At 36.4% G+C, this 279235-nt stretch overlaps 31 protein-coding genes and 1 long non-coding RNA gene across 52 annotated transcripts; 19 read left to right on the forward strand and 13 right to left on the reverse strand.

The window, feature by feature from the left end:
• Positions 1 to 982: 982 nt before the first annotated feature.
• Positions 983 to 16748, forward strand: LOC140764332 (cyclic nucleotide-gated ion channel 1-like). Of its 3 annotated transcripts, none has more exons than XM_073102850.1 (8): positions 983 to 1187; positions 3284 to 3428; positions 5825 to 6356; positions 7001 to 7213; positions 8063 to 8331; positions 10294 to 10405; positions 11331 to 11567; positions 15818 to 16748. In XM_073102850.1, exons 2-8 carry the CDS (start codon positions 3400 to 3402, stop codon positions 16514 to 16516), a joined length of 2091 nt encoding a protein of 696 aa, XP_072958951.1. In that variant the 5' UTR covers positions 983 to 1187; positions 3284 to 3399; the 3' UTR covers positions 16517 to 16748. The 3 variants fall into 3 exon arrangements, with proteins under 3 accessions (XP_072958951.1, XP_072958950.1, XP_072958952.1); XM_073102849.1 differs by having other exon boundaries at positions 3297 to 3428; XM_073102851.1 differs by having other exon boundaries at positions 3309 to 3428.
• Positions 16749 to 18461: 1713 nt separating this feature from the next.
• Positions 18462 to 22183, forward strand: LOC140765797 (protein phosphatase 2C 51-like). 2 transcript variants are annotated; one of them, XM_073105030.1, is made up of 3 exons: positions 18462 to 19177; positions 20667 to 20772; positions 21491 to 22183. In XM_073105030.1, the coding sequence occupies exons 1-3, from the start codon at positions 18545 to 18547 to the stop codon at positions 21811 to 21813; spliced, it is 1062 nt and encodes a 353-aa protein (XP_072961131.1). In that variant the 5' UTR covers positions 18462 to 18544; the 3' UTR covers positions 21814 to 22183. The 2 variants fall into 2 exon arrangements, with proteins under 2 accessions (XP_072961131.1, XP_072961132.1); XM_073105031.1 differs by having other exon boundaries at positions 21503 to 22183.
• A 2168-nt stretch (positions 22184 to 24351) lies between these two features.
• On the reverse strand, positions 24352 to 27201 carry LOC140765331 (pentatricopeptide repeat-containing protein At3g49170, chloroplastic). The gene has a single exon (XM_073104365.1). It carries the CDS (start codon positions 27066 to 27068, stop codon positions 24693 to 24695), a length of 2376 nt encoding a protein of 791 aa, XP_072960466.1. The 5' UTR covers positions 27069 to 27201; the 3' UTR covers positions 24352 to 24692.
• Positions 27202 to 31077: 3876 nt separating this feature from the next.
• On the forward strand, positions 31078 to 31389 carry LOC140765039 (uncharacterized). The gene has a single exon (XM_073103956.1). It carries the CDS (start codon positions 31078 to 31080, stop codon positions 31387 to 31389), a length of 312 nt encoding a protein of 103 aa, XP_072960057.1.
• Positions 31390 to 39795: 8406 nt separating this feature from the next.
• On the forward strand, positions 39796 to 42830 carry LOC140765305 (pentatricopeptide repeat-containing protein CRR2, chloroplastic-like). 2 transcript variants are annotated; one of them, XM_073104317.1, is made up of 2 exons: positions 39796 to 42206; positions 42463 to 42830. In XM_073104317.1, the coding sequence occupies exon 1, from the start codon at positions 39898 to 39900 to the stop codon at positions 41719 to 41721; it is 1824 nt and encodes a 607-aa protein (XP_072960418.1). In that variant the 5' UTR covers positions 39796 to 39897; the 3' UTR covers positions 41722 to 42206; positions 42463 to 42830. The 2 variants fall into 2 exon arrangements, with proteins under 2 accessions (XP_072960418.1, XP_072960419.1); XM_073104318.1 differs by having other exon boundaries at positions 39796 to 42201.
• Positions 42831 to 45051: 2221 nt separating this feature from the next.
• Positions 45052 to 51135, reverse strand: LOC140765115 (uncharacterized). Its single transcript, XM_073104034.1, has 21 exons — positions 50727 to 51135; positions 50130 to 50209; positions 49850 to 49936; positions 49643 to 49693; positions 49432 to 49549; positions 49281 to 49337; positions 49094 to 49158; positions 48905 to 48988; positions 48773 to 48823; positions 48585 to 48647; positions 48451 to 48497; positions 48254 to 48323; positions 48084 to 48146; positions 47501 to 47590; positions 47375 to 47413; positions 46776 to 47003; positions 46597 to 46682; positions 46459 to 46507; positions 46283 to 46363; positions 46107 to 46200; positions 45052 to 45462 (listed from the first exon to the last, which is right to left on the reverse strand). The coding sequence occupies exons 1-21, from the start codon at positions 50869 to 50871 to the stop codon at positions 45272 to 45274; spliced, it is 1839 nt and encodes a 612-aa protein (XP_072960135.1). The 5' UTR covers positions 50872 to 51135; the 3' UTR covers positions 45052 to 45271.
• A 13567-nt stretch (positions 51136 to 64702) lies between these two features.
• Positions 64703 to 67901, forward strand: LOC140765277 (glucan endo-1,3-beta-glucosidase 11-like). 2 transcript variants are annotated; one of them, XM_073104270.1, is made up of 5 exons: positions 64703 to 64986; positions 65105 to 66147; positions 66945 to 66973; positions 67093 to 67190; positions 67389 to 67901. In XM_073104270.1, the coding sequence occupies exons 1-4, from the start codon at positions 64917 to 64919 to the stop codon at positions 67109 to 67111; spliced, it is 1161 nt and encodes a 386-aa protein (XP_072960371.1). In that variant the 5' UTR covers positions 64703 to 64916; the 3' UTR covers positions 67112 to 67190; positions 67389 to 67901. The 2 variants fall into 2 exon arrangements, with proteins under 2 accessions (XP_072960371.1, XP_072960370.1); XM_073104269.1 differs by having other exon boundaries at positions 66945 to 67190; positions 67389 to 67900.
• A 2972-nt stretch (positions 67902 to 70873) lies between these two features.
• On the reverse strand, positions 70874 to 75079 carry LOC140764217 (TPR repeat-containing thioredoxin TTL1-like). Its single transcript, XM_073102660.1, has 7 exons — positions 73891 to 75079; positions 73128 to 73323; positions 72839 to 73023; positions 72426 to 72759; positions 72119 to 72323; positions 71540 to 71646; positions 70874 to 71464 (listed from the first exon to the last, which is right to left on the reverse strand). Exons 1-7 carry the CDS (start codon positions 74712 to 74714, stop codon positions 71312 to 71314), a joined length of 2004 nt encoding a protein of 667 aa, XP_072958761.1. The 5' UTR covers positions 74715 to 75079; the 3' UTR covers positions 70874 to 71311.
• Positions 75080 to 79525: 4446 nt separating this feature from the next.
• Positions 79526 to 83150, reverse strand: LOC140764681 (probable inactive dual specificity protein phosphatase-like At4g18593). Of its 5 annotated transcripts, none has more exons than XM_073103372.1 (5): positions 82941 to 83150; positions 81664 to 81707; positions 80182 to 80229; positions 79870 to 80077; positions 79526 to 79773 (listed from the first exon to the last, which is right to left on the reverse strand). In XM_073103372.1, exons 4-5 carry the CDS (start codon positions 80072 to 80074, stop codon positions 79619 to 79621), a joined length of 360 nt encoding a protein of 119 aa, XP_072959473.1. In that variant the 5' UTR covers positions 80075 to 80077; positions 80182 to 80229; positions 81664 to 81707; positions 82941 to 83150; the 3' UTR covers positions 79526 to 79618. The 5 variants fall into 5 exon arrangements, with proteins under 5 accessions (XP_072959473.1, XP_072959470.1, XP_072959472.1 ...); XM_073103369.1 differs by having other exon boundaries at positions 80182 to 80238; positions 82941 to 83149; XM_073103371.1 differs by lacking the exon at positions 81664 to 81707 and having other exon boundaries at positions 82941 to 83149.
• Positions 83151 to 83891: 741 nt separating this feature from the next.
• LOC140764680 (protein transport protein SEC13 homolog A-like) lies at positions 83892 to 89566 on the forward strand. The gene is made up of 2 exons (XM_073103366.1): positions 83892 to 84049; positions 88355 to 89566. The coding sequence occupies exon 2, from the start codon at positions 88393 to 88395 to the stop codon at positions 89299 to 89301; it is 909 nt and encodes a 302-aa protein (XP_072959467.1). The 5' UTR covers positions 83892 to 84049; positions 88355 to 88392; the 3' UTR covers positions 89302 to 89566.
• Positions 89567 to 92447: 2881 nt separating this feature from the next.
• On the reverse strand, positions 92448 to 103236 carry LOC140766108 (protein DJ-1 homolog B-like). Its single transcript, XM_073105534.1, has 8 exons — positions 103030 to 103236; positions 102754 to 102954; positions 102511 to 102660; positions 95424 to 95606; positions 94207 to 94287; positions 93227 to 93427; positions 92999 to 93139; positions 92448 to 92909 (listed from the first exon to the last, which is right to left on the reverse strand). The coding sequence occupies exons 1-8, from the start codon at positions 103177 to 103179 to the stop codon at positions 92712 to 92714; spliced, it is 1305 nt and encodes a 434-aa protein (XP_072961635.1). The 5' UTR covers positions 103180 to 103236; the 3' UTR covers positions 92448 to 92711.
• A 1792-nt stretch (positions 103237 to 105028) lies between these two features.
• Positions 105029 to 110921, forward strand: LOC140765485 (uncharacterized). Of its 4 annotated transcripts, none has more exons than XM_073104599.1 (9): positions 105031 to 105162; positions 106551 to 106719; positions 106875 to 107178; positions 107280 to 107894; positions 107982 to 108290; positions 108383 to 108472; positions 108573 to 108671; positions 109233 to 109414; positions 110380 to 110921. In XM_073104599.1, the coding sequence occupies exons 2-9, from the start codon at positions 106645 to 106647 to the stop codon at positions 110557 to 110559; spliced, it is 1854 nt and encodes a 617-aa protein (XP_072960700.1). In that variant the 5' UTR covers positions 105031 to 105162; positions 106551 to 106644; the 3' UTR covers positions 110560 to 110921. The 4 variants fall into 4 exon arrangements, with proteins under 4 accessions (XP_072960702.1, XP_072960700.1, XP_072960699.1 ...); XM_073104598.1 differs by having other exon boundaries at positions 105044 to 105191; XM_073104601.1 differs by lacking the exon at positions 106551 to 106719 and having other exon boundaries at positions 105029 to 105162.
• A 2213-nt stretch (positions 110922 to 113134) lies between these two features.
• Positions 113135 to 115334, forward strand: LOC140765398 (senescence-specific cysteine protease SAG12-like). The gene is made up of 2 exons (XM_073104461.1): positions 113135 to 113622; positions 114585 to 115334. The coding sequence occupies exons 1-2, from the start codon at positions 113184 to 113186 to the stop codon at positions 115169 to 115171; spliced, it is 1026 nt and encodes a 341-aa protein (XP_072960562.1). The 5' UTR covers positions 113135 to 113183; the 3' UTR covers positions 115172 to 115334.
• Positions 115335 to 116412: 1078 nt separating this feature from the next.
• On the forward strand, positions 116413 to 118448 carry LOC140765040 (protein trichome birefringence-like 38). Its single transcript, XM_073103958.1, has 5 exons — positions 116413 to 116684; positions 116776 to 116935; positions 117027 to 117169; positions 117281 to 117433; positions 118133 to 118448. The coding sequence occupies exons 1-5, from the start codon at positions 116413 to 116415 to the stop codon at positions 118446 to 118448; spliced, it is 1044 nt and encodes a 347-aa protein (XP_072960059.1).
• An 833-nt stretch (positions 118449 to 119281) lies between these two features.
• LOC140764247 (protein trichome birefringence-like 37) lies at positions 119282 to 122465 on the forward strand. Of its 2 annotated transcripts, none has more exons than XM_073102712.1 (5): positions 119282 to 119701; positions 119809 to 119983; positions 121370 to 121545; positions 121623 to 121781; positions 122199 to 122465. In XM_073102712.1, the coding sequence occupies exons 1-5, from the start codon at positions 119409 to 119411 to the stop codon at positions 122311 to 122313; spliced, it is 918 nt and encodes a 305-aa protein (XP_072958813.1). In that variant the 5' UTR covers positions 119282 to 119408; the 3' UTR covers positions 122314 to 122465. The 2 variants fall into 2 exon arrangements, with proteins under 2 accessions (XP_072958813.1, XP_072958811.1); XM_073102710.1 differs by having other exon boundaries at positions 119293 to 119701; positions 122122 to 122465.
• Positions 122466 to 123541: 1076 nt separating this feature from the next.
• Positions 123542 to 125624, forward strand: LOC140765646 (uncharacterized). Of its 2 annotated transcripts, none has more exons than XM_073104824.1 (3): positions 123542 to 123964; positions 124158 to 125087; positions 125199 to 125624. In XM_073104824.1, the coding sequence occupies exons 1-3, from the start codon at positions 123608 to 123610 to the stop codon at positions 125523 to 125525; spliced, it is 1614 nt and encodes a 537-aa protein (XP_072960925.1). In that variant the 5' UTR covers positions 123542 to 123607; the 3' UTR covers positions 125526 to 125624. The 2 variants fall into 2 exon arrangements, with proteins under 2 accessions (XP_072960925.1, XP_072960926.1); XM_073104825.1 differs by having other exon boundaries at positions 125211 to 125624.
• Positions 125625 to 126362: 738 nt separating this feature from the next.
• On the reverse strand, positions 126363 to 128771 carry LOC140766072 (GDSL esterase/lipase At5g45910-like). The gene is made up of 5 exons (XM_073105480.1): positions 128403 to 128771; positions 128053 to 128268; positions 127827 to 127975; positions 127438 to 127711; positions 126363 to 126769 (listed from the first exon to the last, which is right to left on the reverse strand). The coding sequence occupies exons 1-5, from the start codon at positions 128638 to 128640 to the stop codon at positions 126537 to 126539; spliced, it is 1110 nt and encodes a 369-aa protein (XP_072961581.1). The 5' UTR covers positions 128641 to 128771; the 3' UTR covers positions 126363 to 126536.
• Positions 128772 to 133636: 4865 nt separating this feature from the next.
• Positions 133637 to 137463, reverse strand: LOC140764260 (GDSL esterase/lipase At5g45910-like). Its single transcript, XM_073102729.1, has 5 exons — positions 137140 to 137463; positions 135204 to 135419; positions 134963 to 135111; positions 134586 to 134859; positions 133637 to 134129 (listed from the first exon to the last, which is right to left on the reverse strand). The coding sequence occupies exons 1-5, from the start codon at positions 137381 to 137383 to the stop codon at positions 133894 to 133896; spliced, it is 1119 nt and encodes a 372-aa protein (XP_072958830.1). The 5' UTR covers positions 137384 to 137463; the 3' UTR covers positions 133637 to 133893.
• Positions 137464 to 138678: 1215 nt separating this feature from the next.
• LOC140764950 (GDSL esterase/lipase At5g45910-like) lies at positions 138679 to 141852 on the reverse strand. 3 transcript variants are annotated; one of them, XM_073103827.1, is made up of 6 exons: positions 140745 to 141852; positions 140485 to 140650; positions 140143 to 140358; positions 139894 to 140042; positions 139524 to 139800; positions 138679 to 139351 (listed from the first exon to the last, which is right to left on the reverse strand). In XM_073103827.1, exons 2-6 carry the CDS (start codon positions 140546 to 140548, stop codon positions 139131 to 139133), a joined length of 927 nt encoding a protein of 308 aa, XP_072959928.1. In that variant the 5' UTR covers positions 140549 to 140650; positions 140745 to 141852; the 3' UTR covers positions 138679 to 139130. The 3 variants fall into 3 exon arrangements, with proteins under 3 accessions (XP_072959928.1, XP_072959927.1, XP_072959926.1); XM_073103826.1 differs by having other exon boundaries at positions 140738 to 141852; XM_073103825.1 differs by lacking the exon at positions 140745 to 141852 and having other exon boundaries at positions 140485 to 140731.
• Positions 141853 to 141988: 136 nt separating this feature from the next.
• On the reverse strand, positions 141989 to 148729 carry LOC140764949 (transcription factor GTE4-like). Of its 2 annotated transcripts, none has more exons than XM_073103823.1 (5): positions 147309 to 148729; positions 147178 to 147214; positions 146968 to 147087; positions 146758 to 146832; positions 141989 to 142300 (listed from the first exon to the last, which is right to left on the reverse strand). In XM_073103823.1, the coding sequence occupies exons 1-4, from the start codon at positions 148494 to 148496 to the stop codon at positions 146804 to 146806; spliced, it is 1374 nt and encodes a 457-aa protein (XP_072959924.1). In that variant the 5' UTR covers positions 148497 to 148729; the 3' UTR covers positions 141989 to 142300; positions 146758 to 146803. The 2 variants fall into 2 exon arrangements, with proteins under 2 accessions (XP_072959924.1, XP_072959925.1); XM_073103824.1 differs by having other exon boundaries at positions 146968 to 147051; positions 147309 to 148725.
• Positions 148730 to 173004: 24275 nt separating this feature from the next.
• LOC140766084 (transcription factor PCF5-like) lies at positions 173005 to 174686 on the forward strand (the record flags this gene model as incomplete). The annotated part of the gene is made up of 1 exon (XM_073105496.1): positions 173005 to 174686. A coding segment is annotated over one exon (1293 nt), but the record flags the coding sequence as incomplete, so codon positions are not given.
• A 9429-nt stretch (positions 174687 to 184115) lies between these two features.
• Positions 184116 to 184553, forward strand: LOC140765041 (RING-H2 finger protein ATL3-like). Its single transcript, XM_073103959.1, has one exon. The coding sequence runs from the start codon at positions 184116 to 184118 to the stop codon at positions 184551 to 184553; it is 438 nt and encodes a 145-aa protein (XP_072960060.1).
• Positions 184554 to 188143: 3590 nt separating this feature from the next.
• On the forward strand, positions 188144 to 188773 carry LOC140765042 (RING-H2 finger protein ATL39-like). Its single transcript, XM_073103960.1, has one exon. The coding sequence runs from the start codon at positions 188144 to 188146 to the stop codon at positions 188771 to 188773; it is 630 nt and encodes a 209-aa protein (XP_072960061.1).
• Positions 188774 to 198264: 9491 nt separating this feature from the next.
• On the reverse strand, positions 198265 to 198938 carry LOC140765733 (uncharacterized). The gene is made up of 2 exons (XR_012105221.1): positions 198504 to 198938; positions 198265 to 198419 (listed from the first exon to the last, which is right to left on the reverse strand). It is a non-coding gene; the product is annotated as an uncharacterized lncRNA (long non-coding RNA).
• A 1474-nt stretch (positions 198939 to 200412) lies between these two features.
• LOC140765043 (RING-H2 finger protein ATL39-like) lies at positions 200413 to 200967 on the forward strand. Its single transcript, XM_073103961.1, has one exon. It carries the CDS (start codon positions 200413 to 200415, stop codon positions 200965 to 200967), a length of 555 nt encoding a protein of 184 aa, XP_072960062.1.
• Positions 200968 to 206695: 5728 nt separating this feature from the next.
• Positions 206696 to 207214, forward strand: LOC140765044 (RING-H2 finger protein ATL39-like). Its single transcript, XM_073103962.1, has one exon. The coding sequence runs from the start codon at positions 206696 to 206698 to the stop codon at positions 207212 to 207214; it is 519 nt and encodes a 172-aa protein (XP_072960063.1).
• Positions 207215 to 209714: 2500 nt separating this feature from the next.
• LOC140764605 (PLASMODESMATA CALLOSE-BINDING PROTEIN 5-like) lies at positions 209715 to 217304 on the reverse strand. The gene is made up of 3 exons (XM_073103249.1): positions 216328 to 217304; positions 216190 to 216217; positions 209715 to 210154 (listed from the first exon to the last, which is right to left on the reverse strand). Exons 1-3 carry the CDS (start codon positions 216635 to 216637, stop codon positions 209971 to 209973), a joined length of 522 nt encoding a protein of 173 aa, XP_072959350.1. The 5' UTR covers positions 216638 to 217304; the 3' UTR covers positions 209715 to 209970.
• A 488-nt stretch (positions 217305 to 217792) lies between these two features.
• On the reverse strand, positions 217793 to 228624 carry LOC140764603 (sodium/calcium exchanger NCL1-like). Its single transcript, XM_073103248.1, has 7 exons — positions 228149 to 228624; positions 225859 to 226047; positions 223353 to 223534; positions 222492 to 222637; positions 222145 to 222412; positions 220691 to 220993; positions 217793 to 218177 (listed from the first exon to the last, which is right to left on the reverse strand). Exons 1-7 carry the CDS (start codon positions 228534 to 228536, stop codon positions 217929 to 217931), a joined length of 1725 nt encoding a protein of 574 aa, XP_072959349.1. The 5' UTR covers positions 228537 to 228624; the 3' UTR covers positions 217793 to 217928.
• Positions 228625 to 233521: 4897 nt separating this feature from the next.
• On the forward strand, positions 233522 to 236093 carry LOC140765093 (uncharacterized). The gene has a single exon (XM_073104009.1). It carries the CDS (start codon positions 233664 to 233666, stop codon positions 235896 to 235898), a length of 2235 nt encoding a protein of 744 aa, XP_072960110.1. The 5' UTR covers positions 233522 to 233663; the 3' UTR covers positions 235899 to 236093.
• An 8551-nt stretch (positions 236094 to 244644) lies between these two features.
• On the forward strand, positions 244645 to 246731 carry LOC140765425 (basic leucine zipper 6-like). The gene is made up of 4 exons (XM_073104508.1): positions 244645 to 245393; positions 245465 to 245555; positions 245659 to 245785; positions 246263 to 246731. Exons 1-4 carry the CDS (start codon positions 244951 to 244953, stop codon positions 246424 to 246426), a joined length of 825 nt encoding a protein of 274 aa, XP_072960609.1. The 5' UTR covers positions 244645 to 244950; the 3' UTR covers positions 246427 to 246731.
• Positions 246732 to 258404: 11673 nt separating this feature from the next.
• Positions 258405 to 261379, reverse strand: LOC140765229 (prefoldin subunit 6). The gene is made up of 5 exons (XM_073104204.1): positions 261219 to 261379; positions 261054 to 261124; positions 260833 to 260957; positions 260653 to 260713; positions 258405 to 258889 (listed from the first exon to the last, which is right to left on the reverse strand). The coding sequence occupies exons 1-5, from the start codon at positions 261295 to 261297 to the stop codon at positions 258833 to 258835; spliced, it is 393 nt and encodes a 130-aa protein (XP_072960305.1). The 5' UTR covers positions 261298 to 261379; the 3' UTR covers positions 258405 to 258832.
• A 7713-nt stretch (positions 261380 to 269092) lies between these two features.
• LOC140765248 (potassium channel KAT1-like) lies at positions 269093 to 272913 on the forward strand. 4 transcript variants are annotated; one of them, XM_073104225.1, is made up of 11 exons: positions 269093 to 269476; positions 269568 to 269783; positions 269888 to 270043; positions 270121 to 270178; positions 270276 to 270593; positions 270921 to 271160; positions 271256 to 271354; positions 271452 to 271484; positions 271562 to 271744; positions 271848 to 272457; positions 272672 to 272913. In XM_073104225.1, the coding sequence occupies exons 1-11, from the start codon at positions 269235 to 269237 to the stop codon at positions 272785 to 272787; spliced, it is 2271 nt and encodes a 756-aa protein (XP_072960326.1). In that variant the 5' UTR covers positions 269093 to 269234; the 3' UTR covers positions 272788 to 272913. The 4 variants fall into 4 exon arrangements, with proteins under 4 accessions (XP_072960326.1, XP_072960328.1, XP_072960330.1 ...); XM_073104227.1 differs by having other exon boundaries at positions 269963 to 270043; XM_073104229.1 differs by lacking the exon at positions 272672 to 272913 and having other exon boundaries at positions 271813 to 271986.
• Positions 272914 to 279235: the final 6322 nt, after the last annotated feature.

Below are 279235 nucleotides of genomic sequence, written 5' to 3' on the forward strand. Positions count from 1 at the left end.
TGACTGAGTCCGTGACAACACTTTTGTGATAAAAAGATGATGTGAATTTTGGTGCCTGTTAATATCATTACCAGATTTCCATTTGGTACTCTATTTGATCCAACCCTAGGGATGCTGCCATAAATATTATGTCTTGTGCTTGTAGTTGACAGGGAAAATGACAGGAAATTATCCAACTTTAGCAGCGAGTTTTTAGTCATTTTAAGTTTGCCTAGAATTTTATTATACAATTCTAATTCACTTTAAAACTTATATATAAGACTACGTGTGTCTTAAAATCGTTGTATTAGTCAGCGATTTTTAAAACAACCGGGAAGATTGTTTTCCAGTAAATCAACTTTTTGATTGAATAAATTATATATAAATTATTGATTGGAAAATTAATTTAACTTTTTTTCTTAAGTAATTTAAAAATTTTCATGACTGATATATATAAATTATTGATTGGAAAATTAATTTAACTTTTTTTCTTAAGTAATTTAAAAATTTTCATGACTGACAAGCATGCAGTAGTGTATATATTTTTTGGAGTAAGTTTTGAATGTACTCTAACTCATAGAAAAAGATTTGGAAGGGCTAGTTTGGTCAAAAACTCTAATTTTGGTACCAAACTATATATTGCCACTCAAAAGTTTCAAAACATTTTGTTAATATTTATGAAAGAGCTCAGTAATATTATTTAATATGTCATAGTTGCTATTGAAATATATTGTCTACAAATGCCAATACATAATATAGTTGGTAATTATGATAATTAAGAGATATACTAAGAATTATGATACATAAATATTTTTAGTGACCGTTATGTGAAAATGTCTAATAAAATTGGCAGGGGTAATAGAGTAATATAATGGAAGACGACGGGTTGTAATTAGTAAGGAGGATTATTACTCTTTTATCCTCCAATTAGTCAATTAACCTTCCCAATTGCGGCAGTAGTCATTCTTGAAGTCGATAAATTTACCACCCTTTTCTCAATCGAGTCCACGCCAAAGAAGTATCCGCGAAGCTTCATCTCTTTGCTCCTTTTAAACTATAGACAGTGGTCGTGGTCGTGGTCGTGGTCGTGGTCGAGTTCTAGATAACTAGAAGATGATGCGGGGAGGGAAGTAAAGGCCTTCCGTTCTCCGATCAAGACGTGTTCTTCTTCTCGATCTCGTCTATTTGGACTACGGAGACGCCAAAAGGTACTCTTTTTCCTCTTCTAATTCGCTCGAGGATCGAATTGATCCGCTTCTTGGTCTCGTGGTTAGGGTGGGATTGATTTGAATGATGCGATTCCTCTGCCGCTTGGTGTTATTGACTTGGAAATTCGGTTGAATTCCTGGCAAATGTGAGAATTTATGGTATGAGTACTGTATTTAGGTTGGGATTTTGGATGGAGTCTGTTTGTCATGCTCGATTAGGTTTTGTTTAGAAGAGAGACTGGAAAATCGAAATTTGCACATGGAGCTATGCCAACGGAGTCTGGTATAGGGGTTGGGCATGGCCCGGTTACTTCCGAAGGTCGACTGTGTTCTTTAATGCTATAGGAGAGGTTCTGGAGACCTCAACTTTCTCCAATTTCTTAAAACCTCGTTCACTTTAGGGTCAATTCTAGAATAAGAATTCCTCTTTGTTATTTTCAAAATAAGGTATTTATTCTAGGAATAACTATTTATATAGTCACTTGTATTCTAAAATAAGGGTATAATAATTATTTTTGATGTGATATTAAGTAAAAGAAAAGATGAAAAAAATGTGTTTTATTTTTTATAATTACTATAAATACCCTTTAATTTGATATAAAGTAGATTGATGAGATAGATTTCAAGGATAAATTAGTAATTAGGTTGGTGTGTAGTATAAAATATATTTTTTATGAATAGTGTTTGTATTATAGAATTTAGTTATTATGATATTTAGCTATTATTCTGGATTAAGGAGTTGTATTCTGGAACAAAAAAAGTTATTTCTGAAATGAATGGAGGCTAAGATTCATGGCGTATACAGAATTATAGATTGATCTTCTTTTGTGCTACCTTTGAAATGTGTCTTTGTATCAACATTGTCCGTAAAATGAGCAATCTTGTTCTTGATGCTAATGGAAGTTTACCTACCATCTTAAACCAAAATTAGCGAAAAGTTACAACATGTGTAGATAAAAAGCTCTCACTCATCGGGATTTGAATGTTTGGATTTTTATTTTCCTAAGGTTACACGCTGAGCCCTATTTTATTGAGTTTACATGTGAGCATTTTAGGCATTATTAGTGCATCTTGCTCTTTTCACTATGCTTTCATGTGGCTGATTGATCGTGTGCAGCTATTTCAACATACTTTTCTCCGATGATGGCCGTGCCATTTATAATATTTCTAATAAAATTTTTAGGATATTTAGAGACGTTTTTAGGTCTTTAGCATATCAATTTTTAATTTTTTTGTTTAAATATATGTATTAAAACCTATATTATAGTATTTTATCTTTAGATTATTTTTGTAAATACCCTATTTTTTTTTAAAAAATAATAATTAAATATAAATATTATTCAACATATAATATAATTGAATGCATTCATAAAACTAATATTAATGATTGAACACTTCATAATATGGTTGAATATTTTATAATATAATTGAACACATAATAACATTCAACACATAATATTAATTGATAATAGTTTAATAATTAAAACTAATGTCTAGTTTAATATAGCATGACGAGGATGATCAAGGACTTTATTTGCTGGTACAAAACTAATATAAGAATGTTACACTAAATACTGTCGATAATTTTTAAAACTCATCCATTGATAGTATTGCTTGTTATAAAATTTTATATAATCTTCATACAAGTAAAAATTTTATAATTCTTCTATGACATAATATGAATATTAAACATGTAGGAGAATTAAAGTTGATTTGATGATGATTGATGAAAATAAAAAAATTTGAAAAAAATATTCCACATGTTGTGCCGGACAGCACGCGGCCTACTGGACTGGTACTCTCTTGTGCTAAGTGTCGTGCTGGTAGCGGCACGGCCATCCTTGCTTTCCTCTTCGTCCTTCCTATTGACTTCACTTGAGTATGCTAAACATGCATAGTGCACTGCCATTTGGAATTGCTATCCATGCATATATTTTTTGAGTAATAGTGACCAAGTTCAATTACTGGCTTTGAATGCTTTTGGACTATTAAAATAGAGTCCTAATTTCTGCTTATTGAGACCTTGTTAATTAGCTGAGTTTCTGCTACTTCATAGCTCCTAAATTTGATTTATTTCAACTATTTGTTGAATTCAGTTTTAACATCCAGGATTTCTTATAGTCAGCAGCTGCTCTATAGATGAAATGTCATATCTGAAAACCTGAAGGTTTACTTTCAGTGTTTAATTTTCCTTTTCTATTAAACGGAAGCAATGACTCACCGGGAAGAGAAATTTGTGAGGTCAGTATTTTTTTTTCACTTTCTTAGTTACAAGTGCATTCCATCTTTTCTGCTCTTGATGCATTTCAACACCTTATTTTAAATTTGGATAACAGAACAAGGAAGACAATCCACTGTTTCTGGATATCTCTTGTTAGATGACAAACAAAGTTTCCATTGTAACATGGTGCATTCATTATGTGTGATTAATAGAATCATCCTTTAGCTTTGTGACTCAAAACCTTCTATTGTTATTGTAACCTTAAACTGATGGTAAGATCTCATGGACTTTCCGATCCAAATTGTGTTTGCTTCTGCTTCTTCCAAAACTTAGGCTTGGGTCTAATAATTCAGTACCAGAGAAATGGCCACTGGAAAAACCCTATTTAACTTGCTTCCATTTTCTATACCAGAGCAAAGTTTTTAAAATACATCTAATATGATTGCTAGGTCTGTACTTGGTATCCTGTTGATATCACTTTGTTCTGTCGGCACCCCACTCTATATACTTAATACAATATTCTTCATATTGCTAGGCACCATTTGTTAAGTGGTAACATCTCATGATCTTCTGAAATCTATGAATGGTCAAACATTGTATAACTGGCAAAGATTTGGACTACAACTTGTGACTTATTGATTACTGTATATTATGTCCACCTGAACTTAAACTTCTCTCGCTTGATTTTTGCCTGAGATGAAAAATGAGCATGTTTGCGAAACAGTCATCTCATTGCCAAAAAGTAAATATTATCAAATTTAAGAAATATCATACTCGGATTCTCCACTTCTGCATTTAGCATAACTTTATGTAAATAAATGGTCAACATATTTGATAAAAAACATAAAATGAACAGGCTATGCACCATAATATCCTACTATCTACTGTGTTGGATGAGATTGATTGTTGATCTTGATTGACTGTATCATATCTGTGCCTGCTTGGTGCTTAGGAGAAGTGGCTGGTGAATTTTATTTTTTGAAATTTTGTGCACAATTAAGTGCCAAACAGAAGTTGCTGAAGTTGTTAGAGAACATTTTGATCTATATTGACCTGTACTTGTTAAGTACCGTCACTTGGTAACAGTATCAGTCATGCTGTGCAAAGGTATTAAGTGTATGGAGTATGAGATGATAAAATGAAAGAAATATCTGCCAACATTGGAAGAGATATAAAGGAGTGGTTGTTGATAAATTTTGTCTTTTAAGCCTTTTTAATAACTTTAATCAGCTTGAAACACCTCAACTTGGCTGGTTATATGGCTCAAGGCCTTGTTTGCTTTAAGTTTAGGGATCCCTCTCCAAACTGATTCAGGAACCCTTAATCTGGTTCAATAATCAAACGTCTTTTTATCTTTTCATATCTAACCAAGTTTACTCTTCAAAAAATCAAGACTAAGAAATAAGAATAATTAATCGAGTTCAGATATTAGCCTCAAACCAAAGAAAGCCTAAAGTTTTTCTTTTAGATCCTGTAGTCATTGTTAGAAATCGATTAAAGAGAAAATGGGGCCTTAAGTTGTCAATGCTTGAAATACATCAGTTCTAATGTGATGGTTTTAATTCACATAACTTGCCATATATAAATAACATCATGTTATTGTAGCATAGGATCCTGTAAGTCCCAGTTTAATTACCTATAAAGCAATCTTTTTTAATCTGTTAACAGGGAAAATTACATGTATTACCATTTGAAACAACTTTAGCTTGTACAATGATTCACCAGATGGCTGCCATATATAATTAACAGCAAGTTCTTGTAGCACAGGATCATGCAAGTCCGCAGTTTAATTTGCTGTAAAACCAATCTTTTTCAACATGTTAAGAGGGAAAATTACATTTATTACCATTTGAATCAAGTTTAATGACTCACCAGATGACTGCTATTTCTTCTGGTGGCAGCTGGTTTTTTGAGAAGCAAATTGAAATGGAAAGATTACAGGTAGACAATAATTTTAAAATTGTTCGTAGTGGTGGCAAACTGCTTTACAATACCTCGGTAAAAATTTAAAAAAAGCAACCACTGTTATTGTTTTTGGCATGTCATGTTTGTAGCTAGTTTTTTTTTTCTTTTTTCTCAGTACTGAATTGAAATGGAAAGATTACATGTAGAAAAGAATTTCAAAATTATTGGTAGGTCAGCAAACTTCTCTATGATTCTTTGGTAAAAACTTCAAAAAAGCAGCCCTATTTTCCTTTTAAAAGGGATCTTTTCCATGAGTGGTAACTGTGAACCTTATTAAACTACATGTACTCTATTTACCATGTTCCTTGTTTAAGAAATTTAAATACAAATTAGGCAGTCCAGCTTAGTTTTCTACATGTGAATCAAGTGAAACATAGTATGTAGGAGTAATTGCATATGTCTTAAAAGATCTATTGTCGGCTTCTTGTTTTTATTGGTATCATATGTCCAGGTTTCAAGATTTGAGCTCAGAGCAATCCTTGAGTTCAGAGAGACTAGCTTCAGGAAGAAAGCACAGGATATATGCTTCAGTGTCACAGATTATTAGAAGAGGACTTGAGTGGTTCAGAAATTTTCTACAATATGAGTATGTAAATAAATCATCTCTGGAGGAACTAAGGACCAGAAGAAAAGTATTAGATCCTCAAGGACCATTTCTTCAGAAATGGAACAAGATATTTGTCATATCTTGTGTAATTGCGGTTTCAGTGGACCCTTTGTTCTTATACATCCCAGTAATCAATGGTCAGGATAATTGCTTGTATTTGGACAGAAAATTGGAAATTATTGCAAGCATCTTGCGCTCCTTCACAGATATCTTCTATGTACTCCATATTATTTTTAAGTTTCGGACTGGTTTCATAGCTCCTCCTTCTAGAGTTTTTGGTAGGGGTGTCTTGGTTGAAGATCCATCAGCAATAGCAAAACGATATTTATCAACATACTTTCTAGTTGATATCTTTGCCGTTCTTCCCCTTCCTCAGGTATGACATTCTCGTGTTCATTTCTTCTGTGCAATCTTCAGTATCTTACTTCAGTACTGCTTACTTAAGTATTAGTGGAAGAAAGTAGATTAGTTTCAAAGACTAGTCATATTTGGTGAGGGGTAGGACCAATTCTTTTAAATGAATGCATATGAAAATTAACAAAGTGATATTTTTACAACAAAATTATAAAATTTTTTGCTAGTCCCATTTTTTTTGCTTTGATAGCTAATTTTTCAATCTTGATAAGCGAAAGATACATTATCGACATGGACATTTAGTAAAGATAGTTCCTCACACTGGCAGAAAAGAAAATGTTCTATCGTGAGCTTTTCTACTAGTCCGCTGATCTGATTTTAGTTGAACATGTCCAGACTCCCACAGTTCGGTAGCTGTTCACCAATCTGTTAGTTTCTTATTTTGTGCATGATTTCATACTTTCCTATTTTATTCCATTTATTTGTGAAATAATATGGCATCTGTATCACGTACTTCTTTGCCAAGAGAAATATTCCATATTTGGAGCGAAAATTTTGCTATCTATATTCATTTTTTTTGGAACTTTTTTGCTATCATGACTAAAGAGGTCCATATTTATGTAGGAGAGCATCATTTTTAACCATATACGCATATTTTCCACACAGGTAGTTATATTAATTATATTGCCCAAGCTGCAAGGATCAGAGCTTCTGCATGCCAAAGACGCATTGATGTTTATAGTTATATTTCAGTATGTGCCTCGACTAGTAAGAATCATACCATTGTATCTTGAAATTACAAGATCTGCTGGCATAATCACTGAAACAGCATGGGCTGGCGCTGCTTTTAACCTTTTACTTTATATGCTTGCAAGTCATGTAAGTCTGCGTATCTTAGCTCTTTCTGCACTCTTGAAGTCAATGCTATTTCTTTTCAGTTGATGCGTATGTTCAATTTGAGCGCCTTTTATCTTTTTACTTTTGATATTGGTCATTCTAGCTAACTTCTTGTCCTCTAGTGTATGATGCGTGGAGTTACTAGTCCAGTAATTAATTTTGGTTATTGATTAAAATTGGTTATGAACATTATGATGTATTTCAACAAATTTCATGCCTTTCATCATGGTAAATTTTACAAGAAGTGTCAATCTAAATTCTCTTATTATACTTGTATTTCGAAGTTACTTTTTCTCATTTTGGTGTCTTCTTAAGGACGAGGTCCATGCATTAATAGTTTTATTGTTGAGTTGTTATGCCTTTTTTTCATATTATCTAGAGCTGCATAAATTAATAAGTACAAATGAAGTATCTTTACTGACAAATAAATATGAAATGGACTCTGGAGGGACTCAGCATTCTTGCAATATAGAAAGATGAAATGTTACACGAATTTGTTAATACTAAATACTTGCATATAATACCTTTGTGTGCTCCATGCGAAAGTACATCAGTTCTGTTATTCCACTGATTAGTCCATAGGGATGCTGAACAAGTAACATAAATTAACTCCTCTTTTTATCTTTTATATAATGACTGGCTATTAGATAGGCCATCTGGAGGCATCCAGAGTTAATGTCTGTCACATAATGTAGCATTTATCTATTCAATAAGGTACTTGACACAATACTCTCATTAGTATGTGTATGGCATAATTCTTCATTAAAAGTGACATGCTTTATAGGTATGCTATTGTTCCTTATGTGGTTCTGTTTTTGTGATACCTTCTAGGTACTTGGAGCATTGTGGTACTTGCTTGCTATTCAACGGGAAGATGCATGCTGGAGAAATGCATGTGGTGAAGATTGCGCCGCCTTATACTGTAGTGACCGTAGTAGTCAAAATAATAGTTCCTTGACGATTTCTTGCCCTATAATAGAACCAAATACTACTATGTTTGATTTTGGAATTTACATACCGGCGCTTCAAAATGTTGTTCAGTCAACAAACTTTTTTGAGAAGTTGTTTTATTGCTTTTGGTGGGGGCTCCAAAATCTAAGGTTTGCACATCACTTTATCAAGCTTTTTCTTCACTCGGGCAATAGCTTGATTTACTCATGTTATTTGATCATGTTAGTACTTAGTACAACAGCAAATATAACTTCATAAAAACTAGATTATTGACTTATTTCTTTTAAATGCTGCCTAAAATCATTGAGCTGGCTGGACTGCTAGAGCACTACTCAAGTTTGATACGCTCCATAGCAAAGTTGAAATTTTTTATCATTTTCTATGACTAGTTATCAATGAGTCTACAAGTCTATGATTACATTCAACAAGTGTAAAGTTTTGTAGAAGGTGTAATGGATGTAATCATTTCATGTAACACCAGAGTAGATAAAAGAATCCCTTGTAGAAGTGAGATTCATCGATGTTCGTGCCGACTGGTATAGGGCTCGATTTGCGATATCGGCACGTAGCACAAGGGGTGCTGCACAACCCTCCTCCTAACAGCAATCCACAAAAACATCATCGTTGCTCACATTCGCTCTTCATCGCTCGTTGTCGAGCTTGTTGTCGTGCTTGGTATCGCTACTTGCCGTTGAGCTCGTTGTTGCACGGATGCCCTAGCTTAAGAAAATCTGTAACTTAAATTAAGTTTTTATTGGACTCGACCCGACCCATTCTCCTTCCTCCTTGAGTTAGGGCATGGGATGGGAGCGGCATGTCTTCTTTCTCGAGCTAGGGCACATGAGCTTCGTCAACAAGCGGCAAGTGAGATGGCGAGTGATGGCAGCAAGCACGACGACAAGCAGCGAAGGGCAATGACAAATAGTCTCCTTCTCTCCTCTTTTTCTCATCCTCTCTTGCTGCACGGCAGCAAGTGCCATAACACTTGTGCCATGCACTGTCGGTTGGTGGTCAGCACAGACCGTGCCATAAGCACGACCATTCTTGGTGAGATGTATATCAGAGTTGTGCAATGCCAGGTTGGATATCAAGAATCATACAAATTAAGACTCCAAAGTGTGGGCTTGTGGTAAGTAAATTGCTTACCATCTCTCCATTTCTTCTTGCCGAGAGTCAGACAAATAGGAACCTGCTGTTTGCTATGTTGTGAAGAATGCTTGATGAATAAAACTAATTGGCCTCCTGTTTTCTTTATTTTTTACAGACGAATCAGTTTAATTAGAATAATAGGTATATGGCTTGCTATATGATGTTTCCTTTATAGGTCCTAAAGTTGAGCTAAATATTACTACTTGAAGTATAACTTTTCTTTTAATGGAGTCCATCTATAGAAAGAGCCATTGGGCATTAGGTATTTGATTAAAAAATTGCAGTTGTGGGCTAGATCAGGCTGCCATATGTGCTTGTTTCTCTTCTTATTCTTTTTCTATATTTTATCTTCTATATCTTCTTGTACTCTATCTTCTCTTCTCTCTAAATTGTTATACTTAGACTGCTGCCGCTGTGTGATTTAAATCTAATCTAGCTTCATATTTTTGTGCAATTATTTATTTGTTTCTCTTTATCCTTACTTTCTTGTTAGATGCAGTTACCAGCTTCTAGAGAGAATTTTTGTATTTTGCTAGACTTTCTGTAAGATACTATCAACTGATCCACAGAATATTAATAGAAATTTCTGCTATTTGCTTATAATTTTATTGATGACTTTGTCAGATCTCACAATCTCCTTAAACTTTTATATCTTGTTTCCTGGCATCTTTAGCAACTCTACATAGCCAATGACTCTACATAGCATTATGCGCAAAAAGAAATTTTATTTCTACTATTCTTAGATTGAAGATAACTGACAAAAATTGAACTAATAACTCGAATACTTTCTTCTCTTGGGTGCCCCGTATGGCATTCCCTTTCTATTTTACATCATTTCCTTTGTTAACAGAAGTCCATATCTTCATCCCTTTCTATGTTATTTATTTATCTTGATTTGTCAAAAAAAAAAAAAAATTGAGGCACATCAGTTTCTAAACATTGTCTACTTTTCTTCTTTGCAGTTCTCTGGGTCAAAACCTGAAAACAAGCACTTATACATTGGAGATCTTGTTTGCAGTCTTTGTCTCCATTTCTGGCTTAGTTCTGTTTGCACTTCTTATTGGCAATATGCAGGTATCCACACCTTGCAATGATTATTTTCTGAGTATTTCGATGTAATTAATTTCATATATGGGTTCAAAACTAAAGTGGCACTCAATCTGAAGATTACTTCTAGTATTTGTGAAGAATGTTTTACTGCTGAGCTGATGCAGAGATATGCACACTCACATAGCAATGATGCAGAGACATGCACATGAAATGGTCTGCAGGGTTTTAATTCCTGTCTGATTATCTTATAATTCTTCTGTCCACTGTATATAATATACCCAATTATCTGTTAGTTTGGGATCTTATATAATTTGGATTCATTACAGCTGCAGAATTTTAATACAAGAATTCGTGTGTCATATTCCTGTACTGCTAGTGATCAGATATGCACACGATTCTTGTAATACCATGTTGGCAGAAGTTATTGTTGAATCAGAATGATCATGTTTTCAACTCCTTGTGATTGGGCAAGTTTAGTTTCAAACTAGACTGCATGAATTCTTAATCTAAGGACCCCACAAATGAATCCCGCAAAGGCGCTTCCCTTCATTCTGAAAATTTTTAACTACCTGCCAACTGATCAAAACAATTCTGTAGAAGTGAGAAAAACAGCTGTTTTAAATGCAATGTACATGAGATACTTTAACAAAACAAGAATGGCACTTTTTCTGGTCAAGAAGGTGAATAACTAAAGATCAAATTTTGGTTGATTCTTGCAATAGCAGTTTTGAATATGACCTTTGACATATCTTCTTGTCAATCTGTCTTTTTACTACTTCCCAGCTAAGTATCCTACATTGTTCACATGCTTCAGGAAACTAAAGTAAAATGTGAATGATAATGTCAGACAGCTGTATCTTATTATAATCTGCATGTGTGAAACATTTTCCTATCCAACTGTATTTATCTTTGACTAATTAGATACATGAACTTTCTGCTGTGGCTACAGACATATCTGCAGTCCACTGCTGTGAGAATCGAAGAAATGAGAGTTAAGAGGCAAGATGCAGAACAATGGATGTCTCACCGGTTACTTCCAGAGAACTTAAAGGAGCGAATACGTCGTCATGAGCAATATAGATGGCAAGAAACACGAGGGGTAGATGAAGAGTACCTTCTTCAGAATCTTCCCAAGGATCTTCGAAGGGATATAAAGCGCCATCTCTGTCTATCACTGCTTATGAGGGTAATTTCTTTTTTACTTTGTTGTTAGAGTATAAAAAGATAAAATCACTGCTCTCCAACAACATAAGCTTTTAGAGTAGGTGAGTTATCATGAATAGGTCTTCAGTTCGAATCTTGTCAGACCTATCTGTCATTTAACATATAAGACCTAACTCATTTAATTCAAATCTATTAATTGAGTCTATTGAAATATTTCGAGCACAGAAGTGAGAGGGAGTACTATAGTATAAAAGAATAAACTATCGTCCTTCAATAACTTAAACTTTAAGAATAGTTGACAAGTTAATAGTTATGTTGATGATCTCTACATGTTTCTTCATTTCTACTTGGTATGCATTTTAGCCTAATATCTCAATGCATCATATTTGTTGCATCAATCTGACTGCAGCAATAAATATGCAACTCATTATGGAAATTCTATGTGCCTTTTGTAGCATGGGAAACATGATTGCAAACCCAAAGTTGCTTAGGAGATAAACTGTTCATATGTAGATTGAATACTCCCATCATTGTCATGCTTTCTTTTGGGGTGTGCGTATGCTTTACTAAGAAAGACGGATACTTCCATACTCTTGCTATATCCATATCAGATACCGAATCGAACATAACACTTGCTGGAAATTTTTGGATACTTCCTTATAGAATTTGATTTTTTTTAAAACAAAATTAATGTTGTGGATATTTTGGGATACTTCTTAGATACTTCTAAGGTTTCTATTAATATGAGTAAAATTTAAGGAGACTATTATCTTTCGTTTCTTATCTTATCATATCTAGTAGAAGGTTCTATTTGTAAAAAGATTTGAGTTTGTTTATTAATTTTATGATCTATATTTCTATATTAGGAAATCATGTTACAATGGTCAATTTCTTCTGATTTATTAATTGAATTTGCTTGTTTATCTTTCATCTTAGTTAATAATATACTACGTTATTATACTGGACCTTAGTTATGAATAATAGTTCTTTTAATGGATAAATTGTAGATCTCCTTATCTAAACTATTATACGCAACAATAACCTCAATTAAGAAAACAAGTTCATTAATATGTGATACAACTAGAGCTGGATCAAGTTGTATGAAGAGGAATAAATTTGTTTGGAAAGAAAATAAAGCTTTTTGTTGGGAAGCATTCGAACGCAGGGGATCGCGTTTAGACGTACTATGCGAACACCTGCAAGCGTTCACAAATAAAGAGAATGGAATTTGTGCGTTCGAACGGCATCGAGCCTGCTCGAACACGTCCGTTCGAACGCCTATATGCGTTCGCAAAGACAGAGAACGGAAAATTCACATTCGAACTGCCTCGGGCATGTTCAAACGCACCGTGGCGAGAACACTTCGTTTTTAGGGTTTTATTTCTATTGTTTGAGTCCAAAAGGTAGCCTCTAAGTATTGTGGAGTGCATTCTAATTGGATTATATTATGAAATCATATTTTCTTCTCCTATCTCTCTTTTTCTATCTCTCTCATTTTCTTCTTTCTTATTACCCTAACTTCTCATCGTCCCCTAACCTTTACTAGTTAGATCCTTTCTTGACTGTCACGGCCCTACTTTTTCTAGGAGCGACCTCTTCTTTCCCTTCATCTTATTCTCATTTCTAAACGCAACTATCCCCATCCATATATCATCTTCTCCTCCCCTTCCATCACCATCAAGATCTTCCTTCAATTCAAATAACCAACCCAACTCTCATTAGTCCGGTTCGTAGCAATATATTTGTGTAGACATAAAATGAATATATAGATATAGATATTGATATGAGCTATGTATCCTTAACTTTCAAGATTTGTCTTATTGGCATATCCATATCTCGTATCCGTATTCATGCTTCGTAGATGCTTGTGTATTCCATGTGAATTAGTTGTTAGATGATATTATCAGATTTTTTATAAGTGTTGGTATGTAGAGAGAACCACAAAAATGTTTCTCTAATGTCTCACTGAATCAGACTCAGCTGCCACTATCTTGAAAGCACCTTTTTTTGGCAATTAAGCACTGAAGCACAGCTAACAATATACCCCACTTATTACACGATTTTCAATTTCTTTTCCTACTTGGTATCTTTTCCTCAGATAATTTGTTAAATTTGGAAGACTTTGAAAGATCCATCTAAGCTGTACTTTTTCTGCATGATTGTAGAATAGTGCAGGTTTGAGTTCTTTGATGGCAATCAATGTTTTGGAAGGGAGTAGCTTTTCTTTATATAAAAAACCCTGGCATTGCAAATCCATATCTGGACTGAAAAACATGGGGCTATCTAGATTATATTGAGAAACAGTTACTGGTAATGCTCAATTATGACATAGGTGCAGATTCTGAAGTGCTGGCAATAGATTCCCATATACCGACAAATAGCTTAAGTCAAATATCTATAGAATTTATGATACCCCATAAGATGCAGTTGACGCAGATTTAATGAAATGAGTTCATCATACTTGGAAAACTATTTGTAATTTATGTGTTATGTGATGTTCTGTTTGATTGCATGACACGGGGGATTTCTTGCAAATAGCATCGTCCTTATTTGTGAATAAGAACCAAATGGAACATCTTTTTATCTCTATCTAGAAACACTACAAAGTCCTTCAGTGAGGTTTATCAATGGTTTTATTGCTACAAATGGTATTATTATTTTAAAGTTGTCATGATTTATTGTTATCAGAAGTAGTGACAACTTCTTGATCCATGTTTAGAGCTGTCAGAGTATTAAAAGCTGCTTGTGCTCGGCTTAATTTAGACTTGAATCAAGCTCAGCCTATATTTAAATGAGCCAAGCTTGATCAGCCTTCTTAGGCTCAAAAGTCAACTAATTTCAAGCCAAGCTTGAACAAAGGTTGGCTTGGTCCACCTTCTCAAAAACAATTTCAAGCCAAACTTGAACAGAGGTCAGCTTGATCAAGATCTGCTTGATAAGGCTTGAAATTCACACTCATGATAAAGTTTAATTTAGTTACCACATTTAAGCTTGATTGAATTCAAGCTTGATAAGCTCAATACTAACATTAATTTAACTTAAATTGTACTCAGTTCTAGCCAATGCAAGCTCAACAAATTAAGCTTGAAGAAGGCTTGATAAAGTTTAATTAGAATTCGTCTCAATTAATTCTATTGAGCAGCTAGTTAAGTAATTGTTTGGTCTGTCTTTCTTTCTCCTTTTCATTTTGGAAAGAAGGAAATGAGGTGAGGAAAGAACAGGAGGGGGATGCAAAATTGTATGGAGGTGAAGTTTCTATTGCAGACTGAAGAAGATAAAGGAAATAAAAGAAATGTGAGATCAAAAACAAAGTTAAAGAAGTGGAGAACAAGAATAAAGAATAGACTAAAAGAAAAGAGAAGAACAACAGGGAAGAGCTTAGAATAGACTAAAAGGGCTTCTACTGGAATGAAGGAACAAGGGGTAAAAGGAACTTTGGTCGAGTGAAGGAAAGAAACAAAAGCTATAAAAGGCTCGACAGAAAGCAGTTCTTAGAATTGTCTTGGGTAGAAGAGGCGACAAGTAGAAAACAAATAACTGGAAGATGAGAGAGGTGGCAAGGAGTTTTTGGGAGACAATATATTCTTTCTGAACATCACTTTTTCTGTCAAACTTGATTGAAATGCTATATATCTTATTTGTTCAGTTTACCTAACCAATAAGATATGGTCACTACCACAATTAGGGTGTAGTGCCACAATTCTAAGAAAGATCCGCACTTGCCTCCTATAGAGTTCATATATCACATTATATGTTAACTGCCTTGCCTTACATAAAACAGAACATAAGGACATGCATGGACCAAGGTAGGTATTATTATTACATGCTGTTTCCTAGAGAAGATGAAAACAGAATAAAGTAATCAACCATCAGAGATCTGTTAATACATAGGGGTGAACATCTTCTTCAGTTCATTGTCGAGGAACAATTACCTGTAATTTGATATAAAGAATCTAGCAATTTATATCACAAGAGCAAATTCTCTTAGTTTGCATGACACTAGGAATAACTTTTACTGATTTTTCTTATTGTAAGTATATTTTTATTCAAAAGCACCAGAAGGAATCTGAATTCCCAAGGAACTTGTGCACAAATATAGTTGCAGAAATTGAAGATGTCCTCTGTGGATTACCACTTACCTAACAAAACAAGAATCATGCGCAGAAGCTTGTTCTATATTAACACTTGTTTTTATGTACTGCATTGTCAATGTCAACAATTATCAATATTCTTTACCCTGAACTCCTTTTTTTGTTGCTACACTACTTTCAGGTTCCAATGTTTGAAATGATGGATGATCAACTTTTGGATGCCATGAGTGACCGTCTAAAACCAGTTCTGTACACTGAAAACAGCTGCATTGTTCGTGAAGGGGACCCCGTCAATGAAATGCTCTTCATCATGCGTGGCGAGCTAGAGAGCATGACCACAAATGGTGGAAGAACTGGCTTCTTGAACTCTGATATTCTTACGGCTGGAGATTTCTGTGGGGAAGAACTCCTAACCTGGGCTTTGGACCCCCATTCATCCTCTAGCCTTCCTAGCTCAACAAGGACAGTGAAATCATTTTCTGAGGTTGAGGCTTTTGCCTTAATGGCTGATGACCTGAGGTTTGTTGCAACACAATTCCGAAGACTCCATAGTAAACAGCTCCGACACACATTCAGGTCTTACTCGCCGCAGTGGAGAACATGGGCTGCTTGTTTTATACAGGCAGCTTGGCGCAGGCACTGCAGAAAGAAGCTTGAGAATGCTTTACGTGAAAAGGAGAAAAGGTTGCAGGCTGCTATGGTGAGTGGTGGTTCCAGTTCACTAAGCCTTGGGGCAGCATTATATGCTTCACGATTTGCTGGGAACATGCTGCGGGCATTGCGGCGAGATGGACCCCGTAAGGCCCGATTACAGGAAAGAGTGCCTGTTAGGTTATTGCAGAAGCCATCGGAACCAGATTTCTTTGCTGAAGAGAATTAGTGCATACGACTATGTCATAATATTTCGTGTTTCTGCGAGTAAATTATTCGGTTATCTAAATATCTTTCCTGTTGATTCTAATGCTTTGAAAGTAAAGACGACGGGATAAATTGTTGTTGTATATAGCAAGATGACTAGACTTCTTGTTCTTTTCAATCTATCACGGTGTTAAATTTACATTTGGGGTGGTAACATCAATGAGTTTCAAAATTGACTTCGACTGATCACTGTATATATTTGATTGAGAGGAGCGGGCGTTATATTTCTTTCACAGGATATTGGTTGGCACATGTCCAATATTTCACCATGGAACGAACATGTAAACTGTAGCAAGATTGCGACCATTTTTAAATACAAGTGATTGATTGAGTGAGCGATGTATATAAAAAAAAAATTAAGAGAAATTTTTTCATGTAAGTCTCTTTCTATGTAATTACTGAAATAGAAAATATAAATCTTTTTAGTGATTTTCAAATTTCTAGCCGTCAACTACCTGCTAATTGGAATTCACCATCCCAATTAGCAGTTTAACTGACATGGTAAAACATACCTATTTGATTTAAAAAAGAAAAGAGTACCTTTAGATTGAGGGAAGTCCAAGATGCAGTTCCGTACAGGTGGACCCTGGTTGTGGTGACGTGTAGTGCTGGCGTCCATGCGTGGTCGGTGTTGCATGCTTCGTAATCATGCTCCTCGACGTCCTCGTTGAGGTCGTCTTATAAGACAAAGAAATAATAATAATAACTCTCCCCCTCTCCTCTCCTCTCATCTCCTATACTCTCCTCTCCCAAACCCCACGCGTCGCGTGCGTGCTACTGGCCTCCGCTCCGAGCCACCGAAGTCACGTGACACGTCCAACCGATACCTTGTCGCGTAGCTCCTGCGATTTAATGAGCAAGAAATGTCGTAACGGATACCGGTAGTTACACAGCTGGCCCAGCAGCAGCCGCGTGTGCCTCGTAAGCGACGCCCGCGACTTCCGCTGCCGTCATCCATCACCGACCGCTCGCTCGCCATCCGACGGTCGGCGATGCGCTCCGCATAGGAGAGCAGCCCTTGCGCGCTGCGCCTGACCTGAATAGGACAAATTCCACTCGCCGCATCGCCTGCGCCACGTAGGGCCGACGGCCACATAATCTATCGCACACGTGTCGCTCTCAGATATCGACGACTAAGATGTGATAGTCCACTATGGTACGGCCCTTCTCGCGCACGCACCACGGACTGCGATCGGATAGAACCCAGTCCCTAGGAATTAATCTACAGCCAGGAGGGTGGTCAAAGTTCAAACTTTCCTCTCCGTTCATTTCTTCCGCTTGCAAATTCTTTACAGATAGAGGATATATTGTCAAATTTACTGAAAGATGAATGGAAGGTAGTAGTGGCTTCTTAGTTCTACTACGTCGATATACGAGCTCACAAATTATATTACAAGAAAATAATAATAATTGTAATTCTTCTTTTGGAATTAAAAAAAAAAAAACCTTCGTTTCGAGTGCAAACAAGGAGGGCGTTTTTTCCGAGGAATTTCTTACAATTAATAGTTTCTCTAGTTTCTCTCTCCAATTTATGGTAACTCTCTCTATCTGTTACATTTATTAATGTACACAAAGGCTTTTATTCTTTTCGTGTCAACCTAGATAACAGCTTTTGTAGGATATCGAGGCGCAATACATGGATGGTAAGAAAAATGCCAAAAATGCGAAAGCTTTTCGTGAAAACTTTGAGCGTGGTAAAGTTGGTTAGGCTAAAGCTCGTGCACTCCGGGGTGCATGGGATCCCATCCCCAGCGTCAGTCCTGGAACATTTGGCGCCACCACTCGTCATCCGACGGCTACTACGTCCCACTTCTCTACAACGCGTCGATTCGTCCTTCCTACGCTCGGCACATAGCCATCACTTGATGCCAATACGCCAAAGTCCCCTCCTGGCCCTGCCCATAAATAGCAGCCGCTATTGGAGTTGGAGGGAGAGAGGGGGGGCCCAAGAAAGTGCGACCGGACCTCGAAAGTGATAGATTCCACCAGTATGGAGGGCCAAACTAAAAAACGGCTCCGAATCATCCTCCGCTCTGGGGCCCATGGTGAGTCCGACCCCACCAAGCGTGTCAGGCGCGAGGGTGAGGGCTCCACCTCCGGCGATGCACCGCCGCTGCCGTCTCCGCCTCTGCCTCTGCCTACTCCTCCTCCTCTGCCTCAGCCTCTGCCTCTTCCGACGTCCCCGTACGGGTCCTACGGCGTCGTGTCCCTCATCGGAGGACGCCGCAAGATGGAGGACTGCGTCGCGGTGGCGCCCCGCTTCTTCCGGGACTACGACTTCTTCGCGGTCTACGACGGCCACGGGGGAATCCACGTGGCCGAGCTGTGCCGCGGGAGGATCCACGTGGTCCTGGCCGAGGAGATGGCAGAGGAGGCGCGGCACTTCCCTTCGGGCGGGGCCGGCGGGGAGGTGGGGATGTGGAAGAGGGCGATGATGACGAGCTTCACTAGGGTGGACGCCGAGGTGGCTGCCGGGGCGGCGGGGCCTAGAGTCGGGCTGGTAGGAACCACCGCCATCGTGGCGGCTGTCGGGGCCAAGTGGATCGTGGTTGGGAACTGCGGCGACTCGAGGGCGGTGCTCTCGCGCGGCGGCGTCGCCGTGCCCCTCTCCAACGATCACAAGGTATAAATACCTTTTGCCACTTATAGCCTAATCATAGTTAAGAGTGATTAGCATTCCACATTGTTAGTTGAATCAAAATATATCATCGTAACTGTTTTCTTGATGCTCACAGATGAAGCTAGAAGTAGAAGTGGAGCCAGCTCCAGTTTTCTTATTCCTGAAATACTTTGCATAGCAAGGATTTGAAGTATAAGTCTTGTTCTTGAAGTTGCTATATATATATATATATAGAAACAGAGAGCCTAGCAAAAGATTACAATTCCTTAGTTTGGTGCATCACGGGTTAAAGTTTCATATGTGGTTGACTTCATCGATAACGTTCTAGATTTTAGGTGTAAATTGTTAAAAGGATTACGTTAGAAGTAAGAATTCTTGTAAGAACATCAAGGTGGGATTTAGGATCATTCGAGATATAAACAGTAAGCATGACAGAGTAGGTTACCATAGGCCGGTTTGGTCGTTGAAAATTAAATTGCATCGAATCTAGCTGAACAATGAAATTTGGAAATGTGGTAACTTCCTCATTTGTCGTATCGAAATGTTGATCATTATGCATTCTTAGATTTTTTTTGGTCGATTCGTTCAGTTTGTCGTTAAGTTGCCCAACAATCGCTGATCCTGTCTGAGGGGCTCTGATGATTACTTATTGTTATGTTCTTTTGCTGATTTCCTTTTGTCGCGTACAATTATTGGCTGTTGTCGTATACGATCATTTACCGTTATCTGCAAACCAATCAGATGTCAAGCATTGTTGAACATATGCATGACTTGTGATGAACGTATACATTCCTATGTAGTAATGAGTAAAAATTTGGTATCTAACCAACATAATAATTGAAAAGCAATGTAAAGAATAGCATTTATTGCTATTACTCATCTACATATGGTAGAACATTGAAGTTTGAGAAAAAGAACATATAAATACAGAATATATTAACTTTGAAACATTTAAAAGTCAGTAGCATATGTAACACAGTCTTCATTTAGATGGCATTGCATGAAAGATTCAAGCAAACAATATACAGTTATCAGTGTTGAAAGGTACTATGTTGAATTAGATGATAAATGAGCTGCTGTGTACAATGGCAATCTTCTTTTTGATGTTATTCTCTGACTGACTTCTCTATCGCTTGTTATCGTAGGTTCTTGGAGTAATTCGAATAATAGATAAACTTCACTTACATTTGGTAAAAGTAAAAATTGAATTCCTACATGTTTATTGGTGATTTACACATAAATATGTTGCTAAAATAATCACTTCCATGTCAAGTGTCTCAGCTTGTGGTACAGAGTGTATATGTCATCATGCTTGCATGCATTGAACCAGCATTGTCTCTGATAATTTGTCAGATTGGCCCAAATGGATAAGAAATTAACTTATGCCTGGGAGTTAGGAGCTCGATTGTATTACCATAAGTTCTCTGAGTTGATTTTTCTTTTGATTTACTGCATGGATAGTTAGAAGTGACCTTTATAGTTTTCTGCCTAGCCTGACCGTCCAGATGAGACTGCAAGAGTGGAAGCTGCTGGAGGACAAGTATTTGAATGGAATGGTTATCGTGTCTTTGGAGTTCTCGCAACTTCTAGAGCCTTTGGTATGTCTAACGCTACAGAAGTGAACTTAGTGGAAGTCAAATAGATTATAATTATTATTATTGCTTAACTTCAATCATGAATATGGTTTCATTTTATTAAAGTCATTTGTGTTTCTTTTAGCAGTTTGTTCCAAATAATTATTTTCCAGAGCAAAGAACTGCTTTCCTCTGAAGTTTACATCATTTTGAATGAAACAGGAAGGAAAACAACCATATAAACTAGATTAGTTTTCTGTTGGAATACCTCAGCATATGTGCAATTATCTAACATACTAGTGTTCTTTATGATAAAATATCTAAATATATGTGGAGTAAAATAAAACTTGATAAAATATTTTGACTAAAGAGTATGTGGCTTGAAGGCCGCATGCAAGTTCTTCAATATTTTTATATGCTGCATCACTATTTGTGCAACCTTAAGGTTAATTTTTTCATGCACACATGCTTTCTTTTTTGTTTCAAATGCTTGCCCCTTGTTAAATATTAATTTGCATTGCCATTATATGACTGATTTAGCAATATGATAGTTGTTAATTACTTAATATGGACTTATATGATGTGATGATCCTGAATAACTTTTCAACTCAGTGATCTCGTCAACTATGGGTGACGATTTGGTCATATTTGTGAAATGTTGCTCAAAGTTGAAAAATGTCATGTACATTCTTACATCGACAACAAGGCATTACATTAAATTCAGTTCTTTTCTTAACAAAAGGACGCTCTGCAGGGGACTTATATCTCAAACCATATGTGACTGCTGACCCTGAGACTACTGTGATCAGTCGAAACGAGCGGGATGAGTTTCTCATACTGGCAAGTGATGGATTATGGGATGTTGTGACCAATGAGACAGCATGCAGAGTTGTGAGGCAGTGCCTCAATGGAACTGCAAGCAAGAGGCTACCGAAGCTCGTGAATGGCCGTACCGCTAATGAGGCAGCAGCTGTCTTGGGCAAACTCGCCCTGACCAGAGGAAGCTTTGACAACATCAGCATTGTGGTGGTTGAGCTCCAGAACATAGCAGGCAACAATGCCTAAGGCATTAAACCCTTGTTACTTCTCAAGGTTCTTATTATTATCTCCAGTTTCGTGTGTTAAATAGCGTTGCAAGTTATGTTATAAGTTAATGGGTCTGTGTCTATGTTTAGTAGTGAACTCAACTGAATAGCTTTGCAATGAAAGCTGTTCATATGTCAAAAGTTCAGTAAACAGTTGTTGTCAAGGTTGAAAATTACAGTGTAGTGTGTGTCTCTCTACCGGTCTGAGTGGCTTTGGATCAAATCTGTTCCTGGGTCAATTTGTGAAAGGTTCAGTAATCTGTTATGGTAAAGTTGCAGGGTTCTCATGTAGAAAACTTTGCTTTCTAGTAACAGTGCTTTGCGAAGTTGTTTAATATCAATTTCGTAAATCTTGGTTATATAGAATGTGCAAGTTGATGACAAACTTTCTTGGATCAAGCTCTTTCTTCCGTGGTGTATCAGTATCTTGTTATGGAGAGTTATAAGGAGTACCATAGTCCATATATGTACTTGAAGATATGTATCAGAAATTTGCAGAGATGCACTTGAAGGTAAGTGTGATCATTGGGAGAACTGACAGATTTTATTTGAGAAGGAATATTTTCTTTGCCTCTATTGAAAAAGTTATAAATACCTTAGGAGATTGGATTTACTACACGGATATTAATAATAAAATACAGAAAATAAAATGTGAAAAGATAATTGTAGGCATGAAGAAATTTTTACATTGAAAGAGCTCAATCTAAGTAAAAGGTTACAAATCTAAACTCAAATTGAAACTGATCACTAATAATTGTAGCAGTTAAAAGATAAATTTACAGACCAATTGTTGATTCTTACGACTATATTTTGCAAGGTCTTATTTGCTTGATCTCATGGTGCATTGCTTCTTATAATCGGTTTTCAAATCTCAAGGACCCTTAGGGTTAATTTTTCTAACTCAGTAACATAAAATATAATTTTTTTAGATCTAATATAAATACGATGAGTATAATAGCAAATCAACATGTTCTGCCTAAAGTCGCGAGGTAATCTCGAATAGCCTCCAAAAGATGCTTTAAATACCTTAGATTAGGTTAAAACCTTCTTAAACACCTCTTCCAAATAGAGTCCTAATAGCCTCAAGGAAGTACTCCCCAAAGTTATTAGAAAAAAATTGAATCCATATGGGCATTCTTAAATGGTTTGAACCATCTGCGAACACATTGCAATAAAAGTTAGTCATATGAATTCTTTAGTGGTTCTAATCACTGCACTGAAATTTTATACCCGAACTTCATATATGTTTCATCTTACAAGCTAACACCATAGAACTGAAATTTTCTACTCTAAAGTTGATCTTCCATTTCAATATCCTAGAATACAAGGTATCTATCCATAGCCATTGCACATCCTAATAGAGTATAACAAAAGTTTTGTTTGTTATCAAGATAATATGCTAAACTTATACATAAACATACCATCTGAAATACATGTGAGTTATAAAATAAATATAATATATCCATAACAAACATTAAATGATGTTATACATGAATACTTAATCATAGTAAATCACTCTCATCTCACACTTTTTATCATAAATTGACAAAGTGCATTAATCAAGGAGGAGAAAAACATATCATTTGGTCAGTGTGGTCATCCAAAGACTCATTAATATCATTTTTCATCTAAAAATTTCATAAAATCCACAAAAGTATTCCATAACCTCATTTTACAATTAAATGTAACAGTCCAAATTTCAAGGATTTAATATTGCAAAAGTATGAAGTTCTAAAATCTCAGCTCAAAATGTCAAATTTAATTTAGACAAACTTAGTCATTTTGTTTAACAAGATACCACAAATCTCTAGTATTTTTCAGTTTGCATCTAGGATTTTACAATAGCTAGAGAAAGAAGTTGACGCATTATTATTTCATGGAGAATAGATGCAATAAATATATATTGGGCATCCATGGTTTGATCACACTCTATGGTCCAATGAGCACAATCAGTTGCTTGCTCAAAGAAGTATTTTGGATAGTCAAGTCTTTAGTAAGACCATCTAGCCTATCAAGTTTACAAATGTTGCTCTCCTTGTCCTTCACTAGACGTATGACCTTTGCGTTTATTTTGAAATCAAAAAATCTTCATGCAATTGATCAAAAGCATGGTGAAATTCATTGTCACAAATCTCATCATTTATAGTATCAAATAAGCAATTTCTTTCTCCTACACTCTCTAGGGTAAGCATATGATTAACACATGACATGCTAGAAGACATCACTAGGGAATCCATAGCAAGTGCAACTTTGCTTCCTGTGTAATTCAGCCTCTTATGTTGCACCTAAAAGTGCTCATTCATAAGGGTCATCCTTGAGGAAGCCATGGTTGAGTGTTGTTCTCCAGTCTAATATACACATCCAGTTTTGCGTTACATGCACTATCAGTAGTATCCTTGGAGAATGTCACTTCACTTCATAAGTTCATATGAACCATATCGAAGATGGCTTGCCTTTTCTCTTTCTGTATAAGTAGTGTTTCAGTCACAAAAAGGTGGAGAAAACTTACAAATAGAAATCACAGGCAAATGGCAATCTAGAAGAACAAAATGATTACAGTGATGATGCCCTAGTGTTATATTATGTTCGTATCTGATTAGCTTCCCATCGACACATTCAATTAAGGGATTCTAGCACAATTATACTTGCATACATATAGATATTCCTCAAGAAGATGCAACTTGTTTACAAAATTATGTTCATGGTGCTATATTCAGTGAATGTTGTAAGCAAGACCTGGTTGTCAGCTGCAATGGATTTTCTTTTGCATATCCGACAACTCAAAAAAACTGCCCTTATTAACTTATACAATCAGAATTACAAGGTAGGATCATGATCCATGAACGAGGAAGATGTATGTCACCAGTATTCTCCACAGGAACACTCTCCATTGCTAATCCAATGAAACCTATTAGTATCTCTTACAATGATTTCCCGTCCGGTTGCTTTCGAAATGTACTTGATTGCAGTGTGACAATCTCCGCAGACCCGAAGGTTTTTGAATATCCTTATAGGTTTAGGAGCTGAAGTAGATATGATTCCAAAAGCCACTGCTATTTTCTCACTGTGCTGAAACAGATACTGTTCCTTCAGTTCATCATCTATATCATGAAGTACGCAACTTGTATCTGGCACATATCCCATAGCCTTTATCTTCTCTAACAACAAATGTAACTCTTCATATATATCTTGAGCTCGTGGATGACAAGAATCTCCAACATGGAATTCATGGATGTTGTTCTCTATCTCTATCCAACTCAATCCAGCTTCTTTACTCAAATTCCTTTCCTTCATGGCACTCCTTAATTTTGCCACATCGTCCCACTTGCCTGCCTTGGCATACAAGTTTGAGAGCAATACATAGGCAGCTGGATCATTTGGTTCAAGCTCCAAAATATTCTTAGCTGCTATCTCACCAAATTTGATGTTCCCATGAATTCTACAAGCACCTAGCAATGTTCTCCATACCAAGGCATCAGCCTTGAAAGGCATCAAATAAATGAACTCGATAGCCCCTTCTAAATGTCCTGCTCGTGCTAGAAGATCAACCATGCATGCATAATGCTCCATCCTTGGAACAATTCCATGACTTTTCTGCATGGAGTTGAAATACTCTAAGCCTTCTTTAACTAGACCAGCATGACTGCAAGCAGATAGCACAGCAATGTAGGTAACCTCATTTGGCTTAGCACCAGCTGAGACCATGCTATGAAACAATCTGAGTGCTTGATCAGCAAACCCATGTTTAGCAAAACCAGTTATCATAGAAGTCCATGTGATCACATTAGGATCATCCATCTCATAAAAGGCTTTGCATGCATCCTCTAAGTTCCCACACCTAGAGTACATGGAAACAAGAGAATTACCTATGCACTTATCAGATCCAAAACCGGACTTTAGTAACTGAGCATGCAATTGTTGGCCCTTAGTCATTAACCCAACACTTGCAGCAGCACTTAAAAGACTAGCAAATGTGAAAGCACTGAATCCAATATCCATACTCTCGATTTGATGGAGTTCAAAGGCTTCTTCGGAATTAGAGCTCTTGACAAACCCATCAATGATTGCATTGTAGGAAATCATATTCTTTTCAAATAGCAGCTCAAAAGCTCTCCGGGCATCATCCATCCTACCTGATTGTGCATACATGCTGACTAATGAGTTCCCTACGAAATTAACAGATGCAAGACCTGATTTGGTGACATGGCCATGAACTTGTTTACCCACATCAATGCCAGATAGATTAGCACATGCCTTGAGAATGCTGGAGTATGTGAACTGGTTTGGACGAACTCCTTCCTCCACCATCTCACAGAAGAGCCTGGTGGCTTCCTCTTCGTGGCCATCACATTGCGCATAGCCAGACATAATTGCCGTCCATGACATGACATTATGCTCAGGCATCCAATTGAAAACTTTTCTGGACTCATCCATCGATCCTCCTGTCGCACATTTGGCATACATGTCCACAAGGCTACAACCAACACAGACATCAGAAATCAAGCCAGTTCGAATGGCCAAAGAATGCAACTGCTGCCCCAAGCAAATCGATCCCAACTCGGTGCACGAAGAAATCACACTGCTTATAGTAAACCGATCAGGTTCAAAACCATCAAGTCTCATATCTGAAAACAAATCAATCGCGTCCACTCCATGTCCCTCCTGCCCGTACCTGGTAATCATCAGAGTCCAAGTAACCACATTCCTCTCGTGCAAACTATCAAACACCTTACGAGCAGAAAGCAAGTCACGGGTCTTAGCAAACATGTCAATCAGAGCGCACCCAACAGACACATCTCCCCCAAAAAATCCCATCTTAATCACAGACCCAAGAACCACTCTCCCAACCCAAACATAATCTTCATTCGAGCATGCCTGAATCACGGCACAGAAGCTATACTCATTTGGGTTAAACCCCAACTCAAGCATTTCATAGAACATCATCACAGCTGTTCCCTCCATACCATTCTTAGCAGCGCAGGAGATCATGGTGGTCCAAGAAACCACGTCTCTTCTGTTACCCATTTCTCCGAACAGAGAGACGGTGGTTTCCCAATCCCCGCACTTAGAGTAAAGGGCGAGGAGGGAGTTGGAGACGACGTTATCGAGCTCGAGGCCCGAGTCGAGGAGGCGGCGGTGGATAAGGCGGCCGAGAGGGAGGTTCCTAGAGCGGATGCAGGAGCGGAGGAGGACGGAGAAGACGACGAGGTCGGCGGGGACGCCGCGGGCGGACATGAGTTCAAGGGTTGAGAAGGCAGCATCGAGGCGGCCGCGGTCGGCGAGGCGGATGAGTTGGTGCTTGAGGGGTTCGAGAGAAGGGTGTTTGGTTGAGATCTGGGGGATTTGGGTTGTGGATTTCTGGCGGGAAGCGTGGGAAGCGGAGGGAGGGAGAGGGAGTTTGAATTTGGCGGGAAGGGATAAGGTCGGATTCATTGTTGTCCAATAGTTCTGGGGACAATACGTGGTTTTATAGGCTAAGTTTTGGTTCGGTAACAACTAATTGGTTCAATTTCCTAACTTGGGCCGGGCTTGTATTTATTTGATCTTAGGCACATTCAAATAAACCCAAAAAGCCCAAATAAGTTATTGGGCCGGGCTTGTATTGCTTTCGATCAGATTCAAATTAAGAAAATTATACGGTTTTCATATAATAACTAGTTGTAAATCGAGAATGAGATTATAATCTATTTGTACATATTACACTAATTTTTAGTGATGAAAAAAAAAAAGGATTGTTACACTATTGCCACCAAAATCATTGTGCTCTTTCAGATATATTAAAACACAAATTCAATCTGAAAAAGACTATATTATTCTTGCATAAATTATTAAAAATAGTTTAAAAACTATCCAATATTATGCCCTAGTATAACAAAATAGTGACACAAAATTATTGATAAATATTTTACACTCTAAACATAAAAAGAAGGGAAGTTATTTTAATAATAATAATAATATGTTGGAAATATTTTAATAAAAAATTAATGTTAGTAGTGATTCTAAATTATTTTTATTTATGTCAAGATTATTCAGTGTGTCAACAACACAGCGACTTGGCTACGCACGCTCCGCGCCACCGGCACGACAATCTTGACCTGATCTCTCTCTCTCTCTCTCTCTCTCCCTACTTCCTACATAGCTCGCTTGTTTCTCATCAATTCCCTTTGGCTGATCGTTCTTTCGCAAGAACACCTCTTATTTGCTATTGTACGTATTCAGTGATCGATGATCTCTTGGCGAATCCATTGTCATTTACACGGCGATGGTGACTTGGGAGCTGCCATTCTTGTTCATGCATGCATCATCACAGGCTTAACAGGACAAACATATAGAAGCCTAGCTCGATAGGACCCGTGATACTTGTCCGTTTTATCACAATACCCTACTTCTTTCTTTCTTTCTTTCTTTCTTTCTTTCTTTCTTCTTCTTCTTCTTCTTCTGTCTTCTCCAGCCTGTGACAAACTTGTGGATCTTATGAATTCATATATCACTGTCTATATGTTCCCTACCATATCATCTTGTGATGCTTCCCATAGAGTACTCTCTCTTCTCCCACACTTGTTTGGATGTTTATAATATATATATATATATAATATACATAATCTATAAAAGAATCCAACTTTGTTGATCATCTCACTTAGACCTACTTCCCGTCTCTTTTGTCACCATTAATTTTTCTTCCAATTTTTTTTGTCTGGTTATTCTTTTCGGCTTCATTAGGACCATGCGTCCACACTTAAGAAAAACTTAAGAAAAACGTTGTAAATAATAATTGTTGGCCTCTATGGTAAACCAGCCAGCCAGGGAAAAGTAGAGAGTCGTGCGACTAGGGATAAGAGGGAGGAGACTCGGACGGTAGAGGTAAGAAGAAAATAAATCTTATTCAATTCATCGTTCATGCATACCTAAAATATAAATATATAAGACTCGGTTGAAAAAATTCTAAAGTAACTTTAAAAAGTTAAGAATTAATCCTATTCATCTAGCTCATGTGTTCCCTTGGATTATATCGTGATTTTTCATACGTTGTATGAATATTTACTTATTATTCTTTTTATATTATGTAGACCGTATATTTTTAGACTTAACTCAAACTCAGACTGCATTCAAACTTGGACGGTGTCAAATATTAAAGTAGGGGTGGTTTAAATCTTACCAGAGCTATCATCATTTAAAATATAAGCCTTTTGACTTACTTAGTTTAAATACATGGTCTAAACCTTTAAAAATATATCGAGCTAAGTATGTGAGAGAGACTGAGTCCATAAGAGCAATAAATAAACCATATACTGATGTTGCCGAGAAACCTAACATGGATGCTATGGACTAAGAATTTGACTCATTTGACTCCCGTTTTGGTGCTATAATTAACCCTAATCATCTATTAAATTTCCTTTATATGTGCTATTATGTATATTAATTAATTTATTTTTTAAAAAGTGCCCTGCCTCAATAATATAACACACTCGCCCTACTGTGATGCATGTGACTACACTTATTCCCTTCGTTGCATTATTATAAATATAAATCCATACACCTTTCAAATTTATTTAAGCGATATGTGTCTATGTTTGTTGTATATGAAGCAAGTGTCCATGTGTGAATGCTTCCTCCTTATCCTAATCCCATCGTCAGCCTTATCTCATGCTAATGTCACTGGACTTCCCCACTAATTACTATTACCAATAAAATCCCCAAATGGGACTCCTCACTGTCAAACTTGTCGAATACCAATTGATGGCTAAACATTCCATCGGTTGAGCACACCTAATTGATCACGGTGACCTTTCTAAGTCTTTCTAACAGTGGTCCTCCAGGTCTACGTGGGCCTTGTGCAGTTTTCAACTTCCACGATTTGGAAAGCAACTAAATATTCTATCAAAATGTAATAGGATTTTCGTCCGTTCGACACCCGACCGCTCTGATCATGAACGTTGTTTCTCTAAAAAGAAAAAAGAAAAGAAAAAAAAAATCTCTCGGTCTTAGATAAGAAAAGTTTGGAAAAGGATGTGAGTGATGTGGAGTAGTACTGTTAGCAATTGGGAAGATTAATCTTTGGCACCTAGAGATGGATAGTGAGGGGCAGGTGGGAGTATTAATGACTAGTTTTGGCGTATAACTACTTGTTTGTTCCAGCTTGCCTGCTACCTCCAAACCATCGTTCTTCCTTGTACGTCTAACCTTGTCGGCACTCGACGTGATTTCCTGTTTCTTTATAATCTCTCAATTTCTTCTTCTTCTTCTTCCCTTTCTTTCCTCCACAATATCCAATGTTTTCCTTTCGGATTTTATTAGTCTGTTGTTGTCTGATAGTTTAAGTTTTAACACCCATTAATATTTTTTTTCGGAGACTCTAGTTTAGGACGTGTTAGTTTGCTTTTTTTACTCTCTATTTTCTACTATTATAGTATGGTGAGCAATACATCATATTATCTAGCAGGACCACGGATCACATGAAAGTGTAAGTTATTATTACATGATAATCTTCTCATTTTTTTTATTCTTATTTAGTACTGTAGAACTAAACCCTATATATACTCCTACACAGATGTACTACTGTATAAATAATGCATAGTATTAAGATGGTGGTTCTATTAATTTCAAGTAGTTCGAATGGCTGATGTCAATGTTGGGACATCTTGTTTGCCCACCTGTAGCTTGTGGAGCAGATGTGGCTCCACAAGCATCGTTTCTATTCAAGATTTAAGTACTTCTTCCACTGTCACATGATCAAAGAAAAAAAAAAGAAAAAAAAAAGAAGAAAAAAAGGAAGAGTTAAAGGATAAAGTAATCATTAAATAATCATTTTATTTGACGTCTTCTCTTCGTCTACACCGTCGTATAGAGTGTGGGAGATAAATGAGAAGGTGAACTTCGTAGCCCAAACTGTGTGGGTCCAAAGAGGCGAAGCTAGGAATTTGGTAGCTGAAATGGTGTGATCGATTCATCAAGGTGTATGTTTGCTGTTAGTAGCCAAACAAAACAACGTCTTGGCCCTACCATGTGGCTCTTGGTCTGGAACTTAATTTAATGTCAGTGGTCACCTTTGAAAGCCCCCCAAAGTTGCCTTCTTAAATGCCTCATCTTCTCACTTACCATGTTACTTATAACTTTGTGAGAGAAGAGAACGAGACCCCCTCCTTCCTCTTCGCCTTTCCCCCCCTCTGAGCCACTGACTACTCATCTCACATATGCTCTTGGGGACAATAGCCAATTACGTAGCACAGTATACACATCAGAGGGCATGGGCAACTGCATGGAGAAATCTGCAGCAAGGCAAGTGATGCAGAAGGTGAAGCAGCCGGAGGAGAGATTAATGCAGGGATCAGGTGGTGATGACCTTGTTGCAAAGGAGGGTGGCTTCAAGGTTAAGATTTTGCTGACGAGAGGGGAGCTGGAATGGCTGGTGGTGCAGCTGAAGAAAGGAGAGAGGAGGCTGGAAGATGTGTTAATGGAGATGGGGAAGGAGGTGAATAGAGACAAGTCTAAGGCTTTGGGATGGAAGCCCAGTTTAGAGAGCATAGTGGAAGGCAGTGAGGTCCAGAATTTTGATTGAGTACTCTTGTAATTTATTTTTAGATCTTCTCCAGTTCTTTTTCCTTGGTCATCTCCTATTGGTGTGCCTTCTGGTATGTAGATCAAAAACTTGTAAATTATTATCACCCTTTTCTTATCCTATTTTCAAGGACCCTTAGAGCAAGGCTTTATATATATTATGATTAGCAATCTGTCAAGGGAAAAAAGGAAATTAAGAAAGGTAAAAAGAGCTAGGCTTTGCAACTTAGTCATACTTCTCTGAGCACTTTTTCATGATTTAGCAGGAGGGTGGTCTACTTTCCATGTATGCTCTCTGAGGTAGACTTATATAACTAGGATTGGCTTTCAAAAAAGAAAAAGAAAACAAGGTCACTGGAGTAGGAAAAGATGGGTGATATGGACTCCCAACACTAGTAAAACTTTCTTGCTTTCTTGGAAATAGTCTTTCTTGTCTGCTATGCCTGAGATTTCTACAGCCTAAAATTAGCCTTCTGTTCAGTATCTCAGGATTCGTACATATAGAGCCAAGAAGATTGAAGGCAAAGCAAGATTCTTTACTCTACTTTTTTGTTGAATGAAATCATTGCTAAATAACCATTATGAGTGACGTTTCAGTGACCAAACTATGATCTCTTAACCACGTATATTCCTCTTAAAACACTTTGCTTTTATATCGACATTTTTTCATAGCTCAGTTTCATTACAAAATCACGTCAAAACCCCTGCATCTGCCATTCGCCCAGATACATAAAATCATTGCTGTTAAAGAAACTATATTTATATACATAAAGAGGTACGCATACAAAAGAAAACAGAAAACTCCTACTAATTAAGAGATTGGTCTTCGGGTAGTCCTACTGCTACTTAACCTTCTCCTAACACTTTTCGTTTTTTTTTTTCAAAGAAAAGGTTGGAGTTCGTCACGGATGCTTGGCACTTTTGAAACAATTGGACCTTTTTTATTTTTGTAGAGGGTGAGTAAAGCAATTGACTTTGTTTAATTAGAACTTTTGAGAAGAAGTGGGGGCCTTGCATGCGTTCTTTTTAAGCCGAGATCTAACGATGGGTAAACAGAAAGCTATTGACTGTTTGGAAAGAACCGAATCCACCAAATCGTATTACTTTTTAGGTACAATAATGCTGATAGGAATCCATCTCTTTACTGAATAGTATACTCTCTTTTTTAAGTTTAAAAAAGTACGCGAAGAACTTTATTAATGCACTAAACATATAATAAGCCTCATTCTTTTGATGCAACATTTTCTTCGAATCACACTCAAATTTACTTTTCCAACGAGGAGTCAGATTTTCCATTTCTTAATTAATGAGACACTGTCAATTTAGAGTTTTTGACCCGACATCTTCTTTATTTTTTTACCGAAATAGATTGATCCGTGGCTCTAACAAAAATACTAAATTAATCAGTAATTTTTAAAACACTAATCATTTCAGCGTTTTTATCTTTTTCTTAATCGCTGAAAGATAAATTTTAAATAATTTATATATATAAAATATTAATCAATTCAATGATTTAGAACTTGATAAATATATTAAATAGATCAGTATTTTTACTTAATATTTTTTATTATAATTATAGTAAATTAAATTTTATTTGATAATAAATTTAAAAAGTAATTTATTTTAATAAAAAAAAATTAGAAGAAAACTAGTTTGGTCAAAAACACATCAAGTTATCTTATTTTGGAAGTGACTCATTGTACTATCTTACTTTCTGCCGTGCCAATTTGGTGGCAGAGTTAAGAATGCACAACATTCAATAAAAAAAGAACACGTCCTTATAGGGCACTTAACGGTTATCATCTTGAGTTACTATTAGATAGTAACATTAGTCATATATTTAATATAATGGATAGGATTCCTTATCATGGAAGTATCCCTACTTTACCCACACAAGTTTTTTTCTACTCATAATATTCCAGCAACCCAAGAGAAGAGGTTGGGAAAATACTTATAAATGATATCGTCTCTACACGTCCAGGAGTGTATCAGAGGTTTCTAGTAAAAGTGGAGAGGGGACACAGGCTTCTGATCATACCTAAATTAATACTTAAAAACAAAATAGTGTATACCAGATACATACTAAAAAATAAAGCAGGCAACAACATTTGAACAAGCCTCAGTAACCATCTACAACATTATAAATAAATATATTGTTAGTAGATATACTGTTATTGTGTCACGCTCAAAATAGTACATATATAATATTGCAAGACACGGATTCCAGATGGCATCACAAATGCAAAGGATCCATCGTAGAGCTATTTTTAATCCACTCTATCCTATGGTTAACATTATAAAATAAAAGGTCACTGTTTGTCAAAATGCTCACTAAGAGTCTAATTCGCAGCGTTAATATTCGCTATCTAGTCGGGAGCTAAATCTAGTCGAGTCTGAGATTCATCTTGATATTATCTGAACTGGATCAGGTTATCTCATAGAGGAGATTGAGTTTACTAATTAGGTTATTATCGAGATTTTCATTTTAATATTAGTGCTTTCTTGTGCTATGTCAGTTAAAATGTCATAGTCTAGCGTTCAAATACCATAGTGCCGTCGTAAATAAAAAAAAAGGCTCTTGATCTTTGGCATTCAAATGATCACAGTTCGGCGTTCGAACACCAACTAACTGCTCTAGGATTTTGACGTCGTCAGCCCAACATTCAAAAACTACAATCGTTGTCTGTTCTTAGGTTTTAGTGAATGCTCAAACCCCACAATATAACTCATCCAATAACGTCCAAACGCTTGATGTCGAGATCATTGTGTTAAGATTAATTTTAATTATTTTAAATTTTAGTTAACCTCTAACTATGTGAAAAGAAACCAATTGGGATTGAAAATTTGATGTTTTTATCTTTTTCTACTTCATTTCTCTCAACTTTCTCCTTTGACGCCATCAAGCCAACGCCATTTCCTTCCATCTCAACTATTGATCCCCTTAGTCCAATAAGAGCCCGTCATCTACTCTCTTCTTCCTCAAACTCATCAACTAGCTTCTCTCGATCATTTTTTTTGTTGAACCTATCATATTCTCTCGTTCTTTCCTTTTAAATCACAAATCTACCTCACTTCATCATCATCATCATCATCATCATCTCAATTATTCCATCCTATATATCTTATCATCTCAATTACCACCAAATAAACCCCACCTTCGTATCAAATATACCACCACAGTCCCCTCCACAACACAACCAGACTTGAATTGGTTGAGTTCATTTAATAGTGCACTTGGCATGACATAGCTCATGTACACTCATGTGCAAAGAGATTGGGAAATATTTGATACAAGCCAATGTACATAAACAAAAAGCTCTTAGGACATCCCTCTTTTCTTCCTATTAAGGGTGAGAGAATGTAGACACTAAGATATTATATGTGAGTCTACTTTAGTTCCTGGAAAATATACTACATGAAAGTCTAAAAATAAAATTCTATATTACACTTTATATGCGTGTAGTTATAGTTTTTTAAAATCCATGAAATTAGATGACTCCTCAGTGAAGATGGTAAGGTCATATCATATCATATCATACTTTTAAAGAAATGATATGATATGACATGATACCATATATTTTAATATTTCTAAAACTATATTACTTAATCCTTTTATGGTTAAAAATATTTTAACTTTATGTGTTTTGAACGAAAATTACTTTTACTCTTATGAACTTAGTTTCATATCAATATGCCCCTCTAGATTTTTAACCAAACTACCACAACAAACATTATTATTATAGATGACAAAATAAATTAAATAAATATATATTGGGAGAAAAAGTTCATAAGACCTGGTGATAAAAGGGTGAAGTGATTTTGTTCAAATTAATTGGTAATACTTTCGAGAATAGAAGGATAACTTCAAAGAAAAAAAAACCTAATAGCACAATATACAGTGTAGAGAGGTTACTTCTACCAAATAAGTACATGGGTAATATTTATTTAGTCCTTTTATATGTATATATATATATATATATATAGTCTTCTAAAGTTTCTTATCTACCGTCCACTCTACGTCACTACAATTTCTCATTAAAAAAGTGCACAAAAATATGCGAATTAATTTTGGACAACTGGCTAAATCAACCCGGCAGATGGAGTTGCTTAATGACTTGAAATTGGAGGGTCAAATGAATTTAATGTTCGATCTACTCTTCCAATGGAAAGTCCAAATGAAATAAGAATCGCATGTTATGTGTATGGTAACGGAATCGTTCATTAAATGGCATGTGACTAACAACTCTACTAACCACCAACGCTCTTCTATCAGCCGTCAACCATGCAATTAATTATCAATCTTAGGAAGTAGCAACCCCTCCTCTTGCCTCTTTCTTTTTCTGCTAATTAGATAATTGATTAATTAAGCAGCTACTCTAAGATTCTGCTAAACCATTTACTAGTTATGTACTTTATTTGTACTCTGAATGTGTTACAGTTAGGAGTCTCTTTGAGTCGAGCATAAGAGAGAGTTGTTTTTGAATTAGCCACCATTTTTTCACGAATTATTAGTGAGTTAAAATATATAGTACCAGAGCAAGAGATGACTAGAGTAGCTCTTAGAGTAGTAATTAATTAATTGCTATAGTTCATATAACAATCAAGAAGATTTGGAGGAGATATAGATTCTTCTACAAGTACAGAGATGGTAAATAATATCATCAAGTAGACATCTTAAAAAAATTGTTCTTAATACTACGCTATTATCTCATACCATCTCTCTCCTCTCTCTCTTTAATCTTATATGCTTTCTATCAAGCCTTCTTTAGGACTCCTCAGGAATACTTTCCAATTTCGTCTTCCATCCGCCATGGCTGGAACCAAACGAGCAAGCTTTCGTAGTATTGCTAGCTTGATCTATAATTTTGAGCTCAGTCATGATCTGGGCCAAGCTCTTCTCACCTCGCACACTACTCCACATGGATAATAACTGAGCTGCCTCCTTCTTCGTGAGCATCACCTTAACTCTAGTGACCTCTTTCTCGCTAACCTTGAGGTGGTCATCTGCTGCGCTATTTGTCGTTGTACGATCACTTTGATCCTGTGTCTTCTTCATCTTGTGGAGTCGTCTTGGAAGCACGTCGCATGGATGAAGCTTTCCCTTATTGCTATTGGAATCCATGGGGAAACCGCCGCCATGGCCCAAGCAAGGCAACGAGTTACCCATAGAGAGAGAGAGAGAGAGAGAGAGAGAGGGAGAGAGAGAGAGAGGGATACAATAAGCGATCACCAGCCATATGTTTATATATAGAATGCAGCAAGGAATGAACGAAAAAAAAGTCACACTTGGGAACTACATGAGTACATTTGCGCTGCCCAATGAAACGTATAATTCCAAAGCAAAAGTTTGACGGTCAAATATGGAAATCAATGGACGTAATTTGTAAACACTTGTATGGAAATAGAGCACGGAGCATGAGGTTTAATCTAGCCCACAAGGGTCCTATTCTGTTCCAATACTATTACTCATCTCAAAGTACGTTTCCATGGGAAACACTCACTAAATTCGACACTTTATTTATAATAGATGTTAAAAAACTATATTATTCCTGAGGTTTATCTCTTCCATTTCTCAAAGCTAAAAACTGTGAAAGTGTATAAAATTAATCACATGATAATCACTGTTATAACCGTGAAAACTAAACGAGGGAGATCTTTGAAAAACTAGGGAATAAGTGAATTTAGGATGACGTAACAGTACTTAAGGGGAGCTTCATGGAAGCAAGAGTGGAAGGTTTTGTTGACCTTTTTACCTACTAACCGTAGGCACGAATATTCAACAACGTGCGGTCTAAGTAGCTGACAAGATCTCCCTCTACGAAGCTAAGCTAAATTACAAATATTGACTCATATCATAAGTACGGTTTAATCTCTTTGGTCTATGGGTCTCTTCACTTCTAATTTAAAACTCAAGAGGCTTGTTTAACTTTTATTTCACATGATACATTGTTTGACTAATTAATTAATCAAATTCAAAACTCTCTCCTGAAATATTCTATTCATGTAAATTAACCCTTTGTAGTTATAACATACTTGAAATCGATATACTTTTTTTTTTTGTTAAAACTAATGGTGATGGCAATTTTCTATTAAAGTTATTAACCATTTGAGCGTTTTACTTTTTTTATGTTATATTTTATTGAAACCTTATAATGGATAATTAATAAGAAAAAGATATTTAAATTTAAAAGATTCTAGATATTTAAGAGAGGTCAAAGTAACGTACGATTAACTACGGTTACAATTGTATTTGGGAAGGACCTTTCTCTTAGACATGTTTAATTGCAAGAAAATAAGGGAATGAAGTGACATGGGTAGTTTTAAGAACTGCAACACTTTATATTTGGTTGAAAAAAATGAGTTGAAAAATGATTTGTTAGACTTTTCCTTATTCTCTAATTTTAAACGTATCCATATCTTTGCTAAGAATGGACTTTCCAACTCTAATTCTTAATCATATGTAAATCATGTGACCACTAAATTCCCAAAATAATCTATATTTTTATTAAATACTTTTTGGGTTAATTACTCCGACACTTTTATATTATACCTAATTTTTACAAAGATTGCTTAAATTTTTTTAGGTTATAATATCACTACTAAATTTTAGGGTAAAATAAAAAAAAGTAATTGTGGTAACGAAAAATACATAATAACCAACTATACCCCTAACAAGTTATTTTTTTCATTAATTTAGCCAGCAAAAAAAAAAAAATTGATTTAGAAAATTACCTAAATACTCTCAACAAACTTATATAAGTTTTTAAAGTAAATTACCCCACTGCCCATTGCTCATCTCCCCCACCTTCCCTTCCCTTGCTTCACTGTCGATAGCATTCGTGCTGACCGCAACGGATGAGATCTTCTCCAAGGACAACAGCGGCAATGGAGCATGAACGGGAGGGCTACGGCAGCAAGCTCGTTGCCGCCTCCCCGTCCCATGTGGCATGGCCCTCGTGCTGCTCCCTTCACAACGATCCTGTCGCAGTGGAGACCAACCGGTCCCCTCACTCGCGAGGATGATTGGCCTCTTCGTGGGCCCGTGGCTGATAGCATCATCGGGGAGGGGCCACGATCTGATCAAGTCAAGCCTATTGGGTGTCAAGGAATTTTGCATCGACAGGGACGAGAAGTTTGAAGCAATCTTGGAGTCCCCCTGCATAGCTAAGTTTGAGAACAAGGTCCACTACAACGCCATCGTCTCTAAGGAGCTCTCCACTATAATGACCCCGATCTTATGCCCTAGCACTGCCCAATTCTCGAGTGCATCTTGATCGACGAGGTGGAGCACGTAGTAGAGACAGAGGACCTACAGTCAATCAAATTCCCTCAATTGTCGCTGAGGCGGCATTGTAGGCATCGAGGAGGTTGACGGTGAAGTCAAGGTGTGCGGAGAGGGTAGGGCAGGGGGAAGGAGGGAAGAAGGGAGGTCTCGGCACAGTGGAGACCCTCGCCTTGTACCTTGCCGTGTGCCGTGGGCAGTAGCATTGTTGGGGAGGGAGAGAATAGAAGGATGGAGAGAACGGGGAGGGAAGAAGGAAAATGAGGGTATATTTGTCTAATACCATTGGATCAAACTAAAATTTAGTTATCTTCTTTCTAATAAGGGCGTTTAGATTATTTTACATCTAAAATGACCTCACGTAAGTTAGCTCTCCTAATTTATGTAACATTACATTAACAAAAGAATGACATTAATTTCTTTTTTAAAAGTTTAAGAGTGACATTATAATATAAAAAAGTTTAGAAAGTCTACGTGAAAACTAGATATAGTACGGGGTGTTAGCATAATTAAACAATATTTTTTCCAACTTGTATATTGATCTAAAATCTATTGTTTACATATATACCACTCTAAATATTTCTACTTATCTATTTTAAATTCTGTTTTTTTTAACATAGATACATTTCCAAAAGAAATTTTGTGAATTGCAAAATTAATCATTAATAAAGTTTATCAACGTCACTAGAATTGCAAAAACCCCTTAATTTATTTATCCATTAAAACTATTTATGTTTTTTATACTCCAAATACTAAAAATTTTAACTTATATTTGTTAAAAAATTAATATGAAAGGTACAAAGGTACATATCTAACAATTATGGCTTTTAAAGGATATTCATATGCTTCTCAAAAAAAAAAAGAAAAGGTATATATAAATAATAAGTTTTAAAACGGTATACAGAAATAATAATTTTTAGAAAGGTATAGACATAAACATATCCTCTCATTTTTGTTTTGAAATTATAACTTTTATTTTTCCTTTTTTTTTACTAAATAATAGAAAGGAAAAAAAACTCAGAATTTCAATCTCTCACCAAACATTAGAAAGTATATTCCCAAAAGACTTATACTTTCTAATGTCAGGGGTACTTTTTTATTTTACTATAGCAGTTGGCTGCTTCGGCCTTCTTGAAGCTACATAGATAAAATGTCTGCTATCGAATAATAAGTGAAAACAAGGATAGATAGATAGATAGATAATAGATGTGATATTACCTGATACATATGAATAACCATAGTGGGGTTCGGTTAGTTTTGTCCAAATTCCGATTCAAACACTTCCTCTCTCTACCTTACACTACCCATAGCTCCTTAAGCTGCCACGACTACTCATCTCTCCTCCAATCTTCCATAGACCGGAAGGCACTTGACCCTGGAAAGAAGCTCCATGCTCGCTTAATCCTCTCCGGCCTCGGTTTTGACACCGTATTGGCTACCAAACTCGTTAACTTGTACTCGGTTTGCAACTCATTATCTTATGCACGCAATCTGTTTGATAGAATTCCCAAGAGGAATTTATTTCTTTGGAATGTGCTCATCCGAGCTTATGCATGGAATGGACCTCACGAGGTTGCGATCTCGCTGTACTACCAGATGCTTGATTATGGTCTTGTGCCGGATAACTTTACCTTCCCGTTTGTCCTCAAGGCATGCTCGGCTCTCTCAGATATCAAGACAGGGAGGGATATCCATGATTTAGTTGTGCATACCCAATGGGATACAGATGTTTTTGTGGGTGCTGGACTTATCGATATGTACGCGAAGTGCGGATGTGTGGATGATGCTCGCAATGTCTTTGATAGAATTTTTACCAGAGATACTGTGTTGTGGAATTCCATGATTGCTGCATATGCACAAAATGGGCACCCAAGGGAAGCGCTCTCTGTGTGCCGTGATATGGCTGCAAGTGGATTTGGAGCTACGGATGCGACTCTAGTGAGTGTGATATCTGCGGCAGCTGATGCAGCTGCTTTACCAAGAGGGAGGGAGCTGCATGGGTTTAGCTGGAGGAGGGGTTTTGAATCTAAGGACAAGGTGAAAACTGCCCTTGTTGATATGTATGCAAAGAGTGGATGGGTTCGGGTTGCTAGGATACTGTTTGAGCAGCTCATGGAGAGAAGGCTTGTGTCTTGGAATTCTATGATCTGTGGATATGGAATGCATGGTCACGCAGATGAAGCGCTTGCATTGTTTGATAAGATGTGTGTAGAGGCTCAAGTACTGCCTGACCATATAACTTTTGTTGGTGTCCTATCGGCTTGTAATCGTGGAGGACTGATGGACGAAGGAAGAGAGTTCTTTGATTTGATGGTGAATGAGTACTCCATCAAACCGACAGTGCAGCATTACACTTGCTTGATTGATCTTCTTGGCCACTCTGGTAGACTGGATGAAGCTCATAAACTTATCAAAGATATGCCAATGAAACCAGATTCAGGAGTCTGGGGTGCACTACTGAATGGTTGTAAAATTCACAAGAATGTGGAATTAGGAGAGTTAGCTTTGCAGAAATTGATTGAATTGGAGCCTGATGATGCAGGGAATTATGTGCTTTTATCCAATATCTATGCTCAAGCTGGGAAGTGGGAGGAAACTACCAGGGTGAGAAAGATGATGACCAATAGAGGCTTGAAGAAGAGCATTGCTTGTAGCTGGATTGAAGTCAAAGGCGAAGTTCATGGCTTTCTTGTGGGTGATCTATCTCATCCTATGTCAGAGGAGATATACACTGAGTTAGAGAGGTTGGAGGGGCTAATGAAAGAAGCTGGCTATGTACCCGACACAAGGTCTGTCTTTCATGATGTGGAAGATGATGAGAAGAGGAACATGGTTCGAAGTCACAGTGAAAGGCTGGCTATTGCATTTGGGCTCCTTACTACAGCTCCTGGCACAAGGCTTCTTATTACAAAGAACCTTCGGGTCTGTGAGGACTGCCATGTTGCCATCAAGTTTATTTCACAGATTGTGCAAAGGGAAATCATTATAAGGGATGTTAATCGTTATCATCATTTCAGAGATGGAGAATGTTCATGCCAGGATTATTGGTAACTACAAAAAGAAAGATTAATTCAGAACCATTGAGGTGTTAATTTCTCTCTGCAATGGAGATGAGTCTTGTAATATTAGGAGATGACTACTGTATTAACTCTGTGCAGTGCATCTGAACGGAGAAACACTTTATTCAGTTAATTTCAAAAGAGAAGAACGATACCTATTTCTCTGTTTAACATGAGAGAACCAAATCAGTTGGGATAAGAATTTCTGATAATTTAATATAATGATCAATGCTCCTTGGAGCTCCTGCTAAAGGCTACTGGTGGCAGAGTACCTAGTTTGCAAGAACTGTCATATTTCAAGTTGCAGAAGTGTTAGGAACAGGACATCTCAAAAAGAAATTTGACTCCTCACCATCACCCCAAGGCCAAAAACTAATTCAAGATGAAGTTCCTGAGAGTTCAGACTGCAAAAGGTGTCAAAAGCATATGAAGCCATTCTGGCTGCTATAGCTGGCCTTGCCAAGAATACATTGTAAGGTGAATGCTGTCTCAAATATATTGATGAGTTGTGCAAATAAATCTAAGATATAATTTCTATCTATTTTGAACTTACATCCAGAATATGATATCTTTACTTGGCCTTGGTTTAGAAATTAGTCTCACAAAGGCCAGACTGTTATTGCTTTTTCCTATCTTCTATACACTGTGTAAGATTATCACTATATCAGATTTACTAGATAATTTGAAATACTTATATCTTTTCCTGAAATTGCCTATGATTCCTGTGAAACAGGCTGTTACAGTGCCATGGACAAGAGGAAACCACTCTCCCATCAAGTCCTTGAAGATCTTTTCCTGTAAGGTTTGGTGTTGCAGGCTCACTAGAGAAATGCATAGAAAGTTACCTATTTTTATATCCCCTCTAAACTTTTTGTTTTTTCTGTAGCTAAACAAGTTTCTACATGAGTTTTTAGTTTCAAATTGATGTTTACTTAGATGATTATTGAACTTTTAGTGTCATAGTAGGAGGAAAGAAAGAGTTTCTTCTCCTCTATTCTTAGTGGTATCAGTTTCTCCTCTTGACAACCCTTTCTGCGTTATGTGTATTTAACAATTCAATTATGTTTCTGCATTATAATTGTAGGACTTATTCTCTCTCTATCTTTATCTTCTTTGTTATATTGCTTCATTAATTCAATTCTGAAGAATGGACATGCTATGACCAATCATTGGATGGACTGTATTCTAGTAAATTCATGCTACACTGGTCCACAGAATCAGATTCATATCAAATATTGTGTGAAGCTGTGGCAATGTGCACATCATGATATTTCTGACTCAAGACACATCTTTACTCGTCCTTGTTCTATTGGTTATCTGCCCAAGGAAGGGATTACTAAGGCTTGTATCATTTCATAGAGATCGGAAGGCTCTAATTTTAGTAGTTTGTTTCAGTTTATCCAGATTTAATAACTTTTGCTGATGTTTGTGATATTAGCCAGTTATTTTATGTGAAATAAATTAAAAAGATCAGAAGAGACTGTTTTGACTAGTTTGTAGTAGACTTGGCAATATCACCTCCATTCATGGTTGTAGAATAGAATATGAATTACCTATAAAGATCCACAGTTAAAAGAGATGATCAGTAAATTTATTATCCATCTACTATTCATATCCATATCTGAAATAAGAATACATATTACGATTTTGACACCCCCTTAGAGGTTTTTCATCTTTGGACATTTCTATCATGCATCTTTAAAGCATCCAGTGGCTCAAATTTCATGCAATCACAATCCATTCCTTTTCATTAAGTATCTTCCTATCGCATAAATTCAGGGATTTTGTAATTTATTATATTATATTTTTTAATTTAATATATAATATTAAGTGCATATATTTTTTATAACTTATGCATATTTTCTTATAACAGAGCACATAATTTACATATATTAGTGCATACTAGAATTCTCTAATATCAGATCTCTTCTTTTGATTTTTGTTCATTAGTGATGGTTGAATCAGTGGCCTTCAAGCAGAAGATATTAGCACCTTCAATGAGAAATGACAAAATGAGTCTCAAACAGAGTGTCCAAAAGCTCACCAACTCACCAAGTGTTGCCTCTCTGAGTGTTCTCCATTGATATCGTTTGACCAACCTGAACAATGAGCAAGCAAGTACTGCAGCAGCCATTAAGTAATACAATAGCAGCAATTATCATAGCAATCATCCAAACAAAAAGTTATAGGAAGAAGAAAAGAGTTTTTGGTGGGAATGACCTCAGAACCTTTTAAACTCTAAAGGGTTCCGAAGTCCTTACCACCAACTTTTAACCTCACATCTGGTTAGATATATTAACTTCAATAGGAATAGGAAGAAGAAAAGAGTTGTGGGTTCTGGTAAAGGACATAAAAAGGGGTCACTTTGATTACTTGCCTTGTTCATGCATGCATGGCATGCAATACTAAGACCTGCAAGCCTTCTAGTTGAAGTTGGTCGGTTGGCTTTGCATTGAATGTGTTTGCGTATTGAGCTCTATATATAAATATGTGCAAGTGGGTGCCCTTTTTCTACGAACTTTTCCCTCATTATATTTGATGGAATCATGTCATCATAATCTTTCCTAAATGATTCGTGGCTATCCTTCTGCACCTTGTTGACTTCAAAGATTTGCGAATCTCTCATTCACACTTGTTTTTGTTGATTATTTGGATACCCTTTTCTTCTGTATATATATGCAGATGTTTTCGGTAGCCATTACTAGCTGGGAGATAAAACGTTACTCTCTGTTGCCCATACAAGATATGGTTTTGGATATACTGACTATTAAAGTGATATATTCTGCCATTATGAGAAACATTTGACCAAAAACAAAGAGATATTCTATAGACATTTTGTGGCCAGAAGGAATGGAGATTGAATTGTGTTGGAAAAGGTAGCTTATCGAACACGCTCCTACAAACAAGAGGAAGTGATATTGCCAATGCAAGCATTATCTGAAAAGAATCAATTTTTTTCTCCTGCACCAATGAATTTTGCTATATGATCCAATCTAGCACGGTGTCCCAGACTCCCATAGTGTGTTCCTCTGGAAATAATGCTTTATATAACCTGCAGGGAGATTTAAAAGAAGTATCATGTTCATATGTTTGTAATGTTAATGCCTGTAAAGAGCTTAACCTGTGCTGTATCATCTAAGCTTAATTATAATTTTTATCAGTTTAAGTATAACCCTTGGCCACATAATTTAGATCCTACTAAATAATTTCACGTTCAATAATGCAGTTACGTGAATGAACTTTGCTTTGAAAAATGAAAGCCATGTACACGTTGCTGCCTTGAAAGATAAACATGATTGCTATTGAGACACGCAAAATGATATTAGGAAATTTCTCCATCTATTGAAAAAAGAGGACATAGTATACTGTCAAAACGAGCCGCTCACTATTAAAACATTGCAAGTAGCTGCCTCCTTACAAGACTCTTGAACTAGAACTATGCTTCTCCGATCAATTTACTGTACAGACAAAAACCGAAAAGAACAAGAATTGAAACATGACTTAGAAGAAGAGATGAAAACCGAAGCCAGGCAGGAGATTGCTTAGACATGCACGCCGTTGCTGTTCGACAGAACTCTTCCATCGAGTATGTTAATCGTTTTCTTGGCTGTTCCATTTTGGTAGGGATTTGTCTTTAAAACATTGGTTGGAAATTTCTTTGGAGTTGGCTGGTTAGCCTGGCTTGGACTTTGCAGCAAAGCGTCCAATTGCCCACAGGACGCCGCAATCAACCCTGTCGGGACATCAGAGATTAAAAGAGTTTTGGTTATAGTCCAGAAACATACATATCTTAATTTATGGTCGCAAGCATCAAAGTTTGTTGGAGAAATAATGCGCTTGTAAGGAAAATATATCTGAAAATTTGAACAGCTCCAACAATCTCAATTCTCAGGAAGAAATTATTTCCCAATTATTAGTGTCTCAAAATGTCTCAGACACCTAAGAAGTTCTGTTTGCCAGACTCCAACATTTAAGAAACTACGACACTAACCGTTTGGAATCCCAGAAAAGGAAGTTCTTCAATCTGAACAGTTTAGCATGCAAATTGCATGACCTACTTAACTACTGTCATGGATCTCAGCCCCGCCATTCAAGTGTTGGTAAGTGTGTTCAGGTGCGACGGAGAATCAATTTCATTAAGGGGAAAAAAAACATTAGGTCCAATTGCGGCTGATATACATAAGGAGACAGTTGATAAGTGGGTCATGCAACACTTGTCACAAGCAGGGTGGAGAAGTGTATAAAGGAAACAGTTTAAGCCAATACTAACTAAGAGGTTTCATTCTTCTTTTTTTTCTTCCCATGGTGCGCACAACGAAGAGAAAATTAACCATTTTTAAGAAATGATAGTGAGCATGAACAAAAGTAAACCATTACCTAAAAATGGTGCAGACGGTCTTCCAGGTCTAGACTTGAACTCTGGATGAAATTGAACTCCAACAAAGTATGGATGAGCAGGCAGTTCAAGAATCTGCAAAAATCAAGGTAATAGGATTTCAGAATCACCATAAACCTCTGGAAGAAAGAAATGATCACCATAGTCGAACACAAACCTCCATACGCTTTCCAGTTTCATCTCTGCCAACAAATGAAAGTCCAGCAGCTTCAAGATCCATAACCAAATCAGGATTGACCTACATAATGAGCATTATTTAATACAAAATACATTGTTGTTAATGTAAATGCAAGATCAACATAATGTCCAGCAATGAACTATCATGAAGCAGACCTCATATCTATGACGATGTCGTTCATCAACGTAATTAGTGTTTCCATACCTAATAGATAAGAAATTTAGCACTCTTAAGTAATAGGGTCATGAAACATGATACAACAAACAAGGTTGGTCGAAAGTCTTAGTCGTTACAGCTTAGCTGATTTGCAGTCCATGACTTGGAAAGAAGTCCTCCTTAATCCAAGTCGCATTGTTCCCCCCATATGAGTTTTTGAACCCTGTACCACATGCATAATACGTAAGAAAGGACTAATACCAACTATAGCAACATATAATAGCAAAAGTTAATTTGTAAACACAAACTATATTACCTCTGGCATGAAAATGACACATGGATTTTTTGTGTCAGGATCAAACTCAGTGCTGTTTGCATCTTTCAAGTTGAGAACAGATCGTGCAAACTCAATAACAGCGATTTGCATGCCTAGACATATGCCAAGAAATGGGATGTTATTTTCTCTGGCATATTTTGCAGCGAGTATTTTCCCTTCCACTCCTCTGTCACCAAAACCTCCCGGAACTAGCACCCCATTTGCCCCCTGTTTTAAAAGGATTATTTAGGATGCTGAAAAAGAAACATATAATCTATTTATCTTATAAACTCACAAATAATCTAAAAGCTTAAACTGCTGAAAAAAAAATAATTTTTCTATTTATATTCTAATGCTCCCCTTCGCTTCTAGGCTTTAGATATTTTGATAGACCTAAAAAGTGAATATGACTTAAATGTGTAAAAGTAGTAATATTTCAAACTTAGATGTGCACGCCAAGCTTTGAACCCATGACCTCTTATTCTGATACTATATTAGTTCATCAACTTCTATAAAAGCTAAAAGAATAGTAATTTTTATATTTATATTCTAACATATCTCAAACCCATATATCATGCGTATGCAAGGGATTTTCTTACCTTCAACAAATCCCATGCCTTTTCATAGAGATCAGGTGCCTATACAAAGAAAAAATCAGTAGTCTTTAGTGCAGGATGAGATAAATGACAAAAAAGTATGGGGTAAGATTTAATCAAAGAAGAAACCTCTTCTGCAGTTCTCTCTTCTAGATCAGGAGCAGGAACCCAGTGAACTACAAGTTTCCTTTGAAAAGCAACAGAAGCATGCAAAAGTGCCTGCAGAGTGAGAACATTCCAAACATTATAGGAAGAGGAACACCAACTTTGCAATAAAAGGAAGATTTTCTTTCACAAATAAAGCATCTTCATTTTTTTATCATTTAGTTGCACGTCTGCAACCAAGTTGCTTCACAAGCATCTTCATTTTCCTTTCAGTCAGCTACTGGGCTTCTCATCTTAAGATGCATAGAAATGTACATGAGCTGTAAAAACCTCAGAAGCTACATGTAAAAGGATATTAGGTGAATGACTATTCCTAACATAGTATTTATCAATTTCTTTTATAAATAAGTAGAGATCAACAGGATTAAGGGACAGATAAAGATGGATCCTGAAAGAATTCTTTCAGACAAAAGATCTTCTATAATGACAATGAATTGGGGAATCAACAAACACAAAATAATTCTAAAAAATCGGTCTATGACATGACTTTGCTTAGATATTTGAGGAAAATAATGAGAAAACAATGCTGCAGCAAAAAGGAACTGACCTTCAGTACAGAAAGATAAGAATCAGAAAGACCAGTATATTTTCCCACCATTGCAATTCTGACCTGTTAATATATATAAAAAAAACAGAATTCTCAAGTCTCAACTACTCCAAAGCGACATGTGGTATAGCAACAGAAACAACTTAGAATCTGAAAATATGGAAATTTACAGGATCCTTTAGGGAGTCACATCTATCAGCCATCCTTGTCCACCCGTCCAACTTTGGCTCCCCAGCAGCACTGCATGTATTAATTACTTGTGAAGCAAGATAAAAGTATAATTCCTATATCTGAATTAGGTTACTATCCTAAAAGGAAGTTTTACAATATACTGAATTTGTTGCAGAATATGAGTCACTATATAAACCTTGAAGGCCATAGTCTTCTTAAAATAGCTTCATGCACCTTCTGGTCCTGAGAACATAGAAATCAACATTTCCAAAATGGTTCAGAAAATGGGTACAGAAAGCTTAAACCAACAAATCAATAAGTATCGCCTACCCTTAAGAGTAAAGGGATGCGCCAAATGTTTGAAACATCATACAGGCTTATGATATTTGCTACCTGCAACATGAAATTCAGAATCAGAGGCATCAAGTCAGGACAGTGTTGGGCTTATGAGCACAAAAGAGATTGGAAGTAACCCTACAGAAAATAATTAAAGTAGCATATACATAATTTTGCATTACCGGAACATGGCAAAATCGTGACAACTTCTCTTTAACATTATCTTCCAGAGACTGCAGAAAATATTTCAAACATTAATTGAAGACACCATGACATCACTAAGACACATAAGAGATAGAGAGTACTTTAGGTACCTTTGTACTTCGACAAGCTAGAATACTTGGCGTCAATCCAAGTGCTCTTAGTCTCTGAACACTATGCTGGGTAGGCTTCGTTTTCTACAAGTTAGAACATAGGGAAGTCATATACGCTAGTAATTCATAATAGATAGTATGTCACGGAACATTAAGAACCTTGTGAAATGAAAAGCCGCATTTACATACCTGTTCACCAACAACATTCAGAACGGGCACAAGACTGACATGAACAAGACAAAAGTTGTCAGGTCCTGAGAAAAGGTTGATTAGGGCAATAAAATTGTGTGAGTAAAACATGAAAGCAAATTAACACGCATAATTGAACCAATAAATAAAGAGCCATCTTTCAGCATGGCAGACACAATGATCCTACCCACTCTGTAGGAAAATTGACTTAAAGCTTCAATAAAAGGCCTTGATTCGATATCACCTGAGTCAGAAAGCCAATTTTGGTATCAGACTAAGCACAAATGATAAGGCACAAAACAACACTGAAGAAGCTTCTTTGTGGAAATTGTTTTTACCTATAGTCCCACCCAGTTCAATAACACATACATCAGCTGGTCCTTCTTTGCCATCCACAGGAATCATTGCCACACGTTCAATCCACTCTTGTATGGCATCGGTAATGTGGGGCACAACCTTTATAGGGGCAGTAGGGTGGAAAGCTTAAGCATAATTTTGCACTTAAAAGTTATATATATATTACAATAGATAACAGCATATTAGCCAAACCTGAACTGTTTTTCCGAGATAATCTCCCTTCCTCTCCTTGTTTATGACAGACTAGTCAAAATAGCAAGAAATTAGTAAAGATTTCAAGAAAAATTTAAAGTATAGATGGAGAATCTGACACTAAAAGATAACAGAAACTAAGGTGAACCATCAATTTTTCAATTTGGACATGCCTAACAAAATTTAGGAGCACGATAGATTCGGTACCTGATATATTTTCCCAGTTGTGATGTTGTTGTCACGAGTTAGTTTGATATCTAAGAATCTCTCATAGTTTCCAAGGTCCAGATCCACCTAGGAGGGGGGAAAACTTTTGTCAGGCAATAGCTCATTACGTTAGGGAGACGCAGTAACTTAGTAGGACATCAGGTAAGCATGCTGAAAGGCCAAGCTTTCTTATAGAAACAGAAAGATGTGTAAAACATCAATAATTCCAACTGGTAATCATACTATAACAAACAGGTAAAGTTTCAGAAAACTTCCTCACCTCACCACCATCGTCTAAAACAAAAACTTCGCCATGCTCGAAAGGGGACATTGTTCCAGCATCGGTGTTTAAGTACGGATCTGCGCACACACATCACATTCAGTAAGCATATTTCTTCATGTACTCAAAAGGATTAAAATTATTTCAGCAGAGTACTCAGATCATCAACAAAAGAGGTTCAAATGGCGAACAACTTATTGCACAATGTCCACGGCAATCAAAGAGTCAAACCATTTATGTCATCGGCCATGAGTAAACTAAATATTCAGACCAAATAAATTATAAAAATAGCAAATAGGGAAAAATAAAAGTAACCCATTAACCCAAATCGCAACAAATTTCAATAAATCAGCAGAAAAATGCCATCTTGGAACACCTCGTAACAAAAAAATCCATTAAAATGTACATTGGGTATCCTTCCAATTCATACAACAATACTTAATATTCTCCAACATAAATCCACGAATTGCACTTCTCGTGTCCTCTAAAACCCCAAATAAACCCCCCAAGCAAAGCAAAACGGAAACACTAAACCCTGTAAAAATCAAATCTTGCAATACCCTCAATAAAAAACTCAAAGGAGAAACCAAGCCTTACCAATCTTAATAGAGGTTACTCGAAGCCCACACGCCTTAAGGACAACCCCAATACTACTAGCCGTCACCCCTTTCCCCAGCCCACTAACCACGCCTCCCGTAACCAATACGTACCTCATCTGCTTCTCTCTTCCTCCCTCACCCATCTCTCCACTAATATAACCCCCCAATAAAGAATTTCTTTTTGGGGATTTCAGCGAACACCCACTTGACGCAGCCCACGACTCTCCCTTTCTCCACAGAGAACCAAAGTAATAAGACCCAAGTGGAGGAGAGAAGAGAAGTTCTCGACGGTAGCAAGCAAAAGGTCAGTTTTTCGGGGGGATAGGGGAGAACGGCGAACGCAGTGGCAACTGGCAACGAAGGAGGGGATAGAGAGACTAGAGAGGGGGACGAGAAGATTAAATAGCGCAGGGTGTTTGCTAATTGCTATTCTCACACCGTTTTATTCGACTAGTTTCTCGCACCAACGGGACACAGTGTCGTAGGGTTTTGTGGTGACCGGCTGTAAGCGGTGACCCGTTAGACCTTCTACTGAAATTGAGATACTTTGCTTACTAAGTTGAAATCCAGTAAAAATGTTTAAATCAATCTCGTTGAATTGAAGCCGTCCAATTTGAACAAGCAACACCTACCCCAGATCTGGAGCAACTAGCAATCCAACAACACCATGAGGCACGTACTAAGATTCTGTTCATATAAAAGGCACAACAAGCATATTTACTTTGCTGGAGTTGGCTATATGTGGAAGGTCCTAAGTTAAAGAATCTTGAGTTCTGGATCCGTTGATGCTTATTTAGATTGTCGACAAATTAACCATCACATAACCAAGAACATATCAGCCGTTGTTGTCCCTTTCCGTTTGCAGACACAAAGGAATGGCACATAAGATTATCCTCTTCCTTTTTTCTTTTTTCTTTTTCTTTTGTTTTCTTGCTTTTATACTTAGTTTGCATCTCTTACCTTTTGTCTCTTTCTCCTCCTTACTTTCTTCCCGTGTGGAAGCTCTGGCCTCTATGCAAACCTTCCCCATTTACGTCGGCAGATCCTCTTAGATAGACGACGTTAAGCTTGGACTGTAATATATTGTTACCGGTTTATACCGTTGGTTGTGGTAGGAATCGTTCTTGGTTTCTTTTTTATTTATATATTGGATATATAATTTAAAGAGTTGTTTGGATGTCTAAATCGATTTGAATTGGGATGAATGATTCATCATCGGTCTAGGAGCTTTCCCTTAAATTAATGAAAGAGGATGTCTTTTGAAGCACTTAATGGCCTAGATATGGATTTTAAACCTAGATCGTAACAGCAAAGTCAACGCGTTCAAACCCAATTTACTCCTATCCAACTACTGCAAAAGAGTGACAGATTCTTTGAAACCAAAGTAGCATGTCGATCACAAACTTTTTTTTTTTTTATTGAAATGGATCAACCCCACAAAATAAAATATTTATTTTATTATTAGTTTATATATAAAATGCTAAACTTACCGTCGTTTTATTTAAATTCTTTCAAATTAAAACACCTCCGATAGATTCAACTAAGTCTTTTTTTTTTAATCTAAGCTATACTTAAAATGCAGATCAGATCGGCGTCATATATATAAGAAGAAAGCTCTGAACTTAATAATATTTCATCTTTCATCTTATTAGATAAAATACTGATTTATTTACGACTGCGATAGATATTAAGTTTATAGCATGGTATATTTAATATATAAAAAATGTCCACAAAGGGGTAGGTTGGTCAAAAAAATCTCTAATTATATGCCGTGTTGATAGTAGAATGACGAAAATGCCCATAGGTTGGTTGGGCAAAAGGATAACGGTATTGTTTGGATGGAAGACAAGTATATTCCCTTTTTATAAAGTTGTTATCCTCTCCTTCAACTCCCACTTTCCGAAAGACCAATTTTGAACTCACATCTGTATGTTAACTATCATGGAGAGATCCACTGGAAGGCGAGTATAGCTAAGAAGAAGACTTAAGACTTGCAAAAGGATAAAGAGGAGTAGAATATTTGGGTGCCATAGTCACCGGCCAAGAAAGCAACTCCCAATTTTCTAATCCCACATCTGTCTTTTATCTTTCTTTTTTCACAATTTCCATGCTTTTCCTAGGTGAATATTTTTTGGAAAAAAAAAAGAAGAAAAGGAAAGGAAGAATAACAAAAAAAAATAAAAAAATATATTAATTAAAAAAATTGAACGGTCAAATAAAATATTTCTGATAGTTCAGAGATCATTATGCACTTAAAGAAAAGTTCAGAATATTATTATAAAAAAATGATAGTTTTGGAGTGAAAAAAATATCCCGAGAGCATATAAGTAGAATTTTCTTTTTGTTGCCGCCCCGTAATTTTTCTCTTTTAAAAAGATTTCTTTTGCATAAATCTTTGTGCCTTACTTCGGTGCTAATGTTTTATATTTTTTTCTAGTTTGGAGAGATTAGGTCACACAGATTGTGTCGAAGATTGGTAGAGCGGACGATTGGTATTAAGAAACCCTACTCATTTATAATATCTAGGTTAATTTTGAGTTAAGTTAGCATTAGTTACTTAATATGCCAAATCTTGCTAATTAAATCTATAATTATTGAATAATAATGGTTTCTGTACCGTTAATATGGTCTATTATCTTTACAACTTTGGTCTTTCATTACACTTTTATCTTTAATATTAATAGAAAATATTAATCACCAACAATAAAACCAAAGGGACCCTAGCATTGCATTTATTAATTGGGACTCCCTTACAATTTCTAACTACCATTTAATTTGTTTTTAATGCATCCTATTAATTTTGACGATAACAACTGATAGCAACTCAAGTATTTGATTGATTAGGGAGGAACTTAATTTTTTATTTAACAAACTCAAATTAGTTTTCTTTACCACCTATATATATATATCTTAAGTTATTATAGAGCAATTATATTATAGTATTCTTTTAATATTAGTCATACCAAAAAGTACCTCCTTGTATGTATATATATATTATCTAGTATACAATGGGAGTTTCAAATAACAAAATATTCCAACTGCATCATACTCTGAAGTCATTCACTGCTGGCCTTATCTATCTCAAAAGTTGACATAGAATTAATTTAGTGTAATGCATGACCACAATATCCACAAAATTAATTGGCAAATCGTTGTAACCATGATATTTATCCAATGTGGATCCAATGTGGCAAGAAAAATGCTACCAATTATTTATCATGCTAATATTAAATACTCTATGATATAGTGCTCAAGAACTAATCACATTTGTTATCATCTCCACCGCATGCTGATGTGTTGGTAGACGTGGTTAGTCATTTATTCCAACTAATAATCTGATGTACATTCTTCAATATGACACTAATATATTTTGATTAATTAATTATCTACTCTTGTATATGTTTGCTATTTGCATTACAATATGCTAAAACTCTCCAATTCGAATGGAAATAATTAATTGCTTCCTTGAAATTGACAGGCTTTATTCAACTAATAACATATTAAAATTTATGGTATTCAACTCTTGTCTTCTCTAGCTAATTTGATGAACTTATCCAATCAATTATGAAAATAATTGAATGCATAATTAACGATTACCTTATGTCATGCCACGTAGGAAATCATGGGTATACGCGGAGCTTTGCCGCTGCTTGTCGAATGGTTTCAATGTATAATTTAAGATGGGAAGAAAGAGAGATTAAAATTCGTTGTCCTCCTTTTAATATTTGCATTGAATCAAAGAAGTAAAATAAAGCACGAAACCTTAATTTGACTTCCTGTTTAGTAGTTTTTTATTGTCTATTTGGTGGGTTACTGGAAGAATTATTACACTTGGGTTTGTGTTATGTTAATTGGTGTACATATATCTACAGTTTTATCCATATCATCAATATATATTTATGTGGTGGTTGAGACATCCAACTTTTATGGAGAAGTTGAAAGTTTAACTTTATACATTAGTCATATGATTTGGATATCGTTGTATAGTTATATCCCATCTATTATTATTGTACTTGAATACTTATTTTTGCCTTATTCTCTATTTAATGAATGATATGATTTTATCTACAGATTATACTTTAAAAAAATGGAAGTCTTTTCTTTTGCTTATATTTTGTTATCTTAGTTATTTGGGAGCTCTGCTCACTAGAAGTGCTTCTTCCACTTGTTCTCCCCTCGCTGTCAGTTGTTGCATATTATGGCCGATGGGACCTCGAAGTTTCTCCTCTCTTCTAAGAGACTCTTATGGAGGATTGAAAAACTATAGACCTGAGGCACATAATTTTCAAACTTTTACTTATTAAAATATTACATAATAATATATGATAAATAAGTAAAAGAGAAAAATGAACTCTAAAGTTAAAAAAACTCTGAATCGGATAAAAAATTAATTTTACTTTGAAAGGCGGCTATGAATGGTGGGCGGAAGGCGAGGCGATAAGACGGGTAACAAGACAGTCTAGTATTTTTTATGTAAAAAAAATTATATATGGTATATTTATAAGATCAAAGCATGCTTGTCTTGATTCGTAACCTAATACAATAAATTTATCAGTGATTTACTTATTGTTGTTAGTAATTAGAGAAGGAACCCGTCGTCGCCTTAGTGACGAAGAAAGCCGAATGTTGAAGGGGAGAAAAAGGAGAAAGGAAAAAGGAAAAGAAAAACTAAGAGAAACTTACTATTATGGCGTCGACCTTTAACTATCGGTGACCAAACAATTTTTTTGCCGCCATCGATTTCTTACCGCCGTTCGAAGACGACTGAGTGATACAAATCAGATCTGGACTTATTTGTATGAATTTCTTGCTGAATCATTGATATCGAGACTATAGTCATTCTCTCTCTTTCAAAAAAAAAAATAAAGATTTCTTATACCCTTGGATTTCAAAATTAATCTTTTTATTTCAATATTCGTCATCAAGTATTTCATAATTTATGCATATGTTTATAATAAAATCTAGACATATTATATAAATAAAAGTTATATTTTAATACATAATTTATCAATTACATAAGTACAAAAATAAAATTTAGCTAACACATCCAAAAATTAAAATTCTCCCTCAAGCTCATAATCATGATCAGCAAACTCGTACGAGGAAACATCAATCTTTACGGCAGGAGTTCAAAGAACTAAGCTTATGAGATGGAGCATTCGACCTACTAGCGTAAGTCTTGCAGGTAATAATATGTTGCTATCCCAAATTAAGCTCATCTGGCCCTATTATAGTCAGCAATTTCAGGCTAAGTAGGAGCATCACTCGTCTGCATTCAGATAAATTGATACTCCACTACCCCATCAGTCTTGCATACATTTGCCCACCTTCTATCAGCAAACAAGTTGTCATAGTCCAGACTCATGAATCCAAGTTCTAGTCCGAATTAGCTCGAGCCGGCCGGCCAACTTAGTCGAATAGGTCTAGTTCTTTTATTTGCATTTTTAGATTATATTTATGGCATGAGTTAATTCATGTTTGATTCGATATGAACCTATTTATCTTTTAATTTAGCTAAGTCATAGCCAAGTCAACTTGTTAAGTCAGGTCAAATTGGATTAGCCTCTAATATAGATATGTAGAGCAACTCATGTTTGTGTAATTAATTATTAAATATATCTTCTACCTCTTTTGTTTCATATCTAGCACCTCTTATATGACTTTCATCTCTAGTACCTCCTATATGACTTTCATCTCTATCGTCAACATTATTTACTATTGTCACTACTATTATTTACCTCGCCGAGCTCACCTCCATCACCACTCAACCTCCACCTTTATCACACCATCACCCCCACTCCATGACCAGCCTTCACCTTGGACGTGGCCCCTCCCCTTAGCTTGATCTCTAAGCCACCCGAGCCACCAAGTTGCTGCTAACCTTCTCAATTTGTCGATTCATCCCTTTCACTTAGCCACCTTCTTCCTTACTCCACCATAGCCAAAACCATAACATGGATTTTCCCTATCAAATTCGGCCACGCCTAACCCTAGAGGCATCTCCTCTCACACCTATAGGAGTTGAAACATCATTTCTAATAATTATTCTAGTTCTTCGTGCATTGCAATCACCCAAGAATCACATGAAAATATATCTTTAATATTATTAGGTTTTATAATGGATGTATAGCTACCTCATTTGGTGTTCGTTATCTTGTCTTTATAGTCCAGTCACATTTCTACTCACTTATGTCGAGGGGGTGATTTAGTTTAACTTTTGTAGAGGGCTCCAAAATTGCCTCTCTTTTCCAACTTCAATCTCCTCATCACTAGCATTATTAGTACCTGAATGACCAAAAAAAACAAGAGAATGTTAAGAAATTTAAGAATTATTATCATCTATATCTGTGCCTATAGATTCCATCGTAGTAAATATAGTTGGCGTAGTTAAATTAAACACTCTATATGCATGCTCTACTAGTATTAGAATAATCTAGAAAAATGACTTCATTATTTTTAGAATCAAATTTAAGAATGAAACATTTGCTTCCAAAGGCTAATAAATATTTCACGTTAGGGTTTTTGCCTTTCCCACAAGTAATAAGCCATCTACTTGATATCCAGGCAAGGGTAGATCTAGCTTATCACGTGAAAGGTATTCACAACTTTAGCCCAAACCTTTTGTGGCACATCTTGAGCATGGAACATGACACGTGTCATCTTTCGTACAACCATGCTATTTCTTTTAACTATTCCATTCTGCTGAGGAGTAATAAGGGCAAAAGGATCATGTTTAATTCACTCATAATTACCGAGTATCAAATATTTTTTATAACATAATTAGGTTCGAAGGGCAGCCATGCATACCAACAAAAAAAAGAAAAGAAAAGAAATCTTTTGAGGAATATACACACAAATTAATTTTATGAGATGCACACACAAGTAGGTATACATACAAAATAAAAACTCTAACATCTTTAACTAAATATGGCCAAATGGGCATATATATATATATATATATATATATATTGGTTGTTAGAAGTCGTTACAACGTTGCCTTGAAACGTGGCGAACTCTAGTGTTAATAGCAAGAGAAGTTAAGCATGCTATGCTAGTCCTCACCAAATCTCTATATATTTCTTTTTACTCCCATGTTGTGGGCCTTATAACTGCCATACCTACTTTGTGACGCATCCCTATCCAAGCATATAATATCATGCACCCTCCTTTGAACACTACATGTGGGACTGTTGCACTTGTACCTGCCCCCATATCCAAGCAAAATCTTTTCTTAGCAAATAGCATCAGAGTCCAACTGCCATGATGCATATTCCCACATGGACGCAGAGGCCAATATCTTTTATGATAAGGTTTGGTCCGGTCCGGTCTGGTCTGGTCCACTCTTCGTGACAACTTTATATCCTCCATTCCTCGTAAACTTCACTGGTTTCGGAATCATAGGGCAAAGAGAAACACATGGAGATGTGCTAATGGTTCGGGGGCTTTGGGTGTTTGCAAGTCTTTTCAATGTCTAGCTTGCCTCTCGAACATTGTTTGGCACTTATAGATAATTGATACGTGATATATATATATATATATATATATTATCGATGGGGTTTAAGAGATAGATTGCGTACTGTGTAAGAGAGATAGCTAGTCTTTTTCTTCTTCATCATCATCATCTTCTTCTTCTTCGTCTTCTTCTTCTTCTTCTTTTAATGCAATGGACCGCACATTCCCATGCACCTTGGAAGGTGATCAGTTTGCATGTGATGTGCCGAGAGAGCGAGAGAGAGAGAGAGAGAGAGAGAGGTAGGAGAGCTTTTCCTATTTTGACGTGAAGGACGACTGCCCATGGCTTCCAGGTTTGGGTGGGCAGTTGCATGTGATGCCACGATCCATTTATATCCTGAGACTCGGGGAGTTTGTGCTTCTCCGACAACAAACGTGAGCGAAATTTGAGGGCATTTATGGATCGAATTAGGCATTCTTAGAAACTTAAATACCTGTATATATATATATAGAGAGAGAGAGAGAGAGAGAGAGAGAGTTCATCTTCTAAGTTCTTAAAGAGATGTCAGATTAGATCTAGATGGGATAAACACAAATTAAGAAACAGGTGAACAATATATATATAGATCATGGATTTAAGACGGAAATATCTCTTTAGTGCTAAAGTATGAGTAATTAACTCGCTCAAGAGTACCATTTAGGTGAAGAAGTGAAAGTGTAAGCGGTTAATTATTAAAGAGAGACCAGGACATTATCTAGCTATATGTAAATAGGCTATAGCCATGCCAAACTGCCTGAATAAGTTGTTAGTACAGGCTATAACATGATGGGTGACATTATTAATTCGGTTAGATGTCATTGATCTTCGTTTAATAGACTAAATGCGGACAAAATTAACAACAGTAGCTGAAACGAAAGACGATGGAGAACAAATCATGGGCGTAAATTGTGGTGGTCTCCACGCGTACAGGAATCTTACGTACGGCGATCCAGATACATGATTGCCCTCTGCAGCTCCTGCATGCATGCATGCATGCATGCAATGCACTTCGAAATAAGATGCTATAATGGGGGAGCCGGGGTTCTATCAAGAGGAGAGAAAACCATGGGCGAAGGAGAGGAAGAAGATGCGTACGGAGAGTTTAAAAAAGAAAAGAAAAAATCTGGGACATGTGAGTTAGTGTAGGGCAACCACCCTACAAACAAAGTGCTGCTCAGAGCTTTGATTAAGGGCACCTGCAAGTCCTTGGCATTTAGCTCGTCCCAAACAAAACCTATTACTGTTCATAAGGTTCTGCCCTCGGTCTTCATTGGCCTGCAGTAGTACTGTAAATGGACATGATTTCAATTACCATATTCGAACTTTTGTCTCGTCTAGTGTTGCTCATGACTAGATTTGTTTTTTTCTTTCTTTTCTTCTATGGGTTCAATATTTGGAGGAGTAACATTTGGGTTGCTGCAAAAGTCCCATGTAATGTCGACGACGACTACATTCAAGAAACCTCTAACTATGTCCAATTTCTTATGTTTATAGTGATAAATTGAAAAGAATTGGTAGGCGTCAATCATGAGTTCATGACCTATAGATTCATGGTTTCGGCTTGGATATTACTTGGGCTAGGCCCAAGTAGTTATACAATTTATGGCTTCAATGAGTTGGGATCGATGTATATCCGGCTTCCATATCCTATACTTAATTATAACATTCTACATTTTCACTCACTCTGTTGGAAAAGACCAAGCCACATTTGATCAGTTAAATTTGACTTAACAAGAACCTTATGAGATGAAATAAGGAGTAATATTTTTATATTTCTTAAATTACTCTATCTCTTTTGTCTACTATGAAGGATTTGGATCTAGTGTTTTTTGTTATCATCATCTTCCCAAACCTATTACTTCTTATATCATCTCATAAGGTGCTTGTTAAGTTAAATTATTAGCATCGCGTATTGCATCTTTTGCAATAGCAATGTGAGAGCTGGCTGAGATTAGCATTGGATTAAAGTTTTGGCTAACATTTTGTATTTGCATCTTCTCTAAATAGTGGATTGATACTAACTTTGTTTTTGGAGATACCCAAATTATCGAACTAAGTAAATATTATTTTATTTTTTAATCTGTGGTTTGATTTTCTCCTTGTTTTGGTGTTAATTTAACTATTTTCTTCTGGGATTTAGCTACTTTATTTTAAGTTTTATCTGATCAGATTTCTAGTCGGTGTTTGCTAGTGAGCTCTTCGCACAACAGTGTGTTATTTCCATTCCATACAGAGAGAAGAACGTAGAGGCCTGCCAGCAGTGACAAAATTACCCAGAGAGTTGATCGAACTTAAACCGATTCAAAGTAATTAAGTTGGATTAATAAGCTCAGATGGCAAATAAAAACCGAGTTGGGCCTCGGTCGACATTGGGCATAAAGTTATCAAAAGAATCTCTTATGAGAAAACAAACGTTTAACGAACTTTTAAGCTGACCACTAACCTAGCTTATAAACAAAGTCTTTGCAAAGATATGAAATTTACGTTATCACATTCTCTTCCCTTCTTCTCTGTATCTAGCTCATACCTTAAGTCCTACTCTTGCAAAATACTTGGCCTATCTCCAACTACGGTCCATGGAGCATCATTAACCCATTCAAATAACTTTAATTCGGCAACGAATCAAGGCAAAGACCATCCCAATCTTCAAAGCTTAACAATTCTTTTGGGCTCGGGATTAATTATCAATATGTAGATATCCTAGTCATCCCCACAATTTTCGTTTTCCTTTTGTTTTTGATATTGTAGGATTGGTTTGCCAAACATATGCTATGCTGACCATTCCAAAAGTTCTCTACAACTATGCCAAACTTGGACCGTACTGCAAAAGAACCAAACAAATCACCTTCCAAGATATTGCTGCATGTAGGTAGCATTGAGATTGCTTTCCCTTGTGGACAAATCTACATTTTGAACACGAGGTGGTTTTTCCCAGGTCTACTGAGAATCTAAAAGATTTTTTTGTGGGAAGACCTAGGGAAAAGGAGAGTGGATAAGAGATCCAGAGACAACTCAGTTATGTCCTTATCACCACGTAATTCCACTCGTTATCCATGGTGGTGCTTTAAACCCTCTTCTAAAGCCGTGGTCTCCTCCATTGTGTGGTCATATCAGCCATGCATTCGTTTACACCGTCACGGTCCAACTACGTACGTCATGGATATAAATATATATATCTTTCTATCTTCCTTTTAGCCCTACAAGAACAGTGGTGGCCTTGCTCTTCCTACGTAATTCGCACATCTATGCTTGCTTTTCTTCTCTCTCTTTGGTGGAAAGATACGTTTCCAATTGTGATATTAGAAAACTTTGGAAGATCATGCTAGTAGCCATACTAAAGTGGTGACGCGGGCAGGGCCCAGTGGTTGGTGAACCCTACTTTAGTGTCTCCTTAAGGTTTAAGAGAGTTGCTGCCATGTTTTCATTAATTAACTTAAGCTTGGGAAGATGGTGAGTTCATGTCACAGTACATAGATCGTCCTGCGTTTGAATATTTCTGAGAGAGTGAGGGGACTGTCAGTCATTTAAAGTGTAGAGTACTACTCCCCACCAAATTTTATTTACATACCTACATGATCTCTTAAGAGTCATTTAAATGTCTTTTCACAACTCCACAGTATTTGGGAAGATGGAAGTCTAAATCTCAGTGAAAGATTGTTCAAACATTATTGGAATGCAATCCGGCTCTTCCATGCCCTTACTTAGACACTTTTAATCAGATTCTTTCGTCAAGTATTTCTAAGCATCTTTGTCCAAACCTAGGATCATTACATCATCAATGTTACTATGTGTCTGCTACAAGATCCATCAAATTAATCGCATCAAATCGTTTCTAAGAATATCCCCTAGATAGAAAAATGTAACTACTAAATAAGGACCCAAGAGTAAGTAGTCTATATAAACTATATAAACTTTTCCCACTTTCGCCCATTATCTAACAGAAGATTATTCACTCACAAGTGATATACAACACAAACTCTACAAAATTAGGTTGAGAGAACATATTAAGAAAAGAAAAGGAGAAAAAAACAAAGGTTGACAATATTTTAACTACAATCGTGCATTCATAGGAAATCTAAACAAATTATATCGTCCTTATCATCTCACAGCTCTTATTATTATTATCCAATTTGTTTTAGCTAGGTGTGATGCTTGTGTCGAGGGGTCGCCATCCTATCTTTCGCTCTCTTTTTTGTATATAAAATTATATTTAAATGAGTTTTTTTTTAATAAAATGATATGTGCCTTTGGGCTTTCCCTTAGAAAAACAATACAAAACAAAACAATCGAGCCTTCATCATTAGGCAAGCACTAATTGGGATAACATATTAATTATGAGCGGCACAGAATCATTAACTCCAACAAGCCAAACTGATATATGATGCTACAATGTAATACAATCCAAATAGTCTTCAACACTGTCGAGCTTACAACAATTAAGTAAAAGAAGGGCCAGGTGACGACCACAGTCTTGGAATCTATCATCGCACTATTACAAGTTAATTTATTTATAGACAACCACTGTTGCTAATGTCATCATTCTTTGTAGATACAGAGGATAGAATAGAAAGTGGCAAGCATATGGTAACCCATTATGTCAAGCTTGGTCAGCACTACTGAATTCTGACATTTATTTGGTGAATTAGATGTAGACTATATTATAAGCTGACTCAGACTCAAAAAAGGTTGACTATATATTAGGCATCACACATTCACACTTTAGTTTGTCATCAGCTTTTGTGGCAAAATTTACACAGTGCAATTCCACGCATGAAATTGTCATTCTTGAAAGAGCAATAAGGAGTCAAAAAGAAGGAACCAAGTGAGAGTTAAACAATGCTAAATCCATTCCAAGAGATAAGATAGATTGGAGAAGAGTTATCTAACAGTATGATCTAATTGCCACGTCCAAATGCATTGCTAAAGTTGAGATAAAAACAAAATATGATAAGATAAGATAAGATAAGATTAATTTAGTAATTGAATGCATACAGTAGTTTTAGTCCAGACCATTATTCAGCTGTCACAAAATGTTGTTTACAAAGGCAAAATTTTACATCGACTATTTAATTAATTGCCTGCATGTTATAATCGCCAGTATTTTTTTTTTATTTCTTTTTGACCAACACTATATTTGCTAGTCTTGTGAAGCAATTTTTAAGAAAAAAGAATTGTAAGCGAAGAACTTCATTAATTCCAACGATTCGTATATATACAAGCTTGATATACAGCAGGAGGGGGAAGATCGACCAATGGCTTATGAACAAGCCTCATAATTTGGTAATCATCTACGGCTCGACAGAAAAGGAAACCATTGTAACAAGCCCAAAGAGAACATACGGTATATTACAAGACACATAGCTTAGATAGTGTTGTAGGAGTGAAGAGGAGGGAGAGAAGATATGTTAGAAGAGAAGACTCTCTCATCAGGATCAATAAACTCTTCTAAGGTTGTTTTAGAAAAGCCATCATGAAAATATCAGGATCCATATCTCCAGAAACTCGTCTTATATCATAATACTACAAGAACTTGTCACATAATCCCTAGATCTTATATAAGATATGATATGAATTAAAATATACACGAAATTTAGAACACAGAGAAGATAGAAGTTATATCCAGAGTTGTTCATCTTTGATCTTAATATCTAAAAACTGTGACTAGGTAAGTCTTTCCTTCTTTCTCCCTTCTAACCGGCAGTTCTTAATGAGATAAATAAAATTAGTTATAGAGTACTGAGATGTATCCTATTCATTATGGATTTGCAATGAATCTAATACAATCTATATTGGGTTTCAAATTAATATTCAAACCAATTACTTGAAACCCACTTTTATAGAATTCCAAGTCTAACTGCAACTAATATGAATGGAGTCACACAAACCATATGCATAGGCGTACATACATACATACATACATACATACATACATACATACATACATACATACATACATACATACATACATGAAGATCAAACAGAGTGCAAGAGAATGGTCCACAATCAAGATTTAAGACAATTACTCTTTAAACCTTAACCCTAGCATCTAACTAGTACTTACATGGTCTCAAAGGTCATCGTCTTAATGGGTTCATGCATCTTTAAGTCTGGCTACTTTCCATAGATTCTTCCTCCATAATTGACCATCTTATTGGTTGTCAGAGAGCTCTGGGTCATTCACAACAATGCGTTCATAGAATGTTTTTAAGGACTAATACAAAGTAGAGAATCCTAGCTGTATTCCCTTTCTTCCCCCTCTCTACCCACCCTTGTTTTAATTTCCCGTCACATGTATTAAAGCACGCAGTGTTGGGCTCTGGTCTCCATTTCTGCATGGTCTAAAGTTGGCATCTTCCTAGTCCAAGGGCTAATTGTGCCATTTCGTCGAATAGGACAGGAGGAAGCGTCGTTGTAAAGATAACCAACGCTAATTATAAAGTAATGCCTGGGCATAAGTCCATTACTACACATCATCACACAAATAAAAAGCCCATTCATGAAAGACTAAATGGCCAAGGCAAGGCAACCTCTCAACTCTCCCCCTGCCAAACTCCCAGCCAAGTAAAGAAAGGAATTGCCAAAAGCGTGCACTCTTCTCTTCTTTTCCTCCTCCTCCTCCTCCTCCTCTTTAAATCTCTATCTGTCTCTCTTCCCCCTCTCCCCCCCCCTCTCTCTCTCTCTCTCTCTCTCGCTCATATGGCTGCCTCCCTGTTCTTGAGATCAACTATAATCCCCTTGTTGCTACTATCTATTCTTTTCTCTTCAGGTACTATATATATATATATATAATCCTTTGTTGGCATTTCTAAAAAATCTCTTCCTCATTCACTGATAATATTTAACAAGTTAATTAGTCTTTTGATTAATTTTTTTGGGTCCTGCAGAACTTGGATTCCTTCAATTTGGTTCATCTCTAGGCATCAATTATGGCCAAGTGGCAAACAACTTGCCGTCACCAGATCAAGTAGTAACCCTCCTGACCTCCCTCAAGATTACCAAGACAAGGATCTACGACACCAACCCACAAGTGCTAACTGCATTTGCCAACTCCGGGATTGAGATAATTGTAACCGTCCCAAATGACGCCGTTGCCATGCTAACCAACTCGCAGCAAGCCCTGCAATGGATCATGACCAATGTGAAGCCCTACTTCCCTGCCACAAGGATCACCGGCATCGCCGTCGGTAACGAGGTCTACACCGGCGACGACGCAGCCTTGGCGGCTAACCTCGTCCCTGCCATGCTCAACCTCCACTCTGCTCTAGCCCAACTAGGCCTCGACTCCTACGTCCACGTGTCCACTGCAAACTCCCTGGCAGTGTTGGAGAACTCCTATCCCCCTTCCTTTGGCACCTTTAGCTCCGACGTCGCAACCCTCATGGCGCCATTCCTGCGATTCTTATCGGAAACCAAATCGCCGTTCTGGATCAATGCGTACCCTTACTTCGCCTACAAGGGCGACCCTACTAAAGTTCCACTAGACTACGTCTTATTCAACCCTAACTATGGAATGGTGGATCCCTACACGAAGTTGCACTACGACAACATGCTCTACGCGCAAGTCGACGCGGTGACGTTCGCGATGGCGAGGATGGGGTACACCGGCATCGAGGTCAGGGTGTCGGAGACCGGGTGGCCGTCGAAAGGCGACCAAGACGAGATTGGTGCGAATGTGGCGAATGCGAGGGATTACAATAGGAACTTGTTGTTGAGGCAGATGAGCAATGAGGGGACGCCATTGAGGCCTAACCAAAGGTTGGAAGTGTACCTGTTTGCTTTGTTCAATGAGGATTTGAAGCCCGGACCAACCTCGGAGAGGAACTATGGGCTCTACCAACCGGATATGACCATGGCTTACAACGTAGGGCTGACCACACTCACGTCCACTGCGTCTGTCTCTCTCACCTCCTCTGCTACTGCTACAAGGGTATGTTTTCTTTCCTTTAGAACATTTTACATTTCGCACCCTCAATATATTTTTGCCTTTTTTTTTATTTCGAGTCTTACCTTGTTTTACAAATTAATAGCGAAAAGTTAAAGATTTGAAGTAGAATAAGACAATAAGATGGGTTTGTGAAGTGATAATTTATCATGGTTTATCTTTTGTAGTTTCCTTCTTTGCTCTTTCCTGTTGTTTATTCTTTCCTTTTCTTGACGAGTAATATCTTCCGGTTCTTGACCTGACTATGACTTACAGCAGGGTAATTAATTTAGTCCGTGCAAAAAGTTAGCATACATATTCTTCAAGGTATACACTTATTCCTTCCGTTATGTTCACATAAAGTGCTAATTTGCGAGACATAATCAAGAATAAAGATGATAGAAAGCTGATCGAAAGTGCATCCCTAAGTAAAATAAATAGCAGGTGAAATGTATATATATATATATATATATATATATATATATATATATATATATATATATATATATTTCCTTTCCTATTATAAACCAATGAAGGAACGAAAGCAAAATGACTATTTACAAAAAGTGTCAGTGAGATGGAGAAAGGGATGCATGGATTGCATATATACTGCGTTTCACTATCATGGAATAAGAATGAAACAAGGCAATTAAACTTTGATAACCTCTTCTTTTCTTTTACGATCAACACTGTAAGTTATCAGTTCATGATTGATTCAGCATATATGTATATATATATATATATATTCAATTCATTGAGATTGGAAAAGTAAACATAGTAATGTCACATCATTTGTGATGCAGGAATACAGGAGGGAGTATAGCAGTATGTGGTACTGGACTCTCATATCCTTATTGATCACTTTCCAAGCTTTAATGAGAAGGGCAACCTAACAAAATGAACTTGGTTTCATGTGACTGTTTTGCTTTGTTTGATTTTTCTTCTTACAAGGAAAACTGACAGCCCATGAACCCTTCTCTCCTCCTTCTCTTTGAAGGACTTGGGAACTAAGTTTCCAAGACCAAAGGAGATGCACCCAATTGAGGCAGGTATGGCCCCCCTCCCCTCTCTTTATCCTATTACTATCTTATCTTATAGGACAACCTCTTTATATCTCCTACCACCCAAAGGAAAGGGCCTTTGTTTCCATGGATGGCCAACGCCATCCATCTCATCACAAAGCCGACTACTTTGGCATATGGGTTTAAGGATTTGTGACCTTTTGTTTTGCCTTTTTGCCATTGCAGGAAAAGCAATGCAATAAAGAGTGAGGAGGGGAAGAAAAAGAGCTTCGCAACGTGGAAGGCACTACTAGTAGCTAGGGTGGCTGCTTATGCTCAAATTAGAATGTATAATCTCCACTTATAATTCTTTGATTTGTTAATTAAATCCCTTATGATCATGGCAAAGATTTGAGAGGTTGTTTTAGTTTAGTATTAAGTTGGAGGTGGGAAAGGAGATGATGAGTGGTGGCAGGAGTAATAAATTTGAGCGAAAGGGGCGGTTGGTGTGTGTGTGTGCGTGCTTTCTGCGGGCTTAGCTTTATTCTCTGAGCAAAACCACGCGAATTGGATCCGAGGCCATGTGATGAGAACTTTCTCGTGTATGTATGTATGTATGTATGAGATGTAATTACTTCTTCGTCCCTCCTTGTTTAATATATTTACATAATGATGTGACAATTTATTTATATATGTTGACTTGTCTGTGAGAGCAAGCTCACCTCTGCTTATAATAGATTGGTGCCCATATGTGGCCTTTACCGAGAATCGATAATCCACCTTGTTCTTTTGCTCTGGCTCCCTGAGCTAAGCTCCAGGAAAATCTGGCCCATTAGGCAGTTGGACTCGACTAAGGTTGATTGTTCCTGGCTCCTTGAGACTAGCTTGCTACTTATAAATTATTGTGCTTTATTTTTAGCTGTCGTAAGCATTATGTTTTGGCACATTTAGAAACACCGCAATAATATTTTGTTTGATTCAACTCGAGAACTCCTGAAGATGGTATGGGAAAGATCTCTCGCTCTAGCCTATAAATACTATGAGATTCTATCTCTTTCTTTTGTCGGGCTCACTTCCCATCATAGACTTATTCGTTGGGACCTCCGCTACCGGGTTTCCTTAAGCTCAATGCTGACGGCTCATTTTCAGGTCTCAATGAATCCAGTGAGACAGGTTTCATTGTGCACCTCACTGGATTTCTTGAATCTTTCACCTCATTGTTGAAATAGACTCTTTGCTTCTAGTCAAAATTTTGAAGGGTCAACATCATGCTTCTCTTGAGCCACCCATTGTAATTATATAGATGAGTGTCGCACTTTTGTTCCACTTTTCTTTTCTATTCATCAACCCTATTTACCACGACACTAAGCAATTGGCTGTCTAGCTCCCAAACTACGATAGAAATATAGCTTTTAGTTACACTCGGGAGGGTTCTTTCCCCACCTCCCTGATGCCTCTTTTAGCGGCTGATGTTAACAATGCTTATTGTAACCAGGGTAGCTAATTAATCTAGTTCTTTTCTTTAAAAAAAATTAGATCAATGACAAAAGATCCCATTTTGTATAAAATCTTCTAATTTTCTTTCATAGCTCATTCACTTCGTCTGTTTACTTTTTTATTATAAAAATATCAAGTGATTAACACATGACTAATTTAGATGCTCTAGGGACCATTTTATCCTTTATTTAGGGAAAAAAAAAAGATGATACTGAAATAGTTATTCGGACGTTTTCGTTAACACCATTAAGAAATAAGAAATATTAGATAATAAAAACATAAGATTTATGTGAAAATTAGGGATAGTTTAGAAGGTCTATATAATTAAACCTAAGAAATTTATGGTCATGGATGTTGAATTTTGGTGAAACCATTAAAGGGATTCTAAAGTAATAATACTCGTACAACGCACATCAGTTGGCATGATCAAGGATGTCATTGAAGATGCTAAAGCAAATAAGAGCTCGTTTTGGTATACTTAGAATGAGAATAATACCAAAAAGTCATTATAGATAAAGGATTTCCATGCATAATTCCTGTTGAAAAGAGGAATATGAGGTTATGTAGAGGCAGCAAAACAAAATGCACTTACTTGATAGAGAAATAGATACAAGATTAGAATGCCTTCTATAACAACAAGGGTGATTTATCATAGCTTTCATGCAATTATTCAGATATCTATTCTCATAAATGATCGATTAGGGTGCAATTATTCTCTGATTGCAATTATTAATGAATAAGAGAACAGGTGCAAATATTTGATTGCAATTCTTGCAATTATCATCTGAGGACAATTATTCAGATATCTGAAAAATTATAGCAATAATTCACATATCTGCTTGCAATTATTGATAGGAATAGGGCCCAGGCCTTGGGAGTCTCAGACTTTGAATAAAGGGGTTGGCTTCTATCCCTAATTAAATGTGGGCTGGGCCTGAACCCACTCTGATAGCAGTTACTGCTCCTTTAATATTAGTTCTTTTAGAATTGCCATTATGATTAATTTTGAAAACAATATTACTAGAGGAATAGCTGTTACAAATGAATAAAATGTATACAGATGACCAAAATATCATTTTCTTTTCTAATTTTAGTGTTACATATTTGACAAGGGGAATATTTTCTGAGATCCTTGCGACTAGTCTTATTGTTATCCTGCATCAGAGTAATTGTTTACAGGACTATAAACCCTTTACTTGTTCTAGTGCTGGTATATTTGGAAGAAGAAGTTACTGGTTAGGATAAGTTTTATCCTTGAGAAGAAACACTTCTGTTTGACAACAATATAAGCAGAGAGCACTGACAAAAGAAAAGAAATCAAAAGCTACATGCTTCATGTGGTAAATACATTGTTGATAAAGTTGTGCTCCAAGTTGTGAAGTGAGAGGCTTGCATTCAAGAGAGAGAGAGAGAGAGAGAGAATGCATGCATGCATCTTTCTTGGTGTCTCTCACATGAACCAGAGTCCCCAGCTACAGGAAGCAGGAAATGGACTTGTTGTCATAATTATGGAACAGCTTGGAATATAGCTGTTACCAGCTTCTGATGGGGTTTAAAGCCATTGTTACAATTATGGCCATGGGGACCATGCACACTAAATCTCAGGCTTCTTGCATGCCAAACAACAAGAATCTCTTTACTGACACTAATAATAGCTGATCCAAGAGTATAATCATGGAAGATTTGCAGAGGAGCAAAAGTTAGAAAAGGGAGAGTAAGGAGATTTAAAAGAAAGGAAGTAATCAAATTAACTAATGCATCTCAACAACTCCCCACCCCCAGACTCCAAAACATTTATTAACTGTACTTTGTACCTTTCTGAACCTCTGATTCAACAAAAGAGTGAGAGGAAGAGAGTTTTTGACCAAACTAGCTCTCCCACAACTTTTTTTTTTATTTTACACGTTTCTCATTTGTACGGTAACTTTCAAATATAAATTCTTTTTCGAGTCAGTGAATTATATAAATTTTCAAAATTGCTACAATAATTAGTAAGTCTAGAATAAATTTTATATTTGAAAGCTGATGAATTGAAAATTAACTTATATGTAGATGTTCCTTCTAATAATAAAGAAATTTAACTTTACTCGTAAATATTTGGCAACAACAAAATAATCCAGTTACAGTAATAGGTGATTCCTAAAAGTTATAACCAAGTTAGAGATGAATATAAGAAGTGATAATTTTCAAGTTGGAGTAAGGAAACAAAGAAGAATGAGTTGGTCCAAACAAAGTGCAGTGAATTTGGAGATGTCTAGTATGTATTTTTCATTGATTACAAAATCCTTCTCTCAAATAGTAGAACTTTAGTACAGACCAGAGATCCACTTCCTCTGTAGCTTTAAATTGGTATGTCTTTATATACATTTTCCACCTGACATCAATCCCTGTCTATTGTTCCATATACTCTGACCATGCAGCTAAATAGGCTACACATTCATGCTTCTCATTAAGAGGAGAACGATATGTTTGGTATAAGCAAATTGCAACAATGGCTACGAAAGTAGGTTGAAATAAGACTATGGAAAGAGTAAAGACAGTAGGTGAGGAATAAATTAAAGGAATATGATAAATGGGAAATATATGTTTAAAAATTTGCAATTGTCTATCTATGCTTTCTGCTTTTGTTGTATGGATTATTATGTTGCTGGCTGTGTTTGGTGCTCTGAGGACTAGAATCCGTAGTGCCTCACAGAATACTCCAACAACTGCAAGCTAGGGCATATCATCTCCTTCACTCTGGTGCCATTCCTGTATATTTTGAATGTTGGGATAGTTCTCACGTTCTCTGCCTTGGCAACAGCAGGGTGCTCATTCACATCCACCTGAATTAGATGAAAAGTGAAATTAAGACTAGACAATACTGAGAACGAAAAAGATGCAGAAATGCTGAATTTTACCTTGAGAAAATTCACAGATGGATACTTGGTACATAGCGCATCAACAAACGGTGTCATTTGGGTGCAATGCTGATTCAACGGTGACATGAAGTGGATGATCGAAACTCCTAAAAAGCATAAAAATTTGATTATTATTGATGCTATTATTATTGATGCTACTGTTGCCACTTATATAAATGTCAAAACCAGTGTAACTAGGCATTTCTTCATAGCTGAAGAAAAGGCAAAGGAATGTGATAACATTTACAGTAGTAAATTAATATATAATCTAACTAAAGATTGAATTGATGTTTGACAAGTAATGATTGGGTTGAATGAAGATAGAAGAACCTGATTACAGCTGAAACAGGAACAGATATGCATATCTTAACTTTTAATCCATATGGGACCACATCTAACAAATCATTTCTAAAAGATTATTTGCATTAGAGAAAAATATAACTCGTGAATTCAAAAAGTCACTTTTATTTTCTAATGGTTTTCAATCACTATATTGTATCTTGAAGACCAAAATAAGAGAATTGCTCAAATCTCATGCAAGCAGGTCACAGGATGAGAACCAAATAAGAGTAAACTCACCAGGTAAGGTAATAGCTGCTTGAAACTGTTCAATATTTGTAATTTCTTCAACCTCCCCACCAAACTTCATATTAGAGACCTCCTCCCCTCGAGATTTTTTAAGTGCAACCTGGGCATGGAACAGAGCCTCTGCCACCTCGGTATCATCTTGAATTTCTTTCCTTAGAATCTCATAATCTCTGACAGAGTCAGCCCATCGTTCAATCTGTTCATGAGAAGAAAATAATGCGAGCTATGGTTAGAATGCCAAGAATATAACTTTAGGACGCAAGTAAAAGAAGAAGAAAAAGTGAGGAAATAATATTACCTTGCCATTTGAGGCAGCGCGTCTGAGAAGGGCCTTTGTGTAGTTAGGTCGAATCTGGAGGGCTTCGTTGCAGTCCTCAATAGACTTTTCCCACTGTCCAAGCTTGGCCCTGCAAGCTGCTCTATTACAATAGAGGACAGGATTTGAAGGATCATACTTGAGCCCTTCCCCATAAGCTAAGCAAGCTTCCGCATACTTTCCAGAATTGAAGAGCTCGTTCCCTAGAGCTCGGGCTCGGGCCACTGCTTTGACATTGTTTAGCATCAATGTAACTTCTGCATTACAAGGATCTATCTGCCTAGATTTCTCAGCTACAGCAACCGAATTTTCAAACCTGAAGAATATCAGAACTTGCTCTCACTCACTCAAGAATTGGAAAATTTTCTACAAGCTCCATGCGTCTGTGGACTCACCTTCCCAATGCCATCTCAACTTGGGCATGAACAAAATAAATGTAGGAATTGGAGAGGAAACCGAAAAACTTTGTGTTTGAGCAAGATGAGGATGAATGATCAAGCTTGGATGCATTCGATATAGCCAAATCAGCCTCTTCAAGTTGATAGATCCGAAGAAGAGCTTCTGCTCTAGAAGCAATGAGCTGCAAATACCAAATTCTGAGGACTAAGATCTTTGTCTTCCCATCTTATAACAGCTAGTTATCAAAATCTGATTGAATATTAATATGCAAGTCAGAAATTTCACCAAGGGGGAAGAATCTGCTCCTGCTGAAATGGCAGCATCACTTTCCCTTAATGCGCTCTTCCAATCTCCAATCTTCCTGGCATCTGCACATCTATCCAAATGCTTCTCCACTGCTTGCAGCTTCTGCAACTCAACAAGGTCAGGCTGCAGGACAGCCACGAAGAGATGCTTCCGAGCATTATCAACCTGTCCTAACCTGTAGTTAAGAACGAGAACTATCGAATACATGAAAGGACAAAAAGAAGTTTGATTTGCAATGGGTGAAAAATCCTATAGGTATCATCAGTATGGAGTATGTAAGTTCATACTGGTTTAGGATCTATTGTCAGGAATAATGAGATATATAGGTTAAAATTCCTCAGCATGAATATTAAATATCACTCGAGAACAATGATGAATATTAGGAGGTCATTTCAACACTATAAGCAGTAGTAATAAAGCACACACACACAGAAAGCAATGGATTGCCTGAAATTACTGAAACAAAAATAGAGGAGACAAACAACAAAAAAAACCTAATCAAAACAACTCATGGTTCATGAAAACGTTATAGCCCAATAGCCAGAAAGAGTTAGAGAGAACATGCTACCTGTCACCCATAACAACAAACTACAGGTGAGCATTTGTAAGTGCCAACAACAATCAGATCTAAGTTTATCCAACTAAAGATCACAGTTCAAGATAAAGATTACTATCACAACATTAACTAAACATTGATCTGATCACAATTCAAGAAGTTTGAAGGTAATACACCAGTATTCACCTTATATAAAGTGCTATCATCCTCTGGTGAGCTCGGACAAACCCCGGATCCAACCGAACAGCCTCCTCACACTCCTTAACAGCCTCTGCCAACCTTCTTAACCCAATAAGTGCTGCCGCGCGATTACTCCGGCACGCAGCATTATCTGGACACAATGCTATTGCCCTATCATACAACCGTAGCGCCTCCGCAAACTGCCCCTTCTTGTACTGCTCATTCCCCACCCTCCTCACCTCCTCTGGATCCACACTCGCCATTGCCTTCCTTACTACAGAGTCCCCTGATATGCAGGCGGCGCTCCTTATTATGCTACCGTGCCCATAATTCCCAGTCCCAGAGCCGAGCACGTCACTCTTAGCGGTGCTCCGATGCATCGTCCCGGTCTTCGCAATTTTCCCCGACGGGCATATGTTTCCCGCAGGAAGCACATTGGTCATTGGAGACGTGGCCGTGCTACTAGTTCCGGTATTATCCTCGGAGAAGACAAGCGGGCCCGACACCGTGCGCCGGTGGCCAGGTCTCGAGCTCTTGTCTTGATTAGAATTGGGACTAGTCTCAGCAGAATTCAACAGAATCCCGCCGGAGTTGCTTCGCCTTCCTGCAATGCCAAGAAAAGTCTGCGTCTTGGATGCCGTACTTGAGCAGCTCGAGCTGGTGCTGGTCGTGTTGACGATGAGAGGGGAGACGGGAGAGCTCAGGGAGAGGAAATCTTTGGAATCCGGCTTGTTGGTGTCGAAGGTCACCGCAGAATGTAAGCGGTCCGAGATGGATTCGACCATACCGGGCTTCCGTGTCTTGTTGCTAATGTAATTTGGAAGCGACATTTCATCAAATATCTCGTATTCTTTGCTTAGATCTCTCAGTAGACTAGGAAAAATGAGGAATGCACCAAGAAAACATCAAAACATGGCTATAGAGAGAAAGAGAGAGTTGGGAAGATGGGGATCTGGTGATGACGGAGGAGGAAGCAAAGAATGAAAACGTGGGTAGATTTGGAGTGAAGAAGAAGAGTAGAGAATGGGGGAAGAGAGAATAGAAGAGAATACCAAGTTAAAAAAGGAGTTTCCTTTTCTTCTCGCTGTCATATGTTTGATTCACGAGAACTCTTTACCTTTTATTTACTCTCCGATGGTGAGTTGTGGAGAGAGTAGGATGAACGTGCGATAGTCGATAGATAATATTTAGCTCAAACTCCGCAACTTTATTAACATCTCCTCTATCTATTGCTTTTACCTCTTTACACCTCCAATTTTCTGTTTATATATTATGGCCTCACTTCAGCTTTTACTTTTATTATTATTTTTAAAAGGAAAGGAGTTCGGCCATTGCTTCCTTGTTAGTTATGGTTCAGCACCGTCAGATGAATACCAACACATTATGTCTCTTTAGTGTCTGTGTAAATTACATGTGTCACTAGGAAAGTGAAAAAAGATTCTATGTTTTTGTTTTGAAAGGGCTTTTAAATATTTGTGTCACATCAAAATTTTTAGGAGTCATTAAAGAGAAAGAGAAAAGGAAAGGGAAATAAATTACTATTATCCAAGATGTACTATCATTAGAGTGAAAATTTTTAAGGTTTTTCAGCTATCCATTTACATCAATGTCCCGAGAAAAATTAAGACGTAAGAGTTTTAACTTCATGCAGAGTTATGAAAGAGTAGTTTATCGCGTAGTCTAACTAGCCAACTAGCTTACTTTTGCTCGAGCTAAAGTCGAAATTAATTTCTAAGTTGAGATTTATGTTTAGGCTCGACTAAGCTTAATTTGAGCCAAATTAAAATAGTCCATTTTCCATCCATAAATGAACTTAATTCAAGAGCTGAGCTGAATAAAACTAGACTTAAAATTTCAAACTAGATTCATCTCAACTACTCTTTAATATATGAATACCAAAAACAACCTATTTCATTCTCTGAGATTGATAAAGACTCAAAGATTTAAGTTTATGTTTATATTTTTAAAAAGAATAAAATTATTTTTTCTTTGTTTGAGTTTTTATGTCATTTGTGAAAGGTCTTTTGAAAATAGAAAAAATAAGCTATTATATGCATCTCTTATATAAATTTCTTACATTTTATTATGAATATATATATATATATATATATATATTAAGAGTTTCTTTTTCATGAAACAGATATATAATATTTTGAGTATATTAACTAAACATCTTTATATAATGGTTGCCTATTCACAGCCAAAGGGGTATAGTGTTTGGTTTGTTAATTTGTGATATATGGGAGGATAAATGTTTGAATACTTTGGACTAATATTTGATTAGCATGTTTTGTTATTAGACCATATATATGCATACTATGTTACATTATGCTAAGTTATCGTTATCTATCATTTATATCTTCCACTCTTATTATATGGTTTTTTTTTTAAGAGACTTTATTTTGGTATAAAGTTGTCAAAAGAAAGAGTTTATTAAGTTTTATAATTAACAAATTTGTGATTAAATAAAGTTAATCATAATTTATTTTTCTTAGTTAATTATGTATAACTTGTACGGAGGTATTTTATTTTTAAAAAAAAACCTCTACGTAAAATGGAGAAATTGCAAGGTGTTATTTGTGAGAAAGCGCGAGGGGCCTGGGGAGTTGGCATTTTTGCTAATAAAACCCTGGTGACTGGGCCAAGCTGGCCACGTGCGTGAGGTGATCGTGCCAGCTGGCCTATGAAACCCGAAGCTCTCAGGCTCCAGCAAAAGCACGTGACAATAGTACAATACCCGATCCAATAAAATTGGATAGTAGACTTACTACTAGTTTATATATCAATTAATATTATTAAAGAATAATTCTAAACTCCCTAAATTATCGCTAGTTTATATATACTTATCTGAACTCTTTTATTATCCATATACACCCTATAAAATAAAATAAAAATTTATATATAATTGATATATACCCCTATAAACTAAGAAAAAAGTAATTATACTGATATTTAAACCAAAAAAAATAATTTGAATCAAAAGATGTATGTGGTAAAAAAAATATTCGAAAACTGTATGCGAAAATGATAGTAGTTCAGAAAGTCTAAGGGAAATTATCCCTATTAAATACTTAGAATTGAATACTAATTTGATAAAACTTATTATTTTATCCACTCTAAACTTTGAACTAAGTTACGACGGCCGGTTTTTTTTCCTACAGTATTCTTATCTTTTTCCCTTAATAATATATTTTATCATTAATTTTCTCTCAAAAATATATGTTTATTTGATAAGTTATTTTGTCATCTCTGTTAATGATATTTATAGTTGTTTAATTAAAAAATTCGAAAGAGACATAATGATATGAAATTAAGTTTGCAGGATGAAATAAATAGTAGAGGGTAAAATATATTTAACCTAAACATAGTAATAGATATCTTAATTGAGCTATGAATCTTTCTTAATTCTCTTTATATTTCTAGTTTTTTTACTTATGGAAAGGCTCTCTTGTTCTTCCTAATGAATACTTTTGATTTCATCTTTTCTATAGGGCAATTAAATAAATGATAGAAGATTGCTGAGATGCAATTAGTTTATGAGAGATCCCATCAGCACTATGTTAGCACTTTAGATTAAGTAGTGTTGGTTGTTGAAGAGATTTAGATAATTATTGACCTAATTAAAATATCTAAATCCATGGGCCATCCTAGGTCTCATAGCTAAGGTTTACTTTGTCAGGATTCTTCATCATGCCAGGATTTCTTAATTCCTAGCTTTAATGTCAATAATGCAAAGCATAAAGAAGAGACTATAACCATCCAATGATAACGAAGTGGACTGTTAGCTAACTAATGCCATAATTAACTCCAAATAGCATGTCTAAGTAAGACAGCTCGCTACCTTTCCTACTAATTAATTTTTAACAGTCCCTGGGGATGAAACAATGCCAAAGCCTTTTCTCTTCTTAAAACATGGGAAACAAACTACATCACCCATCCTCAAGTGTTATTATTAACCTTTAGTTTTAATTTACAGTAATCAAATCAAAATCAAAATAAAAAAACTTAAATTTCTTATTTAAAGAAGCAAAAATTTAACGCCAGGAATGAAAGTTGATGCCTTAAATTTCGACCAAACTATAAGAAGGTCCCCCTCAAATAAATAAATAAATAAATAAATAAATGGATAAGATAAACCATCGTACAACCATAGCTAGTTACTTACTGTACATTGAATCATATTACAGCACCTTCCGTTTGACTCCCCTTAAACCAGTCAAGAGTACAAGATGCATTTGAATTCTGGCGACCAGCTATATATCTCTTATTAGAATCTTGTCCTAATTATAGTACAATGGACCACGTAAAACTATGCCAATGCACCTGCAGGAGCACGTCATGTTGTCTAAATAAATTAGCTTGGTTTCTCAAACTTTGGGTAAGATTAGTAGGGAATGTGTATCATTGGAGGCTATGTGGCTCATCACACCACATGCCTAAATACTCATTGGAATGAAGGGAACATGGCCTGCTCAATATTTGAACACAAACTCACGTATGGGGTGTGTGAGTTTATATATATAAAAGCTGGAGAAACTCTGCCTCTGATTAGATCTTTAAATTGTGGCACAACTTGCTAATAAATGTATTCCAGGTTAGATGCTGTTGTAGCACTGAGTTCAACATCCATGGGGCCAAATAAGAGAGACATCTGGATTGCAAATTTATAGAGAATATACAACAGGACACTGAAAGTTTTGAACATGTTTTCCAAATTGCTGAGCTAGCAAAGAAACTATAGGAATCATGGAACTTCTTGTCATGTAAGTAGCTAGGCTATCATTAGATTGCATTCAATTGGAAACAGGCAGACAAGGTCTCTCTTGATACCAGATCATTTTGACCCTTTGGAGCAGCTCCATGACATAGTGCATGTCCTTTTCAGGCCCTCAATCATAACAGATCAAATATTATTTTCAGTTTTCAGATCCATGCTTCTCTTATTTTATGAGAATTTTTTTTATCACGTACGAACAAAGAAAATCTCAAATGATGGAAGAAAATATTTCTAAATTTCCAACTTGGGTAGATAGTTTATACTTTTCAAATGGAAAAATAATATCTTTCACTACAACTCAAACAACACAGTTGTGATGCAAGATTGCCCATGTTCCACATTAGTTGGCCACCATAATAAATAGCCTCTATGCCGACTTAGTTTTACTAAAACTCAACTACCAGTTACTTTGTTTTACTTCTGAGTGTGTGATTTATGCGGTAATAAATCAATCATGCAGACCATATAATCACAATACAAGAGCTCATGCATGCAGAAACTCTGACTGAGCCCTAATTGTTATAGTTCTTCTAACCCTAGATCTTGACGACCAAGTCACCGTACCAAATTCTGACTCATGTTTAAGTCCTAGGCAAGTTGCATCAAGCAGTACGTACTTCTGTACCCAATTTGGGTACAATGTGTTACAATGCGTCCGAAGTTTCAGTTCATCTAGCACAGGATGGACCATAGTCGTATGCGACTATTGTAAGTCAATCATGTCCAACGTACTCATTCCTATCTTTTTCACTACATTAGTACAGTACGTCTGAACCCTTGGGCTGTCATGCTCTCTATTAAATGGCATATTCTTAGGTGGTAAACTTTTCAGCTAAAAGACCACCTCAACATAACACCATCAGCTTGAATGAGCAAACCGCAAACATGCAATAAATCTATATAGTTCTATATAATGTGATTGCTCATATAACCAGTTAGTGCTTGTACAAGCAAAAATTATGTCGCAGATTCATCTATCTTACTCTTGAGCAACTGAAATGCTGGATTCACCCAGGCTCCGCAGTTGCACTGCATGCCTGCCCAGTTGAATGAACCCAACCGGGCCTTGCAACCGAAGCACCAAAGTTTCTCCTCAACGTTGCCTCCTTCCACTGTTCAAAATCAGTGTTAGCAACTTAGCAAACATGTTTAGAATGTCTGTGATGACATTAAGCTAATGAAATTGTATGAATATATGCATCGTTTACCGGTTTGCATCCACTTCAAGGGTTCCACAAATATTGAGGAGCACTCAAGCTTCTTCTCAGTCGCCATTCTATCATCTCTTTTCTTCCATTTAAAGCACTGCTCGCCCGCACCTTTTTCATGAGGGATGACATTCTCTTGTGAAGCAACAATTCTGCGACATTTTTTGCAGCGATAAAGTAGTCTTGGTTTCTGATCAGTTTCCATGTCCTAATTGAGGAATACCTTGTTAGTACGCCAACATCTGCCGATATGTAAGCTCATATGTACCATGAATATATTCGATACCAATAAATATGTTGCTCTTATTGTACCTTTTAATCAATCAAGCACCAGTCGAAGTCTGCAACTTTAGCCTATTCCTGAATCAACTATAAAATGTAAACTCTAAGACACCACTAACTAATTGTGCTGCATAAAATTTTCAACTGAAAAAAAGAGGTTAAATTAAATCGACACCACCCTAAATAATAGCATAATAACACACTAATCCCTTGAAGTAAAAAAACCTAACAATAACACCCTCCAATCTATTGAAAATTAAAACTGTAAAGACACCATGAACTATTCAGGCAAAATGACATTTTTACCCATGACTGTGGCATTGACTTGCAATGTGATTAGCTATTGACCAACAATTATTATATCTTCATATTACCCTTTACTTAGTAGGAGTCTGAACAATTTGACTAGACATGTGCTTGTCTAAAGTGCATTTTAGCCAATTAGGTTTTATTAAGATAAGGAATGAGGGCAGCAGTGCCATGAAAATGCAAAAAAAATGGTCATGTACTAAGCATGTGAACAGTTTTCCATCAAAATGCCTCATGGCATCCTAACCAAGGATCCTCTTTTTTAGTTTTCAATAGTTTAGAGAGTGTTAGTATTAGGATTTTTAATTCAGGGCTAAAAAAGGAAGAAAACAATAGAAAAGCAGCAAGAAAATCAATATTACAGATGGAGGAACAAAGGATATACTGAGCAGTTAACGTGAAAGCAGGCCAATGAAGAGACAAAAAAGAAAAGAAAAGAAAAGGCGAGATCTCACTTACTATTTACAACTATGCTGCAACCAATAAGTGTAATGTACAGAAACACTGATGTGCAAGACAGAGATGTCACCCTGCAGCTTGCCCACTTCACTGGTATCACCAATCTCAGCCATTTTCTGCTGCTTTATTTTATTTTGAATGGGAGCTATGCACGCAACAAATTCTCGAGAAGGGATTTCTGAACAAATATTGGTTTTTCTACAACGTGCAAGATGCACTTCTCTATGATAATATATGCTCTATAAACAGCAAAAGATTCTTCCAGACAAGCAACAACAAATGGTCAAGCTAAAATTTTCATTTGTTGTCATAATCATACTCTTCTCCATCACATGCATAAATCCACTTCTGAGCATCTTCACCACACTCTCCAATCAAGCAGAGAAACCAATTACTCTTGCCTGTACCTCAAATAGATCATAATATGACCAAATTTTATTTTCAATTATTATTTCTCTTCATATTAAAACAGGCATTCTCTACGTGATCTCTAGATTTCTCTAGTTTGCATACAGGGATATACCCATCTAAAACTGAAAATTCATTTATGAAATTTATCTGTTAGGGCTAAATGTGAATTCAACTAAAAGGAATTCAATTACTATAAATGCATAGCCAATTCCAACAACATTTCTTCCATAAGAAAGTCCACATTATGATTTTCTGATAATGTAGTGAATTGTGATAACAGCGGGAAATAAAAATTAAAAGGAGAAATAGTTGGGCCAGAAGAAAGTCTTTTACCAAAGTCAAATTTATCCACACCAGGGAGGAGATTATTATAGAACCTACGAGGATTAAAAATATGCTATTCAGTTGTACTTCATGATGTTAGCAGCTTGCAGAACAACAGTAACAAATTGGTAGCGGACGGAAATCTTAAAGATAAAATATATAAAAGAGCATCTCATCTTTGTAATACATGTGATATCTAAGTAGCTATCAAAATCAATATCTGAATATAGAAATAAATAAGGAGATAAACTTTGGATTGGTCCCAACTTTTATCCTCTTTCCTATGTCATGACTCATGAAGATATGAAACCATACGAAGTACTAGATTCTTTAATTCTAGAACATGACTCCTCAATGAGGCCGAAAATAATATTCCTCTAGGGACCATGTCATGCATTCGAGGCAGCATATCCAGAAAGAAGTTTCATCCTCTATATATGCAGAAAAGTGCCTTTTCATCAACTCTGGCCGAAGATAAATTGATTATCATGCTCCATATTCCGCCACATCAACCTATATCGGACAAGCCAAATTACATTTTATGACAGATTTTAGTTATTCCTATCTTTTCTGATATGATTATCATATCAATAATTTAAGCACAAAAGATGAAGCTTGGATATGTGGCCACCTCATGGCCCAAACTCTTGATCTTGTATATATACCCACTTTCCTGATCATAATCCTCCACAAGTAATACCTCATCTGAATTCCCAAACTCACCCTCCATTGCTTACTTCATCTTTTGCCACCCTCAGCCATCTAAAAGGAGAGCAGTTTCAAAGCACCTATTGCCATGGGTTCAGGAAGATGAAAGCAAGTCACAATTAAGAATTCTTCTCCAAATCTTTCAAAACCACCATTGACCTACAATTCTACTTGTCCAAAGGTTATTTCTCAGCGAAAGAAATTGATAAGATGGAGTTGTACAAGAGGAAGAAAAATTGCAAATTTAGTTACAAAATATACTGTCCAAGCAGTGGAATCATACAAGGCTCGTCTCCTTCTTTGTTTAGATTACTAGAATACTTTAATTCGTAACTACACCAGTTTCTTCCGAATTCACCATCCCAAATCTTGCAAGACACTCGAAATCTCGAGGCGAGAGTCGCAGTCAGATTACATTCAAACAAAAGGAAGGTGTTTTGCAGTTAGATCGTTTATAACAAGAAACTAATCCACAACCAGTTAGAAACCCTAACAACAGAAGTAGAAGTACCGCAGTCAGAATGTTTTGTCCCTTAAGTATTTCGATTTGAATGCAAGAGCAGAGTCAGGGTTTGTACCTTGTCGGAATCCGGAACCTTGCAGCTTTCCTTCTCGCCGGTTTGGACTCGGAGAGGCAACGCGACGATTCGAATCCGCCGCCGCCTTCCCTTGGACGGTTGGACCGGTCTACCAGGTGAGTTGAGTATTTCTCAGAACGGCGCTGAATGATGAACCAGAACCCCAGAACCAGACACGTTGTACTACTACCTGGGATTGGGTCCGGTCGGTCCACATACTACTCACTTACCGTATCAGAAAACCGTCTCCTCTCCGTATGTTATATTCTTCTAATTTTAACATAATTACAGAATAGTTTATCGAAAGAAAAACAAATTATAGTTACAGAATAGACCTCTTGTTTGTAGACCATCGTGACACTACAAGAACCTACTTCGCTCTTATCTACTGTCCCCACTCTCTCTTAGTATGATCTCTCTTACACCTTCTCCATCTTGTGCCTAACGAATTATTATTGTCAAATATAGCTAAACTGGATGCCTTTAAAGGGTGAAATCATAAACCTGATTATCAAATTTACAACACTTAGGAATGCGCATATTTGCTCTAATTAGTCTAGTTAGGTAGCCTAATTAGGATTACCAAGTCATGTAGCATTTAGCATCCTCTAATATTAGGTTTCGTATCAAAAGGATCTAAAATTTATAACTTTAAATATATGTCATCAAGGAGAATCTATTAGCAGAGATCATGAGGAGAGAAATAATTCTTTTAGACATCTACGATCAAGGATGTAACAAAGGTAAGTTTCTGTATCCCGTATGTTTTCATAGTTTCTGAATTAAAATAGTTACATTTTTTTTAAAGTATGAAGTGGATACCGCTGGATACGTTTTGAATCTATTGGGTTAATTGGGCTAATTAAACTGTTAAAAAACCCGTTAAGCTTATTAACTTAACTCCCACTCCCACCCCGCTTATTAACTTACCACCCACCCCCCATCCCCATTCGGTCTCCCCCTCTCTCTCTCAAGCATTTCGTGCCCTAGCTCCCCCCCCACCCCCCGCACCCCATCTCTCTCTCTCGACGAGGACGACGCTGCTCCGCACGACACCATTCTCTCGGCGCTCGACAACGACGATCTTACTCTCTCACTCTCTCGCGCCGGTATTTTCTTATCCCTCTAATTGTCTCTCTTTTTTTTTCTTCTCAGTTTCTTCTCTGAATTTTCTTCATCTGATTTCTTCCACTATCCCTTTCTCAAATTCTGTTTTCAGTTTCGTTCCTCAGATTTTCTTTTTTCTTTTCTTTTCTCAGTTTTTTCTCCCTTGTTCTCTGAATTTTCTTCTTTAAAATTGTGCAGATTTTCTTCTCTGCCTTATTTACAGTTTAATTAATTCTGATTTGGTTACTTAAGTATTACATGATTAAGTATGGTTACTTTATTCTGAATTTCTGATATGGTTACTTAAGTATTACAGTTTAATTAATCCTCTCTCACTCACAGTTTTTTCAGATAGACTCGTACAGAATTATTTCCAGATCTGTTGCTTTATTAGAATTCTAGATCAGCTACTTATATATAATTTGAATGATGTGGTTTCATCTTCTTAGATGTTAAATTGTTGTGGAATGTGGAATGATTAGTTGAATCTAAGAAATCAATCTGAAAAACGTAAAACCACAGTGAGAAGTGTGCAAAAATGAATGAATCTTTTTACCATAGGCCCTGCAACTTCATCACTTTCCCATATAGTTTCTCCACCAAGATCAATGAGAATTATATGGCTGTTCCTGGTCCACGGCTCGTCACTGCCTTGCCATCCACCTGTACCCTTGATTCTACTACAGTAGCCTCAGAGGGAAATTTCTCCATGAATGAAGGATAACAAGTTGCCTACAAAAGAAAATGACCTTAATTATCCCTTTATTAATCAATAATCAATAATCATCAGTAATCCTAATCTGTCATGTAAATTAAGAACCAAATTAGCTAAAACACACAATTGTTTGAGAATCAAATAGGAGGATTAGTCCATCAAGCAATAGAAAGGTATGAAGCACAATTGATATTCAATAACAGGTGTACAATTTAAGTTAATGGCATTTTGAGTTGCATGTCAAAATCCTACTTCAGTAATGATTCAACTCCCTAATCTAGCCATTGCATGAGATATTAGGTGCTTGGCATGGCCAATTTAATATGGATCCACTATATTTGTTGGCTTGATTTAATGTGACTTGTTTGGTGTTATTTCTCCATGTCCCACTTAAACTATTCTACTATCGACCGTTATACTTGCGGGTACTTTTTGGGCGCAATCAAATTTTAGCATCGTTGGTGGGAGACGGTTCAGCAAGGAGCGCTAAAAGGGACCTTAAGAAATTGCCATACCAAAAAGTTGCTTCATTCCCTTCTTTTTTGTTTTTCTGTTTTTCTTTTTTCTTAAAAAACTCTTTTGCATTGTTATAAAAAAGAAGAAGAAAATAGAGATATTGATGGATTTATGCAAAGACATAGGGACGAGTTAGTTAAATTCGCTAGAAGGTCTGAAACAACACTGTTAAAATCACAACCTTTCACTTGGCTTGGGTTGTTTTTGTTGCTGTTTCTCATATTTGCATATTTTGAGCTTTCAAGCCTGCTCTAACATCTTAGGTGATTTCCTTCCGGTTAATTTACTTGTTCCTTATTCTTTATGTTTCATTACAATGAGGACAATGTAATGGTTAAGTTGGGAGAGTGAATACATTGTGTATGTTGAGTATTGAGCTTTATTAGGACTTTATTTTATTTCTACTTGTTATCATTTAAATACTATGAACTTGGTTGTATTTATGCAAGATACGCATGTGTATCACTGTGCAAAAATTTACTTTTCCTATTGATAGCATAGTTAATTGTTGAATTAATGATGATGTTGTGATTCACGCACTTTCATGTCGTATGTTTAAGGGTTTGTGCTAAATTGACATAAACCTAACCGAGAACTTGATTTTGTAATCACCATCTTGTTATACATTGAAAAATTAAGTAATGTCTTACCAAGTACTGAACCTTGCCGCCTCAAGAAGCGGTGAGATTTGCTCAAAGGGGAAGGTTACTTTATATTAAAAAGCCAAATTAATTATACTAAATTAATTCTATCTAAGGGGCCAAACTAGTTTTGGAATTTGTTTGGTACATTATTAAAATGGTTATTTTGGTTGTAGGCATGATTAAAATGGGTATACTACCTAAGGGTATGATTAAGACGGTATACTATCTAAAGGGCAAAACCATAGTTATCAAGAACCGGACCGGATCGGGTGGTCAGACCAGTGAACCGGTTAATCAAACCATTGAACCTATTCGGTTTTGTTATCAAATAAGATAAGCAATTGACCTAATAAAAATCGACTAACTCGGCGGTTGAATTAGTGACCCGTGCAACCGGGCTAGTATTTAGAGAACCGATTGGGTCAAGTATTTTTGCAAAAATTACCCAATTATCCTTAATTTTTAATTATTCTATTATAAAAATTAATAATATTTTAGTCCTAAAATTTTAGGATTATTTAGTTTATAATATATTTATATCTTAAAATTAGTTTTTTTGCACATGTATCCTTAAAAAGGTCCTTATTTGCTTGTATGTCCCTCTAAAATTCATATTTACATATATATCACTCAAAATACATAGGTTTTGCATTTATACCTTTTAATTTTTTTTTGTTGCATAAATACCCCTCGGAGCAAACTATCATTAAAATATGAACAATTTAAATAGAAAAATCATAAAAATATCATTATTTTAGTTTTCAAGTATTTTTCTTGGTCAATAGTATTTTTATCTTTTTATATTAAATGACTTACTTTGAAAATTAACCATGAGGATATTTGACATAGGTTTTGATACACTTATATTACTTTTGTAGATATTCTTTTATTTTTAGAATTATTCAGAACTATCTATATATTACTTAAAGATTTTAAAAAAATCAACTATCCGACCGGGTGAACCATTGGCTAAACAAATAACCTAGTAACCTGACCTTTAACCAATTTAACGTCCGGTCCGATTTTGATAAATATGGGCAAAACACCTGGATATTGGTTGTAGGCATAATTAAAACGGGTATACTATCTAAAGGTATGATTAAGGTGGTATACTTTCTAAGGGGCAAAACACTTGGATATTGGTTGTAGGCATGATTAAGACAGTATACTATCTAAGGGGCAAAACTAGTTTTGGAATTTGTTTGGTAGATTATTGAAATGGTTATTTTGGTTGTAGGCATGATTAAAACGGGTATATTATCTAAGGGGCAAACCTAGTTTTGGAATTTGTTTAAATTATTGAAATGGCTATGTTTGGTTGTAGGCATGATTAAGACCAGTATACTATCTAAGGGGCAAATCTAGTTTTGGAACTTGTTTGGTAGATTATTGAATATGTTTGGTTGTAGGCATGATTAAGACGGGTATGCTATCTAATGGGTAAACCAAGTTTTGGAACTTGTTTGGTAGATTATGCAATATGTTTGGTTGTAGGCATAATTAAGACATGTATTCTATCTAAGGGCAAACCTAGTTTTGGAATTTGTTTTGTAGATTATTGAATATGTTTGGTTGTAGGCATAATTGAGACATGTATTCTATCTATGGGGCAAACCTAGTTTTGGAATTTGTTTGGTAGATTATTTAATATGTTTGGTTGTCGGCATGATTAAGATAGGTATACTATCTAAGGGCAAAACTAGTTTTGGAATTTGAAATGGTTATGCTTGGTTGTATGCATGATTAAGATGGGTATAACTATTCAAGGAGCAAAACTAGTTATGTATTGTTGTACGCATGATTAAGATGTGTATACTATTCAAGGGGCAAAACTAGTTTTGGAATTTGTCTGGTAAATTATTGAAATGGTTTTGTTTATGCCTAGAATTGTCAAAGGTAATGGATGTTGTAACTAAGGATATTTCTATATTTAGGATAGTTAAAGCATTAGAATATCTTGTAAGCATCTTCACCAATGTGGTTGTACAAGAGAGATAGGATATTAGTGTCATGACTCCGTTGATAGTTTTGTTGTTTGCAACTTGAAGTATAGGAGCTTTCCTCTTTTCTTCCATTGTTTATTTAGGGTATGGTTCTTGTGGAACTTCGGAATGATACTCTACTGATTTTGGAAAGGGTTGTCCTGTTTGCAGAGAAAGAATGGTATGTGGTAAGAAGGTTTGCTCCCCTGAGGAAATCAAACATTAGTATCAAGAGGATGTATCTGTATTATAACTGCAAATTTTGGACCTAGAAGGCTTACTCAGATATGAGATTAGGCTTAGGTGATATTGGTGCGACGTTTATTTTTAAGTACATAAGAACTCTATATTATACATCGTTTCTTCTCGTATTACTTTAAAGAGCATGTATCGTTGCCACAAGTTTGGCAATTTCAGAAACTAATTCTTTTTCTTTTCATTAATGTGTAGGTTGGGTGCCAACGGTCTAGAGATTATTGCACAGGAAAATGCCTTCTCAGAAGATAGAAACAGGCCATCAAGATGTGGTTCATGATGTGTCCATGGATTATTATGGAAAGCGCCTAGCAACATCTTCCTCTGATGCAACTATTAAGATTGTAGGTGTTAGTGGCTCCTCGCATCAGCACCTTGCCACCCTGAGTGGACACCAAGGCCCAGTTTGGCAGGTAGCATGGGCCCATCCTAAGTTTGGTTCTATGATTGCCTCTTGCAGCTATGATGGACGTGTGATAATATGGAAGGAAGGGAACAAGCCTGATGAGTGGCTTCAGGCTCACGTTTTTACTGAGCACAAGTCCTCCGTCAACTCCATAGCATGGGCACCTCATGAACTTGGATTATGCTTAGCATGTGGATCTTCGGATGGTAATATTTCAGTGTTTACAGCTCGAGCTGATGGGGTTTGGGACACCACGAGAATTGATCAGGCTCACCCAGTCGGAGTAACCTCAGTCTCATGGGCTCCTTCAATGGCACCTGGTGCCCTGGTTGGTTCTGGACAATTTGATTATGTTCAGAAGCTTGCCTCTGGCGGTTGTGATAACACAGTCAAAGTGTGGAAGCTTTACAATGGGAGTTGGAAGATGGACTGTTTTCCTGCCCTTCAGATGCATACGGATTGGGTAAGAGATGTGGCTTGGGCACCAAACCTGGGACTACCTAAGACCACGATTGCTAGTGCTTCTCAGGATGGAACAGTGGTTATCTGGACAGTGGCGAAGGAAGGTGATCAGTGGGAGGGCAGAATCCTCAATGATTTTAAGGCTCCCGTTTGGAGGGTATCTTGGTCATTGACAGGAAATATATTGGCTGTTGCTGATGGACATAATAATGTTACACTGTGGAAAGAAGCTGTGGATGGAGAATGGCAGCAGGTGACAACTGTGGAGCCCTAGAGATCTGTGATCCTAATTAGGTTTTTCCCTTAGATAGTGGTTGTCTCTGGTCTTTATAATATACTTTCTCGTTCACCCTCATTATTGATCTAACGTGTGCTTTTGGAGCCTACAATGGTAGTACCTATCCATTTTCTTGCTGTTCTCTGTGTCTACTTCAAGAATGAGTAGGTCTATGTCTTCATACTGCTCTGATATGTTCAAAAGAACTTCATTTGACCTCTTGAATAATGATTAATTGCTTCAATACAGGACGAATTAGTGATCTGAGGATGTCCTTTATAAACTATAGCCTATTGGCCATAATATAGGCTGCCTCATGTGAACTTGATTCGTAGTACTTTCTGATATAGAAATTGACTGATGGATGGAGCGTTAGCTTTTATTAACATGCTCAAAGTTACGAACTTGCCTTTAACTTTAATGTTGCTGCTACATTATCAAGTTGTAGATTGCTAGTGAAATGACTTAAATGAACCAATTGACATAGACTGACAGGAGAATTAGATTCTTTATGGGATTGTCGGGGATAAGAAAAAATAAGGATAGAATAAAAGTTACAAAAAAAGGAATGAAAGGATGTAATAGTTATGTTTACATTTTGTTGCTGCTTCTAATATATCAGAGTTCGTACTCTTTTTCCCTCACAAATAAAATAGCATAAAAATAGTTATGTTGGATAAGAAGAGGTGTTTAATATGAATTTTTTCTTTTCTCTGGGATGAAAAACCTAGCGCTGAAAGTCTTAAGGGAGATGCCCAAGCTTTCCTTCTCTCTCGTCTTAAATTTTTCATCTTCCCATATCTCCAGGTTCTAGTTTCTGTGCAGAAACAAATGAAGACTATGTTAATTTTCGTTTAATCCAATGTCTCTTTTGAACTCAATAATGCTTCTTTTACCAGCCAATGGATTCCTCGCATCTGACGATCGTCTGGATGACATGAGTGTCCAGTTAATGCTCTGCCATGTACCACACCGAATGAAATGCTGGTTGTTGATGTACCAAATAATGGTGATCCTATTGTTCACATCATCAAAAAGCCAGAGGATAGTCTTATTGTGCTCAAGCGGAGTCAGCTATCTCTTCTTTGGAGGATTCGAGTCCAACAATGTCTCTTGACACTGCTCGAGATTATTCGAGTCAAAGCATTGTCTGTGATGACTACTTAACGAATCTCTTGCAACCAAGTTTTATCGTTCTAGTCTCTTGGCAGACACCAATGGAGACCTTCTATGTGACGACCATCTAAATGACATGAATGTCGAGTTGACGCAGGCCAGACGTACCTTGCCAGATGGAGTGCTAGTTGTTGATGCACCAAGTGATGGAGACCCTATCACTGACATCAATGAGTCAGAGGATAATTTTAATCAAATTAATTACAGTTCGAGAGATATCAACTTGTGCTGAAGTGGAGTCAACCATTTGTTCATTGAAGGATTCGAGATATGTGGCCACCTCATGGCCTCCAAACTCTTGATCTTGTACTGATATATACCCACTTTCCTGATCATAATCCTACACAACTAGTACCTCATCTGAATTCCCAAACTCACCCTCCTTTGCTTACTTCATCTTTTGCCACCCTCAGCCATCTAAAAGAAGAGCAGTTTCAAAGCAGCTATTGCCATGAGTTCAGGAAGATGAAAGCAAGTCACAATTAAGAATTCTTCTCTAAATCTTCCAAAACCACCATTGACCTACAATTCTACTTGTCCGAAGGTTAATTCTCAGCGAAAGAAATTGATAACATGGAGTTGTACAAAGAGGAAGAAAAATTGCAAATATAGTTACAAAATATACTGTCCAAGCAGTAGAATCATACAAGGCTCGTCTCCTTCTTTGTTTAGATTACTAAAATACTTTAATTCGTAACTACACCAGTTTCTTCCGAATTCATCATCCCAAATCTTCCAAGACACTCGAAATCTCGAGGCGAGAGTCGCAGTCAGATTACATTCAAACAAAAGGAAGGTGTTTTGCAGTTAGATCGTTTAGCACCAAACTAATCCACAACCAGTTAGAGATCCCAACAACAGAAGTAGAAGTACCGCAGTCAGAATGTTTTGTCCCATAAGGATTTCGATTTTAATGTTTTGTCCCGCATTCAGAATATTATTAGTAGTAGTAGTAGTAGTATATAAATTTTAAGCATCGTGACATCATTCAAAATATCATATTTACCGTTAAAATTATTAATCTCTTTAAAGATGATTCAATCAATTAAATCTAATTAATTATAACAAAAACCCTTCTCCTCTCAAAAATTATGTGAAAAGGTAAAGATATTTTATTATTTAAGGATATAATTGTTATGATATACTGATTATATAACGACAAATATAATATGTAGAACAAAATTCTATAGCAGTTATATAAAAATAATATTAATATTCTTGAGTCTTCTCTCTCATTTTTAGATAGATAAATGTGCAAGGCCCAATTATATTTATACAGAATCTAGAGAAGGAGATCCAGAGGCATGAACTGGTGTGAGTCTCTTACCTGAGAATCCTGTGATTCCTTTCCTTTCACAATGCCCATCACAGTTAGATCCAAGAGATGATCAACTGCTCGATAGAGACGAGTAGGAACAAAGACACACCTCCAGGGAGCCTAATACACACCGAAATAGGAGGAAGAGAGGAGAGACAGCGGGAAAAGAAAAAAAGAATCCCAGAAGGGTCATTTTGAACTTGCTGTTCAGCAAGAAGTGATTGAAGAATTCCGGAACATAGAGAACAAAGAAAGGGCTTCAAAGACAGTTCTTGCTAGTTTATGAGCAGATATGTGAAAGATGTGAAATGGAAGAGGTACAATGAATTAAGCAACATAAAGTAAATTATAAATTTTTCTCTATATCTTCTGTTATAGCTTTTGGGTTGTAATTTGGATTCATTTTGTAGCAAAATTAAAGTATAGTATATGTGAGACATCTATTGCAGATTTCTTGCGTCTTTTTCGTAGGTCACTGTAGTTTACAATAATAGGTGAACAACCCAATAATAAGTAAAAACATTTTTTTAATAATTATTGAGAATAATTCACACAATCTATACTTCATTTCTATCAACCATACAGTGTTTCAAAATTTTAATTTATTATTTTTTAATCCACGACACACATCACAATACAATATTATAAATTATAATAAACCAAACACTTATTTATTAGCAAACAATCTCTTAAACATATATCCCTAAATACAAGAAAACGCTCCCATAATTAAACAGCGGATGCAAGTATGATACGGTACATCGAGACTAGCAGCCATATACTTGATCAGCGACCATTATTTATAAACTCACCTCGTACATATCTCACGATTTAAAATCCTCTCGATGACACAGAAAACTGCATGTATTCACAAAGCACTTGCGCAAATTGAGATATCTGGATAAACTTATTATTAGAAAACAAGGCTCTTAGCAAGGTTAAGTGCTTTCTCCCGTCCAAAAAGCTTTTCAACAATGCCGAGAGAGAACTCCATGGCAGTTCCAGGGCCTCGACTTGTAATCAAGTTGCTGTCAACCACAATCCTGTTCTCGCATTCGCTTTGATCTGCAAGTTTGTTACACATGGCTGGATAAGCCGTTGCCTTCTTCCCCTACAAAGAAAAAAATTGTTGAAGTTAAATAACTGCTATTTATCTTCGTTTTGGGTTGTTAGATATTAAGCTAGTTCTTGCAGGTGTACCTTCAGTAAACCATGAGGCTCAAGGGCTATAGCTGGGGAGGCACATATGGCCCCATAAAGTTTATTTGATTCTGCTTGCTTTTTAAGCAAAGCAATAAGCTTCTCCGAGTTTGAAAATGCTTGGGCACCACCAAGCCCACCCTATAAAAAGAGAAGGGGATGAAATATCAAGACATGCACATGTAAAAGAAAAGGCTAATTGTTTATCGGTTGATCAGAACTACTTACTGGCAAAACAATAAGATCATATTGCATCTTAATAGCATCATCCAACAACATATCAGCTAGCAGTTTCACTTTCCTAGATGCCACAATTTCTAGCTTATCTTCCACAGATGCCACTGTGACATCAGCTTTTGCTCTCCGCAAAACATCGATGATGATAACAGCCTCCATCTCCTCTGAGCCATTGGCAACAGGCACAAGAATCTGGAAACAGGCAGAAAAAGAATAACCATTCAGAGCATTGATATCATGGTCCCTTATGTTACTCCTTATCATAGTTGAAATAAGTTACTTCTCAGAAGTAGGGTAACGTGACTTTTGTTCGAACTTTAAACACTTTTTAGGATAAAAAAGCATGTGCATCATTAACTTTGGACAGAGAACCTAATAATTGCAATCAAATAAAAAATCCATAGAGGCTTAATAATACAGAAGAAAGTACAGGGAGTAGATTGTTTTTTATTCAAACTAAGAGTAAAGATATATTAACCCTGAAATATCTCAAACATTTAAGCTCCACAAGGCTGAGGTACCCTCCTTAAAAGTTTCTAGAGAGGAACTCAAAGAATCAAGGGGATAACTAAATGAACCAAATTATTTGCAAGATTATATGATGAAATATGAAATTTACTATGATTATAGAGTTAAGGATCTAGAGAATTAGTTTAAGCTCTAAACAAACATATATTAGGCCGGGAAAAAGTCAGATATGAAGTTGTGAATAGATTATATGATGTTTAGTATGATTAAAAAGTTAAGGATCTAGAACATAAGTTTAAGCTCTTACCAAACAAATAATTGAATGGAAAAAGTCTGATATGAAGTTCTGAATGTCATATACTTTAGACAATCTACAACTGAATATACAATTGAATAGCGGAAGGCACTCTTCGAATAAAAGTTAGAGGCTTAGGTGCTTCATTGCATTTCCATACTTTGCAGAAAGGAAAAGTGAGGCATACTACTATCATTTTATCACTTACCTTAGGTGCTCCATTGCATTTCCACTCAACAGAGTTTAGTTCCCTCAGCACGAACTCGACATCATGTTGAGGACGCATAACCTGAAAAACCAATTAGTGAATAGTCTTTAGATAACAAGAATACTACTAAGGTGAGTTTACATGCACAAACATAAAGAGAAGAGTGCATGGCGAATTGATAGCAGGCCAATTACTTATTAAGAATCTTCCTCCAGAGGAAAATGTTCTCATGGTTTACAACTCAGTATGCATAGTACTATCAAGCTTCACAGGGAGTTTCATGCCATTTTATAAAAAAATTGAAAACTAGTGCAGCAGAGTCAAATACCTAAGAGGCTTATGTAGACACCTTCTATTCTTCCCTTTAGAAGACTTGAATTCCTACTTCCTAACGAATTATTGTCAAATATAGATAAACTAGATTTTAAAGGGTGAATATGCAAATTTCCATTATTTCGAGTTTTTTCGTACTATTCCCGTATGAATTTCTTTATCTTCTTACTTTGGATGCATTTGTACTTTTTTACAAGCTTACTGGTATGTTTCAGGCTTTCAGCATGACTAAATATCTTCCACGGCGAACAGTAGTAACACAGGTGCTCATTGAAATCATAAATATGATTATCAAATTTACAACACTCTGGAATGCACATATTTGCTCTAATTAGTTAGGTAGCGTAATTAGGATAACCAAGTTGTATAGCATTTAGCATCCTCTAATATTAGGTGTAAATATCAAAAGGATCTAAAATTTGTAACTTTAAATATATATCATCAAGGAGAATCAATTGGCAGAGATGCATTAGGAGAAGACAACTCTTTTAGACCTCTTTTGTGGTCTCGATTTGTTGAATTGTCTTAACAAATATTCTTAAGATTAAGCATGGAAGATTCAACTAGAAAAGCATACTTCTGATATTCAATTCTCATGATAAATAATAAGGCATCTGGTAGGTCAAAATGGAAGAAGAGGATCAGTGCATCACTCATTTTCTTATCACTCACAGTGATAATCAATGTCATTTAGGAAAGGGACTGAAAGATTTTCTTAAAGGCCACTGAGTGCCCTCTCTAGCTTACTGTCAAATCACTTGAATAAGTCTCATTATATAGCTTTTAACAATTGTTCTGAAAAAAATATGCCAAATCTAAAGATATCAACCTGAAAAACGTAAAACCACTGTGAGAGATGTGCAAAAATAAATGAATCTGTTTACCATAGGCCCTGCAACTTCATCAGCTTTATCTTTCCCATATAGTTTCTCCACCAAGATCAAAGAGAATTCTATTGCTGTTCCTGCTCCACGGCTCGTCACTGCCTTGCCATCCACTTGTACCCTTGATTCTACTGCAGTAGCCTCAGAGGGAAGTTTCTCCATGAATGAAGGATAACAAGTTGCCTACAAAAGAAATTGGCCTTAATTAACCATTTATTAATCAATAATCAATGATCCTAATCTGCCATGTAAATTGAGAACCAAATTAGTTAAATACACAATGTTGAAAATCAAATAGGAGGATTAGTCCCACAAGCAATAGAAAAGTATGAAGCACAATTGATATTCAATAACAGGTGTACAATTTAGATCCACTGTATTTGTTTGTTTGATTCAATGTGACTTGTTTGGTGTTATTTCTCCATGCAGTTCAGAGTTAACAATTATACTTTATCACCATTTGTCTCAATTAAACTGTTCTTTGATCGACCTTTATACCTTCGGGTACTTCTTGGGGGCAATCAAATTTTGGCGTCATTGCCAGGGAGATGGTTCAGTGAGGAGTGCTAAAAGGGACAAGCTTACGAAATTGCTGTACCAAAAAGTAGCTTCTCTTCTTTATTATTTCTCTGTTTTTCTCTTTTTTAAGCTTTTATGCATTGTTACCAAAAAGAAAAAGGAAATAGAGATATTTATGGATTTATGCAAATACATAAGGGTGAGTTAGGTAAATTTGCTAGAAGGTCTGAAACAACACGATTAAAATCACAACCTTTCACTTGGCTTGGGTTGTTTTTGTTGTTGCCTTTCAGAGTTGCATTATTTGAACTTTTGCACCTGCTCTAACATCTTAGGTGATTTCCTTCTAGTTAGGTTATTTATTTATTATTCTTTATGTTTCATTACATAGAGGACAATGCAATGCTTAAGTTGGGATAGAGAATACATTGTGTATGTTGAGTATTGAGCTTTATTAGGACTTTATTTTATTTATACTTGTGTTATCATTTCAATACTATGAACTTGGTTGTATTTATGCGAGATATACACGTGTATCACTATGCAAAATTTACTTTTCCTATTGATAGCATAGTTAATTGTTGAATTAATGATGATATTGTGATTCACGCACTTTCATGTCGTATGTTTAAGGGATCGTGCTAAATTGACATAAACCTAACCTAGAACTTCATTTAAGTAATCACCATTTTGTTATACATTGAAAAATTAAGTAATGTCTTACCAAGTACTGAACCTTGCCACCTAAAAAGCGGTGAGATTTGCATCAAAAGGGGAGCTTACCTCACGTTAGAAAAGCAAATTAATTCTACTAAAGTATGGAGTATCATTGCCTCAAGAAGTGGCAAGCATTTGTAGAATGGTAGGATTAATGAAAAAGAAGGCATTAAAAAAATGAACTCTAGTCATGGATTTAGGTGTTTACCTAAAGGGAGGTAGAAGGCTTTTATACATATGACAATCTTTTGAGCACATCACTTAGTTCTCTTTATTTTAGTGGTTGCGATGTTTAACACTAGGGAGTTGATGATCTTATTATCTAGCATTAAGTTTATATTCCTTAAATTGTTTAAATACATGAGTTTTTGAATTAAACTGTGCTCCCTACGAAAGTGGCATAAATAATCTACAAGTTTTGTTGTTTTTAAACCATTTGAGTAGTTTTTTTTTTGTTTTTTACGCTTGAATTGCTAGAGCCTAGGAATAAGCTGGTTGGAGAGTGTGATAAGTGCATACAATATTGAGATAAAGAATTTGTCTTTATGTTCTTCTTCATAATTCACAATCCTTAAGAATATAGATGGACTCTGAAGTCACCACTAAAAAATTTATAAGCAATCTCTGTGCATCAGTACCATCACATACAATACTTACCTATTTCTCCCCTCATGTGCTTCTAATAAGGTTTAATAACATTTTAATATTTGTTCTCTTATTGAAGTAGTGTAGTTCTCAACATATTATAGCCAGGGAACACAAATCCAGACATATTATTATTTATTACAAATTGAAAGGCTCTAACATAGTAAAATGTTCCTTGCCAAATAAAAAGACAACCCAGCTGAATAAAACATTCTTACAATCTCACAATATAATTAATTGTGAGCATCAAAATTAAATGACTTTTCAATATGTCATTTTCGTTGCTCCTTTTTTTTTCTTGATGTCCCTCCTATATCAAACCTACACCTCCAATTGAGCTACTTGAAGATACCACTTGCACAAATTTTGGCAAAGGAATTTATTTAGTTATCAAATTTTAAATTATCTACTCGGCCATATCAACAACCATTTTCATTTCCATAACATGTTCACTACTCATTTTTATACAACCTCTAATTCTATGCCCACTAATTTTTAGCAAATGAGCCTCTACTCTATAATATGATCCTTTGTAGATTTGTTAACAATAATTGCATCTAAAATTGTGATTTCCTCCACCTTCTCTCAATTTCTCCATCTTAGTAACATATCTCCACAAATAAGCATTATCATCCACAAAAGATACAGTATTTTAACTAGAATCAGTATTTTCAATATTCATTTTTCTTCAACAGCAATAAAACTACATTAATAGAGAAATATGTATTAGCAAAATTGACAATTTGACAAAGAGAGAAGCTTCAATATAATTTAACAAATTAATAATAGATGAAAAATGAAAGAAATCAGAAAGGTCTAAACTCTAAACAATTTAACTCTTAATTTTTCTGCCTATCAATCTCTCACATTATTAGTTTATCACATTAATAAGAATTTAAAATAACTAACAGAAATTTAAATTTAAGCACCATCATATAAAAAAATTAAAGGAAACATAAAAGATTGAAAGGGTTCAAAGGAGAGTAGAGGTAGGGAAATAGAGAGAGAGAGTGAATGAGAGAGGGAGGGAGGAAGAGAGATCAACCAATTAGAACTTGGAAGAAATGAAAGTGGCTTGTGGGGAGAGAGAGAAGAACCTCATCGTGCTCAGCAATCCGTCATCCTCGCCATGCTCAACAGCCCATCGCCCTCACTGTGCACAGCTGCTCGTCGCACTCGCCGTTCTTAGCAGCCTGTGGCCCTCACCATGTTCAATTGCTTGTCATTCTCAACCAACCATCACCTAGGACTTGCTTTTAGATGAGGTGAGGGTTTAAGGATTTTAGCAGCCTATGGCACTGCCTTCTTCCGCTCAAGGATTTTAGATGAGGTGAGGGTTTAAGGTGAGGTGAGGATTTGGGATTTTTTTTAGGGCTGAGAGGTGAGGGGGTTTGATTATTTTGTTTTGGGTTTGGATTCGGGTCATTGAAAAATAATTCAAACCCGACCCGTTTTGCCTAATAACAGCACATTATGTCCACGTCATGTCTCATTTTATTTTTTATTTTTTTAAAATTAGAATACTTCTAACCCGTGTTAACACATGTCCGACACTAGCACTTCCCCTAGATAGAGGTGTTTGTGCTTCATTGCTAATGCTAGTGGAAGACATTGACCCAATCCGATAACCTAACATGATAATCCAGCTCGTGATCGGATTTGAATTTAGTCTAATTGGGTTCAAGTTGTAAGCGAGTCAACCTGCCTAACCCGATTAATAATATGATCGTGTTCGAGTTTACATTACTAACTCGTTTAAATATATGGGTCGGGTCAACCCACCAACCCAATAATATATATATATATACTCTAAACATAAGCCCTAACCTAACTAACACACTATCTCCTCATCTAGTTTTCTCACCCCATGCGCCGTCTTAAGCTCATTCTCTCCCTCCCTGACCTCAACCTCCCGTATATATAACTTGCCAGTTCGTCATGCATCGCCTCGTGGTCAAGCTCCACCTCCTCCTCCTCCTCTACTCCCTCCTCAACCTCGATCTCCCGCAATCTGGCAACTTGACCCTTGATATCCTCGTCGTCGTTGTCGCCGCTATGCTTACTGCAGGCTATGGCAAGGAGTGCATCAAGGATCCAACCCGTCTTCACTAGATCTGACCACATCTTTATCGAATCCGTCTTCTCCGATGAGAGATCCCTCACCATATCCCTTTTTTTTTACTCCAGATCATGATAGTAAAGGGCGCTTGTGACCGTGGAGTTTGAGAAATTTTACTTGATAAGTGGATATGTTCCAAACTCTAGTAGTGGTCTAAGAACATTGGTAGTTGATCTTTTCTCTTTCGTTTCTAATGGCCTCTTGTTATGTAGTTAAACATACTAAAAGCATCTCTAAAGATCTGCTTTTCTTGACTACATCTTGCTTTCAGAGTTATGGGATTAAGGAATGGGATTAATCTCTTAGCAGTCACATGAAAGTAAGTTTTACTAATTTTGACTTCTTTAAGGCAAGTTCTTTATTGCCATTTTCTCATCTATCCCATTGCTTTAGATCATGCTGGAAAGACCATTCAGTTTCCTATTTGTTCATTCTTATGTGACAGTTGACTGATCAAGTACTATTCTTTCTTTAACAATTCTGCTGCAGCTGCTTTATCTGATAGAGTGGTGCCGAATTGATGCAATTCTTTCGTTTTGTCTAGGAGTTGGAGAAGTCTAAACCTGTAATTCTAACTGGTGACCTTAACTGCGTTCATCAAGAGATTGACATCTATAATCCTGCTATAAGAGATTCATTTTTTGAAAGCCTATTGTTGTTTACCAAGGCTATTAATTTTTGTTAGTCAAATAAGATTTTTTTGAAATGTCTTATTATGTGTTTGTTGAAATGTCTTGACCTCTATTATTCACCTCTTTATAAATATTCTACTTATTTAGAGTGAGCTAGGAAATATATGCCCTCTTATTTATTTCAAATAGGAACAAATGGGTTAATAGCTCTTATTAATGTCATATGATATCTGTCTCTACTTAATTATCAGAGCTTAATTTATTCATTTGAAAGTTGATATGAGAATATAAGCTTTTTCTCTCTCTATCTTCCCTATCTTAGTTATTTACATTCTCTTTTATTTATTTTTTCGTAGGGTTGTGATCGGACATGATCTTTGGACGATAAAACAAATTGCTCAATGTTACTTTTGCCTATTTATAGTTTATAATGGATTATAAATTTAATGTTGGACATTAGTGGTAGAGTTGTAAGCTTGAAACTATGTTAGACTTCTTGTATTTGTTATGAGATTATTAGATTTGAAAGTTAAAATTTAGAATTAAAATTAGTACTTGGTTTTATTTACTTAATATTAGTGATTGAATTGTTGTATTGATTTATTATGAATTGTATTTATGGTTGAAGGCTTAAGCAACACTTTATCCACTGCCTGTCGAGCCCTACTTAAGCAACACTTTATCCACTAACACATGTTTCTTATGCATATCTTTGAAGTGCAACTAACCTCGAAATAACTCCACGTCCTCTCTCCAAACTAATGGGGCAGTGTTCCCAATCCTCTTGTTATAGCAAATTGTGAAGTTGTCAAACCAAGGGTTGCAGCTGCAAATCAGTTTAATTATTTGTTTTACTGCCTTGATATGTTTAATTGGTTTTATTTGTTAGATCTGTTTAATTACTGTAATGATTTACTGCAATAATTTCTCACTATCTATATCTTATATATTTAATATTAATATTTGGTATGAGAATTTCAACTTTGTCTCTTTATCTTCTATCTTAGTTATTTACGTTCTCTTTTTATTATTTTTGACAACCTCATGATCTTTGGACAATAAAATGGAGAGCTTAATATTGTTGTTTGTTTATTTTAAACTATTTGTAATTTGTAATGGATTGTAAAATTTAAACTTTATTCTGATTGTTACGGAATTGTTAGATTTAAGAGTTGGAACTAAAATTTATTGTATTAATTCTTTCTAAACTTTATTGTATATATTTGGACTTAAGAGTTGAAATTTTGTTCTAAACTTTAAACTTTGTTGTATATATTTGAACTTAAGAATTGGAATTTTGTTCTGAACTTTACACTTTGTTGTATGGATTAGTGTTTTGATGAATCATTAGAATTGTTATTGTTATGTTGTATGAGTTTTGAGTTGGACGTATGCTATTTATTTGTATAGTATACCATTTATATAAGATTAATTAATAAATATAAATTTTATGTAAGGTTAAAATTGAATGTTATTCATATCCTGTTAAACGGGTTATCTTGTCGTGTTAATACAACCCGTTTATTAAACGGGTTATCATGTCGCGTTAATATGTCGTGTTAACACAATCGTTTATTAAACAGATTAGACGAGTCGTATTGTGCTACCTGTTTAATAATAGGCCGTGTTCGTGTCTACCAAATATAACTCATTTATTAATCAGGTTGTGTTCGTGTTAAAGTGAAGTTGACCCGACCCAAACCCGCTTTAAATGGCCTGATTGCCACCCCTACTAAATGCTAACTATATGCTTAATAAGTGATAAAGAAACCATTAGAATTTCTTTAGGTTTTCTTTCGTATTATATATTTAAATCATCTGATTTTGGGCTTTGAGATGTGAAACCTTCAAATTGAATTATAAAAAGAAAGAAATTGAGTAGATAAAATCCAAAAAGTACGATATACCCCTGACACCTAGTTTCTCTTTTTCTAAATTATCTTACTTGCTTACTGTTATTTAAACTTCTATATAAACAGTGATCTACTCGGTATTTCTTTACCTTCTGTGTAGTGTATCCTTTGCCATAGTCTCCCTACGGACTCGACAACCATCAATTGTTTGCTATAGTTGTTTCGGGTACTTTTTGGGGGCAATCGGTCATGCTAGTCATCATGCATGTCATCTTATTGTAGCTCACTTGTTGAACAACTCGAATATGAGGTGGAAATCATCGACCTCAGCTTCAGTCCAATATACACTATCATACAAATGAATTTCATGGAATAATTAATCGAAACTTAAGGACTTCAACTTTTCAGGTAAAACTTGTGACTGAGCACATAATTTTCATCTACATAGTCTACTGTTACAATTACTAATTGATTGTTCAGAATTAGAGAGAACGTTTTCATTTGTTGACGTTTCCACAGGAATTTACAGCTAGAAAAGAAAGCTGTATCAAATATGACTATCATTCCAGTAAAGCAAAAAAGATAAGTGATCAAGATTTCACCTTCAGCCCCTTAAGTAGACCCCAGGATCCCAGTGCCACAGCCGGTGCCGCACATATCGCCGCATAAAGCCCCCCTTTCTCCGCGTGCTTCTTCACCATATTCTCCAACACTTTACAATCCTTAAGATTAGCCGAACCAGGCATTCCTCCCTGCATCAGAACAAAAGAACCGACCCAGATCAAGAACAAAACCACAAACAAATCAATCAAACAAGCTCTTCCGCGACGCAGCTCGAATCGTACGGGGAGGGAGATGAGATCGAAGGCCGAGTCAGCGCAATCGGACACGAGGGCGTCCGCCACGAGCTTAATCCCCCAGCAAGCGTCAACGCGGAGGTCCTTCTCGACAGAGGCGACGGTGACGTCAGCGCCGGCGCGGCGGAGGACGTCAATGGTGATCACCGCTTCCATCGGCTCCGTGCCATTGGCGATGGGGACTAAGACCTGGTCGAATCCAAGGAAATGAAGAATGGCATAAGAGACTATGAGGGTGACTTAGAGAGAGAGATGTAAGAATACCTTCTTAGATGGAGGAGATGCCATGGGCGAGATCGAGGAGGAGCGAAGAGGGGGGAGAAAGGTTTGAGTTCGAGGTGGAAGGAAGGGCTTGAGTGGCGAGAGGTTTTTGAAGAGGGGAAGAGGGAGAGGTGCGAGATGCCGCGTGGCCATTTTTGGAGAATCTTCTGGGACTAGAAAGTGCCAGAGTCCGCTTGAGTGATGTGTGGGTTTAGTTTAGGCGGGTCACATACTAATCCAAGTCCATATGAGGCTAAACTCAGAGGCAGACCGGATCGGTTAGTAATATACTAATATCATCCGACCCGTTTACCCATACAGTTTTTGAGGCCACTAATAAAATACCCTTATCAATAACCCAACCCTGCAACCCACTTATTCTAACTCTTCAAATCCTTCTCCATCGCCTTCACTGTCTTCAATTCCTCCTTGGTCGCCATCACCTCTCTAAGCTCTCTGCTTATATAATTACTTCCAACTTAGTGCATTTTCCGTTCTATAGCTTGTCTGTTAAGTTAGTAGCTTGGTTCTTTTGAAACTGGCCTAGCTTTCATCAGATCTGGAAAGCTTTTTTTAGTCAAGCTGGTCGAATCCTTTGGTTCAAAAAGGATGTTGGTCTAATATTATCTTACTTGTCATTATCTCTTCTCTAGTCTGAAAATTGATTTGGAAAAATACGAAAGTCTAAACAATAATCGAATCTTAAAAATAAGATTAATATAATAAAAAGTACTCAGTCTTTAGAGTTCTTACTAATCAAATTCTTAGATTCTTCGCAAAATAATAAGTCCTCATGAGTTAAACGATCAGCAAGCTCATTCTACTAAGAATATGTCTAATGACAAATATCAACATATAATATATATGATAGCAGAAAATGAATCATAACAATATATATAAGCTTTATTGGAAAATAGATTTTTTTTTGTTTCTCGTGCTAAATTTCAATATCCAATATATACTAAATCAATTGTATACCATTCATAATATCTCATATTAAATTAATTAATATAATAAGAATTGATCTCTATTAAAAGTGTATGTCATAGAAATCTATAAAACTAATAAATGTCATATTATTTCTTTAATGAGTATTTTGACTTATAGCCATATCGTACTACTAATCACTATCGGAATGACACTTAAGATTTTTCTAAATAGCTGATCCATCTAGAGTCCCAATAGGTGCCTCTGCAATGCCCTACTAACTTTTCTATCAGTCATTGAGTAAGATTATAGTTATCATAGACAAAAATCTATGAATTATTTTTCTAATTCGGCAAGACTCACTTTGTAGCACATTACAAAGTTATATTTAAATAATTTATTTTCTGAACTTATCTTCTTAAAAATCTGATGCATATTGAATCTCAAATGTCATCATTCTTCTATAATCAAAATTTTCAATTCTTTTAAAATATAATTTATCAAGTATTTATAAATCCAGATACCAATATCTATTTAATATATATATATACATATATATTAGGAAGCATATAGCATTACAATATTCTACCTGAGTTAAATCTTCCAATGCGAGTGGCTAAGGTTTGGGGAAAAAAAAATGAGGCAAATAGGAATCTTCAAAAGTAGGATAACTCTCTCTTATCATGATTTACTTATCCAAATTAAAACTAAAATTTTTGAAAAAAATTACAGACTCTCTTAATCATGATTGTTTTTTTTAATCTTAATTGGTTATTAGGTGTTTGGTTGCATCTTCTGCTACAAGTAGTGGTGGTTTTATTCTTCGCATTGAAGCTCTTATACACGCTTATCTGCTAGAAGATGACTTCGTATTAAGCCAGCCCTACTTCAACAGTGCATCGGTAAATTATGATGCCCGATCTATATTAGACCGGACATAAGCTTGATTACGATTATAATAATCTGATCCGATTCGATCTGACTTAATTAAAGTTGAGAGTAGATTTATTTGAAAAGTACACATTTAACTTATAAAGTAATTATTCCAAGTCTAGTCGGGCTCAGAGTTGGGATCGACCCGAATAACGCTCAGTCCGTGGTATATTCCGAGGTTTCCTACTCTCCGAGAAAGTCTACTTGTAGTCAAACTCCTCCTTTCTCGTATTTATAATCTCTGGCCGTAATCTCTTCATCTCTTTGTACAATCACGTAAGCGTGCAGCTTCAAACTCTTCGCAAGTATTTTCTCTTTTTCTCTCTCGCAAGCTTTGCATTATCGCATTACTTTCTGGGGTTTGTTGTTTATCCCTGCTTATATCGTTTAGTTTCTCTTGGAATTGTTCAGGAAGAAGCTGTGTTTTCTTACTTTACAATTAGGTTATGAGATATTGTCTTCCATCAATGCTTGCACTTTTTTCATGTTTGATCTGTACATCTTTTTGTTGCTCGATGATTTCCAAGCAGTAATAGTCAGATGATTGACTTAGTAGAGAGGATAATTATGCGTTGTTGGGACTAGAAGATTAAAATTTCATAAAATGATTTTGTTTTATTTGAAGGGAGAATTTTAAGTCATAGAAACTCGGGCAATAATTGGAAGTAGAATACAGTTCTTTTATGATATCTTTCTTGTTCAAACAGAGCTTAATTCCTTATTGAACGTGTGACCGTGTGAGAAGGTGATTTTCACATGTCTAGTTTGTTGTATTACGTTAAAGATTGAAGGAAATTAAAAGTTTACAATCATGTTGAAAAACAAAAGACTTCAGTGTGAGGATTCTAGTGAAAAGCATAATTTACATATTGCATCTGAATGAAAAGATTATAAGAAATTATACCTAGAGGGTCGAGCACTAAATTTCTTCCATATTTGATAACTATTAAGTCTATGGTTCATTGATTCCCAAAAGACTGTCTTAACTCTTAACTGTTAAGGGCATGTTAGCTCGCCTTTATGTGGATTCATTTGCTTAAGGGCTTTATAGGGCTTCATATCTTTTCTCTTTTTGTATTTTGTTTCTCACATATTTGAAACATCTGAATGAAAATATTATAAGAAATTGTACTTAGAGGGTCGAGCACTAAATTTCTTCCATATTTGATAACTATTAGGTCTATGGTTCATTGATTCCCAAAAGACTGCCTTAAATCTTAACTGTTAAGGGCATGTTAGCTCACCTTTAAGTGGATTCATTTGCTTAAGGGCTTTGTAGGGCTTTATATCTTTTCTCTTTTTCTATTTTGTTTCACACATCTAAAAGGTCACCAAAGATGCAAAAGGATGATTTTGACATCTCAATATCATTAAATTGGAAAACAGTTCACTGGAAGATATTGATAATAGTGGCTATATGCCATAATAATATTTGAGCAAACACTATTTCAATTTTTCCTGCATTCTTGTCAGTGAGTGGTTTCTTGGTGAATCAGTTTAGTTTAGTTTACACAAAGTTGCATTTCTTCTATTTTTAAGCAAAAAAAAAAATTACTGTTTTTCTCACTTAACAATTTTAATTATCTACATTCTTTTTGTACCATTTTTCTTTTTTGTGTTTGGTTTAAAGCTGAATTGAAGAACTGTTAACTGCTGTTGAATAGGACACCACATCTGGAAGACCGATATAAGAAAACTTGAACAATAGAGGAGTTTGACAGAGATTTTCTTGATATTCCTCGTTTAGGAGGCATTAGCATGGATGATTCACTGGGATTGAACAAAATTTGCCAGAATTGGGGAAAGGCATCAACTCTTAAACATATAGTTCAGGTCTTTTCTACTTATCATAAACTTCATTAGGGAGTTCTTTTGGTATGACTTGTTTTTACTCATATTCTGGTGGACTCCAGAGAATCTAATCGCTGATTGTTTTTCTCCACATTTGTAAAGAAATGATATTTAGTTTTTTCTTTTGCTGTGGACAGATTGGGAATAATGTTTGGAAGCTTGTTGATGAGCTTTCTGATAATTGGTTTGATTCCCCTACCGGTGATAATGGAGTGCCAGCTGATGATGCAACAATAGATGGACATCCTATCACCGACATCAACAAGTTGGAGGATAACAGTTCCATGGAAACTTTAAAAACTTGTGCTCAAGCGAAATCAACCATTTCTTCTTTGGAGGATTCAAGTCAAATAACAGGTCTTGCCATTTTTTATGATGCTTTGAATCAAAGCGTCATTTGTGATGGCAATGGAAAGGAATCATTTGCAACCCAGGCTCCAGGTTCTAGTTTCTGTGCAGAAACAAGTGAAAACTATGTTAATTTTCTTTTAATTCAATGGGTCTTTTTTGAACTCATTAATGATCGATGATTCTTTTACCAGCCAATGGATTCCTCGGATCTGAGGACCGTCAAGATGACATGAGTGTCCAGTTAATGCTGCCAAGATGTACCACACCAAATGGAATGCTGGCTGTTGATGTACCAATTAATGGTGATCCTACTGTTCATATCATCGAAAAGTCAGAAGACAGTCTTATTAATGAAAGTGCAAATTGTTCTCAAGTGGAGTTAGCTATCTCTTCTTTGGAGGATTTGAGTCCAACAATGTCTCTTGACATTGCTCTTGATGATTCAAGTCGAAGCATTGTCTGTGATGATGATGAGAACGAATCTCTTGCAACCAAGTTTTATCATTCTAGTTTCTTGGATGAAGCCAATGAAGTCCTATCTGATGACCATCAAAATGACATGAATGTCGAGTTGACACAGGACAGATGTACCTTGCCAGATAAAGAGCTAGTTGTTGATGCACTAAATGATGGAGACCCTATCACTGACATCAACAAGTCAGAGGATAATTTTAATAAAGTTACAGTTCGAGAAATATCAACTTGTGCTGAACTGGAATCAACAATTAGTCCATTGGAGGATGACTTGGGACAAAACATTGCTATCAATGATAACAGAAAGGAATCTTTTGCAACCAAAGTTCCAGGTGCTTTTCTTGCAAATACAAAAATGAAAATTTTGTTGATGTTTAAATTCAGTGACTATTGAACTCATCTAATTCTTATTTGACCAGCCAACTGTCCATCTGAGGATCATCAAAACAATACAAATGTCAAGTTGATGCTGACAAGATGTAACTCGCTAGATAGAGCACTCGTTAATGCACCGATTGATGATTCCACTGTTATGAACAACAAATCAGAGTATACTCTTTATGAAAATACTTCTGAAGAAATATCAAGCTGTACACAAGTGGAGTCAATCATTTCCTCTTTGAAGGATTTGAGTCCAACAGCATCTATTGATGTTGCTCAAGATGGTTTGAGTCGAAGCATTGCTTGTGATGACAATGAGAAGGAACCTTTTGCCACCAACATTCCAGGTTCTAGTTTCTTAGCAAACTGAAATAAATTTTTTATTGATATTTAACTTGCAGTGACTTTTTCTTTAACTCGTTAATATTTCTTTGACTAGCCAATCAAGTCCTTACATCTGAGACCCATCAAAATGACATGACTGTTGAGTTGATGCTATCAAGATGCTCCTTGCCAAATGAATCATACGGTATGCATTATGCTCTCTACACCGTAGGGTTTTTACTCATTGTACTATCGGGGAGGATTGTTTTCACTCTTTTATCTTATCCTTTTTTATGTCATGATAGATATCTCGACATCTCGAGAATTGATGGTTCGTGTGAAATCAAATAGGAGTGAAGATGAACTCAGCAACTTAGAGATTTTTGAACAACCACAATATCTTGGTTTGTGCTTATCTATTTGAGGTTTCTTCAATATAATTTCTTTGAAGTGAGATCTTCCATAAATCAGTTTGATAATTTTCTTTAGTGAATTTTCATGACAGTCACCACATGCATATTATCTTAGTGTCTGATTTTACTTTTAACTAATGTCAGACTAGGGTATACTGAATGTTTTGCTCTTGACTGAATGTTCTCCCTTATTTATTGTCCTTTCATTGATAACTTGTAACTTGCTTAATCAGCAAGTGTTTATGGATAATTTTGATTTTATTATCTCTATTTCCTGGATAGTCATCTTTAGCATACAAACAAAACTGGTAATTTGTAGGGAAATTCATAATGCAGTAAGTATGTCCATTAGTTCAATTTTTATTTGTCAAGTAGGTCCCATGTTGAACCTCTTAATCAATTGGGCATGTTGCCTGCAATTCGTTCTTCCCATTCATAATAAGACATTCTGCATATAGCTTAAGGATTTTCCTAAAAATTTGAATATATGAACGACTAAATATAATGTTCATTGACCTTTCAAGTTCCTGATAAGTTGCTTCATGGTTGCAGCTATTCGAGAAATCTCATACAGCTCCAGAAATGAAGAGATATCTAACAGTATTAAGACCATTGATCTGAACACAATACTAGGAGATCTTGAAGATGTAGATCTTGACGATACTTGGGGTGATGATGAGAATTATGAACTTGCCTTAGCTTCTTCTATGGAAAGCAAGAAAAAGCCGTACTGGGTAATTGAATTTGATGCATGACCTCATAACTCATAAGTTTCTGCTTCTCTTTTACATCTGACAGATATTAACAGTTCACTCGGACAAAGTTATGAATCTATGCACTTTAACATAATCCTATGTCTTCTGATACACATAATCTCACCTGCCTTACATAATTGTGATACATTTTCATTTAAAGCGGTATGTTAGTGTATACACATCAAACTAACTATTTATCACTCCATATTTAACGGTTGTGACTTGGTCATCAGAGTATGTATGTTCAAGACTCCTCTATCAAATACAAACTCAATTAGTGTTCGCATAAAGGTTCAGTTGTAGATTATTTTCTCTTTTATCTGTTATTCGTTGTTCCAATGATCATTGATCATCATTGATTAAAGTTACGTTCTGCTTAAGCTGCACCAGTAATTATAGTCTTAAGTTGAGAGAAGTTTGAATGAGTGTAGACAGTAGAGACCAAAGCCACAATAGTTTTTTTTTTTTTTTGATTAAAAAAGCTACAATAGTTAGTGTAGCATCTTTTCCCCTTTATGCTAACCCTCCCATGAAGTTGAAGTCAATCTTTGGATCTTTCTAGCTCTAGGGATCAGAAACTACAAGATAACAAGGATCAAGCACATTCTGAACCCAACCTGAAGTATCCAAATTAAACTACACTTATGATAGGATACACATGACAACTCAATTATGCCCTGATGTATTTTGCTTCAAACACATGCTAGGTTTTATTTTCGTCTCAGTTGTAATTATTTTCTCCGACTAGGTTTGGCATCTTGCATATTCCATTACAACTGTTTCCTTCATCATTGTAGACAATCATATAGGTTATCTTATTATTCAATGATATACGAAACATCTTTCTTTCCATTGTGTGCATATTTGCTTACATTGTTGCACAATTCCGAGTTTGCATCATGAACACTATTTATGAAGATCTTCACTAAGTACCTTTTTCACAGGTAAAACTCAAAGCATCCGTTATTTCAAACTTAAGATGGTTAAAGGAAAACAAGCAGTTGCGCAATGCTTATAGGAGTGTCTATTTACGAAAGCAACACAAAGAAAGAAGTCACCCATCATCATTTTCTACCTCATCACGTGTGCATGATTCTCTCTCGTCAGATTGGGAGCTCCTGTGAATTATTTTCTTGTAAGTAGCAAATAATCTTCAGTCAAGCTTAGCTCTTTCCCTGGCAAACCTGGAGAGAGGTTATGTTGCTACTATGAGTCAGTCTAGTATAACTGATAATATGCCGTATTGCTTTCTGCAATGTGTTATGTTGCGAAAAGTACTTATTATATAGTTTGTTAGCTCAACATTTTCGGGGTTCATTTTTTTTATACTTATTGGTGATATTTGATTATAGTCTATATGGGGGAGATTATATACTTGTGATCTAGGTTGCGACAAAGTCATATACTAATTCTAGGTCTTTTATGCCTATGTATCTGTCAGGGCTGTGCTCCTTGTTGTATAATAATTTTATCTTTGAGTTTGATATCCTATTTTACTTTGTTGTGATGCTTACTATTGGCAAATCCATTTCTAGTTAAATGACTACTTGAATCTAGGGCTTAGAAAAGGAAAATTGAAAATAAAAGGAGAAAATTATTATGAAAATAGCAATTACAATCTACACCTTGTCCAAACATCCAACCAAATGCAGGATAAGTAGACCAATTCATGCGCTTGTTAAGGCTGGTAATGGATATGCCAATTTGACTTCATGAACTACATATTCTGATCAGATCGGTGACTAGGTTGCATTAATTTCACGATTGACTATTAGATAAGTTGCATCAGGTCTTGAATGCATACCATGTTAAGAGCTGTCAATAAATATGATCAGTTTGACTACAAAATATGGTCTACAGGGTCTTCTTAGATTTTTTTTTTTTTTTTTTTTTTTTAAGATTGCATACTATTTTAGGTCAGGAATTGCATTATTATTTTAAAGAAAGTTGTATGCCTTTTTAGACTTCTGAAGAATAGATCATTTCCGGGGAAAAAACTAAATCTCTAGTTGAAGGACTACCTGAATCTAGGACTTGGAAAAAGAAAATTGAAATTAAGTAAAAAAGATTGGGTCTTGGCCTTAAAAAAAGGTAATATTTTGGGTTTAATACCGATATTTAAGCATATCCAACCAAACGCAGGATTGGTAGACCAATTCATGCATCACGGAGAGCTGGAAATGGATATGCCAATATGACTAGTCAACATGAATTATATTAATTCTGATGAATTGGTGACTAAGTCTTTTCGTTCTGATTTAATAGTATATCATTCTTTCAGAAAATAAATAAATTTAATAGTGTATCTGAGTGAGAAGATAACAGTTTTTGAGCAAACCAGCCCTCTCATTTTCTTAGGGGGTCTAATTTTATGTCTCAATCAGTAATTTTTAAATATAAGTTCATAATTGGATTAGTAACTTATAGGAAAATTTTTAAATCACTCAGAAAATTACAAAGTTCGAGAGATTTTTTTTTTCATATAAATCACTTTCCCGATCAACAGTTTGTATATATTTGAAGTTTTTCTTCTGATCTTGGCAATTTTTTAAGTGAATTTAAAATTTCTACATAGATTGTTAATTTAGTCAGCGACTTATATTTAAAATTATTAATTTAGATATCAATTTTAAAACATTACCTAATTTTATGTATAAATTTTAAAATAAATTAGATGCATATTTAAAGTAAAGTAGACGGATAAAGAAATTAAGAGCAACCATAAAATAGTCAAAAACTTTGTAAAGATAGGGTGTAAATAAACTTGTGAAGTGCAGTAACTAAGGATTTGAGAAAAACCTTACAATTTAACCCTTGTAAGGTTCTTATAAGGTTCAAAGGAGGGCTAAAACTTTTTACACATTTATTATTTATTATTATTTTTAATGTGAATTATTTATTCACATGTTATTCTTAACATCTTGGACACTTTATATATGGAAAAGAAATATATTTGGTTAAATATTTTTGTAGATAATGCATTAGACAAACGCCACTAACAAATAACTATCAAATAAGTATATTGTCTTAATGAAGAGATGAGCAGACCGTGTTTTGGCATCAGCGTAATTGAATGGATACCAATATTTATACGTATATTAGCTTAGGGAATCCATCATATAAATTCTATATCTAATTACAATATATATTGAAGCAGCATCTTTAGAAACATGACTCCAAACAACCCTTTAATTTATATATTTTTGACATATAAAGAAAAAAAGTCAGTTTATAACACCTCCGATTTCCCTAAGATAACTCCACAAACCGAAGAAAGCTTAAGACTCCTTTTTTTTAAGCATTCCGCTGACTTAAGCACATCATCCTCTTTTCGATTATTAGGTGGTTCGAAGTTGAAGTCATAAGTAACCAAAAATAATATAGAAGATATCCATGTAAAAAACTTTAAAAGGTATGCATCTAATGATGCAATTCAGAAGGAGTCAGGGAGAATTGAAGGATTCGCACAAACTTCTTTTAATATATATATATTAACGCATTAGATAGGAAGAGCACGTTATGGTTTACTTGTTCAAACCGCGCTGGAGCACCAAAAAGGACTGCCAACTGCGTTATCTAGGCGGCTACGTCTCGATCCACTGACCAATACGAAGTCTTTCGGCAACTGCCAAAAAGCTTGACGAGTTCTTATGCAAAAGCCTGCGTGTGTCTATATAAACCCCATCTAATAGCTAGGGAGCTTATAACCTCCTCACAAACAAATTAAACGAAAGGCTTCACAGTTCTCATGGCTTCCTCAGTTCGTCTCTTAGTTCTCTTAGCTCTCGTTTGTACATTCTGGGCTGCTTCTCCTGTAGCCTCCTTTGGCCTTGACGATATTGATCAGGGCTCACTCGTGAAGAAGTTTGAGGAGTTCATGAGTAAATATGGCAAGGTTTACAAGGACGCCAAGGAGCAGCTGAAACGCTTCCAGATCTTTAAGGACAACTTCCAGTACATCGAAGCATTCAACAATGGTACCGGAAAGTTCAACCTCACCCTCGCCATTAACGAGTTTGCCGACATGACCAATGAGGAGTTCCTCGCCACTCACACCGGCTATAAGTCTCTCAAGAGTTCTTCACCGCCGACGAAGCCGTTCAACTACAAGACGACGAGCCCGTCCGCAACCATCGATTGGAGGACTATGGGTGCTGTGACTAATGTCAAGAACCAAGAGCAATGTGGTAAGAATATGGTCAGCTCTTATGCCATTTAACTAAATTTACTAAGAAGAGAACTACAGATAATACAAGGCTTTTTCTCTTTTTTTTTCATAAGTATGCTCCTCTAGAATATCTTATTATGGGTATACCCCTCTTTATGTGGATATATACCTCCTTATAAACCTTATTTTTCGTTTGGATAGCCCTCAAAGCTAAATTACTATTAAATTTTGGTCAATTTATAAGAAATTTAAACCTTTATTCTTGTTTTCATTTCAAGATTATTTTATATATTATTTTCATCTGTTAAATAATTGATATTTTAATTTATAATTCTAAATTTATTTCTTCAATAATATTTATTTCAAAACAATGACTTTGAAAGAGTATACAACCAAATAAGGATATTCTGAATGCTATACAAGGAACTTAACCCATTTTCTACTGATATTGTACTTTGCAACTAATCTGTTGGGCCTACCGATGTAAGGAGTGGACATTGTTTTTGAGCCAAAATTTGGTGTTCGATCAGGTTCAGTCAACTCAAGCCTAGCCGAACCTGAGTTATACATAGTATATATATATATATATATATATATATATATATATATATATATATATATATATATAATTTTATCTAGCTGAGTCAAAATGAGCTGGATTTGGCTCAAACTCGGCTCAACAAATTATTTTCAAGCATAAATTAACCGCTCAAGACCAGCTCAACTCAATTCTCAATTTAAGCCGAGTCAGAGCCAAGCTGCTCATTTATTTTGTCAGCCGCAGTCGTGCCTTTCATGGTTCATGCATAAGACAAATATTAGGAATTGTAATCATTACGTATACTATAAATTCTAGTAGTATTATTTTATGTAATCAACAACAATGGAAGTAATTATATGCATACATATATATATATATATATATATATATGTAACTTTTTGCCTTCGATACTGTACTAAGCATATGTACTACATATATAGGAAGTTGTTGGGCATTCTCTGCGGCGGCAGCAATGGAAGGGATCGTTCAAATCAAAACAGGAGCATTGATATCCTTATCAGAGCAGCTACTTGTCGACTGCGATAATACCAACCATGGATGCAACGGCGGTTGGCCCGCGAAAGCCTTCTCTTTCATCATCGAAACTGGTGGTCTAACAACTGAGGCTATCTATCCCTACACAGGAGTTGAAGGCACCTGCGATATCTCAAAACTATCTCAACCTGTAGCTTCTATCATCGACTACAGCATTGTACCTGAAAACAACGAAGCATTGCTCATGAAAGCTGTGTTCCACCAACCTGTATCGGTTGCGATCGATGCAGGCGGTCAAGAGTTCCAATTCTACAGTGGTGGTATTTTTACAGGACCGTGTGGGACTGAGCTTAATCACGCCGTTACAATCGTTGGTTATGGAGAAGGTATCGATGGAACGAGCTACTGGATAGTGAAGAACTCATGGGGCGAGTCATGGGGTGAGGGTGGTTACATACTAATGCAAAAGGATGTGGATGCTGAAGAAGGGTTGTGTGGTATTGCCAGGGAAGCTTCATTCCCAGTTATCTAAGGATTCAGTAAATGATTTCTCCATTGACTCCAGTGATTGTTTTATTTGTATGTTTGTTTAGTTGGAAGTGTAATAAAGGAACATCGAACTGCTTAAGATTATTGTACGTGAAGGAAATTGTCCCTGTTTGACTAGTAAATAAATGTGCACGTTTTTCTTTTTATCTTCCTTTTCCATATGATCTTTGCTACCATCTTAGGCCTCGTTGACATGTAAAATATGATTGATTAAAATAGAAATAGTAATTTTTATTTGTTATTATTTAATATAGTAATAAATACTTTTATGTTCACTTATATTCTGAATAAAAATGTAATAATTAATTACTTTTAATATGATATAAAATAAAAGAAATAATCTATTACATCTTTATAAAATTATGATAAATATTATTTAATTTGATATAAAATAAATTAATGGGATAGATATCATGGATAAATTAATAATTAGTTTAATGTGTAGTATAAGATGTAATTTTAATTAATAATATTTGTATTCTAGAATATCTCCATTATTATATTACCTGTTATTTAGGATAAGAAATGTATTCTAAATAAGAAAAGAATTATTATTGAAGTTAACGGGGCTTAAGTTATAACCTCCTCCATTTTCCCACTTTTACCTCTTATCTAGGAGGAGCAAAGATGTCTCTTGTCCTTGAGTGGCTCTTCTTTCTTCTCTTCCTCTACATTCTTTTATTTCTTCATTCTTAGATCGCTCGGCAGTTTTCACTGAGGCAATTTTCATTGAATATTAGATTTCAATATTTGTTTAAAATATTACAAAAATAGTTTGAGAAAACTATTTTGTATCTTTACATGAAAAATCTTCTTTTTATACATATTTACTAATTGTGCTTCAGATTTTAGTAATACCATAAATTCCTATAGGTTTAGAAAGCAATCAGGGATACATTTGATTTAAAAAAGTTTCCTACCTAGATCGTTCCAAATAAGAAAGATTAAATGTATTTCATTTTTGTTCCGTTCGGTTAAATTTATTTCTAAATAAAATTCATATAATTTACTCCAAAAGTAATTTATTGAACTCCATTGCCTGAGAAAAAAGCAAATGAATCAGTTTATTGTTTTCCACTCTTAATTATATTAATAACGTAACAGTTCTACATATGAAACGGTAGCGTCAATGTTCATATTAACCAAACTCGTACTCCAGACATATAAATTAACCATGACTATTCTCCCCTTCAACGTATCTGATTCTCTTCCTCATAACCCAAAATGGGATTCGGTTCTCCTCTCCTCTTCTACATTGCTTTTGCTTCTTACGTTGCTTCTGTACAAGGTTCGATGCCAGAGTTTAACATTCCCAGCGGCAGTGGAAAGTGTAACCCTTTCAATGGGAGCTGGGTCTACGACTACTCCAAACCAGTGCTCTATGACTCAAAGAGTTGTCCCTTTATTCGTAAGGAGTACGATTGCCTTAAATATGGCCGCCCAGATAGAGAATACCTCAAATATCAATGGAAACCCCACACTTGTGGACTCCAGAGGCCAGTTTCTTTTCTATCTCTCTCTCTCTTCTTATTTTTCGACAGTTAGTATATGATGTGATGAAATAAATGATAGAAAATCTGTGTGTAGGCTTGATGGCAGGCAGTTTATTATGAAGTGGATGGGGAAGAGAGTAATGTTTGTTGGTGACTCGTTGAGTGTGAATCAGTACGAGTCGATGCTTTGCGTGATTTATGCCGTAAATCCACGTGTAAAATATACTATGATCACAGAGGGCGACGTCACTACTGTCAGATTTTTGGTGGAGTCCTTATATCTCTGTACGTAGTTAAATTGATCCATTACTCGATATTAGTATTGATATCAATGCCTGGATGCAGAGCTATGACATGAGCGTTATACTCCATCTCTCTCATTACTTAGTCGACATCGTCCAAGAGCCAATCGGACGAGTTCTCAAGCTTGATTCCATGGCAACTGGAAACGCAATATGGCGCAGTGCAGACGTCCTCATCTTTAACACGTGGCATTGGTGGACCCGAGTTGGACCCACTCGACCGTGATTACTCCGACCATAATTATATACGTTAATTATCTTGATTAGCTTCGGGATTACTTACTTGTGGTGTTGTAGATGGGATTACGTGCAACATGGGAGCATGATACTCAAAGACATGGATCGCATTAGAGCTTTTTGGATGGCATTGAGAACATGGTCCAGATGGGTAGATACCAGTGTTGATACAACTACTACCAAAGTCTTCTACTTGGGTGTCTCTCCCTCATAGTAAGTTCCCACATACTTGATTGTTGTTATTCCATGAACCTTTAAATTATTTTTTGTCCTATATTTTCTATATATCCTATAATAGTTTTTTAATTTTTTTTATAAATCACAGCCTATATTTTGACCATTCTAATTAACACCCTATCTTGAGGATTTTATAATTTGATCTCTCAATTTTTTCTATAATTTTCATGTAGAATCATAACTAATGGGGTAGGATTTAATTTTGAGAAATATAATTTAGATTTAGCGGGACATGATTCAATTCTGGGAAAGAGGATTTATCGGATTTAGTGTAATTAACTTAGGAAAAAGGATTATGTTTAGTGGGATAGGATTTAGTTTTCTAGGTTAAATTAGAACTTTTAAATATATTTTAGTAATATAATTAGTAGAGTTATATAAATTGTATAATAAGTTAATACCGCTTAGACAAAGTTAACGCTAGAATGTTATATAAAAATTATAAGGAAAAACAAAATGTAGGGTTATAAAATCTTTAAAAACAAGGTGTTAAATAGAAAATTTATTAGAAAAATATAGGGACTTATTTATAAAATTCTCTAGGTTTTATTTTGTTTTCCTTAAAAATCTATTTTAGAACTCCTTTTTATCTTTTTATCTTTTTTTAAATTTGGCCTCTATAATTTTTGTTTAATTTCTTGATTTTTTATTTCTCTACTTTATGGTAAAATTTAGTGGACAAACTTGGGGAGAGGCAAAGGCAGGGACCTGCAAAGGACAAACACGTCCATTGTTAAACGCCTCAAGATACCCTACAAGCCCTATGCCGCAAGAAGCCATTGTGAAGCAAGTGCTGAGGAAGATGGCAAAGCCAGTGCATCTCTTGGACATTACCTTCCTCTCGCAGCTCAGGAAAGATGCCCATCCATCAACATACAATGGAATACGATCTCGCAACGACTGCACCCATTGGTGTCTTCCTGGCCTTCCAGATACATGGAACCAACTATTTCAAGCTGTCCTTGTTAGTTTGAACCCGCGAAGGAAGTGATATCTATAGGAGATCTTAGGAAATAGCCAAAATCTTCCTTCCATTCTTAGATGCCTTCAATTCTTAACAAAATTATAAAACGACAATCTATCTGAATCAAATCATAAATATTATAAAAATAGTGATATAAAAAACTATTTTTGTACTTTTAAAGAATATCTTCGACTTGAATGTGAGAGGAGGAGACTGCGTATGCTATAAAAGAGGCCATGTAGCATGTAATGAAACAAATTAATTCCATATATATAATGCACTGAGTTCAAAGTTATCTCCAAGGCTCCAAATTACAACTGCAGGTTGTACATCTCCAACAGCGATTGGCCCTTTACCCCTTTTCTCTTTATTCTTCTGTTTCGCAAGTCAACAAAGACCAAATGCAATGGGCTGTAAATAGATGGGTGCGTCCAAGTTCTTCACATGCTTGCCTAAGGGCCCAAAAGATTTGGACATATTAGATATGCCTTAACTACATGACTTTTGCCGATCATTGTTCCGTTAGTGCATCTCATATATATCGGTATCAGAATAAAGTGAGGGACAAATAGAGGAAGCGTATCAATCTTCATGCACTTTCTTCTAAGTAATGTATCTGGCCAAGCAAATCTTTCATTCACCATATGGAGGAATTGGAAAGGAGATTCACAAAAAAAGACAGTGTTTGTCAACATCCCAATCCTCGTCGACGAAAGGAAGCAGAGCTGATCAAAGATATTATATTGAGTAAGTGATGATTGGCTTGCTGTTTGTTACGCCGATTAAATAAAAATATATTCCTACCTTCCACTCCCACATTATTCGCACCTTTAACCAAACTCGCTGCGCCCATAAGAATCCAGCACGGAATACGTCCGCAAAAGGCTACAAACCGTAGACTATATATCGGACAAAACCCAGCCAATTTGCCCACTTCTCTCTTTATCTCTCTCTCTCTCTCTCTCTCTCCCCCCACCCCCTTCAATTATGAGATCCAAATCCAACATAAGCTTGGGTTCTCTTCTCTTCTTCTGCGGTCTAGTATCTCTTTCTCCATTCTTATTTCAACGTGGAGTTGCCTCCAGGTCCTCTAAGAGCAAGGGAGTGATCTCCGATTGCAACCCGTTCGCTGGAAACTGGGTCTACGACGAGTCGTATCCAATATATGACTCTTCAAATTGCCCGTTTATCCGCAAGGAGTTCGATTGCATAAAGTATGGTCGACCAGATAAGTTCTATCTCAAATATCGATGGAAGCCCAATTCGTGTGAGCTGCCAAGGTTGGTTGCTGATGCTAAACTCGTTGCAATTTTGATGATTTCCGAAGGGGATCAATTTTTGATGGTTTTCTTCTCTCTCTCTCTCTCTCTTTTTTCTTTGTGGATAGATTTGATGGGAAGGAGTTGCTGAGGAGATGGAGTGGGAAGAGAATAATGTTCGTTGGTGACTCGTTGAGTGCGAACCAGTACGAGTCCATGCTTTGCTTGCTGCACTCGGCGGCGCCGAACGCAAGCTGGACCAGCTCGCCTGGGATGGGAATACTTTCTTCCATAAAGTTCGAGGTAGGTGTAAAGAGACACTATTGATCTTTTTAAGACGTTTTTACCTTAAACCATAAACCTCAGTTAATCTGTGAGTATTTCTATCATCCGATGTCTATGATAAAGTTAAAATGATACATTAACTAACATCACACTAATTTTGGGGTAATACGTAAAAAGAAGAAAATAATCCAATTGCCTCATAAAGCATATATAGAACTAACGCGTCACAAATTTGTGGCTCATATGGACTGCTACATCATCTGTATCACGTCGCCATCCATCTCGTGTGAGCATAAACTCGTGATTAGATAATCAGTTAATCAAAAATGTTGTTAAAGCTATTACTTATTAGGTAGGAATGTTGGGATATATAATCCTATTCGAATTCACTTATTAGTCTGGTTAGGATCTAGTCACGTCGGAGTTAAGTGATTATGATGCAAACACAAACATAACCCATATATTATATATGTCACAAATTTAACTTTAAGTCATTCAAATTATAAGCCAATTTATTTGTACTGTAAATGAGTTTTTTTTTTTGAATTATAAATATATTTATTTTTATGTTATAACCAAATTAATTGGTTCATAAATTTGTCCTCATGTTATAAATGGGCTGGCGGGTTCGATTTTTGTCCAAAGAGAAATTAAATCTAGGATAGGGACTTCTTAGCAGCCATATTAACAGGTGGTTACCACTTCACACTTCAATGTTCTACATTTAATTTAATTAAGTAGACTAGTAGTTGATATCGTATATTTCTTTGGGACCATTTTTTAACCTTTTGAACATCTTTTCTCAGTCAATTAAGTGGGTCACAAGATGCAGCCTCTAGAAGATAATCTTAATTAAATAAATACTTATTTTCTCTAAAATTCTATTAGCCTTTCTTCGACTAGCAGTTTGGTGTAGTTTTCTCAAAACATAGCAAGGGATTCTTATTCATTTAAATGCTAGATGGTAATCAAATATATGAACATGGAACTTAAAAATTCTAGTGTGTTCATGTGACAAAACGTTATGAAGCACAGTTCACCATGATTCATTTGTGAATTGGATGTTAGTGTCGGCAGGTGTGCATCATGTTCCTCCAGCATGCACAACCATCCATATACATCAGCGTCGTGCCAAATCCACCAATATATAATCCTTCATGATGTCATCTGGTGCATGAGAAGGACATAGTATAAGCATAGTAACCTACTTCGTGCACATTTTGTAGATCCATAAGTTACTCTAATATTGCGTGTATTTAAGAGAAAGCATTCTTCTAAAGTCTAATCTTATGCTTAATAGCTATCCATAGTTAGGAAGAAGAGCCTAAGCAGTTTGTGCTCTTGGTTTTCTTGATCACATATATATATATATATATATGTTAAGAGAAGGCATTTACGTTGTAGGATTACAATGTTACCATGATGTACTACCTCTCCCATTACTTGGTGGACATAGTAAGAGAGAAAATTGGGAGGGTGCTCAAGCTCGACTCCATCCAAGCTGGTCATGTATGGCTCGGAGCAGACGTGCTAATCTTCAACACATGGCATTGGTGGCCTCGCCGTGGGCCCTCACAACCGTACGTATGTGAGCACTACCTACTACGTTGATACATGTAGAATTGCTTAACAATATGATTTAAATTGTTTCGAGTAGATGGGACTTTGTGCAAGATGGTAAAAACATAATGGCAGACATGGATCGAACTGTGGCTTTCTCCAAGGCATTGCAGACGTGGGCCAAATGGGTAGATTCCAATGTCAATCCTGCCACCACTGAGGTCTTCTACCAGAGTGTCTCTCCAGATCATTACCAGTAAGTGTACATCACCAGTTCAGATGGAATCTGTTGTCTTTAATCAAACATGAAGACTCTGGACTCAAGTTCACATGCCATGCATTTATTATGTCTTAACCTTATACCCATATGCACCGATTTGTCTATTGCCCCTCCTTTGGTATCTTCCCATATGTTTCAAACAAAAGCCAATGTTAGTTGTCCATTGCCTGCTTTAGAGATCTATATATAAATCGCCTGATTAGTTGTATGCTATATAGAAGAGAAAGAAGAGAACGATGCAGGTATTTACAAGCACAGCAAACCAAAGGGGCCTCTGTCTGATATACGATTCTTTTGTCTTACTGATAAATTCCAGTGGGCAAGATTGGGGCGAGCCAGGGCAAAGTTGCTCAGGACAAACAAAACCACTCAATTCCTCAACTTATCCTGCAGGTCCAATGCCACAAGAAGCCATTGTGAAGAATGTGTTGAACTCCATGTCAAAGCCAGTGTATCTGTTGGACATATCATTCTTGTCACAGCTCAGAAAAGATGCTCATCCTTCTAAGTACAATGGAATCCAGTTGCGTGAGGACTGCAGCCATTGGTGCATTGCTGGCCTTACTGATACGTGGAATCAATTATTATACGCGGCAATTCTTTCTTGGAAATGAGGGCAAAGTTATAGGAGAATATGAATAAAAAATAACCATTCTTATACATCCATATATCTCAAGAAATGATATTAGATCTTATGTATTTAACAAATAAATTGGCCAAATCAAGGACGATATAATTGAATGATATTACTAAGTTGTTCTTCTTGTTGTTGGTTTTTATTTTTCCTTCATTCAAGTGCAATTCTATGAACGCACCATATGTGCATTAATATATTAATGTGCATTTGAAGGTCATGATCGCATCCCAAATAAAGTACATAAAGGATTGAAAGATTAGAGTGCGTGCGGTCATAAGCATCATATGCACACAATAGATGAGTTAACATGGCTTCAATAATATGCTCAGATTAATTTGAACAATGTCCACCCACACTAAATCCTAATCCTTTCTTCTAGTTTGGAGGAAAACCAAGTCTAAAGAAAGTGCTAGCCAACAGTGTCAATTGTAGGATTGTGAAAGAAGAGGCCCAATTATTCCTTGCTGATATTCTGGGCCCTTTTATTCATCTCTAACTGCAATACGGCCTTCCAAAGTCCAGTGTACATGGTATTTGTTCTAAAGAGTAAGCCACCACCTTCTTTATTATCAAATCAAATCACCATATTAAAGAAGAAATCACCACATTAGTCCAGAACTCAAAACATATCAGGGATCTACTAATGTCTACTGGCCTAGCTCTTACTTTAATCAATTTGGAACCTACTAATTGATAGACATGAATCTCATGCTTAGTCTAAAAGAAAACCACATATATGCATCGATCGAGTAAGATTTCTGCTACAGTAAGTGGAGTTTATCTTCTAATTTAAATCATGTCAGAAGCTAATGCATCTGTATATATAGCTTAAAGAAATATGCATCCCACCAAACAAAATATATTTGACAATATTTGGATGTAGAATGGATTAATCCAACCCACCAACTTATACTTCCTCGCTCTTATCATCTGTTCATCTCCATCATGAAATCGTCCACTAGTGAAGTATCCTACGTGATCTCAATCACTCCCATGCGTTGCATCACTCATCCCATGAACACGTGTGCGTCTTCCTCCAACACGTGTCAACAGCCTCTCCAAACCGCTATCGTCCCATCTTCTTAAAACGTCTTCCCATTTCCATGACTCGATCCCATCCTTCACTGCCCATCCATCAACGTACTACTACGTGAATAGTCGGTTAATGGCTTCACAGCAAGAAATCAAGAAGGGCTCTTCGGAGCAAGAGGAGCGCACGACTCAACAAACAAGTATGTCTCCAGAAGAGATCGGCCAGTATCGAGGCCAAGCGCAACAGAACTCTACCGAGTCCATTCGCGCTGCGGAAGAGCGCTACGCCAAAGCCAAGGAATCGGGTTCGGCTGCACTCCACGACACCAAAGAGACCGTCACCCACGCCGTCGGCGCCACGACGGCGTACGTGGCGGCGAAGGGCACCGAGGCCAAGGCGTCGGTTGTGCAAGGCGCGCATGTCGCTGCGGAGTACGCGGCCGAAAAGGGAACGCAGGCGAAGGACTTTACGGTGGAGAAGGGTCGTCAGGTGTTTACTCTAATATTTTTCTCAAATCTTATGCGTTTTTAATTCCTTCTCTCTCTCTCTCTCTCTCTTTTCTTTTTTGGATGAAAGCTTAACCAGAGTTGTTCTAATCTTTTGCGATAAACTGGATTTTTTTTTTTTTGGTGTATTTTAATCTTACAAGAGAGCGGATTTGATCTCTTGTGTTTTAAATTAGGGGTTTGAAGTGGCCAAGGACACTGCATCCCATGCAGCAGTGAAGGCAAAGGATGTTACTTTAAAAACAGGTGGGACTGCTGCAGAGTATGCAAAGGAAGGAGCAGTGAAGGCAAAGGATATAACTTTAAAAACCGGTGGGACTGCTGCAGAGTATGCAAAGGAAGGAGCAGTGAAGGCAAAGGATGTAACTTTAAAAACCGGTGGGGCTGCTGCAGAGTATGCAAAGGAAGGAGCAGTGAAGGCGAAGGATTTAACTTTAAAAACCGGCGAGACTGCTGCAGAGTATGCAAAACAAGGAGCGGAGAAGGCAAAGGATGTCACTCTAAAGACCGGGGAGACCGCCGCAGAGTACGCAAGGCAAGCAGCCGTCAAGGCGAAGGATGTCACTTTGAGCACAGGCAAGACCGCTGCAGAGTATACGAAGGCGGCGGCTGAGAAAACCAAGGATGCCACCGTGACCGTCGGTAAATCCGCCTCAGAGTACACGCAGCAAGCTGCGGTGAAGGCGAAGGACGTGGCGTCAAGCGCCGGGGAAACCACCAGCGAGAAGATTTCTACGGCCAAGGAGACAACGGGTGAGAAGGCCGGGGAGGCAACGGAGGCGGCGAAGGAGGCGAGTCGTAGAGCAATGGAGTATGCAGGGGAGAAAGCAGAGCAAGCGAAGAGTTCTACTGCTGAAACTATGCAAAAAGCTAAGGAGTATGCGGCGGAGAAGACAGAGAAGGCAAAGGATACTACTGGTGAGTCTGTGCAAAAAGCCAAGGAGATTGCTGCACAAAAGGAAGAGGAGGCGAAAGAGGCAGCGAAGGTTACAACTGAGAGAGCAAAGGAGACTGCAGAGCGAAAAGCAGGGGAAGTGAAGGAGAAGACGACAGAATTACCTCAGAAAGCTAAAGAAGTTACTCTGCCAAAACTTAAAGAAGCTAAGGTATGGTCAAAAATATGAAGAATCTAAGGTATTCTTCTTTTGTTTAGACAAAGTTGTCAATTGATATTATTTGCAACTTTTTTGTTTTACAAAATTGCAACCTTCATTAAGCTTGGGGAGCAGGAGAAGGAACCAATTGGTGGAGAGGAATACAAGAGACACGAAGAGCAGCGAAAGGTGGAAGGAGAGGAAGGGAAGCAGCGGCAAGGAAAAGAACAGGAGAAAGAAGAGTTGGTTGCGGAGAAGCCAGCAGTAGTGATGGTGGGAGTGAAGGGCACTGAAGGCACAACTATTGCTGGGGATGTATGCGAAGCTGTGGGTGCTACTGTGGTTGGAATTGCACAAACTGCCAAGGAGATGGTTGTAGGAGAAGACCCTTTGGTTAAGCCTTTCAAGGAGATGGATATTGAGGAGAAGCAGGAAGAGGAAAAGAAGTGAATAGGTAGTTTGTAACAAGCTTTCAGCTTGTCTCTACTTTGGTGTGAATGCTTGTTTCCAACTTCGAATAATATTGTAAATAAAATGGTGGTTTTAGCAATTAAGTGCTTCTGCTGAATAGGAAATAAGCTACTTGGATTGGTGCAACTATAACATGGGTCTCTGGTTGAATGTGGCTTGAGCCTAATTTTAAGCACAATTTTTCTGAAGAGACCCAATCAGACACACCATTTGAATTCATTTCGATGTTTTTTTCAGCCGAAGATCAGTACCCAATGAAACTTAGAAATAAGAGAACTAATATATCAGGGGTGAAAAACGTCAAAATAGGCTTCCGTATTACTATCAGTTTCTGTGCACAAATTAGTTTTGCTCATAGAGCATTGTGTGGTATTTCTAGTACATCCTGTTCATCTCTTGTTCATAGGCTAGCAAGTAGCAACTAACATCCATTAATCATAAATGGGAACCATCAACTATCATCAATTGGCTAAAAGACTAGTTTATGGATCTTGTGGTTGGTAGATGTTCTCTTTGTTCCTGTCTCTTTTTCTTAGTCCACGTCTAATTTTATTTACCTCTTCCAAGTCTTTACATCGTGTATGCATCACGTTAGACCAAGATGGTGGCCAAATAGGAGGCAGGAGGTACACTCTCGTACATCTGGTATTGCACCAAGATATGAGACCAACTAGGATCCTGAGTCACACGATAAACTTAGAAGCTCAAGGCTCTATATCTTATTATGATCTTATCTTGGGGTAATCTACAGTGGCATTTATGTATTAACCCTTCGTATATTATTCTTTCATCCAATCTCGGGCTAAACCTTAAATGTCTCGGAACATTAAAATTTACCAGCTCATCACTCGTCACAAATGCATGTTACAGCAAGACCCACAGCCTCACCTTCACCTTTACCAACCAAACAAGATAAGCATAAGAAAATGGGTCCTTCTAAAGAAACAATCCTAAAATTTTTTTATGCATAAATGGGCTTGTCGGCATTCTTCAGCGACGTTGTGATCTCATAATAGGTGGATCAGCAAAGGGACCATTAAGCCAACCTTTGGCTATGAATCCATAAGCAGCTTCAGTTAAGTGAATGCCATCCCAACTCCAATGTTTTGCTGGGTCCTCACATGCTGCTGAACCTGGGTCACCACATTTGTATGTAAGGTTGAAGTTGTAAATGCCTTGACCTCCTGCACCACAGCAAGCTTTGGGTAGCTGCTTGTGAAATCCTGCAAATGTAAAGGAGAATGAGTCATTTCCCTGCAAGATATTCATGCCAACTGTAAGTATAAATTAGTGCCCTTAGTTTTCCTACTTTTTAAAGATTTTGATTTAGCCTCCGGATTTGAGCTACTACTATTGTTTTCTTCTTTTTAACTCTTTGACAGAGAGGGAGAGAGAGACGGAGAGTTTCGTTGACCAACATATACTGTATGTACTACTAGAGAAGATGATTAAAGAATGACCAAGTGGGATCTTCTATATGATAAAACAAACAAGTTAGATGGATCGCAACCACTTAGAGGGCAGATCGCTTGCCAACTGCATTATTTATCTCCAGTTTATTAAAGTGAATTAAGTTAAAAAAAACTTTTGAAATTGGTACGGTAGCTAATTAGTCATGCATCAAGCCCTCCTGGAAAGGAAAGCATCTAAAAGTAAGGAGGATAATAGATTGGGGACAAGGCTAAAAGTTTGCCTAGCCATCCAATTTCCTCCCAACAGCCCTTCACCTACCTGAAATGGAAAATTCCATCAATTTTAGGATGGATTGGGCGACCCTCCGATTCATGGAAATCATTGGGCGGATCGATGTACTTAACTCAATCAGAAAGGACAAGTTCTGAAACAAAAACTCAGTATATTTCTAGCTACGAGAAAAGGGGAGTTGACTAACCATATTTTTCAGGTTGAAGCATGAATTGGACGACCGGAGTATAGTAATCGGCGTAGACTATTCTCGCCGCCGGATACTTATCCCGGAGCCGGTGGATCGCCCGTTGAAGCATCGAATTATGTACCCATGACAAAGTGTTGAACTTTCTTAGGCAGCCACTCTGTGGACCATATCCGTCCTCTTTAGCTCTGAACAAGGTAAGGTACACAGGGAAGCATCCTATGGGCAAAACTCCGGGCACCACAAGATCTACAGCTCCTTGCTCAATCAATTTCTATAGAAAAAAGAAAAGAAAAAACAGAAGAAGAAAAGGAGAAGAATGAGAATTTATAACCATCAATTTGATGTTTGTTAATTTGTAGAAGTAATTAGTTTAACTAATTAACAACCTCTACAGCACTAGAAATGGACTCTATGACATGGGGAATCATAGTGTGCGCTTCCATCATGTCCCTGCCCGCAAACAGAGGCGAGTTGTAATCGTTTCCTCCGAATTCACCGACAATAAAGAGACATTTCCCAAAGAATTCCTTGCACTCTAGAAAAAGAAATGCAAACAAGTATGTAAGAAACTATGCAGGAGTTTGACCAGTATAGGATTTGTCTCATATATACCTTGAGGTGAGCTACAGACTGAAGGCTTCATTTCCTCAAACCATTGAAGCTGGGTGTGCAAGGACCCAGAATTCCATATGGTCTTGCCCAGTCCCCTCGCCTCGAAGAAGCCGATGTCGAGCGCCGTCGCGCCGGTGATCGCAAAATTCGCGCCGCGCTCAAAGGTCGCGTTCTTCGCCTTTGACGGCGGAAGCAGGGGGAGCCCGAAAGCTTGGGCTACACAGAGAAACACAAAAGCGTTTTGTAACTCCCATGCATGACTTCCCTTTTGTGGGCTTTTTGCCAAAACTAGTCATTTACATATTCGAATAGATTTCTATGAGGGTGAATTAAGATTGGCAAATATGTACCAATATAGTCGATCACCAAGCGGCCATCGGAGCACCGCCCTGTCGGGTACCCAAAAAAGGTCATGCCATACGGCCACCGCGCGGTGGCGAGATAGGCTGGGATGCCATTTACACAAAGGTTGCCGGCGTCGACGAGGGAGTCGCCAAAGTTATATATAGCCGCATACTTCTCCGCTGCGAAGGTGTGAGAAAGGATGGAAGAGAGAAGGAGAAAGGAGACGAGGATGGAAGGCTTCATGGTAGGATAGGATAAGAGGAAAGGGGGGAGAGGCGTTTGAGAACTGAGAGAAAGCCTTGAAGGCTCTTTAACTTTGTTTTTGATGCCTTCCCCTAACTTCCACTATACAAGAGTAGCTTTGATTTGGTCTCTTTGCAAGGAGATGGACCAAAAACAAATCATTATTTTAACTGCTCAAAGGAGCGCATGATATACAACCACGTCCCAAAGAGTTCTCCGGTTGGTAGGCGATTCCTTTCATGGATAAAGATTATTAACGTTTGATTAGTAGATTTTTTTTTTTTAATTTTATTATTCAAGACTCGAAAGGTTAGATATGAGTAAGATAAAGTGTCAGCCTTCTTTAATTACAGACACTTATGACTCAACAAGTCATCTAGTCTAGATTTCAAGTTACTACTATTTGGAACTAAATGCCGTCTGAGTTATCTCACAGCCAGCCACTAAGCTAAGCCACCAAATAATTTTTTTTATAATAATTATTTAAAATTGGAGTCATCCTAGAACTTCTTTAGTTGTACCGAATGATACATATTAACTCTACTAATCGAAAAAAATACAATGGAATGAGAAATATGAGAAAGGGATTATCTAATTTTATGAAACTGTCGGTTGATTGGTTGCCAAGTCTTCTAGTGGCTAAAATAAAAGAAGAATTTTGCAGCCAATCTCAAATGTATACTTGGACTATGGAAATATTTATGCAACCATAACAGTCATAAACTAGGAAGGTTGCAAATCACCCACGGAGTCCATGTGCAAGGATGTAGATGAAGTGAAAGTTATCGGAGCCTTGTTGACTTAAGCTCAACAATGATAGAACAGTTAAACCGATGAGCTATCAAGGCGAGATTGGTGCCATGGTCAAATTAAATTAGGCATGGTAGCCTACAATGAATGATTCAGCCATCTTAGCTGAAACATATGACTTAAAGGCTAAGATTCTAGTCAACTAAAAGTCAGTGGTAAACAACTAGTGGTGGAGATGGACTCTGATTTTTATTGTAGACCCTATGCGGTGAAACTACATACTCATGGAGGATCAAGTCGATAATCATTGAATGTTTGAATCTAATTAGGGCTTTTGAGGGATTCCAAGTTAACCATGTGTTTAGAGAAGAAAATAGGATCCACTACTTCATCATCTCACAAACAAAAACAAAAACAAAAACAAACAAAAAAAAAGGGAGAGAAGGTAAAAAATATTAAAAAAACCATGAACCATGTGAGCAATCTTTGCTTTCAAAGTCAACCATGTGAGTCGTATAAATATAGTTGGTTAATGAGACGTACGGCCAACCGCAGAAAGGGGGTTGAGGAATTCTTCGTTTTTTTTTAACTACTCCGCTGCTAATTTAAATAAATAATGAATGGCATTAGTTGGAGTTTGACCTATTCAATTGGTTCGCAAAGTAAAACCTCGAAACCTCCAGATTCTAACCTCACAACGTGACGATCTATTTTCAAACAAGTTACAACTATTCGATAGAGTTGTTTATAAGAGAAGATGCGATTAGTCCCTAGATCGGCAATCTAAACTATCAACTGCCATGTACAGTGATCATAACAGTGGAATAATTAATACCGTATAAAGAAAAAGTTATTCGAATTTGAAAATATGTATATAATATAAGTGCCTTTAAATATCTAATCGTAAGGTTATTCACGAGAATTCTTACAAATTATACTGTACAAATAAAAAATTAATACAAAAATAGTGAGCTAAATTGGTTTAGCATCCATACATAAAATGAGTTTAGGACAACCTATTTAAATCTCTTCTTCTCTCTTATCTTATTTTTTATTTCAATCGTTCTCTAATTATTTTATTCATTTATTATAAAGATTATTTACAATCAAACAATATATTTTTCTAAACGGATTTAAACTAACTAATTTAAGTATAAAAAAAATGAGAGTGGTATACTGGATTTAAAAGTTAAACTATATCCAAATGCCAGGTGAACTTGTAGTTCCATTATATTTTCTTCTTGTCATGACTTCTGATGCAGGTGTGGGCTATTTATTCCAAGACAATTCAAATGGTTGGCTGTAAATCACGGCATATACATGGATCACCAATGAAAACGTTAGATCAGTACAAGTGGTACTATAGTAATGTGTTCATTCATAAAAAAGATCGTTTGTTTTCCCGGATGCCTTTGTCTCACCATCAATTCAGATCAAGCTCAAAAGCTTTGACTTTTCAACAGAATTTCATCTATTAATTTTTATTTTTGGAAAAATTGTCCATTGGTTAGTTCATTCCATTGAAGACGGATTACAGTAAAAGTTGACTGGCAGTTTGATCCACCCTTTGCTACCATTTTGTAGACCGTGAGCTTTTGAGATCCAGAGAAGGCATTCATTGATAAGAGGAGCTATTTGCCGGTTTGGAGAGTTTGGAGAAGGATTGTTGATTGCAGTGACTAGGGTCTAGCAGTCATAAAAGATCCAAATCTTCTTGCCATTAGCCAACCTGCTTGTCTCCTTAATTGCGGATAGGAGAGCTACATATTTCCCATAATTGTATTCTGATAATAGTTTAGGAAAATTGCTTTCCCCACACTGATGGGGAAGGGATGCACAGTTAGGGCAATGTCAATCCCTCTTAAAGTTAGAGTCACACCATGAGGCATCTGACCATTCTCCCTTGCTAGGGATAGAATGATTAGTGAGAGAGACAAGACTAACAGAGGTAGGGCTTTCACTAAGAGGTTCATGTTGACATCCTCAAAGATTGAGTCCACCATGCAAAGCACATGTAAGGGGCTTGACCTTTCTTCTTCAAAGTAAAATTTGTTTCTGCATCACCAGATAGACCAGAGAACAATAAAGTTGTAAGAGAATAAATCTTCATCAGGAATACTCTAGTGTAGGTGGACTAGTCATTCATCGAGTGGAAACCTTCTGATTTTACGGGTATTTTAGCTTCATGGCATTCATATACACAAATATTATACATTCAGACGTGAGACGATTCAAATGAGATTGAACTCTTGATAAGAATAACCTAAGTTGCAAATTAAACTAAAAAAATATAAACAAAAATATTTACGTAGTTTGGCTTATTACTAAGATTCATGGGCTGAGACAAATCGATATGATTCACTATCAATATAACAGAGTATATAGTGGAGATAATCACCTAGAACCCTTAAATCTCGAATCACAATGATTTTATTCTAACATAAAATATAGCATACAAAAAAAGAGCTATCATAGAACAAAATAATGTATCCTAATATCTCTCTCAATAAGTTCAAAATCAAATCATATCCATCAGGATCCCAGGTTCTTTTTGGACGGTCTTCGAACAGTAGTCTACACAGCTAAACATCGCTTCAAATGGTGTTAATTGTTCTAAAACAATATTATTATTTTTTCTGGTGGAGTGGAAAGTTAATGGTGTCCTACCCTTCCAGAGGTTTGAATCAGACAATATTAGTACAAAATAAAGTTCTTTAAGTTATCTTAGAACTACAAGTATGAAAAAAATATTGGACTGCCAATCCATGTACGAAGTGTTATTTTAATCGTCAGGACGACACCTAAGTTGTGCAATAATTCATTATTCACTATTCATTAGCGTCCTTTTCTTCTAGAGGCTCTCTAGTGGAATCTTGGAAGTTTTCTTCAGTTGTCATCTTATTGATATAATCTTGGCTCTGAACCATGTGAAGTATAAATTGAGTGCAAGACTACAAACTACCAACATCAAGCTACATTTAACCCGTGGAGTTAACCCCAAGGGATTCATTTGGCAGCATCTCAATTTGATTGACAAATTAACGCAGAAGTTATCAATTTACTGTTGTGCTAAATGCCCAATGAAGCAAAATGGTAAAGCCAAATAAATTTGGGAAAAACTCTAATATGGTATTAGTGGTGATGGAATAGCAATAAACAACTTGTGATCATATATTAGACACCCTAATAGAAGTAATCTCAAGAATAGAAGCGATAAAGAAAATAGAGAGAAGATTTATGTGGTTCGACGATATGCTTATATCAATAGGCAGAGCAATCTTCTTTACTATACAAATATTTTAATATAGAGAGTTTCTCAGCTCTAATCTCCCTCAATATAATAGTGGTTAGCTCTCTTAATTTTGCCTCAAGGATTAAAAGTCCTAAAATACCCACTTTAGAATTTATAGGATTGAGTTTAAGTTCGAAAATCCCACGAGGCGTTCAAATGCTTGCGGAGCTCGTTGGAACGCCCCGAAAATTCTGATACAAAATGCAAACTGAGTTCGAATGCCACAGTCTCGTTCGAATACCTACAGAAACGTTTGCTCTCGGGATGTTGCATTTAAACGTCTGCAGAAATATTTGCTCTCGAGATATTGCGTTCGAACACCCATAGAGCCCGTTAAAATGCACTAGCAGAGTAAGAATGAAAAATACTGAATTTGAGCCGAACTTTAATATTTACATGTAAAATTCTATAAAAATATTTTAAAATTTTCAAGGTTGTTGGATGCCTAATTGGTAAGGTGGTCCTTCTATACCTATTATATGCTGCTGACTTAGCTAGAAATGGGAGGAATGGAAGCCTAATAATTAATCCATTTGGTTTCTTGCCAGTAGTGCTGTAGTGGGTTGCATTTATTAGTCGCCTGACAATGTATGTATATTTATATTGATACTAAACAATACGATAAGAAGACAAGTTCAATAATACAGCTCTAGTAGGTTGGCAGTTTGCAGAGAATCCAAAAAACTGGGGATGCTGATGTGGAGAATCTACCCAATTGGCTTCCTTGGGATCTGCCACCATGTTAAAGGAATATAATTCGCCATTTACTTTTACTTACCCAACAAAGTTAATAGCATATCGATTTTGAATATATACAAGGAATTATAGTAAAAGATAACACCACCACAATAGAGATAGATAGAGACTGAGAGAAAGAGATTACAATGAAGAGATGCTCTCTCTCTCACCAAAAAAAAAAAATGAGAAGGAAAAAAACAAAAGAAACCGTGATCAGACGTGACAAAGCTAGATTAATTAAGAAAACATGACAAGCAACACTAATCAAGCATGACTGGGCATCAATGATGCCTCTATGCTTCCACATGGCCAAGAGGTCTTTGTATTATATCTTATAGTGCTAGTCTGATAAATAGATTAGAGTGGCCTGAATAGATATATGGGTTATAAGTGCGTAGATAATCTAATGAGGTTCATCTAACTCTTACAGTATATATTTTACAATATATCATGGATAAATTGGCGTAACACCATTAGTAGGGATGTTGTGATGTCATAATAGGTGGATCAGCATAGGGACCATTAAGCCAACCTTTGGCTATGAATCCATAAGCAGCTTCAGTTAAGTGAATGCCATCCCAACTCCAATGTTTTGCTGGTTGCTCGCAGGCTTCTGCACCTGGGTCACCACATTTGGCTGTAAGGTTGAAGTTATATATGTCTTGCCCTGCTGCACCACAGCAAGCTTTTGGGAGCTGCCTGTGAAATCCTGCGTATAAAAAAGTAGTCATTTCCCTGCAGGATAAAAAAAAGATAGCAGCACTATTTGCACACAGGAATAAAACATCAGTAAACATGAAATATGAATCTAAAGTTGGAGAGAAGCAGGGGATGTGATCTCAGATGGAGAAGTTATGCCAATTGTTTCTTTTTCTTTGAGAGTTCGTTGACCGATTACTTCTAATATGGAGGCAGGGAAAATGGTAAGACAAAGAAGAAGTAGAGACTTTCCTTTTGATAAAATAAACAAGTGTGACTTTGTTTGCAACAAATTAGAGGGCAGATTGTCTGCAGGTCTAACTGCTTGTATTTTCTACATGTACTTTCCCGTTTGGATTGGGTCAACATTTCAAAATCTATGCATTTATCTCCATCACAAAGGACTAGTTCTGAAACAGGCACCGGCATCTTACTGGCTACGAGAAAGGAGGAGTTGTTGACTCACCAAAATTTTCAGGGTGGAGCATGAATTGGACGACCGGAGTATAGTAATCGGCATAGACTATCCTCGCCGCCGGGTACTTTTCCCGGAGCCGGCGGACCGCCCGTTGCAGCATCGAATTATGCACCCATGCCAAGGTGTTGAACTTTCTTAGGCAGCCACTCTGTGGTCCATAGCCATCCTCCTTACTTTTGAATAAGGTTAAGAACACAGGAGAGCATCCATTGGGAAAAACTCCGGGCACCACAAGATCCAACGCTCCTTGTTCTATCAGTTTCTATAGCATAAGAAGAAGAAGAAGATGATGATGATGATGAAGAGAAAATTCTAATATTGGGTTGCAGAAGTACTTTGGTTAAATTAAAAAGTTAGTAATATACCTCGACAGCACTAGAAATGGACTCTACGACATGAGGAATCATAGTGTGGGCTTCCATCATGTCCCTGCCCGCGAACAGAGGCGAGTTGTAATCGTTTCCTCCGAATTCACCAACAATAAAGAGAGATCTCCCAAATAATCCCTTGCACTCTAGAAAAGAAATGGAAACAACTTCATAAGAAACTATATGAGTTGGATGTCACAAGGTGTTTGATCCAATATAAGGTTAATCCTATATATACCTTGAGGTGAGCTACAAATAGAAGGCTTCATTTCCTCGAACCATTGGAGCTGGGTGTGCAACGACCCAGAATTCCATACCGTCTTGCTCAGTCCCCTCGCCTCGAAGAAGCTCATGTCGAGCGCCGTGGCGCCGGTGATCGCAAAATTTGCGCCTCGCCTGAAGGTTGCATTCTTTGCTTTCGACGGCGGAAGCAGGGGGAGCCCGAAAGCTTGGGCTACACAAAGGTAAATTCGAACGTTGCTTTCCATGTTAATTGGAGGGAAAGGGAGGCATAAAGATTCGAATTATAAGACATATATTACGTTGGGCCTCCACAGGAGAAATTTTAGTCAGACTCGAATTAATAGTTTATCAACGTCTTTGATTCTTAGATGGATTAGAATAAATAAAATGTCCATATAAAGGTAAAGAGGGATATCTTTTAAGACAGGGAATAGAGTCATAGAGGCAGGTGAACTGACGGACGTTGGCCAATAGCTCTCAGATCCTCACATAGAGGCATGGAGAGTGTTACGAAGGCAAGTTTTGAGACCAGGATTGCTTTGGTACTAAAATGAAATGATCTAATTAGCTCCGATACTAAATTGATGCAATTCAACTAGCTCTAACAATAATTGTTGAGAGCCAAACTGTTCTAATAAAAATTAGTACGATTTTAACATCTTTGGTACCACTAATGATGTAGTTGACACAACTTTGATACCAAATTGATGTGATTCGAATACTTTTAATATCAATAATGATGGGACCCCATGAAAGGTTGCAACTAAATTACTCTTAAACTACAAAAGAGCTTCAACGACCTACTGTTTGGATGCGGTGAGCATGGAACGCGATGAATGCACACCTGATTGAGGGTTGTCAAACCGATTTCTAAAGGTAATGTGCACTAAGCATGGCAAGTATGCACTATCACAGGGCTAAAGAGTTGGTTTGACTTGATTTAGCTCGGAATATACAATTTTAGGTTTTGCCTCGATGAATGAGAGAGAGATCAGTGGCAATTGGACTCGAAAGTAAGATTGTGAAAAACTTAGCTAGGCGGTATGAAGATATAGAGTTTGGATATCGTAGATGGATGGCTAAAACTAATGTAGATGATAGCAAAAAATAATTATAATCAAAGATGTGGTGCGACTAGCGATGGAAGTTAGTCATGTGGCTAGCGAATGTAGTAGATGGTTAGCCTGTGGCTAAGGGCAAGAAAGAAAAATGTATGGGAGATAAAAGGACTTAGGCAAAGAAAAACTAGGGAAGAAAAGTACAAAAGAAATGAGATAGAGATATAGAGAGAGGGTGCTAGAGAAAAGAGCAGACATTTAATAATATAACTCGTTCATAAGATACAAGCTATATAATCTTATTCATAAGAAATGAAATAAAGAGTCCTAACATAACTAAAATCAATTAAAATCCGATGCAGACTCAATTCAGACTTAGAACGTACCAGGACAAGAGTTCCAATGGGTTGCCTTAAAGAAATTATTATACTAGATTGTATAAACATTGTATATATAGTTGATAGCATACACAAATTGATTTATCAGAGATGATTTAGATTTATAATAGAATGTTTCTTGCTTTGCTCTATAATTTTCTCTTTTGGACCAGAGTTTGCTATGATTATTTTACTTCTCTTCGTGATTTGGCTATATTGTATCGTGTATACGAAGTGTACTTTGTTTCTAACTATTAGTTTTAGACTATTTATAATAAGTGATATCACAGCTAAATATTCGATGATTTGAAAAAGTATATAAGCTTCAAGTTAGAGATAGAAGTGGTGTCTATGCTTTTCATGATTAGTATTCGATTGTGCATAACTACTTAGTATCACAGCTAACTAGCTAATGGCTCAGTGATCTAAACGTAATTGATTTGTCAAATAATCATGTCATAGGATAAGGAGAAATCATGATAAAAAAAACATATACCAATAAAGTCGATCACTAAGCGGCCATCGGAGCACCGCCCCGTCGGGTACCCAAAATATGTCATGCCATATGGCCACCTAGCGGTGGCGAGATAAGATGGGATGCCATCAACACAAAGGTTGCCTACGTCGGTAAGAGAGTCGCCAAAGTTAAATATAGCTGCATATTTCTCAGCCGCAAAGGAGAAGCAAAAGATAGAAGAGAGGAAAAGAAGAAAAAGAGATATATGAATTAAAGGCTTCATGGCAGGGAGGACGAGAGAAAGGGAGAGAGGTATTTGACAAGCCTTGAAGGCTCCTTGATATTTTTTCACAGCTTCTATTCCTTCAAAGTCTTCCCCTAATTTGTTCCTTTTAACTTCCACCAATGATGTCATCCTTTGATTTAGCCCTCCTTGTAAGGAGTTTAACAAAAGAAATCAGATTTGTACCTACTCGATCGATGGATGCATAGAATACAACGACGTCTTGAAGAGTTCTCCGGTTGGTAGGCGATTCCTATCATGATCGACGTTATTAACCTTTAATTCTGGGAAGTCAACACCAAGTGCAAATTCTGGGACGGCTGGAAATATTTACCGCCAATGAGAGAAAGGTCTCCCACTTAATTTAAATAATGGCATTAATTAAAGTTGGTTCATTTGTAAAGTATAACCTCGAAGCCTTTTGTTTCTTTTAAAGATAGATGGGTATATTAATATTAAAATAAATAAAGAGATCAAAGCACGGAATAATTTTAAGTAGTATTCAATTTTTGCACTGCTTGAAAAGTTATTCCATCCTCCAAGCATCATCTTTGAAGTTTCTGAGATTGCCGCCCGCCAAACACTATAGAAACTTTGATTTATCTACAAACACTAAGTCATATTACTTCTTTATGACTCAGCGTCGTTAGCAATAAATCAGAGGATTAATGGCAGCGTAATAATTAAGCCATTTGGTCTCTTGTCATTAATGAGTTGCTTTAATTAATCTCCTAATACTTTTCCACGTCCACGATGTCCATCTCTCCTGTGACTACTAAGTCCTAAGTATACGAAAAGAGATTACTGAAACAAAATCATATAAGTAGACACTATCTATCATCACTAGTTTTGTAACATAATGTTGTATATTCGTATTTCAAACTTCAAACTAAATGAACACACAAATAAAAATAATCACAGGACAGCATGAAATGGGAGACTCGCAAATCCTTTTTCCTAGACATTAGTTACTAAATCCTTATCCCACTTGTTTTTGGGTTGAGGAAATTAAAATTTAGTGTGACTATTCTAATTTTTCTAACTTTAGTTATACCTCTAAAATAGACATTTACTAATCCTTTTTTTTTTAAATTACAAATATAATTTTAATATATTATGAAGTACGGTTATAGTCATATTACATTATTCAATCAGAATCTAAATCATAATATACCACTACATTTTAATATATCATCAAAAGAGCAAATGGGTAATTTAGATTTATTCTAACTAAAATGTGAAATAGAGATATTTAAAAAATATGTATATATATATATATATTCTATTTTCCTATTCTAAAACTCACCACACCTATTTCCGAATAAAAACTTATTCTATTCGAAGAAACAGGGTCTTCTGTCCTGTTACGACAGCTCTGCTCTCCATTAGCTTCTCGGTACCAGAAACTCATCCAGTAGTAGTAGTTTGAAATATCATAAGCTGCAACGTTTGGATAGATAAGGACTACCATACCATAAAATAGTGGATAATGCCAGTATGCCACATACCATGTTCGCTTTCCAAGTGCAATCAATTCATGTCTGTCCCTTCCTTCCAACTGTTACAAGTATGGTAGTCAAGCACATTAAACAACTTGGCATGCCCACATATGTTAATCAAACTGCCTTTAGATGAATGAAAGAATTGAAGTATGTAGCCTTGCAACAATTGTTGATATCCAAATCCAATCTCGATCCAACCTTCCCCTTGTTTCCTTTTTTGCAATGATGCCGCAGTAAAAGGTTGTCTATCTCAGAATTGGTGGGTCAGCATAGGGACCTCTAAGCCATCCATTAGCTATGGAATTGTAAGCCGCTTCAGTCAAGTGAATGCCATCCCAGCTCACATAACTGGACGGGTTTGAGCATGCCATGACTCCCTCCTCACCACACTTCGCCTTCAAATTGAAGTTATACGAGCCCTGTCCCTCTCCTCCACAGCAAGCCTTGAGAATTCCGCCACTAAATCCTGCCAGAAGTTCTCATTTCTTTTTCTGTTAGAATTTACAATATAAAAATCATTGTTCTCTAATGACTTAAAATTTTTTAGAATAATCGGTGATATACTCGGTAACTTAAAAATATAATTAATTTAAGCTTTTAAGAAACGGTGAGTTCACGGTAGATAATTAGAGACTCACCGTATCTTCTAGGAGTGAGGACGAACTGCATTGTAGGGGTGTAGTAATCGCCATACATGATCCTTGTCCATGGATGCTTGCTTTGGAGCCTCTCCAGCTCCTGGCGAAGCAACGTATTGTGGTAGAAGGACAAAAGGTTAAACCTTCTTAGGCATCCAGTCCGAGGGTTATATTCAGCTTTATTACTGCTATTATAGAGTGTCAAGTACAATGGGAAGCACCCAATGGGTAGAACTCCGGGCACCACCAGATCCACTGCTCCATGATTGATCAATCTCTGGGTATACATACGGACTAAAACTACGTTAAGGTGGGCTCGATGTACATTTATTGTTTCTATTATCTGAACATGTTTATATCTCATGTGTACCTCAATGCCGCTTGAAATGGAACTAATGACTTGGGACACATAGGTCCTGACTTCGGACATTCTTCTGCCAGAGAACAAGCCAGCGTTGTAATCATTGCCTCCAAACTCTCCAACTACAAAGAGAGACTTGCCAAAATAGTCCTTGCAGGCTGTGGTCCATTAAGATGTCAACATGGTAAGTCAAAAGGAAAGCTAAAAGAGATTTAATTGGTGACAACCAAGAGGCTCCACAGAGATGAATAACTACACCTTGTTGTGTACTGCAAAGTGAAGGCTTCAAGGACTCAAACCACTGGAGTTGGGTGTCCAAGGAACCAGTGTTCCATATTCTATCAAGTAGTCCTCTAGCTTTGAAGAAGGGGGAATCAAGTGCAGTGGCACCAGTGATGGCAAAATTCGCTCCTCGGTAGAAGTTGCTTCCGCGCGCTTGCGATGGGGGAGGTAATGGAAGTCCGAAATGCTGAGCTACATGATGTTCAGGCAAACACGCACAAATCTCAGTTGATGAAGAATTAAATCTTTACAGCATTTTAGTTGCAGGACATATTTCTTAGCTATAAGTTGCGAAGAATGGAGGAAGAGAAGATGTACCAAGGAAATCCACGATCAAACGTCCATCGGAGCACCGCCCTGTAGGGCGGCCAAAGAAGGTCATGCCATAAGGGCTCCTAGCGGTGGTAAGCGTAGGAGGAATGCCATTAACAATTAGGTTGCCGGCGTCGGAGAGCGAGTCCCCGAAGCTAAATATTGCATGGTACTGTTGAGAAGAAGTGGAGTAGAAGCATGAGAAGATGAGGAGGACGAAGAGTGAATGCTTCATGGCAATGGAAGGGAAAGAGATAACCATGTACATGGACAATGATGTGTGCTAGTTGTAACGAGGGAAGCCGTCTTTATACTATTATTAGATATATCCCATTCCTTGACCCATTTCTTTATCGCGTTTGCAACGCCAATTCACACCATTTTTAGCTGGAAGTGCCTCTCTTTTGGTCCGATCGTTGATGGCTGCACCTCAATCATACGCCGAAAAGCTAGGCACGAACGTAGCTGTCCATTTCAAAGAGTAAACTTAACTTGGCGGTTTAGTAGTTGGGTAATTAATTTGGACAAAGTCGATGTAAAATGCCAAAAAAAAAAAAAAAAAAAAAAGAAAAAAGAAAAAAAAAAGAGCCTTTGCAAATAAGATTCTTAACAGAGCAAAAAGTAGTTCAGATTGGAGAAGAACTAGAAGAATTTGGTCAGTTGAGTGCAAGGCCAGCTGGAATAGAATCCAAAGTGACTTTATTTACATAGCTCAAGCTAGTTTAAGTATATATTCATTGATAAAGTGGAGCCAACCAGGCTTTCTTTCAAAAAGAGGAGAATAAGAATGCTCCAAATTCCTGCAATGCGTGTCCAGTATCCAAGTTGGCGTGAAGGATAAAAACATATTTAGGACAAAAGTGGTCAAACAGACATGATGCAGAAGTCTGTCTATCAAACTAGCAGAGAGCTTGATCAAGTTCAAACAATAAACATTGCATTTATCGTGTAACTTATTAGTGTTAAATAATGATCATGAGATCCGCTAGATAACACGTAATAGAGCATTTGAACAGTCTACAGAGACTTTTATTAAATGCCATCAATGTATTAATCACTCCATAAGATTTGTGAATGATGTAAAGGCCGATACGACATCATACCATATAATTATAAGGTATTACACAGCAGAGGCATAAGCAGGAATATTCATGAGATTTGTGAGAGGCAAAATGAACAGCTGCAGCTAACAGGAAGAAGGCATAAAAAAAAACTAATGTAACACAATAACAGCAGAAATCCTTTCTACGCACAGCTGTTAACTTTCCATGGGGTGATAAACGAACTATAAGAGAGTATAGCATCATTATATGTACAGTAACAAGTGATTCCTGCAGACTAGAAAAGCAGAGAACTAGTACAATACAAGAATGATCTTGCTCAGCTAGTACTCATCTCACTTAATACCCGAGCATGAATATCTCATATTTTATGACCCCAAGAGAAAACCAGATCTCTGAGTTTTACCATTCATCTGTCTTTTGGCACATTCATGTGGGCAATCTAACAGTGTAAAAGATTAAATATATTTATCTCCAAGCAGACTGAAATTAAACTATCCTGTGACTTACCATATGCTACATACATAACAGAAATACATTTGAACTTTAAACTTTAAATATTGACAAGTACACAATAGAGATTGCACCTTCCAGTGGCTAATCTAACCACTATTACAGGAGACAGGAGACTTAGCCTCAGTCATGAAATGGTATCGAACAGTGAGTTTCCTGGAAAGCAGCTCTGATAGAACAGTCCAAATCCCTCGCAGGGTGGTATCATGCCAAAATCTATGACATCTGCTGGAACTTGCCTATGAGATCTGCAATTAAGGAGGAAATACAGATAAACAGACAAGGCATTAGTATAAAAACAGACGAGTATTCACAATTATATACTAAAGTTGCTTTACACTATAATAAGTTTTATACAATTATCTTGCTGGATGTTGGTTAAAATTTTAAACTGGTTTTGTATCCTTTAAAGCATACAATTCTAAGTCCACCACATTGGCATCCCACCATCACAAGGGCAAAAGTGATGATCAGATTTCAAGACAGAATGATAGAGACAAGGCACAAGTTGTAATGCGCCAATTTGCGGATAATTGAACATACATTGTTTCATTTCTTCCCCTTTCTACTATCTAAACTTTCGTATCACTTCTAGTTTAGCTTCTTCCATCAAGTTCAAAGATATCATATTCAGACTCCATATTTTGTCAATCAAATATGAAAGAAATATAGCCAACGTATCTAAAAGTTCCTAGAAGCCATATCATTTAGGCATCATTATCATTACCTACAGTGTATATACCCTGATCCGTGACGGGTCTCTCTTAATACTTTTGTACCAATGAACAGGACCATTATCAATTTCTTGATTTCTATTTGTGACCTGAAAAATTAATTAACCACATTGAGCACATTTGGTGTAGATACAGAATCTAGTAGTCTCAATGAATACCTTCACTTCTGTCTCTAAAAGCAACCAGCTTCTAGCCACATTATTGTGTATAGCATATACGGAGACATTCATAAGCTTGGAGCTCTAAAAGACTAAAAATACCCTCTTCCCAATAATACAATTGTTCTAGAAATTAGAAAAAGGTCATGGCAGGCACAATAGCACCGCCAAGCTGGTTTTAGATCCTCAGCAACCTTGAAGATGCCACCCTAACAAAAAAATAAACTACTATTCCAGTGTTTTATATTTATAATATGTCATGCTGCTATTATATGTGGTAGCTAGCAGGGTGGTAGGTTCTTTTTTACAGGTCAGTTTTGTTTCCCTTATATTCTCTTCGTGATCTTAATTTGTATATAATGCTTTTTCTAAATCCAACTGTTCACAACTTTGCTTATGGTAATTTTTATTCTACCAAATTGTTTATAAAATATAGTTCTTAATTACATAAGTTTCACATTTAATAGCCTGCTTTAGGCTCAAATAATCTGCTATGGTCCTTTCTATCCACAAAGCATGATAAACCCTGTTAGTAGTCATGCACCTAACCAAGATTTCAAATATCAGGATAGGTCACTCAAAAAAATGATACATATTGACTGTTTCGGTCACAGGTACCACATTCTCTCTCTGAGTGTTAGAAGTCTAAAAAAATCACTCTTCCTCTCTTCCTCACTTCGACTCTCTCTCCCTTTCCCATTCGTTGTCACTCTCTCTCTCTCTCTCTCTTTGAACAAAGCGGAAAAGATTTGAGGGAGAGCAAAAATGCGAGAGAGGAAGAGATAGGGAGGTCACAAAAGAGAAAGGGATAGGGAGGTTACCGGAGAAAGGGATGAGGTGGAGAGGTTGCTAGAGAGAGGAGAAATGGAAAAAGAAAAAAAAATGAAAGAGAGAAAAAGGACTTACCTGAGGTCGTTGGAGTCAATGTAGTCGAATTTATTAGAGGAGGAGCTTGCCGGAAATCTGTTTTAATGGATTGTTGGAGGATTTCGCTGGGGTGTTTCAAGATAAAAGGTGAATCTCATATCCGGGTTATTTCAATGGGATAGGGTTGCCTCAGTTGATCCAATCAGAACAGGTCTGATCCGAATGAGGTATAAAGGATCCGATTGCTACCCCATAGAAACTAATCAATAGAGTGGTTCTGAGGTGGTATTGGGATCAGTCAAAACTAGAAACCTTGCACCTAACATCCCTTTCCAAAAACTCTAGTACTCTCTATTTGGCAACTCTTGCACTACGCACCTAGACAACCTTTAGATTGTATTGTTTACATAGACACCACATATCATTCTCATTATATAAAATTTGCCAACAATCTTTCTATACTAAATTTTTTTTATCATCATTTGGAAAACAACTTTGTTAAAGGAACAGTTGGTAATCACCATTCTAGTTCCATGAGAATCTGTTGGTTAAACCCATTAAACCCTACAAATACTTATATGCTCCTATACTATGTCATTAATAGCAACGTGACTTTCTTTACTATTACTTCTTAAATCCCTTTATACTAGCATCTAGCTTTCATTTCTGCCTTAGACCCAACAAAGAACCAAGATGTTGCACTACAGGGAGTCAGATATCGATATCCCAAGGTCCAGATGTTTTTGTTTTTGTGAAATCCCAAGAAAACAAATCTAGTGCAATTTTTTTTTATTTCAATTTCTTCCATCTATCAATATGTTAACTCACCAACTATTAAAAATATAGCCTAACAGAAAATAGTGATTTTTATTCTATTATACTCTAACACTCTTCACTTCTAAGTTTGAGAAAATTTTTAAAGATCCAAGAAATGGATTTGACTTAAATATAAAAAGATTTTATATTTAAAACCACAGATCGACTTGACAGGTTCGAACTTAAGATCTCCGCTCTAATATCATGTTAACCCACCAGAGTAACAGTAGTTTTTATTCTATTATATTCTAACACAATATAAATGCTGCTAACTAACACCAAAAAGACATGTTGCTCTGGAAGTACCAACATCCAACTATAGAAAAGAAAATGCAAGCTCGCGAGAATAAATTAGTTGGTTCCAAACTTGGCAACCAAGCAAGTTTAGGCACCCAAGTCTTATAACAATTTCACTAATTTGAAAATCAGACAGCTAATTGAAACAATGAGCTACAATCCCAAAATGCATCATCTATAAGACTAAATTCTGTACTCTTATAAGTTTTCACTAGCTTGAATTTCTCTCAAAATGCTAGGTCCACTAAACAATCCATGAAAGTCAAGCAAACTGAAGAGGAGCAAGGTAACAACTAACAAGGAGCATACCCATTAATATGGTGTTGCAGTGTCTAGATTCAGTATCCCTTTTTGCTACATGTTGTGCATTACTAAGTAGTAGCGTAGACAATAAGTAGAATTAATGTAATACTTCAATACTTTTCCAAACTTTGCAATCCTGATCTAACGGCTATAATACTCAGTTTTTATACTTGGTACTAATTCCAATACCACATTATATAAAAAAAGAAAGGCATATTAGTCATTGAAGAAGATTACATGCGCCCCAATTGCACGTTCTTTTCTTTCCTTTATAGTTCTCACTTAAGCTTTAAATGTGATAGATATGATTAAACCTTAATTATAAGATAGGGTTTAATTTAAATTTGATTATATATCTCTATAGGAGAAAAAGTTCAATTTAAATTTGATTTCCTATCTCTATAAGAGATATAATTCAATTTAAATTTGATTCTCTATCTCTATAGGAGATTAAGTTCAACCTAAATTTGATTCCTTATCTCTATTTGTTATCAAATTTTAGTTTCAATCAATCTTAAGTTAATGAAAAATATATGTAAATAATTAAAAAACAATCCAAGAGATAGAATATAATTAAAGTTTCATCAAGTTAACTATAAAAAGACAAACCCTTATTCTGGTATATATATTACTCTAAATTAAGGGTATATATGTCTTTTGTGTATAAATTAACAAGAAAATATAATTTTCAAAATATAACGTGAAAGGTATACATATTAATATGAAATTTAAGAGGATATATACGCAAGTAAAGAATTTTTCGATGGTCTACATGCGATAAAACTCATTAAATAATCTCTGACTTAGAATGGTGTATATATATTAAATAAGATAATTTTAGAATAGTATATATGCAAATAAGATATTTTAAGAAGATATACATACAAATATCAATTTGTTCAACCAGTTATAGCACATAAGTTTTCAATATTTCTATTATATTCTTAAGTATATCAACCATTAGATCTCTTTTTACCCTAAAAAGATAAATAGATATAAAGGATAGGGAAAAAGAGGTCATAGAATTAACATAAAGACAAATTCTTAAGTGTATATGCTAGATGTAATTAAATATGTCGCTTCAGCCGTAGTCCAGGAATAACTCCACGAGTCTATATATAATTTCTTATTCATGCAAAGAGCAGTTTGCATTGATGTAACTCTAAAGTCTAAACAACACCGTTGGATGAAAATGAAAACAAAGGTTATATTCTTTAGTATGGAGAGTGCATCTCAATCATATTAGACTTTGATGGTAATGAACTGGGTAAAGACAAATGATCATAGTCCAGTACGAACACACAAATAAGATACATAGAACAAATTATGTGCTCCATCAAGAGGAGAATAAAGAATAGGTCTGTGGTTTTTTACGATGATTGCTACCATGCAATAATTAAAATCATTCATAATAAATGCATTCATGACTAAATAACTTGATCCAATACACCAACTTAATATCCTAGGTTCAATTAAGGTAAAAGGAAAGCAACTAAAAAAAGTAACACCTTACAGTTATCCGAAATCTACCTGCAGTTTACTTCTTCTTAATATAGGTGACTGCAGTATCTGATCCTTATGCAGAGGAACTATCACTGTCAGAATCTGCACCATTCATTTTGAAATAAGTTAAGAGCCCACAGTAAACTCCTAAATGCTTCAATTGGGAATGATGAATACAAGCTCACAAATGAGCATTTCCTTTAAGACAGATTAGTCATGCACAAGGAAAAAATTTACCAGTGGAAGAGGATCCCGGATCACTGCTGGAGCCACTTGGACTACTTGATCGACTGGCATCCTCCTGCATCTTTTCTACTTGATCTGGTGAGACAGAAGCCATGTAGTTCTTGTCACCAACTACATCCAATTCATCCGTAGATATAACATATGTATGGAACTCAACTTAATATGAATAATAGTTGATACTTGAAAGCTAATCTGTCTTACTTATTTTGGAAGCTTCTCCAACATTAAGCTCTGGATTCTGTAAAAGATCACAATAAGCATGATTTAATGAATCTCCCTCAAGTTAATATACTTAAAACAGAAGAAGTAAAACAAGATACTGTTTCTTGTACCATCTGCCGTGGGTTTTGTTCTGCAGCTCCCTTTGCAAGCATGGCAAGCTCAGCCTTCCTCTTATGCTTGCTCAGACTTTTCTTGTAATTAGTCACAAATCTATCAAGCTCCCAAAGAGTCTCCACATCCACGCTATCAATATCAACCTCAATCTCATCATCATGCTGGCTAAGAGAAAAGTTCCTCTTCTTGATAATCTGCACAACGTTATCCAGCTTTTCCGGGGGCAAGTTCTGGAGGTTATTGCTGAGCCGCCGCTTCTCTTCAAACGTCATATCCCTCTTCTGGGGATCCTTTGCTTTCGGCTTCTTTAAAGCCGGTAGCCGGCCAGCTTTGGGGTCCACAGGATGCACAGTGGAATCCGACCGCTCCATTATTGCATTAAGAAGGTCCTCAAACTCCGCTTCTATCGCAGACCACTGCTCCTCAAACATCTGCAACAGTTTGTTAGCCATGACGTGCACATCCTGCCCCTTAGGATTATACGTCATGGCATTGTGAAAGGTGAGCCTTACGTCCTCGGCAAACTCTTTTGGGGACTTGTAATGATTTCTGCCGAGCTGCGCCTTCACGGTGCCGAGGTCCATTGGGCGTTTGATGATGGTGAAGTAGTCGTGTAACCCGAGCGCGTTGGCGTCCACCGGAGAATTGAACACCCACCCGTGTTTGTGCTTCATCAGCTTGGAGAGCAACAAATCGCAGTTGTTGAACGCCCGGGTGAATTCCTCTTCATGTTTCTTGCCGCAATTGGATTTGGACTTGGGCAATTTGTCCTTCGCAAGGAGGAATTCCGAGTTCTTGTAGTACTGGTTGGCTTTCGGAGTCCGCTTCTCCTTCTCCGCCGCCGCCGCCGCCGACTCCGACACCGTCGTCGCGGTGACAGAGAGCTGAGATTGGGTGTAGCCGGAAGCCGGCGAGGTGAATTCCTCTAGCTTCTTCGATAAAGCTCGGACCTTTTCGAGTTCGGCGGTGAGATGGCGCCGCAGATCCCGGAGGTCTTGCCGGGAGCCGGAGGCAAGGCTGATTGTGACGACGCTGCGGCAGGAGTTGACCTCGTCGGCGATCTGGGGTAACCGTTGGGAAGCAGTGGAGGAGCGTTTGGCAGCCGCCTTGGTGTGGGATTTGCGGGAGTACACCTTGCTCTCGCCCCACCCGTGCTTCTCGCCGAGAAGTGTGCCAGATGCCATGAAAAATGAAACCCTAGATTGAGATCTCGGAAGGGGAGAGAGAGAGAGAGAGAGAGAGATTTGTAGAGATAGCGATTCGGAGAGGGGGCAAAGGATTTCAAGGAAATTCTAAATTTCGAAGGAATCGGAGGTCGGATCGGGACAAAGAGCGGAGGGGAAGGACGAGTGCTTTGGAGCTGAAAGGAATAATAATAGACGAAGTCGAAAGGAGAAAGGCGACAGTTAGAATTAAATTTCGGGTAAATCCACTCTCTTGCGACGAATGGGAGTTTGCAAAAAGATTCGATTTTATCCGAGTCTCAGACATAAATAAATACCTACCCACCATTAGTTTCACAACTCACTAGTTATCTCTTTAGTAAAATGCTCTTTGTAAACACTAACTACTACTAATGATAACATAAGTAAATTTGTAACTAATTTTATAAGTTTATTAATAATTACTACTCTTTGTATATTATTATAATACTCTTATTCATATCACTCGCCAACTTACTTTCTATATCTTGCCACCTAAAAGGACCGTTACTTCCAAATGAGTTTTCTGTTTTATCAAATAAGTACACAAAATAATTTATTATTAATTCTATTAATTATATTTAATTAAAATTTTAAGTCAATTTAACTACATTAAAAAGATTACTAAACTATCTTTAGTCAACTCAGAATATCATATCAATATCTTTCTCAGAAAATCTTACCGAGCTAAGAAACTGGAAGAGGAAAAAATGTTAGAGGAGAAGAATTCATTTTAATTTTTTTAGTCAGATCCGACTTAGAAAAGAAGAAATTCACTATGATTGTTTGAGTTAATCCAACTCAAATAATATTTTAACTTATATTTTGATTCATATTTTTCACTCCAAATAGGATACAAATATTAAAAGGATTGCAAAATCTAAAATAATATCTTAACAAAGGTGATATGGATATTATTCAGATATATATTAAATTTTAAACACATACAAATATAGATGAATACAAGTTGGATCTAAAATAGATGCGAATAAGAATCAGATCTTAACCGGTTAGGAATATGAAATAAAAATATTGAATAGTCTAAAAAGTGAAACATAACTATTCAACTATGTAATACTATTGATTAGTAAATTTTATCTATTAAAATAACAATACATAATTTTTTGAGAAGATTACAAAATACTTCACATCTCTAGATTACTAAAAAATTTATATACTATTAAAAATAATAGGAAAAAAGAATTCCATCTTTCACTAAATTCAATGGATTATTTATTAATTTTTTTTATTAAAATAAATAGTTGTATTGAGCTAAACCCCTTAGCCACTATCTGCTAGTGGAGTGTTACAGAAAATAAGGTTACACAGATCAAAAGAAATTGGGTCCTTGAGCCCAACCAAAATATACTTTGAAACTAGTCTATCCTGCCCGGCGGTCTAGTCAGCCACACCATTAGTCTCACGACCTACATGCAAGATGCACACATTTTAAAAGGTTTGTAGTCGAGAAAAAGGTTCCGAACCTTCCAAAGACTCGCTACTTCTCCTCGTAGCAATTTAACTGCTTCCAAAGAGTCAGATTTGAGGACTAAATTCATCTCAACGACAACTAGGCTGATCCCTAATCGCAAAGTCCAAACCTCAGCATGGAGAGCAGACACCTTAGGACAAGGCTCCAAATTAGTACGAAGCAGTGCACCAATCTCACTGCGGACCACAGTGTCAGCACCAGCTTGATATTCTTTTGCTACAAAAGTGCCATCGATATTTAATTTCACCGAGTTGGGTGTCGGTGCACTCCACTTGGCAATTATTATCAATCTTGAACATTGTTCTATATTCGTATAAGTACATACAAACACAAGATAGAATAGGGCAAATCAAATAATGATTCAATTCAAGCACACAAAGAAACCAGCAAACTCAATAACAATTAAACTATTCGTGGTAACAGCCAGAGAGTTAATTGCCAAATTGTCCAGAAGCACAATTAATCCCAGATTATTCACAAAGTTGCACACAAAGGACGAAAGACCTATCCAACCAAATAGTCTAGAGAAGCTACCGCCCCGACTCTACCAGCGATGAATTTGTACGACCAATTGGAAACTAAACGAAAAACAAAAACAAAAATCTCCTCTTTTTTTATTCTCTTTTCTTTGTCTTCTTCCATCCTTTCTTTTCTCGAATCACATTACCCTTTCTTCCCCACTCGCTGATCGAAGCACGAGGGAAGCCGCGAGAACGAGCACCAGAGCCATGGTCGCGAAGAATAACTTAGCCATGAGCTCTGGTTGCTTCGGAGGAGTTGGATGAGAATAGCGAAGAACACAGAGAACGAAGCTGCCATAGAAGTCCTAGAGTCGAGCAAGAGAGGAGAGGAAGGAGGAGATGCCAAGCCTAATTCAAGGCTTAATCACGCCAGAGGTTAAATGGAGCATGAACTGAGTCGAGTTTGAACTTCTCGATTATTTTGACCACCCTACTCATTGCCCTCTCGCTGTCGGGCCGCCACCTCTCTCAGCTCTCAGCTCGCTCCACCACCCACCACCCTCCAACCTTCTCCCTCACCCATCAGCTCGAACAAGGGTACCACCTGAATTAGGATTTCTCAATTCAGTCCGAATCTAAGTCCGACCCGAAGGCCATTAGCACCCCCTACCTGAGACTTGAACTAGAGAGTAGATCGCCTTGTATGGTGTACATTTAATCAGCTTTGTTCCGTTTGAACTATACTGCGTACTGAGGCAGTGTCATTGTATATGACTATTTGTGGGGTTGGCAATTGTTAACACTCACTAATGTGAGACTTGAAAAATTGAAACTAAACGTCATAAAATTCGTACGTTGACCTGAACAGGCCTCTCAATCCTGCATCAACTCGCGACTTTCTGCAAGACTGTTGTGCGCAATTGGTCCCGTCAACTAAATTCTGCAAATAGTTAATTGCACCACTTATGACATATCTTCTTCTTCTTCTTTTCACCGTGTTGAATAAGTTTTAAATCAGTATATAAAATCACCATCAAATACTCATTTATTATAACCGTGCAAACACACCTTGCTGAAACAAAAGGTTCATAAAAACCGATTTAGTTTCAACATTATTCCACACTACTACTTATTGCAAAATCTCTCTCTCTCTCTCTCTCTCTCTCTCTCTCTCTCTCTCTCTCTCTCTATATATATATATATATATATATATATCATTACATCCTCTCTGAAAGTAACTATGAGGATGGTGGTGAGACGCCATGGTGCTGAGGATCCGGTCCTCCAGGCACATCTCTCTTCATCTCAGCATCATCCATAGGCCAACCACCTCTTTTACGTGCCAAAGACCCAATGCTTTGCCCATGAAGCAACACCTGCTTATCACCTCCATGAGTATGGAATCGCTGCACTCGAGCTTCCATCATGGAAACCATCACCCCTAAGCTTACTACAAGGACGAGTAACAGCGCAATCCGGACCCCCATTTTTTTTATTCCAACTCTTACGAGTAGATTAGTTACTCATCAACCTTCCTTCCTTCCTTTATATATAGGTTGGAAAGAGAACAATAGTAGTGAGTGCTATTAATAAGTCAGCTAGGATTAGCTTTTGGAACATGGTATAATGGAGGTCGTTTAGGCAGCGTACCTATCTTTCTAACAAACGCCGCACTCCCCCATGCAGACCAATCCAACATAGCGGAAAGTTATCATGGTATCCTTGAATTTGCTTTATTTATCGGCCACTTCTTATCCATCTTGTATGGCCTCCAAATGTATCTATGGTCACGCCGTGTTTATAGATAAGATCACCCATCGATCACTAACTACAGTAGAAGTGTCTAGTAGCAGTGCAGGAAGACTTCTCTAGCTATTTCTTTTTCTTTTTCTTCTTCTTCCATGCAGCTTTAATTTTAGTTAAGTAGCTAGCAAATCAGGGGCTGTCAAGTACGCCCACAGCCCACTGCAGGAGATTCAGACAGTAGAGGCCGCACTCAATCTGTTACCTTATTGCTGATGACTAGCTTTATCTTTCTTTGATATGATATCCAAGCTAGTTGAGTCTTATTTTGTCTTGGTCCAAAGTGGATTATATTCAATTATACTGATCTATCGATTGTCACCATTACTGTATATATATATATATAAATAAATGTCTCTATGGTCTCATGTACATGCCTTCTCAAAAGAATTTGTGTATGAAGATATCTCAATGAGAAAGAAGTGTTAGTGTTCTTCTCGTAAACTGATAAAGGATATATAATAGATATAATCTTTTAAAGATACTAGTGGGGACTGTTGCAATGCACTGTTCTTGATATGGAACCACACACATGCTAAGATGGAAGACAACTAATTAATCCACTATAGTTTGGTAAAAAGGACTTCCCCTTTCTCGGTTATGGGCTCGCACTATCCAAAATGGCATTATCTACCAATTAATAAAAGGTCCCACAACTCCTGGTCCAATAGATAACCTTAGTCACATCCAAATAGAAAACCAAACTGTTTGCCGGATACGAGTCGCCACAACCGTACGGAATACTAAGTTAGACGTTGGATTGGGGTGGTTTATCGTTAGCTCAAGAGGCGCAGTTCTTTACCAAATAAATATGGATATATAAGAAGACTTTCCTATCGGATAACAGTATATGATCGAGATTGTTAAAAGGATGTGGCATGCTCGTAGTGGCTTAATTGACATGCTATGTAATAATTAAGGAAAGACTCTTGGCATGCTCTTAGTGGCTTGAATGACATACTACATTCACTTTGTCCCTATCATTTCTGGAATTTTTTTTTCTAATTTAAAAATATAAGTTTTTATTTTAGAATAACAACTAAATATCAAAATAGTTCTATTCCAAATTATAAATTTATTAAAATTAAAATTACATTCTTATATCGCACACAAACCCAATTACTAATTTACCTTTGATTTAAGTATACATTTTGTCTTATTATAATTTGTTACTATTCTCTTATCTAATACGAACCGAATCAGATCGGATCACATCAAAGGGAGATTAGGCTCAATGGATTGAGTCTAATTATCTTATTTGATTATTTGATTTAGTTAGAGTCTTAGTAGGTTAGGATTTATCTAATTAAATAAAATTCTAACCTACTAAGACTCTAACTAACCCAAATAACCAAATAAAATAATTAGACTCAATTAATTGAGCCTAATTTCTCTTTGATGTGACCTGATCTGACCTAGTTCGTTTCATTATCTCTATCAAACACGTATAACACATTATAGCACCTCATATAGTAATAATAATAATAATAATAATAATAATAATAATAATGATAATAATAATAATAATTAAATTCAGTATATATTATGAAATTACATAATATTAATATTTAGTTGGACATAATAAAATATATGTATAATAATTTTCCTTCATATTAAATAAATAAAATTCAACTAAAAAGTATAAATGTCAATAATTTAGTATTTCATGAAAATAAGCGCATTTTAAAAAGAATTATTATTATTAAATATTATTTTTGAATATCTATTATACTTAAATATCAATATAAATATTAAAAATTCCTAATAAAATAATATTAAATATGAAAAAATAAATTATATTATTATTGAAATAATTTTTACATGCTGTAATAATGTTAAAAGTATAATATTAATAAACCAATACGTTAGTACTTTTGGTTTGGTATAAATTAAATTGATTGGATAGGTATTACGGGTAAATTAGTAATTTAGTTATTGTATATTATAAAATATAATTTTGATGAATAATATTTATATCATAGAATATTGAAATAAAGGGTTACATTTTAAAATTAAAAATAAAAGTTATTAAAAGTGAACAGGAGTTAAAAGAGATCAGACATTGGCAAGGCCATTGTTTATGTGCTAAGTAATTCGTTGAGGGGTAGATAATTCAGGTAAATGAGTCTTTGCGGAGAAATAGTTTGATAAAAGCTCTGCATAAAACTTATATATGTTAGATAATAAATTAGTCCAAAGATATGTCATTAGGTGCAACATTAAATTCTAAGCCTTTAACATTATTCTCGTACGGATTAAACAAAGGGTCAATCTGAGTGGATACGCAACGTCCTACGGATGGTTCAGATCGTATGCACATTAAGAAAGAGGGATCCAACTGCTTGCCAATCTGGACCATAGATACAGACAGTGGCTCCTAATCCAAGCTCAAACTAAACAGTGGTGAGCAGCTAGTATGACTAATTGAGGGGTTGAGTCGATCCTGTGAAGGTTGGTTCGGGTGCATTATTAGATATATCTCGAAATATTGATAGCATGTATTTGATGATTCTAATCTCTCTCAATCAATTCTTATAGTCCGATATATTTTCTTTTAGGCATGATTAAAGTCATCAGGCATTCATAAACTAACTCGCATAAATTGATCTGCATTGAAACTTTGCTAGTAATTTAAGACCTCTATAAAGAATGCAAGGAGTCTTGGCCCAAACAAATTGGCCTTGGTCCTTAAAGATTGCATATTAATTAGACTTCGGCCTTCAATAATAATGCATATTATCTCTTGTTAGAAAACTAATCACGTTCATGGATCATTGTGTCCTCATCTAAGTATATGACCTTGACTGTTGTCTCCCCTAGTATTCCATTCAAGGAAAAGTCTATAGGCTAAGACAATTTATTAACCGCCAAAGATTTTAACAAAAAAGCTTGATACATAAAGAGTAGGAGAGATAGAGTGGTGACTCTTTAAGACAAGCTCTATACTTTGCCTAGAATAGACAACACTATAATTTATTCTAAATGATCAAGCTTGAGTATACAAACACAATAATGAAGAAAAGAACAATCCAAGAAATTTTCAAAAGCAAAGAGCCTCTCTTTCAGCATTGTTAGCATGATAACTACAAGTTCTGTCAATCTAGCAATTCAAGAAATAATCATGAGTATCCACAAAAGCAGACAGATCAAAAATCACCCACATGTAACACAAATTAAAAAAAAAGAAAAAAACTAACACTACCCTAATTCTACTAGAGTAAGATGATAGATATAGTCAAGGACTAGACATGCCAACGAGCACAGACTACACTGTGAACAAGTCCCAATGCTAACCCTCGTGGACCCTCGCCCTCACCTAAAGTAGCCTCTCCCACACGGCATGACATTAAGGCCTGTTGACAAATGATACACTAAACGATGAGCAGGGCCGAAGTGGCAGAACTACAGCCAACAATAGATTGGGCCGAGATCCAACAGAAGGGTTGCTACCAGGCTTGGATCTAGTGAGGAAAAGAGATGTGACAACGACAGTGAGGTGTGGCGGGATTGTCTCACCTGACATGACCTAGTTCTTTATGGGATCTAAAATACACTAATCATTAGTATGTTTAGAATTACTTGAGCTAGTTTTAAGATAGTTATAATAATCCCTATAATTCATGTCTTTCTTTAATGAGTTGTTGGTTTAAGATTGGATCTTTATGTTATAAAAATGCAAGTTGATACTAATTTTGAATCAGGTTAATGTGAGAAATTAGATAAACTGTTTTCCAACCATTTTCACTTTCACTTCTCACTTCTTATTATTTCTAACTTCTTACATGCTGAAAAATAAGAAGAAAATAAAATTCTTGCTGCCAAGTGGCAATCCTTCTCGAGGCAAAAAGAGATAATAAGCATTACACCGGAGATGTTAATGGAGTAGTGATGAGTCATTTGATCACTCAGGCCAAATAAGACATGTGAGTAAGGCAATCTAATTATAAGGATAGGGTTATTGACAAAGGAAGGGATTTTTTTTGAAGTTAGGAGCTGTATTCAATTGGATACCCACCACTAGGTCATTTAGCCAAGGCTATAAACCAAAAATAAAAACGGGTTACAAAGGTCTGGGGAAGGGATCTACAGATCCCAAGCCACCTAGTTGACTTCTTTGAAAATATGCTAGATTTTTTATTTAGTATATCCTCTCAACAAATACTAACACTCCTCGACAATATTTCTAATGCACCAAGGAGAGATACCTCACGGTGAAGCACCTTAGCTAACTCTAGCGAGTCCATTTCAAGATGCACGTTGCACTCCTTATTTGCCCACCTGAGACCTATCCTGACGGCCCATGCCTCCGCGATTAAAGCTGACTCATGGCAAGGCTCCCAAGCCATTAGCACCAGCTTGCCTTCCAAGGAAGGGGTCAATATGAATCTTAATTAATCTGCTCTGCCATGTGGGTTAATTGCTAGTTAAGTATTCTTCTTCACTTCTAAAATCACAAATGATTTCATGAGTTATTATCATGCCATCCAAAAAAAAATCTCCTTTTAATAAAGGCACTTTGGTAACCATTAATTAAGGTATCAATCCCCCTGTTCAATTTTATAGTCAGTACTTTTGAAATAATTTTATAGCTATAATTCAACAAGCTAATTGAACACAATTTCTCTACTTTCTCAACCCCAATTTTCTTAGGAATTAAACAAATTATGACCTAGATTCAGTAACTGAATATTTAATCTTCCATTATACAGCTCAATGAACAATCTATCAAAGCCTCCTTGATAGTGCTCCTAAGGTGTTGATAAATTAACATATTAAATCTATCAGGACCAGGGGTCTTATTCCCTTCCATATCAAACACAATCTCCTTAATTCAGATCTAGAGAAAGGTATTATCAACTGAAGAGCCATATCTCTTAAAAGCTTTTCTGAATTCCATATATTGATGCCTAACTTGAGTCCGCAATCCTCCACTTGCCCAGACAAATGTTTATAGAAACTACTGATATGCTCTTTAATAACAATAATTTTCAATTCCATCTCATCATTAATCAACATAGAGAAGATATAATTTCTTCTTCTTCTTCTTCTTCTTCTCCTATAAGCCACTCTGTGAAAATAAGAAGTATTCAAATCCCCTTTTAACCAGATGATTCCAGCTCCTTGCTTCCATTTTATTTCATCCTCTTCATAAACTTTGTTGAGTTGAATTACAACTTCTCCCTATAAGAGCTCTAGTTTCCTAAATAATGCTCAGTTCCTCAATCTTCATAAACCACACATACTTCTTTACTTTACCCTCCTTTCTAAGATTTTTGCTCCAACCCCTGAACCTCTCTCTAATTGCCCTGAGTTTAGCAATTCATTTATCCCCAGCAAACTGGCCATCCTTCTAATTTCTCCACCAGTTAGCAACCATATCATCAAAATTCTCCTTTACTTAGCTAATGATTCTCAAATCTAAAGAGAGAGCTAGCATTCCTTCTGGTACTGGTATTAATGAGCAAAGGCACATGATCTAATTCATATATGGGCTAAACTATGATATTAACAGGGGGTATAAATCTTCCCATGCAATGTTCACAAAAATTCTATCACGTAAAGTTTAGCACAGGAATTTCCATCATATTTATCCATGTGAATCTTCTCCCAGACATAAAATAATCAACTCCCAGCTTTCCAACTTGGCCAAAACAGAGTTAAGCCTTCTTCTTTCCCTATCATGGCCACACCTATCTAATTGAATTGAAGACACCTCCAATCACTCAAGGTCCATTCCAACTTCTTCTGGGATCTTTTCATCCCAATTCTGAGAACCACACACATTGGTAATTAACCACCTTGGACCTCTCCCTTTATATTGGACCTCCACATAAGTAGAAAAGCTACCCATCTTCCTGTCAGGCACCTCAAAGCAGTCTTTATTTATACCAAGTAGCAAACACCAGGCCAAACCACTTGAAGGAAGAAGAGTCCACCTGCTGAAGACCTCTATCAGCTAGATTTTCATGCATAGTTTTTTTTTTTTTTTTTGAATTCAAATACAATCCAGTGATGACACTTTATTTGAGTGAACAAATGTATACAATGAAAGAAAAGGCCTATTGTTGAAATCGTCATATATACTATTTCTATTATTCACTGACTTAAATTTTTAGGTTCGTTGAATCTAATTGGAAAGAGAAAACTATATTCGAATAGAATATACTAATCTTCGAACGACGTTGGGATGAATCTTAGTATGATCTGCACTAGAATCTGAAAAGGCTGTAGTCTGTAGTGGCCTTCACATTCCCCACACCAAATATTATTTTAGATTTAACCTAAATATGCACTAAAACTGCTTCATCATAATGAAATGATCCGGAAATGGGTGCTCTCATCATCAGTAAGAGTTTGTACATGCCTTATAAAGCATATAAAGTACCATGGTGGCAAGTCAACTTGGGGGGGGGAACAATAAGATATGCTTGGACACCTGCCCTAGTACAATTCCTCCAAGGGCATGTCCCTCGTCACAGTGGAGGGCTTTAAGATCTAAAAGAATCTACAAGGGCCGGGGTCACCTTGTTATATTCCAAGGTCTACACTTTTAGAACTCCTTAATGCTATAATGAGGTGTCTTAATTGTCCTTTTTAGGTGGGATTTATATGGGATGGTAAGAGCATGCAGCTGACCAAAATGCAGTAAACTAATTAATGGCAAAGAAGTTACTGACTGTGAAGAGGATTTACTCAGATTAGTGCTTGTCTACACATGCCAATTCACTTGAGTTAGCAGAGTGACGTTCCAATTACTCGTGAATCATGCAATACTTATCGCATTTAGGACTTCCTAGTAGTAAAGTTAACAGTTTTGTTAGTCACTTTGATGCACTCATATTAAAGTACTGCTCTTACTAAGAAACATTAAAAGTCTCAACTTGTAAGCGACTCATATGAGCTGCATGTAGAATATAAAATGCCATTCTCTACTTGGAGAGATGTCACCCAATAATTTCATGGGAATGAGGCATTACAGTTGGTAAATATTAGCTGAGCATATGCTTCACTGACTACTTAAAGTTCGCAGGATCTTTGAGATTTTTAAACTACATCGTTGTGCTTGGATTTGAACTAATATATGCATAAATGAAACCATTGGGCAATCTTATTTGCTGCATAGTGCTAATGCAGGAAAGAAAACGCCAGGCCAAGAAGTAGTACTACACTTTAGTACAAGGCATGTAAACAATGACACAAAGCAAAACATAAAGATAACACCAACCAACAGAATGTTCATCATTAATCCGTAGTTGGTCACTTGCTCACCTTAAATCTACCAACTAGAGCCCACCAAATCTGGATACCAAATACTTAATATCTCTAGCCACTAAGCAAGTGGAATCTCAATTGCTTAAACCATATATGTGAATGTACTCATAGAACTGTTATTGTTATTATGGTACTTCAAATAAGAAATTCGAGAATAATTATATCTTCATGTTTTAGGCTGTCAATTGCTGGAAAGAACTAGTGATGAGTTTGGTTAAAGAGCATCTCCATTGTATATAACATAATTGAATAGACTCTCAGTTAAGGGTGGATTTAAGTTTGCTTTCTTTGAGAAAGACTTTAAGGTGAATATGCACCTCCTTATTTAGATTTTTAGTACATATCTAGAAGGTTAGCAAAAGTTCTATTCTTTCTTATAATAAATTTGTAAGGCACATTGGCATCACTATCTACTAAAGAGCATACACTTTTAAAAGTGTGTCAACATGCATAAGCTAAAGTGTGCAAGTTGTTAACATCTTTATCATTTTGTGATTATTATGTAAACCGATAATTTTGATATATTGGCATCCTTCCTTTGGCCATAAAGGTTAAATTTGATTGGACAAATCCAATCTTTTGAAAACAATTATGGTTAATTCGCATGAAGAGATAATAAAACTCTTGAGCTGCATGAAGGTTGAAAATAGTTGGCTGAAGTGCATAGAAAAGCTCAGAATTATATGAGCTGCGTAGAATTTAATAAAAATAATAGGAAAGAAATAAAGGAAACAATTAGTTAAACAGCTCCAGTTGGGTTAGAGATCAGGAATCCTGCCAACCCTCAATTTCTTGGGAACAAAAGGTAAAAGAAACTTTTATAGGTACGCAGAAAGAAATTTAAGTAACTTCATTGATAGCTCAGCTAAATTTGATGATTAGAGATGCCTTTCTTTTGGAGGCTAAACTCAAAAAACATCTTAATTTGATACAAAATCAACAACGCAGAAGCATTGTCTCAGAAACTTTTCTGTTCCAATTAATATTAGGCAATATGATTTGTCATGATTGATGTTGTATATGATGAAGTGATCATGCATTTGTCCTAAATTTTTTTTCACCATTGTTTGTCACACGTAATAAAACAAAATTTTAAAATGCATATATACATAATGCATTTTATTTTATACTCTTTATCTCTTCCTTTAATACAAATCTGGCATAAATGTGCACCAAATTAGGTGTAAGCGTGGTATAACTAACGCAAGCAACATCTCGCAGATCTTTTTTACATGGCTTCGTGATTGTCATCTCTCTTATTTGGCAAACATCATTCAGTTCATTTGAACATTTGTTATCATATCCAAAAATAATCCTTTACTTACATATGCCTTAATTGCTATGGTGGATCATGCTTCTGCAGCAATAATTCTATAGCAAAGCTAGCATTCACAAGAATGATAAAATTCACCAGCATTTCTTTTTGTCTCGACTCCTGGATATCTCTTACCTTCAGAAGGTACTGTTTCATCCATCACTAAAAGTTAACACAATGGAACCTAACGGAATGTTAATCATCTTTTAGATGATCTTTCTAATGCATCAAGAACTCTTAGAGAGCGTCAACGTTAAAAGCAATATCTTTTTCCTTTTTCTTAGAGGAAGTTCCACCCTAGTTCACCAGCTAATTGATGAATTGTAAGGATTTAGATTTGGTAATTAAGTTCAACAGTCCAAACTGACTTCCTAACAACTCAAACTGCAATAAAACTTCTCATATAAATACTTAAAAACATGCGACATATATATAACTATATGTATATATATATATGTTAACGACCCCCTTAATCTTGACATCCTTGATCAAAATCACTAAAAAAGATCATTATCAAGATTAAAGAAAACTCATACCACACAAATCATTAATTATTCTCGGTAAGTAGTCTTGGGACCACCAGAAACCCTAGTCTCTCTCTCTCTATATATATGGAGAGAGAGAGAGAGAGAAAGAGAGAGAGAGAGAAAGAGAGAGAGAGAGAGAGAGAGAGAGAGAGCAAAGCACTTCAATTATACATTAGTGATGCTGAGGGTCAGGACCACCGGGGCTTAGCCTCTTCGATTCACTGTATACAGTCTTCGCCATCCCCCCTTGTCCTTCGATCGTCGAGAGAACCACCGTTGTGCATGTCGTCGAAACATTGACAGGATCCTGTAGTACTTTTCGGTATAGGAAACGAGACTGGAAGCCATGGATGGAAGATGAGATGAGGATGACACATAACCAGAGACTTATTAGGCTGGAACTAGCCATTCTTTTTCTTCTTCGGTGATGAATTAATTCTCTCTAACGCTAATGGCGTCAAGAGAATAGCTAGCTATGCGTTTTATAGACTGCTGCTTTCATCTTTAAAGGCAAGTGGATCAGAACGGTGAGCTTATTATATAGAGATAGAGGTGAACTTCCCAATGTATATATGCAGCGTGTAGACTTATAATAAGATGCAAACAACAAAGGAGAGTTTGCTAGCTTCGTCATCTGCACGATTCAACGGAGTTACGAGTCGAACTGGGCCAGGTTTGGGCCGGACAAAGGTTATATAAGCCAGGTTAATTTTGTGCAGTCCATGCTGATGGAAAAGAATTAGGCAAACATATAAAAATAATTAAATAGATAAAAGAAAGGGATCCTGGACGATATAAATATTAGGTGAGTATTCGATTTCTTTTAGTAGAGAATTAGTTCGTAAAGTTATTAATCTTTTCTTTGTTTGGTACAGTAAAGCTATTTCTCTTAGGACAGTAAAAGCTACATTTTGGGTTCTCTAAATTAGGCACGAAGGGTGCGACTACTACACTTCCAGATAGACTGTGGAAATTATCGTGGAGTCATCTCTCAATTGAAAGGTTTCTAGGTTTAGTATGAGAAGCTATGAATCTGGACCAACTCGATTTTAAGTTTCAAGTTAATTCGATCTGCTAGAAGCTTAGAACTCAAACTGAATATAAATGTAGGTATGCATGTATCGATATTCTATAAACATGTACAAATGAACGTATGAATGTCCCGCCACAAATATTAATATATATAATACTAAATTATTGCCAACTTTTATGTCCCATGATAGATAGTATAATAAAGGCAAAGGTATCAAACCATAACAATTCAAAGATACAAATAGAATACCCAAATAAATGAGGAAGATCGGGGTGACTAAAGAAGCCCTAACAACCTAGGAAAATACTTGATGCAATAAATAAATATGGCGTCAAGCTCAATGGGCACAAAAGATTAGCATAGCATCCAGTCTCCACAAGAATATATGCACCAAAAGGCTCGATATCTAGTGGCACTGTCATAACCTCTGCTAACCAAAGCACGCACATACCTACAATACTATACACTAATAGATAGTGGAATAACAGAGATAATACTAGTTGACTCGACTCCAAAATATAGAACACATGATATGGGAGAGAAAAAGTAATACAGATAGCCTTTTAGCTATTCATGTTCAAGACTAGTTGACTCCAAGTTGATCTATTTGGTAGACCTTTTGAGTTGAGTCAAAATTTTCAATTTTAAATATTCAATTTTGCTTGGAATGAATTCAAGTTGACCTATATCATAATTGGAAGAACAACAAGCTTAATTAATATGGAGCAACCATTGTGAATCAAACGTATAAAATTGAAGAGCCTAGGTATATGCATTGTCTTATATATTATTTAGTACAATAGTTAACCAGATCAATTAATTTAATTACTGCTTCCCTTATGTCAGACTAGTATTCTATTGGATTCCGAATATATATGAATCCAGCCCACTAACTGACTTGCACCAACTATGTAATTAGTTGCCAGTGCTGATCTTAGAGTCGTCCACTTATGAAAAGTACACTGCGGACGCGTTCGGTTCTTGAGAGAGATCCAAATATTTTCCTCCTCTTTCCTATATCCATTATTTTACGTCAAGCTTTCAAGAAAGAAATTAAGGTCAACGGCCTACTCGATCAACTCGACTAGGAATTATATCACGGATAATTACTTACATAAAGATAAGTCTTATCCATGGAAACAGCTTACGAGTCACATTGCTCTATAGCTTTGAGATAAGCTTGATTTCCTTCGGTGGATTAAACCAATGGCGAGTTTGGGGAGTGTATTCTGTACGTGGCCAGAACGCATTTCCATTGCGGCACGCAAGTATTATAATTAGCAGATATATCTTATGGATTGTGATGCACTTCCAATTCATCACTTCCTCACCAATACAATCTCCTTCATCACGTCAAAATTAATGCTATCAGAATAAGAGCGTCTTGAGTTTACTTTGTTAAAGACACGGTACACATCAATGCTTATATTTAGTTTATTTCTTGAGCGGTAGGCTAAGATTTTTGCCACGCCATAATATTATTTTAGTTACCACGTTGATCCATTGAGAGGGCCATAGCCCATAGCATATATTGATATATATATATATATATAGAGAGAGAGAGAGAGAGAGAGAGAGAGAGAGAGAGAGAGAGAGATTCTTGTCGACGTTGGTTCTTCTACAGTGTGTAAAGAGAAGAGGAAGTCTTTGGTTAGAAAATAGTGGAGAATGCATGATAGGAATGAGGTCAGTATCCATAAGATGGGCCAGCAAACCATTTTCGCCGCACACAAATGCTCGTGCGCACTAATAGAATTATTAGTTGGAATTGTTAAAAATTTAAAGCAAAATTTGCATTTAATACTCTGTATTTTAATCTTTTATATTTTTTATTTTTAATACTTGTAAATTAAGCTATATATTTTATCAATTATTTACAGAAAATATACTGTTGTTGTTAGATCTGTTAACTATACTTAACGAAAACCCCTAATTAAATTAACTATACAAAAGATTATAAAAACATTCTCATCCAAGATACCTGATTTTATCTAGTCTTATCTAATCTAATTTGCTCATTTTATCTTGTTTTAAGATCTTTTGTCTATGGAAGAGAAACAATCTTTTAATCTAGAAGAAAGAAAAGGCAGAAGAAGACGAAGTGGATTGAATCTAATTCCTCTTTTTCTCCTTTTTTTTTTTTTTTTTTTTTTGAGTCTCTTTGCTTAAGAAAGAGGAACCAAATTCTCTTTTTATGTTGTTTGTTCAAACTTAAAAGTGTCTTTTGCACATATTTAATAAATAAGAGAGTTCAATTTGTAAACTATAAATACATTAAAAAGGCAAAATACTAAATGTAAAAAGTTTCTCAAATATATAAATTGAAAAATAAAAGAATACCCGGTTAAATTGAGTAGGGCATGAGAGTTATTGGTGAGGTGATTTATGTGAATCATTCTAAATTGGGATTTTTATAAATCACATTCTATATTTTGTCTATTTTATGATTCACACCTGGTCTTTAGAGATTTTATAACGTAGCCCCTCATTTTCCCTATAATGTTCATTTTAACAAGTTAACTTAACCTAACTACAATCAAACTGAATGATACTAGAAAGAGAATATTCTGTTATAATCCACTATGTAATTTATAACATTTCTAAATTACCCTTGTATTTATCTCTAATTTTATTCATAACTTGAACATCCATACTTGTTGCTTTTTTTCAAACCATGGAGAACATCATCTAAATGACAAACCAATCTTAGAGCTTCCAAACTCCAAGCTATGAAAATCTTAGAGCTCTCCAAACGCCAAGCCAATTTTGTTGCTTGCGACCTCAAAGATAAGGAAGGAGATGAAGAAAATTTGAGAAAAGATAGAGAAAAAAAAAGATTGAGTTGGAGAGATAGAGAAAAATAGGTAAAATTAGGGGGAAACTTTTAAGGTTTGTACGTGATCGAGATTTAATAGGATTCTTGTGGGTTGTAGGTTTTGATACTATAATTTTATGAGATAGGGTTTAGTTATAGATAAGAGGAACCTTTTTTAAGAGTATTTTAGTAATATTTGAACTAAAGTCACATAAATTATATAACATGGTTAATGTTAGTTAACTAAAGTAACGTTACGGTGTTAAATAAACATTATAAAAAAAATAAGGGGTCGCGTTATAAAATCCCCAAAGATGAAGTGTGAATCATAAAATAAATAAAATATAGGGTGTGATTTGTAAAATCCCTTTTAAATTAAAAGTTTGGTATTTACATCTTCACATAGAGATAAATTATTAGGCCCAACCTACCCAAACCTGGCCTGAATCCACCCAACTCAATCTAAGCTCGAGATAGTAATGGGCAGTACAGGCTATGACATTACTCGCCCAACTTAACCCAAAAGCTGACTTACTACTCTCACTCATGGCTCCATCGATTATTCATGTTTATCTATGTAGTTTTTAATCCCACATCAAATATTAATAAACTAGAGACTTATTACGCTTGGCCAATGAAATATAATAATTTTTAAATTCAAACCGTTAAGTTAGACCTCTTATGTCCAACCCAAACCTAATATCTTATGAGCTAAAGAGCAGTATTCTAACCCGTCCCAACCGTCCCAACCGTTCGGCCAGCCCTATAATCAACTCTATTTTCACATAGATAGTTAGCCTAGCTATCAATTATTATATTTTCTTTATCAAAATATAGGCCATTATTTATTATTATATTTTCAAAAGAAAAGAAAAGGCTACAGAATAACCATGCCGTTAGAGAGAAAAAGGGGCAATAAAGCGCTGCCAAAGCTAAGCCCCTTGGCCTGCTCACATGCCCGAGCCCATCTGCGATACTTTTCTCTCTCCGGTTTCTACTTCTCTTCCCAGTTCTCCCCCCTTTCTAAATGCCAAAGATAAGCCAATGGCAAAAGCTGCAACAGCATCGAAAGGATTAAATGTCAAAAGAAGAGCTTGACATCAAAGACACTGAATCGATTAATTTTCTAACTTTTCATCAAATCATATATGGTATCAAATGGGAAGAGTTGATTACAAAGAAAATAAAATAAAATAAAATCGATCGTCAACTATCTAAACTCTCTCCGGAGAGAGAGACGGCAATTCTTCTCATCAGAATCCACCAATCTTCTCTTCGTCTGCACAAGAGTTGGCTTCCACTGCTCACCTTGGTGGTGTGGGAAGAAAAGATGGGTGATGTCTTCGAGGGGCACCCTCCTTCTCATCCTCCTCCACTTTCCCTTCTTCTTGGATCCGCTGTAAGGAAGAAGCATGGGGACAGACGAAGCGGGCAGCAGGTTCTCCTTGTTTTCTTGGTCCTGGAGGGAGACTAGAGGAAGACCCATTTCTCACAAAATGGCTCAAAGTTTTAGAGGGAGATGGAGGTGGAGGTGGAGAAGGGGGGGGAAGGGTTATTTGTAATGGGCGGAAGAAGGGATGGATGGATTCATGGATTTGAAGTCTTGAATCTTGAAATCTGAGTCTGAGGAGGCAAAAGAAAGAGTGCGCGCAGGATGGTGAAATGCTAAAAATTTCTTCTTCCTTTCTTTTTTTTCTTTCTGGTGAGGTGATGGGAGGGAGATTTGAATTTTGTAATAATTTTGATGAACTGAAACAAGATGGCAGGCAAAGCCGCAAAGGACAACCAAAACGAAACCTGGTTCGCGCCAGTGAGATGCAGGTTCGGTTGGTAACTGCATCAATTTGGGTACCTTTTTTTATACAACCCATGTCATGTCTAAGCCCAATGAGTCATTTTGCACTTTATAACATCAAAAGGGAATTGACTGATATGGCCACCTAAATTTTCTTCGTTACAATGTTCTCCTAAACTAATAAATTAACGTAAACGCATATCTATTTTATTTCATCCCAATAATAATGGACTAACCATACCCTTAGGCAGCAAATTTAATTCACTGCACTCTATTGGAAACACTCTCGATCTACATATAATACCATCGACCAAGAAAAGAAGAAAGCCGAATTGCATGTGGATTTCTTGGGTGGTGGGAGTTGGGTTTTGGATGGAAGGATTTCGGGGTTTCCCATGGCTAAGCAGCAACTTCTTCCTCAAAGATTAGCTCGGCGTGGCACTGTCGATGAGATCTCTAACTTGTATCTAGAAGCAACTTCAATCTATTATCCAACAATAGGAGGAGCTGTGGCTCATAGCAGAGCTCGCCAGCCATCGATAGAGGATGTGATTGCTCTAGTAGGCTTTGGTAGTTTATTATTACTATTCTTTTAGATGGTTGAAGAGAGGAGAGTAGCTGAGGGTAATTATATATGTAGTTTGATATATTTCAATATGTCTTCGTTTAAGAGATTAACAATATAGTATATTTATAACTAGAATAATAATCTTTAGGCATATTTCATTACTGTCGTTCAGAAGGGGTATAAATATAATTGAATTGTTTTTTGACGTTAAACCCATGCAACTCCTGCTTGCCTAAACCTAGCCCAAGAGCTCCCCTCTTATCACCCAAAAAAGATTAGTGGGCTGAACTACCCATAAGATGATAAAACAAAACCTATCCGTACCTTGGGTTATCCTCGTGCTGCTCTTCAACCCGTCCTATACTACATTTTCCATCATAGTAATTATCAACTTGACGCTCATCCTAGTGACCAGATTCGTTGTTCTACTTCTTCCAATACAAAATTACTCAGCAACAAAGCCCTAGTCGTTAATGATATGCTTGATTAATCCATGCAGATGCCCAATAAACAGGACAGTTTGGAGTTGCTGCATCCAATAAATAGCCTGAGTGTACGGCTGAATAGATATTGAACGTATCTATTTGTTAGTATTCATTTATAAAGTTGCTACGATAGCACCAGATTTCTTTAATCCCCACATGAAAACTTGAATCAGAATGACTCGTCGGGAACCGGCCGGGTGGGGGATAGTTTTGACTTTTGAACAGTTTAGAGAGGAGCGTGACAAGAGTCCACTTGCTATCAGGTATTTACCATTAATTTTGGGCGAGCATTTGGCACTAATTTTGCCACGGGGCAAAGTTAGCTTCTTGCGGATGGTATATATGGCTGTGCGGATTTGTGTCCAAGCTACAGATAATGGAGACTGCTATCGTGTTTAATTTAATCTGATCGAGAAGTGACGAATGGTTCTGAACTCAAGAACTTACAACACTTGCAATTGATAATGTCTTTTAAGAGCCCAATAGTTTTGAAAGAAATAGAACTTCTTTTTTCCTTTCAATGTCTAGTAGTGTGATCTATAGATTTCACATATCATTGTAGCAAATTCATATTCTTTTCCAACATGGACATTAATTAAGGGACAAGAGTCACATCATTATTTGATGCAATGGACTAGGATCTCAACACATAGGGAGAATAGCCTGATCTGCACACTATTGCGTACTCTACCTAAAAGACTGTTGCTATTTGTAAAGACTAGCAACCTTACCGGGATTGAAGCAATCGAAGTTCCATGGAAATTCTTCAGATAAAATATATATATATCTTCAGCAATCGATACGATAGGAGGTGAGATGACGTATAGAGAGAGGAGGCCAAACAGTGCGCTTGATAGGTGCAAGATGAACGACTGTCGTGTAGTTATTGTATTCCATATTTATGGTATGACCCGATTTGATCATACATGAAACGAGCGTATTGTTTGAAGGATTGGTATAAGTAATATCATAGCATATTGTGTCCATATATAATTTACAATCTCTTGATGAGTAATAAATCCTTAGGTTATGAGTTCCTACACTGCCATTAATGGATTCAGATCCATATAAGCCAAGTAGACAACCAAAGCCAAAATAACATAACTCTACGTTACATCGAAAATGAAATGCTCGTACATTAGATGGTGACTCATTGAAGATAGGTATGGAGAAACTGTCGCACAAGTACACATGCAAGCGAGAGCCGGGTCAACCTATCTGTCATTTTACAGCACACCTACCAGCTTTGTGAATAATGCAGTGAAAGTGATGTAGGTCCAGCCAAAATAAGGAATACGAGAGCTTTATCTAATCATAAGGATCTCTTATTTATTCAAAATACTTGCTACTAACCTTCAAAGATTAAGCTGTCCTATAGGTAAAAAGGGTTTATAAATTACTTGAAAGAAAAGTACTAAATATCTGAGTCTGAAAGAGAATAGGATAATTAGGCTAAAGAAATAAAGCCACCCTTCCAAGATAACCTTAATAGAAAGTCTAACGTCTCTACAACGGCTACAGAGTTTAACAGTCAAGGAGTACGGCGGGGTTTAAATTCTTCTATTCAGCATTCAACAACTTGAGCAGTCCCCACTGGCCACCACAAGCAAATATATCCACTTTAGAAATAGGGTTCAAAAATCCCATTGCTTTTGATCTAAGATAACGAGACGCAATCATATAAGGGGTTAAGTTTTGGGATACACGTACGTATTTATCCCTTTCTACACTCCATGACAGTTCACGCCATTACTTCCTTCCACGTGTACTCATCAACATGTGGCACTCTAATCATTTTTTAGTTTCTTTGTAGGGTTTAGTTTATGAGAGAAATTTATGCATCGAAGATCGGCACCCAGTAGGCAAAACAGTGGTGCCACAAAGCTTATAGTTTAGTTTCACGTAAAAGTAAATGTGCTAGTGGTTTATTGTAAGATGCGTAGGATGCAAGTGTTATTATAGGATGCATAAGAAGGTTGAGGATGATATTTTGGAATTTAGCTTAATTACAAGAGGAGGGTAATATGTATATATATTATTCTATGGAAAAAAGAAACGAAGAATGAGTGGGTTGAATTGAGTGGTAAGCAAGGTTAAAAGAGCATATAGGAATGGAGTTAAAAGAGAACGTAGGCCCTGCAGTAGTGCATCAGATCCAACTGTAAAGATGGATAGAACCAAAGGATTGCGGGGGGGGGGGGGGGGGGGGGGGGGGGGGCGGGGTAATGCAACAGTTGCCTGCAGTTCTGCAGCAGTAGCTGTGGCATCTGCTTCTGCTGCTTGCTGACATTTGTGTATGTTTATATCTGTAAGCGAAAGAGAGAGAAAAGAAATCACAATGCAGGGAAGTAAGAAGAGAGGGAGACGGAGAAAGAGGAGGAGTGGAAGAAAAGAGACGAAGAGATAGAGATAGAGTAGGGTCTAGTCCTCTGGAGGTGGCGAGGAATGGAAAGCGACTCCACGCAATCCTTCCACTTTTTTCTTTGTCAGGCTCACACCAATTCCTCGTCTATGTCTTCTCAAAGACATGATACTGTGTTACTAGCTACTGCGACAAAAGAGCAATCCAAATCTATTTAATAAAAGCGAAACCTTGTCACTAATTCTTCTGGTAATTCTTGCGGAGGAATTGAGCAATTCACAAATATTTCATCTTGTTATGGTCAAAAGTTGGACTCAAACTAGCTCGGGTGGATTTTAAACTAAGGCTATTAAGCTAAGTTGGCAAACATGGTTGAAGATCTGCTCATCTGTTCGTTTTGTCAGGGCATGCAGACCAGATGCTGAGTACTGATGCAAGCTTCAATGCAAAGAGTATAGTTCAATACATTTAAGGACAAGATCCAAGCCAAATGGTAATAGATTATAAGAAATTAAATATTAGCAAAACTAGTATCAATTTCAAATAAAAAATTTATAATTAAGATGCTAAAAATAGAGAATTACTGATCACCTAAAACAATCACAAGTATTTTACCAAAGATATACAAATTATGAAAAAGAGGGTGAGAGACGAAAAAAAAAACAGCACAATATGAAAAGTAAAGAGTAGTACTATCCCGTGGACATACTTACAAGCTTAATTCTTCTCTAACTGGGTGTCATGGCTGCATTTCATGTCAGCTCTTGGAGTTTCCAATCTCTTCCTTCTGAGACTAACTTACATTAAGTTTTCACAAGTAGATCTTTGTTTTGTATTAGATAGATAACAATGATTATAAGCCGGCGCATGAGAATCCCTACGTTCTAGTCATATAATAAAATCAAAACTGGGATATATATTCCTGAGACCTCCAGAGATAGCAGCAGTGGGCAAAATAAGGGAGACCAGTCACTTCTGTGCCTCTTTCCTTGCTAGGGCTTAAGGCTAGCATCTGCATGGACGTTGATAATTTTATACTATTATTATTATTATTATTATTATTAATGTCTCAAGGTAGCTGCCAGCCATTTGGGCTGGCTTTCGACTGTCGAACCCAAACCCAAACCCAAATCCAAACCCAAACTCAGGAAAACAAAAAAGGCTGGCTGTTTGCTGCGGATTGTCCCAGCCGTGACACCGACCGAAGCAGTAAAGAGAGAGATCGATCCGATGATGCGTGCGGAGTGGTAGCAATCTCGCAATCGGAATCTGATCCCATCCAAATCAAAGTGACGCGTGAGATGACACCTTAAAAAGGAGGGTCTTCTCTCCGCACCCATGCTTGGTTTGGGATCAGTTGGAACAGTGGACTCGCGGAATGATTGCTAGATTTCAGGAAGAAAATTTTTATTACTTTTGGACGTCCAGGGACATTTTTGGTATTTCACTACCTTGTTGGGTCACTGTCCCAGCAATAACTGTTCTGACTCTGGGTGGCTCTCACCCCCACCACACCGACTTCTTTTACCTTTCTGCCCTTGTTCCTTTTTTAACTTAAAAAAATAAATCCAGTGAGGGATATCGGAATAATTTATATGATTATTATTATTATTTTTTTCCTGTTGGGGAGGCATGCTGTGGGAATTAATGTCAGCTTATTCTCTACTGGAATGTCCCTGTCTGGTTGAATAAGATCATAAGAAGCATCAAAAGGCTAGTAATTGTTTCTGGGCTGCAGTTGTTACCTCAAGCCAAGAAAAGGAAGACGGGCGGTCGTAATTTGGCAACACCATGGGGATGAGAAAAGGTGATGTCTCTTTTGGCAAAGCATTAAAGGAGGGAGAGAAACCCAAAAAGCTGTAAGGCTCAGTGTGCAAGCTCTAAAGAGGAATAGGATAGAGAAATAGCAATAGAGATCTATAGAGAAGAAAAAGGAGAGCAGGCTTCTCTTTTGTGTTCTCATTAACCGCTCCAAGGTACTGAGAGGAAGAGAAGAAGCTTGGGGTTTATGGTGGTGTTTTTGGAAGATGAGGTGGGCCGCTGAGATTAGCAGGATATTTAATCTCTGACGATTGTGTCCGTGCCACTCTCTCATCACCTCAAGGCAAGAGCTCTTTGTTTCCCCATAGGCCCGGCCCGAAAAGAATCCCCACCACCCCCCACCCCCCACTATAACACCCTACTCTTCTTCTTGCCCTTGTTCTTCTCCTCCTCCTATCCTGCTACAAGGCCTCTCTCTCTCTCTCTCTCTCTCTCTCTCTCTCTCTCTCTCTCTCTCTCTCTCTCTCTCTCTCTCCCGCCCTTCCTTGCCAAAATGTGATGCCAGTGCTGGCCTCATGGTTTCAGGGCTTTTAGCCCCCAAGGTAGGGGAAATAAGAAAGACCCATCTCTCCAAACCACCTCTTCAAACACTTTTGTGATCGTTTTCTTGTTGTTAGGCTCAGAAGACGAGAAGGTGCTTGTGATGGGACTCTGTGAGTTGGATGGCCAAGCCATTTGCAAGAGAAGGCAAGAGGAAGACCAGCACCAAGACTTACTACCATACCAGAAGCAGGAGGATAAGGAAGAGAAGTGGGAAGACAGCTACTAGCAGTAAGATCAAGAAATCAAGAACTGGAAGAGGAGGAGCAGAAGAGGGGCAAGGATCTGGATCCCAGGAGGACTCACTACCACCAAATTCCAAATCCAAGAGAAAGCGGAGGAGGAGAAGAGCAAGCGTTCCAGCTAAAAAAGCGGTCTTATTTTCAATCCCCTTCGTCGTCGTCGTCTTCGCCGTCCGCAGCCACGGCTTCTTCATCGGAATATGCGCATGGCCACGGCTACCACCAACAGCAAATCCAGCAGCCGAGGTCAAGGTTAAGCGGCGTGAGAGGCGGCGGTGAGATCATAGAGGTGGAGGGCGGCCACATTGTGCGGTCCACCGGGCGGAAGGACCGGCACAGCAAGGTATGCACGGCAAAGGGCCCAAGGGACCGCCGCGTCCGGCTCTCGGCGCACACTGCCATCCAATTCTACGACGTACAGGATCGCCTTGGCTACGACCGGCCCAGCAAAGCCGTCGACTGGCTCATCAAGAACGCCAAGGCCGCCATCGACGAGCTCGCCGAGCTACCCCCATGGCGACCTACAACCACCGCCCAGCCTTCCTCAGCCCTTCCTTCTCCTGGATATTCTGCCGAACAACATCTGGGGGTATCAAGCAAGACTCCAATTCACGTCGCTGAGCCCACCGCCTTTGACTTTGGTGGCAGCACTAGCTTCCTGCCTCCGTCACTCGACTCCGACGCCATCGCCGACACCATCAAGTCCTTCTTCCCAATGGCGGCCACTACCTCCGCCTCCGCCACACCCAATTCGAGCTCTTCCATTGGATTCCAGAACTATAACCAGAGCCAAGACCTCCGTCTGTCGCTCCAATCCTTCCAAGATCCAATCTTTCACGGCCAGAACAGCTCGACGCCTTCCGCCCACCAGACCATCTTCGCCAATTCTGCCAATTTGGCCTTCGACGCAGGCTCGGCAATGGCTCCATGGAATGCCGCAGGGCCAAGTGGAGGCTATGTCTTCAATGTGGCACCACCAATGCAGGCGGTGCTCAGCCAAGGCCAGTTCTTTGCTCAGAGGGGACCCCTTCAGTCCAGTAACTCGCCCTCCTTTCGCGCTTGGACGGCGGAACCAATCACGCCGGCGACCACCGACCACCAGATGCAACCCGGGCATAATTCGTCGTTTTCAGCAATTGGGTTTGCTTCCGGTGCCGGCTTCTCCGGTTTCCGCATCCCGGCTCGGATCCAGGGCGATGAGGAGCATGGCGGCGGCGTCGCCAACAAGCCGCCGTCTGCTTCTCGCCATTGATGGAGTTGAAGTAGAGAGAGACACCAACTTTGGTAGTACACTCTCTTCTCTCTTATCTTTGGTGTTTTTGCTTCAGTAGGCTTTAGAAGCCCTTTTTTCCCCATTGTTTATGGTTAGTCTCAGCTGTTGTAGTAGTAATAGTTGGAGTTGGAGTTGCGTCTTGCTTTGTTATGTTCTTTGTGTTGTGATGTTTCCTTGGATTCTGGTTACCCAGAAATGTTGCCAGGAATAGTTGTGTCTTAAGCTTTTCCGGAGAGGAGAATAAATGTAAGAGTTTCCAAGGGGAGGGGAGTTTGAGGAGTGAGCAAGGTAGTAGAAGAGAGGAATGTGTTGTTTTCATGGTGATCGAGTCTTTTACTCCCATTGGAAATGGATGGTCTCTTTCCGAATTCTATGGCTATGAGAAGCACTTCGTTGTCTGTGAAAAAGAGTTGGCATCGACAGTGCTGATGCTTCTACTTCCTCAAACAACCAAGACAGATCAACTTATTGTACACTTTTTATGATTGCACATACCCATCCTCTGTGAAGATGCTGAGGTAAAGTCTTCCTCTAAACAGTAGTAGCCTTGATTGCAAGCCACTTTTATTTTGTGCCCACAAGAAACCTTCCTGTTTAAGCAGCAAAGAAGAGAAGAAAAAGGAGGCAGTAAACATTGCTAGATTACAGTGATGGTGATCCTTTTTTCTGCTATTCACCATGGTCTTTTACAAGCCATGATTGCATTTTGTTCCATTGTCTTTGTTCCATTGTCCCCTTGATTGCCTTTCAATTTGGCATCGCTTCTCTGTACCATCTTGTCTTTAAGGCCTTTCTTTAAATGGAGATGGAGGAAGCTTGTTTGGGATTCTTATTCTAGAGAATTATACTTTGCTTTGATCATAGACACTAAATTGGCCATACAATTAAGGTGGAAATATGATTTGGGGACTCCTGTGTCTTCTAAAACTTGGCAGCTCTATTCGTATTAAAAAAAATATTCTGATTGATCAAATTTTGAATTTTTTTTTTTCAAAAATATTTGAGGGTCAGCATCACCATTGTCTGGACTAGGCTGAATTAGGTGGAACAGCTAGCTGCTGTTATGGAATGAGTATGGTCTTTTAAAATCCAAACAAATTGCTTACTTCCGAATCTATTTATTTATTACTCTAGCACTCACTTTACAAGAACGCCAGCCAATTTGCCAAACTTGCAAAGACACAACACAAGCTAAAGCATTCTAGATTAGGAGTTTAGGACAGAGTCTTGCGTGTATCTGTACACAGGTATTTTAAAACCTAAAATGATCATAATGCCTCGAGATAAGCAAATCGACGTGGGTGTGTGGCTAGTTCCATTTGGTCTTATCAGAGTGCAATGCGATCAGGTTATGCACCAAATCCAAGATGAACTCCTGTTAACAAGTACAAATCCAGCTAATCAGGTGAGCTAATTTGAGAGAAGTATACAAACCAAGCAGAGCATTATGACGCTTTTATTGGGCAACTTGGAAGTTCTCCACTCTGCATTAATGAAACATGTGGAGCTGACTCAGTGGAGTACTATAGCTTGCCAAGCTTTCTTTACTGTCTTTGGTAGAGTTTCTTTGTCATATTTCACAAATTGCCTCGAAGCTAAATGAATTTGAGGGTGGAGAATGATGCTCTCTTCAAATGAGTGGCATCCCATTCAACTGCACTTTGGAGTTCAAGACTTTCAATGATGACCTGGAACTTAGAAGGTATCCAGTGCCATTTCAGCTTAGTTGAATGAGTGTACAGTTTCCATGATAGCTAAATGGGATGAGATGGCATTAGTTCATCCATCTTCAAGTGCAGGTAGGAGGTTACACAGGAAAGAACACAGAACAATGCAGCTAGACAGATCAGTGCAGGCGTAACAGGAGTAAGGAAACTCCCATGTTTTTATTCTTAACAGGACACTCTCTGAAGCATGTCAGTGTAGGCAAAACTAGTGGAAAAGTCAGAAGTCAGAAGAATTCAACAGCCTGGAAGATGGAATGGCATGGTTACTTTCATCAAATATAATTATCTAATCTTAGAGTTGACTTCTAGACCTGTCGGATGTCTATAAAGTTACTGATATTGTGAGTCTTAAAACTTCGATCACCAGATAGATGTCGGTGAATATTGATTCCGGTGAACCCTAATCATGAGATGGTTGGTGAAGAAGAAGATGGAATAGTTGTAGGTCACGTAAAATGATTCATAAACAAAGGGGAAACTCCAACTTTTCTCCTCAAGGAAGAAAGAGAGATTTAGCTTTTTAAAAAAAATTAAAGAACTGACATGAGTTTCAAGAAGTATTAAGAGAGCTCACTTGGTGAAAGAGTGTGGGGGTTACTACATATGCCATCATTTCTTCCCCACCTTCCTGCAACCAAAAGGTACTGTTACTAATAAAGTCCAATTAGCAGACAAATCCTTACAATTATAAAAAGACAAAAAACTATGGAAGTGTTGCAAACCAATGCCAATCACATATTGACAGAACTTTACACTGTCAAGAGCCAAGAACAACCAAAAGGATTGTCCTAGTCAGCCAGGAGGCCATGACAATATCATTAGTGATACGCCAAAGAAACCTAACCTATCCAAAGCCAGCTTGGGATGGCAATTCACATGAGGCACATGCACATACGCATTCAATGAATATTACAGAGATGAAAATGGAGTTATTCATGTTTAAACCAATAGTAATAACAGCAAACAAAACGCCATACTGCACCCGCCATGGTAGACTTCAGTTCTGCAAGCTATGAATTGGCCTCCCTTTATCGCACAGATGAAGTTTAGGCCGGTTGATGAAGTTTGAAGGGTTTAGAATTTTTTTTTTATACTGGCATTTCGTGTACAAAATCCTATTTGCAAAGTAATTTTCCAGGACCTATTCTGAAAGGTTTTGTGGCCGTTCGTCTTCACCTATATAAGGGAAGAAATCCTAGGTCATGACACAACACTGAGAGAAAATATTTAGAACCCTAGAAAAGATTTAAGAAGTGTTCTTGGAGATCAAATGGAGAGATGAATTTCATCAAAGATCTTTTATCAAGATTGCTGCTTTTTTCTTTGAAGTGAGGTGCTAAATCGGGAGTTATTAAAACACAGCATTCCATTGGTCATTGAGATAAGTTGATCAACTATCAAAAATAAGTCATTACAAATTCTAGCGAGTAATAAAACTTCAGATTATAACTATGAAATTTAACAGGCCTGTCTGTAAGTAGTTCTCAAGATTCATTGTTTTTACCCATTGATTTCAATGTAAAATTCGTTCGTATTTACATTGCTTTTAATTCTAATTGTTCTCCAAACTTTAACTACTTCTTACCTTCGTTGGACTTTCTCCATACATCTAACCTGTTGGAGCACAGGTAATGGTGAGACAGTAAGCTTCCTACTTTACTGCAGGCTCAGAGGATCGGAACTTGATGTTACCACACTGTTAGCTAACTCAACCAATTGGCTGCATAATCACCAGCATTTGCACACATTTTCTTCAATGGTGATATCGACAAAATGCAAGCAAGAGGGAAAGCATTCCAAGTGACAATTACATCAAGACCGGCAAAACTGCGAACATGTCCCAAAGGATTATAACATCCTGAGGCCCGACCAGTACAGTTCTAGGTCCGCAATCGCAGATCAAGTTAAAGGACATGGCAGTATAAATCCCAGGATAGAAAACTAAAAATATGGAACATATGGCGACAGGACAGGGAGTATGTTAATATATTTCCAAAACAGGGCAGTGATACTGATACGAACTAAGATTTGTTTGAGCAAACCAAAGAATAGTTTATTTGGACATCATGCTAATACCGGGTTAGGACCGCCACTGTTTTCCATACTCAAACTAGATAACAGAAGAGCCGTAGACTTAAGTAATGGCAAAGGGAGAGCCAAGTGAGACATCAACCACGACTCCATGAGTCCCTACATCGCATTTCATTCCTGCCATGCAAAACGTGGAGAAGAGGTTTGTGGGCAGAAAATTTGGGTGAAGGAATTATTTTGATAAACTCAATTTTTAGTGCGATCGTTAGTTCTCTGTTCTAAGGCTTTGTTTACTTGTGAAATAAAACTTATTTTAAAAAATATTTTAATTTTTAATATCAGAAAAAAAGCTAATACTTGTATAAGTCATTTTTATGTTTAGTTCAATACTAATATAAGAAGTAATATTTATTTTCGATGTGATATAAAATTGATTTAAAAATATTAAAATAATAAATTTGTATTAAAAAATTAGTGATGTTTTATACTAAATGATAAGAATATTCTTAATTAGATATAAAGTAGTAGAAGTAATATATAATTAACATAAATTATAATATTTTTTATTATATCTACGGATTTAAAATACTCCGCATATCTGCACTTCCCCTTATTTCCCCTGCATTGTAAGCAAAAATAAATACCTCAAGAACTTCTCCATACATCTTTGTATTTCTCAACTTCTCTGTATTACAGACAAAATTATAAAAAGTTAAATTTCTTTGTATCAAAATCATTTTCTCGCATTTTAACCATATGGAGCATAGCAGTGCGGACTTATAATTATTTAATGCGTGGTAATGTGTAGTGATGTGGCCATATAACTTTTGTAGTGCATGATTGTGTGTTGCAGTACAGATATATATTTACTTTATTTCAATGACATGATTGCTTTTGGAGAGAAGAGAGAAGAGAAAAAGAAAGGGAATCTTAGCTGCCGTAATGTGTAATTAATTATTATTTAATTTAGAAGCAAAATAATAATTATATATTATTATTTAATTATTTTTTAAAAGTTATATAGAATAAGATGAAAGAGAATGGTGAATTATAAAAGTAGAGAAAATTAAGTTGTTATTTAGTTACTATACTGGAATAAAAAAACTTATTTTAAGATAAAACTATTCCTATTTTAGAAGTGAACTGTGCTTAAAGCTTTAGCTTTTACATAATGATAGTTTTTAGTATATTTGGGTTGGTGATTGTAATCTATCTATCAGATTGTCTGGTCTATTTAGAATTTTCTAAGAGGAGGATGTCACTGTGAAGGAGATGTGGAATGAAAGTGGCTGTGAGTTAAAACACAAGGTTTTTAGATGATAGACTGTTGGGAAAGGAACATCAACTATCAGGTCAATTATTTAGAGTGCTGCCTGAAACATAGAAGATAATAATATCATTAAAGGTGAGTTTTCTTGTGGTTAATATTAATAACAGAGTTCTCATTCGGAATAATTTTATAAAAAAAAATACTGGTCTGAGTTGTTTAATTATGTTTTCTGCAGTAAAAAAGGCATATTTGATTTGAGACTAAGCTCTTAACTTGATTAATTAATTTTATTTTTTAGTCTTAAGTTTTTAGAAAATAATTTTGATTAGATATGAAAAAATAAAAAAATATTTAATTAATTTATTAGAAATTTCTAAACTTAAAGCAAACATGGTCAAGGAAACTGTGAGACATCTGTTTGTGAACAATTCTCTTGCTAGACAATGTGGGCGTGAAGAAGATATTTGAGGCATACGGATTACCCTAAGCATATAATTGACTAGGTGAAGGTGAAGGAGGAGAAAGATAGGAAGTGGATGGTGTTGGCTTTTGGTGTTATTATTTGAACTCTTTGGTTAGAAAATGAATAGACGAGTTCAAGGCTGTGTCTTTAACGTTGATTTTGTGTCGGGCAGTCGGACAGGGAGAGGATTTGCAAGGACAAGATTGCAAGCTGGTTCTTGGAAAAGATTTTTAGAAATCCAATGGTGCTAGATGATGATTAGCCTGAGGTTGACTTCCACTGCAAAATGTTTTGTTGTTTTCTGGATGCATGTGGTGGTGGTTGTGAATCTTATAGTTGTAAATAGTTGTAATAACCTGTAACTTTATGGTGGTGTTTTGTAACTGTTTTAGGTTGGGAAGCTGCTGGTAAAGCTTATATGTTCTTCTTCTGTTTTTTAAAAGCATGTTACTTGATATGTATGTTTAAGTAGTTGTTTAAGTTTCAATGAAACAAGTCTGTCACTTTTCTTTTTGGCTTAAGAAACAAAAAATTCTAAAACAATTTAGCATATTAATACAGCTTTTACCAGTTGTTGCTTCTCTCCATTACAGCCTTCCCTATTTGTGTGTATATATATTTTAGCCTTCGGTAGATTATCAATGTCCCTCTTTGGAGTACTCAAAAGATAGCTTCTGTTGAACTTAGAATTTTTGTATCCTTCTCATCTTAGGTATTGATTACACACAACTATATACCAATCCAAAAGATGGATGGCATCATCTGCAGATCAAATTCGGCATGCTTTAATATGTTCTGCAAAGTACTCCCAACTCCTAAATCCATATCAGGGTACAATCTACGAAAGATCCAAACGAGGGCTCAAATGGTCCATTATTCACAATGCTATGTTCATCCATCCAGATTAACCCAATACATCAGAGAATTTCTTCTGGTGATATAATCGAAAAACTACAAGCACATCGCGTGCACAAAATTACCCTCCGTTACTCAGGCAAAACTACAAGCACATCGCGTGCACAAAATTCCACGGCAGAAGAGACAGACAGAGAGAGAGAGAGAGAGAGTGGCAGAACAAATACCAGAGGAGGTGAAGCTACAAGGTTTGGAGCTGCGAGCAAATTGTTTTCGGCTTTTTTCTTTGTTCAAATTTTCTATTCTTCTTTAGGTCTTTCTGGTTGACACCATCTTCATTTTAGCTTCATCACAATAGACCTTTTCATTATTGAGTTTCTTTAGTATCGACTCCTCATTTGCAAAAAGTACTTTAGAACTGAAATGTTCTTGTTTCCTCTCCCTCTTCTCCAAATTGCAATAAAATTGTTCTAAAGGCGTTTTAGTGTCTATTTGCTGGCAATATTCCTTGAACTCAATCTTGATTTAAAGTGTTGACTAGATTGAGAAATGCTAAGGCTTCAGCGAATGACTTTAAAAACCTAAAATTTACATGTAGAAAAAAATTTCTAGTCAATTTTATTCACAAGGATTTTGCAAGCTTGCCATATAATACCATCTTTTGACATTTATCTGTACTTATTTTTTTGTTAGACAGAAAGTTAATTAGTAGAATAATATATGAAATTGTAGAAGAAGAAATGATATATAATTTAAATAGAAGTAGAGTCACAACTCTTTAACATAGACTTCACACTTAACCACAATAGTAAAACATAGAGTTTATACGTGACACAAGCTCAACTTGATTACAGTGTGGATAGCTAGTTGGCCTATCGCCTATTTTTTTGAGGCAAGAAGGACCTTAAGGCAAAGGGGGGAAGGAATCAAAACTCTACCGAAGTTCTCTACTCTGGTTGGCGAAAATAAAAGCCCTATTTAGTGCATATCTTCAAATGCTAGGAATATGAGTAGAACTTTTCACATGCTAGAAATTAAAGGTGACAATTATGTCATGTTGGTTAGGTTTTGGTCTAATCAAATTCAGGTTGAGGAATTAAAGGTGACAATTATTAGGTCATGTTAGTTAGGTTTGGGTCTAATCAGATTCAAGTGGAGTTATAATAAACGAATATAAACTTTTTATTAAATAGATTGAAATTTTAAACACAGTACGTTGATTAAATAGATTACACGTGTCATAAATGAGTTGCATATATTATTCAAACTAATATAAGTTATTTGAATTATCAATTGGTTTTTTACAAGTATTATTTTCGTGTCATCAATAGGTTAGTTGGGTCATAAAAAAAATTAGTTCAGATCATAAATACGTTATTTTTATCATAAATAGATTATCATGACATAAATATGTTGGTGGGGTCATTTCATAAAGGGATTAAATGAGTTAGCCTAATAAATAAAGACAAATATAATCGATTTAATAATTTAATTAGAGGATTAGACTCATTTATGACTTGAATTCAATTTCACTAAACCAAACCCATTGAAAATTTGAGCTATCATGTCAAATTATCCTACTGTGTCAAGGAATAAATAGTAAAGATTATCTTTAGAAAGACTTTGCTATAGTCCGATAGACACATTGGGAATCTGATTACTTATTACCAATATTTGGAACGGATACTTTTGGATTCATTGGGGGTGCATCAATCAGGGGCAATTGACGGCAATCATCGTACCGAACGTAGTAACAATCATAATCGTGTGATGTACTCGACTGATGAGATGGCTTGCACCCAACGGGAGCTGAGATGGATCTAGTAGGGTCTTAATCCGGTCGGATCGTGTCAAGTTTAAACTAATTGGAACACGAGCCTTTATTAAATGAACCACATAAATTATAACAGTTGAAGAGATTTTATTTTGCCACATTGTTTTTCCTATCACAATTTTGATCTCAGTCACTTCTGCATGTACCCAAATACGATATATATATATAGTCAAGTTGGTAATTTTTCTTACATCTCCCCCTGGGGCCCAGGTATCATATACACCTCCAAAATAAAGAGCCTTGAATATTAGAAGAAAAGCACCTGTACCTAACAAAATTAAGTGAATACCCAAAATTGTAGTCATTTTATTTCTATCTTTCCATATATATATATATATATATAGACCATGTACACCTTTAATCTCCCATATATCAAGAAAGACGATCAAATAGAGCCTCTCTCCTTTTCCTCCATCTCTGGATGAGGGTCCTTAGGCGACCAACCCATAGACTGCTGCGGCTCTTCGCCTACCCTCGGTGAAATCGCCACCTCCATTGCTCTCTGCTACGTCCTCTTACCCATCTTATTTCTTCGTTCGCTATCTTCTTCTACAAAGGCGACTTCGCCGCACGCTGCACGTCGAACGCCGGCAGCCCAAGTTAGGGTTAGACCCTGCCGACGTCGCGGCGTTGCCCGCCTTTGCCTACCGAAGGACCGACGAGAGTTTTAGGAGTAGTTGCAGCAATTACGATTGGTCATCGGTAGAGTTCTCGGTTTGTCTTAGCGTGGTGGAGGAAGGGGAGATGCTAAGATTGCTGACTGCAATAGTGTAAATTTTATGAGCTTATGCTTCTCGGATGAACAGACTTCTCTTATATTTGTTTTGGGTCGCAATGCAAATGATTAATTTCTCTGAACGAAACGAAAAGGATTCCGTTCTCATCGGTTACATAAATCTGTGATGTCTTGCATGAATTCTTAACTGGTAATCAACGTGCAAGCACGTATCGTCATGGGAATATATTAAGTAGTAGTCTATCAAATGCTCGTAATGACTAGGTCTGGCAGCACCGTGTAGAACTTTGAACAATGTACCTTAATGCCAATATGGATATGGCTAGCTAATTCGACGACTAACGAAAATATTGCTAAGATGATTTAAAAATCTCATTGTGTACATACGAGTGCATCAGCTGAGTGAGTTATACAGTGTCAAGTTTATCTCTCTCTCAAAAAAATAAAAATAAAAAGGTTACTTGGAAGGGTGGAACATATATACCAGAGAATATATCCTGTGACTATCACGTAATTAATTTTAGACACTAATAATTAAAATTATCTTTTATTTTAATTTAAAAGGAGTGGGAAAAAGAAAAGTTAAGGATAAAATGAAATTTAATATCCAACAAGCGATTCAACTAACCCAAATCGGAAGTCAGACATCAACCATTCGTCAGACTTGTTGTTCATAAATGCTACATTAGTTCCTTGTTCACCAAACCACCGTTGCTAGGTCTAGATAACAAGCAAGTCACCGTCACCCACTGAGGTCAATGCCCATGGACAAAACAAAAGGCTTAATCGAGACAAAACTACTCCCCAACCATGTCCATGTCTCCCAATCTCATCAGTAGTCCTAGGACAATTAAATCCCCTCTTCTTCTCCCCTTACCACGATGTCTACCAACACCTCAACAACACCAGCCGACACAGGCAGCTGCTGCAGCTTGTCATCTTATTTGCAAATCGTCGGCATCTCCTTCGCCACTTTCTTCGTCCTATTCGTATTAATCCGCTCCTTACGATGCCTTCGAGATCAAAGGACTCCAGCAAATAGAGGTGGCCATCAAACTGGTGCAGGAGGAGTAGTCTCTGATGCAATCGCAGCTTTGCCCACTTTTGCTTTCCAAGGGAGCAGCGACGGTAGCGGTAAAGAGAAGGGCAATTCGATGGAGTGCTCGATATGCTTGAGCTTTGTGGTAGAAGGAGAGATGGTGAAGCTATTGCCGAGGTGCACCCACTCGTTTCACCAGGGTTGTATAGAGATGTGGTTGAAGGCTCATCCGACGTGCCCGATTTGCCGGACAGAAGTAATTGGACCGATTGATGTGTAGGCCAAAGAGATAGATATGCCAAGGAGACTTTGATATGTGAATATATGTCTTCTGTTTTTGTTTTCTTTTTTTCTTCTTTTCAATTTTTGTGTGGATGTGAAAACAATACAACTTCGAGTATCGATATGTTTGAAGGTATTGTATAATGATGATTAAAGGATTGATTTCATCCATCAATTGCCTTCGTTTCGCCAACATCAACTACATCCATAGAAAATATGGAAAGATATTATTACTATTGAGTAATTATCAATTGCTTTGTGATATCCAGAGAGAGAGAGAGAGAGAGAATAAGAGAGGGAGGGAGAGAGAGAGGATAGTGGTGACTAGTTAAGTAGGATTCTATGGATTAATTCTGCTTGATTAATGATGTAGATCTTTTCCTTCGTCCTTAATAAGTCTAAAACAGCCACCTACTGTTTGATTTCCTTACGAAAAACCACCTCCTTTTTTCATATTTAAAAATCAATTCCACCTTTGCCTGGCAGATTACAGATAACCATCTCCGACTAGCTTTCATCTTGATGTTAATTTTCTTTTCGTTGGAAATATATATATAGTTGGAATGCTACAGGACACAGAGAAATAGTAATATGTTCAAGAGATTAGGTCAACCACTGCATTTAGGTAATACGATTAAAATTATATTCTAGGCATAGGGGTGATTTTGAGAGAAAATGTTACATGAGGGTTGTATACACATCATTTGGGTGCAATGTAGCATGTATGGATTTTACTCGTTATAATAATTTCTTAGAAAGTTGGTCTTGTTGCTCATACTATGCATCTCTTTATGTAGCTCAGCCAAAATGTAGCCTGACTAAAATTCAGGCTAAGTTCGACTCTAGCTCTGTCGAACCATTGCTTAACTTAATCAATTGAATCAGGTTTGAATTCAATTCGAGCTGAGCTTGAGAACAGTTTACACAATCCATCTCCTCCCAACAATGTTTGATTTATATATAAACTAAATAAATAATTATATGTATATAGTAAATAAATTTTAATTTGGTAACACATTTAATATTAATTTTACAAAGTGTAGACCATAGACCACCTAATATTCTATTCAAGCTTAATCTAATTTAAGCTTGGTTGGAGCTTGGTTTGAACTTGATTTACTTATCACCTCTAGTATAACCTATAATTAAAATTAAAATTCAAGCTTATGATGGATAAAGTAATTAATAAAAATTACAATTTTGGTGCTTGGGTTACTTACAAGAAGAAAGTGAAAAGACTCAACCACTAAAGCAATTGATTGAAGTCCTCTCAAATCCCAACATAAACGTGCGAACAAATTTCCTACAAAGTTGAATTGCTCTGTGTATGCTATCATTGGAGATGACCCCGTTGTGACGTATTTATATATAATTATTGACCTGATTGCCCAATCTTATGTGACGACATAGAATTAGAATCATTGAGCTGGTTGTCCATTCTTATGAGACCATACAGAATAATTTGTAATTATTTATGATCGGTAAATTTATGAGAAAATTAAAGTTTTTATGATATAAATTATTTAGATTTATTATAAAGATCACTAGTGCAAATTTTTTTCTTCTTCTCCGGCAATCAAAATTAAAGCCATTTCAGTTAGAAATCAAACGAAATTTGATTCCGTGGAATTTTAAGAGCATCACATTTTTAATATGGAAAATTTGTTCAAACTGAATTGTTTAGAGAGCAATATATTTTCAATGTGAGGAATTCAATCAAACTGAATTTTTCCAAGAGCAACATATTTCTAACATGAGAAATGATTTAAGTGAGATTTTTTAGAGAGAAAAATATTTCCAACATGAAAAGGATATTCAAACGAGATTTTATAGAGAGTAAAATATTTCCAACGTAAGAAGAGTATTCGAATGATATACACTTGGAACACTCGGTCGTTTGGAACGAGATTTAACCCGTTCGGGTGGAGAACATAAAATTCCTCTTTTTAGTTTGAGTTATCACCAAATTAGGATTTTTTGATAGCTCATCTTTGAAACTATAAAAATAAAGTCTTAAGAAAAATATGGGGATGTCCTGGGCGCCATTATAAATATTTAGGAGATCAAAAAGAGAAGAGTTGGTAGAGTTAAATGGTAAGGTTATTTTTTTACCATCTTTTGATGAAGCTCTACTAGATTTAATATTACATTTGTCATTACTTCAAGAGTCACAAAGATAAATTTTCAACATTGAGGGTCACTAAGGTTAGGTACCAAGCACGAGAAGCGATGTTTTAAAAGGGAGTTAAATAATCACTTCGAAAATAGTGATGGTTTATAAGTGTTTTATAATTGCTGATTATTATAATACTTTATTTGATCTCGAAGAAATGATTTTTAGGTTTTTTACCTTTTTTTGGTAAGGAGTTTTTTCGAGTTAAAACTATTGTGTTTGTATGTGCTCTTATATTTCTTATTTTAACTTTTGTTTAGCATTCAATTGAGAAAATATTTTATAGCAAGTAATTAAATATTTTTATTATTGACTTAGTCGTCCAATCATTAGAGGCAATTTACTTGTTACATAGAGTTTACAAATTCAAAACCAAGTAACATAGCATTTAGAAGCCATCGAACTGAAAGGGAATAAGCGAAACCAAGTAGAAGACATGGAGGACCACGAAGCTAAAAGGCAAAGAGTAAGAAAGAAATGGCAGAGAAGACTCTAATTGGGACTTCTCCTAATCCATTCCTGTTAGAAAACACATTATTATGTAAACAGAGTACTTAAATACCGGTACCGGCTCATATATTAAATTGTAATTAAGAACTAACATTTGGCTTTTATTTTCATATGGTTATTATAATAATGTAAAAGATAGTTATCTTATGAATGGACGAATGCAATCAAAATATTTGAAAACAGTTTAAACTATTCAGCTACCCTCATTGGGCAATGAGCTGGCCAGTTCTATCTCGGAGACCACTATTCTCAAGTTAGTCAAGAGAATAAGAAATTTATAGAGAAATTGTCCACGTTATCGGTTACAAAGTGATATATAACTATAATGGAGGATATTAAGGAAGCCTTTCGGTTGCAAATAAGGAATTGGATAGATACTTACCTATAGTAAGTTCTTAACTGTATTTACCCACTGTTATCGTGTTATTGGTTTACTTAAATAATTACATCTTATATTTTTAAGCTGTATATATTAGTACTAAACCTGCATGTAATTAATCTTTTCATTAGCTACAAAATTAATCACTTCTATCATCCAATGGGTGAAGCCCGAGTCGTGGAAGACCGAGTTTTCCCAGGTGAGCTCCACGAACCTGCGACTGTTATCCCTTTCATGGATACCGGTGTACAAAGTCGCCGCTCTCTATAAATAAAGTTCATCTTTTTAACCAAAAAAAACCAAAAGCTACGAAGTCAACGATTGCAAAAATAATACAAGCGTGAGAATTATAACACGTTCGTTCCACATAGTACTAAGATAGCCTGTAATCGTATTCTTAAATTTCAAAATAATCACGATGAGACCATATAATACACGAATTGCACCCCATTTTGCAACGAGTTTGCTCTTGTTAGCCTTTCTTATCTTCGAACTCGTTGGCATAAGTTGTATAGCCATATTTATCATGTCCACGGTTGACGGAACCACCACGAACACCACCCTCGCGTTCGTCGGCATCGGGTTGTTCGTCGCCGTCGTCCTCTACTTCATCATCAACTACGTTCGCTCAGACCTCGCGAGATTGCACCAACAACCCCAACCGGCCCCGGTTGTCGGACGCCCAAGTCTCGGTCTTGACGATTCCGCGGTCGCGGCGTTGCCGACCTTCACGTACCGCGCGGTGAACGACGGCAATGGTTCCAACGGGGAGGGTGTTTTAGTAGAGACCTGCTCGGTGTGTCTTGGTGAGTTGGAAGAAGGAGAGGTTGTCAGAATGTTGCCGGGATGCAAGCATTTCTTTCACGTCCAGTGCATTGACGAGTGGCTAGGCGCGCATTCGTCGTGCCCGGTTTGCCGGACGGACCACGGCCCGGAGAAGTTGGACTTGGCTACGGTGTCTCTGTCGCCGCCATTGCCGCAGTTGCATCGTAGGGGTTTCTCTCCGTTGACAGGCGAGGCGGGGACGTCGGGAGTGAAGGAAAGCGGGTCGGAGTCGCAGTTCGGATCGTCGCCTTCGCCGTTGACGTCCAGCAGGGGGTCACCTTTGGCGAGAGCCGGAGGGCAGGCAGTGGAGGGTATAGAGAGGCAGGAGTGAGATAAGAAAAGAACTAGTCCTCATGAATTTTGTTAATTTCTTTCAAATTTTTTCCGTTCCCTATGTTGAACCATATTATTCACACAAGGGAAGTTGTTAGTTATAAGATTGAGAGCTTAATAACGAATTATCTTGAAAACATTTTGTTAGATCCATATTAAACTCTCAATCTTATACATTATTATGAAAAGACTGCATTAATGGCATGTCATAGTGCAATATCCACCGAAACTTTCTCTGTTGCTATATTTGAGGGATTTGTCAGCAAAAAATACTCTTGTTAGGTATCCCGATCAAAGGTATTTGTGTTGAAGGAATATAGTAAAGTCTACCAATGCATATGAGAGCGACAAAAATGCAAGGGTTGAAGAAAAAGAGTTGAATTTTGATGCATGTTGATGGAGGTATCTTTTGTATCCTCTTTTAAAACAAATTCGGCATCGGAAACACACTATTATCTTAGCGAAATAAATAGTATTCATTTGGTTAATTTGGGTGACAAATTGATAAACAATTACAGTATATAACTGACCCTATCTATTGGAAACACACTAGATTCAAAGGTTATTTTCATATGGATTAACCAACAGCGCCAGATCTATCCCGGGGTCTCCTAGAAAATGGACTGGCTTGACCCGTCCTTCTCGCCAGTCGTTAGCTCTTTGATTACATAAATATATATATATATTAAGGTTAGTTTTGTTTGATATTCCATCAAACTCCTCACACCTAACTAAGCCAAGATAATCCAACCTTAAGACCTCTGAGTCTAATAATGAACGAGCTACGGTTATGATAGACGTAGGCCGTAGGGAGTTTTTGGTTAGATTATCGGATTATTAATTTATAGTTAATTACATCTAAGATCTGATGAGCTTTGTCTATTTTAATATACTTTCTTATTTATTTATTGCGGCAATTTCACCTTCTCAGCTGTCTCAGATCATCTAAGGTTTTTATTTATTTTTTTAAAAAAACCCCTCCCTAAAAAGCCCTCCTTGCAGTTGGTGATATTCTCTCCTCTCTTTCCTAGCTAGCGTAGGGGGAGAGATTTTTTTTCCTCCACTGTGAGGGATTTTTTATCCTTCTTCTTTCTTTCCACTTCCATCCCCTCTTTCTTTCCTTCCGTCCTAGATTTTTTTAGGAGATCAATGTGCTACAGACAATAAATAAGATGATTTATATGAAAATTAATAGTATTTTAGAAGTAGATTGTAGTTATCCCAACAACTTATTTGTGCCTTTTGTTTTGTCTCTTTTCTTTTTTTTCCTTTTGAGATAAAAAGAAGTTTGCTCTAATTCATTAATTAAGCAAACCTTTATAGAAATTCATCCAACATGAGAACTTTAAATATGGCAAGATTCAAATATTATAATGTGTTTAATAAGTGGCTCTTTGACGCAAGCCTCACACTTGGCTTATATTATACATCACTCTATTTTAATCTAAAGGATTTAACTCGAGAGCACAAATACAATAATGACATGAAGAACAGCCCAAGAAATTTTCAAGAATAAAGAACCTCACATTCAGCATTGTTAGCCTAATTAATTGCAGATTTCGTCCGCCTAGTAGTTCAATATTTAATCCTAAGAATTTATAGAGACAGAAGGATTAAAAGATCACCCACATAAGACACAAATTAAAAAAAGAAAAAAACTTAACAATACCCAAATTCTGCAAGCATGAATTCAACGAGGAAAAGAGATGCAATGACGACCATGAGGTGCAGCGATAGGAAGCGACAGTAGATCTAGCAGGAAAAGGGGAGACAACAGGCTCGGATATAGTGGAAGGACGACGTTTAAGCAGAGATCTAGTAAGGAAGGGACATAGAAGGAGGCTAGCGGATGTGGTAGGAGGTGGTATAGAGGAGCAATAGTGAACCAAGCTCAAAGAGAAACAATAAGAGCGGAGGCAATGGGCTCCGATCCAGCAAAAGGACTATGCCTAAGCATAGATTCAACAAGGGAGGGACTAAGAGGAGGATGACAGATATTGTTAGGGGCGATAAAGTGGGGCAACAACAGCAAGATTTTATGAGATAAGGGTGTGATAAGAAAGATCAACTACAATGAGCGCAATGCGATGTTAAGCGATAGCAACTTGGAGGTGAGAGAGGAAGGGAGAGGCAAAGGCGGATGCTGTGCGATGATATTAAAGGGAAGGAGAAATAGTAACTATGAGTAGTGGTGAAGGAGGTTTCTTATATTGGAACGAAGAAAGAAAGAAGGAAAAAGGGAAAAAAAAAAAAAAAAGCGATGCTCCCCTCGAATGAGGAAAACCCTCTAGGAGGGAAGGAAAAAAATCTCATCGTCAAATCATCAATCATAGCAGAGCTAGGACCGGCATAGTGATCCTTACGGAATGTGATTTATTGTGTAGACGAGAAGATACAAAGAGGGCCCTACTGCTTCCTTATCAATCCGACTTCTCCTCCACGATTGGATGTGGGAAATTAAACAACAAAAACTTAGAAACTGACTCCATTAAAAGTTTTGTCGATATCCGTGTACTAATATGACCTGTGCCTTCAACTAGAATATTCGACATATCTTACTCATGATAAATAATAATTTGATCAAGGGCCACGAATACGACATTCCCCGTCATGCCTGATGCATAATCAGATAACTTGATACCTCCAAATCTGAAATATCTCTTTCGTTGCCAGGTAAAATTCCATCAGAGTCTCATATCGATGTATTTTAAACAATGGGCTAAGTTTTCACAGGTAAAAAAAAAAAAAAAAAAAAAAACTAGTCTGGGAATTTGTACACTTGCTATTAGTCCAGCTACAATAGAAGTACTGAGGAGGGAGAGAGAGAGAGAGAGAGAGAGAGAGAGAGAGAGAGAGAGAGAGAGAGAGTAAAATCCAATCCCCAACTACCGCTATGTCCTCAAACTCATGGATCTACACGCAAGACACAAGCAATTACGCCACAAGCGATTATCTAATCATGCTTGGCATAGCCTTCGGTTTCAGCATCTCCCTCGTTGCAATCACTATCTTTTGTCGAAATACTTGTTGCAGGGGACGCAACGGCGGGGTTGCAACTCGGACAGCCTACGAATTCCGCACTGACCGCGGCCTCAGCCCATCGGCCGTCGCCACTCTTCCGACCTTCGGGTACCGGCGAAATATCAGCAGCAAGAGCGACGGTTGGGGCTGGGCGCAGTGCGCGGTGTGCCTCAATCTGGTGCAGGAAGAGGAAATGGTGAGGCAGCTGCCTAAATGTAAACATTTGTTCCATATTGAGTGCATAGATATCTGGTTATACTCGCACTCTACTTGTCCGCTATGTCGGGCTACAGTCGAGCCAATTGAAACAGACGAACGATTGCCGCCTGCCTAACCATGGAATTCACTATCGGAACTCTAAACTTTAAAATTGAGTTTAAAAGAAGGGGAGGGATTTTTTTCACATAATTTATTTTATTTGAGGGGTCTTTTTTCCCTCTTTCTTTGTCTTGCTTTTTCTTTCCTCCCTCTTTTGTCTTGTTCACTAGATATCTAGTATAGTTCTGTGGTTGTAAATTGATACAGTGGAATTATATGGTTCTGTTCGACGCCTTGTAAGAAGCTATTATTTCTGGAAATGAAGAACTATATAAGATTGACTGCATTCACTGTTTGGCGATGATAAATAAACAGGGTGATAGGTCCAAACCACTAGCAGTTAGGTTGTATATTCGTAAATGCCTTTTGGATACGAAATTAGAGGGCAATGGAGATCCCTCGAACCAACTCTACTATAATCAATTTATCAAAGTTCTTTAGAATTCAAAATACTCGAAATCCTCGATATAACAGAGTTGCCAAGCGCGCCTCGCTCTTTTCATTCCCAACAGTGAATACAATCAATCCATAAAATCAACCTCAACCAAGTCGATGGATTAATCTGAATCACAAGGTTTGGCTTAATTAAACTAACTAATTTGCCCTGCCTTAGCATCCATTTCAAGATCGAACTTGAGCTACGCTCGAGTTGATTAAACCTTTTGAAAAAAAATTCATCCAAGCATAAGTACGGTACTAATACTTCACTCGGTCCGACTCACGAAAAAGACAGAATGCGTACAATTTTGCAAATTGTGAAACGAGAGGTGTTTAGACCACAGAATAATTATATCTTTTACTTATACCCTCGTCTTCCCCAAATTAATTTCATTCAAATTCCCTCAAAAGATAAAAAATAATCATTCAAGGATACAGTTTTCAGAGGGAATCAGGGGCCCATCATTGACCACGTTTGCCATTTTGTCCTCAAAACCATCACATTCTTGACCTGATCCCTCGAATGGTGAGCTTGATAGTTGGATGGAGGACAGCTTCAACAACCAATTAGAAATTTCACTAGAATCTTATACTTCCAGATATTTTCGTTAATATAAGTTGATAACGATAAATAACGTACTCAGAGCCCATGGATATGACCTTCCCTTAATTCACGATGTATTAACCATCAGATTCAGCTAAAACAATGGATGCATACCATTATCATCCTAAACTTCTTAAATCAACACGGTATGCTTCCATATAGCTGCTAGCACGGTTGTTTACTTACGAATTCTAACTAATCTAACATATAACACACTGAGGAGTGAATCCAATCCAATTTCCACCCACCATGCTCAGTGACAAGAAGCATAATACATTAGCCGTGATGGGTATCGCCTTTGCGTCCTGCGTTTTTCTAATGGTATTCACCAAATTTTGGGAGTACATATGTTGCAGGAGACGTAGCGCCGGCGGTGGAGGCGGCAACGGCGAAACTGGCCGGGGCGGCGACGACTTCATCGCAATTGCGACGTCCTCTGAACATGGAAGCACTGGTGGCCTCGGCCCATCTGCCCTTGCCTCCCTTCCGATCGTCTCATACCGGCGAGATCTAGACGATGACAATGGTCGCCGTGGCGGCTGGGCGCAGTGCCCGGTGTGCCTCAATTTTGTGCAGGAAGAGCAGAAGGTGAGGCAGTTGCCCAAATGCAAGCATATTTTCCATGTTGAGTGCATAGACAAGTGGTTGTGCTCGCACTCGACGTGCCCTTTATGTCGGGCTACCGTTGAGCCTGTTGAAGAAGCAGAGGAAGAAGAGAAAATGGAAGTGTATGCAGGATTGCCGCCTGTTTAGTTATGTGTTTGATGAAAAGACACAGAGAAAAGGAACAAGTTACCGCTCTGCATCTCAGAATGCAGGAGTCTTTTTGTAGTCAGGAATTCTGGGAGCGCGTAGGCACCCTTTTCAAGTCTCTATATATCGATGCCAAATTTGTGATTGTAGTATTTGTATCAATGAACGGTCTTCCAAGTGTCTTATAAGTTATTTGTCATTATTGTGTAGATTTAAGGTCCTACGAAGGATTGAAAGAATTCCACTCAACATATCATCGATCCTTTCTTTTTCATTCCAGCAACAAAAACCAACACCTTGTTGGTTGCTTATAATTAACTTTTTCTTAGATGAGATGGCTTTTGGTGTGGATGTATATATATTCTAGCCAGCCCACATAGCATATAAGAAAGATTTGGTTAACCTTATATTAATTTATTTCGAGTTAGCCAGATTCGTGAAGCATATTGTCTTGTTTGTAACTTGATTATAGCCCTAACTTAAATAAGTGATGTACAACCAACTGTAGATGGCAGGGTCATTAGTTCAACTTACACGCCAAAACGGAGAAGCAAAGATTATATTTCTTAAAATGGAGAGAAGATTTCATTTTACAGCAGAGCCTTTAGTTAATCATATTGCATTTCATCCTTCCTTTTCTTCTTTCTTCAGCTAAAGCAACATTAATTTGTTAGACAAAAATCTTTCAATAGATAAGTCATTTTTTTCCTTTTTCCTTCTTTTTAAGGGAAAAGCAAGTATCTCATTCATAATAATACTAAAGAGCTAAAAGTTGGATAGAGGAGAAATATTGAAAGAAGCCCCAAATTAGTCTACAATATATAAATAAAGAAAGGGGTATCAAGTCTACTCAAAGGTACAAACATACTGCTCAACAACAAAATATGGAGGTGGAGTGACAACCTTCCAACAAACCCTTGCAATTTGGGATTTCTAAACCCTAATAGTAATACAAGCACAAAATAGCCTAATGTTCATGATTTCTACTAACTTAGACATGTATAACCCTGCATTCACCAACCATAAAGGAGAGAAATGACAACAAATCAAATGACATGCCTGGATAGTGTTAGAGAAAGTAAATGACAAAGAAGTTCTGACCTTAAAAGAAAAATGATGTGAAAAAAGACAAGGTTCCGGATCATCCCCAAAAAAGGAGATGAACCACCACACAAAAATAGGAGACCCCAAAAAAAGAAAAAAAATTCTAAAGATAGTTAGGATGTCTATTGATATCTCTTGCATTATTGCATATCAACGTGGCCTCTCTACTTGCGCAAACATAAGAAATTAGGTTTGGCTAATTGGCAAAAGTGATAAATGCTGAGACGAACTTGATTATTTTGCCTATATTTTGATGTCTGTTTCAATTACAACCTGTAGGTTTTTTTTTTTTTAATTTGAGAGAAAATCTGTAAATTAATTATATCATTAATTTCAAACATGAGGAAAAAAGGGGACAGAGAGCAAGAACACTTAGAACAAGCTCTGTACTTGGCTATATTACAAATCGGATAATGATAATAGTAGAGTATCAAAAATAAGTACTCAAGCACAATAAGAGAAAGAAAAGATAGAACATATGCTTTTGGAGCAAGGTTTTCACTTGGCCAACCACTACAGTACTATTGGTTTAACAATGTGAGTCTTGAAATGACTAAGCAATCGATGAAAGAGTGAGCCCAAACAGGAATACATACGATTATAAGATAACTTATCACAAAACAACAAAAAATAGCAAAAGAAAGGAAAAGGGAACATGTCTGCCCATCTACATTCACAATCAGAGAGAAAAGCATTCTCAAAACATAGATGAAATCTTAAAAATGGCAAGGCTATGACAAAGCCTAGCAACCTAGGGGAAGCAAGAAACGAGGCGAATCAAAATGGAGCCAAGGGTGATGACTGATGACATCAAGGGCAGCGGCGTCAAGGGGAGAGCAAGTTGATGATGTCGTGGGGGTTAGAATAAAAAATGACAGCGTCAAGGGGTAGATATGGGGACAATATTGTTGTTAGGGGTAGATATGAGGATGACGACATTGAGGAGGTGATGTAGCGAGGCAATGATATGGTGGTACACCATGGCAAAGCTCTCGACGAGGACGAAGACGCGGCTAGGCATGGCTCGGGTTAGTTAGTTATCGCATGACGAGAAGAGTGTGGAGAAAGACGGCAACATCTGTAGAGAAGTAAAAAGCAAAAGAGAGACTTTAGAGGGTTAAAGAGGCAAGGAGAAAGGGAGGAGGAAAATGCTTCCCTCCCCTAGTCCTCGTTAGCGTTATGAAAGAAAATGTCTTTTAGAGTAGGAAAGAGCCTATGCCAAATCCTAGCAAATGCTAGGGGTGCTTACCTCATTGATACACGGATGTATAAACATGTAGTGAATACGTGCCAATACAACTGGGCTGTTTATATTATAATCACATTTGCAACATCCTATTCAAGTTGATGTGACAAAGATTCCATCTATTATCGCAATAATATAGCTAGGCCATTGATTTGGAAGCATAAATATTGAATCCATAGCCTTTGATATGATACAATAGTAACATGGGGGCTTTCATATGTATATGATGCCACTGTTGTGCATTGGCGTTGAATTATTATGTTAGTGATCCAAAAAGGTGGAGGGTAAAGAAAATGATTCCTAAGCACCCACAGATAAATCCAATATGATAACAAAAAATTAGGGTAGACTAAATATTAGTAAAGCTAATATCAATACCAAATAAAAAATCCATAATCAAGATGCTAAAAGTAAAGATATTTTAATACCTAATCAAATCACAGACAAGACTACAAAATAAATACAAACCACAAAGAAGAGAGAACAAGAGATAAGATATGACATGGTTCGAAGACGTACCTACATAAACAGGTGGTGCAAAACTTCAATCTATCAATCTAATACAAACAGAGATGCAAATACAAAAGGTTTCTCCTTTTACAATGTCTCGCAAATATAATAGAGGAGTGCTATCTCATAAAGACCTTATCTCATACAAAAATCTCTCACATTTTGTCTCTTGCAACTTTTCCCACACCAAAATCCTAAAACCAAACTTATCTATTTATAAGGTGACTTGAAGTTGAAGAAAACTCGCGAGCTGTTCGAATGGATGGACGGCATTCAAACGTCCGTGCGATGCTGGTAACATGTTCCGTAGACCATTCGTACAGGTGGACGGCATTTGAACCCCGTTAGTAACATGTTTGAACATCTTTTGAACACTATGATTTTTTAAGCTCTAAGTTATTCGAACGTCCGAACGTTATTCTAATGCTTCCGTCTCATTCAAACAGATGTATGTCGTTCGAACGCCGGCATGCAAAATTAGAATGACAATAAACCGTAATAAATATCGCTCGGACGTCGTTAACCCGTTCTAATAGTTTTATTAATTTTGAACCAATTTTCAACGGTCACGTGGTGCGGAAGCAGCTCTAGTTGCATTAAGGCTCAAACCAACCCACTGTTTGATTTTATTTAGTTGTTTTCTTTGGAAATTGATTCGATTGTTTGAAAGGTAATTGGATTGAATAAGACATATCTAATCTTATTATTTGGAAGGATCTTGGAATGCATTTTATTACGTTCCATTTTCCTGTTTTGTCGTTGGCTAAGGCCTAAGGGTAGTTTTGAGATTCAAAAAGTTAAGGTAGAAAATGAATTTGAAACATCCCAGCTCACACTAATACACTATTAGATTTCATTACACTTCTGAAAATCTCTCCAAATTAATTAAAAATTAAAATCTAAATCAATTAAATTCTAAAAATTTTAGGGTTGTAAGTAGAAAGTTAAACACAAATTTTGACATATTCAATGTTCACACTAGACTAACCATGAATCCGTTCATATAAGACTCAAATTCATTTAAAAATTTAAGGATTAAAAGTCAACCCACATTACGAAGAGAGAGATAGAGAGATGATGAAATTTGTACATATTTAAGACTTGTCGTTCTGCAAGTAAGTCTATTTCATTAACAGGAACACGCATTTCGGTCCTCTCAGCAATTCTATATGTCGGAATGCTGGAAATTAGTTAAGCTTATAATTAAAACTTTAGAAATATTAAGCCATTCTTGAAGCTTGGCCCAACGCTAGGTGAGTAGTCTTTTCTTTTATTCTTCTTTTCAATAATTAACTAGCCAACTGGGCACTTTGCAAAGAAAGTTAAGCATAGCAGTTGACCTTTGGCCTTTAGGGGTAACTGAGTCTGAGAGACATCCATCCACTTGAAGTTGACACGCAGCTCAGGCATTAATCACTTGAAACTGTTGTTCCGTACAGACAAGAATGAATACACCCATTTTTGGCTGGCACGTTCATACGCATATAATATGGTATTACTCAACTAACGGATCTTATTAAAGAAACTACATACAGAACAATTAATTGGCAATTCAGAAAGGACATGGCCTTTATGGAAATAACGCCATCAACGATGAGGGAAATGTTCCAGTTAGACTTGTTCTGTTATAATATCTTCTGTTGACAGACCCTATTCATGAAACTGTGCATGAATAAGCTCGCCCAACAAAGAACGAACAGGGAACTAGAGGATGGATGGATAGATGTCACCTACCTGCTGCCGATCATGTTGCGAGGTTGATAGCTTGAAGCTGGGGATTTGCCACGGCCACCGGCGCTGCGGTGGAGCTCTGCTGGTTCGCTGCCGGCATTTCTTGCGGTCTGCCCAGTATTGCCCTCCTGCATGCACAACAGAGGAAGACCAGGACAATCACGGCCAAGAAGGAAATTACACAGGCCCAGATCGCGCCGAGCTCGGCGAAGATGACCACGAACAGGATGCCAATCACAAGAACAACCGAAATCCCGCGGACTACGTTGTGACTGGCCTTGCTCATCGGCCGATCGGGGGAACCTGGCCAGGAGTACATGTCGAACATGGTTGTCATCTTTGATTTGATCACAAGTAACCAACTAATCTCCTGGGGGAAGGCAGGAGCTATTACATTGGAATGCTCCTGAACGACCTTATAATCATTAGGCGGATATCCTCTTTGCAAAAGCAGCTAATTTTTTTAGTCCACAGTTGCAGACTTAACTAAACTTTCATGTGATGTATGAAGGTGGACTTTGAACACCATATCCGCGGCTTCTCCCCTTTCTTATTCTAACATCCTAGTCAGGTTGATGTGGCAGCGATGTAATCTATCATCAGATACTTTGCTTTATTATTAAGTATAATTTATCTATAAGTAAAACACTTGACCTAGCCATGTGCATTAGCCATTACTATCATCAAGTGCTTAACAAGGTCTCATGCGTGTGATGATATATTCCACTGAGGGATAAAGGAAAAGAGTGGAAGTTGCTTCTCCTTAGTCCTTATGATCGATCAATCAAAAGGAGAATTTGGCAACATTCTTTATTAAAGAACATTAACGAGAGAATATTTAAGAAAATTAAGAGAACAAGGTATTCGTTACCACAAAATTATGTATTTATAAACTGATGGATATTTCTACGTACAACCACAGCGTCCCTATACAAAAGGGCCTTTAAACCCTCAAAGACAAGAGCCCCATCAAGTGCAAGAAAGAAAGACAAGTATTACAAAGATTGAGGAGATAGTGGGCTGCACAATTCGCTTCCCTTGTCGAGTACAAACACGAAGGCTCGGAGAAGAAGGTGAAGATTTAGAGGATATTGAGGATCACAGCACGAATAGTGCCAAGGCAGGGCAAGGGGTGGAGTCTAGACGTTGGGACAAAAGGTCAGAATGAGGGAGTCTCTGTTGCCCACTCCATGCCCTGGCCAAAGGCCAAATGGAGAGCCTTGTAAAATTGCCTACTTAAGTTTCTGCCAAATAAATAGCTGAAGAAAAATGATCCGATGAAAGGAGCAAAACTCGTTATTTATTTATTTTTTTGGTTAGTTTATTACGTTTGGAATTTAACATATATAATAAGTGATAAACTTGAGCAAACTTAGGGGCGTAAACAAGTTAAATATGAGCGAGCCGGATTTTGTTCTAAGTTTTCTACGCTGCTTTGCCAGTTTAATATATATACTATGAGCCGAATATATACCAAGAAATTTCAATCTCAACAGAAGCCTGAATATTTAATTTACTTTAGAATTTTTGGATAACGAGTTACATCAAACTCTTATTCTATATGACCATATGTCTGATAACGAAACTTAAGATAATTGATAAAGAAATAGTAGTTAGTCAATTACTTTGAAGATTTCTCTTACATTCCAAGTCTTCTCTATGTCAGCATATAAAAGATTTGCCCACTGTTATGTAAAACATCCCAAGCAACCAATGAACCCAATCTTCTACCGAGTACTAAAAACCAATCCTTGCTGTATTAAACACGCTACCGGGTCTAAGGTGCTGCAGAGATTACAATATTAACATTACTTACTTACACCTTCACAAAAAATAATCAACTATCCTACATAATGATCAAATTAGTTAAAACTATATCGGATAAGCTGGGAAAACGCAACGAAACGAGGGCATGCCGAGGTATAGCAGAGCCGGGGAATGCAGCTGGCTCGTCTTCGCCTATTACGCTTTTCTCATCATCTTAGGTATCTTCGCGGCGATTGTAAGGTATATGTGGATAGCTGTGATGGTTTTATGGCTTCTCCCCTTTGTCTGGATTTGTGTTGCTATGGTTTGTTGTCGTAGTACTACTAGAACAGCCACCGGAGGTGATGAGCGACGCATTAATCCCGGAATTGGTGCAGCTCATCAACCACCACATGCAGGGGGGCCGGCTCAGTCTTCCGTCGCGGCAATTCCGGCGTTCGTCTTTGAAAAAGCCCTCGATACTGTGGGCGGCGGCGGCGGCGGGGCGAGCCCGTGCTCCGTCTGCCTTGAGTCGGTGAAAGGAGGGGAGATGGTGAAGAAGCTGCCGGTCTGCGAGCACATGTTTCACGTCGAGTGCATCGATATGTGGTTGCGAACGCATTCGACGTGCCCGAATTGTAGGGCGACAGTTGGACCGCCGGAAGAGGTGAGGACGGTGGGTGTGGACGATCGGCCGGCAGAATCATCGCTGCCGGTGTAATTATGTGAGGCTTGAATGTGGGCGACTTTGTTAAATAATTATATATATATATATATAAGCCCTCTCTGTGCTGTTTGAAATTCATATACAAACTAATTTAATTGTTTACTTGCCAAAACTGCGGCTGGGCTTGCTAAACCTTTTTGATGAATTCTCAATATCCGACCATGCACACCATTAACCATTTGCGTCGAAATTAACCACCAACTTAATAAAAAATTTAAATTATCAAATAATAATAGCTTTAATATTTTATATTAAGTAGTCTCCTCATTTCAAGACTGATATATTTTGATGGTTTTAGACTTAATTTAAACGAATAGAGATTTATATTTTAGATAATAGATGGGTGTGATAGATATTAAACTCGGAGCCTCTATTCTAATAATAAGTTAACTCACCAACTACTTTAAAAAATTAAACGGTTAGAAAACAATAATTTTTATATTTTATATGCAATAATTATAACTGAACTCAACCACAAACCTAAAGAGTTAAATATAAACTAATATAACTCAACCCTAATCTGATAAAAAGACACTTTCTATTTACCAAAAGTCTTAACAAGTAAAATAGTAATTTAATTCCCTCTGAACACCACACTGAGATAAACAAAATTGAATTCCGAGTTCTACACTGAAATTTATAAACAAAACAAAATATCCTTGAAATAATAAAACTGATGATATTAAAGCCTAAATGATGGAATTTAGCTGAAATCTATCATGATTCAATATAATCTTTAGTTGTTTTGAGTTCGGATCATAACAATATCTTTTATTGGGCTTCCAAATACCGTCAATTCCGATCTCGTTATATTCCTAGTTACAAATTTAAGCTATAATTCGTTTCCTTTTCAAACGTAGATATCTTTATAAGATTTGATTTCTGATTATTATTTCTAATTTTTATATATAAAGGGTATAAATTTCTGACAAAAACCCTTTTAGTGTGAGATGTAATGAGTGAAATATGTTTTATACGAATTTGTTGGAAATAATTATGTTGAATAATCTAGCAAAAAATAAAATCAGATAATATTTTGTTTTCAAGTATTTTTTTATATCTCAATTACTTGGTCGCAAGGTTGTTACACTTAGTGTTATCTACAATCTCATGAAATTTATAACTGCCATTATCTAGGAACCCTATTATGATGTGATTCGGACTAGATCGGATCACCTAGAAAGACATTGGGCTTAATAGATTGAGTCTAGTTATCTTATTTAGTTATTTAGTTTAGTTAGAGCTTTAATAGGTTAGAATTTTATTTAATTAGCTAAATCTAACTCTGTGCAGTTTCGAGAAAATATTCGCAGAATATTTTACAAACATCCGAATAATACAAATCAATTGGATAAGATTGCCAACCTCCAGATTTACAACTTTGGTATTCATGAATTCTCTATCTGTTGCAAAACGAAGCATTAATCCAACAAGATATGGAATACTATTTTAGTTAAATTTGTTTGCCTTTTTGATTAATGTCTATAAATATGATCTTGTATCTTAGATATGCTTGGTATTAATCTCTCAACTAGGCCACTCCCTCCTCCTTTACCAACTAGCACCACCTCTTCCATTGGCATGATCTCATTTAGCTTCTAATCTCCCTCTTCCGTTGATCCCCTAGTTCAGTAGGGCAGGTCTACTTCTTCCCCTTTATTTTTCTATCTTAATCGTCTCTACCTTTAATACGGTTTTTACCACAGTTGTAGACCAATCATAGCCTTCAACTATCTATCACATCCATATCCGCAAGCCGCCACCACCATCATCTATTACTAAGTCACCTCCATCAACTACTCGGCCTTCGCTCCATCATCACCTTCATCTTATACCTAAAAATATATGCCTCTAATCATGGATCTCAAATCTCGTGCAAATCTGAATCTCAACTACAACAAATCGGATCAAATCGGTTCGTAACATATTCTTAGTTAAAAAAGAAAAAAATAAAGTAACGTTGTCAGCATCCAAACCAATTACATTCATAATATATATCAAATTTTTATTTGTCATCACGTTGTCACGCCTTTAGCAAGATAAGGGAATTCCCCTGCCAAATAAGGTTTAACTAGTTTGTTCAAACACTTAGTCTTATGTGGCTATACTTTTGATTAAAAAAAGATTAGATATTTGATAAATAAAATGGTAATTAAATGCTTTGAAAGCTAGCTACACCAAATTTCTAAAAATACCAAGTCTTCTATATATACATATATATCATACAAAAGAGTTCCCACTATTATCCAATTAAAAGATCCCAATCAGACAAGGAACTACTAGATCTTCTACCGAAGAACTAAAAACCAATTGTTACCGTATTTTGAAACGCGTTATTCAGCAGTTTGAAATACATATAGGCGGACTCATTAGCGTGCCAATGCACCCACCACAGGTCTCAGTCTGCCTTTACTGGCACTCGTTCATTGTTTTGGTAAACTAGCTTCTTATATCTTAATTAATATATGTATCCAAAATTTATATCAAATTAGGAAATACTTGCTAATCTTATTAGAAGAATTCTCATAATCTCTTAATTAATTTCACTGAAGAAACTCTCACTCTCACTAACAGATCGAATCTACATACGAATTATTTGATTTATTTAAAATTTAAAATAAAAAGATAAAACTAAGTTACTAATTTGATTCGACCCGACTGAACTTAACCCATATGGTCGGATCGTAACAATAAACAATAAGAAAAATCACCTACGGACGTACTAAAAACCAATTGTTACCGTAGCTTGAAACTCGTCACCGAGTCATAGGTGCTTCATAGATTTATTACACTGCATAAAGATCAAATCATTTCCATAGGATAAGCTGGAAAAATACAACGACTAAGGAGGCCATGCCGAGGTATAGCAGCTGGCTCTTCTTCGCCTATTACTCACTGCTCATCATCTTCAGTTTCGTGTCGGCGGGTGTAAGACATGTGTGGATACCTCTGATAATATTATGGTTTCTACCGTCTGTCTATATCTGTGTTACTTTACATTGTTGCAATACTAGCACAGCCACCAGAGTTGATGGGCAACGCATTAATACACCAACTGCCGCACCTCATCAACCACCACTTGCAGGTTGGGCTGCTCAATCTTCCGTTGCGGCAATTCCGGCCTTCGTCTATGAAAAAACCCTCGATAGCGTGGCCGGAGAAGGCGGGGAGACACCTTGCTCCGTCTGCCTTGAGGCAGTTAAAGGAGGGGAGATGGTAAGGAAGCTGCCGGCCTGCGACCACATGTTCCACGTCGAGTGCATCGACATGTGGTTGCGGACGCACTTGACGTGCCCGAATTGTAGGTCGGGAGTTGGGCCACCGGAAGAGGTCCGGACAGTCGGTCCGGACGATCCACCGCCGTTGCCGGTGTAGTTAGGTGAGGTTTGAACGAGGGGGTAATTTACGAATGTGTAAGTAACGCAGGGTATCCGTAATATAACCTTAATGGAGGGGATATTTTGTAAGAAAAACTCTTGTATATATTATACTGAATTAATTTGTTAAACTTATCTTATTTATGGTTCTATCAAAGTCTCCGCTCTACGACAGTCTAGAATCGAATTTTATTATCACTAATACAGCTTCTTGATCCGATCATCAAAGGCTCAGCTGTTTGAAAAATCCATATACGCGTTAATCTACTTGCCAAAACTACGGCCGGGCGGGGCTTGCTGAATCCGTGACCAATTCAAAACTCATTACCGTGCCGTGTGATGCTTCATAAATAATCAAATCTTAGTATAATGAAGCCATCTCTTTCAACAAGTTTTATGTTAACAGCCAGAGAACGTCATGCCGGGGAATTGTCCCGGCGACGGCACCTGCGCCTTCTTGATCGCCTTATTCATCATAACTTTAGGTATCTTGGCAGGAGTTGTGAAATATATGTGGATTCCTGACATGGTAATCACCGTGTTTTTGTTACTCTACTTTTGTTGTACGCACAACCGCAACACAGCTACCAGAAGTGATGAGGTCTACCATGATCAAAGCAGTAGTCCTTCAACAGCCACACCTCCACCTTTGGCGATTCCGGCCTTCGTCTACGAAACAACGACCGATCGAAGCGGCGAAGAAGGCGGTGCGGCCACGGCATGCTCTATCTGTATCGAGGCGGTGAAAGGAGGAGAGATGGTGAGGAAGATGCCGGTCTGCGAGCACGTTTTTCATGTCGAATGCATTGACATGTGGTTGGGCTCGCACTCCACGTGTCCGAATTGTAGATCTGGTGTTCTTTTGCCGCCGGAAGACGGCAGGACGGATGATGTCAGCGAGCCGCCGTTGCCGCCGGTATAGGAACCGCCAAATTGCAGGCTGAGATGATTTACCATCTATTCTTGTGACAGATAGCTTGTGAAAATCTGTAGATTTGTAGAACGGAATAGGTTATGTTTGTGATGGTGAGAGCTGCGTATAATTAATTAGTTTGTTCTTGACATGAATAAGATAATTAATGGTGAGATCTATTGCGCATTTTGTTGTCACGGATTTGGTTAACCAAGGTATGGAATAAACGTGGAAGCTAGGTGGTACCTACAACCCGGATAATTAAAAAAGAAGCACAGGTAAAAGGTGAAAGAGTAGATTAATTAAGGAGAGTGACTGGATCGTAGTTAAGAAATACACTAACAGATTGCACGGAACCCTTTATTATGATTAGATCTAGGAGATGTTGATTGTTGTGTTTGTCCTCTTGGACAAGAGGCTCGGTCAGACAAACATGATTGGATTGATGATGGAAGATTAAAAAATAAAAAACGTATACAATATAGTTCATCTAACCGCATTAAACATTACTACGGTGGTTGGTCTTGGTGTTCCTTTTGTCTTAGTGTGGCAAGAGGAGGAGAGATGGCGAGCCAGATTCCTGTTAAGAAGTACTTGTACAAAGTGGTTGGCCTCGCACTCTACGTCTCCACTCGTTCCAGAATCGATCCATAAAAAGAGTCGATTAGACATCAAGCCGAGATCTAATCAAAAGAAACATAAAACATGATGTTTTTAAATAATTAACACCTTCCTTTTAGCGATTTTGTTAAGAAATTTTAAAATAACACAGTATTCTAGCAATTTTATGATAATACTCAATATGACTACACTGGAGTGAAAATTTTGTAAGAAAACCACTTCCATATATTATAGGGTTAATTACGCTTGGACCATCTAACCTATCACTCTCTTTTAACATACCTCCGTATGATTTTAAAAATAACTTAAATGTATTTTATTATTAAGGTTTTATTATCTTTTATATTTATAAGTTGTCACATGTAACCATATGAGTAACGAAAAAAATTTTAATATACCAAAATACCTTGCCTTCTCAGAGGGTACTTTAGTTTTTCATCTTTTCTGTATATAGTAAGATATTTTTAGTAGTTCTGAAGATCAATGTTTCAGAAAGAAAAATATTTAATTAAAAGATATGTAAAAAAGGGGATAGTTTAGAGAGCACTAAGTATAATTATCTATTAATTACAAGAAATTTGTTAAACCTTATCTGTGATCATATTCATACCAGGTCTTTCAGTACGGCCCCGACTTGATAACTCGTTGTCGTGTCGTACGGTGCTTCATAAATAATAAAATCATAGTAAAATTAAGACCTATTTATCTTCGACGACTTTAATCAGCTATTCCAAAGACAATTGAGATAAAAGAAAAGAAACAAGGAGCTGAGAAGAGACTATAGTTGCGCCTGGCTGGTTAGGCCAACGTCATGCCGGGCGCTTACAACAGCAGTTCAACGTGCACCTTCCTCGTCGCCGGACTCCTCATAGTTTTAGGCATCTTGTCAGGAGTTGTGAAATACGTGTGGATTCTTGACATAGTAGTCTGCGTGGTTTTGTTCCTCTACTTCTGTTGTACTCACTCCGGCAGAAGAGCTGTCAGAGCTGATGAGCTGCACCTCGAGCACAGCAGTCCTCCTCCTCCGGCAGCCGCCCCGCTGTCTTCCGCGGCCGCGGCGATTCCAGCCTTCGTCTACGAAACAACCCCCGGCGAAGGGGGTGCGGAGGCGGCGTCGTCGTGTTCTGTCTGCCTCGAAGGGGTGAAAGGAGGCGAGACGGTGAGGAAGATGCCCATCTGCGGCCATATGTTTCACGTCGACTGCATCGACATGTGGTTGGGCTCGCACTCGACCTGCCCGAATTGTAGGTCTAGAGTTGAAGCACCGCCGGAAGAGGGCAGGACGGGCAACGTCAGCGAGCCGCCGGCACCACCACGGCTGCCAGTGTAAGGAAACCTCTGCACGAAAACGAAAAAGAAAATGTCATCCATATATTTCTTGTAAATTAAATTATGTAAATTTGTCGAAAGGAATGAGTAATGTTATTGCGATGGTGAGAGACTGCATTTCTGGACATAATCAAGGTAATTAATAATGATGAGGTTCCGTTGAGAATCCTGCTTCCATGGATTTGATTGATTTAAAGTAAAGCACAAGTAAGCGGTACAGCCGTACAAAGGAGAGCGAAGAGTAATTAACAATACATCAAACAGATAAGAAGTGTACCTCGTCTATGCACGGAACTCTTAATTGTGATTAGATCCAGGAGGGGGGTATTGATCGTGATGTCCCTCTTGGACAACAGCGTAGGTCAAACAAACTAACACTTATTGGCTGGATGATGGAAGACAAAGCATATATATGTATAATATAGTTCATCTAAACGTCATTAAATATTGAAAGTAAGCTCACAAGTATTCTTCAGATGCACGGTGTCATGTTTGACCATATCACTTAAAACAAAATGGAAATTTCTTTGAAGCAACATCAAATTTTTCCATATCGAATACCTGTCTAGATTATTTATTTCTTTTCTTTTTTCAAAAAGAAAAGGGTTTTTTTTAGAGCAGGAAATGCATCCTTTCGTTGGCCTTCTTTTGTTTTCTTTTGCAGTAGCGATTTGAAGAGCCACCATCAGCTACCAATTACAATGGAAATTTGGGATTCTATAAAAACCTCACTGTTTTCATATCCTATTTGCAGCGGTGATTAAGAAAAAAGGAGTCTGATAACTATGGAGTTATGGTTTTGTAGAGTCTAATTGTTCAATTTATACATGAGAGAGGACAGGTACTCTTAATCTAGACTATAATTAGTCTATGAGTCCTTTAATCTTTTGAAAATTGTAATAAAAAAAGACTTTGAAGCTGTGGAAGTTTATATTGATTGTTCTTTTATTTGTTTTGTTCTAAACAAGTAAATAATGAAGTAACTCGGTCCTTAGCCTGGGAGGACACTTATGTTAACGGAAAAATAAAAGATATATTTTAGTTTACTAAATTATCCTTATTTTTTAAGAGGATATTTTGATCAATTTAGTTTTTTTTTTGGTCTACGACCACGTAAGAGATGAGATGTTTTTTATATCGTTTTAGGTATTTATGTGTCAAAATTTTTTTATAAAATATATATGAAAAAAATAAAATACTTCAGGAATCTAAGTATAATTATTTCTAATTAATATACAAAACTTTTCAAAAAATTATAATTATCTATTAAAATAATTGGATTTTCTTTCAAAGACCGTCGTCCTATAAATTTAATATGACTACAACTAAGACTTAAAATGTCGCTGATGACCAAAAGTACGTCTAGAATTTTGTCAGTCTCCGGAATTAAAATTGTACACAATTTTCCCAATGTCGGCCACGATCCTTCGTACCGTATATTACTTTTATCCCCAACGTCATAGAAAAAGGTTTTAGTTATCGACATTATTTTTAAGTAATGAGTAGCCAACAACGTCGAGGTAAGCTGAGTAGCCAAGAAACTACATGGATACGACTGCATCTCAAATCTTCCAAGAAAAACTTATCCTGGGCAAATTACTTTCTTCACTCGAATTTTTCCCTGAGAAATTAAAGGACTTATCCTCTTATTCGCTGGTTTGATGTCAGTTGCAGGTTCACACTCAATCTAAATCTATTGGGCTTCGTTAGCCTTGACGTGGAATTAAACAATATACATATATTAATCTAAATCCAGATGAATTAGCTGTTAGTTTTCGATTTTGTGATCTAACGCATGACACAGAATACCAAATAAATTAACAGCAGAATGTCTATAGCCCGTTGACATATATATTGCATACATTAGTTACAGTAGTGTTAACAAGATCTATATATATATATATATTAGCTAGGGAGGGGGAAAGGAGGTCAGTTTGCTAATTTCCCCGGGCGTACGTGCATGGCTACTTCCAATCCAGCCTGGGTGTGGGACAACAATCGTACGCTCCCAAAAGGATGCTCGATCTTTTGGCTCGTCTTAGGAGGCATCATTGCGGCTCTAATCGTTGGTTTTCTAGTTTTCTTATGCTACAAAATGGTCTACAAAGCCAAACCTGCGCCACCAAATGAGCGAGCAAGCGCCGGCAAGGAGGTGGTGGTAGCTGGCCGCAGTGCTGCTGCGCCGGTCTCGGTGTGATGGATGATACGTAGAGGAGGGAGAGGAGGGAGATATTATTTATAGTAGTTTTGGCCCTTGTATATGAGCACGCATCTGCACATTCTTGTGGATTGCATCTACATGAAACTATGTTGCTTCATTACTGTGTGTGTGTGTGTGTGTGTGTGTGTGTCTTAGTGTCTAGGGTTCTGAAAAGAATGATATATTGTTGTTAGCTTTTGTGTCACCTAACAATGTCTTTTGTGTGTATTTGTGTCCGTTTAGTACAACATGAGAGAATAAAGACGAACAAACCAACAATTAAGATAGATTTGACCAAACATCTTGAAGTATTAATTATTGGATGTTGCATACTGACAACCCGAATAGGATTTTACCTATTAGAGAACAAACCAAGCCAACAGACATGAGAATGACAAAATAACAATGGTGGTCAAAATTTCTTTCCGTGATTCGGTGGTTCTACAACAATGAACACAGAAGAATATCCTGAAAAGAAAAGAGCCTTGCAATTGTTACAGGGGAGGTGAGATTTACTCTTCTACTCGTGCACTTTTCTTCTCCTATAAGAAAAACCATCACAAAATATTTGTGGGCTGGCTACAGAGAACTGAGAAGAACACCATGAGAGCCATGTTTAACGGCCATATCCGGGTATTTAGTTGCAAGGGTGGACTTCCACTTAGATCAGCACCAACTGGACTGAAGCCAACAGTTGATCCCGCTGATGTTCCAGCAAAGCTGCCATTTCTTGCGGAAGAGCTGCAAGAGTTGCAGATGGAAATGACTGATCAACTTGAGATATACACGAAATCGGGGAAGACAAAGAAAAAAGTTCTACTCTTCGAGAAAAAACAGTCACAGAACAATATCTAAAATCGTAATAGCATGGAGATAGCATACATGTTTCTTTAAGCATACAATATCAGCCTGCATATAGTGCAGGGGATACCGGGATTTAGGTGTTAACTATTCTCCTTACCTGTGGAAATCCAGATCAAATCTAAATTCCATGCAGGCATAACTAGTATACCTACAGTATCTATTATGGAAGCTTGAACCATAAATTGTTATTGCAATTATATATCTAAATAGAGCTTGAGATCCTTTTCCCATTATATATTGCATATCTCCTCGTGAAAATATCGCTACATTTACCAGAAAAAACTGTGTGCTTCTTACCTTTCAATCTTTGTAGAATTTTAGTCTGATTTAACTATAAAGAGACATGGCAAGACAAAAAAAAAAAAAAAGAATCCATAATTTAATTGGAGTGGAAGTGAACCGACCAATGTAGGAATGGTTAAAACATGAGCATATAAATGAAAGTTCAAACTACCATAAAAAACTACCATAAAATGTCTGATAGGAGCTTAATGGCATGTCAAATGTTGTCAGCATACTTTGCTATTTGGAGAAATGATCAAACAAAAATTATTTAGTAAAACTTCAAACAACTATGAAAACAGTCCAACATCGATTACTGATTATGTGATGTACTAAGAAGTAAATAGCAAGAGTGTTTATAGTATATGCTAACCAAATTCTAAAAAACTTATCATGTGAATCAGCACAATTTGTGGAAAAATCATTGTGAATCTGCACAATCCCCTGATAAACATATTAGTTACTAAGAAACATGATTAGTATATCTTGGATCAAGCTTGGCTTGAAATTACCTAGAGTCTAGGCAAGTTCAGCTCCTTAACTTCAACACAAGCATAACCTAAAGAATGTTTCTAATCAAGGCAAACGTAAGCCTTACTCGATAATATAGTCACGACAGGCTCCAATCAAGCTAGGAAACAACAAGCTTGGCTCAAACTTGAGTTATCTTGAATCAAATATAATCAAACCTGGTTTATCAAGTAATAAATCTAGAGTTAAACCAAGGTTCAAATGAATCAAATATATTTATATATTCAAACCTACTCAGTTTGAGATTAATCAATGACATGATTCGCTGAGAAAGCTTTATCAAGATTGGCCTTTTGGATGGGAAGTTCATCAAATTCACCTCAAAATAGCACCATGGATTAAACCAATGACTAGAGTTAAACCAAGGTTCAAATGAATCAAATATATTTATATATTCGAGCCTACTCAGTTTGAGATTAATCAATGACATGATTCGCTGAGAAAGCTTTATCAAGATTGGCCTTTTGGATGGGAAGTTCATCAAATTCACCTCAAAATAGCACCATGGGTTATACCACATTTGGTAACAACAAGCAAGCAGCTACATTTTGGTATCCAAAAAATATATGGGGTAGACGTCATGTTGAAGTTAATTTGTAATTAAACTTTATTTCTATAAGTCCAAGAGTCAAGTAAACGAAAGGTCTTGTAAGCCCAAGGGTCATGCATAAAGTCATGATAAAGAAAAAAAAAACTAAAAGAGTTATGAATCTCAAGAGTCACTAGGAACTCTAAGAGTCATCTATGTATTTATAAATAGGGTGGATAATGAGATCTATGAGATCAAGTCTTTGATAGCATTTTCTACTTTTCCTAAGAATCTTCTAAATATCTTTTTTCTTTTATCCCTTGTCTCTAACACGTTGGTCACTAATCAATCAGGCACGTGTTCAATCGCAAGCCACCGAGTGACACTTTGGTTGGGTGACAGATTATGAGGGAATGAGTCATTATGCTTTATTCTTTGGGCATTTTGGTTTTTTTTCTTCAAAGAGTATTTTAGTCTACATGTCGTTTTAGTTTTTAGTTTTGCCTATATAAAAGCTTAGAAGACTTTGTTAAGAGTTAACAAATATTTTAATATTTTAATATTTCGAGATTGCCCACTTTGTTTTTTGTTGGTGGATTCCAACACCTTATCGGTGAATTTGTCTTTTTATTCTTCTTTGCATACCATCATGCTATATCAATTTTGGTGTCAAAGCTACAAAATTGGTCCCACTTGCTAAACCATCGACTCTGATATCATTTGCTGGGGAAATAGGAGTCCTAGTCCAAGTGAATAAGTCAACCCAAAAACTTTAAGGTTTGTGTCAAACCCTATTTTACTTGGACACCAACGAAAAGCAAATGCAAAGATCAGCTAAATGACACTATGACATCCAAAAATCGATGTCAATATTACAAATATAAACAAGTGGGGCATGAACTACCCTATCAAGACCCTATACCTCGGGGAACAGAAGAGCATGATCGAGGAGGATGACATTGACAACTAAGTGTACGAACCTATCCCTGATGGCATCCATGATAGTGACCAAGCATAATCCTTCACACATATGTCATGTGAGGAACTAAAAGATTTTAAGACAATTATCGACAATAGTTGCATCAATATGGTTTCTTCCGGCATAGTGTTCTGCTTAAGACTAAAACCTACACCTCATCTAACACCTCATCTAAATCCTCATCTAAATCCTTATAAAGTATTTTGGGTTAACATTTCTTTTCTTGCCGTCAATGAAAGGTGTCAACTTTCGATCCAACTTCTTTCTTATAAGAACATTTGGTGCAACAACATAACAATAGATGTGGGGCACATTATCTTAGGCGGCCTATGGCTCTTCGATCAAGATGTGACTATCTGTGGATGCTTGAATTTGTGTTATTTCATCTTTGAAGACACAAAAATAAAAATTAATCATTTGCATCCTAAACTCACTAATAAGAATAACAAAAAAGATGTGATTGGATTACAGATCATCAATCCTAAGGAATTTGAGAAGAAGCAAATCAAGAATCCATCGTGTTAGTTCATGAATTTAGAGCTCGTAAAAATACCTTTAGCCCATTCACTCATACTAGTATAAAATCAATTTACCTATTTTCTCATCTCCTTTTTCATCTAATATTTTTATATTTACCAATTATTTTATTATGAAAAAGACTTTATTTCAATCAGCTATCCTTTCCCCTTGCTCTCTCTTCTCCTCATCTCCTTTTTCATCTAATATTTTTATATTTACCAATTATTTTATTATGAAAAAGACTTTATTTCAATCAGCTATCCTTTCCCCTTGCTCTCTCTTCTCCTCATCTATCAATTATAAAAAGTATTTCAATCATTTGCCTAAACTATTATTTTAAATTTATGCCACATCAAATATAATTACTATACATTATACTTGTATATTAGTAAACCCTACCAGAATAAGCTTTTTTATGCTAATATAGGAAATTAAAATAGCTGCACTAGTATTGGTCTTATTTCACAAGTGAATGAGACCTTAGATTGCTTCCTATATCATCACATGCTAGGGTCTCTAAGTCCACAGAAACATTAGCATAACATGTTCATTCTTTGCTTTAAGAGATCAGTAAACGAATCAGAAGTAGTAGTTTTCAGTATAAACTACAAGCTTATTTGCATAGGTGTGTTAAGTAATTTTATGTTGAAGACTATATTATAATTTGCATTAGACTTGAACAAATTTCATATAGAATCGCGAGGAAATTGCAAGCTCATATTACTAGACATTTCCAAATATTGAGATGGGTGTGATCAAAAGTTTATGCCATTGACATTCCTTCCAATTACATTATTAGTTCCACTTTTTATATTGAGGATCTAATTGTTAATAAGACTTTTTTTGCTTCTATAGACCCTAATCACGCAAAAGATACATATTGATGAATAGATAATATCTACTACTGAAAAAGAGCTTTCCTAGTCCAATAGAGGTTGCCCAGATATAGATAACACGTGAATTGCTCGTGATGAGATGCAACAGATTAATCGAACATATTGGCACACTACTAGAGTCACCTGCAATCCCACTCAAGTGAATTAAGTTTCTTCTACCCCGAAAGAGTTGATTGGTCACACACATGTGCGCAAGTTAGCAATCCCATGTTGGTCTTTTCTTGTAGGGGTATTTTAATATATTTTCCTTTTTAGTTTTTGCCTATATAAAGGCTTGGAAGACTGTGTTAAAAGGTTCATGAATAATTTGGAAATTTTAAGATTGCCTATTTCGTTTTTGTTGGTGGATTCCACAGGTTCGTTTTTTTCTGTTCTTTTTCATCAGTCACCATTCTACATCAATATATGCCTTGAGAGTAAATCGAGTTTTTGACTATTGTCAGTCTGCCACCAAATTTTTACGTCTCTAATTCACTTTAAAAATTAAATACGAGATTAGGTGAAACTGTTTAATTGGATAGCGAGCTCCAAATATAAGTCAATTTCTGGTTTAGTGGCTTACTTACAAATTTCTCTCACTAAAACTTAGTTTACATAGCAACTTTCAAATATCCACATAAGTCGATAGATCGGAAAGCAACTTATATTTAAAAGTTGTTAGCCAATTGAGCAATTTTGCTGACGTTGTAGTGAAAATCACAGTCTCGTATTTAAATTTTGAAATGTATTAGACGGATAAGAAAATTTTGGGAGGGCTAGTTTTGTAAAAAAGAAAAAAAAAACTTGAGTAAAACATCACAAAAAATTCTCAACTTAATAGAAAGTGCTTTACCAAAAAAATAGTAAGAGTGATGCTATAACTAACCTCTAATATTCTCTAAACACGTGTAAATGCGTTGGCATCTGATATGACAGGAGTAAAATTTATTTTTTTACCCCTGTCACATCAGATGTCAGTGCATCTGCATGTATTAAAAGAATGCTTTAATTAAATTCTAAAAGACTCAACCTATTAGAAAGGTCCTTTACCAAAAATAAGAGTGCAGCTAAATCATAGCTTGCACTCAACTCATGCAAATGCACAGCTAAATCATAGCTTGCACTCAACTCATGCAAATGCACTGGCATTTGATTTGGCAAGAACAAAATTTACTTTTTGACTTCTACCATATCAAATGTTAGCCCATAAAGAAGCTTTATCAAAAATCTAAAATCAAGTGGTATATAGCTAACCTTACATTTTCTCTCAATTTGTGCAAATACACTAGCATCTGACATGACAGAGATAAAATTTATTTTTTTTATCTCTGTCACATCAAATGTCAGTGCATCTACATAAATTAAAAAAAAACTTTTTAGAGACATAAAGCATTTCTCAATTAAAGAAGTAAAATGGTACTTCCAATGCACAAGATTCGACCATACACCATTGTATCATCTATTAGGAGCTTGCTTGTCACCCTTCCCTAGAATAAAACCTTAAAAACATAATATTATATCCAATCTTCGATCTTATCTAACCTACACCTTGAAATCCAAAAGCCCCAACCAAATTGAAAGGTTCACAATACTACTACATCTACACTAGAATTTGACGTAGCAAAGGGCAAAAGGCGAATCATACAAAGACTAGTGACAATAAGAGAGCCAATTTACTTCCTTTTTTTTTTCATCTCAACCATATCCGTCAATGCATTTATATGAATTAAGAGGATGTTTTCTAAGAGATGTGAAACATTCGTCTCTTTAACATCCCCTTTAGCATATATAATTGCATTTGACATTGCAGGGATGAAATAGTAAAACCAACCCCTTTTATTACCACCAATTTTTGTGTGAATTACGGTTTTGTCACCAACACATCAAATTCAATATATTTGCATCAGGAGGGTATCTTAAATCCATAGTACCCAATGATGTAGGATTTTCCCACGGCCCACGTTACTATGTATATATGTATAATAACTTATCAAATTAGCTAAGAATGCAAAAAGAACTGTAATCAATTTGACAGCCAATTAAAATCTGCCATATGCTAACATAAGTATTGTTGGCATAAAGAAAAAGAAAAAGAAAAATTCCACCACCCCAATCCCAGTTGGAAATTTTCCAGCTGAGCCCTCCCTCGACAAAAGCTCCTTTAGCAAATGAAGTAAAAAGAGGTCAGGGCACTAACCTGGAAGGGAAAACACAGCTACCTTGTCCTGCAACAATCCCACAAAAACGTTAATAAGAAAACACTAAAACGAAACCCTAGTGGAAATAGTTAAACCTTACCAAACACCCATAACTTCTACTAATTCCTCAAGCTTACCCGGGTTAAGAGAGGTGAGCGCCGCCGTGCCGGAGAAGTCGCATGCGGACGCGGCGAACCCATTACGGACGAAGTAGTCGTTGAAGGCGTAGGAAGCGTGCGATTGGATGTCACTGGGCTCGAAGCAGGGCCCGCCTTGCTGAATGGGCCGGCAGTCGGCCCCACCGGGTCCACAGGCCCAGTCGATCGCCGCCTGCAACGCCGAGTCCTCGGCGTTGTTCTTGGCCACGCACCACAGCTCGCCCGAATCCGCGAAGGATCCGATAACACCGAAGAGGAGAAGCAATATAAGGAAGCTAAGCGTCTCCATGGAAGAGAGTAGGAAGTGGCAGAAGCCGGTTTGTATTGGGAGGAGAATAAATGAGGTTTGGGAATATAGATAGAAAAGAGGCCTCGAAGGTGGCGAGATTTTACCGTTGGAGGGGAGTGACCGTTGAGGGAGCTGGAGATAGAAGAAGAGTAAAGGAGGAGAGAGAGAGAGGGGTGGAAAAGGACAGAGATGTGTGCTGAGGAGACAGTAAATAATGTCGGGTTATGTACGAATATCGACCAAGGGACTCATATGCCAGCCACTTCATGGGTCGAACTAGAGTTCTCTTGGAAAAGAGCAGCTACTAGCTTTAAAAATATAGGGAAAATTTTACTTTACCCCCTCCCTTTTATGGCATTTTCATTTCAGAGTACAACAATACAATCTTCCCAAACATTTCTTCTCCAACGTGTTCCTCGTATTCACTGAAAAAATTCCTCTCAAATCTTTCCTCTCCAGAGATGTTCCTCGCATTCACTCATGAAAACCCTTCCAAACATTTCTTACCTAACTGTGCTCCTCTTATTTACTAGGAAAAAAAGAGCTTTCTTCTAGGTTTTCCTTGACAACCGTGCTATCCTTCCAAGTAAAGGTTGTTGAGGCTGCTCTCAGTCACAATTTCTCTCTAGAGTGCTCTCATCTGCAAGGTGAGATTATATTATCACTCCTATTTGTTCTTTTGATTTTTTTCTTCTAATTGCTGATTTCTGGTTTGATATTGCAAGTCAGTCATATTATTTGTTCTTATTATGCGCATATCGTATATTCATAGAAATATCCCAAGCACCTAACTTGTGATTGTTTTCAAATTGTAAGCCATGAAAGAAACATATACAATCAAATTAGTGAAGTTCAGGGACAATTTTGAAAATTTAAAGTTATATTTTAAAAACAGAAAAATATTATTCCATGCTTTCTAATTTATATAATAGGGAGAACTAATATTCTATGATTAATCTAGGAACTAATAATATATTAAACAGAAAAAAATTTTAAAAAAATCTGCTTAAGATGCAACTCCAGCAGTAAGCGTTGAAGTAAAATCTAAGCATGGAACTCCAGCAGTAAGTATCAAAAATAATTTTAGTTCTTGACCATATCTTATTCCAGATAACAATACATAAACTGAACAGAACTCATCAGCAGAAATAGGCAAAACCACAAACAGACCATTAGTCCCACAATTTTATTTAATTTATATTCAAATGCATCAAAGAGATGAGAAATGGGAAAACAAAAGGAAATTTGTACAGGAACCAAACTACCTTCAAAGTGAAAGCCATGCCAGTTCCTATGACCAGCCAAAAACGAAGTCAAGGACATAGACGAGAACAAGAGAGAAGGGGTACAGCATGTAGGCTACGAAGCAAGTCCATAGTGGGAATGTGGTCCGGAAGCTGGTAAAAAGACCCATCACAATGCAAACGATGAGAATGATGAGAACTTCAGATGAGAAGTCCCATGTCAAGTGCCTCGTATAAACAAGAGCCAGGAACACAGCCAAGCACAGCGTGTTATTCATGGTTACCCCACCGTAAATCTGCAGCGTAATCAATGAAAAGTTAGATGCTTCACAGTTAAATCTCAGTTTCTGAAGTGTTGATCAACAGGAAAAAAAGAGAAAAACTTGAAAAATTGTTTGTTATTTTTCATAACTCAAATGATGAGATATCTAGAAACAAGCTACTTATGTCATTAACAAAAGATGTACATAAGAATATAAGATTATATTCCATAAGAAGGAAGCACATTTTCCTAGTTCTCATGAAGAGTTTGATACAAACATAAAACCAAAGGGGGCTAAAATGATTACAGGACAACATGAATTTATTGCTTTAGCAGAGACTAAAGGTTATATAGAATCTGATATTAACTGAGGTTCATGGATATATACAAAGTGAAGGATACTCCAGAAGAAATATAATAAAAGCAGTCATTTACATCAAAAAGTGCAAGAGGTTTACTGATAAATCGCCCTAAGAGATGCAATTTCTACTTATTTCTTGGAGTAAAATAATTATCATCTCTCGGATGGCAATTGAGGAATACTTGCACAGGAGCGCCAAAAGAATTGTCACATTCCTATAATCCTATTATAATATAGGACCACAGAAGGACATTAAAGGTTATAGTGCACATTAAGGTTAAAAAGTTACTATCCTGCAGCTACCAATGTTTACTTAAAAGGATTTGAAAATAAATAAGTTAATTAGAAATAAAAAATTTATAATTAGACCTCTGATAGTAGCGTACTAGCATGTGACATTGAGATTTGAGAAGTGATTACATGCCGAGTGCTGACTCCTCTTTTAAGAAACTCAGATCTAGGTCAACTTAAACTTAATACTTCAAGTCAAATGATGAGATAAATAGCCTTCTCTGGCATTTCTACTATGAACTTCAGAATATTTTAATAGCAAATATAGCAATATAATTAAGCCCAAATAGTTGGGATTCACGGCGCCTTGTGGTTGTTAATTTCCAACATAGCAATCAATGAAGAGGATAAGAGCAATAATTCTTCTTTCCCAAAGTGAGAAAGTTTTCTTATCCAATTATTCTCTTCTCCCATAAGCATTACCCTCAAAGTTCTGAGTATCGATTTCAAGATTGAGATAGGCTGCTTGAAAAAATAGTATGTTACCGGCCATATCGGTTGTATTGGCCGTTCATTTTGGAAGATTCGGATTGGGGAATGGGATCAGCCGATACTTCAAACCATAATTACCCTAAATATGCTACACATTCTCCACTATTTAGTTCTATTTTGTACTTAACGTGTTATGCTTTAAACCACTTTCCTTGAAATCCAGTGGCTCTAAGATAGCTCACCAAATCTTCACATTCCCTAAATCCCTTCAAGTTTATGTACTAAGTATTGTGCTAGCTTCACATATTGCTCATGCAATAGATCACATGCAAAATTTGGCAATCTAATGTTGATCGCAGAAAAAATTAGTAATTTGGGCTTAGATAAGTAGCAGAGACCTAGTCATTCCGAAAAGAATACAGATACTACTAACTACTCAAGGATATGAAAATTTGTCTGACCAATTTATTATCAAGTATCTTTCTACATTAAAAAGGTGTCCATTGGAAACCTGCTGGAGTCTTCATGTTGACAATATATGGCTAACTTTAAGACCTGAGTGTTTTGAAATGACTGGAGTGCATTTTGGAAGTTAACAGAATTAAATCAATTCATAAAATATTAAAATCATTGCAGGTTAAGAAGTTTCTAATGCAGATTGTGCAGAATGATCTCTTCATTCTGTTTGTCTAGAGCTGCTGGACGTGATAACAGCACTTCAGTAAATTGAACTCCAAAATTCTCAAAAGCAAACAGAAAATATGCGTCAATAACTTGTCGACAGTATAAGTAGATGAGAGCTACGATGTGATCTAAAAATAGAAGACCAGTAGCACATTCAGATGACTTAATTGCCTTAAACTGGAAATTGGCAGTCTGAAGTCTAAACAACTTAAATCTAACAGTTGCATAAGCTGCTTAGAGACAAGCTACAAATATAGGGTGACCAGATGGCAAATGACAACAAGGTAAGAAAAATAGAAAATTAATAACATACTCTTTCATATGCCCAACCAACTATAGTCATTTTTTCATTCCAAATGGTGGGGCTCCAAAGGGAAAAAGAACATCCACAAGGATCGTTCTAATGGAGGCATGGTCCTGCTAATGTGAAAACAATAGCAAAAGCTAAAAATATTTAACTGCCTATGGTTTGACTTATGCTGTACCATGAAGTAAGATATCTAAATGTAGACAGAACGACAAGACTTTCATGAAGGAAGCTCCTACTTCCTGTCAAGTGTCAACAGAATACCCCATAAATCAAGAAAACAACCAATTACACTTGCAAGAAACTTCAAATGACATGGGAAATAGAACATTACTACTTTAACAAACGACAGGAACTATACATGATATTTCACTAATAAAAGGTAGAAGTGGATATAAATGCTTTTATCAGTTAAAAGTGAACTCTTCAGTACTACAGATGAAAGTGTCAATTGAGAGGTGTGAGAACAAACCTCAGAAAATGTCAGTGACAAAGTCCGCTTCTTCTTCCGACTGGCAAAAATAATTGCTGAGACAGCCTCACTGGAGTTAGTAGCTAAGGGCATTGCAATGAAAGAAATGAAGAAAGAAGGTATCTTCGTAGCAAGTGAGAAATTGTCAACAGCATCTACAAGTGGATCTGCGAATACAGCTGCCATTATGGTGCCCAGCAGCAAAAGTAAGATGGCTTTTATACAGGTCGAGGTAGGATTATCAATACTTTCTACAACCTCATCATCCTTATCAATCAATACATTATGTTCATCCCTTGTTCTCTGCAAAATTTAAAGGATTTATAAAAATATATTAATCTTGCAAGATGAGCCAGAATAAGAACAGGACTTTCTAGGCCATATATCCAAGGATCTAAGTATCAGTATCAGTATCGATATCAATATCGGTATCAATTGTCGGAAAAAATGTTATATATCGGCAATATCGCCTGTTTCAGCCACTGTATCAGCCGTTTATGTTTTGAAATACTTTTTAATTACTTAAATTCTAAAATTTGTTATAAAGCAGAAAAATTTTAGAAGTTGAGGAAAATAAAAAATAAGAAAATTTATACTACTCACATAAGATAGTAACATAATATAAAGAGTGAAAATACTATGAATAATTACATCTAGACCTTCTAAAATGTTGCTCATTTCTACATAAACCTCCTAATTTATTTTCCTTTAAAAAAGGAAATATGATTGTTGTCGCATGATTAATTTTAGACATTCTAGGGACTATATTACTCTTTCTTTTTGAGAAAAGAAAAAGAGCAAAGTTGAGAGTAAAATAGCCATTTAATGTTTTCCGTTGACATCATTAGAGGGGTGAAAGATTTTTCATAGTTTAGAGGGTCAATGTGTACATTAAAGAAACAAGATAAGGGGGCGCATGCAGAAATGGATAATAATTCAATGAGTCTTACTATAATTATCCAAACTACTAAGATTAATATCGAATTTCGGATGCATTTGAATATCTACATTCGGTGCGTAAATACCTATGTTCGATGTGATTATCAATCAACAAAGATGGCAGGAAGCCTCTTGCGGGTGAGACTAATAACCACCTTTGTAATAGAGGTGTGCATAGGGGTGTTAAAAGAAAAATAAAAGAAAGGGTCAAGTGGAGAAAAATAGAAAGGAAAAGTAAAATTCGGCACCCAAGACATCAAAAGATCAAAATTAATGTACAAGTTATATTCAAGTTAAATGCAACATGATATGTTCCACATATAGTCCACATAAAAGAAAAATTCAGACTTTTGTGTTTATGGCCAAGACAGCCGACACAACTGATATGTATTGATCAATACTATGCCGAAACCAAGAAAAAAATAGTTTTGACCTTAGTTTCAAATTAGTAAGAGCTGATGCAGATATTTATCGGTCGATAATCATAACCATGCATATATCATGAAGCAAATTACCATATGAAAGTCATGCAGGAACTTTCTTGAGTAAGCACCAGAATTTCCAACGGTACGCTTAGCGTCTTTAAGCCATTTTGAGATTCCCTCAACAAACTCCCCTTCTTCAATGCTAGAATTTCCTGATAAATCAAATTCTTCCATCACTTTATCTACAGCATCATCCTTATCCAAGTTGATCTCTTCAAACTGGATTCCAATAATAAATGCATGTAACTCAGCACGTGATATCATTCCATCTGAATCCAAATCCATTCTATGAAATAATCTGCAATAGAACATATTAGAAGAACGATAACGATGTTATACATCAGAAAAAAGATAAAAGAATGAATGAAAAAGCTTACTTTTTTATGACAATAACATTTGGTGTCCCATCATCATGAAGCAGCCGTCCAAGAGCTTCTTTTTGAGCATGCTTTAGAATTCCAGATATCACATGTTTAAGTTTTGCATATGCCAATCTTCTCCTCTGAATCCATGGCTGGAAAACCTGGTCACGAGTAAATAAAGAGAAACAAATGAATATGCGGCTTGTCAAAGAAGATAGAGCGTTGACACTTATAATGAGCTGAGGTATCTTCCATTATGGCACTACCAACATAAAGAACAGAAAACATTAATGTCAGCAATGAAGCAGATGAATTATGCAAATTAATATGTGCATGAAAAGATACTATATGCAACTTAAAGAATGGCAAGATCAAGATGAAGGATGTGCTCAATTCCTATTCTAGATCTTTGCCCCCATGTCCAAATTTTACAAATTATTAAGCATATTTGTACTCAGTGTACAAAGGACTTGCTTAGGTAAACATATTCTGGAAATGGCATGAACATCAGCATCATCCTTAATTTAATTCACAGTAATAGTATTCATATTTATATTTTACATGATTAATATGTATCACTTCAAATAGCATGTAGTGATAGCATCTAAAATTGCAAGACATGAAAAAGCCAAACATCATTATGAATCACTTCTTGTGGAAATCTATGGTAGAAAAAAGTACGAATTCCATGCCAAACTTTGGCACATCTGCAACTAACAGATAACATAACACAATAATCAAATTGCAAATAGAAAAGTATCAGCACCACAGATAATATAAAAAACAATGATAAGTCCTAAAACTCCAGCTTATGTGAGGCTACCATATTACGGCAATAAGCAAGCACAAGTGCAACATGTGAGGCTAACCGATTACCTGATATAGACAATACGCAAGCACAAGTGCAACTGCAGCTATGAGAGAGACCAAAACTGCTAAACGTTGTCCAGAAGGAACCTTGAAAATTTTTGGTAGTTGGACAATAATAAATGGAACAACAGATATAGCCATGATCCTTGCTGCATAGCTAGTTTGTATGTCAGTCGAAACACCAGATCCTGAAAATCATGGAAATCCTTTAACTATGTAGCCAGAAAAGAATTAGTCAATACTACATCCCAGAAAGAGACAAGTCAATGCTGCATCCAGATAAATCAAATTTATGCGAGACTCAAAATCTTTTAAATGTTAAGAAAAATTTAATTTTGCCCCCTGCTTTTTATTATAAATCTTTAAAAAACTTTCAATTTAACATTAACCAAACAGAAGCAGATGAAATGACCTTTTTTAATTAAAAAAAAATATTTTAAAATATAACTTCTGAAATGCCAAAATTGCTCATGACACTTTACTAATTTGGTGGTTTTCTCACCCGTGGTTCATTCCTATCACTTTCTCTCCTTTAGGCAAGGAAGAGTCCATTAGGAAAGAAGAAGAAGAAAAGGATCATTTTCCGTTTTGTAAGAATGAAATTTCTCCTTAGTATGGAACTTTTCTTCATAAATTTCTTTTTAGAGATCAAGAGTCTATCTCGGGTTCTACCTTCATATTCTACCAAAATGACTTCTTCTCTTAGTATTCTACCTTGTTGGAGATTATTTCTTCTATTAGTATTCTATCTTGGGAGAAGTTCTTTTTTATTTTAGTCAAATTGGGTTTTACAACCAGTATGGCTATCTAAGGGTATCTTAGTAATTGTAGTACAACAGGTTAATTTCACTTGAAAGCTGGTTAGTCTGTGTGATGAAAATTAATGGCAGAGGTTTAGTAGATAATAAATGTAAAAACCAGGGGTTAATTTAGATAAGTGAAAAAGCCAAAATAAAAATAAGGCAAAAAAGGAGAGGGCGAAATAAAATATTCCCTAAATGTTAATAACAGAATGCAAAAGGCAATCAATCAATTTATGAGAAGGCAGCTGAGGTTACATGTAGAAGACAGTATAAGACAAGAACATGATCCAACTGTTTTCAGAAATATTAGATACCAAGCAAATTAAAAGAAAAAGGAATTCAGTATAAGAACATGATTTTTATATGCATTTGTGTACAAAATTCACTAGACATCTTGTGGAGACATCAACATATGTCACATAAAAAGATCGAAGTTTTGAAATATGTGTGGAAAACAACATTAAGTGGTAGCATTATGAAGAATCAAGCATATACAGCTACTGATGGTACTAGTGAAAGTGCACTTATGTTGAAGGAAAGAAATAAAAGAATATCCCACACGAGACTATGCAAAAGCCAAAACTACATAACATGGCAGATTTGAGGATAAGTCAATCAAGTGGGCAACTAGAGAAATGCTTTCACACAGGAACACAGGCATGAGTGTGTGTGTGTGTATTGTACACTTTACATTAAATCATAATCACTGGTAAAAAGATTTAACACTTCTCCCCACATAGGATTTGCTGTGCAATCTAGTCAGAGCATGTGCAATTCCTTCAAATAGTCCAAGAATGTGCAATAGTACCCAAAGACAAGATCTGTTAGATATATGCAGATCATTGAACATTACTTCATGAAAGTATAAGATATATTACTAAGAATACAAGAGATGACAGAGAAAAAAGATCTGAAATATTGACAAGACCATGGAGAACTTTTCAACCCGGAGTTACTTTGGAAGTAGATATCCAAAGTATGGGAGCAAGTATAAATTTGGCATCTAATGGGTTTGGACAACCAAGATATGACTGCTGAGAATCTATCTAATTTATGCCACAATCCATCATCATTAGACATGAAAATTTTGAAATACTTATCTTAAGAAAAACCAGATCACTCAACCTATTTGTGTGTTGATAATGCGTAATGAATAAATCAGTCATAGACATGGACATTGATCTAGCTAGTTCCTAAGGTTCTCAAGGCTACTCTTGCTTAGTGGCAATTGTAAAGTTGTGAAGTACTAATATTTGTCCCTTTCTGATATACTTAACTCAGTTTCTGCCAATTATTTGCAGTAAAGATATTTCAGATCAGCCTCATATTTGAAGATCAAGAGCTGCAAATTCAAGAAGTGCATGCTGCTGCTTCAGTAGTATGACCATTTAGCTTTATATGAAATAATTCAAACATCAATAAGTTTAGTTTTCCCTGAATAAAAAAATACATAAGAATATAAGTTTCTCCTTCAGGCAGAAGAATAGCTGTCATTCTTCACCTTTTTTATGAGCTCTTGCCTTCTGTAGGTACTATGTACTCCACCTTAGTGACTCGTTAAGTTCCCAATTATATGACAACTGCAAAGTACCTTATCATGATCTGCTGAATTCCAACATACTATTCAACAATAAGGAATAATGCTAAAACTACCACTTAGCTGCATTACTCTGAAAATGAACACCATGTAGAGGGAAAAGAAAACATACCAAAGAGACTGAAGCCTTTTGTATTTTGTGAATCTATTGAGGTTAAATTTTCTGAAAGGTCGCACTTGCCGACAACAACACAAGATCCCCATAGTGTTGTTAAAAGCATGACAGTTGATCCAGCAAGCAATCCCATGCCAATCAAGACCTGACTTTGAGCAGTTTCTTTACTCCCAGAGAGACCAGAAACTGAAAAGTATATGCATACTAAATTAGCTAGTGTTCCAGAGTTGCAGGATTTATAATTCTTTGTCAGAAAGATCAAGTTATTATCTAAAGGAGGATTTTAATTTAAATCAGTTCAAATAATATGTTTTCTGGATAAAAGAGAGCTGAACTTTACTGCAACAGAGTAATGCATATTCAAACTTCATGGTTCAATAAATCAGCTGAGAGTAAATCCCAGAAACATCATGAGAGACAGTTCTGGTACACAAAATACCTACTTCATCACATATATCTGAATGTCCCTGATTCTGATGATAGAAGCCAATCCACACAAACGTAATATAAGAATTTGGCAATTTGCTAACTTTTCTCACAATAACCTAGTCTCATAAGAAAATCGTCTGCATGACTGAATCACGTATGGCATGTTTAAGTTTAATTTATGTGACATATCATCCATTATGTCCTCATCTTAAACATCCATGTGGTTTATCATATAGCTAGCCAATAATGGAAAGTAAGAGGCAAATGCTAGTAGTGTGACCTGGCGGAGAGATGGAGATTCTTCATATTTACTTCATGGTAATCTTAGGCCCAACCACTTCCACAAGTGATTGGGTCTTACCACCCAACCAAAAGGTTGGCCGTATGGACATGGAAAGAATTTTCTTAAGAAAATGAATTGTGCTAAGTACGCTGTGAGTAGAGTTGACCCGTTGTGGCATATTTCTATACAAGGACTGGTCTAATTTCCTAACCTAATTATCATTATCGAGAAGGGTTGGCCTCACTGTTCAACATATTATAACCTAGCTCTTGATTTAAGAAAATGAAAGTTTATTGTAATCTTCAACTCTAATTAAGTATCTGTACAATGTCACAAACCTTTAAAGAAATAAAAAAGAAACAAAAGTGTATACAAGAGATCAGCACAATTATCATCTAGTATTACACAGTCGCAGTATTAGCAGGGCCATCATTGTTGCTTACGAAAATGATGTTTACGAGAAAATGCCAGCTCAAGTAAGATGACAATTATGTCCATGTTGTATCCCTTTACCGGTCAATTCCCAGCTCAGCTATACAGGGGCATTTTCATCATTTCAGAAAAGGAAGTACATCTTGTTCCCTGCTCCTTAAATATCACTATCAAAAGATGATCCCTAACAATGAAAGAATATCTTTTGCTTAACTAGCAGACCAAAAGTAAATTCCTTAACTGAACCAGAGAAAAAGAACTAAAGATAAAGATGGCCGCAATATCTAACAAAAATTTCAAAAAGTAAGAACAAAAGGGGACTTTTTCCATTATGGACCCTGCCTAACGTGCTTATTGCTATTCACACTTTGCATTTTAATTTTTTTTAAGAAAATTACATTTTTAACCCAGATTTTAGTCCTAAATTTATTTTACCTATAATTGTACTTATGTAATTTTACCCATTATAGGCTACACAAAATAAAACAGTTTCTTTTTTCACGTATTTATTCAAATCACGTTGTCGATTTTAAACATGTTCATTAGTTATATAATTGAAAATTAGATAAAAATATTAATATATTTGAAATAAGACCAATTATATATTTTTTTAATTATAATAAATACAGTAAATAAATTTATGTTCTTATTTTATCTTTATAAACCCAATTTATATTATTTTAAATATGTTAAAAATATTTATTCAATTTGTTATAATTTTATATCTAGTAAATATCTTCAAATACGACATATTATTTCATAAAATATAATAAAAACATAATAATTTCAGTTTAGATATAACTATAATGAGAGTAAATTAACACAAATAAATATAAAATCCAGGAGTAAAATAAATTTAGAGATAACCACAAAAAATTTGATATAATTTTTCCTAATTATTTCTAATTCGACCTTTGATTCTCCCTTTAAATCATCGAAAAGCACTTGTGTGGTCCTTACATTTGTCAGTGGATCACTAAAAACACCTGATCGAACAAAAAAGGTGAAAGAAAAGAAAGAAAGGATGAAAAAACACAAGAAATAACACATAAGCCAGGATACGAAACTAGAGAATTAGAAAACAGACGACAGCAGAGAGAAAGAAATTAATAAAGAACAGAAATCGGAGCTTGAAACCCTAACCAAGGATTAGTAATGCATCTGGCAAAGCCCCAAGAATGGGAAGGAAGAGGCCCCCGACGATCCCAGGGCCGAGGATCTCAAGGAGCATCTCGGATCCCGACGACAAGCAAGTGGCGGCCTTAAACATCAAGAAGCCATACGCCAACACGAGGAACAAGTTCCCCACCACAGTCGTGGTGCACGGAAGAAAGCCATACGTCTGCTCGCACCGCGTTGAGTTCTCCCCACCTTGCCGGAGGTGGAGGACATGGTGGAATCCGGCGTCGTCGATCCCATCGGAGATGGGGAAGTGGGAGATCTGACGGCCGTGAGTGGATCTGGAGGCGAGGAGAACGAGGACGAGGAAGAGGAGGAGAGGGAGTAGGAAGGGCTTGAGTCTCCGAGCCATGAGCTTCGAGAAGTGTTGGAAGAGAGTAGAAAGGGAAGGCACAGGAAGGGAGTGGAGATCGGAGACGAGTATTATCAATTATGGAACGGAAAAGGACTAAAACTTACAAAATGACCCCGCGAACTCGAGAATTTAAGATTTAATAAGGGGAATTTTACGAATCACACCCTATATTTATTTATTTTATAATTTACACTTATCTGAAAGATTTTTCTTGTCTAACTCATATTTTTTTCATATAATTTTTATTTAATCCTCTCCGGTACCAACAAAAATATATTCTATTATAATATATAAAATAATTTATAAATATTTGAAATTATTTATATTTTCGAAAGAGAGAAGTAAATATAGTAACGAGAATATATTAGTAATTTAATTAATATTAGTTAGTTAAAATAACGATAGAGTATTAAATAAGAATTATAAAGAAAAAATATTCAGATTACAAATGGTCAAATATGAATATAAATTATAAAATAATTAAAATATAAGATATAATTTATAAAATATAAATAAAATATAAATAAAATATAGTATATAATTTATAAAATACCCTTTAATAAGTTAGTTTTCTACTTGGCACCCCGGCCACATGTCATTTTGTATTTATTGCAGTTTACGTCCCATACTTTTACTTTTCTTGACGGTGATATTATTAATTGTTCGGATTACAAAATAAGGTCCAAAATAAAGCATGTCCATTCTTTACAGATGCGCTCATTAATGGCTAATAAAAAGTATAGGGTTTAAATTTAAAAATAATGAAGAGACTGGGAATAAAGTGTAATAAGAATAAAATGCATGGTTGGAATGACAAAAAACCCCCGACAAACGGACGCGAATACGCGATAGTTGCGCTTAGAGTGGATAAGAGGGAATCAAACATTCCCTCTTTCCTTTCTCAAGACTTCATCCCGGACTAATAGTATCCAAGAGTTACTCACTTTTACGGTCTCATTGGCATTAATATGATCTCTTTGGGTTGCAGAATTCGTTCCCTTTTGTTTCATTTTTATAATAGGGATTGCTCAATTTGGTTTCCAATTATATAGACTAATTCAGAATAGTCGCGACGTGATGGGATCTTAGTCGATACCTATTAGTTTAGTATATTTCCTTCTTTATAATTAAAAATATTAATTATTGCGAACACTCCCCTGCATTCGTTAACACTCATTGGCCTTCTCTCAGATAACCTGTATTATTTGTGAGTAAAGAATAACATGCATTATTCTTTAACTGTTTTGACTTTTAGTTCAAGATATAGATCTACATCCAGATTCTTTTAAAGATATTTTATAAATCACATTTTATATTTTATTTATTTCATGATTCATATTTCGTTTTTGATAATTTTATAATCCAACAACTCATATTTTTTTTATAATTCTCATTTAACACCTCGATATTATTTTGACTAATTGATATCGATCAAATTATTAAAATCTAAAAAAAGCATGATTAATTATTTTATATATTATAATAAAATATTTTTTATTAATACTATTTAAATTAATAAAAAATATTAAATAAGAATTATAAAGAAAATCTATCTCTTTAGCTGTCTGTCGGTAGACGACCCTCTCTCTCTCTATCTCTCTCTCTCTCTCATTTGGCTCTCTTACCCACCCCAAAATCGAGCCGCCGCCTCCCCCACCTCGTTCCCCGCTCTAATCTCTTCCTCCTCTTTACCTCTACTCATCTCTCGTCCTCCTCTTTACCTCTACTCTATCTATCTTCCTCCTCCCAAACAATATCCACTCTCTCTCTCATTTGGTTCTCCCTCAGCAAAGATGAGCTGAACTAAAAGTAAGGTGATAGAGGTGATATTTTATATGAGATTAACTTTGTACTAATATTTGTTTGCATAACGTATCATTGTATATATTGGTAGGTATTTTTAGAATTATATTATTTATAAATTTGATGGATTGGTGTAGTTTGTGCGGGTCAAACTAGATTTTATAGTTATTTAATATTGCTCCGTTGTACATAATAGGGATTCTTGTGCAAAGAATTTATTTAGATTATAATATAAATTATTTTTTAAAATATTATATCTTGAGTATAAGTTTATTTGTGTTAACGTTCGTTTATCTTGTCAAGTGCGCCATGCATATACTATGAGATGCACGTAGCTAATACGTGGGTGTTACGCTCTTAGAGTCGTTTGATTTATTATATTTAGAAATATATGTGTAATAAAAAATATAAGATACATGTTTCTTCAGACGTTATATCTAGAAAAATAAATAACTTTTTTAGTTGATTGTATTTCATAATGATGTATTTTTAAATACATGTTTGGTTAGTTATATTTCAGTAAATAAATATTTAATTAGAGGAGAATATAAGAGATAGAGGGAAAAAAAAAGAATTGAGGATGGAACGGAGACTGTAGGAGACAGATGGTTTGGAATTAGATTGGGAGTGAAATTAGAGGAAGGAGATGGGATGGTTATGGGGTTAGATTGGGATTAAAATAAGAGGAGAAAGATAGATCATGTTAGGGATGGCAAGATGAGTCTTTTGGTATCAAGTTAATTCAAATGGGTACCAAAATATAAAGAGTCCAATTAAAAAACAATTAAATAATAATTTTCGATTAGATAATGTAGCATTCGAAAAGCTTTCAACTAAACAACATCTTATAATATAAATTTATGTGCAATTGATAGGCTTTTCTATCAAAAGCTAGCATAGATATTTGCAAAAGTGAGAAATTAAGATGAAAGAAGCATTCGAGAAAATTTCTTATAGAATTTGTTATTAATAATTGTTTGTTGTAAAATAAAAGGCATTCTAGTGTTTTATATTCAGAGGAATCGTATTTCAAGAAATTATATATAGTTGAAACTGTAAGTGGATTAAGTGAAGAATGAAAATTTAGAGATATAATCTGAATTTTAACCTAACGAGAACAGATTAAATTATATTTTCTCTTTAATTAAATGAGTTAGATTATGTTCAAAATAATCTTGAAACCAACTCGTCAAAATAGGTGAAGAAATCTTGTTCAATGGTTCATACTAGGGATGGCATTAAGAATAAGTTGGATTATATTCGATTTGGGTCAGGTCTAGTTTAAACCAACACAGATACAACTTGTTTATGAAATGAGTTAGAATATTAAATACAAACACGATTAATTTATTAAACAGTTTACATGAGTTATAAACGAGTTATCATATTACACATGTTATTCAAGTTTATATAAATTATTCGGAGTTATAAGCATCTTTATTTAGATTATAAATATATTTAGATGATAAAAGAGTTATTAAGATTATAGTCAAATAATCATGCTATAAATAAATGATCAAATGAGGCAGATCATATGTACTTATGATCGAACCCAATTATATATATAAGTACAAATTTTTTATCTATAATTATCTAATATGAATGATAGTATAAACCAACTACTAAAGGGAATCAGAATTATAGATGGATTGTTTTATTGGCATCAGCCCTAGCGCTCTGCTAAGGCTTAGTTGCCGTCTTCTTCCCGTTGGTTAAGGGGTTTATCTTGCCGACCTCCCCTCCTCTAGCTGGTGCACTAGGGGAGAGGCTTTCTCCTCCAAGGTTATTTTTCTTCCCTCCCTCCATTCTCTCCATTTCTTTTCTCTCCCTCCTCACTAGATTAGGGGTTAGTTGAGTGAGTGGGTGGTGGTGACGAGCTGCCTAGGTTATGCCCATCACCTCCTTCTTTTCTAACTTTAGACCTCCTTAACTCTATCGATTTCTCGCTATACCGTCTCCTCGCCCTATCTTCGCTAGGATCTCGCTGCCCTTTCTTCTCTCCTCCCTCTCCGTTAGAATCTCATACTCACTATTGCAGCCTCTAACCTAGCCATCCCCACTCCGGTCATTGTTAATGGTAGTTTTTGGCCCTTCCTGTTGTTGTTTCTTTGGTTGTTGCCGTCTCCGGCTTGTCAAAACTTTAGGCTATGACCTACCCGATCTCCTTTTATCGTCATTGCCATCCCTCTGCCTTGCACCATCCCTTTGTCGCTACTGCGGCTACTGTCGGGTGGTGGATTTGCCATGGCAGTCGTTAGGTGGTTGTCTCTTCATCATGTAGTGGTCTTGCTGCTGGACTAGCCATTGTCAAATAGGTGCATTATTAAGGTTCTTCTTGGTGACTAATTTGCTATGGTGTTTTGTTTGGAATTCTATTTTGATATTTTGGTCGGTCTCTATGCATGTTGGTCTATTTTGGCTAAGAAAAGTCATAGGATGCTAACCCTTTGTTGAAAAATGCTAGTAGTTTAAAGTCTTTTGCAACTGTTTCTTCTTTGTGAGGCAGCTTCAGTAGGTCAAGAGGGATGCTCATTCTAAAGCCGATTCTTTATTAGCTCCGTTTCAATTTTCTACGTGAATACTTTTTTGTTACATATTAATACTTTCCGTTAATTATTAATCAATCCTTTTTTCAGCCAACATTGGGGCTTATTACTGGTTTTTATCCTATCTTCCATTTTTATTTGTGTATCATATTGTAACTACTATTTGAAGTTTAATGAATCATTTATCTACATATATTTAAAAAAGTAAGATTGTACAAATCAAAACTAGTTAGGTATAACGAGAGGTAATTAAATATCTGTACATAATTCATGGTGTCAAACTCGCCCCGCTAAAACCTCGGCTAACTATTACTCCTTTGTTGTTGAGATTCTCTCGTGCTAATCAACCACCGATGTGAAGATACCTGTCATATCATTTTAGATATTTTTCATGTGTTAATTTTATAGATTCTATTTTCTTCTTTCACTGTCTTAAGAAGACTAATCAAACTGCTAATCAGTTAGCCCATCTAAACTCTAAAGTAGGAGAAAATACCAGTTTTTTATGATAATATAATTTATCTTTTTACGAAAAAGAAGAAGTAAATCTCCTCTCCTTATGCGGTTCCTATTTAAGATCCTTTTAGAAACTGAAAAAGAAAAGGCCAAAGAGAAAATAAATTAAGAGGGAAAAAAAAAGGGTTAAGAGAAGTAGAAGAGGGTAGATTTGGGCTTCCTCACACCTTCCTGGGATCTCCTTCAGTTTAGTCGTCGATCTGCACATGGACATCCCCTAGCCTCAGGAAAAACGATCCCATATAATAAAAACCCTCCCATGCCCAAAAGGAGGAAGAAATCCACCAAATCCCGCCCATCCAAACCCAAATCCAACTCACCAGAACTTCCAAATCCATCCCCCGAACCCACGATGCTCCTCGACGAAGAACCCCAATCCCAACCCAAACCAGAAGAGGTAGAAGAAATCCTACCCCCACAACTACCGGAACCAGTGGAAGACATCGCCGTTAACGAGGAAGAAGGACCCCAGCTCATGGACATCTCCCCTGCTCCTGCTGATCCTCCTCCTCCTCCTCCTCCTCTCCCCGACGTCGCCGCCGTCCCCGAAGTCCCCCAAAACCCTCCCCAATCTGTCCGCAAGCCCCCGGGCAAGCGCAAGAAACCCTTGTCAGAGAAGCAACGCGCCGCCGCCCAACAGAAGCTCTCGCTTCTCAAGGAGAATCTCCGACCTGTGCCCTTCGCCCACGCCTCGTCTCCCGACCTGTCCAAGCACGAGGCCCTCTTCCGCACTCTTGGGCTTTGGGAATTTGCCCACCTCCACCTTGATCAAGAGATCCACTCAGACCTCGTTGCCCAACTCATCGCCTTCTACGACCCGCCCAATCGCCGCAGCTTCGTGAATGATCTGCGTATCTCGGTAAGCCGCGCGGATCTTGCCCGCGCTCTTGGACTGCCGGTGAAGAAGGAGAAGGTCGGGGAATCCGCAGGAGACGTGCAAAGGCAGGAGCTTTTTGCGTCGGAGGAGTCGGCGGCAGCGATTTTGGAATTCATGTCGGGGTTTATGTTGTTTCAATTCCAGGATGATGCGTGCATTCTGCCGACGGAGGTTGTTGCGGCCACCCAGATGGTGAAGGAAGGGCAGCCACATAAGGTGGACTGGGCTGGCTTGATGTGGGGATTTGTAGAGAAGGAGCTCTTGGAGGTGCCCAAGTCTGGGGTCTGCTACTATGCTTCGCACCTCCAGCGTCTGATAAAATTCCAGCAGCTGGGGTTGTTTGAGCAAGCTGAGGCCAAGCTTGAGCCTGTCCCCGAGGCAGAGAATTCCGTGGAGGTTGCAGTGGAGGAAGAGGAGGATGATATGGATGATGGTGATGCAAGGTCCAAAAATTTGGAGGATTTGCACGATGTAGGTGTTGAGAATCATGAACCAGGGTTGAGCTTGGGGCTGAGCGCCCATGCCAATGTCGTGGATGGATTCAAGGAATGCAAGGAGGGAGAAGAGATGCAGTGGAGGCTTGTGGAAGAGAAGAATGGGGATATTGATCATTGCTTCCGGCGGTGCAGTTCAAGTGGCTTTGGGAGCATGGAGTTTGAGAATTTGAGCAAAGGGGATGTTGAAGGGAGGGAAGAAGAAAGGCTTGATGGCTTTTCTGCAAAGATGGATTCTTTGGAGAGGTTGACTTCAACAGACCTTCTACAAGCAATGGAGACGGTTCATGTTTCTTACACAGCACCAGAGAATGTCCGTGACCCATCTTCTAGGGAGTTTTTGGCAATGGGGGGTGATACCCATAAGAATATGAGTGTGGATCCTGGCCCTGATGGTTCTTTCTTCTTTGGAAATGATGGTAAAAGGGAAATTGGGGAGATTGATGATGAAGATGAGGGTGGTTTTCATCACCATTTTCATCCAAACAGTCAATCAAAAAGGATGCGTACTGGTGCAAATTGGGAATATGCACAGCCGTCAGATTTTGATGCTTGCATTGAACAGATGCAGTGCTCTTTAGGAAAAGCTAAGATGCTTTTTGTGGAGAAGGAACAAGCATGCATGAATGCACAAATGGAGCTACAGTACTTGAATGGGGTTCTCCATCAGAAGGATCAGATTATCCACTCTCTTGAGAAGGCAAGGATGGAAGAACAACAGAAGTGGCAGATGGAGCTTTGCCGCTTTGAGCATGAGCTCAATGTTATGGCCCAATTAGTGGTAGGGTATAAGAAGGCTTTGAAGCAAACTCAAATTTCTTTTTCTGACTACAGAAAAAAGTTTCCGCAAGGTGATGAGCCTCTTTATAGTGATGTTGCTGGTGGTGGTGGTCTAGTTCTTAGTACCAAGGAGTTGGAAAGAGAGCGGTTGGAGAAAGAGGAGAAAGTACGTTGTCTAGTAGTTGAGATGATTGATGAGTTTCAAAAGGAATGGCTTGCTAAGTTGGAAGATTATGTATCGTGCCTTGCTGTGCTAGAGAAGAAACTAACAGATCTTGATGGGGAAATTGAACTTCTCAAGGAAAGTTTTCTGAAGTTTAGTGCTTCAGCTACTTCAGAATGAGTCTTCTAAGGTATGTGCAACATAGGACTTCACAACATATCCTCATATTATGGTGTAGCATCTAACTGTCTTCTGCTAAGAACTTCATGTATGTGCACATTGAGGAAGCAACTTAAATGCTCCATCATGTCAAAGCGTCAATTAAATTAATATTAAGCTTTATCCGGGAAGTTATAGTTGCTTCCCTTTTTGATCCTTGTTTCTTGCAAATTTATCTTACTTGCAAAGTATTATTGTTTTCCTTCTCTGTCTGAACTATCATGATGTCATCCTGATCATCGATTAATAGTCCAATTATTTACGCACATAACTAATAATCTACTAACTTATACTATTTATTTGAAACATGTTGCTTTATAATATAGTCTGCCATCTGTCTAAATCCGGTTCATATATGTTCGTAGTTGTATCTGTTTTGAACATTTATGGTTTTAAATTTTATTATGCACTTAATAATTGTATCTGTATCAGCTGTAAAATATGGATATGCTGTGGCCACCATCTGATTCATATCCAATCCATTTCCATACCTAAATCTCTTATTGATTTTGCTAGCATCCGTCTATGATGAGATTTTGATTGAAAGACTATTTTCTAAGATTCTCATTTTTCTTTATTCTCCTAATTTTAGATCTTCTATTTCCTTTATTAATCCTAATAATGTAGACTCCATAAAATTGCCATTGTGAGATTACATTAGATTTTGCACAACTCCTTTGTCCGGAGAATATGACCTTCTAAACTAAGAGCTCAAAATTTGGATACAACTTAAAGCTCAGAGATGAATAAATGAGCCAATTTATGATCTATCCAGATTGACTCCATGGGTGACTCTTTTTTTGACGCCTAATGTAGACATAGTAGATGCTTTACTTGAATCCTTCCCACTTCTGGGGAAGCTGAGTGTTTCTTTTGGACTTTTGGTTATTCTCCTTTTCTACTACTACTTCTAGCACATACTTTTTCTGTAATTTCTAGACTAGAAATTGTTGCTCCTGTTTTGACAGCTTAGCTCTTTCTCCCTGAAGATAACATTACCTGATTGATGAGATAGAGTTGGCCTGTAATAAGCTGTACTTGGGTTTAGGGGACAGTTGGTTTAAAAGGAAAATCAATCAGGCTCACATGTAGGTAGACCAAATTGGAGTATGTGGATCTCTGTCTGGCCTGTTGATAATTGAAGGAACTCAAGACATGAGTAGGCTTTTAAGAGAAAAAAAGGTGCTTACTGAAAGGAGTGCTTTTTTCAAAATTCTTATATTGGTAAAATTAAGTATGTCACATCTGTTGGTAAGGGTGGATGCAGTATGAACAATAGCATATGAAGGCTGGGCATTTTACTACAGCCTACATCTGAAGTCGTGAATGACATATAGGTGATCTAGGACCAGCTTAATTAATATGATGACCAGTGTTACTAAAAGGCGGAAAAGGCGGCCGCTCTGCTAAAGTGAGAAAATGGTAGAATTAGGCGGGTGGCTGCTTACGGATTACGAAAAAAACAGAGATAATAAACCAATATAAATCCAAGAGTAAAAGAGTAATTTTTTGAGAGAATTTATCTCCTCCGTCTCGTGAGGTAGTAGATAACATCAAGACAGTGGCGAGCCCACAAAGTTCTTGCATACCTACGCCACTTTACTAGCATAATACATAAAAGAGAGATAAAGAAAAGAAAGATGAAGAGAGGAGAGGAGAGAACAGAGACATGAGTAAGGCGGCGTCTAGTAAGTTAGGGCTTGTTGATGATATTGGAAAGGGAATGAAGAGTACGGTATGGGGAGAGAGGTTAGGGCATGAGTTATGGGCCTTATGGTGCTATGGGCCTTCTCAACTTCACTTATGTGATGTAACTTAAAATCTAGGCCCATAGGCTAATGTGGTTTAGGCCCCATTTCATTGATTTATACTATAGCTTATTCATGAATAAATCTCCTCTTATTCATGCATAGAAGCTAAAGCATAATAAATCCCAATCTAAATATAGTGCACAATTAAAAAATCTATATATATATATATATATCATATATAATTATTTTTAATTATCAATGTTAAAAATGCTAAATTGCCTTAGCATCCACCTTGGCGCTTGCCTTCCAACTAGGCCCTAGGCAGTGGGGTTATCTCTCAACTCATGGCCATATTTCAATACATTAATGATGACAATAGGAGACTAAATTTACTGATGTTGTTGCATGTCATGATGACTGAGGTTGCCATTTATCTCTTTTTATTTTCAAAGTCCATTAGACAGATTACCATTCATTTTAAACCTTAGCTTCCACTTCTTCGGTCTTCCTATTTTCGACTTACAAGCCCTACCCATGCCCTGTTTGCTCCTTGCCTTGCATTATATATCACTGCATAGGGACTTCAATCATCAGTTTCGTTTTTCTTCTTTTTACCTTTTCTTCTTTGTTCCCTCTCCATTCCATTTTTATCCAACCTTACCTAAGCTCATTCTTATTGGGGATTGTTTGGTGTTACAAGTTTATCTCCTTGTGTGCACTTCTCATCCTACTCACTTATTTTTAGTACACCATATTTTCTGTAAAATTTCAGGCTGACTTCCACTCTTCAACATAATACTTGCTCTTTTCTTTGCTCTTAATTTCTTAGACTCTGTTCAACTGGCAACTTTTCTGATAGTGCTTCACCCTAAATATGAATATATGCCCAAATTTGTGCAAAAGAATTTCTATGTTAAAACCATTTTCTGTTTTACTTGATTGGCTAAACATCATACTGAAAATTCATTGTTTTCAATTAAAACGTCTTCTTAAAATCTCAAGTGCAATTAGTATTGTGACTTTAAGCATAATTCTTATCGGCAACATTCTGCATTGTTCCTCTCCTAGTTGATGCTGTCGATGATGTTTGTTTGTTAGTAGATATTTTGTCTTTCTTATTACAAGTTTTTTAATTGTTATTTCATGTAGTTAAAGTAAACGGAAATGGTGCCACTGTGAAAAATGAAGCTTTATTCTTTGAAACAGAAGAGGTTTCACTGAATAGATCCTGACAATATGCATGGGTGTGTTGACTAATGAAATATCACGCTCTGCAAAGATCATTAATAGATAAAATTTTAGTTATATTCTACGCCTCTCACTTATATAGGCATGCATACTATTGCTGAAGATTTAAAGGATATGTTATCATTCTTGGTTTTCTTATTGTGGTTGGCTGGTTGCACTGTTGCCCAATGCATCTTTAGTGAATCATCTTCTGATCCATTAGTATTCTTGAATCATCTTCAAGGCTGAACAGTTGCCACCTATCATGAATAATTTAACTAGATATACTGAAGACATAAGTGACGAAACTTACACTTCATCTTGTGCCGGATATGATGCCGTACATTACATTACCATAAATTGAGTACTCCTGAGAGTTGTTGTACTTTCAGTGTAAGATGTCGCTAGATACAATAATTTCTAACTTCTGATATCTATTATCTTAATGTAAGCTGAAGTTAGAAGAATATACTCAGAAAATTATTTTGGCCGAGATTGAAATTTTATGGCAGAGCATCATTTTTTATTATCTTCACTCCATGAATAGAGAAGACATGAAATTACTTGTTCTAAATGAGGTGCTGTGGTTTTCCTATAGTGTGCATAGTGTGTTGTCCTTCGCACTTTGTCTTTGACATTTTAGGTGAACATATGAAGAGGTGACATGTTCTCCATTTTACAACGTTAAACTCTTACACAATGGGTTTATTATTACTGAATAAGATTGATTGTGTCCTGAGTATGCCAATTTTAACCCTTATTTTTCAGTAAGTTATGGCTTATGAAGTAGTGCATACATTTTTAAAGAGAATTTACATGTTATCCTCGTGTGGTTAGGTCTAAATTAATCTAAATCTTTATAGTTTTATTTGTGTCACTTTACTTATTTATAATTATATTCAAACTAAAATCATTATTCTTTTTATTATTTGATTATTTTATATGTTAAATTTGAAGATATTTATTAAAAAAAATTATAACTAATTGGATAATATTTTTAACCATAGAAATTCAGATGATAAAGATATGATAAGTACATTGAACATATATATGATTTTGTCATTTATATGTGTGAGAGAACTTATCTAATTATCTACAACTTTGTGTCTGTTGTATATTTTAAGTTCGACTATAAATTAATCAAATACGACAAAAAAATAACAGTTTTATTTTGAATGTAATTATAAATTTCTAATATGCCTCCTGACAGAGTACAGGGCATATGCAATTACAAGAATGTCATTCACTGCTAAGATATTGCAGATTGATAACTGGGAAAAGGAAAAGATATTTCTCCAAAGAAGTGAGTTCTCCTAAGGAAGATTAAAATGGTGACTTAGAAGAGAGTGGTTTTTATGGTAAAAAACTCGGTTGACAATGGAAACGATGGAAGCAAACAATGGACTCTGAAAGGTTTGAGAAAGAGTTTGGAAGAAAATTTATTTTTTTGAAATCGTGTAAGGAAGCATCAACGAGTGTCTAAATTATGATTACACGAAGTTAGATGCCTATCACTTGCTCTCTGTTCGAACCTAACTAATAGTTTTCATTCTCCCTTCAGAGGTGTGATGTGATTCTGGATCATAATTCACAGGGTAAAAGATATAATTTGTCGGTAAAAAACGTATGGTGAAACCCTATTCTTCAATAGGTTTGGTTAGTATATAGGATGTTAGATCTTGAGGGAACTCAATGATGAAAAATATACGTTGTTGAAGAATTACTGGACAACCAAATATAAGGATAGATCCAGACGGATTGCCAAAAGTTGGTATTTTCTTGGGACCAGACTGCATTCATTTTGTGACATACTCACTGGTGTTCAGATATGCAAACAGCTGGAGCATATTTGACCATAGGCTTCCCACATGCAGATATCTATAGACACAAGTTAGGGAGAGAGTTTGATGCTGTCACGAAGCCTGGATGGTTTCTTCTAGATCTAGTTATTCTCGTGAATCTGTGATGTTATCCAGTTGTATGGTAAAGCAGTAGTATGCATGCTACTATGATAAGTTGATTAGTAACTAGTGCAAAGTATATATCCCAAGTTTTCAAAGGGGTTTCTAAAAGCTTAAGCTAATTATCTATATTTAATGCTTCCTCTCATGTATGAACTCAAAATATACATTTAAATAAACTCGAGATGGGCACTTGGGTTTGTTTGCAATTAGGGTTTCATTTTAAATTCTTTTATCAAACTAGAAAAAAAAAATGTACTAAAGGCGTGAATTTTGTGATGTTACTTTCGTCTCTTTACACTCCTCCATTTCATTAAATCATGAGGGTAATTGTTATTCATAACAATTTTACGCTCTGTAAATATTATTTCTCAAGCTTTTAAATCTTTCTTTTGTTCATGTTTACAAGAGCCACAAACAAGATCATTTGGGCCAAAAGCAGTGGCGAGCCACTTGTTATCCAGAATGTAGCTCTCGAGCCAAAAAGGCTTCCAGTTCCGTGTGGGTCCAGGATATATGACATTGGATGTATCATTTATTGCTCCAGATTTCTACTGTAGCTCCTCTGAAAGATCCACTTTGTCGGCCTACTCCAAAGTGGCGAGAGAAGGCCATGAAGGCGACCTTAGCCTGCCATTTGTGTATGTAAGTCATCATCTTCATCACCTCCAGGCCGGAGCTGGCCATTCGGCAATATTTCCGTTTATCTTTTTGGCAATAAGCTCGTGAAGCTACAGCATCGATTTAAGTGGATTTGGATCTATCTCCCATAAGATTTAGTTTTAGATCAGTTTCGTATTGAAACAGAGCTAATACTTTAGCTTCTGCCAAACAAAAAGAAAGTTTTGGTTTGGATCGCCAGTCGTTTTCTTTTCTGTCCCACTGTTTTCAAATCAATCATTGTGTTTAAGTCATATCAGGATATGAGGAAGGCTATAGTTTGATTTTAAGGGGAATATCACTGTTGTTCTGAACCTGGTAGAAAAAAACAAAACAAAAAGTTGAAGCTGTAGCAAATCTAGAGTAATTATTGAAGAATTCTCCCGTAAAGAACCCCTGGATACTTAACCGTTGTTGAGAACTTTAATATTTGGATAGATGATGTTGAGTTGCTGCATAAGGGGAATATTTTGGTAAGGCCTTAGTATTGTACAATGAGAAACATGCACTTGCGTCGATTAAGACCTATTTCTTTCTTAGAAACTTCGGTTTTCAAATTTAAATCACTTCTTAGATTGATATTTTAGAAGTAATAACCAATTGTTTATGTCAAAATACCTAATTTGTTCAATAAGTTCAAAGAAACACATGAAAAAAGATATATGTCCCAGTGTAACTGATAGATAAGAAATTTTTTTTTTGAAACACTAGATATATCTATGTATCTAAACCTTAAGCACGATTTATAATCTACGAGTAAAAATCTATGGATCTATACTCGCGTCAAACGAATCACTAAAAAATTGTAGCGGTTTATAAGACTTATCTTACAAACAACTCGTCGATCTCATAACTTTATTTAATATAGTCTTGATCGTTATACTTTGCGATTTATTATTTTCTATAATTGACTTCGAATTATGACCCTTAAGATATGAATAAAAACCTCTGTCGGTGAAAAAAAAAAATTTCTTCAAAAACTTCACCGAAGCCATTTAGGGTTAAGGACATCTTAACTCTTATATTCAAATCATGTCTCACAAAATTCCAAATTTTACAAAGTTTCGTGCTTCATTCCAACGGCCTGACTTGAATTCTAAGTACACTCAAACTACCAAAAATACCATTCTAAATCTTCGGATAATTTTGAACGATCCACAAGAATGACGGAAAATATGCTTTTGTATCTTTGAACGATTTCAAACGGCAGCCAGGGTGTGTTCGCATGCACTTTAAATAGCGTGACTTATTTGCTTCAAAATTTGAAAATTTTTTAAATCAAATATTGTCAACACTGGTATATGTACTCGTATACATGTAAACAGAAATCTTAAAATATTTTATATGTATTTACCAACATTAAAAATCTAACAAGATTAATTCACAAACATCACTCTCCTATCCAGCATCTAATGACGGACTCCAATGGTTCAGCCAGCGGGGACCAAAGAAAAGAGAACCAAAGAGATGGCACAAGCCACAGGAGTAGAGCCTCAGGATGTCTCTTTCTTCTTCTTCTTCTTCTTCTTCTTCACATCCACTTGCACTCTCATCTCCTGTGCCATTCTCCAAGTAAGAACTCCAAATAAAGAGTATATTATTGTATAAAGAATAGAGAGGAATTCGAGGGTGCATGCTTTGATGGTATAATTGGTCTCCTCTCCATGTGGGACTAAAACTATATTGGGATTAGCTTTCTGGAAAACGAATATGGTCTCATCCTTTCATCCTGCCAAATGGAATGAGACACTCTCCTCTCCTCTCTTCCCTTTCCAACTCCAGAAAAGAAGCCATGTGCATTGCACTTAATTTGCATTAATAAATAACACTAATAATTCAGTGCTACATTATTATTAATATCATTATACTACTACTAATAATAATAAATAATAATAATAATAATAATCTAATATTGCAAGTAGAATTATGCTCAAGTGGCTAAAATGACTCGTGTTATACGAGTATTTCGGACGTATGTCAACTTTCTCACACTACTTTTTATCAGCTAAACGTACTTAAAAAATAAAATAAAATAAAATGAAGGTAATAATATACATGAGAGGTTAAAAGAGTTATTATTTAAGGTATGTACTTCAGGTTTGGTATTTTATATATTAGTCGAGAAAGATTTGCAGAGAGATGTCAAGTACATCACCTCGTTTTAACCACCAAGTGAAAGTACAACACGGTGTTTCCGAAGGAGTGACCGTTTTTGACCCCATTTTTAAATAAATTTGAATTTATTATCACAATAACTCAGCCATAACATAAAATAAGATAGTAATTTATATAAATTCTAATACCTAGGCCTAACTTTGTAACCTAATATATTAGCTTATAGACTCCTACTCTATAAAATGATCCTCAATTATTTTTCATTGGATATTTTTAAAATATTGACTTCAAAGTACTATAGTTATCATAAAACAGTGGCCATTAAAGTTAAACACCTTAAGATCCAATGGCCAGTGGCTTGAAGCCATGGAAAGCCTTGAACCTTCCAAGAAAACAAAAGGAATATAATAGCAAAAATGAAAGCAACAATCCAAGGGCAAGAAAAGGGGGGGGAGCATGTGACATGCATGTGTATATATCATGGTTTGGGGACAAATAAAAGAGAGAGGGGGTCATACAAGCAGAAGCAATGCACATGGGGAGACCATCATTTAAATCCACAATCTTTTTCCCTTCTCTCCCCCACCTCCTCCTCCTCCTCTCACTTCCCTTCCTATATCCAAAATACTTTAATACTCTATATAATTAATTAATAGCACCCCACCACTTGCTACTTTGTTTCAAGTAGTAGATCCAATTAGTTGAATAGAATATTTTTTATTTTATTTTATATTAAATTCATTTTGTATACCCATAGTAATTTAATAGATGAAGTAACATAATTACTCTTGATTGAAAGAAATGTATGTATACACGATGATTTGGATAACTCCAAAAGTCTTTGATCAATTTTGGGGGTAAAAAGTAATCTACTCTTAGCTATGCAATCTCTCGAAATAACCGACAACTCACCTACCTACCCGGCAACTCCCAACTCGTAATCCCGAACATTTAATTTAAGTAATTATTCTAGTCATAATTCTGAACTGCTAACTGTCTACGCTTAAATTAGTAAAAAACAAATTCCCGAAAATAACCCAAAAATTCTCCAACCAGCTGTTGCTAGCTGTACTCTCTCTCTCTCTCTCTTGCCATGTGACCTCTGCTTCCACCACACCCCCTCTTGAGGGAGGCCCATAAGCCCCCCTCATTGGAGGAAGAGCATCCATCCAAACTACCACCATTGCTTCAAGAAGAGGCGCTTAGCTTGTTGTTGTTGTTATTATTATTATCTCCATATTAGTAGATATAGGAGCAGACTTTGCTTGATACCAATTAGCATTGCTTCTAGTTTCTACAATGGCGCAATTGCCTCCCAAGGTCCCCAACATGGCACCCAATTGGCCTGCCTTCGGCCACTCCGCTGCCGCCGCCGTTGCAGTCAACCAGCCGTCGTGGATCAATGAATTCCTCGACTTCGCCGCCGCCAAGCGCGGGGCGCACCGCCGGTCGGTGAGCGAGTCGATCGCGTTCCTCGAGCCGGCGGTGGATGGCGGCGGGGTAGAGCACGAGTTCGACCGGTTGGACGACGACCAGCTCATGTCGATGTTCTCGGACAACGCGCCGCCGTCGTCGCCGTCGGAGAACAATGGGGTCAGCGACGAGAAGCCTGCGGCGCAGCGGCCGAAGAATGAGTCGGAGGAAGAGGAGGTGGAGGAGGAGGAGGAGGAGCAGCAGAGTGGATGCGATGCGGAGGCAAAACGACGACCACCTTCCGTCGTTGATCCCAAGAGGGTTAAGAGGTAATTGAACATCTAACATGCTCTTCTTCTACATGGCACTGCAAATTCCTAATGCGTGCTCGGATCGTCAGGATATTGGCGAACAGGCAATCCGCGCAGAGATCTCGAGTGAGGAAGTTGCAGTACATCTCCGAGCTCGAACGTAGCGTGACAACCTTGCAGGTATCTACCGCTAAAATCTCTCCAAAGTTTTATAGCTCTTATAATTAACATCTCAATTGCTTATTATTGGCGACTATTTCCTTTTCTTTGACTCAAATTGAAGACGGAGGTCTCGGCATTGTCCCCTCGAGTCGCGTTTCTTGATCACCAGCGATCGCTTCTTACGTTCGGCAACAGCCATCTCAAGCAACGGATTGCTGCCCTCGCGCAGGATAAAATATTCAAGGATGGTAAGTACCTGGGTTTCCTCTTCCCAATAAATAACGTCTGTTTAACGAGAATCTTTAGTATTTCAATGCTTAAAAATTTGGATTAGTAAATAGAATTGGATTGAAAGGAATCTTAGCTGCTGCTCGCTCGTGGGCTTGTCAAGTTCATAGAGTGAGTGGGTTGTTGGTTAGAGATGACGGTGACGTAGCTAAGAAGCGATAACTTTTTACCCCAAAATTATAAAGACATTTGGGGTAAAAATAAAGTATTTTTTTGTTCATCCATTTTTGTGTCCAAATGACATATAGGAAGTACCCTTTATCCAGTAAACGCATTGGAGTGGACCTCACAAAATTGCCAATCTCCACATCCTTTGCTGCATTACTGTTTCATTGTCACTTGCCTCATGATTCTCTCTTTGATAGAAAGGGTAAATTTCAATACTGCCCAATGTTTAAAATACATCAATGGCTAAGAAAAGGAATAAATTGATGCAGCTCACCAAGAGGCACTAAGGAAGGAGATTGAGAGGCTGCGGCAAGTGTACCACCAACAGAGCCTTAAGAAGATGGCTGCGGATTCTGATCCTAATAATTCGTTATGTGGCGATAAGGAGCTGCTTAGCTGCGAGGGAGGTACGAGGCTGCGTCTACCTTCATGAACCTTCTCACCCTTTTAACTACTTCATCTATAGGTAGGCAAAGGCCACCTTAATTAATGAGGTAGAACTTAGAAGGGTTAATTTAGTAGTGATAGAGTGGTAGGATGGCTGGAGGTAAAAGAAGCTTGTTTTACCTTGTGGGGGTTGGTGGTGGACAGGTTGTATTCTTTGTGTAGTTCTTTTTTTTCTTTCTTCTGTTCCTATTTTTCCTAATTCTTAATTTGTGATCTTATCCATCCCTGGAATGGGGATTGGGTAAGAATTGTTGTTGAGGGTATCAGGTGAAGGGTTTATTGATTGGGTTCTGTGTAGCGTCAAGAGGGGTTGCTTTCTTTCTTTGTTTCTTTCTTATTTGCAAAGCATACATATTTATTTACTTGTTTGTTTTAGGATATGGTGGGACAGGAGTATGATGAGAGCTTAATATATATATATATATATATATATTAAGGCCCAATGTCATATCCTTCTCATCACAAAAACCTTGCGTTTCTGTGTGCCGAGTAAATATATTTGCACACTTATATTATTAAAGGCTCAAGGCTATATATATGCAATGCTCAATATATTAATGAAACTAATCAATAGGTAAACAAATCTTAGTGAAGGTGGAACCCCTTCTTTTTTAATGTTACAAACAGCCAAGAACATATAATTTTACTAAAGGCATGATATATATTGCCTTAAGCGGTAGCTATCTGTTTCAAACAGTCAAAAAAACCTGAGCTAAGCAGAAAAAAATTTAAATAAATTAGAAATAATTTTACTTAGTTTGCCGTTTTTTGTATAAGCTCCATGAATTTTTATTATACTATATATATATAGTCTCTTAACCAAAATATGTTTTGTGATATGAAATATTACTTCTTTCTCGGTGCAAAAAGATATCTTTAGATATTTTTCTTAATTCAAGTGGTGTATAAGAGTAACAGAGTATACGTAGAGAAAGATGATAGTCTCAGGGGTCTAAGTAAAATTATTCTAATAAATTAGAAAAATTTATTATTTGTTTCAGAATAGTATCAGTCTAGTAGGATACAACGATATATTATTATGCATATGAAAGAAAGTTGTTATTTATGTTCCTTAAATCGGGATAACAAAAATAAATTTTAGGATTTGACTCATACACGATGAGTGTGAGTTGATTGGTATAAATTTGTTTACCCACAATATTAAATTATATTTCTAAATAGTCAATATAGTATTAAACTTTATCTCCCTTTATTTTTTATTATCATGACAATTATTTTAAAACTAGTTTTTATTCACTTTATTTTATAGATTTAAATAAGTAAATATACGATATTAAAATACTCTTTAAACCTTTTCTATTCTATTATTAATTAATTATTAATAATATGTAGATCTCAATTAATTTCGGGCTCAAAGTTTATAAAACCATGATTTTTCCAACATATTTCTAGTTCATTATCTACTTAAATTTTTGGATCAACTGATTATTTAACACTAATGACTAATCTTAATACATAATGCCAATCAAATCTACATGACTCGTATGCAGCTCCTGAAATTTCATTACAAAGAGTCGATATAACAGCTGAGATTTTTCAAGTATGATTACATTATTTGTGGTGTCTCCGTCATTAATTCACCCTGTTAATTAATGAAACCTAAGACATGAGTGCCTGAAGAACATCACAAGCTAAAGCTAAGTGTTATCCTAAATTCTTCGAATTGCCATCAATCTTTCTAAAATAATGAGCCAATGCTAGACTGCATGTCTGGGTTAAGGTCTAGTTTAAATTAATTGTGGGCTTGTGGCATGCAGATCTAATTATTAAGGTTGGCATTTGGATTTGGCAATATTCTCGGGGTCTACCATTAGACTTTAGGGGCATTTGGGCGTATGGCTTGAAATATTTGGTTTTGGCCTATTGTTCTTTGTTTTGATTCTTACCGGTTTAGTTGAATAATAAGGGAGCTTTATCCATGAAATTAAGAATCTCTTATTCATGATTTATAGCTAAACACCATAGTATAGATAGTATCATGGTTAACTTTTCCATGGTATTACGAATCCTATATTCTTACAAGATCTTTTCTTATTCTCCAACTAAGAACCCATTTGAGTACTGGGATTTAAAAAAAAAAATGAGATTAGAATAATCTGAAATTTATTTGGGATAAATAAAATTAGGTTAAATATAATTTATCACCATGTATTTATGCCTAAAATCACTATACGTTCTTATACTTCAGAAAATCTTAAACGAGTTTTTGTACTTATAATTAAAATAAGATAGCTAATTTTTCTGTTAAACTTAAGACAAACTAAAATATCCTATGTTGTGTTTGTTAGGCAAAATATATGAGTTTTTGAGATATTACTACCAAATGACCGTAGTAGCTTGACACAAAATTAATTTAATAGAAAAACTAACGACCTCATTTTAATTATAAGTGTATAGACTAGTTTCAAAAAGTGTAGTAGATAAAGTGGTTTTGGGTTATTACTACATAGTAGTAAAATATATTTAACTCAATAAACTTTTATTCTAATTGCAAAATGATGATAAATGTTGGAATACAAATATAAAATAAGATGGTATGTAATAGTCGTGATAGATGATAAAGAAATGACTAAATTAACTTCGTTTTCTAGTTTAATGTAAATAGATATGTATTTTTCTTTTGAGAAAGATAAGATATATGTTTAAATTAAATAGAAATAGTAATTTACAACAATTATATTATCATATCATGATTACTTTTAGAATTTCTAGCAAAAAGAATTTAATTTAATTTACCATAATTTACATAATATAAATACTATTACAAATATTATATAGCAAAAAAACATCTCATATTTAAATATTTTCACTAAGGATATTCTAATCTATTATATTATAGTCACATTATAATTTAATAATATATTATATTACATTATAGTCACATTAAAATTCTGTAATTTTGTTTTTGGAGGAGTAATTTGATAATTTAAAAATTTTGATGGGATAAATATATGAGATACTGTAATTTCTTTATCCCAAGTAAAAGCTAAAACTAAGATATCTAGATAAGTAAAGTAAGATGTCCCATTTCTTTATTTCTTGTTTGGCAAAGATTTTTGGAATAAAGGGCTTTACTAAAGGAGAAAACTCTGCTATTCTAGTATTGCAATGTTATGATTTGAGTCTAATTAGATCACTTCACGAAGGAGATTAGATTCATTGGATTGAACATATTTATCATAGTATTAGTATTAATTATTTATTATTTTTAAAAAATTTCTGGCATCAGTCTTATGTAGTTGAACATATGGCCAACGACGTTCAAACAGCAAAACATAAGAGCAACATTCATCAAGCCATTTGAATGCCTAACTAACGTTTGAATGACACAATTCGACGACAATAGATTGTCGAGGTGTTTGAACACTCAACCAATGGTGTTTGAGCACCCTAACTCGAGAGTAGCTTTCCTTGAAGTATTTGAACATTCGTTAAATGGTGTTCGAACGTAGTAATCTTATAGCACTCTTCGTCCAATGATGTTTGAACACTATCTAATGAAATTTGAACACACAAACCCGACAGTGTATATTTAGAGTTTCAACAACATTCGAACACTTGATGTTGAGGTAATTTCGTGTTAGGGTTATTTCAAATGTTTTTAAATTTCTGACTACTCTCTAAATATGTGAAAGACAATCATTCTGACGTTATTGAAGAATATTATGATTTTTCTACCTTCTTCCTCTTTTCACCTTCTTTTCTACTCTTTCTTAATCTCTCAATCTAGGCCATCGTTCTTTTTAAGGTCAGTCGTCCTTGCTTCTGCATCATCTGCCATACCTCTCTAGACCTGTAGGGCTAGCCTCTTCTCCCTCCTCCTCTTCCTCCTCCCTTATTTCTTAAATCCATTATTATCATCCTCTCCACCATTATCCCTCTAATCATGTCTACCATCATCATCACCGTCCATTCACCAACTTAACCCATCTTAACATGCAACCAACACAAAATGGCATAGCTCTCCTATAAACCATAGATTAAAAAAAAACAAATATAATACTATCTATAAATTATCTTATTCTTTAACCAAAAAAACAAAAAAAGAAGAAGATTTAAATGGATCAGTTGCATGATAGTGGTCGGAAACTAAGATCGAAGTAGAAAATCTTTCTGGCTTCGATCTTGAACAGTAAGTTTTTGTCTTAGTTTTTTAAATAAGGCAAGTACTTTGATATTCTTCTAGAATTCTACGTTTGAGTACTTATCATAGTAAGCTGATCCTTAATTAAAGAAAATGAGACAAGTTGATGTTAAAAGTCGTATATGAAATGCACTCTTAATTTTGTCATCTATACTAAACGTTTCTTGTGAAGTTACCAAAAGTATTACAAGTCGATCGACTCCCCTCTCTGCACCTAATTAATTAACTAACAAGAGACTACTTCATCCCCACAAAGGACTATACACTTGCTCCATACTGGCCTCCCCATAATATGCATGACCATAATAATACTCTCTCGCCTCTCCATACCCAACCTCCTCATCCTCTGCGTCCATGTACCACCCACCCATGTCACTGCTCACCGTCTCCGCCACCACCTCCATCTCCGACCAATCAAACGGCTCCTCGGCGACATACGTCACGTTTATCGCCCCATCTCGGCCGTCCAAGTCCGACAGCATCTCTTCCAATCCTCCATCATCGCTCTCGTCGTTCAGACCGGTCGTCGACTCGCCGTCGCTGATCGCCATCGTGCCATCGCCTCCGATCTCGGCTTCCAAAGACCGAATCACATAGCCTAGCCGGTCGTCGACTGCAGCACAATTATCATCATAGCCACCATCAATACATGACTCTTCTAATAGTTCCATTAGAAGAGCGCCGTCGATCTCCGGCACGACGATCCTTTCTAGGTCACTCTCATGCATGGAATCCATGGCAAAGGCGGTAAACAAGGAGTGTAGGAGGTAGTTGCTCTGTTACACAGGCAAACCTATGTATGTGTATATATATATATATATCGTGAGAATATATGCATAGAAGGGGGGCCCACGTGGCAAGGGTGGCTAACTGAGGGCCGTACTTTCCAGATAAGCGAAGAAAGGTGAGAATGTAAAGTGTGGGAGATGAGATCGGGAACAAGGAAACACGGAGCAGGCAGAATCCGGCAGCGGAATTTTTGTTTATTTCCCTCCAATTATTCTTTGTATTATAAATTTATAATTGAAGTTGGGATAGTGATGGAGGGGGGAGGCAACTGGGGGTTGCCACTAGATGCGGGAGTTTGTTGGGTTCTTGTCGGGTCTAAACGGGTTTATGACCCGACCCGTTACTTGTTCAGGTTGTTGTTGTCTCAAGGATGCTTACCTGCATTAATCTACAGTATAATATTGTTTATAGGGAAAATTATATTTTACCTTCACTTCACCCCTATATAATTTTATTTGTATTACTTATCCGGTTATGATTTTATTTAAATTAAAATTATTATTTTTCCTATTATATTTAACTAATCCACAAGTTGAATTTGAAAATACTAATTAGAGACAAAGCAGTAAACAATTAGATAAGCTCTTCAACGTATCTAATAATAATATCGATCATATTTCAAATAATAAAGATATGACAAAAAACATACATATATTTATCATTCAAAATTTGATCGATATTATTTTAGATGTATTGAGAAGTTTATCTAATTATCTACAACTTTATCTATAATTACTATCTTCAAATTCAATTTATAGGTTGGTGAAATATGATAAAAATATAATAGTTTAAATTTGAATGTAACTAAAGGAGAGTAAAGTAAATTCAGACCTAACGACACACAGGATAAAATGTAATCTTCCCTTGTTTATATGATAATGGGTCTGGATCTGTCAAAGTATAAACCCTAAACCCTAAAAGGGATTCATATTGTTACAGAATTCTCAGTTTCGAGAAACTAATGCATTAGTTGAGGTCTTTTGCAATAACTTTTAAAAAATGGAGGCCATGAAAGAGGCTTGAATGAAGAGTTGGAGACTGGAAGGTGAGAAGAAGGAAGGTACATTGGTATGAGACTAGTTTTGATCCTTTCTTCTTTCTTTCTTTCTTTCGGTACAGGTGGAGCACATGGTGATGTTGGCTGGTAGTTGGGTAAGATATAGATCTTGTCCACTTCCAAAGTTCCCCCATATCTGATATCACTATTAATCTATAGTACTGGATGGGTCTGCCTGCCTAATTGAGTTGCCACCATTGATATCTCCACCCTTCTCATCTCTCCCCTATCTTCAATCAAATCCGCATCAAGCCTTAGTGCTTAATTTATGCAAAGGAGAGACAGTGACCATCATATATCCATATTCTTCTCCCAATAATGCACCACACTCAGCTGGCAACTACTGGCAATAAGCAAACTCTACAATATTATAGTCATTATTGGACCATTTCAGTGTAACCAAACCTACACTTTTTTTGCCACTGCTTCTGTTATGTTATTATGACTTTTATTTTATATCTTAAGATTAAAAAAAAAAATCAATCGTTCTTCTAAATAATAAAAGTTTATGATGGAGTAGTTAATAAGTTATTGTGATATAAAAGTAGGAGTTTCTGAGTTCCAACCATGCCAGCCAACTGAGTTTGTTATCTAGGAAAGAGATTCATTCATTTAAATAAAGTCGAAGTCGATCTTTTGAATTCAAAAAAAAATCTCAAGCTTTGATGTGTGAGTGAGTGTTAGAGTATAAAAGATAAAAACACTGAAAATGACATTTTCTTTTTCTTTTTTATATGCTAAGGATATATATAAAGATATGAGCCAATTTTATATTAAACACGATGATGGGGGATCCAACATCAAGCATTTGTGTGACTTGAAAAGTACATACAACAAAAGGAAGGCAAGTGGACTTAGAAAGGTTGATTTTATTCAGTGCAGCATGGGCTAATCCCTGGACCACAGCTACACATCATACTCTACTTGCAAATATTTGAATATACTTGTGGCAGAAAAGAAACAAATAAATTATTTCTCTAGTTTTCTTCAGGAAACTGAACTCTTTCTAAAAGAGCAAGAATGATTCAATGAATCAGACAGGTATCAATAAACCAAAATTTCCAACCTATGTTCTATATCATTTTGTCAGTAATTGTGTTTTTCTGGTATATAATTTTATGAAATCCTAGCAAAATTTCAGATAAACGGAGCCACTAGCGATATATTTATGATTTGATCTAATTGTGTATCCATGTTTCTGGCATCTAGGCTGTGATTAACCTACAGGCTCTTTAATGAAAAAAAGTACAATAAAGCTTATCAGATGAGATATATCTCCTACTTGCTAAGTTGACATCCAATCTGACTGTCTCACAAGACCAAGTGGTGTTCACCTTCATCATTTCGGCAGTAATATATAGTTATCAATCATCCACTACACACACACACACACACGCACGCACACATATATATATGTATAAACTAAGAGTTAAGTTAGGTATTATTCTTTTTTTTTGCAACACGTAAGGCAGCTTAATGCCAACCATACGTTTCTGCAAGTTGATCAAAACCTAAAGCAGATAACATATGTACCATCCGAATGGCAAGAAGAATATAACTTTATTTGCTTACTCGATCTTTTTTGTGCAATATTCGATCAAGACCGAATTCTTCTCCTTTCTCTCTCTCTTTTTTTTTTCCTTTTCTTTTCTTTTCTTTGGAAAGAGAAGTACTAGTCACTCTTTGAAATTCTCTTAGTATATTATGATATCATCCTATCTCTTCTCTTGAGAATCTAAGTTAGGTATTGAAAGCAAAAGTGGTATTTCGTACGTTTACCCTCAGAGTTTGCTAATTTTACATGTGTGTAAATATATTTTAACCCTTTTAATTTTGGAAGAAATTTACTTCACCCCGCTTTGAACTTTGTTTTGTGTCACTAATTCACAATACCTTCCTACCTATTGACCAAAGTGCAAATACAAATATTATTTTCAGAGATGAGGAAATGACTTAATGGTTAAACGAATTTGCATTCAAAGAGAAGCTCAAGTAAAAATTCAGGGGGGGTAAAGTTATTATTGTTCAAATTGATAATAATTTTTCTAAGTAGAAAACATGGACACCTTTAACTTTGAACGAAAGACTTAGCAATTGCAAATGACTTGTAGATCACCAAACAGTTTGACTAGTTATTCAATGTGTTTTTCTTGCTTGTAGATATCACTCTTAGGTGCTGGCCATGCAAATGCATATATTTGGAAAGAATTCTTTAAATACTAAATATTAATCATAAAAATAACTGTCTGCAGGCATCTGAAGGGCAGGTGATCAACCATTAACAATAAATATCATGAGTTCATGACCCTCATCACCACCATTGCTGAAGTTGATCAGTTGTGGCTTCACACGCCCCCTTCTTTAATTAATTATCTTCCACTGGTGACCACTCCTCTACCTCCATTACTTCCTCTTAACTCTTAAGTCGATCACTCATGGCCTCAATTATTGAAGCAAGGAAGGTACCGAGAACGTAAGGTGCAACATGAAAAGCATCTAATTTCTACAATATCTTCCACGTTTACTTGCAAATTAAAGAGGCCATCTTGGCCAATGAATCATGTTCTCGGTTGAAGGAATCCTTAATTGCTGGTAGCTACACGATCACTTTTAACTTTATCTGAACTCTAATCCAAGTAAACAAACAGCGTGCTTTTGAGATGAGATTGGAAGCTAGCCTTTGGCCTACATCATCCCAGTTGCCTAGTTAGACGTAAACTAACACCGAGATAAGGAGATTGTTTAATAATTATAGTGGCTCACCAAGGGCCATGGCAAGATGGAGACCTGGGGGGAGCCTACTTGGAATTATTGGGGCTCAGTGGGTTTCAACAGTTCCTTGTTTTCTTTGTGACCAATTGGAAAAGAGAGATAGAGAGAGAGAGAGACATGAGAGACTGAGAAAAGATTTATTTCAAGATGTGATCCTGTCGATGGGACAAATGGCATTAGCCTAGGTCCAGTCTCATTAACACTTGCCCGGAATGGACCACTTGTCTCTAGATATGTGATATATCAAATATTGTGAAGGATAATGTATGGAAAGTTCTTTTATTTATCGATCTGACCCACTCATTAAACTCGATATATTTTTCATTATAAGGTTCCGTAAGTTAATCAGAGGATCACTGATATATTCAAAAGTTTATGTAATAATTAAAATGCTAAGTTATTTAGTGATTTATTGTTTTAAATAAAGGGTTTAAATGTAATTTATCTTATGTTCAGAATTACTTTACTTATATTTATTTTAAAAATTCTCAAACCAATCCGTGTACAAGTTAAAACTATTAAATTTTTCGTCAAAATTAATGAAGTGCACCCAAATGACCAAAACACCCCTTTGTGTTTATTAGTTCAAATAGAAGAGTTTTTGATCTGATTTATTTTAAATCCATATTTGTCTTGTTTCTAAATATGATATAACTATGGATCTACAAACCTAAGTTTAATAAAATATAATATTTATATGGTACAATCAAGAAAGTAAGAGGAAAAAAAATATGTGAGTATTTTTTTGAGGAACAACATTTTTATCCATAAAAAATTAAAAATTGAGAGAATTTTGGGCGCTCTCCATTAATTTGGAAATTTGGATATAAAAAACTAATAATTTTATTTTAGTTGTAAGTACAGAAACTTATTTGAAATATTTTAAAATATAAGAGTAAAACAATTTTTAGAGATAAGTATAGAGAGTAAAATATATTTAACTCTTTAATAAATTACTCACTAGTTTAATGTTTCAATTTAAAGATCTAACAGTTTCTTCTCGCCCTTTCTTCACCTTCACGTTCAGTATCCACAACTATCTAAGCGACACTAGAAAGCAGAACTGAGAATCTACTCACATCAAAATGTCTGATTGTGCACTCATAATCCGCGAGTTCAATTGTACAAAAAAATCAAGAAAATTCCCGATTTGTTTTTATTATAAAAAATTATCCTCTTTCTTTATGAAGGTGGAACATCGCCTGCAACCACGAGATCTTTAGGAAACCTTCTCTTTTTCCCTCCCCAAGATTTATATCCAGTCATTTCGTCAACTCTCTTTTCCTGAAATTTCGAGTTTTGCTCTCTTTTGACGTGATCTTTAGGAACTTGTTTTTTTGGTGGGAATCCAGCAATCCAACCTCCAGACGCTCATTCAGATCTTGCCTATCATCATCATACTTCTCCCGTCTTCAAATCCTATTTATTCTGTCATGCGCATCTTATGTGGCCAAAAAAAAAAAAGGATCCTTTTTATTATTAAGTTTAGGATGATTTAGTAAACAAATTTATAATGAGACTCATTTTAATCAAAATCTCAAAAGGGGCAAAGTTTTCGGAGGAGTCCCACAAGCGAAATTTATAAGGATCATATCGTCAAACGTATGGCAAATATTGATCCAACTCTTAAGTAGGTTTGAATCCAATTGGGTTAGAGTCATAAATGTATCGATCCAATTAATAGTCGGGTCGTGTTCGGATTTATACCAATGATTCATTTGACTACCCGTTTAAATATATGGGTCTGATTTGGTCAATCGACTGACCTGCCAACCCAGTAATAGATATAAACTAAATTTCTAACCTAACTTATCCTACCTCACACTCTCAATATCTCACCCAGCTGCATACTTCCCAAATCACAATCCCTTCTCTCTCCACCCGAATCTTCTCCTATAGGCCACAATCGGCAACTACTACCTCTCACTCTCCTCTCCTCTATGGCAGTTCATCAAGAGCAACCTCCTCTTCAACAACCCTTCCCTCCTCCTTGCGCTATCTCTCACTCTCCTCTTTGGCGGTTCATTAAGAGCAACCTCCTCTCCAACAATATCCCCACCCTCTCCTCCCTTCGCTACCTCACTCTCCTCTAATAGACACTTCGACTACATCAATCGGGTCCTTCCCCACCTCTCTCGCTCTTCCTCGACCTCAACATTAATCATATCTTCGATCACTTGTTGCATGCTACCCCCAATTGAAAGACTAGGGTTTCAAAGGCAAGCAGAAGAGATGGAGAGATGAAAGGTGATCAATGGATAGATCGACAGATTCAGAGTTTTAGGAGATGCTGGAGGGGCAACCTCCTCTCTAATGACATCCCCACTCTCCCCTCTTCTTTCTGCTATCTCTCACTCTCCTCTAACTGCCTCCCCGGTTGCATCGACCGAGTCCTTCCCCACCTCTCCTGCCTTGTCTTTTGCAACCTTAGCGTAACCCTCAACATATCTGGAGATCTCGTGGAAGTCGAGTCGGTTACATATATTTTTTACTATAAATTGTTGTAATATTGTAATTCTGCTAGATTTATATAATTGTATTACATTCCTTTTATAAATTTGGTTAGAAAATTATGTATACATTCTAAATTATGTTGTATTAAATTTTTATAGTAATCTTATAAGCAAGTGAAATGTGTCATGTAATGGGTTATTCTTTCATAATTATCATTATTTTAAAGAAAAAATCGTAAAAAAATTATTATGAAACTTTTTGAAGGCCAACAAAAAAATTAGGAAACACATACAGATGACTGAAATACTTTCCTTCTTTTAAGTTTAGAGTATAAATATTTATTAATATTTTTATTTGTATAAAAGAAGAAATATTTTCTTATACTATAATATTAAGTAAAATATTGATACATTCTGAAACAATTTAAATAATTCATGCAAGAACAAAATAGTCCTTTTTTTTTATTAAACATAAATTCGGTTTTAATCTTAATTACTTAAACTTAAGTAATGAAATAACATTTCTAGACAAGTGCAAATATTTCGATAGCAACTATGATATTTTAATAAATACAGTGGTAATTATAATATTTTGAAAGTTTTTAGTGACAATTATATAAAATTCCCTTCTCTTTAATATATCATAGTTTAATGAAAACTTACCTTTCCCTTGACAGGACATATAAGAACCTTCAACAAAATGATCTGCAAAGTAGAGAAAGAGAGTAGATCTACGAAGTTTATGATTAATTGCGGAACATCGTCGCTCATATCTGCCAGCAAACATCAATATAATAGGAAACATAGAAAGTATAAAATACATTAAACCCAGAAAAACGTAGGAAATGTTCATATGTTGGTTCTATTAGGTACACATTATCTGGAACACGTGCTAATAGGAATTGAACTTGAATCCAGAAACAGAGCTTCTAATCAGCACAACCAAATGGATGGATAAAAAGGAGCTAACTATGCAGATTCAGATATAGAACCTGAAGTTTTCATCTAAACATGTCGAGAACTATTGGCTACGATAGAGCTGAAAAATCTGCAGATTGCTGGGCCAACAAAACCAGTGCACCGAAATGAGTTCCAGTCAGTTGTAAATGAAAGCAAGCTAAGACTTCATTCACCCAATATCACCTACAAAAGCAACTTAAGACTTGGTTTTTCCAGCTTGTACGACCTGCATCTTCTGTTGTAACTTTAATATCTGCAAGAGAAAATTAAATTTTAACATGTCAATAACAAAAGTGATAAATCATAGAAGTTGAAATGACCAAATGTAAGCACTTCTTTTAATGAGCAAATAAAAGCTTGTATATCAAAAGTAAATACTAAGCTGAGGCACCAGAACTAGAATAAAAGAGTCATCCAAGTCCGAAACAATAGGATCATTGAAAGTTGAAGTAAAGTTTTGTTACATTTTAACATGCATTTAGGAAAAATAATCCAGGTTTCCTGGAACACTGATATGTGGTTAAAAGATTGCATTTTTTCATTATAGGCCCAAACATTCTTTGTTTCCTATAGTACATTTTAACATGCATTTAGGAAAAATAATCCAGGTTTCCTGGAACACTGATATGTGGTTAAAAGATTGCATTTTTTCATTATAGGCCCAAACATTCTTTGTTTCCTATAGAATCAGCACTGCATGATGATGGTATGAACAAAATGGTCCTAAATCATAGAACTCTAGCAAGATGCAGGCACACACACAAATGAGATAAGATAGATATAAATTTTATTTCAGTACATAATCCTCATTCTTCTCTGGATTGTAATCTCTAGTAAAAGTATAGCTCCCTGAGCAAAGGCTTCTTCTGGATGAACCCTGGAATGTATTGCCCATGCCTCATTTGTCAAATAAGGCAGCTAGAGCCTACAGCAGATCTCTGATATCGTGCTCAATCTGAAATTAGTTATATACATATGACCATTTGATTCATTAGATGTTTAGTACTAACTTTACATTTGATGGAAAATCCTCTAGGTAGTTCCCAATTCTGAACAAATAGAGAATTAGAGATGGATACACCATTCACTGCATAGGAAAATGGGAAATATGAACAATCCTACTTAGATAAAGATCTTCATCATCCAATCCTTTTTGTAATATTAGAAGGATCCAGGAGAATTAACAAACTATAGGTGTTGATTATATTTCTGCTCATTTTATCCGGGAAAGCTGTGATGTATAATATGTAACAGTACATTTGAAACATAAGACATTAAATTGGACTGATATAATGAACTTGTAACTTATGATAATAGATGACCAACCCAACATTTCCAATTAATCAAAGATGGAAAGTAAGCATTCAAACCAAAATGTTCAAAAGAGCATAAAAAGTACAACTCGTGCAAAGAAAAAAGAAGAAGAAAGGCTGCTCTACTAGTCTATAATAGTATCGCTATAAGTGCACTACAAATTTGGACCTTCTTCAATTCAGAGTAACATAAGAAATGAAATGACATCTAAGGTTATGTATTATCTCAAAAAGAACCTTTCCTACTCGATCAAGAAATAGAACAAATTATTCTTACTTTAATGTTACTTATCTATCATCGTTAGCAACCATTAAAACTCTTGTCAAGAAAAAAAAATTCAGAGTCATCTAAGGCGTACTTGCATTTCTTATTTCTGAATCGGATACAATTAAGGAGTATCAAGTACTCAACAATTATCACATTCATTAATGAAAAGACTTGGAAAATAGATTATTTGAGCCTCAGAACACATAAGCAACCATTTCCAAGCATGCAATGATGTTTCTCGTGCTTAGCTATTGAGCATAGTAATTCACATAAAAAAAATGTATCACTCACCCTGCTCCTAATCATTATCGATTTGTTAATCATTTTTATCACTAAAATGGGTAAAAAATTGTCAATAATTATGAATCATCATTAATAAATCTCCATTCTACAAATTACAGAAGGCGCAATTCCAACAGACAAAAACCAGCATACCGAGTCTTTCTTGCTATTCTGCTTGTCCTCTAAATCCTTAAGGGTCCCGTCAAGCCGCTTACTGAAAAATCCACGAGAAAAACAGAACAGTTACCATTGCAACATATCAACAACAAAACAAGTTGACTCCGACACTGGAATCAAAGAAAGTATTTGATATATAATCAAAAGAGAACTCACAGTTCACCGGAGATGTACTCAATCCTCTTCTTCACATTCGCATTGGCTTCGGCAAGATCCTGCTTCACTAACACCGGCCCGATCATCTTATAAACATTTGCGTCCTCGCTCAACAATTCCAATTCCTACATCCACACAAAATCCAACTTTCAAAGTCCTCAAAACACGAATCGAAAACCTTCCCTGCCATCAAAAGAGGGATTAGGGCATAAAGGCGCGACCTTTAGGACGAGCTCGTTCTCGCCGAGTTGGATCGTGTACTGCTTCCGCACCTGGTGGTTCTTGGCAATATCTGCGACAAATTTGTAGCAGAGAGTGAGATGTGATCGAGAGGTGATCGAAGAGTACTCTACGTTTAGGGTTAGGGTCTTGAGAAAAGGGCTTACCTTTCTGGATCTTGCCGAGGGCGTTGGCTTGGGCTTCAAGGTCGCGCTGGAGTTCGCGAACGGCCGGAGACGAAGTCATCTCGCCTTTGCTCCCTCACCGGCGGCTTCGAGAGAAGAAAGCTAGGTGGGGATTAGACTAGTAGTACGCCGAGTTCGTGACAAGAGCCAAGAGGTGGCAATTGGATCGGGTTTAGGCCAACCCGAATACCATTTGGGCTGGGCCATCACCTCTTAATTACAAGCTCCATTGGGCCAATATAGAGTTTGGTTTTTAATGGGCTGGATTTGAACTCTGGCTGTGACCCAATCCATTATGACACCAAGATTTAATTACATTAAGAGAATGAATACTCTGACCATTAAATGATCACCCAAATAGCACAAAATCATATGTGAAAATAATAATAATAATAATCAGGAAGGTACTGGAATTTATATATAATCACATCAAGAGCTTCAACTATTTATTTAAGTAATAAATTAATTATGGGTTTGAGGAAAGGAAAAGATTATGTGCATATTTTTTTTAACAACAAATTATGAGCTCGTAGACTAATTAGATTAGAGAAACGGATTAGCTCTCGTTATAAATAGACAAATGATGGGTCATCTCTAGCACATATAGTACAATCCACATGAGACATTCTTTGGCACTCCATGTGACTTGACCCCATGATCTTTATCTAGTGCTTCACCGCTATAATGCATTAGCGGTCGTGAAGATATACACATTAAGATAACTCTATACTTGTTGAAATTTATATGCCAAATTGAAACTTATATACCTATTTTGAAGTGATTTATTTGACTCTCACCCAATTTATCGTTTTCCATTTTTATTATCTAAGCTCGGTAACTCTCAAGGTTGAAAGGTTTACTTATGTGACCCTTGAGGCAGTAGTAAACTAGTCTTTATTGTAATTGTTTCTATTATGATCAAATACGAAGAAAATAATCTTCCCACCTTCAAAAGCTCCGCCCACAATATTCTTCACCACCCATTGGTATCTTTTCTATAGGTATGTCTCCAAATTTAAAACTTTTTGACCTAAAACGAAGTCGTTGAAGTCAAAAGTTTGTTCGAGCCACTTCGAACATAAGTCAAACTCATTCTCCAGTATTAATTTATCTTTCATTCACCATAAAATATTATGTCACAACTTATACAATTAAATTAATAAATTACATAACTTAATTTATTCTAGAAGCCAGTTTATCAATAATCACAGAAACTAAAACCAACTAAACTCCACTTATCGATTCCAAGAACACCTTAATTCACCAATGCACCCAAAGCCATGCCTCTGCCTCAAAGCCTAGAATGATTTCATTAAGGCGTCATAAATTCTCACTTTGCTCTAAAATCTTAATGAAGCTACAATTATTTGTGGTCCAAATTGGACATGGAAATCACTACCCAACTACAGATGGAATCAAGTCGGCATAGGGGGTGTATTTAGTCGAGTCAATTCGAGCTAATGAAGCAAGGACAATAATGCTACTAAAGTTTGAGAAAAGTCTACCAAAAAACGACTAAGGAAATATCTCAAAGAGGACAATCACAAAACTTTCTAGTTCAACTGTCCTAACCAAGATATAGTAGGGGACCGCCAACGATTGTGGATGCTTCAATTCATACTCCCCAAAAGGGAAAACTGTATGCTAATTTGTGCCATCAACACAAGCATGTATAGATGAACAAACCTTCCTCACTATCAAGTTATTTGTAATGCATTAATGTAAAACACTTTCGAAGTCGAATTAGGATTTACTTTTTCGGAGTTTACTTAGGATTAGTAGCGTGTGGAAGAAAAAATATAAATATGTACTAGAACCTTACGTCAGACATGCATAATGTTATTCTTACCTAAAGATGGTTTATTTAAAGCTTGTTTTGCAATATTAATAGTCGCATACTATTATTACCTATAGTTTGTCACAACGCGCTTGATGTGATCGTTAAATGGGCTTTCGAATTTGAAATCTCAATCTTTTGATCAGTAAAGTAAGACTCCGATCACTTGTGCTAGTCGATCACTTGTGCTAGTCAATGTGCCTAATATATACGAAGAAATATACCAGAAATGTTTTTGTATGATTGATGGAATGCAATGCAACTACATACGCAAGTAGTGAGACATATCTTACAATCATCCCTATAAAGCCAAGAGTCGACCCAACATATAGGTCAACTTGGGAAAGATTCGCCATAACAAGCTGAAAGATGGTTAGCAAATTAGAAAAAAAAAATATTAGCAGAGGCATTGATATTGATGGATATACTTTTTGAGGGCCTACTCTTTGAAACATAGCTTCAACTTCACCTGAAAAGGATAGCACGTTTGGGATGAGGTAGGAGAGAGATATCTATGCGATACTTTTTATCCTCTTCTCTTGAACTTTGGTGTAGTAATCGGTGAACCACACAAACTGTTTTAAGTTAGAATAAAGAAAGAGAAGAACAACTGGGGAGAATAATATTTGAGAATTAAGGTGTGAGTCGCCATCGATCTCAAACCGTCCAATTCAAGGAGAAGCTCCACGTTATGCAGACATTAACGTGCTTGTAATAATGTTTTGACTGGATGAGTGAAGGGGAGTGATTGCCTGCTGCATGATCCAAAGAGTAGGGGGAAACAAAGTTTGCATGTAATGAGTGGATATATAGAAAGGAAAGGTAGCAATCTTTGTTGTCTAACACTTTGGATGGATGGTACATTGGTAGGGCACCCTTTTGTATACGAGTCTAAGTGCTAAGTTAATAAAAACATCAAATGATTATTTTATTAAATTTTTTTTTTCTCTATTGATTTCTTTAAATTTCCAAGTCAAATGATCTGTAGAGAGATTACAACTGAACTCTGATTTTTTTTTTCAGTGGAGAATTTAGCGATTAACTAATGAAAGTGACATTTTAGAGGTTTTATATAATAAGTAATAGTTTAGAGAGTCTAAGTATAATTATTCTTATATTATAATTAGAGATTATATTGAAGTAATTAAAGAGGCTTATATTATATAAGTATTTACCATCGAATCTAGCAACATAGAGCATTTTTCTACTCTCGGTAGCGATAAGGACTTGAATGAATGGAACATAGTCGACGGTGAAGCTAAAGATCCAAAGAAATTGAATATGTCTATCCAAACAGATAAATCATGCTTATCTGATCACATTGGGGAAGGAAAAAAGCTCTTTTTTCAACAAAGCAAAAAGAGTGTTTCAATCATTTTCTAAACTATTTAGATACTAAAAAAATAAGAGAAAAAAGTGAGAGTGATAACTTTCTAAAAGTTTACTATCTTATAGTGTTCAGATAAAAAAAAATATAGTCTTATAAAAAAGATAAAAAAAAGAAAGAAAATAAAGTAGAAATGAATTTTTCTTTCCAATTCTAAAAGTAGAGTTATAATTTCCAATTCTTGATATATAATAAATAATCATTAACAAAACATAATTATTTGCTACAAGTGATTTACTAAACTTTCATCACTTTCTTTCTTACATCATATCAACCAAACACATCCTGATTTTTATGAATATTTATGAGATGCAGGACCACTGGGAGTAGTAGGGTGGGGTTGACTAGTTGGGTCTCCAAGTAGAACACTTGTTCTCATTTATTACTACTGCAGGAGATTGGAAAAGGAAAAAAGCCTAACACATTTGATTTGGTTCAAAGAATCTCATGAGGTGGGTAAGGCCACTTGAATATGCAGTCTACATAAATTATTTGTGACATTGAAAATAGGCCTAATTTTCAAATGCATCTCAGAATGCATCCTAAATGCAGTGGATGACTGAGACCTGCTACATTGTCTCTAGATATGGCACTATTTTTCCCAAGGCAGTTTAGATGGAGAGAAATCTTGTATCATTAATAATGGCAGTACCTTAGCATTGTCTGGGGGCCCACCCACTCAAGTGGAAAGTGGATAGAATAAAAATTAAATGAGAAATTAGAAAAGAGAGGTTAGGGTTTGTTATAATCAAGACGGTGAGGTTGGTTCTCTTGAGCTTAGCTGTCGATGTGAACATATTGTATAGGCGCATGTATCAGTGTAGAAGGTGCCTTAGTTATAAGTTATTTTTTATTTTATTATGTATTAGTTTTTTTATGGATTTTAGGTTTGTATTTACGTATAGTAGTTATTTATGATTAAATATTTGTTTATTTCTAATGTTATATTTACTTATTGTTTTCATTGAATTATAATTGGGTATAAGTCGATTTATATATAGATCTTACAGATTTGTTTTGCCTCTATCATGAGTTTTGATTGTGAAACTCTAGTTTAAGGGTGAAGGTGTGAAACATCATTCCTAGTACTTTTATCTTTTTCTTTTTCTAGTCTTTTAGGCGAATCTAGTGAGTGGAGGAAGACCAGAAACCAAACTGTTACTAGGGTCAAGCAGTGTCAGTATGGCTCCTTAACTCATAAAGAAACTCAATAACAATATGGATCAACTAGAAAAATTAACTCATGTTAAAGCTACCTAGGACACCCTACTTGGATATCAACATGTAACCAATGAGAGACTAGCTAGGGTAGAAAGACACCGCATGCATACCCTTCCTCACAATAGTTATCGCATTTAGATGGAACAAACAATGTCTCATTCCTTTACATTTTCGACAAAACTAGGGAAATAATCGTGATCTAGATGAATGATATCTGCAAAATATTTTGGTCGAAGCTCCACTATTTGATGGTCGATTAGATCCCATTACTTTTTGAGTTGCCTCAAGTACATGAATTGTTACTTTAAATGATATGATATGTCTGAAGGTAGGAAGGTTAAGTTTGTTGCTCTGAAACTCACTGGACAGGCTAATCAATATTAGACCAATGTCAAAACATTGAGAGAAATCAAATGAGAGTTACCTGTCGAGATTTGAACTAACATAAAAAAAAATTTGAAATGCAATATTTATCACCCTCCTATTCTCCTAAATTATTAGAAATGGAACCAACTTACATAAGGAAACAAGTCAGCCAAGTATTACCATGTGAATTTCAATGAATTAATCGTTCAATGTAGTGTAATTGAGGTAGAAACTCCTATGCAAAGTCTGTCTTGCTTTAGGGCTAGTTTGTATGAAGACCCTAAAATTGGACTTTTTGCTCTGGAAAAGCTGATATTTAAAAAAAAAAATTCACATAACACTTTGTCTTTTAATGAAATTATGATTTACACTATAGATTTTTACTATTTACAAATTTAGCCCTATAATTTAGCGACTATGGACAGAAAACACCCTCCTAGTAGATCTGCTAGTTAAACTTAATCAAACATATAATTTAACTATACTATAAAATTACAAAAATACCCTCAACCAACATACTAAGAGCATTTTAGTTATTTTAGAAATAAGGACATTTTAGTTATTATAAAATATCTCTATTTAACGGATTCTTACAGCGTTAGTTCAAATCTAACACAAAATATTTTTTACACATATTTGGTAAATTATATGGCTCAATTTGCAAATAATAAAAATGTAAGTTATAAACCATAATTTTATTGAAAAAATAGGATATTTTATTGAAAAAATGTAAGTTATAAACCATAATTTTATGCAATTTTTTTTTTTAAACAAAGCTTACAGACCAGGTTTTCAAGTCAGATTTGAGCCTAGATAAAATATTCTAACTCAACCGCCCATTAGCTTGTGAGATATCAGGCTCAAGCTAGGTTTACCAAACATTATATTATGTATCATAGAAAATACCTATATACTAGTTCTCAAATATATTAAACTTCCGGTATGGGACTAAATAACCATAGGAAACAGATTAGCAGGCTTGATGACCTAGGCTGCGTGCAGATAGATTCGGCTTTTGGGTCGGACTTGACGGGCAAAGGTCTAATCCATATCACCAATTACCATTTTAAGTCAGGCTGAGTTGAGCCCAAACCGAGTTCAAGCTAGATTTAGCCTAATTAATTTCGGTCAGTTTCAAGCAAAGCTTAAGGCCAGTTGATCACCTCTACCTTTACATATGGTGGGAGGGGATATTTGTCGGGTTTATGTGTTATATCTTATGTGACTGTGACTAACCCACATTAGTGAAGAGAAAACAGAATAAAGAAAAGGAGAAATAGAAAAGAGAGATTTTAAAAGATAAAGAAAATAGTTTTATTGAAGATCTTCTCCAATCCACTCTCAAGAGAAAGCAGCACTTTGTGAAACTCATCAACTTGGATAAAATTGTTCTCATTTTTTTGTTTGATTATTAGTTTTTTTTTTTTTTTAAAGTTGTGATCCGAGTAATTTTTTATGTTTATGATCATTTAGATTTACCTAGAGAAGAACTTTATAAGCCTATTACTATTGATTATAATGGAGGTTATAAATGGACTTCATATTGGAGGGTTTTCTATATAATTACTTATCTTTGATTGTGGCTTATTTCCTTACTTTTAATTATAGACCAGCTCATTCTATTTGCATAAAGATTATTTGAAAAAAAAATGGTATATCAATTTGGACTATTTCCTAACTCTGTTCCTTTTCAAATGTGAAAAGCTTTCCCAAAATTCACATTATGCACACATTTGTGCTAAAACTTTCTGTAAAGGTGGTACTATCATGTGACCGTATCTACACTTTGTTTAAAGGTGTCATAACAACCCAATTAGAGGCTCCTGTGGTGGGAAGTAATCAAGTCGATTTTGAGAACCTCTCAGACATTAATAATGAATGGTCAGTAAGATAGTGAACACTAGCAATTAAGAGCAATACAGTTAATGATAACTGTCCTACCATGATACCATCACATGCCTTCTCTTCTCAGTAGTTCACCAGAAAGGTCCTCTTTGTATTGTCTGATACTGGTGGAGGTTCCATGAAAGTGACATGCAAGGTATAAATGCTAGTTGAACTCTCCAGTGATTTAAATGGATCCAAGATTTGTGGATGGCAAACACAGAACACTAGCTATTGATTAACCACAATAGCGAATGAAATGGTTCTTTTAATCCTGAGCCATGTGGTCCAAGGCAGATGGCAGATCAAGCAATCCATGACCAGAAATTAAACCAAGATATTTCAGATCAATTATTGCTAATCATCTCAAGCACCCTGTAACAATAGAGAGATCAACTCTTTGACACGCAATTGAATTGGGAAAGATTATTCAGACCCAACTACCTTTGAAAGCGCCTCAAGAAGGCATTCATGCACTCTCTCCTTGCTTTTGTTGTCATTATAACCTGTAAACTGATCTGAGCATATTCGTGGAAGATTTGGGCGTCCATGATTTACATCTAAAATATTCTAGACCACTGAAATGACTGAAAACGTTCAGCAGCCTTGCCAAACCAACCCACAGCTGGTTGCTGAGAAGTTGCTAGAGGACTGGAGTCAAAGTTAGCATGCTGAGTTGATTTCATTTGCCAACATCAGTTTGTACAAGACTCTCCACCCAACTTGAAACATACAGAGCAAGCATAAGACTATCTTTTGAAGGTTCATCCTAAAGCAAAGTAGACCTCCAATGACAAACCCATAACTCATGCAACTCGGTTGTAATCTGAACCGGAGGAAATATAAGAACTGCTTCCATATCAAAAATAGCAAATGAACATCTTTGCAGTGTCACAGATAAACCATAAGTTCCTGGTTTTCTGGATCTCAGCTCAGATATGTAGAAGTAGCAGTGAAGCATAAATCTAAAGGATAAAGCACCGTATTGTTAAACACAGCCATTCAAGCAGTATCAAAGAACTGGCCTGTCACAATTATCTGGACCACATGCCTTCCAACTTAAAATGGGAATGCATATTTCCAATTATATTACTATTTAAAATTTACTAACTTTCAAAAGCAATTATAGTGATTAAATAAATCCCGCACCTCCCCTAATGGTATTATTCCTGCAGCCTCCAATAAGCCCACAAGAAACACATGTACTTTACCTTCATCTTTTTTCTGCTGAAGCCCAAATATAAAACCTTTACTTTCTTCTAAATTCCTTTATTTGACCTGATTTCTACCACTCATTAAACTCATGGTATTTAAGCCAATGCCTTACCTGTTACCATACAAAATTCAGCTTCTTTGCCATCAGAAAGCAAATATGACCCTCCGTTATGCAAAAACTTTCTTTCAAGGCTTCCACAACAATGAATTCAATATGGACAACAATAGCAACAACTTCTCCAGTGACCTACTGCCATCTCTTGGAGCAACGATGAATCAGTCTATCAAGTTGAGGAAGTTTATAATTTCTCCTTATGATCCGCGTTACAGGTGAAGTTTCCAATTTGACTCAGAACTCTAGCATCAAGATGCAAGTAGTAAAAACAACTAATCCAACTCCTCATTTTCTTGTGTATTTCAGAGCCTGGGAGATGTTCCTGATCCTCCTGGTTATTTACTCAGCATGGATATGCCCATTTGAACTAGCATTTCTAAGATACTTGCCAGATAATCTTCTACTCGTTGAAAACATTTTCAACAGCTTCTTTGCAATTGACATTGTTCTCACCTTCTTCGTAGCTTACATTGAACGTAAATCATATCTTCTAGTGGATGATCCAAAGAGAATTGCAGCCAGGTATCCGTCTACACCATAAACATTTTTCTTCTTGCCTCAGTAATACCATGAATTAGAAAGAACTCTAGCTGCTTAAATAAAGGTAACAAGCATGTGAGCTACAGGTATCTATCCACCTGGTTCATCTTCGATGTCTGCTCAACTGCTCCTTTTCAACCACTCAGTTTCCTCTTTAACAGTCATGGTAATGGCCTTGGTTTTAAGATACTCAACATGCTCCGATTATGGCGCCTTCGTCGGGTCAGTTCACTATTTGCAAGGTCTGTCTTGTCCATCTTCTGCAGAATTGGATGGCATTAAAAGATGGATACTCATTTGACCTTTCCTTTTTCATCAGGCTTGAGAAGGATATCCGTTTCAACTATTTCTGGACTCGTTGCACAAAACTTGTTTCAGTAAGTCTTTCTGTTTTCTTTTGAAACCTTTTCTCAGATTTCAACAGAAGTTATAGTCTTTGATGCATAAGGAAGACATGTCAACATTGAACTGCAGGTTACTCTTTTCACAATACATTGTGCTGGATGCTTCAACTATTTGATTGCTGATAGATACCCTAATCCTGATAGAACCTGGATAGGAGCAGTGATGCCAAGCTTCAGATCAGAAAGCCTGTGGAACAGATACGTCACCGCAATCTACTGGTCCATTACAACACTCACAACAACTGGTTATGGCGACTTACATGCTGAGAATCCAAGAGAAATGTTATTTGATATCTTCTATATGCTGTTTAATTTGGGATTGACTGCTTACCTCATTGGCAACATGACGAACCTTGTTGTTCATGGAACCAGCCGCACCAGGAATTTTGTATGTGCTGTCTCTCCCAGTTGACTGAAAGTAGCTGATATCAGAAACTAGTATATTATTTCTTGCATAACAGTTAGTTACAATACTGTCAATACAATTGAAGTAAGCAAGCAAAACAGACAATCTTACAGTAAAGTAACTGGATATTAGATTTTTACTGGATTCTACTCCAATAATAAAATCATCACTGACCTGCCACTTTAGAGGTTGACAGAAATCTGAATTCTATGGCATGGTTAATCATCATATTGTTCATATACAATATCAATAATGACAGTGTCGGTACATTTTTCGTTCCTTTCCTGATTTCCTCTTTCAATGCTGTAGAGGGATACCTTTCAGGCTGCTTCCGAGTTTTCAGCACGGAATCAATTGCCCAAGCACATAAAGGATCAACTGCTATCTCACATATGCCTGAAGTTTAAAACGGAGGTGATAAAACAGCAAGAAACTTTGAATGGTCTTCCAAAGGGGATTCGTTCAAGCATAGCATACAACTTGTTCTTTCCCATTGTACAAAATGTCTATCTTTTCCATGGAGTTTCCCACAATTTTACTTTCCAATTGGTATAGCACCAAGTTACTCTATGCAGCCATTATCTATCTTATAACAAAATGCTTACTGAAACTACTGATGTGTTAATAAAATTTGTCATACATAGGTGATGGAAATGCAGGCTGAGTATCTTCCACCAAAGGAAGATGTAATACTGCAGAATGGAGCACCAGAAGATATTTACATAGTGGTCTCCGGAGCTGTGGTTAGTGTTTCCTTTTATGACAATCTCAAATATGAAGTAAAACTTTCCTCTATCATACTAAGCTCAAATATAATTCCTTACTGATGTTATATTGCAGGATTTGAGGACAACTGCTGATGGCACTGAACAAGTATGAAGATGATTGTACTTACACTTCCTAATACGAAGCTATATCCATCTAACAAATGCATTGCATATGTGATCCAGATACATGGAAGGTTATCTGCTGGGGAAATTTTTGGGGAGATAGGGGTTCTATGTTGCAGTCCACAACCTTTTACTTATCGAACAACTGAACTCTCACAACTTCTGAGGCTCAGCAGTACTACATTTGTGAACATTATTAAGGAAAATATAGATGGTTATATTGTAATGAACAACTTTTACCAGGTATTATTTTAATTTCGCCATGCAAGATACACCATAAAGTTGCTTAAACATGTTTCTCATTGTGGCAGAATACAAGCTGATGCTCCTGTGCACCATTTTACAGAAGCTGAAGCTACATGAAAGCCTATCTGCTGAAGTGGAACAAAAGTGTCCGGGATTATTCAGTCAAAAGCTTCATAGATCTTTGAGGGAATATGGAAGCTTCTACATTCCATACCAGGAACATCAGATTCAAGATTGGCTGAACCAAAGACAAAAGGATGGAGGAGTCCTACATTGCCCAGCACAAGAAAATACCGACTTGAGCACTATTATTGATATTCTACAACAAGGAGCATATATAGACAAACAGGATGATCCACCAAAAGATTTGGCAAATAAACAAGGAAAGGAGGATATCCATTTGAATTGTGAACAAAGAACGAATTCTGTAGAAGATCATCATATTGAGATAGAATCAGCAAACAACATGGAAGACAGTACAATCCAAAGCAATTGGCTGGCAAGCCAAAAGATGACGCACTCAAGGTTTCCTGACCTAGATATGGCTACATGTTCAACAAGAGGAAGATATTCACTTGATAGCAACTATGAATTGACCAACAAAAGAGTTACTATTCACATATATCCCCCAAAGTTAAGGAATTCAACACCACAAAATGGAAAACTTATAAACTTGCCTGGATCAATTGCGGAGCTTCTTCAAATTGCTGGTAAGTGACTAAGTATTGTTTGATGTCGCAAGAATATTTGATGAAAAAAGAATTCTCAGCTAGATGCATAAGCCACTAATTAAGGATTGTCGTGTCAGTGGCATGAGGGCAGCACGGCATGCCATGCTATTTAGAAAAGAGAAAGTAAAGAACCTTGAAGTGAATTATAGTACTTCCTCTATCCCTGTTTCTTACGTATCTTACAACATTGCAGGTCAGAAATTTCCTGCTCTTCGTCGTCCCACAAAAGTGGTCACTCGAGACTATGCAGAAATAGATGAAATTAGCGTGATTCGAGATGGGGACCATTTGTTTCTCATGGAGCTGTAGAAACCTCACACCAATGCTGACATAGGAAGATTGCAGCACAACCGCAAGCAATATTATGTAACCTTTCTCTCTCTTTTTTCTTTTTTTTGGTTGCAATTCATAGTGATAGATAGAAGATGTAAAGTACTTGAAGATTCTTGCATTTTTCCCCAACAGCTAACCTAGTGCAGATCATACATCCACTGATAAATTAAAGATAGAAATTTCAAAATAAAAAATCTAAATATCGATAATAAGACTTTGCAAAGATCGTCGTTTTCCCCCCTCACATTCTTAATCTCACAAATGTCTAAAAGAAGTGGAAAATAAGGGAATAAACAAGGAGATCACTATAGTTTAACTTAATTCGCCAACTAAGGTACGATCTAAGATAAACTCTTGCTGGGGAGGGGAGCGAACCTTGATAAATCTTTGTGGGGATTTGGACACGAACGATCTCAGGAAGGAGGCCCGTTTAAGAGCGTTTACCGAATCCAAGAAAGAAAGGCTAGCCGCAGTCGGAACCAAATAAAAGGCAGGCCCGTTCCTTCCCTGGAGGCAGTAGGATTGCGTTGCAGGTGGTGAGTGTCTTGTACGAAGGAGATCGTCTCCCAAGACCATTGCTGATTTGGTGTGCTGCGGGGAATGGACCATTTGTGGGTACAATTGGAAGAAGAGTGGCGATTGACACGCAACGACAGTACAAACGCAGTGACATCGTTTCTCCACTTTCAATGAACTTAGAAAAAGAGAGAACACTTCCACTCACTTTCCAATTTCCACGTTGAAGAGAGATTGCCCAGTTTACCGACTCGGTTAATAATTCGATAGTATGATAGTTTAAAAAAAGTAACTCGACAATATAATGACTTAAAATTAGTCTCGACAAATTTAGAGCTTTATAGATACATCTCTATATCGTATATATAGTCTTCGGTTTATATATATATTCACCTTCCCCATTGTTTAAAAATTAATTTAAGTTCACTTTTTTTAGTGATTCTGCTGTGATTTCCACCTGTAGCTTTTCTTCATTTCCTCGTACTTTTCCTATATGCCTATATATTTCTCGCCTGAAATCTTATTACGCTCTATTAAGAATCATTACATTTATTCTTATTTTATTTTCGCGACCACATATCGTATGTCTAAAGTTGGTTATAAAGTTATGTCATAAAATATGCTGAAATTTTTAGCGTCTTTAAAGTTGCTATATGGATGGATGTTGGTTGTATTTGTAGGCTATAGAAACATTTAGGAATCCATAATTAATATTAACAAGATCTGAACATATATCTACGAAATTAAAAAAAAAAGAATGTCTGGAATCTAAAGGTGAATTTGAACTTAATCCAAACTATTAATATTTATGAAATTCGTAATTATATCTATGGAATTCACAAATATTATATTAGCCCATTTTCATGTTTATATATTTTACTACCATATAATTTATTTATAATATCGACAAAAAAATCAACTTGCCTGTACAAAGAAAAGATACTTAACAATAATAGTATATTTATTTAGATGCTCTTTTATTAATTTATAAAATTTCGCCTTTACTTTTAACATGTTGTAATTGTTTATAATATGTAAAAGATTAGTACTTCTATCTTTATGATAAGAAAAGATTTTATGCTCATCTACTACTATAGCACTCTCTCTATGAAATAAAATTACAGCATGGCAATATAGAGGTAAAGTTTTTTAATTAAGGGTTCCGTTGGAGACGTGAAAGTGAGAGAGAGAGTTTGTTGCGAATAATATAAAAGAAGAGGATAATGATATCTCTAATGAAGTATTGAAAAGAAAAGAAATCGAGTAAGAGTTATTATGTTGTTGTTGGTAGAAGAATGAAGAACTAATATACACATATTTCACCCATCTCTCTATATTTGCACTCATTTTTTACAAAGCAACATAACTTGACAGACTTTGTCATATATATATATATATATATATATATATATATATATATATATATATATCTTTAAATAGAATGTCATGATATTATAGCCATAGGATGGGTTGGGAACTAGAAACAATGTTAGAAATATTAGACACGCTCTTAAATAAAGACTTGTTCTCTGTTGCTGTACAATTGTTGTAACAACTTTTGTCATTTTGTTTTTTAGCTTTCTGTTTCTTATATTTAGGCTTGAGATGAATAGCTTCATTATTGTATCTCTGCTATATATATTTAAGTACTTTAATTAATAAAAAAATAAAAAATTCATCTTCTCCTTCTAACATGGTATCAGAGCCATTAAGGGCGTACGAAATGAGAGATTGCTCAAGTCGAAAGTAATGTGATGAGAAGCACTGCTATCCAAGAGTTAAGTTAGAGTGTTGGAAGCATTGGCAACAAAGTGGACTTTTGGTTGCCATGATGAGTTTTGCCTTGGAGCATTGATGTAGACTGATGTCTCAATTAGTACTAATCGATATGAGGGACAATGCTTAGCTATGTATCCTTGAATTCTGCAGATTTGGCAATAGCCAAGATAAAGCTTTGGAGGGCTGCAATCAGATTGAGAGTTGTTAGGTTCAATATTTGTAGATAACGGAAAGCGATTGCCGGAGATAGGCGATGGGAACTAGCCCATATTGCTGCTGCCAGAATGTGAGGGTAGATGCCAGCCATTGTTGTTACTAGAGGGAGAAATTTTTTGTAGGTGCGATTGGCTGGATTAGCAAATGCTAGAAAGTAGAATGGTTCAGTTTTGTTGATACCTTGAAAAGAAACTTCAAAGTTTAAAAGCTTTTCATGGAGTTCATCCAATGAGATCGGATTATCTCGAGCTTGGACTCATGAACAAATTCTTTGTAGTCTTCACCCAAGCTCATCTGCTCAGACATATTTAAGGCCAAACTAGTTCACACTCTTTTTCCATCAGATACTACACTATCATTGTACGCAGAGGGTAAGTTATTTAAGCCTACAAAATTTAGAGCAGTTGTGAGTAGTCTCTAGTATCTTCTTCTTACTAGACTTGACATAACATTTATTATTAGTAAGCTCTCCCAGTTTATGCATTCACCCACAACTGAGCACTGGACACTTGTTAAGAGTCTACTTCAGTATCTTTGTGGTTCTCCTAATCATGGCCTTCAGCTTAATTGTGATTCCCTTTTATCTTTACATGCATTTTCTAATGTCTTATATGCCTATTCGGGTGTTGATTGGGCGGGAGACCCAGAAAACTATTTCTCAATAGGTGCTTATATTGTATACCTTGGTTGAAATGCTATTTCATGGAGCTCCAAAAAGCAAAAAATCATTGCTTGTTCATCAGTTGAAGCAGAATATCGATCTATTGCTAATACAGCTACTGAGATCAATTGGGTATCTTCATTGTTGCGTAATCTTAGTATTCAGCTATCTAATTGTCCGGTCATTTACTGTGATAATGTTGGAACAATCTGATGTGCCTCATGTTGGGTCATTAGCTCTTAGTTTTGGGCAAATTACTCATTCTAAGTTTAAGGCTTTTCAAACTATTATTTAGCAACTCTTTGTAGAGAAAATGGGTGATATAAAAAACTCAACAAAGAACGAAGTGAAGATCAAGCCTAAATGAATCACTTTGCTCATTTATAAAAGTAATTAATTTGGGTTACATTCGTGCATGATTGAGCCAATTTTAGAACCAAAAGAATATGAATTAGGTTTTCATTTTCATTCATCTTTTAGTGTCTTTTTAGTTCCTTTAACTTAGTAAGTGTGCTGGTCATTTAATATTATTAGTGGCAATTTATTAGCTTTTAGAAAATGTAATATGTTTAGTCTTTGCAAATGCTTATTTTGGAAGTGAAATGGACATGAAATGAGTTCAGAAATTTATCTTCCATTAGAGTTACGAAATTCTTATCTAAACCTTAATTTAGTGACAAATCTATCAATTATTATTACTCACATTCTTCTCCTTCTTGAGTGTAGCGAATTACCTTAATAGAATTTGTTTGTGGCATTCCAAACTTATCAAATAAAGATTGTTAGTTCTTCTCTTTTTATTTCTTCATTTTGAAGCTTGTGAAGGCCATCACAACTCAGTTGTGTTTGAATCATATTTTTCATTCAAAAATAAAACATGTTGCAATTTACTTTTGCTTCATTCATGATCAACTCCAAAGTGAAATTCTCTGAGATGCCCACGTATCCTCCAGTGATCAACTTGCTAATATTCTAACTAAGTCATTTCCTAGAGCTCATTTACTATATCTTCAAGACAAGATTGGCCTCTCATGTCGAGCTCCATTTTAAGGGGTCATATTAGACACATTCTTAAGTAAAAACTTGTTCTCTATTGCTATTGTAATAATTTTTGTCATTCTTTCTTTTAGTTTTTTGTTCCTTATATTTAGGTTTAGGACTAGCATGTAGAATTATCCTTGACTCCCATGTCCCTACTGGCAACTCGTTCAAGGATGTGCACTGATCAGCCCACATCATGGCCTTGCATCTCAAAGATTTAATTACCTTTCATTGCTCTTAACTAAAATACTATCACAAAATCCAAACTTTAGAAGGAAAAAAAAACATTTTGTTTCTTTCTTCTCTTTTAGTTTTGTTTAATAAGCTATTCTCTCACAGTATACTCAACGGAGCTCCATTATTTCTTATCAAATCACATGCCAATGAATTAGCAATCCATGTGATGGTGAAGAATATTATTGGAAGGAGGCATATGAAGACAAACAAATGGCTCCACAAACATTAATGTGCGTAAATCGATCGTCAGAGAAAGTCAGTAGTTTTGCCTATCCATATATACCTAACTGATCGATAAACAAATAATTTTGCCATATCCATACCTTCTCATCTTTCTTTTTGCCAGCTCCTTTGGCGTTTCTATCTAGGCTTGTAAATTTTTGTAGAGGCATCGGCATACCTTTTCCGTCACATTCCCAGCTGACTGAGATCAATTGAGTATCTTCATTGCTGTGTAATCTTAGTACTCAGTTATCTAATTGTCCGACCATTTACTGTGATAATGTTGGGACAACCTGATGTGCCTCATGTTGGGTCATTAGCTCTTAGTTTTGGGCAAATTACTTATTCCAAGTTTAAGGCTTTTCAAACTACTATTTAGCAACTCTTTGTAAAGAAAATGGGTAATATAAAAGACTCAGCAAAGCTATTCTCTCACATGATACTCAATGGAGCTTTATTATTTCTTATCAAATCGTATGCCAATGAATTAGCAATCCATGTGATGATAAAGAATATTATTGGAAGGAAACATATGAAAACAAACAAATGGCTCCACAAACATTAATGTGCGTAAATCGATCATCAGTAGTTTTACATGTCCATATATACCTAACCGATCGACAGACAAATAATTTTGCCATGTCCATACCTCCTCATCTTTCCTTTTGCCAGTTTCTTTGGCATTTCTATCTGGGCTTGTAAATTTTTGTGGGGGCATTGACATATCTTTTCCGTCACATTCCTAGGTAAAAGAAGTAACACCTATCCAAAGCCTCAGTTTTCTCACTAGATTGGTCTTTCTCTGACGAACTTTAAAAGAAAAAGGTCTAGTTTTTTCATATCAGCATTTATGAAAGGAAAATACTGAACTTAACAGTATTTTACTTAGAAGGATTTTACTTAGAAAGTGAATCACCGTTGAGTTTAGCATCTTTTTTATAGCTTAAGTCATTAATCTTATCACCATTTTTATTTACTTATTATCTGACATAATAGCCATTTTATTTAATAAGAAAATATTGAGCAGTACAACATCTTACTAAGATGCTAAATTGTTCAATTTAGATAGTCATAATTAATTTTGTAATCAATAATATATCCCAAAGATGAAAAAAAAACAAATGTAATAAAAAAATATAGAATATTATAATTTTACATTGAGCTATTTATATTATTTAGACAACCCAATGCTTATGAGTCTACAAAGATTATTTTCTTTTCCTTTTCATTCTCTTTCTCCAATTTATGAAATACTCACTAAACTTATTACAATGAAACTAAAACAGTGAACGATGCCAACCACGTAGGGGTGAAAACGGATCGGATACGGATCGGATAGTGCTCAACTCATATCCGGATCCGTATTTTTAGTTCGGATACGGATTCGGATACGAATATTGGACGGATAGTAAAATTTAAAACCATATCCTAACTAAACGGATACGGATAATTTTCGGATAAAGGATCGGATCTTAAACGGATATTGATTAAATTTAAAATAATTATAATATTTTATTTAAATATAATTAACATAAAATTATTAAGAGTTTTACAACAAATAATTTTTTTGTATGTCAAATATATAAAATTAGAGAAATTAATCTCTATAAATAATATATAATGTATTATTAGTAATAATATTAATACTTACTATTTAAATAAGCAAACTAAAAACTGTAAATCATTTAAAAAAATATGTGGGTAAACGGATATCCGATATCCGTATCCGAATCCGAAAAATTTATCCGACCC

The sequence above is a fragment of the Typha angustifolia genome, chromosome 8 (assembly GCF_048772165.1).
Source record: "Typha angustifolia cultivar Huaian chromosome 8, ASM4877216v1, whole genome shotgun sequence".
In the NCBI taxonomy this organism is placed as follows: Eukaryota; Viridiplantae; Streptophyta; class Magnoliopsida; order Poales; family Typhaceae; genus Typha; species Typha angustifolia.

Bases quoted from the DNA above. Each gene is read 5' to 3' on its own strand.
- LOC140765305 (XM_073104317.1), top strand. From the start codon at position 39,898: ATGAATAACCATAGTGGGGTTCGGTTAGTTTTGTCCAAATTCCGATTC.
- LOC140765039 (XM_073103956.1), top strand. From the start codon at position 31,078: ATGGGCAACTGCATGGAGAAATCTGCAGCAAGGCAAGTGATGCAGAAG.
- LOC140765044 (XM_073103962.1), top strand. From the start codon at position 206,696: ATGCCGGGCGCTTACAACAGCAGTTCAACGTGCACCTTCCTCGTCGCC.
- LOC140765248 (XM_073104225.1), top strand. From the start codon at position 269,235: ATGGTATTTAAGCCAATGCCTTACCTGTTACCATACAAAATTCAGCTT. The intron at 269,477-269,567 runs GTGAAGTTTCCA...TGTGTATTTCAG, and splicing joins CCTTATGATCCGCGTTACAG to AGCCTGGGAGATGTTCCTGA. The intron at 271,355-271,451 runs GTTAGTGTTTCC...GTTATATTGCAG, and splicing joins TAGTGGTCTCCGGAGCTGTG to GATTTGAGGACAACTGCTGA.
- LOC140764260 (XM_073102729.1), bottom strand. From the start codon at position 137,383: ATGAAGCCTTTAATTCATATATCTCTTTTTCTTCTTTTCCTCTCTTCT. The intron at 135,112-135,203 runs GTATATATAGGA...TTTCTTTTCTAG, and splicing joins TATTTGTAGCTCACCTCAAG to AGTGCAAGGGATTATTTGGG. The intron at 134,130-134,585 runs GTGAGTCAACAA...TTTTATACGCAG, and splicing joins GCTCCACCCTGAAAATTTTG to GATTTCACAGGCAGCTCCCA.
- LOC140765040 (XM_073103958.1), top strand. From the start codon at position 116,413: ATGGGATTCGGTTCTCCTCTCCTCTTCTACATTGCTTTTGCTTCTTAC. The intron at 116,685-116,775 runs GCCAGTTTCTTT...ATCTGTGTGTAG, and splicing joins CACACTTGTGGACTCCAGAG to GCTTGATGGCAGGCAGTTTA. The intron at 117,170-117,280 runs GTGGCATTGGTG...GTGGTGTTGTAG, and splicing joins GACGTCCTCATCTTTAACAC to ATGGGATTACGTGCAACATG.
- LOC140765229 (XM_073104204.1), bottom strand. From the start codon at position 261,297: ATGACTTCGTCTCCGGCCGTTCGCGAACTCCAGCGCGACCTTGAAGCC. The intron at 260,958-261,053 runs GTCGCGCCTTTA...GTGTGGATGTAG, and splicing joins AGAACGAGCTCGTCCTAAAG to GAATTGGAATTGTTGAGCGA. The intron at 260,714-260,832 runs GTGAGTTCTCTT...TGGATTTTTCAG, and splicing joins GAGTACATCTCCGGTGAACT to TAAGCGGCTTGACGGGACCC.
- LOC140765115 (XM_073104034.1), bottom strand. From the start codon at position 50,871: ATGGGTGAGGGAGGAAGAGAGAAGCAGATGAGGTACGTATTGGTTACG. The intron at 50,210-50,726 runs GTAAGGCTTGGT...GTGTGTGCGCAG, and splicing joins AGTAACCTCTATTAAGATTG to ATCCGTACTTAAACACCGAT. The intron at 47,414-47,500 runs GTTTCTTCTTTG...TTCTTTGTATAG, and splicing joins AAGAGAGAACTGCAGAAGAG to GCACCTGATCTCTATGAAAA.
- LOC140764605 (XM_073103249.1), bottom strand. From the start codon at position 216,637: ATGGAGACGCTTAGCTTCCTTATATTGCTTCTCCTCTTCGGTGTTATC. The intron at 216,218-216,327 runs GTAAGCTTGAGG...GGATTGTTGCAG, and splicing joins GCTCACCTCTCTTAACCCGG to GACAAGGTAGCTGTGTTTTC. The intron at 210,155-216,189 runs GTTAGTGCCCTG...CAACTCTTGCAG, and splicing joins AGCTGTGTTTTCCCTTCCAG to CTCTTCCGCAAGAAATGGCA.
- LOC140764681 (XM_073103372.1), bottom strand. From the start codon at position 80,074: ATGGAAACTGATCAGAAACCAAGACTACTTTATCGCTGCAAAAAATGT. The intron at 79,774-79,869 runs GTAAACGATGCA...GATTTTGAACAG, and splicing joins CTTGAAGTGGATGCAAACCG to TGGAAGGAGGCAACGTTGAG.
- LOC140765042 (XM_073103960.1), top strand. From the start codon at position 188,144: ATGTCCACGGTTGACGGAACCACCACGAACACCACCCTCGCGTTCGTC.
- LOC140764680 (XM_073103366.1), top strand. From the start codon at position 88,393: ATGCCTTCTCAGAAGATAGAAACAGGCCATCAAGATGTGGTTCATGAT.
- LOC140765425 (XM_073104508.1), top strand. From the start codon at position 244,951: ATGGCGCAATTGCCTCCCAAGGTCCCCAACATGGCACCCAATTGGCCT. The intron at 245,394-245,464 runs GTAATTGAACAT...TCGGATCGTCAG, and splicing joins GATCCCAAGAGGGTTAAGAG to GATATTGGCGAACAGGCAAT. The intron at 245,556-245,658 runs GTATCTACCGCT...CTCAAATTGAAG, and splicing joins GTAGCGTGACAACCTTGCAG to ACGGAGGTCTCGGCATTGTC.
- LOC140764603 (XM_073103248.1), bottom strand. From the start codon at position 228,536: ATGGCTCGGAGACTCAAGCCCTTCCTACTCCCTCTCCTCCTCTTCCTC. The intron at 223,535-225,858 runs GTATGTTTTCTT...CATGATTTTCAG, and splicing joins AAAAGGCTTCAGTCTCTTTG to GATCTGGTGTTTCGACTGAC. The intron at 222,638-223,352 runs GTAATCGGTTAG...ACTCGTGACCAG, and splicing joins TTGCGTATTGTCTATATCAG to GTTTTCCAGCCATGGATTCA.
- LOC140764949 (XM_073103823.1), bottom strand. From the start codon at position 148,496: ATGGCATCTGGCACACTTCTCGGCGAGAAGCACGGGTGGGGCGAGAGC. The intron at 147,215-147,308 runs GTACAAGAAACA...GATCTTTTACAG, and splicing joins AACAAAACCCACGGCAGATG to AATCCAGAGCTTAATGTTGG. The intron at 146,833-146,967 runs GTAAATTTTTTC...TGAATGGTGCAG, and splicing joins TCCGGGATCCTCTTCCACTG to ATTCTGACAGTGATAGTTCC.
- LOC140764217 (XM_073102660.1), bottom strand. From the start codon at position 74,714: ATGTCGCTTCCAAATTACATTAGCAACAAGACACGGAAGCCCGGTATG. The intron at 72,760-72,838 runs GTGAGTCCACAG...GATATTCTTCAG, and splicing joins GTTGAGATGGCATTGGGAAG to GTTTGAAAATTCGGTTGCTG. The intron at 72,324-72,425 runs GTAATATTATTT...TCTCATGAACAG, and splicing joins GCGCTGCCTCAAATGGCAAG to ATTGAACGATGGGCTGACTC.
- LOC140764247 (XM_073102710.1), top strand. From the start codon at position 119,409: ATGAGATCCAAATCCAACATAAGCTTGGGTTCTCTTCTCTTCTTCTGC. The intron at 119,984-121,369 runs GTAGGTGTAAAG...TTTACGTTGTAG, and splicing joins TTTCTTCCATAAAGTTCGAG to GATTACAATGTTACCATGAT. The intron at 121,546-121,622 runs GTACGTATGTGA...TGTTTCGAGTAG, and splicing joins CGCCGTGGGCCCTCACAACC to ATGGGACTTTGTGCAAGATG.
- LOC140765277 (XM_073104269.1), top strand. From the start codon at position 64,917: ATGGCTGCCTCCCTGTTCTTGAGATCAACTATAATCCCCTTGTTGCTA. The intron at 64,987-65,104 runs GTACTATATATA...TGGGTCCTGCAG, and splicing joins ATCTATTCTTTTCTCTTCAG to AACTTGGATTCCTTCAATTT. The intron at 66,148-66,944 runs GTATGTTTTCTT...TTTGTGATGCAG, and splicing joins CCTCTGCTACTGCTACAAGG to GAATACAGGAGGGAGTATAG.
- LOC140765041 (XM_073103959.1), top strand. From the start codon at position 184,116: ATGTCTACCAACACCTCAACAACACCAGCCGACACAGGCAGCTGCTGC.
- LOC140764332 (XM_073102850.1), top strand. From the start codon at position 3,400: ATGACTCACCGGGAAGAGAAATTTGTGAG. The intron at 3,429-5,824 runs GTCAGTATTTTT...TCATATGTCCAG, and splicing joins CGGGAAGAGAAATTTGTGAG to GTTTCAAGATTTGAGCTCAG. The intron at 11,568-15,817 runs GTAATTTCTTTT...CACTACTTTCAG, and splicing joins GTCTATCACTGCTTATGAGG to GTTCCAATGTTTGAAATGAT.
- LOC140765646 (XM_073104824.1), top strand. From the start codon at position 123,608: ATGGCTTCACAGCAAGAAATCAAGAAGGGCTCTTCGGAGCAAGAGGAG. The intron at 123,965-124,157 runs GTGTTTACTCTA...GTTTTAAATTAG, and splicing joins CGGTGGAGAAGGGTCGTCAG to GGGTTTGAAGTGGCCAAGGA. The intron at 125,088-125,198 runs GTATGGTCAAAA...ACCTTCATTAAG, and splicing joins CAAAACTTAAAGAAGCTAAG to CTTGGGGAGCAGGAGAAGGA.
- LOC140766108 (XM_073105534.1), bottom strand. From the start codon at position 103,179: ATGGCCACGCGGCATCTCGCACCTCTCCCTCTTCCCCTCTTCAAAAAC. The intron at 95,607-102,510 runs GTGAAATCTTGA...TTTCTTTTGTAG, and splicing joins GTCTACTTAAGGGGCTGAAG to GCAACTTGTTATCCTTCATT. The intron at 92,910-92,998 runs GTACACCTGCAA...TTTTCTTTGTAG, and splicing joins AGCCTCATGGTTTACTGAAG to GGGAAGAAGGCAACGGCTTA.
- LOC140765398 (XM_073104461.1), top strand. From the start codon at position 113,184: ATGGCTTCCTCAGTTCGTCTCTTAGTTCTCTTAGCTCTCGTTTGTACA. The intron at 113,623-114,584 runs GTAAGAATATGG...CTACATATATAG, and splicing joins CAAGAACCAAGAGCAATGTG to GAAGTTGTTGGGCATTCTCT.
- LOC140765093 (XM_073104009.1), top strand. From the start codon at position 233,664: ATGCCCAAAAGGAGGAAGAAATCCACCAAATCCCGCCCATCCAAACCC.
- LOC140765043 (XM_073103961.1), top strand. From the start codon at position 200,413: ATGCCGAGGTATAGCAGAGCCGGGGAATGCAGCTGGCTCGTCTTCGCC.
- LOC140765797 (XM_073105030.1), top strand. From the start codon at position 18,545: ATGGAGGGCCAAACTAAAAAACGGCTCCGAATCATCCTCCGCTCTGGG. The intron at 19,178-20,666 runs GTATAAATACCT...TTTTCTGCCTAG, and splicing joins CCCTCTCCAACGATCACAAG to CCTGACCGTCCAGATGAGAC. The intron at 20,773-21,490 runs GTATGTCTAACG...TCTTAACAAAAG, and splicing joins CGCAACTTCTAGAGCCTTTG to GACGCTCTGCAGGGGACTTA.
- LOC140766072 (XM_073105480.1), bottom strand. From the start codon at position 128,640: ATGAAGCCTTCCATCCTCGTCTCCTTTCTCCTTCTCTCTTCCATCCTT. The intron at 127,976-128,052 runs GTATATATGAGA...TTCTTTTTCTAG, and splicing joins AGTCTGTAGCTCACCTCAAG to AGTGCAAGGAATTCTTTGGG. The intron at 126,770-127,437 runs GTTAGTCAACTC...TTACATTTGCAG, and splicing joins GCTTCAACCTGAAAAATATG to GATTTCACAAGCAGCTACCC.
- LOC140764950 (XM_073103825.1), bottom strand. From the start codon at position 140,713: ATGAAGCATTCACTCTTCGTCCTCCTCATCTTCTCATGCTTCTACTCC. The intron at 140,043-140,142 runs GTGTAGTTATTC...AATGGACCACAG, and splicing joins ACTTTGCAGTACACAACAAG to CCTGCAAGGACTATTTTGGC. The intron at 139,352-139,523 runs GTGAGTCTCTAA...AACTTCTGGCAG, and splicing joins CCTCACTCCTAGAAGATACG to GATTTAGTGGCGGAATTCTC.
- LOC140765331 (XM_073104365.1), bottom strand. From the start codon at position 27,068: ATGTCCGCCCGCGGCGTCCCCGCCGACCTCGTCGTCTTCTCCGTCCTC.
- LOC140765485 (XM_073104599.1), top strand. From the start codon at position 106,645: ATGGATGATTCACTGGGATTGAACAAAATTTGCCAGAATTGGGGAAAG. The intron at 107,179-107,279 runs GTTCTAGTTTCT...TTCTTTTACCAG, and splicing joins ATTTGCAACCCAGGCTCCAG to CCAATGGATTCCTCGGATCT. The intron at 107,895-107,981 runs GTGCTTTTCTTG...TTATTTGACCAG, and splicing joins TTTTGCAACCAAAGTTCCAG to CCAACTGTCCATCTGAGGAT.